Below are 288358 nucleotides of genomic sequence, written 5' to 3'. Positions count from 1 at the left end.
TGTTGTTTTTCAATTAAAATGTAAATCTCTATCAGGTCACAGACTCACCCCTCTACTTCACTGCTCCCCTCTGTTCCTCTTGTTTTATTTGTCCTTATTCAGCACACTATGACCCTTTCCCTTTTGAAGTCTTAGACCTTTGTGCTTCCTATAAAAACTAGCCGTCAGGACCCTTTGGGATTCCTTTCTTTAGGGTAAAAGGTCTAAGCCCAGTTCAAGGTTTGAAAACTTGTCAAAATCCACTGATCTCTGAGCTTAAAAACTCACCAGTCCCTGAGCCCCCAAGTCCCCAAGCCCACCAATCCTTGAATCCAAAAACCCATTAATCCTTGAGCCAGAATTCTCAACAACCCCTGGGATTGACTTGAAATCCTACCAATCCCCACCCTGGAAATTACCACCCAGAAAAACTTCTCCAAGAAATCCTGTATTCCAGCTTCTTGCTATAATAAATAGGGTTGTTATGAACATAGTGAAGCATGTATCCTTATTACATGCTGGGAAAAACTCTGGGTATATGCCCAGGGTCCTCCAGTAGTATCATGCCCAGTTTTTTGAGGAACCACCAGAATGATTTCCAGAGTGGTTTACCAGCTTGCAACCCCACCAGCAGTGGAGGAGTGTTCCTCTTTCTACACATCCTCACTAGCACCTGTTTCCTCCTGGGTTTTTGATCTTAGCCATTCTGACTGGTGTGAGGTGAAATCTCAGGGTTGTTTTGATATGCATTTCCCTGATGACTAAGGATGTTGAACATTTCTTTAGGTGCTTCTCAACCATTCAGTATTCCTCAGATGAAAATTTAAAAATGTGGTAAAGATACACAATGGAGTACTATTCAGCCATTAAAAATAACAAATTCATGATATTCTTAGACAAATGGATGTAACTGGAGAATATCATCCTAACTGAGGTAACCCAATCCCAAAAGAACACTCATGGTATGCACTCACTGATAAGAGGATATTAGTCTAGAAGCTTGGTATACCCAAGACACAATTCACATATCAAATGACGCCCAAGAAGGAAGGAAAGGCCCCTCGTCCTGGAAAGGCTCATGCATCAGTGTAGGGGAATACCAGGACAGGAAAGTGGGAAAGGGTGGATTGGGGAACAGGGGAAGGGAAGAGGGCTTATGGGACTTTTGGGGATGGGGGATCCAGGAAAGGGGAAATCCCTTGAAATGTAAATAAAAATATATCAAAAAAAAATCCTGTATGTCTCCTGCTCACCTTCTCAGTTCCCTGCTGCTTCTCTCCAGAGCAGAGACAGCCACCCTCATGTCTTTCCCAATAAATCTCTTGAATAATGTTTATTGCATAGTGTGACTTTGTAATATTCCTTTTATCCCAACACCCAGGACACCTTTCCCATCCGAGATATAGCACTTACATTTACATCATCTATACCCTAGACTCTGTGTTATTTCTAAATTGGATATCTTTGACACCTGAAGTAAATGAACTTCTCTTCTGACACTATAGCCTAGAACATTGTTCTTACTTTCATCCTGGTATCTCTGAGTCTCAGATTTCTTTTTGTTAACTCTGTAAATTTTTATCATTTTTTTCACATAACACATCAATTACACTGCATGTGGTTATTATTAGTTGTTTCAGTATTTGGGAAAGTATTCAACCCCTCTTGGAATTAGAGTACTCCCCCATGTGTAAACTAGATTAATGTATTGCCTTCACATCTTAAAAGCATGAAAGACAAAGTAGCTAATCCGTATTAAGGATCTATTTGTACCTGCCTGACAAAGAATCAAATTCATCACATATTAGGTTTTTCTTGAACAACAGAACAAATAAGCAAATAAACACTACTATAAAAGCCTGTCTAGACCTAAGGTGAGTGTGCATTAGAAATGGATACTGCTGTGACATTGTGTTGATACTCAGACATAAATGAGCTAAGATACATTCATGTGCTAAGAAAGGGATAGGAAAGGTCTAACTTCCAGAGATGGAGAAGTTCTGACTTGCCTTGTCGATTATGATCATTTGCTTGGGAACACAAACTGTGGTCTCAAACAAAACATGAGAGTGTGTCCTGCTTTCTTTCCTTGAAATTTAAAACTTTTAACCTAATATTTAATAAGCCTAAAATGATATCCCCGAAATTATTTTTATAGAGCAAAATTGTTTCAGCCAATACAAACTTGGTCTACTCCAAACATAAAAGTTGATGCAGGAACACAGTATCTGTCAGTGAGTCCTAGAAGACTAATCTTCTCTGGGCGATGCTCTAGACCAGAAGTCACAGTGTTGCCTGTCTTATTAGTAATGTGCACTCTGCTCCTGGGCTGTCAGCAATCAATCTCATTGTGACTCACACCGCCTGCCATCAGTAGTGTGGCAGCACTGTGAAACTTGCACAATGTCCAAAATAATTATTTTTTCTACATAGTGCTTTGGATTCAACTAGTAAAGCCATCCATCCATCTATTGCTGAGAAGTGGGCAACATTTCAGAAAACAAACTGCAGTGTGGAGGTGGTTTTTATCATAGTATAAGCCAGGGAATACATTTCTGATGTGTCATTTTAATTAGTGAAGACATGATTAATCAAATTACATGTTTGTTACTCTCAGTCTGTCCATGGTGCAATTTTACATTTTGAGCCTTGCGTCTAAATGACAGAGCAATCTGGGGGAAGGAACAGCACTGGCTTCAGAGGTAAACACATTCATCTTCCCATTAGTTCAGATGAAATCTATCCACAGGCAGGTTATGTGCCAGGACACTGATATATGCCATGAGGATGAACTGCTATGAACTCCGTCTCAGCAAAGTCTTCCAGATGGAAAGCAAATTTAAAAGCTTCATCTAGTGAAAAGTGCTAACAGGAAAATTTTTAGTCTCTTGGTAATACAGCTTTGCTTAAGCATAGTTCTTCCTGCACCTATCAGTAGCAATTCACGAAAGCCTGAGACCTAAGCAGACAAGCTTCATGATCTTAAATAAATTCAAGCAAGCATTCTTTAGGGATACAGCTCAAGAAAGTTAAGTTTGTAAATAAGTTATATGAGTTCACTGAAAAATCAATTCTTTAAGAGTAATATGCACATATAATTTTGTTTGCCTTCAGAAGAATCTGAGGAGGTGTGAGATATTTAGAATAAAGTGCATAGAACTAGGAATTATCTTTAACCTTCAGCAATATGCCAAAGAAGTACAGTGATCCCAGGAACATGGAAAACAATGAACTAAAAAACAAGACATACACTTGAAACAGATTCTAGGGACATGACCCAAAGCCATGGGCACAATGAACAAGGGAACTAGGATCATCATTCTAACAAGTTACAGTTAAATGACAATACTGATAACTGTCCAGTTCAAAAAAGACAGTCTTTTCTAAGTTATCAGGGACAGGCCCTTCTATGTTCTCTGTCTAATGCATATCTGTGCCAGGAGTCCATGAACAAGCTATCTACATTTTCATTTGGTAAGATGCTAAAATATATGTATAAGCAAAAGCAACTTATGAGTTGTGTTATGTGATGAAAGTTTTCATGAGAGATGCAATGCACATCTATCCATTCCAGATAGAGATCTAACAATAGAACAAAGAACAGATGCCACTGGTTCAACTTTATAAGCCGATGAGTTTTATTGGGATTACTTATACTATGAGTGAGGGGTTACTTACAGGACCATAAATGACTCAAAGACAGCTGCACCACCAAGACCCACCTGGACATGAATGACACTTGACAAAAGCTAGGAGACCTAGGGACCCTGCACAGTCTTCTGGTAGCACAACAGGATGAAGAATGAACTTTCCAAACGACTAAGTTTGTCTAAACCTCTTCCAGGCAGCTGATCTAATCTTAGAGTCATCTCTGCAGCTCAGCTTCCTTGTGTCTAAGAGAACTGTCAGTTTTTATTGTCTATTTTGGCAAGGAGGGGCCTAGTGAATCTGGTCAGTTTCAGAGACTTCCTGAAATGATTTTGAGTAATTTACCTTCCTACTTAAGGTACTTCCTACAGGATGGAATGCTGCAATCTTAGAGGAAACTAATAGATAACCTAGTGATATCCACATTAGTGACATTTTTCATATTGGCTGCATTCCAAGTTCAGCATATAATTTACCAGGTACAAATAAAAAGTTTATAAATTGTGATAAATTAATTAATTAATTAATTAATTTAACAAAACAATTGGATGAAAATGCATTAGACATATATTTACTTATTCCCATTGCTAAATGCAAATGTTAAACAAGGTCACTACATATAAGGCAAAGCTAGAGCTACCAAAATTGTTCACATACAAAGTTGGTCTTTAGACTGGCTAAAGAATCCAGGTCCAAGGAAGTCACTACTAAGGTAGCAGGGACATATAAGCAAAATCCTATCACTCTCTCTGGTCAAGTATATTTTTAAGGATAGCCTAACAAGATAAAACAACATGCTTTCTGCTAAAGTGCCCATGAGACAAAATCTGAAGTAAGGAGTAATGTCATATATATATGTATATATACTCCAAAAAATACCTCCACCAGATGAGATGCAATCAGAGAACACCAGGGAAGATTTTTGGAACCTTTATTCCCATTAGGAGTTACTAAATCCATTTACAGTAACCTAGTATACAATCTATTTCTGTTGAGTATTAATGGGGACTGGCTCAGTCTTTCCAACCAACCAGTTTCAGCAGTAGAAATACTGGAGTGTGTTCATATCACAGCATCAGACCCCTCCCCAGTCATAGTGATGTCACAATTAATGTTAGCCTAGTTAAAATTGAATGTTTAAAGAACTGGGGGTTGTAGCAATTACAAAAGATTCAACTTTTAAGCAAAAACAAAATTATCCATCAAGAGAAGGATAAGAAAACTCTCAACCACAAAAGACATTCAACAATTGCCAATACTAAGAGACAAGATATTAGAATTATCTAAAAGTAGTTGACAAAGGGCCATTATGAAAATTCTCCAATGCTTCAATAGACTTGAAACAAATGAACAGAAAGCCTTAGACCAGAAACAGAAAACTCCAGCAAAGAAAAACCAAATGGAGATTTTAGAATTGAAATATCTGAAACTTAAAAATAAAAATCCCACAGTTCAACACTAGAACATAAGAGCCAGCTGAATGAGCAAATAAAATAATACACAGTCTGAGTGAGCTACAAACAGAACACTGATAAGAAAAATGAGAATGTCAAGAGCTTTGTGGATTTATCCAAAGATATAATATTCATGTCAAGAAGAGAAGGGACTAAAATGTACCCAAAGGAAAAAATATCTGAAAACCTATCAAACTGAACAAGAAACATAACAGATTCTATAAGCTCTGGGAAATCTAAATAACATAATACAGAGAAGCCTATACCCAAACACACCATAATTTAACACTAGAAAAGCAGACAATGGAAAGAGACTTAAAAGCAGCCAAGGAAAATGAAGCTTCAATTTTAGGCAAAATGCATTTGAACAATAGCTTTCTCCTTAAAACCCAGAGTAGTCAAAGAAATGGCACAGTGTTTAAGGGATGAAGCAAAACTAATTGCCAGCCCAGATCTTTATCAGTGCAAATGTTATTCAGTAAAAACAGGGTAAATATTTCATAATTACAGGTAACTAAGTAAATTTTTGACAGGATACCTAGACTAAAATAATGGCTAAGGAAACTGCAAACAAAATGAAAGTGATAAAGGGAATTTTTAAAGGAAGACAAACACCAATAAGTTAAGACAGTATAGTCAAAATACATCTATAAATGTAATGTCTTTCTCTTTTTGAAATTTTCTTTAAGGTTACAATTTATATTAGTTTTAGTTAAGTAAAACATTCATTCATTAATAATGTTCATATAGATGAATAAAATAAATGTATAATTCTTTTATCTTATGTATTTACAATTTGTCATTAAAATGTATGGAGCATTTATTCCTTTTTGAGATGTTAACATTGTTTATCGAAGAAAAACATTATAGTACTGTCTAGTAACACTATAAATGCATAAATGAAATGCTTATGACATTTGGCATAAATGAGAAAGGAAAGAGACTGGAAAATGTAACATTTGTGTTGTACAGAAACAATTAAGATGACACCAGTAAGTTACATGTAGTTAATTTTTACCCTTACCAGAAAAATCCTAAAATAAGAAGTGAATTTCATGTTTGAAATTTATGTTTGAAATTTATTAAAATTAAGTTGAAAAAATTTAAAGAGTAACATCAAACAGTATTATAGATCAATAAAACAGGAGTCATAAAACAAATGTACACACAATCAACAGAAATATAGAAAAGAGAGAACAGAAACAAATACCAAAAAAAAATAGTAGTTAAACCCAAATTGGACCAACAGCTATTTTTAATCTAAATATTTTAAATGTGGAAATTAAAAGACCGATTAGAATAGATTATAAAGCATGATCCAAGTTTCTATGTTTATGAAACATTCACAACACTTGGATATAAACAGAGGAAAAGAAGGTACATTGTACAAACACTAATCGAAGATAAACAGCAGTAAACATCAATTAGATGATATGAATGACATCAGATGAGGTTGACCTGGAGCAAAAAATATTAGCAATGATAGAAAAGAACATTATAGATTGTTGAAAGAATCAGGGCACCAAAAAGTGTCATTCTGCTACGTATAAAGCAAATAGAGGCACAGTCTGCAAAAGCAAGAGTACGAGAAATGAGCAAATTCACAAGTGTATTTGAAGAAATTGACCCACTATTGTCAACAAAATGTAAAAGAAATAGACACAAAAACTCTAATAAATACAAAGAAGTTTAACAACCTAATTGCCGTTTGCACAGGGTACTATAGAGCAGCACAGCACACCTTCTGCTAGCGTGCCCATGAGGCAGAAACTGAAGTAAAGAGTGAGGGGGCATCATGGGAGTTGCCATCACAAACACACTGTAGTAGTGAACACAGCTTTACAAAGGACTTAAAAACAAACTATAACATAAGCGGCAACTAAATGGAAAGAAGAAATGCAGTCACCAGCAGGAAGAAGTAAGGGGGCTCAGAAGCAGTCAGCAATGGGAAGAGAACATGGCCACAACATATCGTGTACAGTAGTAAATGCTCAGAAAGGTAAAACCTAATAAAAACATGAATATCTTCTAAATTTTTCAACATTGCAGTGTTTTCTCTGACCACAAAAGTCAAACTATGAATAAACAATAAAAGCCAACAGGAAAATATATCCCAAATGAGGTAACTCAGATCCACCCAAAAAATACAATAATTATTTCTTTATATGTGGATATTAGCTAGTGGGAGTACAAATGTTTAACCATTATGGATACAGATAAAGCTGTGCTGAAAGCAAACTATAGGGCAATAAATGCATTCATTAAGAAGAAAGGAGTATTTAAAAAATAAAGTAAGTTTCACCTTCAGAACCTAGTAAAATGACAAAATAAATTCAAAACAAGCAAAAGAAAGTATATAATATATATTATATATTATATGGTATATGGATATCAGTGTGCAGTTCCTCCGAAAGATGGAAATCAATCTACCCAACATCCAGCTATCCATAATGGTTATAAAAGCTTGCACTCTGACCAGCAATAGATGAGTGTTTTTCTTATTCTAAGCACTAACTGGCATACTGTGACTTTTATTATTGACCTTAACCTTTCTGATGAGTGTAAATCTCAAAGTCATTTTAATTTCTATTTCTTTATGGCTAAAGATGTTGAACATTTCTTTAAGGATTTCTAGTCATTTGAACTTACTATATTAAAAATTTGTTTAGATCTATATGTCAATTTTAACTGGATTATTTGGTTTTCAGATATATAATTTCTTGGGTTCTTTATATATTAGTCCTTTATTGGATGTGGAGTTTAGAAAAGACTTTTGTCATTCTGTAGGCTGCCATTTTGTCTGAATGGTAGAGTCATTTCCTTTATGGAAGCTATTCAGTTTCATGAGGTAGAATTTATTTTAGTTGATATTAGTGCCTCTGCTAACAGTGATCTGTTCAGGAAGTCTTCTTTCATGCCAATTAGTACAAGGCTTTCTTTTCTATTATGCAAAGTGTACCTGGTTTCACGCTAAGGTCTTTGATCTATTTGAAGTTGAAGTTTGTGTAGGGTGGTAAATATAGATCTATTGGATTTTTATACATTCAACCATTAGTTGAAGATACAATCTCTTTTTTCCATGGTGTATTTCTGGCTTCTAGATTAAAAAATCAGAAGTCTATAGGGGGAAGGATTTATGTTGGGGTCTTTAATTTCATTCCATTAATCAACATGTCTGTTTTCATGCCAATACCAAGCTGTGTTTATTATTAAAACCTAATAGTAAAACTTGAAGTTGGGAGGGAAACCTCTAGCAGTTGTTTTATTGTTCAGGATTATTTTAGATATCCCTGATTTGTTTATTTCTATAAAAAGTGGATAATTGTCTTTTAAAGATCTGTGAAGAATTGTGTTGGAAGCTTGATGGGGATTATACTGAATCTATAGATTGCTTTTAATAGGATGACTATTTTTACTACTTTAATTCTATAGATCTAGGATTATGGGAGAGCGTTCCATCTTCTAATGTCTTCTATTTCTTTCTTCAAATAATTGAAGTTATTATCAGACAAGTCTTTCACTTGTTTGGTTAGAGTTACCGAAGATATTTCACATTATTAGAGACTATTTTGAAGGCCATTGTTGCCATGATTTCTTTCTCAGTCTGTATACAGAAAGATTACTGATATTTTAGGGTTGATTTCTACCCATCTACTATGCTTAAAGTATTTAACAACGATAGGAGTTCCCAGTGGAAATTTTAGAATCAGTTATGTATATGATCATATAATAAAGACACTTTGACTTCTTTCAGTGTTTTATCTACTTGATCTCCCCACTTGCCTTATTGCTCTGGCTAAGATGTGAGACCATTTTTAAAAGATACTAATGATCAATGATTGTTGATCCTGTTATTTTGTTGTTGCTGGTTGTGATGGTGGTAGTGGTGGTGATAATAGTGTATGTGGGGGTAGGGGTGGTGTTGTCTCCTATAGAACTGTGAATGAAACTGGAGAATTGGATGTGGATACACAGAAGGAGGTATGATGATCTGCTGTCAGCCTACCTGCTTCTTGGGCAGGAATGATCTTTGATTGAGCAGGAATACCTATTAGATTTGGGGGACTAGCAATTCAGTTTAGTTTTAAACTATGTGTGTGGGTAGTATATGTGAGTGCAGGCATCCTAAGGGGTCAGAGATGTCAATCTCCTAGAAATGGAGTTACTGGAGGTTATAACCTGATCAACATAAATGCTGGAATTCAAACTCTGGGCAATTGACAGAAGCATATGTTTATCACTAAACAATCTTTCTAGACTATACCTATAATTTTTAAGATTTTTCAAAAGTAAAAGTCCAAGCCTAATCATTTCATTGGAGTATTCCACCTATCACTTGAAGTGTTTCCATAGTCTCTTTCAAAGTTGAAAGAAGTATTTCTTATTTACTCAACTAATTTAATTTTATCATGATATGAAAACAAATAAAACTCCCCCAAAATAAAATATGCCCTATGAATATGGACAAAAATTATTTAAAAAAAATATTAGCACAGACAATTAAGTAGTACATATTTCAAATGAGACTTGAAAACTTAATTTTCCTGGAATAAAAGCCTGACTTAAAAATTTAAAGCAAACAAATGCAAGCCACTACAATAGGTTATAAAAATAAGTCACGTGGTCTCATTAATTGATGCTTAAGAAGTAGTTGATATGTAACTAAACCTGAAAACCACAGAGAAGAGTAATGTCATATTATTTCTCTTCATAACATTAAATCTTAGACATTGTGAAGTACTCTATAGATACCTAGTCTGTAAAAGAGACTCAAGTGCCTTCAGTGTGAGTGCAAGGAAGATTACATTGTATGACAGTGCCCATGGACTTCAAAGTGATCACACACAGCAGGCTTTGAACTGATTAGCTCCTGAAGAAGAAAGATTTGAAAAACCACAGTCAACTATTCTCTTTTTCTCAACGTCCCAAGGTCTCTCATCTTTCTCTGCCTTTTCTCTTTAAAGAAGAAATCCAGAGCGCCCAAGTTTGCACATTCTCTTTTCCTATCATGAAACACAAACCTTTCATTCTGACTTCAAGATCACATGAGAAAGAATCTCACTCAGTTTGGTTCAGATGCTAAACTTGATCAAATCAATTAAAGTCTGGCTATATGATTGGTAAAGAGCCCCTGGGATCCACAGAAACCCCAAAGAATCCACTTTGTTGAGAGATATGGAGTGTGCATTGGTAGACTGAACAAACATCTAAAATACACTTAGAAATTCAATGTATCTTTGCTGTCAAGGAAATTAGGCTGTGGTAAAATTAGACTTGTATTGTTCACCGCTCCTGTTTATCTTTGATTATATTTTCTGATTCTATCTATTCTTTAAATATCATTCAAATTCACCTTCGTCTTAAATATTACTGTCTTCATTAATATTACCTCCTTAAAATTCACACAGTAACAATGGGACCAGCCATATAAGATAAAATGATGCATTGCAAACTGTGGCTCATACTTCACTATTATTTTACATGAATTTGTGTTGACTCAAAAATCACAATTCACCTCTGTTTCTGTGTTCTGGGTTTGTGTGTTTGGAGGTGGGATGAGACAGGTTCCCACTTTGAATCTCTGGCTGGTCTCAAATTCAGGAAAACTTCCTGTCTTAGACTCCTAAGTTCTCAGATAACAAGACAGCCACCACACCCAACTGAGTACTTCTAAATTCCCCTGTTGTTGGTACTTCTTACATATATTATGGTATTATAGGTGGCCAATAAATTCTGTTTGTTGAATGATAATTAACACATTTTTACAATATTTTTTAAAAAACTTGTAACAGATGCATTTTAAAAGTGATATAAAAATATAGACTTATTAAATATAGCGGTCAAATTGAAGAATATTCAACAAGTTGAAGGAAGCTTTCATAGTAAAATATTTTTACAAAGGCAAGACACTAGGAGTTATTTGCTATGGTTATTGTATGATTCTTCATAGAATATAGATGATTTAAAAAAAAACTAACCTCATCTGCTTTATTGGCAATAAACTAGGGAGAGAAGTGCTGAGAGAATTATTTGGAGTTAAAACCAAAATCAGCCATGATGTTGAGGTTCAGTTTTATGTGTGCTTTATTTCTTTATTCATTCTTTATTGACTATATGCTATGAGCAGTACTAAGAAACAAAACATGTGGACTCCGCTTACAAAGAACTCATAATTTAGTAGAGGAGACGAAATATATTAAAATGTTAACGATAATGTTACCTCGAAATCTTCCTTCTACACAATCATAAATTCTCTCATTCTACCCTTAGACTTAGAACTCCTATCCTTATACTACAATCATTTTCTTATGTTGGTCAGTCCTCTATGTCACTTCCTTCCAACATATCATAATCTGTCTTTTTTTTTAATAAGTGGCACTGAGCAAATGGCTTCTTTTTTTTCTTATTAGATTCTTATTTACATTTCATATGTTGCCCCCTTTACCGGATCCTTCCCCCCCCCCCCGATATCCCCTAGCCTCCCCTCCCTTGCTCACTAATCCACACACACCCACTTCCCTGCCCTGGCATTCTCCTATACTGGGACATCTAGCCTTCTCAGGACCAAGGGTCTCTCCCCCCTTTGATGTCCAACAAGGCCATCCTCTGGACATAGGTCAGCCTATGTCCTTCCATATATACCCTTTGGCTGGTGGTTTAGTCCCTGGGAGCTCTGGGGGGTACTGGGTGGTTCAAATTGTTGTTCCTCCTATGGTGATGCAAACCTCTTCAGCTCCTTGAGTCCTTTCTCTAGCTCCTCCATTGGGGACCCTGTGCTCAGTTCAATGGTTGGCTGAGAGTGTTCCCCTCTGTATTTGTCATGCAATGGCAGACTCTCCCAGGTGATAGCTATATCAGGCTCCTGTCAGCAAGCACTTGTTGTCATCCACAATAGTGTCTGGGTTATGTGACTATATATGGGATGGATTCCTATGAGGGGCAGTCTCTGGATGCTCTTTCCCTCAGTCTCTGCTCCACATTGTGTCTCTGTAACTCCTCCTGTGCAGTGTATTTAGTTCTGCCTTCTAAGAAGGGCCACAGTATCCCTACTTTGTTCTTCCTTATTCTGGAGCCTCATGTGGTCTGTGAACCTTATCTTGGGTATTCCAGGCTTCTGGGCTAATATCCACTTATTAGAAAGTGCATATCATATGTGTTCTTTTGTGACTGGTTTACCTCACTCAGAATGATGTTTTCTAGTTCCATTCATTTGCCTAAGTATTTCATAAATGCATTGTTTTTAATAGCTCAGTAGTATTCCAATTGTGTAAATGTACTACATTTTCTGTATCCATTATTCTGTTGAGGGACATCTGGGTTCTTTCCACCTTCTGGATATTATAAATAGGGCTGCTATGAACACAATTGCATGCTGGAGAATCCTCTGGGAATATGCCCAGGAGTGGTATAACGGGGTCTTCCGGTAGTATTATGGCAAATTTTCTAGAGAACTGCAAACTGATTTCCAGAGTGGTTGTACCAGCTTGCGATCCCACCAGCACTGAAGGAGTGTTCTTTCTCACCATCCTCAACAGCACCTGCTGTCTCCTGAGTTTTTTTATCTTAAGCCATTCTGAATGGTGTGAGGTGAAACCTTAGGGTTGTTTTAATTTGCATTTCCCTGATGACTAAGGATGTTGAACATTTCTTTAGGTGCTTCTCAGCCATTCGATATTCTTCAGCTGAAATTTTTGTTTAGCTCTGTACCCCATTTTTTAATTGGGTTATTTGGTTCTCTGGAGTCTAATTTCTTGAGTTCTTTGTATATATTGGAAATTAGCCCTCTGTCGGATGTAGGGTTGGTGAAGATCTTTTCCCAATTTGTTGGTTGCCGTTTTGTCCTATTGACAGTGTCCTTTGCCTTACACAAACTTTGTAATTTTATGAGGTCCCATTTGTCAATTCTTGATCAAAGAGCATAAGCTATTCATGTTGTGTTTAGGAAATTTTTTCCTGTGCCCATGTGCTCAAAGGCCATTTCTTTTCTATTAGTTTCAATATATCTGGTTTTATGTGGAGGTCCTTGATCCACTTGGAACTGAGCTTTGTAAAGGGATATAAGAATGGATAGATTTGCATTGTTCTGCAAGTTAACTGTCAACTGAGCCAGCACTGTCTGTTGAAAAGGCTATCTGTTTTACACTGAATGGTTTTAGCTCCTTTGTCAAAGATCAAGTGACCATAGGTGTGTGGGTTCATTTCTGGGTTTTAATTCTATTCTACTGATCTACCTGCCTGTCACTATACCAATAACATGCAGTTTTTATCAGGATTTCTCTGTATTATAGTTTGAGGTGCAGGTTACTGATTCCCTCAGAAGTTCTTTTACTGTTGAGAATAGTTTTAGCTATCCTGGGTTTTTTGTTATTCCAGATGAATTTGAGAATTGCTCTTTCTAAAGAACTGAGTTAGGATATTGATAGGGGGTTTACAATGAATCTGTAGATTCCTTTTGGTAAGATGGGCATTTTTACTATATTAATCCTGCCAATCTACTAGCATGGAAGATCATTCCAACTTCTGAAGTCTTCAATTTCATTCTTCAGAGACTTGATGTTTTTGTTATAGAAATCTTTCATTTGTTTGGTTAGAGTTACTCCAGATACTTTTTATTGTTTGTGGCTATTATGAAGGGTATCATTTCCCTAATTTCTTTCTCAGCTTATTTATTCTTTGAGTATAGGAAGGTTACTGATTTGTTTGAGTTAATTTTATATTCAACTACTTTTCTAAAGTTGTTTATCAGCTGTAGGAGTTCTCTGGGGGAGTTTTGGGTCACTTAAGTACATGATCATATCATCTGCAAATAGTGATAGTTTGATTTCTTCCTTTCACATTTGTATCCCTTTGACCTTCTTTTTCTGTCTAATTGCTCTACCTAGAATTTTGAGAACTATATTGAATAGATATGGAGAGAGAGGGCAATCTTGTCTAGTCCCTAATTTTAGTGGAATTGCTTCAAGTCTCCATTTAGTTTGATGTAAGTTACTGGTTTGCTGTGTATTGCTTTTACTATGTTTAGGTATGGGCCTGAATTCCTGATCTTTCCAAGACTTTTAACATAAAAGAATGCTGCATTTTGTCAAATGCTTTTCAGCATCTAACTAAATGCCAGGTGGTTTTTTTTCTTTGACTTTATGTAGTGGATTACATTAATGGATTTCCCTGTATTGAACCATCCCACTTGATTATGGTGAGTGATCATATTGATGTGTTTTTAGATTCTGTTGGCACAAATTTTATTGAGTATTTTTGCATCAATATTTACAAGGAAAATTGGTTTGAAGTTCTCTTTCTTTGTTGAATCTTTGTGTGGTTCTGATATCAGCATACTTTTGGCTTGATAGAATGAATTGGGTAGTGTTACTTCTGTTTCTATTTTGTGTAATAGTTTGAAGAGTATTGATATTAAGTCTTCTTTGAAAGTCTGATAGAATTCTGCACTAAAACCATCTGGTCCTATGCTTTTTTTTTTTTTGGTTGTGAGACTTCCAATGACTGCTTCTATTTCTTTATGGCTTACGAGACTGTTTTGAAGGGTCTGTCTGCTCCTGATTTAACTTTGATATTTGGGATCTGTCTAGAAATTTGTCCATTTCATCCAGATTCTCCTGTTGTGTTGATTATAGCCTTTTGTAATAGGATATGATAATTTTTTGAATTTCCACAATTTCTGTTGTTATATCTCCCTTTTCATTTCTAATTTTGTTAACTTGGATACTATCTCCATGCCCTCTGGTTAGTCTGGCTAAGGGTTTATCTATCTCCGTTTTTTCCAAGAACCAATTCCTGGTATTGTTGATTCTTTGTATAGTTCTTTTTTTGTTTCTCCTTGGTTGATTTCAGCCCTAAGTTTGATCATTTCCTGCTGTCTGCTCCTCTTGGGAGTATTTGCTTCTTTTTGTTCTAGAGTTTTCAGATGTGCTGTTAAGCTCCTAGCATAAGCTCTCTCCAACTTCTTTGTGGAAGCACTCAGAACCATGATTTTCCTCTTAGCACTCTTTTCATTGTGTCCTATACATTTGGGTATGTTGTGCCTTCATTTTCATTAAATTCTAAAAAGGTTTTGATGTCTTTCCTTATTTCTTCTTTGACCAAGTTATCATTGAGTAGAGCATTGTTCAGTTTCCATGTGTATGCGGGCTTTCTGTTTTTTTTTTTTTTTTTTGCTATTGAAGACCACCCTTTCTCCACAGTGATCTGATAGGAGGCATGCGATTAGTTCGATCTTCTTATATATGTTGAAGTCTGTTTTGTGACCAATTATATGGTCAGTTTTGGAGAAGGTACCATGAGGTCCTGAGAAGGTATATTCATTTGATTTAGGATAAAATGTTCTATAGATATCTGTTAAATCCATTTGGTCCAAAACTTCTGTTAGTTTCACTGTGTCTCTATTTAGTTTGTTTCCCTGATCTATCTATTGAGGAGTTGGGTATTGAAGTTACCCACAATTATTGTGTGAAGTGTAATGTGTCCTTTTTAGTAAAGTTTCTTTTACAGATGAGGCTGTCTTTCTACTTGGAGCATAGATGTTCAGAATTGATAGTTCTCCTTGGTAGATTCTTCCTTTGATGAATATAAAGTGTCCTTCCATGTCTTTTTTGATGGCTTTTGGTTAAAAGTCTATTTTATTGAATATTAGAATAGCTTCTCCAGCTTGTTTCCTGGGATCATTTGCTTGGAAATTTGTTTTCCAGCCTTTTGTGTGTTTGACACTCATGTGTGTTTCCTGTATGCAGCAAAATGCTGGGTCCTGTTTATGTATCCAATCTGTTAGTCTATGTCTTTTTATTGGGGAATTTATTCCGTTGATGTTAAGAGATATTAAGAAAGGAGAATGGATGGAGAGAAGAGGACTTATGGGACATATGGGGAGGGGGGAACTGGGAAAGGGGAAAGCTTTTGGATTGTAAACAAAGAATATAGAATATATGAATATGTGTATATATTTCTTTATATATGTGTGTATATATATATATATATATATATATATATATATATATATATATATATATATATATATATATATATATATAAAGAAATAGTGATTGTTGCTTCCTGTTATTTTTGAAGCTATTTTTCTGTTTATGTGGTTATTTTCTTTTGGGTTTGTTGAAATGAGATTACTTTCTTGCCTTTTATAGGGTGTATTTTCCCTCCTTCTATTGGTATTTTCCTTCTATTATCCTTTGTAGGGCTGGATTTGTGGAAACATATTGTGTAAATTTGGTTTTATCATGGAATATCTTGGTTTCTCCATCTATGGTGATTGAGAGTTTTGCTGGGTATAGTATTCTGGCATGCCATTTGTGTTCTCCTACGGTCTATATGTGATCTGCCCAGGATCTTCTAGCTTTCATATTCTCTGGTGAGAAGTCTGTTGTAATTCTGATAGCTATGCTTTTATAAGTTACTTGGCCTTTTCTCTTACTATTTTAATATTCTTTCTTTTTTAGCACATTTGGACTTTTGATTATTATGTTCTGGGAGGAATTTCTGTTCTGGTCCAGTCTGTTTGGAGTTTTATAGGCTTCCTATATGTTCATGGTCATCACTTTCTTTAGGTTTGGGAAGTTTTCTTCTTTAATTTTGTTGAAGATATTTACTGACCCTTTACGTTGTAAATCTTCACTCTCTTCTATACCTATAATCCTTATGTTTGGTCTTCCCATTGTGTTCTGGATTTCTGAATGTTTTGGGTTACAAGGTTTTTGCATTTTTCATTTTCTTTGACTGTTGTGTCAATGATTTCTATGTTATCTTCAGCACCTGAGATTCTTTCTTCTATGTCTTGTATTCTGTTGTTGATGCCTTGCATCTATGACTCCTGATTTCTTTCCAAGGTTTTCTATCTCCAGAATTGTCTCCCTTTGTGATTTCTTTATTGTTTTTACTTCCATTTTTAGATCCTGGATGGTTTTGTTTAGTTCCTTCACTTGACTGTGTTTCCCTATAATTCTTTAAGAGATTTTTGTGTTTCCTCTTTTAGGGCTTCTACCTGTCGACTCGTGTTCTCCTGTATTTCTTTAAGAGAGTTATTTATGTCCTTCTTGAAGTCCTCTATCAACATTATGAGATGTGATTTTAAATCCAACTCTTGCTTTTTCTGGTGTGTTGTATCCAGGACTTGCTGTGGTGGGAAAACTGGATTCTGATGTTGTCAAGTAGCCTTGGTTTCTGTTGGTAAGGTTCTTGCACTTGCTTTCACCATCTGGTTATCTCTGGTGTTAGTTGGTCTTGGTGAGCCATACACAGAAGACTATGGAGCTGCCTGGCTCCCTGTTGCAAATGGCAATGGGAAGGTTCCTGTCCCAGCTGCTCTACTGATTGTATGCCCTGTGTGCTCCTAGCTGTTCCTCTCCAGAGAGATATTGGAGAGAAAGTTGTGATCTCAGAAGTTGAGGCACTGCTGGGAGATCACTCTCTCCTGGTGGGCTGTGCACAGAAGGCTGTGGAGCTGCCTGGCTCCCTGTTGCAAATGATGATTGGAAGGCTCCTGTCCCAGCTGCTCTACTGATTGGATGCCCTGTGTGCTCCTAGATGTTCCCCTCCAGAGAGATATCTATCGGAGAGAAAGTACAGCTCTCACCTCAACTCTCAGAAGTTCAGAAATAAAAGTGCTGCTGGGAGATTACTCTCTCCTAGTGGTCTGTGCACAGAAGGCTGTGGAGCCGCTAGGTTCCCTGGTGCAAATCTATCATAATCTTTCAATCCTGATCCCCACTGTACTCCATACTAAATCAACATTTCCCTTGATATTTATGTCTTTGGTTCTACATATTCACTCATTCATTCATTTACCAAATCACTTGAAGAATAAAACATTTACCAGATTTAGACACTGCCCTTGTCCTTCACACTAGGTGAAGAATAGCAAGTGAAGTCAAGCTGCTGTCCCTGTCACCTGAAAGCAGCTTTTTATAAATCAAGCTCTCCCCTCTGCTTACCTATATTGCAACTAAACCCTGACAAGGAAAAGCATATGACATAGTTAGATAGGTCTAATATCAATAGGAACAAATTCTTCCCTTCCTTGCACACTGAACTTAAATAATAATCATTCTGAAAGAACTTTCTGACCCACATCCCAACTCTTTCCTCTTACTTCAATTACCTACTTCCTTTCGCAAATGCTCTTCCCTATTTATACACCATGAACTGCGAGTCTGCCTCGTGAACACCTCCTGCCTACTTTGCCTTTCTTCTCATTTTCTTTCCTTGTCAATTCCTTTTCGAGGCTTTTAAACTTCAATTTTCTGATCTTATCCAGTCCAGCATCCCTAGAGATATACTATTCAACTAATCAATTACCAGATCCTCCTTGTTTGTTCAGCCCTATCATAATCTTTTGCCTTAATATAAAAATGACTTCCCTATGTGAAAAATATAAAATCCTATGCAGTTTCTTCCTCTATATATTGCCTTATCTTTTTCTTCCCCACTCCCCAAAAATGTGAAAAGAGTAAAGCCCAATGGAGCATCCAGATGTGTCATGCAGTATCATGAAGGTCAAAGAAACTGTTGATGAAAATACATTCTAGAAGAATTGATCCTTGTAGTTGCTGGCACAGCAGTCTCCGCTTCCTATTTGTAGTTTTCTTTAGTCCTATGACTTGAAATCCCACAGAGCTTTTCTTCTGTTAGTGTTAATCCACCCATGTTCAGTAAAAGCCAAGATAGCATTTCCTTACTACTTGTCAAAGCTAGGAAGCCCATCACCGACAAAAACAGGCAATCTATAAGAGCACTAATAAAAGCAAGGGAAGGATACAGTGGTTAGGAAAATGACCCATGGTTCCTCACACCAGGAGGGAACCTAACTGCCTTCCATAATAATGGGATCTATGTAGCCACTGAGTACATATGTCCCCTGTCCTGTTCCTTTTCCTTCCTTATCCTGCATCTCTTCTCCCCTATGGTCACCTTGCTGTGACTTTGCAACAAGTTCTTCTTCTACTCTGAATATCATAATTCTCTATCCTTCGATGTCAAGGTAACTTAAAGACAGAATTATCTGCTGGAGAATCAACTAAATCTACTTTTCTAATGAATAAGTAAATAATAAAGAAATAAATACACCAGTGTTTGATCCTGCCAGTACCTACAAGATCCAGAGAAGCAGTGGCTATAAAAAGTTCCTCCTGCCAACTGCAATATCATTTCCATTATTTCTCCAGGCTCCTATTCTGAATTCAAAGCAATTTATCTAGAGTTCAGACACTGCCACTGTGATTTAGTTTCAGTTTTATGGCAACGGCAGGTCTCTAATACATACGCTTCTATCATTGATTTTGTTCCCTTTCAGCTGCTGCTATAAATGTAATTGAAATTTTTTTGGTTTTTTCCCTCCTGATCTAATGTTAAAAAATAAAAAATAAAAAGAGTAGAGAGCCATCAGTTCAGTGTCCTGTGTGTTTTTTTGTACTATTTCCTATCATTTTCCTTTAACAAATTATGCAGTTTTAACCCATAAGTGTGGGGTAGGGTGCATATCAAGAAATACAAGCAGTAAAACCATCCTATAGGAAAATTGTATATATTTTAAGCTTCTCTTTAGTGTTAATATTTTTCATATGATGAATGGTTTCCTTTTCAGGAGTTAGAATCCTTTAGGTATTAGGAAGCAAACATGGCTCCCAGGTAAACACAGGCAGTCATCCTTGCACCAGGAGACCGACAGTCTTGTCTGTCACAAGCTGATTCTCAGATACATCCAGCTTGTCTTTCACATATAATCCTTACACACATATTGAAAGTGACAGCCTGAAGGGCTAACCATGTTCCATTCATTTCCTTTATTTCCACTGAACTCTCTGAACTGATATGAAGTGCATAGTTATAACCATACTCTCCTACATGTTTGGAATGTTTTGTACATACAGTATTGATTAATTGGGTGATAAGTATTTAGCTTATCAAGTCTATGTTTTAATAACATATTTTGGAATCCCAACAATTATAACTTTCTTCTTCTAGTCAAATATGTTAGGTCTGATAACAATATATTACCACAAATAAATTTTGTTTAAAAATCAAAATTTAAAATGTCCTAAATATTTTCAAAATTGAGATAATGAATTTATGTCTATCAATATTAATTCATCTATTTAAGATTTCTATCACATAATACAGACTTCAATACCATTATTTTCATCCAATTGAGGAAAATTTCCTGCTAATAATTAAATTCTTTAATTTATATATTTTAATTCCAAGTTTAATAACATATCAAATGAGAGTTTGGTGCTTGTAAAACAGAAAATTTTGCCTCCTTAGGGCCTAATCTTCCAATAAATTAAAGTCCTATACTTGTCTTTGCTGTTTTGTTTAGATTTGACTCAATTTTTACTAATAATCATATTTAGTAGCTTAATCATTAAACAAACTTAAATATAAATCAAAGAATTTGTTCTGTAAATGGAGTGAATGATTTTAACATCGTGCTTTCAAACGGTAACAATATAGAAACAGTACCGCTTATCTTCCAAGCTATGAATAGTCAGATTTGTGATGTAATTAAAATTTGCTCTCTTTGATAGTTGTGCGTCCTATTGATGGCTCCATACACTCAATTCCAGCCCAGCTCTCTCTTCACTTTACATCCTACTCACTGCCCTGCTCCTGGTCACACCCTCCCACAGTCTTTTCCCACTGCCCCTTCCCTTTCTCATCTAAGTGGGTGGGGCCCCCCTGGGTATCCTCCCACCCTGGCACATCAGGTCTCTGCAGGCTAGGTATATCATCTCCCACTAAGGCCAGACAAGGTAGCCCCGATAGAAGAACACATCACACATACATGCTCCGTTGGGTTCCTGACTTGCCACAGGAGGTGGCCTCTTCAGATCCCATATCCCCAATACTATGAGTCACAGCTAATGTCATCACCATTGACTCTTGAGCACCTCCCTTATCACATTTCTAGGTGCTATCCTGGAGAACCCTCCACCGCACCACCCTATCAGTTGCAGATTCCCATTCATTCTCAAAGCCTCCTAGCCATCTCCCTTGTCTCTCTCTATATTAGATCCTAAAACCTGCTCCATTCTTTCTCCATCCACTCTAATGTACGTATAACTAAAGGGCCATAGGTACAGAACACATGAAGATGCTACACACACAGCTCAGCACACCTACCTACACAGTCCCTAAACACTTACATACCACCCATTTAAAAGAGCCAACAGACTATTATCTCAACCTTCCTTGAGCTCCGATTCACATTTTTCTCTCCTAGGAAGTTTCTGTGCTGGCTTGCAATAACATGAGTTAGTTTTACCATTTTGATCCCTTGCATAACCAAAAGATTAAAGCACATATAATTGTATAGTACCCACCCTTTGTGATTGTAGGACTCATTGTTAAATGTGCATAGATTGCCGATCTAACTGCCAGATGGTATTCTATTATATAAACCTAATATATTTATCTATCCAACTATTAATGTATATTTGAATAATTACTGCTTGGACAGAGTTGATTTATATAGAAAATACTAGCTGTCCTTGAAAATTACCATTCTAGATTTTAAAATTGCCTCTAAAAGTGTTTAAGGAAGAAAAGATGTAAAACATTTTAAGGTCAGTTTTGATTAGGAAATAGCAGTGGCCATATGGTAACAGTGACAGTTGAATTTATTTCTCACTTCAGAAAGCATCTTAAAACTACTGTAAGAAATCAATACAAATGTTTCCTTGGTGGTATCTCCCATTATCAAAACATCTGGATGTCTACATTAATCCCTGAATGATCAGCTTTTCCTGACGGTAACACAAGACAGTGTTTCAAAATAAACCAGATACTAGAATATAAAGATTTTTCAACCATCTTGCAAACATGTTATCATTTCTAAATCCTCTGTGAGCTCATGGAAGATAGGGACAGTCCTTTTAACCAAGCTACACACCTTTGTGCCTCAAGTCTTCCAGATTAAGAAGAAACTGGAGATCATATGGAGCCATGTTAATAGCCATCACTTGGGCCAATTAGCATGGGTTGTCTCTTTCATGTGCCTCAAAGATCCAGTGTTAAAGGCTTGGTTACCAACATTGGGAGACAGTGAAACCTTTTCAAGGGAAATATCCATATATGATTTTGGGTCTGTCCAAGTAGACGATTGTGGGACTCCAGCCTCTTCCATTTTCTCTCTTATGCTTCACAGCAGTGAGATAAATAGTATTATTCTGAACATGTCAAGCCCTACTTCAGCCTCAGTAGAAAGCTGTACAATAGGCGTTTACTAGAACATCCAAAACTCTGAAACAGATGCACCTTTCTTCAATATACCTTGATTAGCTAGGGTGTTTCAGTAAAGTGTCAGAAAGCTAATACATGACTAAGCTAAGTTCAGTGGGTTTCAGTTTTCCCATTCAGAAGATGGAGATAAGAATGTTTACTTGAGAGTATGATATTGAGAATGAGCTGACTTGTAGGAAGATTCCAGAGCAAGTCAGTTTCTTTACATTCCTATAATAGTAGGCAAATCTTTTGCTCACTTAACAAATCAATAATATTACTTGAAAGTATGTTTGCAGGACTGACCACTTTGTATTGGTCCTCACTTTGTATTGGTACTCCTCACTGAAGAGGACTAATTTTCCTGAATGAAAATTAGGTCATGAAATTTAAAAGGAGCAATGGGAACTGAGAGGTTGAGAGGGATGAAAGACAAAGGGAAATGATGTAATTACTTTGTAATATCAAGAAAGGATTTTTAAATTGCAAAGCATTCTTTGAAGCAGTAACATAAATATTCCCCCCCCTTGCCTCATAAAAAAAGAAAGAAAAGGAAAAAAACACAAAGGAAGACCCTTTGCAACTAGGTAAAATTCTCTTCATTGATATCAGGGAGATTCATGTTCCTTTTATGACAAGTTCTCCTGAGAGAAAATGTCATGCAATCTTTCATTAACATGTAGAGTGATATGAAGAACAAACCTCCCCCTGGTGTGGTAGTGAATGCCTTTAATCCCAGCATTCAGGAAGCACAGGGAGACAGATTTCTGTGAGACTGAGGTTACTCTTTTTTTCCCTTGAAAACTTTTTTTAATTGATTAATTTATTTTTTCACTCCATATTTTATCTCCCTCCCTCTTCCCCCATCCAACCTCCGACTGTTCTAGATGCCATACCTCCTCTCCACCCCCTTGTCCCCACCTGACCTCTAAACTGCCTGGGGCATCCAGTACCTTAAGGGTTAGGTGCATCATCTCTGAATAAACACACACCCAGAAGTGTGTTGGGGGCTTCATGTCAGCTGGTGTATACTGCCTGGCTGGTGATCCAGTGTTGGAGGGATCTCATGAGTCCAGATTAGTTGAGACTGCTGGTCCTACTACAGGGTCGCCCTTCTCCTCAGCTTTTTTCAGGGTCAGTTGCTTCTGTCCATTTGTTGGGTGCAAGTATCTGCATCTGACTCTTTCATTTGCGTGTTGGGTCTTCCATAGTACAGTCATGCTAGGTCCCTTTCTGTGAGTGTTCCATAGTCTCAGTAATACTGTCAGGCCTTGGGACTTCCCCTTGAGATGGATCTCACTTTGAGCCTGTCACTGGACCTTCTTTTCCTCAGGCTTCTCTCCATTTCCATCCTTGAATTCTTTCAGACAGGAACAATTATGGGTCAGAGTTGTGACTGCAGAACGGTCCCCCTTTCCCTCATTTGATGCCCTTTCTTCCTGCTGGAGGTGGGCTCTATAAGTTCCCACTCCCTACTGTCAGACATTTCATCTAAGGTCCCTCCCTTTGAGTCCAGAGAGTCTTCTCACCTCTCAGGTGTCTGGTTCATTCTAGAGGGTCCCACAACCTCCTATCTCCTGAGGTTGCCTGTTTCCCTTCTTCCTGCTGGCCCTCAGGGTTTCAGTCCTTTTCCCTCACCCAATACCAGATCAGGTTCCCTACTCCCCCCCATTCCACTACTCCTTCCACTTTCCCTCCCAGATCCCTCCATCCCTCCCTACTTGTGATTGCTTTCTTCTCCCCCACCCAAGTGGGACTGAGGTATCCTCACTTGGGCACTTCAGTTTGTTGACCTTTTTGAATTCTGTGGCTAATATCCACTTATTAGTGAGTATATACCATGATTGTCTTTTGGGGTCTGAGTTATCTCACTCAGGATGATAACTTTCTAGTTTCATCCATATGCCTGCAAAACTCAGGATGTCCTTGTACTTAATAGCTGAATAGTATTCCACTGTGTAAATAAGCCACAATTTCTGTATCCATTCTTCTGTCCTGGGACATCTAGGTTGTTTCCAACATCTGGCTATGACATATAATGCCACTATGAACATAGTGGAATATGTGCCCCTGTATCATGGTGGGGCACTTTTTGGGTATATTCCCAAGAGAGGTTATTGCTGGGTCATCAGGTAGATCTATTTCCAATTTTCTGAAAAACCTCCAGATTGATTTGCAGAGTGATTATAACAGTTTGCAATTCCACCAGCAATGGAAGAGTGTTCATCTTTCTCCATATCCTCCCCAACTTGTGGTGTTACCTGAGGTTTTGATCTTAGCAATTCTGATTGGTATAAGGTAGAATCTCACAGTCATTTTGATTTGCATTTCTCTGATCACTAAGGACTTTGAGGATTTCTTTAGGTGCTTCTCAGTTATGATATCTCAGTTTAGTTCTATACCCCATTTTTGATTGGGTTGTTTGGTTTTTTGGTGATTAGCTTCTTGAGTTCTTTATAAATTTTGTATATTAGCTCTCTATCAGATGTAGAGTTAGTGAAGTTTTTTTTCCCAGTCTGTAGGTTGCCGATTTGTCCTATTGACTATGTCCTTGGTCTTATAGAAGAAGCTTTCCAGTTGCATGAGTTCCCACTTATCAATTCTTGATCTTAGAGCATGAGCCATTGGAGCTCTGTTTAGGAAATTTCCCCCTGTGCAAATGAGTTCAATACTCTTTCCCACTTGTTCTTCTATCCATTAATATAATCCTCTATATAAGAGAAGGATGCCCACTCTCCCCATATCTATTCAATATAGTACTCGAAGTGCTAGTTACAACAATAAGACAACAAAAGAGATCAAGGAGATACAAATTGACAAAAAAGAAAAAAAGGTATCACTATTTGCAGGTGATATCATAGTATATAGAAGTGACCCCAAACATTCTACCAGAGAACTTCTCTAGCTGATAAAAAAAACTTCAGCAAAGTAGTCACATATAAAATTACCTCAAATAAATCAGGAGCCTTCCTTTATACAAATAATAAACAGGCTAAGAAAAAAATTAGGGAAACAACTCCCTCCACAATAGCCACAAATGATATAAAACATCTTGAGATAACTCTAACCAAACAAGTGAAAGACCTGTATGACAATAACTTTAAGACTCTCAAGAAATAGAAGAAGATCTCAGAAAATGGAGAAATCTCCCATTCTCATGGATTGGCAGAATAAACATAGTAAAATATGGCCATTTTACCAAAAGGGAATCTATAGTTTCAGTGCAATCTCAACACAATTCTTCAAAGACCGGAAAAGAGAAATTCTCAAATTCATCTGGAAAGGCAAAAGACCCAAAATAGCAAGAAACAATTCTTTTTTTTAATTTCTTTTCTTTTTTTTATTTCTTTTTATTTACATTGCAAATGATTTCCCCTTTTCTGGGTCCCTACTCCCCGCAAGTCCCATAAGCCCTCTTCCATCCCCCTATTCTTCCATCTACCCCTTCCCACTTCCCTGTTCTGGAATTCCCCTATACTCTTGCACTGAGTCTTTCCAGAACCAGGGCCCACTCCTCCATTCTTTTTGGACATCATTTAATTTGTGGATTATGTCCTGGGTATTCAAAGTTTCTAGGCTAATATCCACTTATCAGTGAGTGCATACCATGATTGATCTTTTGAGACTGGGTTACCTCACTTAGTATGATGTTCTCCAGCTCCATTCATTTGTCTAAGAATTTCATGAATTCATTGTTTCTAATGGCTGAATAGTACTCCATTGTATAAATATACCACATTTTTTGTATCCATTCCTCTGTTGAAGGACATCTAGGTTCCTTCCAGCTTCTGGCTACTACAAATAAGGCTTCTATGAACATAGTGGAGCATGTATCCTTATTGCATGCTGAAGAATCCTCTGGACATATGCCCAGTAGTGGTATAACAGGGTCCTCAAGAAGTGACATGCCCAGTTTTCTGAGGAACCGCCAGACTGATTTCAAAAGTGGTTGCACCATCTTTCAATCCCACCAGCAGTGGAGGAGTGTTCCTCTTTCTCCACATCCTCGCCAACACCTGCTGTCTCCTGAGTTTTTGACCATAGCCATTCTGACTGGTGTGAGGTGAAATCTCAGGGTTGTTTTGATTTGCATTTCCCTAATGATTAATGATGTTGAACATTTCTTAAGGTGTTTCTCAGCTCTCCGAAGTTCTTCATATGAAAATTCTTTGTTTAGCTCCATACCCCACTTTTTAATGGGGTTATTTGGATCTCTGGGTTCTACTTTCTTGAGTTCTTTGTATATATTAGATATTAGCCCTCTGTCAGATTTAGGGTTGGTGAAGATTCTTTCCCAGTCTGTTGGTTGACGTTTTGTCCTTTTGACGGTGTCCTTTGCCTTACAGAAACTTTGTAGTTTTATGAGGTCCCATTTGTCAATTCTTGATCTTAGAGCATAAGCTATTGGTGTTCTATTCAGGAACTTTTCCCCTGTGCCCATGTCCTCCAGGGTCTTCCCCAGTTTTTTTTCAATTAGTTTCAGTGTGTCAGGTTTTATGTGGAGGTCCTTGATCCATTTGGAGTTGAGCTTGGGACAAGGAGATAAGAATGGATCGATGCGCATTCTTCTGCATGCTGACCTCCAATTGAACCAGCACCATTTGTTGAAAAGACTATCTTTTTTCCACTGGATGCTTTCAGCCCCTTTGTCGAAGACCAAGTGACCATAGGTGTGTTGGTTCGTTTCTGGGTCTTCAATCCTATTCCATTGATCCGCTTGCCTGATATTGTACCAATACCATAAAGTTTTTATCACTATTGCTCTGTAGTACAGTTTAAAGTCTGGGATATTGAATCCCCCTGAAGTTCTTTTACTGTTGAGAATAGTTTTAGCTATCCTGGGTTTTTTGTTATTCCAGATGAATTTGAGAATTGCTCTTTCTAGCTCTATGAAGAACTGGGTTGGGATTTTTATGGGAATAGCATTGAATCTGTAGATTGCCTTTGGCAAAATGGCCATTTTAACTATATTAATCCTGCCAATCCACGAGCATGAAAGTTTTTCCATTTTCTGAGATCTTCTTCGATTTCCGTCTTCAGAGATCTGAAGTTCTTGTCATATAGGTCTTTCACTTGTTTGGTTAGAGTCACCCCAAGATACTTTATGTTGTTTGTAGCTATTGTGAAGGGGGTCATTTCCCTAATTTCTTTCTCAGTCTGCTTATCCTTTGAATATATAAAGGCTACTGATTTGCTTGCGTTGATTTTGTAGCCAGCCACTTTGCTGAAGTTGTTTATCAGCTGTAGGAGTTCTCTAGTAGAGTTTTTAGGGTCACTTAAGTATTCGATCATATCATCTGCAAATAGTGATAATTTGACTTCTTCCTTTCCAATTTGTATCCCTTTGACTTCCTTCTGTTGTCTAATTGCTCTAGCTAGGACTTCAAGAACTATATTGAAAAGATATGGAGAGAGGGGGCAGCCTTGTCTAGTCCCTGATTTTAGTGGGATTGCTTCAAGTTTCTCTCCATTTAGTTTGATGTTAGCTACCGGTTTGCTGTATATTGCTTTTACTATGTTTAGATATGGGCCTTGAATTCCTGTCCTTTCTAAGACTTTTAGCATGAAAGGATGCTGAATTTTGTCAAATGCTTTTTAAGCATCTAATGAAATGATCATGTGGATTTTTTCTTTGAGTTTGTTTATGTAGTGGATAGCATTTATGAATTTCCATATATTGAACCATCCCTGCATCCCTGGGATGAAGCCTACTTGATCATGGTGGATGATCGTTTTGATGTGTTCTTGGATTCTGTGGGCAAGAATTTTATTTAGTATTTTTGCATCGATATTCATAAGGGAAATTGGCCTGAAATTCTCTTTCTTAGTTGGGTCTTTGTGTGGTTTTGGTATCAGCGTAATAGTGGCTTCGAAGAAGGAGTTGGGTAGTGTTCCTTCTGTTTCTATTTGGTGGAAGAGTTTGAAGAGTATTGGTGTTAAGTCTTCTTTGAAGGTCTGATAGAATTCTGCACTGAAACCATCCTGGTTTTGTTTTTTGTTTTTTGTTTTTTGTTTTTTGTTTTTTGTTTTTTTTTGGTTGGAAGCCTATCTATGACCCCTTCTATTTCTTTAGGGGTTATGGGTCTGTTTAGATGGTCTATTTGATCCTGGTTTAATTTTGGTAATTGGTATCTGTCTAAGAAAATGTCCATTTCCTCCAGATTCTCCAGTTGTGTTGAGTACAGGTTTTTGTAGTAGGATCTGATGATTTTTTGAATTTCCTCGGTTTCTGTTGTGATATCTCCGTTTTCATTCCTAATTTTGTTAATTTGGATACTTTCTCTGTGCCCTTTGGTTAGTCTGGCTAAGGGTTTATCTATCTTGTTGATTTTTTCAAAGAACCAGGTTTGGTCTTGTTGATTCTTTGTATGGTTCTCTTGGTTTCTACTTGATTGATTTCAGCCCTGAGTTTGATGATTTCCTGTCTTCTCCTCCTCCTGGGTGAATTAGCTTCTTCTTGTTCCAGGGTTTTCAGTTGTTCCTTTAATCTTCTAGTGTAAGCTCTCTCGAATTTCTTTTTGAAGGCACTTGAAGCACAATTCTTAACAATAAAAGAACAGCTGTGGAAATCATTATGCTTGATCTCAAGTTTTAATACAGAGCAATAGTTATAAAAATCTGCATAGTATTGGTACAGAAACAGACACGTTGATCAATGGAATAGAATTGAAGATCCACAAATAAAACCACACACTTATAGACACTTGATCTTTAACAAAGAACACAAAAATATACAATGGAAAAAAGAAAACATCTTCAATAAATGGTGCTGGTCTAACTGGCTCTCTGTATGTAGAAAAATGAAAATAGACTCATATTTGTCACCTTGAACAAAGTTCAATTCCAAATGGATCAAGGATCTCAACATAAAACTGGATACATTGAATCTAATAGAGGATACTCTTGCCTACAGAGAGAGTTCCGAGACAGCCAGTCCTCTAACACAGAGGAACCATGTCTCCAAATATAACAGAACAAAACAAAACAAAATAGAATAAGTCCCCTTACCTCATAAAATTACAAAGTTTCTGTAAAGCAAAGGACACCATCAAAAGGACAAATCGGCAATCAACAAATTGGGAAAAGATCTTCACCAACCCTACATCAGATAGAGGGCTAATATCCAATATATACAAAGAACTCAAGAAGTTAGACCCCAGAAAACCAAATAACCTTATTAAAAATTGGGGTACAGAGTTAAACAACGAATTCACACCTGAAGAACTTCGGGTGGCGGAGGAACATCTTAAAAAATGCTCAATTTCATTAGTCATCAGGGAAATGCAAATCAAAACAACCCTGAGATTTCACATTACACCAGTCACAATGGCTAAGATTAAAAACTCAGGAGACAGCAGGTGTTGGCAAGGATGTGGAGAAAGAGGAACACTCCTCCACTGCTGGTGGGGTTGCAAACTGGTACAACCACTCTGGAAATCAGTCTGGCGGTTCCTCCGAAAACTGGGCACCTCACTTCCAGAAGATCCTGCTATACCACTCCTGAGCATATACCCAGAGGATTCCCCACCATGTAATAAGGATACATGCTCTACTATGTTCATAGCAGCCCTATTTATAATTGCCAGATGCTGGAAAGAGCCCAGGTATCCCTCAAGAGAAGAATGGATGCAAAAAATGTGGTATATCTACACAATGGCGTACTATTCAGCCATTAGAAACAATGAATTCATGAAATTCTTAGGCAAATGGATGGAGCTGGAGAACATCATACTGAGTGAGGTAACCCAATCTCAAAAGATCAATCATGGTATGCACTCACTAAAAAGTGGATATTAGCCTGGAAAACTGGAATACCCAAAATAAAATCCACACATCAAATGAGGTACAAGAAGAACGGAGGAGTGGCCCCTGGTTCTGGAAAGACTCAGTGTAGCAGTATAAGACAGAATCAGAACAGGGAAGTGGTAAGGGGTGGGTGGGAGAACAGAGGGAGGGAGGGGGCTTATGTGACTTTCAGGGAGTGGGGGACCAGAAAAGGGGAAATCATTTGAAATGTAAATAAAAAAAATATATCGAATAAAATAAAAATACATCAAAAAAAAAAAAAAAAGAAAAGAATAAGTCCCCTTTTATTTCATTCAAAGGACAATCAGAATACTTACTGCTGTTGACCATGCATGTCATCTGCTGCAGACTTGACCTGTCCCTCTAGGATACCTCTAGGTGATAATGTCTGTTGCTCTTTCAGTTGATCTTCACATATGTATATTTGTATAGCCATTTATAATTTCCATGTATGTATACTTTTTGTAAGACCCTGAAATGCTTCTCATCTTACTTCAGAGTCTCTAAACTTGAAAGGAACATTCTGAAAGGTCTCTGAAGAGAAGACCATCCAGCTCAAGCATTTGAGTCTAAGTGAGCAGATCTGATTCTGGGGGTGATAAGAAGGAAGAGCCAATGCCTAACAAGGCAGAGAGAGCTGCTGCTGAGAAGCAACTTCTAGACCAGCACACTTCATTGACTGACCTTGATGGACCATTTATATGTCACTCTCATGGTATTATTAAACTGAAACTGAAATGAATCTATTGCCTCCCAGCTCAGTCTTGTATAGATAATAATTTGTTTAAGTTGGTGTTATTTACAGTGCCTGAATCAAAAAAAAAAACAAACAAAAAACAAAAACAAAAACAAAAAAAAAAAACCCACAACTCTTTACCAGACTCGTTGAAACTAATAGAAAAGAAACTGAGGAAGACCCTTGAGGACATGGGCACAGGGGAAAAGTTCCTGAACAGAACGCCAATAGCTTATGCTCTAAGATCAAGAATTGACAAATGGGACCTCATAAAATTACAAAGTTTCTATAAAGCAAAGAACATTGTTAATAGGAGAAAATGGCAACCAACAAAATGGGAAAAGATCTTCACCAATCCTACATCCAGAAGAGGGCTAATATCCAATATATACAAAGAACTCAAGAAGGTAGATTCCAGAGAGCCCAATAACCCTATTAAAAAATGGGGTACAGAACTAAATAAAGAATTTTCACCTGAAGAATTTTGAATGGCTGAGAAGCACCTTAAGAAATGTTCAACATCATTAATCATTAGGGAAATGCAAATCAAAACAACCCTGAGATTTCACCTCACACCAGTCAGAATGGCTAAGATTAAAACCTCAGGAGACAGCAGGTGTGGAGAAAGGAACATTCCTCCACTGCTGGTGGGATTGCAAGCTGGTACAACCACTCTAGAAATCAGTCTGGCAGTCCCTCAGAAAACTGGTCTCTCTAAAACTTCTGGATGACCCTGTTATACCACTCCTGGGCATATACCCAGAGGATTCCCCGGCATGCAATAAGGACACATGCTCCACTATGTTCATAGCAGCCTTATTCATAATAGCCATAAGCTGGAAAGAACCCTGATTTCCCTCAATGGAGGAATGGATACAAAAAAATGTGGTATATTTACACAATGCAATACTACTCAGCAATTAAAAACAATGAATTCATGAAATTCTTAGGCAAATGTTTGGAACTAGAAAATATCATCCTAAGTGACGTAACCCAATCACAAAAGAATACACATGGAATGCATTCACTGCTAAGTGGATATTAGCCCAGAAGCTCTGAATACTCAAGACACAACTAACATATGAAATGATTCCCAAGAAGAAGGAAGGAGGGAGTCCTTGTCCTGCAAAGGCTTGATGCAGCATTGTAGGGGAGTACCAGGACAGAGAAATGGGAGGGGTGATTATGTGTGGAGGGAAGAGGGCCTATAGGACTTATGGGGAGGCGGGAACCAGGATAGGGGAAATCATTTGGAATGTAAACAAAGAATATAGAAAATTTAAAAAAAAACAACTATTTGTTTATTACAAATGTTACATTTTTCAGGGCCAAATCCAGATACCTATTAAGATAAGACTACTTAGAAATAGAAAAGAATTGAATAAATTGAAATCTCCTGTGGGCCAGGTTCTTAGTTATGTTGTTTTAACACAGGCAAACACACACATATTCACATACACATGCACATACACATACACACACAAACAAGCACTCACACAATCAGTAAGACAATAATTATTAAAATCAAGAAATTGGAAACAAAGAATTCAAACACAATCCTTGGCAATTATGCAACTGTTACTAGATTAACCAGAAAACAAGCAAATGTCAGACAAACCCTAAAACAATGATTTGGTGGAAGGAATAAAATCTTTAGGATGTACAAAGAAATTTCTAAATACTTTTTCTCTAAGTACTTCCTAGGTTCCAGCCAACTAGACCAATTAAGCCAATGTGCCAACTGTGTTGCTCCCTCTTTGTGAACGTTTAGTAAAATGAAAAGTGCCAGGCATGTTCCACTGCTATTTGACATGCAGTACTGAAAGCCAGAGCTGAGAGAGAAGGAAGATACAATTAGGATAGGGATCCAAGCAGGCTAAAATTGCTTTCAGTAAACAAGCAAGAGTTTCAAGCAACCCGTTGTCTTTAAGTGCTGGCTATTCCACCACTCTGCAGGCAGCTTTAGAAAGCCCATTGCTCAATTTATTAGGGGAGATCAGGACTTGCTTTGCCCTCTCTGTGACCTAATGAATAGGTCTCCAAGATCTAGTAAGTAAGCACTGTTCACTTAATACTGCTTCTGTATTGGTAATGTCAAGTAATCAGCCTCTACATCTATTTTATTAATAAAATGTCATGTCTCAAAAAGAGATGAAGTAAAGTAATGTTCTTTTTAATTCAAAGGCCTTACTACACATCTGTGCTTAACAATTATTTGCCTAAAACAAATTGACTCATCAGCTAATTTCCTGAACTAAAGTAGTACATAAATTAAATTAAAATCTCCATCATTGGAGAATAATGACATCAGAGTTATGGATTTAGTAATTTTATTGACTTAAACCAGTTCTTTTCCTGAGGAAATATTAGTAGATAAAACTACTACTAAGGCAGTTAATAATAATTAATGCCTCAGATCAGAGAACAAATTACTTTTAGTCCCATAATGAGCATTTCCTGGTGACTACTTCGATTTTGACCTTGTGAGCACAGATGTCAGAGGGCACATACATCCCATGTAACATTAAAACCTAACTCATCAAACCTGAAGGGCCTCTCACATGCAGTAGTTGAATAGCCACACACTGTGCAATCTGACCAGTCTAGCCAGCACTTTCTTTAGGCAATGTTTATAGAGTTATTTTCTATTGGTTCTGTTTGGGTTGGTTAATTTAGGCAACATACAACGGAATTGAAAGATGCACGCCGATAAAATTTTGGAAAGAACAATAAAAAGAGAGAAACTTAAAAGCAAAATCTGAGTGGCGTCTCCGACTAGGAAAAGCATTTCAGCAGCCTAGCATCCTTCTGCGTGCCCTCAATAACACATTTGCTAGGAAAACATTAGAAATGGAAACACAGGAATTCACAAGAAAAAAAGAAGCATGAGAATTTGCAAACATAATTTTCTTCTTCATTGAACTTGATGAGCTGCCTTTAAAAGATCCCCCCCCAAAAAGAACTAATAACTATCGTTCATGAAGCTCCGTGCAATTAGATGCATACATATACATTCCTTGTTCTAAGGTCAGACTAATTATCAACCCCATTTAACAGATGAGGACCCCAATTATTAGTAGTTAATGTATTTTTACAAGAAAACCTCAGCTACTAAGAAGAGGAAAACTACTAATGGCATTCAGATGGTTCCTTGTAACTGAAAATAACACACACACACACACACACACACACACCACACTCGCTACTGGAAAGTGACTATAATGATCACCCCTTTTTAACTCACAAGAACCTCTATTATCAGTGATTAAATTTATTTTAGCAAGGTAACCTAACTGGTAAGAATTAAAAGTGGGACTTGAGCCTTAGTCTGCTGGTAAAACACAAACCATGTGATTTTCATTAACGTACATTATTCTTAATTAGCAATTGTTTATGTGACAAGAAAAGCAGTGTTTGCTGTCTGTGAGTTTGTTTTTTTTTTTTTTTTAACTAGGCAGAACTCGTTAAGTGCTTAAGATCTATGGTGTAACTTTTATAACCCCAGAAACGGAGGAGGAGGATCATTTTACTATTCCTAGAAGTTAAAATGACCCCTATAAGAACACATTAAGTTCAGACATACAGGGGATAGAAGGAGGGAAACTGAGGAGCTTTGGCTCAGTGCAAAAGGAACACAAAGACGAGAGAAAATTCTTTTAACCAGAATCAAATGAGGCCATGTGGATGTTTAGAATTCTGAGTTCAACAATTTTTTAAGAAGTTGAATTGAAAATTAATTTAAAAACCTGACTTTTTTATTGTTGATGCTATAGTATTTTACACACACATATATGGTATAGTACAGTTTAACCATAGTGCAGTATAGTATAGTGTAGTGCCTCATGAGTACACTTCGATGTATAGAAATTACACATCAACGGCCAGGGGAGCTGGCTCAGTAGGTAAAACACTTGCTGTAAGAGTGTCAGGACCTGAGTTTGGATCCCAATCATGTGTATAAAAGTCAGGTGTGATAGTCCATAGCTTTAATCCATCACTAGAATGACAGAGACATGAGGATCGTGGGAGCCCTTTTGACCAGACAGTTTTGCCAACTAATAATGTACGGTTTCAGTGGGAGACATGTTTTCCAAAAATAAGTGAAGATCACAATACTGACTGATGCACATGGTGATACAGCCTCCAAAGGTGTGAACACACACACACACACACAATGTCTTCTGTGGCTTTTTCTCTGTGTTTCAGTTTCCTTCCTAAATGTAACTGCCCATGCTTTCCAGGTAAGAAATTATTTTTTATTTTCCATAATAATATTTACCCTGAGATTAAAGAGTCAAGTGGAAAGAAAACAAATTCTAGTCAAAGAACATAAGATCCATGTGATTATCTAAGTAGAAGGATACAGAATTAACGTACAGAAATCAGCTTAAGTGAATCTTGAAAGGGTTTTTGTTGGTTTGGTTTGGTTTGGTTTGGTTTGGTTTGCTTTGCTTTGCTTTGCTTTGCTTTGCTTTGCTTTGCTTTGCTTTGCTTTGCTTTGCTTTGCTTTTGATTTTTCCAGATGGGGTTTCCCTGTGTAGCACTGGATATCCTGCACCGTGTTCTGTAGACCAAGCTAGTCACTTTTACCAAGCATAACACAACCAGAAAGATGAAGCAATGAGACAGGGACTCATTAGCTGATTGTGTAAGCAAAGTAATCCCTTCCTCCAGTCATTTAGAAATCAAAGGTGGGAGACTGGAAATGTTTCCCAGAAGGCTATAAGAAGATGTTTCTACTGAAAGATGACTAAATACATTTGAATACTACAAACCCAGTTTTGGTCTTTATTCCTTTTATCCACGGTAACTGAAAAATATGAATCTCCTTGTGACCCCAGTGAGGCAAGTCCTAATATTAGTAAAGCAATCAACAAATCTCCCACACTTACTGTAGAGCAGTGATTCTCTGGGTCATAACCACTTGAGGATCAAATGTCCTTTCATAGGGTAGGGTATCAGATATCCTGCATGCCAATTATTTACATTGTGATTCATAATAGTAGCAAGATTACATAGCAGCAAAAATAATGTTATGGTTGGGGTCACCACAACATGAGAAACTATATTAAAGGGTCACATCATTAGGAAGGTTGCAAATTACTGTTTTAGGGGTTAAAAAATTCAAAGCTGCAAGTTGGGAAGAGAGTGTGGTCGCCCCAACAGTCAAGAATATTTTCTTGTTCCCTAAACATGAGTTTAGTGATATCTTACCTAGTATCTTACATTCTCTCTGTTTCATTTTCCTTGTGTCTATTATTCTAGTTTTACAGACAAATACAAAAGCATCTTCTCTGGACGCTTTAAATTTGGAGCCAACAACTTGACTCCAGAAAGAGGTAAACTTCCTTTGAGATAATGGTTTTAATCCATGTAAGATAAATACACCACAACACACTTTTAAGTAGAATAGATGTGCAAAGGATCACATTTTGAACAAGTTTATATTCAAGCCTATACTTTTTTTTCCTTGTTGTTCAATGGGTTAACCATCTTCATCATATAAGATGACCATATTCTGGGAATATATGGTATAGCATTGCACCTATACCTGATCATGCAATAATGAAAGTTAAACAGTTAAAAAAAAAAAAGAACTATTAAGGAGGTGGAAAGTAGGCTAATTGTTCTTAGCACAATAAAATTTTATATAATTTATTTTTTATTTATTCACTTTACATTCATTCATTGCCCCTCCCTTATGGTCACCCCCTCCTATAATCATTATCCCCTCCCTATCCCCTTATCTTCTGAGAGAGGAGGCCCCTCTCTGTATCTCCTTGCCATGATACATCAAGTTTCTGTGGGACGAGGCTCATCCTCTCCCACTGAGGCCAGATAAAGCAGTCCAGCCAGAACATATCCCAAGGACAGACTCATAACATTAGAGATATGGAACCTGAAGAGGCCACCTCCTGTACCCAGGCAGAAACCCCAGTGAAGCAATAAGAACACCAATCACCAATCTACCCACAAAACTTTCAACATTAAATTTATCTTGTCAAAAAAAAAAAAAAGAAAAAAAAAAACCATGTAGAGACTTGGGTTGGAGCAGAGACTAAAGGAATGTCCAACCAACAACTGGCCCTACTTCAGCCCATCCCATTGACAAGTACTAGACCCTGACTCTATTCTATACTTTGTTATCCTTGCAGACAGGAGTCTTGGCTGTCTTCTGAGAAGCTCCACCCAGCTGTTGATGCAACCTGATGCCGACACCCAGAGCTAAACAATGGATGAAACTTGGGAACTTTTATGGAAGAGATAGGGAAGGATTGAGCACCGTGAAGGGGAATGGAACTCCACAGGAAAATCAACACAGTCAGCTAACCTGGCCCCTTGGTGTTCTCAGAGACTGAACTAACAACCAAAGAGCATACACAGGCTGGACCAAGGCCTCCCTACACATATGTGATGCATGTACAGCTTAATCTTCATGCAGGTCCCAAACAAGTGGAGCAGGGTCTATCTTAAGCCTACATTTTTAAAATGAAGTTAATTTCATTTGTTTCTATTAAAAATATAATAAATACTGTTAATTTCAGGATTTCAAAGTGATGATTCAACTTAGAAAATATATTACATATTTAATTTACTTAGTATCTTTACAGTTTAATTAACATTTTGTTGATCTGATAGTTTCTAATATCTGTTTAATGTTCCTAGCTTCTGGGCTCTTTACAAGAAACAAGCTAACTGTAAGCTTCAGATTCTTTTCTCTCTTTCTTTTCTTTCCTTCTTTCTTCCTTTCTTCCTTTCTTTCTTTTTCATTTTAACTACACATCCCCTAGGTCAGCTTAATCCAATCCACTTAAGAAAATGCAGAGATAAATAGCATTTATTGCTTTGCTTTGATCCTAGAACAATTATACAGAAATTAGTTTCTACCACAAAAATGTACCTTGTAACTGTCAATTTAAGGGTTAGAAAAAATGAAACAAAACTTGGCTACATGAAAAACACCCTAATGTAGATACTTCGGGATAATTTGAGGCTGCTGTATTTATGCAGCTAAGAGTCTGGAAAGAGACAAAATTGACAATAGCTTAAGGGAGTCACGGTGCTAGTTCTGCATACTAGGGTACTATAATATATTTACATATTTTCAGTGCTATTGTATGAATTTACAGCTGAGGATGGAGAAAAGCAGTGATATTGATTTCCTTAATAAAAAATGGGTTGTTTTCCCTGGAAGATATATGTGGATAAATTTTGTCTTTGAAGAAAGCTCTAACAATGGCATATGAATTCTCTTTGAATTTAAAGAGGTATGTTCCTTTTTAATTTGGTGGCTGGCATTTACGACAGGGTCTACTTGAAAGAAACAAAAAAGCTGTTCATTTTTGTCTTTTTTGAAAAGCTAAGTAAGTTTCTTCACTGACAAAATGAGTGTAATAAAAGGCACACAATTTAAATAGAAAAGTAGAACTTTCATTTTTTAAAAAAAGCACAAGAACCCAACACTATCTTTAAAGTAGGTAACTTCATGGTCTCTTTAGAATAACTAGTTGAAAAGGTTTTCTGAAGCCAGTCTACATGTACAATGAAGCTTTTCCAGTGAAAATATATTTTTTCCTGAGCATCACAGATGTAAAATCATTAATCATTTCCTGGGTACTTGATTATACAATGATCAACCCAGATCTCTACAGTGATAGCATAGATAAACACCCAATAAAATAATGCCACAATCGCTGGGATTTCAGAGTCTTTAAAACTTTAAATTAAAGCTAGTCCACTTTGAAGCTGAAATGAGTCCAATTAGCCTTGGTTGCCAGAGGCCTCTAAATTCTTCCCAAGGAAAATACAACCTCAATAAACTTCAAAAAATATTTACTTTGTTGATTTGCAAGATGTTTTCGATTTACTTACTGGGAGAAAGCGGGGCCTAGGAACAATTTTGTTGACCTTAGTTACTTATGCCACTTATGGACTGAAAGCTTTAAGCAGTTATTTCAGGTTGCTAGCAGACTTAATAATCTCTGAACCCCCCCCCCCCCCGGTTAACACACATGTGTTTCCTTTTTCACAATGTTCTTGCAAAGGAAGCCATCTTTCATTGAATTCCCAATTCTATAGGCACATTGCTTCATTTAGCTAAAATCAGATTAGAAAAACAAACAAAATAAACAATCAACAATAAAAAAACAAGATATGATTAAACTCAACATGTTTTATCTGTCATAAATTTAATAGAATTTTGGCTTCAGATAGGACATCTGTTTTTTAGAACAATCACATAGACAGGAAAGGTAAGAGAGGAAGTCAGGTAGACTAGTAACTTCTAGATTTCAACAGTCATTTTGTGTTATATTATTTGACTTTCTCAACAGCTTTATGGAATAAATACCATTATTTATCATTCCTACTTTATAGATGAAGATACTGAGTCCAGAAAACTGGAGGAATCAGTAAACTAAAATCATTAACTTTTGTCTCTGATGAAGACTGGATAAGGTACTGGTCTATGAATATAGCAGAATATCATTATTAGTAATTTTTCTGATACTCATTTTTTTAAAGAGTAGTAGTGTTTGTGGTTACCCTAGATCTCTATGCTATTTAGTCTCTGGTACTTGGTTATTCTGCTTGGTTACTCAAGCAGTACTGTGTAAGGCTAACTCCTGGTGTCCCACAAGTTCTGTGCCACCATTACCTTAGCATATTGTACAGACAGCAGAGATTGTAGGTCAGAGGTTTTGTGTCTGGATTAGTGTCTACATTTCTCTTTTGGTAACCTATAGAGTACTTTCTTGCAGCAAAGAGACTATAACTTAAAGGATTAAGTTTCCATGTAGGCATCAGCTGAACTTCTCCATGTTCAATAAGTTGTGTGGGTGTGTCTTCTGAAACGATGGCCCTGCTGTCAGTTTGATAAGTTAGGCTGATACTTTGTCTTCTTAGAATCCTGGATTGTTTGGAAATTTGGATGGAATTCCCTTGGAAAACAACTCACATAAACCCAACCCAGTCTCATCACTGAAAGCTTCACCTGGCAAAAAGATGGAAGTGTAAACTTGTACAGCCATTATGAGAAGCAATATGGCAGTTCCTCAGAAAGTTGGGAATCAAGCTATATCAAGATATGGTAATACCACTTTTGAACATATACCCAAAGTATTCTCCATCTAGTTACAAAGACACATGTTCAACCATCTTCACTGTGGCTGTATTCATAGTAGTGAGAAAATGGAAACAACCTAGATGTCCCTCAACAAAAGAATGAATAAAGAAAATGTGGCACATTTATACAATAGAATATTAATCAGCTGTTAAAAGAAATGGCATCATGAATTTTGTAGACAAATGGATGCAACTAGAAAAAAATAATCCTTAGGTATCCAGACCCAGAAAGATAAATATGTTGTGCATTCACTTATAAAAGGATGTTAGCCTAGTAAATGATGAACAAGCTACAATCTGTAGATCCAGAGAGTTTTGTATCCATAGATCTCCCTGGAAGTGGGAAATAGATTAGATTTTATGGATGGAGTGGGGGTAGGTTGGGATGGGATCCATGGAATGGATATCAGTGGAGATGGAGTAGAAAGAGAGAGTGTGGGGAGAGACAGCTGGAATTGGGGAGATGACAAATGGGAGTAGTTTCAAAACCTAGTGCTGTGGAAACTTCCTGGATTATATGAAGGGGATGCTGATAATGACTTCTTCCAATAATGGGGAATATGATCTCTGATTTTTTCATCTAAATAAATCTTATAAATAACAGAACTATTATAAAAACAGCGATACTTAATTTAGTAATACAAATGTGGAGTTACTCTTTTTTTCAAAAGGAAGCCATGGAGGGAGAACTCTGGCAGATATGATCAATCTTCTCTGTGCAGAACAATCTGGAAACAACATGTATGATGTCAGATTAGTAACACTCAGCTACAGCCCTGGCATTTGGCCTTCCCTAATTCTTAGTTATATGAATGTAATGTGAGCATTATAATGATAGTTCCTTCTGTTGATCAAGGGGTTCCATTTTGCTTCTCCAGGATGTTGTAGCTTTGTAGTCACCAACACTCCTGAGGTTGGATGTAGCCATGAATTCATTTTGGACAAAACATGAATGCATACATGACATTCAGTACTCTGGAAAAGGAGCACCACATGCCAGGCTGAGTCTCACACTTCCCTTTCTCCTTTGCTGCAATAAAGAGCTTCCCAATCAAGGATTGAGCTTAATGAAAAGCAGAGTCTGCGTTTAGCATGGATGTTTAAGCCAATTTAAAACATAACAACCTAAGCTTACCTATCCCAGTGTCAAGCTGGGATCCTCCAAGACTAAGGATGGGAGAGAAGTGTAGGAGCACTTTTATTTTACAAAGGTAGAAAGCAAAGCCCAGAGGGATTAACCAATATTTGTCAACTAGAACTTTTAGCAGTATTAAAAATCATCTTCTGTCCTGGTCAACAGCATGGGCTACATAGGACCAATCATCACATATGTGTTATGCTACTGAGAAACTGTATTTCATTGAACTTAATTTCATTTTAAGTGCCATATGTGACAAGCAGTTAGTGTATTAAACAACATGCTTTAAAACATGCATTTTTTCCAAGGCATAAAACTAGTTAGTATCAAATTCAGGAGTCAGAAGTAATTCACTTGAATCTAAGTTTAAGTTTATTTAAAACTGGCACTGGTCCTGATATTCATGGGGAGAGCAGCATCTGTTTTCCTCTGGTGGCATGGCTCTCTGTATGAACTCTCATAATACTTCCCTATCTTCCCCAGGTAACTTAATAATCGATCATCCTCTATGCCGTTAGTATAGCAAGTGGCAGAGATCCGTGGCCATATCCAGAAGTCATGACCTTTAAATAATGGCATTCTTTTAAACAATGACGTATTATTCTACTGTCAGCCTTACATTTGGTTTTGACCTAACAGGCAGTTTTATGTCAAGTAAGATCACTAAATTCCCTAAAATGCTTATCTATACACTCTCATATATTGTTTCCTTCTTATTACTTAGGCTTATAAATATCAACAAAACAATAAAATATAAAATATGAAAGTATTCTTTAAAGATGCTAATCATTAGAACTAAATTCACAGTGTTGTATAAAAGTGATGGCTGACTCCTTCTCATGGCAAGGCATTGACATGAGGAAGAGGAGGAGAGCCCTATACTGCCTTTGCTGAGAGAATTTATCCCATGGCTGACCATTTACTTTTATGTGAGTACTACATAGAAGTCACCCTTTTTACACCTCAAAAGTTATGCATCTAAAATTACAGAGTAGATCTATTCTGTAACTCCCTAGGCAAACTAGATAGTAGAATCTAAGAAGTAGAGTATGCTTTCCTGACCTCCATCTGTGATACACTGTCTGCCAAGTTGAAGGAGAAATCCAACTGCTTCTTACTTGCTCCCTTCCAATAATAAAAGTACTTAGATTCTCTATGGCAGCTGGAACACTAGGAACACATTGTACTCTAAAATAAGAAATTGTTTAGATCCCAGGCATGCTCCTTAAAGTGCATCTTTTATGTAGAATATCTATAAAATGGTGATAATATTGCTAATTTATAGATTTCTTGAAAGGATTAAATCAAACAAACCACCAAATAACCTGGCATGTTGCCTAACACTATAAAGGCTTACAAATTACAGTTTGCCTTTTTCCTTTCAGCATTAACATACCAGTGTCCTAAGCAAAACAGCCTACATAAAATATCCCATAGCTTTTCAGCAAACACTAATTAACTGGCAAATACTGCATGTGATTGTTTATAATTAGGCTGTGGTAAGATTAGGGTTAACTGTGGTTTTTGATGCGTAACAAAGGTTGTACTACATAAATGTATAAATCTTAAGCTGTATCTGGATCTAAACTATACAGAAAGCTGTTTGCTGGTCAGCAACAAAGTTCAAGCACTCAAACTATATATGCAACAAACAGAACAAAGCATCAAGGAGTCAAGAGTGCAACTAATCATGAGGACAACTGCATATCAAACCAAACACAATGCATTACATATAATTTTAAACACTAAAGCACTTTTGATCATCAGTTGACTAGAAAATAAACACATACTAAAACTCAGCTGACAGAGCATTTCAACTCTAAAGAAGTTAGGACTTTCCATAAATAATATTGAAACAAATAAGTAACCATTTCAAGTCATACACTTGTTGTTTTAATTTCTTTTCAAAATGTAGATTTCATAGATTTCAACCTGTAGCATATTAGGAAAGAGACAAATTGGACTACCTAAAAGTTTTCTTTATGTGATCAAGCTCATCAAATCCAAAATGGATTTTGCAGGAATTGATAAATTATTCTAAAATTTAGAATGGAATGCAAAATATTCTGAAACAATTGGAGGGCATTTTGAAGAAAGAAGACAAATGAGGGGAAGGAGAGAAAGAAAGAGAACAAAGAAATAGAGAAAGGAAAAGGAAGGAAGGAAAGAGAAGGAAGGAGAAGGAAGGGGAAGAAAGGGAGTGATGGAAGAAGGAAAAGAAATAGAGAGAAGGACTGAAAGAAGATAGATTAGCAGGACTTTTTTTCACCTGGTTTCAAGAAATCAACTACAACAAGCAAGGGAGCTGTGATCAGTATTTAAAAAAAAGAACAAATAGCAAAAAAAGAACTGATTATTTTTGGTTATTAAGTATGATAATTGGCTATTTATACCTTTTCATGTTATGTAAGAATGGAAAGAAGAAAGGAAGGAAGGAAGAAAGAAAAAAAGAGAAACACACAAACAAACAACAAGGTGGAAAAAAGCCCATATATAGGCCTATATATCTTTGGTCAATGGATTTTTAATAAGGTATATCAATAAGAAAAACAAAGATTACATAAATGGTGTTGATACTTGAAAGAAAAAAAATAAAAATCAATTATTGAACCAGATCATACACAAAAATGTAGAGAAGACAACCCAGCATTTAAAAATAGAATTCAATAAAAACATTGAAGAAGGCTCAACCTGAAATACAGATAGAATTGGAAAACCTAATAACTCAACTCAAAGGAAAGACTTACAAGTAGGAGAGTCAAAAAGAAGACTCAAATTAAAGGATATAGATGAAATGAAGGAAGAATGTAGAAAAAACACAGAAAAGGAATAAAGCTATATGGATATTGTGGGAGAGGGAAGAAACTTCAAATTATACAAATAAAAGAATCTTTAGTCAATGACATAGATGAGAGCTTCAATAAGATTACAGAGAAAAACTCCAAACTAAAGAAAAATACACCCATACGTATAAACAAATAACACAACACCAAATAGACAACATAAGGAAAGAAAACCACCATGGCTTATCATGGTTAAGCACTAAGTCTACAGAACAAAGAAAGTATATTGAAAGCTGCAAGAGTAAAAAACACAATATAAACAGATAGATAAATAGATAGATAGATAGATAGATAGATAGATAGATAGACAGACAGAAGAACAGCTGATTTCTAAATAGAAACTCTGAAAGCAGGAAGAATTAGGAAAAATGCATTAGAAGTCCTAAAAGGTCATGAGGGCCAGCATAGACTAAAACTATCCACCAGATTTGAAAGAGAAGAAAAACCATTATGATACAAAGAGCTCAAAAATGTATATCCAACAAGACAACTGTAAATAACCAATATTTCAGGCTGAAGACAGGAATGAACATGGCCAAGAGACTATGGAAATAAAAAATGGAGTTCTTATCACTAAAACACAAAGTATCACCAAGGACATAGCTACAGCACCAAAAATCAACAGCAAAATGATTGCAATTCATGCATACATTTCAATGTCTTTAAATATCTGTGGCCTTAATTTTCCCATCAAAATATACAGGCTATCTGAACTGATCAAGAAACGAAATACAATTTTGTCTATAAGAGTCATAAAATGAAGTTAAAGACAGGATGAACAAAAATACTCCAATCAAGTAAAGCCAGAATTAAGCAGGCACACTTATGCTAAAACCTGACAAAGCAGACTTCCAGCTAAAACTTATGTTCTCATCAAGGTAACAGTTAACCAAGAAGACAATACTATACTAAACATATATGCACAAAACTCTGGTGCACCTAATTAAAGAGGTCACTACTGCATTTAAAGTTGTAGATTAACATTCAAGCATTAACAGCAGGTGAGAATCTCTGTCTAAAAGGGAGGCTGCTTAAATCTTTGCAGTGATATACGTAAATCATCAATAAAGCTTTACTTGAGCATCTGATAACTGATTTATTATTTATGAGGAAGAATTACTAGCATTGCCCTGCTTCTGGATAATTATAGTAATAGTTAAAAAGAAAAAATAGAAAAATTGTAAGATATTTGTTATAGAACACTAAAATTTTATTTTTTTATCCTTTGAAAACTGACTTTAAAACCAATATCCATAGGCTTGGAGAAGGTATTTTGAACAAATACATAATACAAATTATGTGGATTCAGAATATGTAAAGTATGAATAAACTTATTCATAAGAAAAAAGACTTAATTTGAAAGATAAAAATTAAAAGAGGTACTTTACAGATATTATTGGTCAAGCAGTACTTGAAAAACTAGGTACTTACTCAATACCCACACAGATTTAAAGTGTAATCTTTGAGCCCTATTCATTGGCTCAAAAGTTGAAAATTAATATACTCATGGAAGGATATTTATTGTAGAGTTTGAAAGAAAAATGAGGAGTATCAAATGTCCTGAAAGTTCATCTGGAGACGAATTGTGAAAGTAGAGATGGTGTATAAAGAGGTTTTTGTGTGTTTGTACCGGCAAACTGAACCTAGTGCTTCAAGCAGTTTAGGCAATACTTTCCCTTCAAGTCTCTTTCTGTTTGTTTGTTTGTTTGTTTGTTTGTTTGTTTGTTTGAGACAGGGTTTCTCTGTGTAGCCTTGGCTGTCCTGGAACTCACTCTACAGGCCAGGCTGGTCTCAGAAATATGCCTGCCTCTGCCTCTCAAGTGCTGGGATTAAAGGCGTGCGCCACCACCGCCAGGTTAAAGTCTTTTTTTAATGATTAAAGTAGAAAAATAATATCTCCTATAATTCATCTCATGGAAAAAGGCAAAGTAGAGAACACTATGTGATACAGTTGGCTTCTTAGTAGATTTTCTCTTAAAAGACATACACATACTAGAGATATTACCATGCATATTTATTTCTGATCAAAAATGCATACACTGTTAGACATTATTAAAAGATTATCTTTAGGGAAATGGACTGGGTTAAAAAGGAAAAGGGTTTTATCATTTCATATCTTTCATTGTGATTTAAATTTTGCCATGAAATGTTTTACTCTCTTTTATATGTCAACAGGAATTATTTCATTAAAAAGACATTGACTTTATTCTCTCTCCAAGCTTCACATTTTACACAAAAAAAAATCACTGAATTTTTAAAGGCTCACTGAATTAATTAAATATTAATTTTTACAATGGAAAGTGAAGATAAGAAAGACGGAGCTACTTGACTTTCATCAATAATGTTGGTAAGACATACACAACTGTACTGTTCACCAGCTCCACTTTCAGTCTGATTTCCAAAACACCAGGAACTGTTCCCAGTGGACAGAGCTCTAGGCTCCTGAGAATGTGCCTAAGAAAACTACTTTTTTTTTTCCTTATAAGAACAACATTTAATTGGGGCTGGTTTACAGGTTGGTTGAGAAGTTCAGTCCATAATCATCAAGGTAGAAACATGGCAGCATCCAGGCAGGCATGGTGTGGGAGGAACTGAAAGTTCTACCTCTCTATCTGAAGACTGCTAGCAGAATACTGACTTCCAGGCAGCTAGCATGAGAGTCTTAAAGCCCACAACCATAGTAACACAGCTACCTACCAAAACCGGGCCACACCTGCTCCAACAGGGCCACACTTGCTAATAGTGCCATTCCCTGGGCCAAGCATAACACTCCTCTCCCTGACCCCCATGGGTTTATTCAAACAGTTTCTCTTCAGATCACATAAATCTTTCACCTCTTACTGAGAGAACTATTTAACAGATCTTCCAATGCCTGTTAAGCTAGGTACTTAAGGAAGTGGAGGTAAATGAAAAGCTAAAACACTCCATTGGGATGCCTCTTTCAAAGGTCACCACATAGAAAACAGAAAACAAACAAATCACCTACTTGGAAGAGGTGAGTAGCCTCCTAAAGAATAATAAAACTTTATGACTCAACTTGAGTCCCTGGTGTTAGATAGTAGAAGTAAGACTTCTAGATCAGTCTTACAGAGAAGTCCAATTGTGTCCAACAACCCATTCACTCCATTCCTGGACTGTGCTGCTGCTGGGTGCTGAAGTGGCCAAGACAGAAAATGTGTGATATTAACAGAATGAGTGGTAATATCAGTTAAGTTTTTAATTGTTCCTCCATGAGCAGTTCCTGAGACATAAAGTGATGCATCTTTTTGCCCAATTTTGTTCCCATTTATCTTTGCTCTTCTCCACAGAGCTCTTTTGTCAGATTAGCTAGGCATGTTCCCACCAGCCCTGGAACTAGCCACTTGAGCAATTCTCTATTTCCCATAAGGCTGTGCAACTCCTACTTTAGGAAGCTTCACCATACAAACTGCACGACCAAATGTCAACTTTTTCCATTTAGATACATTTTTTAATACCCTTAATATTACACCCAAGTAAAAATGAAGTGTGGTCACAATCCATTCTTAGAAGACACAAGCCAAGAAAAAAAATTCATCTGTAACTCAAGGTTAATATGCAGGTGATTCTGAGAAATTCCCTATGATAAGCTGTGAGCTGAAGAGGATATATACCCATGCTCATTTAAACCAGGGGTTCTCAACCTTCCTAATGCTGCAACCCTTTAATATTGTTCTTTATGTTGTATTATCCCCTAACCAGAAAAACATTCTATTGCTGCTTTATAACTGTAATGTTGCTACTGTTATGAATAGTAAATATCTGATATAGATGATATCTAAAATATTACGACCTAAAACAATCACAACTCACAGGTTGAGAATCATTGATTAAGACCAAAAATCCATGAAATCAACTCTACCTATTTTGCCTGCTTTTCCCTATCCCCCAAACATACGATTTCTCTTTCATGATTTCTGCTGCTGTGTCTGTCCGATCTTACATTTTCAAGTCATAAGTCATAAAACGAGCCATGACACACTTTAGTCACATAGTCAGGGACTCAGTTCAGGGTCTACCAGATCCTGGGTGTCTGTAGTAAATGCTGTCTGCTTTCAGAAGGTAAAGCCTTGCTCAAGAAGGCAGCTTGTCACTGCTAAGTTCTCTACTAATATTCACCAGTGACTTCTTCCCATATTATGTCTAAACTTCAAGAATCCATACAATCATTCATTTACCTTTACCAAAATACTGGATCCTAATGTATGGCCTTGGGTTCTTGTGTAAACTTTTGCTATAATTTAGCCTTTTGATTTGTAGCACATAAGCCCCTCAAGATCTATTTCCACAAGGCATTTCTACTTCTGAGTGTCACATATGAGCTAACCTTTAATTTCCTTCAGTGTTTAAGCAAATATTTTCCTAAGCAGGAATGTCATTTTTCTGCAGTGCTCTGCTGAGTCTCAATTGGCCTGAAGCCAAACAGAGTAGAGTGATAGCTATAGGTACGCAGGAAAATAAGTTATAAATGTCATGATTCTTACCATATAGGTGGTTTTTGCAGCCTCTAGGAAAGATGGAAAAGGATGTCCTTCTCTATCAAATAAGACTATATACATATTATACCAGAGGTATTCAGAGTTATTTCATTATATGAAACTTTCAGGTTCTATTTGCCCTGGAAAGACTTGGGAAAGGGGTAGAATAGTGTCAAAGTATATTTCAATTTTATAATTATTTTAAATAATATAACAAAAAACATTTGTTTTACAATTCTTAAGAAGACATGCAACACCCTACAGCATAAGCCACCAGAACCTCTTTAGTTTTGCCATGGAGGGACACTTCCACAAATGACCTTTGATAATTTATTTGATATGTCTGGTGTCTCAATTTTGATGACCAGCTTTGAAAAACCAATTGGTTGGTGTTACAATCAGTCACGGTTCAAGGATGTGGGTTATCCAGAGAGAATAGATCCAAGGCAGATGGGCATATTCAGGTAGTTCATATGTTCATTTTATCATAGGGATAAAGAGTGAATTTAGGGAAAGCAAAACAGGAAACAGGGAGGTCAAAATGATGCTGTGCTGTTAAGTTAGTCACCCTGCAGGACTCCCAAGTATAAAACGAAATGTGGCTCAGAGCTGTTTGCCCAAAAAGATAATGTGAAAGGCATTTATCTACGTCAGAGAAGCATATCAGCAAATAGTATTCTCACTGTTGTAATATGCACTTTAAGTGACTTTCACAGGTTCCTAACAGCATCAAATGAGACTTCAAGCAGGAAACAAAAGTTATCACGATTAAACCTTCCCAGAAGCAAGATGCAGACATGGTGCTGATAGAACTGCATGTGATTTTCACAGGAAGCTTACTACATCAGGATCTCCGGTTACTCATCTTACATTGAAGAAGCAAATTCCCAGAACTACATCAAGTCCAAGCATAGTATAACCAGCAAAGCCAAGAGCTAAAGGTGGGTCTGTTTGATGTGAGGCTCTTAACCATTACCCTAACAAGCTTTCCAGCGTAGCCATTTTCCAAAAAGATAAATACAAAAGGCCAAACATGCTGGTCATGAAAGAGCTTTCCACAACAGTCAAACATTTTTCTGGATGTTTATCCCAAACGAAAAGGGATAAAGTATGTTACCTTTCTCTTAGCAGGTTCTTAGGTAACAGGCAGAATAGCTATAAACTGCATCAATCCTCTTAACCCAAGCTACACTGGACATCACTAACCTGTTTTTAGATGCTGATGGTGTTCTAAGAAAATGCAAAGATCTCCTGTTAAGTTGCAGGGCATTGGGATTCTAGAGTTTTTAACACTAATTGCTAATAGTGAACCACCTAATAGATCAAATAGAACAGTGAAAACAAACAAGAAATGATTGTACTATAATGCTATTTTCCCAGATATGAGTACTTATTGGATACAAGTAACTTTGTTTCTTGAATAAGAGTCCTATATAATACCTGATTATAATTGCTGAAGAGCTTACAACCCAGTGGATGCTACTTCTTATTTCTTTTAGAGATTCAGCAAGAAACAAATACACTATCATTGTTTTCTCCTAATTAAATTATAAAGTAATATCAGAAGCTCTGGTATTGTGAGACAATCCTAATGGCTGGCTGAAATTTGCAATAAGCTGTTGATACTATAAAGAGTCCTCTCTTTTGAAGAGGTATTCTGTAAAATACCTACTGTCTCTGATTCATTTGCTCTGGGACACTTTCCCTCCTATTGGATTGTCTTGTCCAGCCTTGATGTGAGGGTTTGTGCTTATACGTATTACACCTTGCTATGTTAGGTTTGTTGATATCATTGGGAAGCCTGTTCTTTAATGAAGTGGAATTGGGATTAAATGGGTCTAGAGGGAGAGTGTAAATAGAGGACAGAAAGGGAGGAATATGGAGAGAGGAGGCTGTGGTCAGAATGTACCAGATGAGAGAAGAATAGATTTAAAAAAAAGGACTGAAGCACCCACATTTTGGTCTTCCTTTCAACTTCAGAAAGTTGAAAAAGAGAACAAAGGTGTGGGATGGCTCGCTTTTTGAGATCTCTTTTCAGAGATATAAAAAGCACATTTATCTGAACAGACAATAAAATAGAAATAACAGAGTGGCAATGTCACCTTGCGTATGTTAAGGTTTGCACTGTTTTGGCCTGTTACCATAGCTAGTTTGTGCTAGAGTTACAATTCCTTGGGAAACTGATGCCAATATGTAGGAACCTCTATGACATTCAGGGCCAAAGCCTGTTTTAAAAAAAAATGAACAGAGAGATGCCATTGTGAATCTTGGCAGTGAAGCTCTTTTCTCATTTCCATTTTTTTGATTGGATTTTTTTGTTTACATTTCAAATGTTAAAACCCTTTCCTGGTCCCCTATCCTGAAACCCCCTTTCCCATCTGCCCTCCCCCTGGTTCTGTGAGGATGTTCCTCCACCCACCCACCAACTCCCACCTCGCCGCCCTCACATGGGGCAGAGCCTTCACAGGACTAAGGGCCTCTTCTCCCATTGATGCCCAACAAGGCCATCCTCTGCTTCATATGCAGCTGAAGCCATGGATCCCTCCATGAGAACTTGATTGGTGGTTTAGGTCCTGGGAGCTCTGGGGGATCTGGTTGGTTGATATTGTTGTTCTTCCTATGAGTTTGCAAACTCCCTCAGCTCCTTCAGTCCTTTCTCTGACTCCTCCATTGAGGACCCCATGCTCAGTTCAATGGTTGGCTGTAAGCATCTGCCTCAGTATTTGTCAGGTTCTGGCACAGCCTCTCAGGAGAAAGCTATATCAGGCTCCTGTTAGCATGCACTTCTTGGCATCCATAATAGTGTCTGGGTTTGGTGACCATATATGGGATGAATCCCCAGGTGGGACAGTCTCTGGATAGCCTTTCCTTCAGTCTCTGGTCGACATTTTGTCTTCATATTTGCTCTAATGAGTATTTTGTTCCCTTTCTAAAAAGGACTGAAGCACCCACATTTTGGTCTTCCTTCTTCTTGAGCTTCATGTGGTCTGTGAATTGTATCTTGGGTACTCCTAGTTTTGGGGATAATATCCACTGATCAGCCACTGCATATGATTTTTGTTCTTGTGTGACTGGGTTACCTCACTCAGGATATTTTCTAGGTCCATCCATTTGCCTAAGAATTTCATGAATTCATTGTTTTTAATAGCTGAGTAGTGCTCCATTGTATAAATGTACCACATTTTCTGTATCCATTCCTCTGTTGAGGGACATCTGGGTTGTTTCCAGTTGCTGGCTATTATAAATAAGGCTGATATGAACATAGTGGAGCATGTGTCCTTGTTATGTGTTGGGGTGTCTTCTGGGTATATGCCCAGGAGTGGTATAGCTGAGTCCTCAGGTAATACTATGTCCAATTTTCTGAGGAACCAGCAGACTGATTTCCATAGTGGTTATACCAGCTTGTAATCCCACCAGCAATGGAGGAGTATTCCTCTTTTTCCACATCCTTGGCAGCATCTGTTGTCACCTGAGTTTTTGATCTTAGCCATTCTGACTGGTGTGAGGTGAAATCTCAGGGTTGTATTGATTTGTATTTACCTGATTACTAAGAATATTGAGCATTTCTTTAGGTGCATCCTGACCATTCAATATTCCTCAGTTGAAAATTCTTTGTTTAGCTCTGTACCCTATTTTAATAGGTTTATTTGATTCTCTGGAGTCAAGCTTTTGTGTTCTTTGTATATATTGGATATTAGTTCTCAATTAGATGTAGGATTGATAACAATTTTTGCCAATCTGTTAGTTGCCATTTTGTCCTATTGACAGTGTCCTTTGCCTTACAGAGTCTTTGCAGTTTTAAGAAGTTCCATTTGTTGATTCTTGATCTCAGAGCATAAGCCATTGGTGTTCTGTTCAAGAAATTTTCCCCTGTGCGTGTGTGTGCAAGGCTCTACCCTTTCTTTTCTACTAGTTTCAGTGTATCTGGTTTTATGAGAAGGTCATTGATCTACTTAGACTTGAGTTTTGTACAAGGAGATAAGAACAGATCAATTTGCATTCTTCTATATACTGACTGGCAGTTGAACCAGCACCATTTGTTGAAAATGCTATTATTTTTTTCACTGGATGGTTTTAGCTCTTTTCTCAAAGATCAAGTGACCATAGTTGTGTGGATTCGTTTCTGGGACTTCAGTTCTATCTTGCCTGTCATGTACCAATACCATATAGTTTTTATCACTATTACTTTGTAATACAGCTTGAGGTCAGGGATGATGATTCCCTCAGAAGTTCTTTTATTGTAGAAAATAGTTTTCGCTATCCTGGGTTTTTTGTTATGCAAAGTGAATTTGCAAATTTCTCTTTCTAACTCTATGAAGAATTGAGTAGGAATTTTGATGAGGATTGAATTAAAACTGTAGATTTCTTTTGGCAAGATGGCCATTTTCACTATATTAATCTTGCCAATCTAGGAGGATGGGGGATCTTTCCATCTTCTCAGATCTTCTTCATTTCTTTCTTTAGAGACTTGAAGTTCTTTTCATATACATCTTTCACTTGTGTGGTTAGAGTCACACCAAAGTATTTTATATTATTTGTGACACATTCTTTCTCAGCCTGTTTATTCTTTGAGTAGAGGAAGGCTACTAATTTGTTTGAGTTAATTTTATATCCAGCCACTTTGCAGAAGTTGTTTCTTGCTGTAGAAGTCCCCTGGTGGAGCTTTTGGGGTCACTTAAATATATTATCATATCATCTTGAAATAATGATACTTTGACTTCTTCCTTTTCAATTTGTATCCCTTTGACCTCCTTTGGCTGTCTAATTGCTCCGGCTTGGACAACAAGTATTATATTGAATAGGTAGGTAGAGAGTGAGCAGCTTTGTCTAGTCCCTTGTTTTAGAGAGATTGCCTCAAGTTTCTCTCCATTTAATATGATGTTGGCTACTGGTTTGCTGGATATCATTTTTACTATATTTAGGTATGGGCCTTGAATTCCTGATCTTTCCAAGACTTTTATAATGAAGGGGTGTTGAATATTGTCAAATGCTTTCTCAGCATCTAATGAGATGATCGTGTGGTTAGTTTCGTTGAGTTTGTTTTTATAGTGGATTACAATGATGGATTTCTGTATATTGAACCATCCCTGCATCTCTGGGATGAAGCCTACTTGATCATGATAGATGACTGTTTTGATGTGTTCTTAGATTCTGTTTGTGAGAATTTTATTGAGTATTTTTGTATCAATATTCATAAGGAAAATTGGTCTGAAGTTCTCGTTCTTTGTTGGGTCTTTGTGTGGTTTAGATGGAAGTGTAACTGTGGTTTCATAGAACAAATTGGGTAGTGTTCCTTCTGTTTCTATTTCAAGGAATAGTTTGAAGAGTCTTGGTATTAGGTAATCTTTTAAGGTCTGATAGAATTCTGTACAAAAAGCATCTGGCCCTGGGCCATTTTGGTTGAGAGACTTTTATTAAGTACTGCTATTTCTATAGGAGTCATGTGATTGTTTAGATGGTTTTTCTGATCCTGATATAACTTTAGTACCTGGTATCTATCTAGAAATTCATCAATTTCATCCAGGCTTTCTTGTGTTTTTGAATATAGACTTTTGTAGTAGGATCTGATGATTTTTTGAGTTTCCTTGCTTTCCGTTGTTATGTCTCCCTTTTCATTTCTGGTTTTATTAATTCGGACACTGTCTCTGTGCCTGCTGGTCAGTCTGGCTAAGGGTTTATCTATCATGTTGATTTTCACAAAGAACCTGATCCTGGTTTTGTTGATTCTTTGTATAGTTCTTTTTGTTTCTATTTCTTTGATTTCAGTCCAGAGTGTTATTTTTTTCCTGCCATCTACTTCTCTTGGGTGTATTTGCTTCTTTTTGTTCTAGACCTTTCAGATTTGCTGTCAAACTGCTAGTGTTTCTTTTTTGAGGCACTCAGAGCTATGAGCTTTCTTTTAAGCACTGCTTATATTGTGTCCCATAACTTTTGGTATGATGTGCCTTCATTTTCATTAAATTCTAAAAAGTCTTTAATATCTTTCTTAATTTCTTCCTTGACCTAGTTATCATTGAGTAGAGCATTGTTTAGTTTCTATGTGAATGTGGGCTGTCCATCGTTTTTGTTATTACTGAAGACTGGCCTTAGTCTGTAATGTTCTGATAAGAGGCATGATGTTATTTCACTCTTCCTATATCTGTCAAGGTCTGTTTTGTGACAAATTATATGGCTAATTTAGCAGAAGATAATATTAGGTAATGAGAAGAAGATATATTCTTTTGATTTGGGATGAAATGTCATATAGATATCTGTTAAATTCATTTGGTCCAAAGTTTCTGTTAGTTTCACTATGTCTCTCTTTAGTTTGTGTTTCCATGATCTGTCCATTGATGAGAGTGGACTGTTGAAGTCTCCCACTATTATTGTGTGTGGTGAAATGTGTACTTTGAGCATTAGTAAAGTTTCTTTTATGAATGATGGTACCCTTGCATTTGGAGCATAGGTGTTCAGAATTGAAAGCTTTTCTTGGTAGATTTTTTTTCCTTTGATGAATATAAAGTGTTATTCCTTACTCATTTTCATAACTTTTGGTTGAAAGTTGACTTTATTTGATATTACAATGGCCACTCCAGCTTGTTTCTTGGTGCCATTTGCTTGGAAAATTGTTCTCTAGTCCTTTACTCTGAGATAGTGTCTGTCTTTGTCACTGAGTTGCATTTTGTGTATTCTGTAAAATGCTGCGTCCTGTCTATGTATCCAATCTGTTAGTCTATATCTTTTCACAGGGCAATGAGTCCATTGATGTTTAGAAATATTATGGAAAACTGATTGCTTCTTCCTGTTATTTTTGTTGCTAAGGTGGAATTGTGTTTGTATGGCTATTTTCTTTTGGGTTTGTTGAAAGAAGATTACTTTATTGCTTTTTGAAGGCTGTAGTTTGCCTCCTTATATTGGTATTGCTTTCCATCTATTATCCTCTGTAAGGCTGGATTTGTGGAAAGATATTGTGTAAACTTTTTAGCGTCATGGAATATCTTGGTTTTTCCATCTATGGTAATTGAGTTTTGCTGGGTATAGCAGCCTGGGCTGGCATTTGAGTTCCTTTAGAATCTGTATAACATTTGCCCAGGGTCTCCTAGCTTTCTCTGTTGAGAGGTCTGGTGTAATTCCAATTGGGCTGGCCTTACATGTTACTTGACCGTTTTCCCTTACTGCTTTTAATATTCTTTCTTTGTTTTGTGTATTTGGTACTTTGACTATTACATGACAGGAGGAATTTCTTTTCTGGTCAAATCTGTTTGGAGTTCTGTAGGCTTCTTGTGTTCATGGGCATCTCTTTCTTTAGGTTAGGGAAGGTTTCTTCTATAATTTTGTTGATGATATTTACTAGATAAAGGGATTTTTGTGTTTCCTCTTTAAGGTCTTCTACCTGGAAATCTTCACTCTCTTCTACACCTGTTATCCTTAGGTTTGGTTTCTAATTGTGACCTGGATATCCTGGATAATTTGGTTTAGAAGCTTTTTGTCTTTTGCATTTTTGTTGACTGTTATGTCAATGTTTTCTATGGTATCTTCTGCACCTGAGATTCTTTCTTCTATCTCTTGTATTCTGTTGGAGATGCTTGTGTTTGTGACACCTGATCTCTTTCCTAGGTTTTCTATTTCCAAGATTGTCTACCTTTGTGATTTCTTTATTGTTTCTACTTCCGTTTTTAGATCTGGATGATTTTGTTCAATTCCTTCACCTTCTTGGATGTGTTTTCCTGTAATTCTTTAAGGGATTTTTGTGTTTCCTCTTTAAGGTCTTCTACCTGTTTACCTGTGTTCACCTGTATTTTTTAAGTGAGTTATTTATGTCCTTCTTAAAGTCCTGTATCATTATCATGAGAAGTGACCCTTTTTCCTAAGAAATTAAATATTTTAATCATTACAGTTCAAAGTAATAGTATAGAACAGAGCCAGCAGTTTCCTAAATACCCTTCTATCACTATTTTTGCCATATCCACAATACACAAACACTATTATGGTCAAAATGCTTTTTTTTTTTTTGATTTTTCCAGACAGGGTTCCCCTGTGTAGCCTTGGATGTTCTGGAACTCACTCTGTAGACCAGGCTGACCTTGAACTCAGAGATCCGCCTGCCCCCACCTCCCAAGTGCTGGAATTACAGGTGTGCGCCACCACAGCCCAGCGGTTCAAAATGCTTTTTTTATTCCTCACTATTCTTCACTTATGATTAACATCACTTACCTTATGTGCTTTATGTACTATCTTTATTTTAATAGTCATTGAAATATTCAACTAAATGTATTTTAAGTAGCATGCTACATAGTCCCCTAAAATCATCTCAACTTCCCTTACTGTATCCATATCTCAACTATGAAATTAATATTTAATCAACTTAGAGATTAGTATTTTTAAATACTGCCAGGTGAATGGAGCAACTAATGAAATTCATGGATTCCTCAGAGTCTTTAACCCAGACAGCTGTATGGCTGCAACTCACAGTTAATTTTGTAACCTTTAGGGCAGGCTGATATATTTGCATCCTGCTGCCTCAATGGCAGGAAGGAGGGGTGTGACAAATGTAGAGGTATTGCAGAGCACTGTTCTTGGCTCAAGAGTGTGTGATTAAGGGTCTACACAGATGTCTAAGAACAAACAAAGTAACTCCACTGCCCTCCTTCCAAAATAAACATGTCCTTCTCTGTACATAATGAGTTTAGCAGATATTCTCCTATCCCGTGGTCTCCATCCTTCATCATCCACCTAGCTGGTGCTATCATTCATTCTATCTGTCAGTGGAAGCGATTTCTGCCAAGGTTGGGGCAAAAGAGAAGCTATTACCCCTCTCTTGGAAATAATCATCTCTGTACACAGAATTTATTAAGGGCTTTATATTTTTTTCAAAGTCGTTCCCCAAGTTTCATTATGTTCAAGCGTCACGATACCTCTATCAACTCCACAGTTTAGGTATCAAAACTGTTTTTCAGGGTCAAATACTATGACCAAAAATAAAGAAGAAAAATAATAAAGGAAAAAAGAAGAAATTCAAATCTTATGAAAGATCTAATTGAAAAATTTCACAGTGCATCTTATTTTAACACCGCCCCCCCTCCTAACTAAACATGCAAGTTCTTAACATGAGAAATTCAAGGATACTCTAGATGTTATACAATGGTGAGAAAGGAATCCTACTTAATAAAAGGTTCCATTCTATTTATTCTGTTAAGTGACCAGAAACCCATCAGTAAAGTCAATTCAACAGTCAAACCTTTAAGATATGTAATAAAAGGTGGCACCCTCCTGGTAATAACTAATTTATTTGGTACATGGGGACATGCTGTCTCCCTCATGCTGCCAGCGTCCTTGGCATAACAGAGAATGTAATGTAAAGAAAAAAACAAGGCTCCTAAGCAGGGGGAAAGATTTGTTATGTAGAGTCATGAAAGCCCTGGAGAAATACAGATTCCAAATGCATACCAAACAATTGGTAGTAAAAGGCACTATTTTAATAATCTAAAGATAATTAATGGTGTTTACCAAGGATATGTGATCAAATATGTGTGGAAGGATGCCAGAACCCTTCAATCCCCACTAACTGAACTTCCTTGAATAAATCTCCCTGGGTGGGTGGGGGGGAATTATTTGAAAAGTTAACAACCCTTAAAGGTCACTAGTAAATTAAATTTGAACTGACCCACATGTGGCCTTAACGACCTTGACAGTTAATATGTGCCTCTAATCCTCATATAGAATACATATTTACCTTTACCAGAGCTATTGCTTTGTAGTTAAAAAGAACCCAGGTACCAGACAAGGCTGCCCCCTTTCTTCTTATCTTTTCAATATTGTACTTGAGGTACTAGCTCGGGCAATTCGACAACATAAGGAGGTCAAAGGGATACAAATTGGAAAGGAAGAAGTCAAACTATCATTATTTGCAGACGACATGATCGTCTACCTAAGTGACCCAAAAAACTCCACTAGAGAGCTCCTACAGCTGATAAACAACTTCAGCAAAGTGGCAGGTTATAAAATCAACTCAAGCAAATCAGTGGCCTTCCTATACTCAAAGGATAAGCAGGCTGAGAAAGAAATTAGGGAAATGACCCCCTTCACAATAGCCACAAACAGTATAAAGTATCTTGGGGTGACTCTTACCAAACATGTGAAAGATCTTTATGACAAGAACTTCAAGACTCTGAAGAAGGAAATGGAAGAAGACCTCAAAAAATGGGAAAACCTCCCATGCTCATGGATCGGTAGAATCAATATAGTTAAAATGGCCATTTTGCCAAAAGCAATATACAGATTCAATGCAATACCCATCAAAATCCCAACTCAATTCTTCACAGAGTTAGAAAGAGCAATTATCAAATTCATCTGGAACAACAAAAAACCCAGGATAGCTAAAACTATTCTCAGCAACAAAAGAAAATCTGGGGGAATCAGTATCCCTGACCTCAAGCAATACTACAGAGCAATAGTGTTAAAAACTGCATGGTATTGGTACAGTGACAGGCAGGAGGATCAATGGAACAGGATTGAAGATCCAGAAATGAACCCACACACCTATGGCCACTTGATCCTCGACAAAGAGGCTGAAAACATCCAATGGAAAAATGATAGCCTTTTCAACAAATGGTGCTGGTTCAACTGGAGGTCAGCATGCAGAAGAATGCGAATTGATCCATCCTTGTCTCCTTGTACTAAGCTCAAATGCAAATGGATCAAGGACCTCCACATAAAGCCAGACACTCTGAAGCTAATAGAAAAGAAACTGGGGAAGACCCTTGAGGACATCGGTACAGGGAGAAAGTTTCTGAACAGAACTCCAATAGCATATGCTCTAAGAGCAAGAATTGACAAATGGGACCTCATAAAATTACAAAGTTTCTGTAAGGCAAAGGACACCATCAAGAGGACAAATCGGCAACCAACAAATTGGGAAAAGATCTTCACCAATCCTACATCAGATAGAGGGCTAATATCCAATATATATAAAGAACTCAAGAAGTTAGACTCCAGAAAACCAAACAACCCTATTAAAAAATGGCGTACAGAGTTAAACAAGGAATTCTCACCTGAAGAAATTCGGATGGCAGAGAAGCATCTTAAAAAATGCTCAACTTCATTAATCATTAGGGAAATGCAAATCAAAACAACCCTAAGATTTCATCTTACACCAGTCAGAATGGCTAAGATTAAAAATTCAGGAGACAGCAGGTGTTGGAGAGGGTGTGGAGAAAGAGGAACACTCCTCCACTGCTGGTGGGGTTGCAAATTGGTACAACCACTCTGGAAAGCAGTCTGGCGGTTCCTCCGAAAACTGGGCACCTCACTTCCAGAAGATCCTGCTATACCACTCCTGGGCATATACCCAGAGGATTCCCCACCATGTAATAAGGATACATGCTCTACTATGTTCATAGCAGCCCTATTTATAATTGCCAGATGCTGGAAAGAACCCAGGTATCCCTCAACAGAAGAGTGGATGCAAAAACTGTGGTGTATCTACACAATGGAGTACTATTCAGCCATTAGAAACAATGAATTCATGAAATTCTTAGGCAAATGGATGGAGTTAGAGAACATCATACTAAGTGAGGTAACCCAGACTCAAAAGGTGAATCATGGTATGCACTCACTAATAAGTGGTTGTTAACCTAGAAAACTGGAATACCCAAAACATAATCCACACATCAAATGAGGTACAAGAAGAAAGGAGGAGTGGCCCCTGGTTCTGGAAAGACTCAGTGAAACAGTATTCGGCAAAACCAGAACGGGGAAGTGGGAAGGGGTGGGTGGGAGGACAGGTGAAGAGAAGGGGACTTACGGGACTTTCGGGGAGTGGGGGGCTCCACATCAAGTGGAGCAATGGGGTTGCCATCCCACAGTCAAAAACTCTGACTCAGAACTGTTCCTGTTTGAAAGAACTGTAGGGACAAAAATGGAGAAGAATCTGAGGAAAAGGAGATCTAGTGACGGGCCCAAATTGGGAACCAGCTCAGAGGTAGGGCCCAAGGCCTGACACTATTACTGATGCTATGTGCTTACAAACAGGGGCCTATCATGACTGCCCTCCTAAAGGTCCAATAAGTAGCTGAGTCAGATGAAGATATTTACACCCAATCAATGGACAGAAGTTGCTGACCCCTGTGGTTGAATTATGGAAAAGCTGGAAGAAGCTGAGGAGGAGGGTGATTCTATAGAAAGACCAGCAGTCTCAACTAACCTGTATCCCCCCACACACCCAATCACTCAGACACCAAGGCACCAACCAGGCACCATACACCAGCTGATATGAGGCCCCAAACACAGGGTCTAGACTCAGTCAAAGAAGATACACCTAACCCTGGAGAGACTTGGAGACCCAGGGAGTGGGGAGGTCTGGTGGGGTGGGGGTAGGGGTGGGGGTGGGGACATCTTTTTTGGAGAGTAGGAGAAGAGATGTGGGATGTGGAACAGTCAGAGGGTAGACCAGGAGGGGGTATAAAGTCTGGGCTGTAAAAATAAAATTTAAAGAATAACTTTTTTAAAAGGAAAAAGCAAAAAGAATCATTGTAATGTTGCAATGATCACCTCGGTTGTTCTACTATACCTACTATCAGAAGGTATCCCAAGGAGGTAGTGGAGTTTGCAGTTTCTAAAGTGCTATTCTTACCACAGCAATATTTGCTATGCTCTCTAAATACCCATAATGCTGATTAAATGAATCATGTTATATCAATATAAAATATTAAAGCAATTAAAATGATAGGGAGGTAAAAGTTGCAAAATTGAAAACTTGAAATTATTTATTTGCACATTATTTATAAATAGAGCATATATAATATAAGTAAGCTGTAAGATGAATTTTCATGTTTTTAGACAAAATCAGTCACATTCAGGGTAGTATGACTGTAATCTCATAATTGTAAATACAAATGTATACAAAATATAGTTTTCAAGACCTATATAGCATGTTATTGCCCTAAGAATGTTAATTTCCCAGATAAAAATGGGAGATACAGGCTCCTATATACTCTGTTCACAATTTTAAAATGATTTCAAGAATGGTAGATCAAATAAAAGCACTATCACAATGACGCCAATTTTCTTTGCCTGAAGCCAATGATGCACACTATGGAAATGATAAGAAGAGCTCTTAAAATTGGCTTCTTCACCCATGCTGTGTATGTTTTTTGGCATTGGCAAAACATTCAGTTCTTTTCTATAGAGGACTCCACCACTGACAGGATACTTTTTTCTTTATAAGCAAACAGCCAGGTCAGTAGATGCAGCTGCCCTAAAGATGAAGGGAATCACATGCTCTACAAATAATAGGTGGGAATGCTAGAGCATACTCAAACCTTAAATCTTTCTATTAGAGCTCTGAGCATTCTGGAGGCAGTAATATGGGAGCAATACCATGCCCTTGATGGATGAGTTCTAGGATCCCTGCACTTAATTTTCTTGTGCCATTTTCTCCATTAAAACCATGTCCTGGATAGTTTTCTAGGGCCCCAGAGAATAGTTCAATTTATTTAATTTGTTCTGCTTTATTATAATAGGCATTGGATACCACTTCTATTTTATTCCCGACATCAGCAGAATGTGCCCTTCAATCCCCAATAAATGGAAAGTTATCATTCCTTTCATGAGACTTTGAATCATAGTCAGTTCATCAGACCTGTATATAGGGCATCATCCCCTCAAACCATTTATTCTTTGGGAACTGATTGAAATTTTGCTTCTGACCAAAATGAAATAAATATAGAGCTGTGGGTACTGGTATCTCCTCTGTAAAGGTGAACATTTCAAACAACTGAAATATAGACAAACACTTAAATTCTATTCCTTCTGTTTAAAGTGATTAGACTAATAAATTTCTACAATCAAGAACTTGACAAAAAATGAGAAATTTAAAAATTTGACAAGCAGAAGTTAAGCAAGTTAATTTATTATTATGATTCCAAGATCACATTTTTTATATCTTATCTCAAAGCTGGTTAAATTTAGGGAATTTCAGATCAATTGCAGCATTGTCTTTGTCTAGAATAATGAAATATGGAAGACATTTCTCATGTCCAGAAGATAAGATGTTGCTTTCACACATGTGCATAGACTGGAAGCACAATGTGAATGATAAAATTACAGCATTTTAAAAATAGCATCCTTAATTGACTCCCCATCACCTCTCAGTATTAATGAGAAGCAAAATGTCTTTAGTAGCCAAGTGTCCATGTTGGCTGGTGGTACTTTGGGCTGTAACAAAAAGATAAGATGATGGTTTTCATAGTGGTGATTCAAGACATTTGTACTTGAGTAGTGCTAGAATCCTAAACACACATGCATTGTACAAGAACTTTATATTACTTTGCCTTCAGGCAAGAGAATCTCAACAGCCCATCTTTATTTCAGGGAAAAGGATCAAACTCAATTTTCCAAGTAAAACTAAGTCAGTTTTCACCACAACGCATTCATTTATAAACAGGATGTCTACCCTTGAACTATAAAGTGCTTCATTCTTACACAAAAGGTCAGAGACATCTGGCCTCAATATTTTTTCATGTTCAGTTGGCAATAAAACATTTTCTGTTTCAGAATTGAATGCTGAGCACGAGTTAGGAAAAATGCCAATCTTGTCGTAGTTAACTGAGTTGAAATTTATTTCTAATATTTGTTCTCTTATAATTTAATAGCAGTTCAAGAATATCCAACTTCCTTTTAGCGTTTTGCATCAAAGTATAATAAACATATATGGTAAAGGGGCTTTTAGCGGGGGATAAAAACTTTACGAGTATGAAATCTCTATTTAAATGCTTGTGGATGCTTATTTAGCTGTTTTTCTTCATTAAATATGAATTATAGCCCTTTAAATGCTGATTTAGAAATCAGGAAGGTTTAGTTTTACTCCACCACTTTGTATCCACAGGCAACATAAATCTATTGAAAAGTTGATTTAAGAAAGCAACTTGAGGAAACAAATTGCTGGTGATTTGATCCCTTGAATTTTGTATGCTGTATAATCAGAATCAGGTTGCAATGAATATAAAAAAAATGTTTATTTGAAAGTAGTTGAAAAGGACAATTATTTCTCTAAAAGCATAATCTGGGTAGTAATGGAGTTCAGGACCTACTTGCAAAACTAAACACATGTGAAGCATTTAGCACTTACACAGGGCTCTGCCAAAGAAAGAGAGCCAGTAGATTGGAGACGGTCCACCTGAAGGCAGTTTGGGCTTTTGTCTTTAAGGAATTCATATGTTGGCTTGTTTGTAGGAAAATATTGATAGCTAATAAAACTACATCCCGCGATTCAAAATGAATTTGAGTTATAAATTAAATTCAAATTCAAAAGCAAAACCACTTTTGTAAATATGGCTCTAACAAGAGGTGGTTTAGAACGAGATCCAATTTTATTTCCACATTTACCTCTGTGATATCAAGGTCAGTCTGACTGACCATGCCACCACTTTCCACAGGCAACACTTAAAACAAATAAGCATATATGTATCATTTTATTACTTTATTTTAGCAGTAGCATGTGATCCACAGTGTCAGCCATAGCCGACAGAGCTTAAGGATGCCAGTGACAGTGTTTTCCTAATATGTTTATCATTCCAAGTGAAGCAATGTGTAACAATTTACTCCCCCTTTTGCCTGAATAAGGAAAAGAGCTTCCCTCTGCATTATGTACTAGCAGCAGTAACTCTTGCTTCTACAAAACAAGTGAAAACCTGCCTGAGTCATAAAATTAAGAAGAATAAGGAGGAGGAGGAGGAGGAGGAGGAGGAGGGGGAGAAGGAGGAGGAGGACGGGGAGGGAGGAGGAGGGGAAGAAGAAGATGAAGAAGAAGAAGAAGAAGAAGAAGAAGAGGAGGAGGAGGAGGAGGAGGAGGAGGAGGAGGAGGAGGAGGAGGAGGAGGAAGCGGAAGAAGAAGAAGCAAATGCCAGAGGGAACAGAGGTTTCTTAATCTATTTTTTTCTCTATTTTAAGATGACCAGATGTAAAATGCAAATTCCTCCTTTTGAGCTAATGTAGTAGGTAATCTCAGATCCTGCCACTTTCATATAATAGAAAAAGAGAGAGAGAGAGAGAGAGAGAGAGAGAGAGAGAGAGAGAGAGAGACAACAAAGAAAGAAAGAAAGAAAGAAAGAAAGAAAGAAAGAAAGAAAGAAAGAAAGAAAGAAAGAAAGAAAGAAAGAAAGAAAGAAAGAGAGAGAGATAGAGAGAAATTCCATGACAGCAGTCTTGGAAGGCTGTTGTTGGCGTTGCACTGCACAAGCGCACCTGTGACAACTATCAGTGGCACATGGATAACAGGTATTTCTAAGTGAAAATAGATACATAGTAGTCAAATTTTCTGAGCCTCTACCATTAAGTGGTAAAGAAGGGTCAAGCAGTCACAGTTATTTAATTCAATTTTGCTTTAAGCTTTTTGTGTAAGTAATAAGGGGATATGTCAAAGAAGGCTGACTATTCAGAAGTCAAGGTGAAAACAACTATTTGTAAGAAAAGTGTGCAAAGGCTTGAACTTGGTTTTATAATTGAGAAGCATGGTAATCTTGCAGTAAAATTCATGTCTAATCTATAAAAAGGGTCTTCTGAGCAGGGAGCCATCCAATCAGTGACACATGATCCTTGCAGAAGTTACTTCAGGGAAAACATAATCAAAGTTCTCCTTTCTGCTCAATCTGAATCATTCTGTTCATATTTCAAAAGAAATTCAGCCTGATTTGCAAGTCAAAGCTAGAAGTGTTTAGACTTTAAGATAAGGAACAGGAAAATGTTCCTTATCTTAAACAGGAAAAAAAAAAAAAAGCCAAGACAGCATGCAACCCATCAAAGCAACTAGTCATATAGATGCATTCTGTAATGAGAAATTCTAGAAGAATCCAAGTAGACATAATTTAAAATAACAATCATAGACTTCATTGTAGAAGTCAAGGGATTTAAAGAAGATATAAACAAACACTTCATTGAACTCCAAAAGGATAACAATGAATGCTTGTGTAGATGTCCAAAAAATTACAAGTACAGATCTGAATGAGATGGCAAAAAGTAATTCAGGGATTGAAAACTGAAGTTAATACAAAGATGATAGCATTGAAAAAAAAACAGAATGAAGATGGAAATGAAAAACTCAAGATTTCAATTAGTAAGTTCAGGGGAAATGTTACAAGTAGAACTGATTAAGCAGAAGACAAAGTATCAGGCCTCAAAGATAAAATAGAAGGTCTAAATGAAATAAAGAAAGAATATGAAAACCTTTTTAAAGCATGAGAAAGGAAATGTGGAACACCTTTAAAAAGACTAAATCATTGAATTATAGTCATCGATGAGGGAGAAGTATCTCAGGTCAATGGAAAAGAACAGATATTTAATAATATCATAGAAAAAAATCAATAACTTCCACAAAGAAAGACAGATAGAAACAAACAAAACACCAACAAAAACCAGAAAAGAACAAAACCACATAGCATAACACAGTTAAAATGATAAATATACAGAACAAATGAATATTGAAATCTTCAAGAAGAAAAACACACATCACATATAGAGCAAAACCCAGCAGAATAACACCTGATTTCTCAATGGAATTCTGCAAGTCAGAAAAGCATAGAGCCATGCACTCCAGGGTTTCAGAAACCACAACTGTCAACCTAGAGTTCCAGAAAAATACCTGCTATATAGTTAAAGAAAAAAAGAAAACCTTGCACAACCCAAAGAGTCTAAAGATTTCATATCTTTAGCAACAGACTATACATAGTATTAAATACTTGAAGCATTCCTTCAAACTGAAGAGAGGAGGACAAGAGACTCTAGAAAGAAAACAAACAAAAAAGTTGTGATGTAGTGAAATACCAAGCACGACTAAGAACACATACCAGCAAACAACAAATTATTGCAATCTATGCAAATTGTCAATAATAACTTGAAGTATCAATTGCCTCAGCCTTTCAACCAAGAGACACAGGATAGCTGAATGACTAAGAAACAAAATTCATCTATTGTCTACAAGAGACTCAGCTTTAGAGACTGGTACCACCTTAAACTGAAAGAGTAGAGAAAAATGTCTCAAGCAAATGGGATGGAAAGTATATAGGTTTTGCTATCCTAATGTCTGACAAAATAGACTTTAATCTAAAACTAATCAAAAGAGATAAAGAAGGGAACTTTATCCTAATCACTGAATCAATTAACCTTAGCAGAATATCTAGTCACACTTCGAACCCGGAAATTGTGTTGTTTGCTGGAAAAAACTTTTTCAAATTGTGGTGTGGCTCAATTTTAACACACACTTTTAATCCTCTTGACTGGAATACAAACACACCCTTAGTCCACACCTTTAATCCCAAACAATGAAAAGAAAGTTAGGAGAAGGAAGAACTCATGTTTGAAAGTGATGTCCAATTGAGTGGCAGACAAAGTGACAAATCATCAGAGAAACATTTGACAGAATAGGATATACTCAACTCTCAAAAAAGAGATAGAAAAGAGAGGCTACTCAAGAAAGAGCAGGGCAGAGAAAGAAAGAGGAAGATCAAGGTAGTTTCACTGAGATGGTTGCAGAGACAGATTGCAGAAAGCGAACAGGTTAGAGACAGGTGAAGACAGAACATGCCAGAGAATGAGAAGCAACCAGAAGACTAGAGTATATTGCCAAAGTTAGTGTGAGGCCCAGCAGAGCAATTCAAGAGAGACAGAGAGAAGTCATGTTGAATCAGTTTTGAGTGGAGAGGAGTTTGAATCACAACAGCTGAATTGACCAACCAGCCAGAGTTTCTAGCCCTCAGAAAGAGCTAGAAAAGGTGAGTTTATTCAGCAATTAGAGGCTAAAAACATTCTAGGCCTAGATTAGATTGTGCAAAGGCTAGAAGCTTCCAGGAATAGGGCCAGGTTAGCAGACAGAAGCAGTAAGCCTATCAGGATGTAATAACAATTACATCAGGAGAATAAAAGTTTCTTTTACAATTAATGAAGAAAATATTACTCTGCTGTACCCTGTAGTGAGCGTTTGGTTTCGTTTAAAACCCAGTTATGTTATTTAAACAAGTTTGGTTTGTTTGTTGTGGGATATGCGGCTGCTTCAAATTATCTATAGCAGCAGACTGGGTACACTGGCAGGGGCGTGATTCTGCCAGCTGCAGATCTTTTAATTCTGGGGACTCAGGAGAAGGTAAATGTCAAAAGATAGGGGGAATCTGAAAAAGAAGGCGTGGCTCTTCCTTCTCCTGGTTCCTATCCCCACTATTACTGTTGTTGGTAGTCGAGATAAAGAAGACAAGATGTGCTGATGAGAGAAGATTGGACATGCCCACAAGGAACTCAACAGGAAGTAGTTTAAAGAGGCCCACACTTTCTTTCCCCTCTAAACTTCTTCCTCTCCTACCTAATGTTGGGAGGGTTGGAATGGATTAGGCTGAATAAGGGTTGGAAGGGAGGTAGAGATAAAAGAACCGAAATAAAATAGATAACAAATTACACCTTCAGTGCCCAATCACATAAAGCACAAACTAATGAATGAATGAGACAAATTTTAAAAAGCCCAATAATAGTATGTGATTTCAACAATCTACTTTCTCCAATAGATAAATAATCTGGATGAAAAATAGAGAAATCTAAGAATTAAATGACATCATATATCCAATAGATCAAACAGATGTCTACAGAATATTCCACACAGATGCCACAGAATATACAGTCTACCCAGGAGCGCATAGACTCTTCTCTACAATAGATCACATACTGGGACACAAAGAAAGCCTTAACAAATAGAGAAAAATTGACATTCTCTCATGTTTTCTATCTGAGAAATAACTCAAGACTCAAAAAATCTAGTTACACTGTGATGAGCTTAGAGATAAAAAACATAGAGACTCCAATTGTTATCATTTTAGTTTTCTTTCAATAACTATAATAAAATACTGGCAAAAAGCAAGCCAGGGGGAAGAAAGATGTTATTTTAACTAATGGGTTAGGTAATCATCATCAAAAAAAAGCTAAGGTAAAATACGGAGGCTGGAACTAAAGCAGAGATCACAGAGGAATGGTACCTACTGGTTGGCTTACACTGGGTGCTCAGTTACCTTTCTTATATAAACCATCCCACCTGGAGGGATATAATTGCCCACAGTGGGAAACCAAAATAATTCCCCACAAATATCCCACAGATCAGTCTGAGGGAGCCAGTTCCTCAATTGAATCTGGTCTGAGGTGACTCTAGATTGAGTTGAATTGACAAAAACTAACAAATACAATTTAAAATAACAACAAAAACATTCTATGGAAGATACATATTTCAAAAGAATATGAAGAAAAGAGGAGCTGGTCATAAGGAGCAAAATATTTATGAAGACACAGAAAAGCTAACAGGAAAAATATAGGGGAGTATTTCAAAAGAAAAAAAAGTTTCCAAGGAATATAAATTATAAAAGTTGAAGACTGACATAAACTAGAAAGTTCTGTCTTGGAGGACATCTATGATCCATGAGAGAACAAATTCTGTGGTGTAGAAGTCACCATGTCAGGTCATAGTATGTCAATAAAGGCGAGGAGGACTAGGATGACTAAAACATGAGCTCTGCTCTCTCAAGGAGTGTCTGACTTTTTTAAAGCAGCAAAAATAGTTGGAAGAAAAAGATAAGCATTTTTTATTTTTGTATTGGTTTGAAAAATGTTAAAAAAAAAATACCTTCCCAATAATCTTGGCGGGGAGAATATTTCCTGAAGGAGGAACATGAATATATAGACACAATATACATACATACATATATTGCAACCACTGGCATTTTTTTCTTTTTTCTTCTTTTATATATTTTATTGAATATTTTATTTTATTACTTACATTTCAAATGTTTTCATTTTATGGTTATAAATATTGATTTTATTTTATTTTTCCTTCATTGGATATTTTCTCCTTTTTTTTCCTTTTATTTGATATTTTCTTTATTTATATTTCAAATGTTATTCCCTTTTCAGGTCTCCTCTCTGGAACCTCCTATCCCATCCCCCCTCCCCTTGCCATTCCACCACCTACCCACTCCTGCCTTCTTGCCCTGGCATTCCTCTACACTGGGGCATTAAACCCCCCACAGGACCAAGGGCCGTTCCTCCCACTGATGTCCAACAAGGCCATCCTCTGTCACATATGTGACCAGAGCCATGTGTACTCTTTTGGTTGGTGGTCCAGTCCGTAGGAGCTCCCGGAGGTCTGGCCTGTTGACACTGTTACTCCCACCATGGGGCTGCAACCCCCTCAGCTCCTTCAGACCCTTCTCAGACTCCTTCATCCAGACCCTGTAGACAGTCCAATGGTTGGTTTCAAGCATCTGCCTCTGTATTTGTCAGGCTCTGGTGGAGCCTCTCAAAAGACAGCTAGATCAGGCTTCTGCTATTATGCACTTCCTGATACCACAATAGCATCAGGGTTTGGCAACTGTATATGGAATGGATCCCCAGATGGGGCAGTCTCTGGATGGCCTTTCCTTCTGCCTCTGCTCCACACTTTATTTCCATATTACCTCCTGTGAGTATTTTGTTCCCACTTCTAAGAAGCACTGAAGCATTCACATGTTGGTCTTCCCTCTTGAGCTTCATATGGTCTGTGAATTGTATCTTGGGTATTTCCAACTAAGGTCAACCTGTGACAGAGGGAGTTTAGGTCCTGTCCTAGGCAAGGTAGTAATGGTAATTTCAGGGCTAGGTTCCATCCAGCTAACATATTGTCTGTAGAGAGCAGGCAGCTCTCTACATTATTTTGCAATTAAAAAAAATGTATTTGCTGTCTCTTTCTAAGAATCAAGGTGCTGGTGTCATAAGATACTGATTCATAGGATAGTCAAAAGGAAACCTGGGTAATGACTGAATTGATAGAGAAATAAGAAACTGGGCTGTGGTTCTGCAAGGGATGAGCAGAACATAGGCTCTAACCTTATAATTCATGATGTGACTGTGAGTTGTGCTTTTGCCACTTGCAGACACCCGTTCCTCAGAACCTGTCTCAAGCTGAAGCTGGTCCTTGGAAGGAAGCTGTATATATGTTTCTTGGTTTTTCTGTTTGTTGTTGTTGTTGTTGTTGTTTTGAAAGAGAAAAAGAGCAAAAATAAAATTTGGTGAGTAACAGCTGGGGAGAATCTGGAGGTATTGGGGAGTTGAAAAATATGATCAAAATATAATTATATGATTTTTTCCTTTTTTTTTATTCGATATATTTTTTATTTACATTTCAAATGATTTCCCCTTTTCTAGCCCCCCACTACCCGAAAGTCCCATAAGCCCCCTTTCCTCCCCCTGTCCTCCCACCCACCCCTTCCCACTTCCCTGTTCTGGTTTTGCCCTATACTTCTTCACTGAGTCTTTCTAGAACAAGGGGCCACTCCTCCTTTCTTCTTGTACCTCATTTGATGTATGGATTATGTTTGGGGTATTCCAGTTTTCTAGGTTAATATCCACTTATTAGTGAATGCATACCATGAGTCACCTTTTGAGTCTGGGTTACCTCACTTAGTATGATGTTTTCTAGCTCCATCCATTTGCCTAAGAATTTCATGAATTCATTGTTTCTAATGGCTGAATAGTACTCCATTGTGTAGATATACCACATATTTTGGATCCACTCTTCTGTTGAGGGATACCTGGGTTCTTTCCAGCATCTGGCAATTATAAATAGGGCTGCTATGAACATAGTAGAGCATGTATCCTTATTACATGGTGGGGAATCTTCTGGGTATATGCCCAGGAGTGGTATAGCAGGATCTTCTGGAAGTGAGGTGCCCAGTTTTCGGAGGAACCGCCAGACTGCTTTCCAGAGTGGTTGTACCAATTTGCAACCCCACCAGCAGTGGAGGAGTGTTCCTCTTTCTCCACATCCTCTCCAACACCTGCTGTCTCCTGAATTTTTAATCTTAGCCATTCTGACTGGTGTAAGGTGAAATCTCAGGGTTGTTTTGATTTGCATTTCCCTAATGACTAATGAAGTTGAGCATTTTTTAAGATGCTTCTCCACCATCCGAAGTTCTTCAGGTGAGAATTCCCTGTTTAACTCTGTACCCCATTTTTTAATAGGATTGTTTGGTTTTCTGGAGTCTAACTTCTTAAGTTCTTTATATATATTGGATATTAGCCCTCTATCTGATGTAGGATTGGTGAAGATCTTTTCCCAATTTGTTGGTTGCCGATTTGTCCTTTTGATGGTTTCCTTTGCCGTACAGAAACTTTGTAATTTTATGAGGTCCCATTTGTCAATTCTTGATCTTAGAACATACGCTATTGGTATTCTGTTCAGAAATTTTCTCCCTGTACCAATGTCCTCAAGGGTCTTCCCCAGTTTCTTTTCTTTTTTTTTTTTTCTTTTTTTTATATTTATTTTTTTATTTTTATTATTCGATATAATTTATTTACATTTCAAATGATTTCCCCTTTTCTAGCCCCCCCCACTCCCCGAAAGTCCCGTAAGCCCCCTTCTCTTCCCCTGTCCTCCCACCCACCTTCCCACTTCCCCGTTCTGGTTTTGCTGAATACTGTTTCACTGAGTCTTTCCAGAACCAGGGGCCACTCCTCCTTTCTTCTTGTACCTCATTTGATGTGTGGATTATGTTTTGGGTATTCCAGTTTTCTAGGTTAATATCCACTTATTAGTGAGTGCATACCATGATTCACCTTTTGAGTCTGGGTTACCTCACTTAGTATGATACTCTCTAGCTCCATCCATTTGCCTAAGAATTTCATGAATTCATTGTTTCTAATGGCTGAATAGTACTCCATTGTGTAGATATACCACATTTTTTGCATCCACTCTTCTGTTGAGGGATACCTGGGTTCTTTCCAGCATCTGGCAATTACAAATAGGGCTGCTATGAACATAGTAGAACATGTATCCTTATTACATGGTGGGGAGTCTTCTGGGTATATGCCCAGGAGTGGTATAGCAGGATCTTCTGGGAGTAAGGTGCCCAGTTTTCGGAGGAACCGCCAGATTGATTTCCAGAGTGGTTGTACCAATTTGCAACCCCACCAGCAGTGGAGGAGTGTTCCTCTTTCTCCACACCCTCTCCGACACCTGCTGTCTCCTGAATTTTTAATCTTAGCCATTCTGACTGGTGTAAGATGAAATCTTAGGGTTGTTTTGATTTGCATTTCCCTAATGACTAATGAAGTTGAGCATTTTTTAAGATGCTTCTCCGCCATCCGAAGTTCTTCAGGTGAGAATTCTTTGTTTAACTCTGTACCCCATTTTTTAATAGGGTTGTTTGGTTTTCTGGAGTCTAACTTCTTGAGTTCTTTATATATATTGGATATTAGCCCTCTATCTGATGTAGGATTGGTGAAGATCTTTTCCCAATGTGTTGGTTGCCGATTTGTCCTCTTGATGGTGTCCTTTGCCTTACAGAAACTTTGTAATTTTATGAGGTCCCATTTGTCAATTCTTGCTCTTAGAGCATACGCTATTGGTGTTCTGTTCAGAAACTTTCTCCCTGTACCGATGTCCTCAAGGGTCTTCCCCAGTTTCTTTTCTATTAGCTTCAGAGTGTCTGGCTTTATGTGGAGGTCCTTGATCCATTTGCATTTGAGCTTAGTACAAGGAGACAAGGATGGATCAATTCGCATTCTTCTGCATGCTGCCCTCCAGTTGAACCAGCACCATTTGTTGAAAAGGCTATCTTTTTTCCATTGGATGTTTTCAGCCTCTTTGTCGAGGATCAAGTGGCCATAGGTGTGTGGGTTCATTTCTGGATCTTCAATCCTGTTCCATTGATCCTCCTGCCTGTCACTGTACCAATACCATGCAGTTTTTAACACTATTGCTCTGTAGTATTGCTTGAGGTCAGGGATACTGATTCCCCCAGATTTCCTTTTGTTGCTGAGAATAGTTTTAGCTATCCTGGGTTTTTTGTTGTTCCAGATGAATTTGATAATTGCTCTTTCTAACTCTGTGAAGAATTGAGTTGGGATTTTGATGGGTATTGCATTGAATCTGTATAGTGCTTTAGGCAAAATGGCCATTTTAACTATATTGATTCTACTGATCCATGAGCATGGGAGGTTTTCCCATTTTTTGAGGTCTTCTTCCATTTCCTTCTTCAGAGTCTTGAAGTTCTTGTCATACAGATCTTTCACATGTTTGGTAAGAGTCACCCCAAGATACTTTATACTGTTTGTTGCTATTGTGAAGGGGGTCATTTCCCTAATTTCTTTCTCAGCCTGCTTATCCTTTGAGTATAGGAAGGCCACTGATTTGCTTGAGTTGATTTTATAACCTGCCACTTTGCTGAAGTTGTTTATCAGCTGTAGGAGCTCTCTAGTGGAGTTCTTTGGGTCACTTAGGTAGACGATCATGTCGTCTGCAAATAATGATAGTTTGATTTCTTCCTTTCCAATTTGTATCCCTTTGACCTCCTTATGTTGTCGAATTGCCCGAGCTAGTACCTCAAGTACAATATTGAAAAGATAAGGAGAAAGGGGGCAGCCTTGTCTGGTCCCTGATTTCAGTGGGATTGCTCCCAGTTTCTTTTCTATTAGCTTCAGAGTGTCTGGCTTTATGTGGAGGTCCTTGATCCATTTGGATTTGAGCTTAGTACAAGGCAATAAAGATGGATCAATTCGCATTCTTCTGCATGCTGACCTCCAGTTGAACCAGCACCATTTGTTGAAAAGGCTATCTTTTTTCCATTGGATGTTTTCAGCCCCTTTGTCGAGGATCAAGTGGCCATAGGTGTGTGTGTTCATTTCTGGATCATTAATCCTGTTCCATTGATCTGCCTGCCAGTCCCTGTACCAATACCTTGCAGTTTTTAACACTATTGCTCTGTAGTATTGCTTGAGGTCAGGGATACTGATTCCCCCAGAATTTCTTTTGTTGCTGAGAATAGTTTTAGCTATCCTGGGTTTTTTGTTATTCCAGATGAATTTGTTAATTGCTTTTTCTATCTCTGTGAAGAATTGAGTTGGAATTTTGATGGGTATTGCATTGAATCTGTATATTGCTTTTGGCAAAATGGCCATTTTAACTATATTGATTCTGGCGATCCATGAGCATGGGAGGTTTTCCCATTTTTTGAGGTCTTCTTCCATTTCCTTCTTCAGAGTCTTGAAGTTCTTGTCATAAAGATCTTTCACATGTTTGGTAAGAGTCACCCCAAGAGACTTTATAGTGTTTCTGGCTATTGTGAAGGGGGTCATTTCCCTAATTTCTTTCTCACCCTGCTTATCCTTTGAGTATAGGAAGGCCACTGATTTGCTTGAGTTGATTTTATAACTTGCCACTTTGCTGAAGTTGTTTATCAGCTGTAGGAGTTCTCTAGTGGAGTTTTTTGGGTCACTTAGGTAGATGCAATTAATGACAGTTTGACTTCTTCCTTTCCACTTTGTATCCCTTTGACCTCCTTATGTTGTCTAATTGCCCGAGCTAGTACCTCAAGTACAATATTGAAAAGATAAGGAGAAAGGAGGCAGCCCTGTCTAGTCCCTGATTTTAGTGGGATTGCTTCATGTTTCTCTCCATTTATTTTGATGCTGGCTACCGGTTTGCTGTGTATTGTTTTACTATGTTTAGGTATGGGCCTTGAATTCCTGTTCTTTCCAAGACTTTAAGCATGAAAGGTTGCTGAATTTTGTCAAATGCTTTTTCAGCATCCAATGAAATGACCATGTAGTTTTTTTCTTTGAGTCTGTTTATGTAGTGGATTGCATCGATGGATTTCTGTATATTGAACCAACCCTGCATCCCTGGGATAAAGCCTACTTGATCATGGTGGATGATCATTTTTTATGTGTTCTTGGATTCGGTTGGCAAGAATTTTATTGAGTATTTTTGCATCAATGTTCATTAGGGAAATTGGTCTGAAGTTCTCTTTCTTTGTTGGATCCTAAAACAAAAGAATATACCTATTTTTCAGCACCTCATGGTACCTTCTCCAAAATCGACCATGTAATTGGTCACAAGACAGTCCTCAACAAATATAAAAAGATCGAAATAATCCCATGCCTCCTATCGGATCACTATGGAGTAAGAGTGGTCTTCAATGGCAACAAAAACGATAGAAGGCCCACATACACATGGAGGCTGAACAATAATCTACTCAATGACACCTTGGCCAAAGAAGAAATAAAGAAAGAAATCAGAGACTTTTTAGAATTTAATGAAAATGAAGGCACAACACACCCAAATCTTTGGGACACAATGAAAGCAGTGCTAAGAGGAAAACTCATAGCCCTGAGTGCCTCCAAAAAGAAAATGGAGAGTGCATACATTACCTGTTTAAGGACACACCTGAAAGCCCTGGAAAAAAAAGAAGCCAATTCACCCAGGAGGATTTGAAGACAGGAAATCATCAAACTCTGGGCTGAAATCAGTCAAGTGGAAACAAAGAGAACCATACAAAGAATCAATAAATCCAGAAGCTGGTTTTTTGAGAAAATCAACAAGATAGATAGACCCTTAGCCAGACTGACCAAAGGGCAGAGAGAAAGTATCCAAATTAACAAAATTAGAAATGAAAAGGGGGATATAACAACAGAAACTGAGAAAATTAAAAAAAATCATCAGATCTTTCTACAAAAGCCTATACTCAACACAACTGGAGAATCTGAAGGAAATGGACAATTTCCTAGACAGATACCAAATACCAAAATTAAATCAGGACCAAATATATCATCTAAACAGTCCCATAACCCCTAAAGAAATAGAAGGGGTCATAGAAAGCCTTCCAACCAAAAAAAGCACAAGACCAGATGGGTTCAGTGCAGAATTCTATCAGACCTTCAAAGAAGACCTAACACCAATACTCTTCAAACTATTCCACAAAATAGAAACAGAAGGAACACTACCCAATTCCTTCTATGAAGCCACAATTACGCTATTGAGCATATCTTAAGGTGCTTCTCAGCCATCCAATTTCTTCAGGTGAAAATTCGTTGTTTAGATCTGTACCCCATTTTTAATAGGGTTATTTGATTCCCTGGGGTCTAACTTCTTGAGTTCTTTGTATATATTGGATACTAGCCCTCTGTCTAATGTAGGGTTGATGAAGATCTTTTCCAAATTTGTTGGTTGCCTCTTTGTCCTTTTGATGGTGTCCTTTGCCTTACAGAAATATTGTAATTTTATGAGGTCCTGTTTGTCAATTCTTAGTCTTAGAGCATAAGCTATTATTGGTGTTCTGTTCAGGATGTCCTCAAGGGTTTTCCCCAGTTTCTTTTCTTTTTTTCTTTTTCTTTTGGTTTTTTGGATTTGGCTTCTTCGAGACAGGGTTTCTCTGTGTAGCCCTGGCTGTCCTGGAACTCACTCTGTAGACCAGGCTGGCCTCGGACTCAGAAATCCACCTGCCTCTGCCTCCCAGAGTGCTGGGATTACAGGCGTGTGCCACCACTGCCCGGCTCCCAGTTTCTTTTCTATTAGTTTTAGTGTGTCTGGTTTTACATGGAAGTCCTTGATCCACTTGGAGTTGAGCTTAGTAAAAGGAGATAAGAATGGATCAATTCACATTCTTCTACATGCTGATCTCCAGTTGAACCAGTACCATTTGTTGAAAAGGCTATCTTTTTTCCACTGGATGCTTTCTGCTCCTTTCTTGAAGATCAATTGACCATAGGTGTGTGGATTCATTTCTGGGTCTTCAATTCTATTCCATTGGTCTACTTGCCTGTCACTGTGCCAATACCATGCAGTTTTTAACACTATTGCTCTGTAGTATTGCTTGAGGTCTGGGATACTGATTCCCCCAGAAGTTCTTTTACTGTTGAGAACAGTTTTAGCTATACTGGGTTACTCTGTGAAGAACTGAGTTGGGATTTTGTTGGGTATTGCATTGAATCTGTATATTGCTTTTGGCAAGATGGCCATTTTAACTATATTAATCCTGCCAATCCACGAGCATGGAAGATTTTTCCATTTTCTGAGGTCTTCTTCGATTTCCTTCTTCAGGAACCTGAAGTTCTTGTAGAATAGAGCTTTCACTTGTTCGGTTAGAGTCACCCCAAGACACTTTGTGGCTATCGTGAAGGGTGTCATTTCCCTAACTTCTTTCTCAGCCTGCTTATCCTTTGAGTATAGGAAGGCAACTGATTTAGTTGAGTTGATTTTATAACTAGCCACTTTGCTGAAGTTGTTTATCAGCTGTAGTTCTCTGGTGGAGTTTTTTGGATCACTTAAGTATACTATCATATCATCTGCAAATAGTGATAATTTGACTTCTTCATTTCCGATTTATATTCCTTTGACCTCCTTATGTTGTCTAATTGCCATAACTAGAACTTCAAGTACTATATTAAACAGATATGGAGAGTGAGGGCAACCTTGTCTAGTCCCTGATATTAGTGGGTTTGCTTCAACTTTCTCTCCATTTAATTTGATGCTGGCTATATATTGGTTTAACTATGTTTGGGTATGGGCCTTGAATTCCTGTTCTTTCCAAGACTTTTAGCATGAAAGGATGCTGAATTTTGTCAAATGCTTTTTCAGCATCTAATGAAATGATCATATTGGTTTTTTTTCTTTGAGTTTGTTTATGTAGTGGATTACATCGATGGTTTTCCTTATATTGAACCATCCCTGCATCCCTGGGATGAAGCCTACTTGATCATGGTGGATGATCATTTTGATGTGTTTTTGGATTTGGTTGGCAAGAATTTTCTTTAGTATTTTTGCATCAATATTCATAATGTAAATTGGCCTGAAGTTCTCTTTCTTTGTTGGATTTTAGTGTGGTTTTGGTATCAGTGTAATTGTGGTTTCTATTTTGTGGAATAGTTTGAAGTGTATTGGTGTTAGGTCTTCTTTGAAGGTTGGGAGGGAGATTTTCTATGACCCCTTTTATTTCTTTAGGGGTTAGCAGACTGTTTAAATGATCTATTTGATCCTTATTTAATTTTGGTGTTTGATATCTGTCTAGGAAACTGTCCATTTCCTCCAGATTCTCCAGTTGTGATGAATATAGGCTTTTGTAGTAGGATCTGCTGATTTTTTGAATTTCTTCAGTTTCTGTTGTTATATATCCCCAATACAAGGAGGGAAACTTCACCCTGGAAAAAGCAAGATAGTTACCTTCTTTCATCAAACCCAAAAGAAGATAACCAATCAAACATAAAAAATAACATCAAAAATGACAGGAAGGCCAGGTGGTGGTGGCGCATGCCTGTAATCCCAGCACTTGGGAGGCAGAGGCAGGCAGATTTCTGAGTTCGAGGCCAGCCTGGTCTACAGAGTGAGTTCCAGGACAGCCAGGGCTATACAGAGAAACCCTGTCTCGGAAAAAAAAAAAAAAAAAAAAAAAAAACAAACAAAAACAAAACAAAAAAACCCAGAAATGACAGGAAGTAATAATCACTATTCCTTAATATCTTTTAGTACCAATGGACTCAATTCCCCAATAAAAAGGCATAGACTAAGAGACTGGATACGTAAACAGGACCCTACATTTTGCTGCATACAGGAAACATACCTCAGTGTCAAAGACAAATGCTACCTTAGAGTAAAAGGATGGAAGACAATTTTACAAGCAAATGGTCTCAGGAAACAGGCTGGAGTATCCATTCTAATATCTCAGATACACTTGACTTTCAACCATATAGTCATCAAAAGAGACACTGAGGGACCCTTCTTGTTGGTCAAAGGAAAAATCCACCAAGAAGAACTCTCAATCCTGAACATGTAATCTCTAAGTGCAAGGGCATCACACCCTCATTCATAAAAGAAACTTTACTAAAGCTCAAAGCTCACATTGCACCTAACACAATAATTGTGGGTGACTTCAACACTGCACTTTCCTCAATGGACTGATCAGGAAAACAGAAACTTAAGAAGGACACAGTAAAACTAATTGAAGCTTTGGACCAATTAGATTTAACAGATATATATAGAACATTTCATCCTAAAGCAAAAGAATATACCTTTTTTTCAGCACCTCATGGTACCTTCTCCAAAATCGACCATATAATTGGTCTCAAGACAGACCTCAACAAATATAAGTAGATTGAAATAATCCCATGCCTCCTATTAGATCACTATGGAGTAAAAGTGGTCTTCAATAGCAACAAAAGCAACAGAAAGCCCACATACACATGGAAACTGAACTACACTCTACTCAATGATACCTTGGTCAAGGAAGAAATAAAGAAAGAAATCAAAGACTTTTTAGAATTTAATGAAAATGAAGACACAACATACCCAAATCTATGGGACACAATGAAAGCAGCGCTAAAAGGAAAACTCATAGCCCTGAGTCTCTCCAAATAGAAAATGGAGAAAGCATACACTAGCAGCTTAAGGACCCACCTGAAAGCCCTGGAACAAAAAGAAGCTAATTCACCCAGGAGGAGTAGAAGTCAGGAAATCATCAAACTCAGGGCTGAAATCAATCAAGTAGAAACAAAGAGAACCATACAAAGAATCAACAAAACCAGGAGCTGGTTCTCTGAAAAAATCAATAAGATAGATAAACCCTTAGCCAGACTAACCAAAGGGCACAGAGACAGTATCCAAATTAACAAAATCAGGTATGCCTCTTAAATAAACTATTAAATTAAAAAATAATTACCATGGATAGGAAAGTTAGGATACCCCTAATAATTCTTCTTATAACCTATTGGTGCTATAAACAATTTAGACCACATATTAATTATCCCCATTTCACAGGTGAAACATTATTTATAAAAAGAATAAATTCTACAAATCAATAGTTCTGTTATTCTGTCAGGTCTTTCTAAATATGCTGGAGCAAAAATTTAATACTGGGCATTTTGGCCTAAGAAGACTGTGTAGAGCTCTATATTAAACACACTTCATGTTAGTAGATCTTAGATAGGAGGGAAAGAACTGGTAACTTTGTAACAATTCATGTCCACATTCACAGCTTCACCTCAAGCAGCTGGATCTTTGCATGTTTTGCCAGACAATTACATGTTTTGCATATGTGGTTTGTTTTCTTATTGTACCTCAGAGTGTTCAGGAATGCTTTATATAAAGAATATTGCCTTTGTCTGCAAATCAAATGACTTTGAAGTACAATACATTCTCTTATTCCTTAAAACAGTAATGATAATGAAGCGTAATCGGGATGTACTACACATTTAACAGAGGTGTTGTAAAAATACTTGGCAAATCACTAGCTCTCACTTGTCCAGAAACATCTGGGTGATTAATTGCAGTGATTCTCAGCCTACCTGCTAGTTAGTGCAGATGACTGTGGAAGGTCATGGTCTGTGTTGGTGTAGGGTGTTTGAATAAGAAACATCTGAGTTTAATTCTATGAATATGGCTTATACTTTGTAGTGTGCCTTACCTCACCTAGCTTCTCTGAGTGCTAACTTCCTCCCCGAGGAAATGCGACACTTTCTAGAAAGAAAATGAAGCTACATCCAGAGTCTCCTATACCCTTGCTTCACATAGGAGCTTGTTTGTTTGTTTGTTTGTTTGTTTTTGAAGTATAAATGCCACCTGACTTAAGGTCCAAGCATTTGCTTTCAATGATAAACTATGCAATAGTTTTTATTCCTCTGCTGCTATAATATTCAGTCATTATATTCTTGCAGGAACAAATTTTCTTGTTTAGACTTTAATGGTTATCTCTCAAACTGCCAGATGGTTCCATCAACCAACTCAAGAAATTTATGAAATTAATCCCTTCTAAACTTCACATGTAATTCTGCTTCAGTGGCTTCAAACCACAGCTTTCATTTGAATTCTGAACAAATTAAAGAATGATTTTCCTCATAAACTCTAAAATGCCGAGTTGCTTGCCTCCTTTGAGTTGAGCCTGATATTGCGGCAAAGGGATAAGCAAGCGTGTGTACACACAGTTTGCAATAGGCCCCAATGCTTTCATTTTTCTTCATAATCCTAATGGAACTGACATTCAAACCAGCAAGGAGCTGGATGGGAAGGGTGGGATATATTTTTCCCTGAAAGGTACACGTATTCTCTCTTTTCATCAATTCCTAGATTAATTTTCACTAGCATTCCTCAAGTAGAAACTTGGAAGAAATAGAAAGTTTTGATGTTCATTTCAGTATTAATTTAGGCTAATGAAACCTTTATAATATAAGGAGAAACAGATAGATCTGAGCAACTGGAGCCCACACTATTATACATCACACAGACACTCAGAGTGAAAGTATTTTGACCTGAATTGTTTATAGAAACCTGCTTAAAGGCGATGATGATTCCCCTCTTTGGTATTTTAAATAAATGGATCATAGTCACCATTAGTTCTTTTGCTTATGTTCAAGAAATGTTACAGACTTGGAAATAAAAAAGTTCTTTTTTTTTATTTATAAGAAAATAAGTTTATTTTTTTTAATTTTTTTTATTCAGTATATTTTTTATTTACATTTCAAATGATTTCCCCTTTCCTAGCCCCCCCACTCCCAAAAAGTCCTGTAAGCCCCCTTCTCTCCCCCTGTCCTCCCACCCACCCCTTCCCACTTCCCCGTTCTGGTTTTGCTGAATACTGCTTCATTGAGTCTTTCCAGAACAAGGGGTCACTCTTCCTTTATTCTTGTACCTCATTTGGTGTGTAGATTATGTTTTGGGTAATCCAGGTTTCTAGGTTAATATCCACTTATTAGTGAGTGCATACCATGATTCATCTTTTGAGTCTGGGTTACCTCACTTAGTATGATGTTCTCTAGGTCCATCCATTTGCCTAAGAATTTCATGAATTCATTGTTTCTAATGGCTGAATAGTACTCCATTGTGTAGATATACCACATTTTTTGCATCCACTCTTCTGTTGAGGGATACCTGGGTTCTTTCCAGCATCTGGCAATTATAAATAGGGCTGCTATGAACACAGTAGAGCATGTATCCTTATTACATGGCGGGGAATCCTCTGGGTATATGCCCAGGAGTGGTATAGCAGGATCTTCTGGAAGTGAGGTGCCCAGTTTTCAGAGGAACCGCCAAACTGATTTCCAGAGCGGTTGTACCAATTTGCAACCCCACCAGCAGTGGAGGAGTGTTCCTCTTTCTCCACACCCTCTCCAACACCTGCTATCTCCGGAAGAACACTCCTCCACTGCTGGTGGGGTTGCAAATTGGTACAACCACTCTGGAAATCAGTCTGGCGTTTCCTCCGAAAACTGGGCACCTCACTTCCAGAAGATCCTGCTATACCACTCCTGGGCATATACCCAGAGGATTCCCCACCATGTAATAAGGATACATGCTCTACTATGTTCATAGCAGCCCTATTTATAATTGCCAGATGCTGGAAAGAACCCAGGTATCCCTCAACAGAAGAGTGGATGCAAAAAATGTGGTATATCTACACAATGGAGTACTATTCAGCCATTAGAAACAATGAATTCATGAAATTCTTAGGCAAATGGATGGAGCTAGAGAACATCATACTAAGTGAGGTAACCCAGACTCAAAAGGTGAATCATGGTATGCACTCACTAATAAGTGGTTATTAACCTAGAAAACTGGAATACCCAAAACATAATCCACACATCAAATGAGATACAAGAAGAAACAGGAGTGGTCCCTGGTTCTGGAAAGACTCAGTGAAACAGTATTTGGCAAAACCAGAACGGGGAACTGGGAAGGGGTGGGAGGGAGGACAGGGGAAGAGAAGGGGGCTTACGGGACTTTCGGGGAGTGGGGGGGGGGCTAGAAAAGGGGAAATCATTTGAAATGTAAAAAATAAAAAAAAATGCTCAACTTCATTGGTCATTAGGGAAATGCAAGTCAAAACAACCCTGAGATTTCACCTTACACCAGTCAGAATAAGTTTATTTTTAACCTACGCAGAAATTTGAGACATGAATGAAATCGTAAGAGACCAAAGCAGAAGAATTATAATTTTAAGGTGAGTCAAGGCTGCAAAGAGGGACCCTGCAAAACCAAACCAAAACAAAACAACAACAATAACAAAGCAAAACAAAAAAAGAACAACAAAAAACAAACTAACAGACCAAGCCTACAAAGCTACACATGAAACAAATTTGCATTGGCCCAGGGTTCTGATGCCTGGAAAGTTCAGTGCTGGGAAGGTCTTACACTGCTTTGACCCTCAGAGGAAGCCTGCAGCAAATAATCCAGGCCTCCAAGTCTACACTCGAAGCTGCTTTGTAAGAGAGTTTAGAAATTTCTTTTATATGGGCATTAGTGTTGCCCTGACAAATGACCACAAATTCAAAGGCTAAACAACAGGAACTGATTATAGGATTCCTACATGGCTGTAACTGGGTTCAGCATAAGATGAAGCATGTTCAGTTCGGAAAATCGGGGGCAGATGTTTATCTTTTCCACTGTCTTCACCCATGGCTCTGTCCTCTCTCCTCAGTGCCTGTCTCTTCAGGAGTGCCTTCCTCCTGTTTCATTCTGTGAGCTTCAATAAAAGAGTTCTTATCTTTATTGATTTTATCTTTAAAAACTTGAGTCAGAGTCTTCCATCATCCCAGAAAGCAATTCTAAAGAATGGATCTGTTTCCCTGCTAATGAAATTTGTTCAGTGTGATAGCAATATCTTTTAATTAGATGTCTAATATTCCAGAATCCATACTAGTAAGTTGCAAGCTGGCTGGAAGTCACCTGGAGTTATGTCCAAATGCTAAGCAACACATCATATCATATTTAACAATCATTTACGGCGGGGAATGCAACTACAACATGAGACACAACTGCATAATCAGACTTGGTAGCTTATTCCCCTACTGAGGGCTGCCCACTGACCAGAATCCCTGAAATAGACCTTCAAATATTCTTATTGAAGCCTCTTCCCAAACCTTTCCCTGAGCAATATGACCTCCTACTTTAAAGGGAACTTAAGTTGATTTTCAACTGTTTTTCTGCCACATTTCTTTCTGATTTCTCACCCAGTCTTCAGGGATGAACCAATGATACTACTCTCTGTTATTTGAACTCATCCTCCTTCAGCTAAGGGACATGCTTTTCGAATCCATTAGCCTCTCCTTTTCTATTGGCAGCTTTAAAATGTGTTTGTTGTTTTTGACCTTTTCTTTTGAATTATGTTGTTAAAATGATTTATTGTGATTTTTATACTGATTATGGGTTGCTGGTATTTAGGATACATTGAGTTAAATAAAACAATTTTTTAAAAATTATTTTCCTTTTCTTATTGGACTCAACTGTCAAAGAAAATACAAAATGCAAAAAGCTTGTATCCCAGAACATCCAGGAAATCCAGGATACAATAAGAAGACCAAACCTAAGGATTATAGGTATAGATGAGAGTGAAGATTTACAACAGAAAGGGCCAGCAAATATATTCAACAAAATTATGGAAGAAAACTTTCCTAACTTAAAGAGAGAGATGCCTATGAATATACAAGAAGCCTACAGAACTCCAAACAGACTGGACCTGAGCAGAAATACCTCCCGTCACATAATAATCAAAACCCCAAATGCACTAAACAAAGAAAGAATATTAAAGGCAGTAAGAGAGAAAGGCCAAGTAACATATAAAGGAAGACCTATCAGAATCACACCATACTTCTCACCAGAGACCATGAAAGCTAGAAGATCCTGGGCAGATCTCATGCAGACTCTAAGAGAACACAAATGTCAGCCAAGACTACTATACCCAGCAAAACTCTCATTCACCATAGATGGAGAAACCAAGATATTCCATGACAAAACCAAATTTACACAATATCTTTCCACAAACCCAGCTCTACAAAGAATAATAGGAGGAAAACTCCAATACAAGGAGGGAAACTACACCCTGGAAAAAGCAAGATAGTTACCTTCCTTCATCAAACCCAAAAGAAGATAACCACTCAAATATAAAAAGAACATCAAAAATGACAGGAAGTAATAATCACTATTCCCTAATATCTCTTAACATCAATGGTCTCAATTCCCCAATAAAAAGACATAGACTAACAGACTGGATAAGGAAACAGGACCCTACAATTTGCTGTATACAGGAGACACACCTCAGTGTCAAAGATAAAAGCTACCTTAGAGTAAAAGGCTGGAAGACAATCTTACAAGCCAATGGTCACAGGAAACGAGCAGGAGTAGTCATTCTAATATCAGATAAAATTGACTTTCAACCTAAAGTCATCAAAAGAGACACAGAAGGACACTTCTTGCTGGTCAAAGGAAAAATCCACCAAGAAGAACTTTCAATTCTGAACATCTATACGCCAAATGCAAAGGCACCCTCATTCGTAAAAGAAACTTTACTAAAGCTCAAAGCACACATTGCACCTAACACAATAATTGTGGGGGACTTCAACACTCCACTTTCCTCAATGGACCGATCTGGAAAACAGAAACTAAACAGAGACACAGTAAAACTAATTGAAGCTTTGGACCAATTGGATTTGACTGATATTTATAGAACATTTCACCCTAAAGCAAAAGAATATACCTTTTTCTCAGCACCTCATGGTACCTTCTCCAAAATCGAACATATAATTGGACACAAGGCAGACCTCAAAAAATATAAGATGATCGAACTAATCCCATACCTCCTATCAGATCACTATGGTGTAAGAGTGATTTTCAATAGCAACAAAAACAACAGAAAGCCCATATACACATGGAGGCTGAATAATACTCTACTCAATGACACCTTGACCAAAGAAGAAATAAAGAAAGAAATCAGAGACTTTTTAGAATTTAATGAAAATCAAGGCACAACATACCCAAATCTTTGGGACACAATGAAAGCAGTGCTAAGAGGTAAACTCATAGCCCTGAGTGCCTCCAAAAAGAAAATGAAGAGAGCATACACTAGCAGCTTAATGATACACCTGAAAGTCCTGGAACAAAAAGAAGCCAATTCACCCAGGAGTAGTAGAAGGCAGGAAATCATCAAACTCAGGGCTGAAATCAATCAATTGGAAACAAAGCGAACCGTACAAAGAATTAACGAATCCAGGAGCTGGTTCTTTGAGAAAATCAACAAGATAGATAAACCCTTAGCCAGACTGACCAAAGGGCACAGAGAAAGTATCCAAATTAACAAACTTAGAAATGAAAAGGGAGATATAACAACGGAAACTGAGGAAATCCAAAAAATCATCAGATCCTACTACAAGAACCTGTATTCAACACAACTGGAGAATCTGGAGGAAATGGACAATTTCCTTGACAGATACCAAATTCCAAAATTAAATCAGGACCAAATAGATCATCTAAACAGTCCCATAACGCCTAAAGAAATAGAAGGAGTCATAGAAAGTCTTCCAACCAAAAAAAGCACAAGACCAGATGGTTTCAATGCAGAATTCTATCAGACCTTCAAAGAAGAGTTAACACCAATACTCTTCAAACTATTCCACAAAATAGAAACAGAAGGAACACTACCCAATTCCTTCTACGAAGCCACAATTACGCTGATACCAAAGCCACACAAAGATCCAACAAAGAAAGAGAACTCCAGACCAATTTCCCTTATGAACATCGATGCAAAAATACTCAATAAAATTCTTGCCAACCGAATCCAAGAACACATCAAAACGATCATCCATGATCAAGTAGGCTTTATCCCGGGAATGCAGGGTTGGTTTAATATACGGAAATCCATCAATGCAATCCACTACATAAACAAACTCAAAGAAAAAAACCACATGGTCATTTCATTGGATGCTGAAAAAGCATTTGACAAAATTCAGCATCCTTTCATGCTTAAAGTCTTGGAAAGAACGGGAATTCAAGGCCCATACCTAAACATAGTAAAAGCAATATACAGCAAACCGGTAGCTAGCATCAAACTAAATGGAGAGAAACTTGAAGCAATCCCACTAAAATCAGGGACTAGACAGGGCTGCCCCCTCTCTCCTTATCTTTTCAATATTGTACTTGAGGTACTAGCTCGGGCAATTCGACAACATAAGGAGGTCAAAGGGATACAAATTGGAAAAGAAGAAGTCAAACTATCATTATTTGCAGATGACATGATAGTCTACCTAAGTGACCCAATAAACTCCACTAGAGAACTCCTACAGCTGATAAACAACTTCAGCAAAGTGGCAGGTTACAAAATCAACTCAAGCAAATCAGTGGCCTTCCTATACTCAAAGGATAAGCAGGCTGAGAAAGAAATTAGGGAAATGACCCCCTTCACAATAGCCACAAACAGTATAAAGTATCTTGGGGTGACTCTTACCAAACATGTGAAAGATCTTTACGAAATTGAAGAAGACCTCAAAAAATGGGAAAACCTCCCATGCTCATGGATCGGTAGAATCAATATACTTAAAATGGCCATTTTGCCAAAAGCAATATACAGATTCAATGCAATACCCATCAAAATCCCAACTCAATTCTTCACAGAGTTAGAAAGAGCAATTATCAAATTCATCTGGAATAACAAAAAACCCAGGATAGCTAAAACTAAAAAGGGGAAATCATTTGAAATGTAAATAAATTATATCGAATAAAAAAATTAAAAAAAGAAAAGAAAAAAAAGAGGAAATCATTTTAAATATAAATAAAAAATATATCGAATAAAAAAAAAGAAATGCTCAACATCATTAGTCTTTAGGGAAATGCAAATCAAAACAACCCTGAGATTTCACCTCACACCAGCCAGAATGGCTAAGATTAAAAACTCAGGAGACAGCAGGTGTTGGCGAAGATGTGGAGAAAGGGGAACACTCCTCCACTGCTGGTAGGATTGTAAGATGGTACAACCACTATGGAAATCAGTCTGGCTATTCCTCAGAAAACTGGACATGGCACTTCTGGAGGACGCTGCTATACCTCTCCTGGGTATATACCCAGAGGATTCCCCAGCATACAATAAGGACACATGCTCCATTATGTTCATAGCAGCCTTATTTATAATAGCCAGAAGCTGGAAATGTCCCTCAATGGAGGAATGGATACAGAAAATGTGGTATATTTACACATTGGAATACTACTCAGCAATTAAAAACCATGAATTCATGAAGTTTTTAGGCAAATGGTTGGAACTGGAAAATATTATCCTAAGTGAGGTAACCAAATCACAAAAGAATACACATGGAATGCAATCTCTGATAAGTGGATATTAATCACCCCAGAAGCTCTGAATACCCAAGACACAATTAGCATAACAGATGACTCCCATGAAGAAGTAAAGAGTGGGCCCTGATCCTGGTAATGCTTGATCTAGCATTGTAGGGGCATACCAGGAAGGAGAAAAAGGAGTGAGGTGATTGGAGGACAGGTGGAAAGAATAAGGCTTATGGGACATATGGGGAGGGGGGGAACAGGGAAAGGGGAAATCATTTGGAATGTAAACAAAGAATATAGAAAGTAAAAAACAAAAAGAAAGAAAGAAAGAAAAAGCATACCTGAAAAGCTCTGTGATGGCTTTGGTGAGTTCAATAACCATAATGGGTTCTCTGTTGCTGTTTAAAATGTTACCTTCCCCCAAGATATCTACCATGTCCCAGCACATACATGAACTTGTAGGCAAAAATAGGGGGAATTGATTACTTTAGTGATACAGAATAGGACAAATCTCTACCTACCTATATAATCTTATATTTTTCAAGACCTACTTTAATAAAGTTTCTCAAATGCTTCAACCCCCTTTGTAGCCCTCCATCCAAAGTAGGAGAGGAAAGTTGGTAAATAGGACAAGGAATTGTGGATCTGTTTAGAAGTAGTTCTTTGAGGCGATTCCAATCTTTGTTGTCAGGATATCAGCTGTCCAGTTCAGTAGTGTTAGGATACCATGCAGTAGCATGATCCAGCATAAAACAGTCAATCCTCTGCCAAAGCAGCACGAGTCAACAGGAGTGAACAGAAACAGCTGAGACACCAACAAAACTTTGCCAGGCTAGTTTTGCAAGTCTCTTGCCTCAACAAAACACCATGTTTGTCTGTATCACATGACACAACCAAAAATGCCCACTTCTACTTTATACCTACATAACTCCAACTCTCTGTTCTCACATGCCCTTCTTTATGAACTTGTCTCTGCATCTTACCCTGCCTACTCTAACACTTTCTTCTATTGCTCACTTACAGAAATATCTGCTTTTCCTTCACATACACGTGTGAGTGACTCAAGTGACAATGCAGTATTCTGTATGATGTATAAGGAACTAAACTTAGGAAACTGTAATAGTTTCCTCTTCTATTACTTTGGTAAAACATTGAGCAAGAGCACCTTGAGGGAAGAAAGTGTTACTTGCCTTATAAATTATACTCCATCGCCATCACCGAGGGAAGCCAAAGCAAGAAGTCAAGACAGGAGCTTGAGGCAGAAACCAACGGGAGCCTACTTCTGGCTTCTTCAATCACATTATTTTTATTATTCATTCATTTATCACATATTTTTAATATAAAATAGAATTGTGTCACTTTCCTTCTTACCTTCCCACTCTCTAGCCTTGCATTTTTATATACAGCCCAGGCCTATCTGCCCAAGGATGACACCACCCACAATGGGCTGAACCCTCCCATGTCAATCAGCAATTAAGAAAGCACCCCCACTGCATTCCCCACAGGCCAGTCTGATAGACCCAATTCCTCAGTTAGTACTCTCTCTTCACACCTATAGACAAACTGACAAAACCTAAATATAACAGATATTGTACCCTACAAGCTAGGGTTGTACAGGCTTAGGGATTTCAGGGAGCAAACAGGCCACAGGGACTTCTGAACCACACACCATTCTTTCCCAATGCCCTTGAGCCATCCACTTCTCTCTAAGTCTACCAGGCTTTTTGCATGCTCAAAATCCATGCCACAATTCCCCACTTTCATCTCTACTCAACGTGGACAGACACAGGTCTGTCCAACTTCTCTCTAAGTCTACCAGGCTTTTCGCATGCTCAAAATCCATGCCACAATTCCCCACTTTCATCTCTACTCAACGTGGACAGACACAGGTCTGTCATGATTTGTGCTATGGAATTGAATGACCAGCTATTGAATGGTTTTAATAATCCCTCCAAATTATTTACATACTCTTTCCAAAACTGCCATCACTTCATAATCAATTCTTCTGTCACACTCGGATTTTTGAAAATTCCAAACTGCACTTTGAAATCCAAACACATATTCTCTCCCTGCGCTGTACTGACTATTGAGCTCTCTCAAACTACATGCAGTCCCAAAGAATAACAATAGCTGGGCTTTTCAGAGTATGTTTTTACCAAAGAATATGACTTAAAGAAAAGCAGAGAGCTAGAGATGGTCACAGACATACACAGAAATACACACAGATGGTCATATCATTTGATCCAAAAATATATGTGTAATTTACATGACAGGGCATTGAGTGGAGGCAAGAGAGTGGATACCTGGAGAAACACTTGACCTCTGCCCAGGAATGTGTTAAATGGAACTAGAAAGCAATTATTCACTCATTTTATTTTTAACAGAAATGTTAGATATCAAATATGACCTCTATAGAATCTATTTGAAAATGCTACCCTTGGTTTATGGTTTCACTTTTCCAATAAAAGTATATACAAAGAAATAAAATAAGTAGATATGACAATATTTAATGGAAAAATATCACTTATTTTAAGCATGTTCACCCAACTGCTGGAAGGCTTGCTGTTTGCCATTTCTTTATGCAGAATGAAGCAGTGTTATCAAGGTGTGTCTCTAAAGGTAACTCAAATTTTAATATATGTTTCTTTTACATGGTCCTCATTTTTGTTTTCAAAGTTACCTACATTCACTTTATAATTATCTTCATAAAACTGAAAAACATATTATTTCTGAACCTGTTATAGGAGAAAATTGAGGATTCTGGTTTGCTTGTTCCTTATGTATCCATAGATAGCATAAAGCTCTCACTTATCTATAACTCACTGCATCTAAAACAAGTGAAAACTAATATGTTATAAAACTAAGTAATGTTTAAACCCTAGGGCTGATATTTCTCTGCCTAGGAGAAGATGGGTTACACATTGGGAAAGTGCAAAACACCGCCGTGGTGGGCCTTCACAACTTCTGGTGTTATTCTGCTAAGCAAGGTGCAAACAAATTTCCAGTGTAAAATGTAGGCTTGTGATCTATGCTTTGTATGAAACATAATCAAGTTTCATTATTTCCGTGAGTCATAGCATTTTAATCTTTTCTAATTAGATGTAATTACTATTGATATTCACCACAGGATAGCAAAGAATCATTTAAAATTAAGGCCCCACATACATATAAGAAACCACCAGAAGAGAAAATGCATACATTAATAATAAATAATACAGGTTTTTCCCTTAAGGGGGCATTTAGCTATACTTGAGGGGGAGGGTTGTGACAAAATGTGATATGTGATTTTACAGTATGCCTTTACAATATCTAGAGCAAAGGCCAAGGTCAGAAATACATTCCATGTAGCAAGCAGGATTTTCATGTCAGAGTACATTGAACGTTTTAATGAAGGCAATTTAGCAGAAGAGAATGCATTGTTGTTGACTCTATCTTTATCTTGTGGCCAGCTGAAATCAGACCATCTAATAGGAAAATCTCAGGATCAAAAATGGTATTGTTTTGTTTGCAATTTGACAACGGATAAATTCAAGAGCCGTTATAGAAACAAAAGTGAGCACAAAATGTCCCAATTATTTATAGGTATGTTATAATGACAAATAGCATATTATGAAATCTTCAGTGAGCATTTTTCCTATGTAGTTTGGCAAAACCCATTATTACATAGAAAAAAATGCTAAAATTAAGTTCAAACCATATAATTGAATGAGTTATTTTAAGGTCATATAGTATATTTATCATCAAAATCATTTTGGAAGAAGCATCTGCTTTAGAAATGAATTACTTATTTAAGTTGTCCTTGTTGCGGAGTTCAAATGACTACGTGTTCCTTTTAATTCCTTATATCGTGCAACTAATAGCAACAACAAAAAGTCAGGAAAGCAAAATATAGCTTTACTACTAAAATTCTTAAGGTTGTCTTTTAATGCTAAATTATATGCTAGTTCAATCTATAAGAAGGGAAATTGGAATTTTTCAAATATACTTAAAAAATTCTAATTTATTACATAGCACAAGGGAATGCTCCAAATTTCCATATCCAAGTTATAGCTGCCAAACTCAGATAAACTCCGGACAGGCAACAGAGATGAGAGAGATTACCAGAGTTTTCCTAATTGGCAGTTCGTAACTTCCAGCTGCTCTCAGCAAAACCTAACACCCATTGAAATGTTGACATTTTTCTGCCTCATTAAAATCTTCTGCGATATTCTGTGTGAATATATTGTTCAATTAGCTATTATTTCTGAAGATATACTAGGAGGTGATAAATAATTAGAACATTGAATATAATTTCCCGTGTCAAAGCCAACAAATTGGCACGGTAGCCACCTGCACATGTAGAGTAACGGACTCGATTTCTTGGTAGGCAGGCACCCTTTACAGGACAATGTGCTTTATACCTTGACATGTAATTTTGTTGTTTTAAGTTTCCAGGAAACTCATTTTGAATATTTGAGTATATCCGCATAACTCCAAGTGCATTTTAAGAGTGTGCCATAATGAAACAGAAAAATCTTGAAATGTCCCTTGTTAAAATCTAGCCTGTTAGATTCAGTTTGCTGTAATTGGGCAAAAATTTTACAAAGAAAATATACAATTTGATAAGAAATAGTTCCCATCCATTCTGCATAGGATGAGTTCAGCCCTGTGGATTTCAGCTATATGAAGTCTCTGTACAGACTTTCACCAAAACTATGTTTCCCTATGAAGTTATTTCTATATTTGGAGGTTATGCCACTAATTTAAACTGAGAGTCTCCAAACAAGAAATGAGAATGCTATTCATATAACCACAACCTGCTTTTCTGCATTAAAAGCAAATATTTAATCATATGTCAAAATTAATAAAGTCAACATAAATTGAATTTTGCACAGAAGTGCCTGTTTTCAATTGCCATAAACCCATAGACCAACACATGGCACATACGATACAAAGGATACAAAGGAGAAATATATTCAAATGATTTGGGATTTGTATATGGTACTATTGTTGTGTTTTTACTGATGAGTAAAAACTTTCCATTCCTATAATGTAATAGAACAAGCTGCATCGTAATGAACTCCACATTTCCTAGTGTTTGAGGCCATTATAGATGTTCCCTACAGCCATAGGCATGCACACCACTCACTCCCATCTACATGCTTTCTTAATAACAATATCCAACGTAACTTTCAAACTCATACACAATTTGTTTCTTCTACAATTTTCACCTGGTTCTTGGGAGTTTATAATACAACCCTCCATGTGAGGATTTAATGTGGAACTCTGAAGGCTCTGCAAACATGGGCATAGTTAACAACACAGAAAAGACATTATCAAAAACCTTAATAGCTAAAAGTGTTCTTTCATAACCTCATTCAACTCAAATGTCAAATGATCTGTTCAGGGATGTCTAATCTTTTCTTTAGTAGCAATTTTAAATAAGGTGTAATTTTTTGTTTATTTTTGAGATTGGATTTTAGTTGCATTTGTCTCTTTTCCTCCCTCCAAACCCTCTCACATACATCTCTCTAACCTTTTGACATTGTGACTTGACATTTTGATTTACAAAGGTGTTAGGTAATTTTCTTAGCTATTCTGTAATACATGTAGCCTATGAGCTGCAGTTTGGACATGCATGCAGGTGAGTACCTGAGACATTATATTCCTTAGAATTGTACAAAAGAGTGTAATTGACATGCAAAATATGAATTTTGCTCAATTTTATATAAAATTAATCCTTTCCAAATTGAAAAATACTTATCGTTACTCTACCCTAAGGCCAATTAGTATATTTTAGTTTCCTATGCTCATATAATAGGCAGTATGTGCCTTTACCCACTAATCTACCTTGTGTGTCCTGAGATGTCTTCAAATAAGGTTAATTTTTATACCCCATCTTCATGATTTCTGGTCTCAAGGCGATTTGTGTGAGGGTTTTTGCATGCATATATATGTACAAATATATATACATAATTACATTTTAAGTAAAAATGTAAAATGAATCAGACAAATAAATAAAACATTGGATGAGGGACATTATTGAAAAAATGTCAAAATTTCCTAACAAGGCATTCCATGTGATTTATTTCTGCTATTACGCAATGCATGACAGTAGTACAAAACACTACTAAAAAAAAAGGTGTCAAGCTCTGGGGCTGGGACAGTGGCTCAGTAAGTAAGAGCCCATAATGAGCAGGTATGAGGACATGAATGCAAATCCATTGGCTACCAAGTTGGATGTGATTGTGTGTGCTTGTGTTGTGGGAGGAGAGACAGGAGAGTCGCTTAGTCACCAGTTTGCTTAAGCACTGTGTGTAGGAAATGAAGTAAAGGCTGAGAGATCAGCACACCCAAAGTTATGCACATGCTTCTGGACACACATGCCTGTGCACATGTGTACTGGGAATCCACAAAGCAGAAATTCCGAGCTATCCTTGTAAGAAAGCTCTCTCACCAGGCATCCTAAGCTACAAGCCCTGACACTACAAACCAACATGGGGGCCAATCTGCATTTGATGCTTTGGAATGAGGTGTGCATATCATGGGAGCTCTATACATTCTATAAATGTCTCATTTGGCACCATAAATATATATGTTATAGATTCGCTAGGGTATAATTGATACATATAAGCTTGTGCTTATTTAAATGGTACAAATTTGAGGAGCACTAGAGCACCTACCTAGGATGTTCAAAATCTGGATCTCCGTTCTTAGCACTGCCTAAGAGTTGGTGTGACTACAATTTGGTGAGCTCTGGCAAATGCATGTGCTTTGAAAGCATCATGTAATCACAATGGTAACTATGTCCATCACATTCAAGTCTCTCTGTTATTACCATGCATCTCTCCCACCTCTCCATGACCCCCTCTCCAGGCAGAATGATCTACTTTATGTTCTAGGAATTAGTTTATATAAAGTGTTATCAAAGTGGATTCACAGAGTCCACACTCTTTGTGAAAGGAACACACGACTCTTTGCACCCAACATAATTCTTCTTTAATTAGCATAGTGTGTTATACTTCTTCAAGTTTATTTTTATTGTTGCACTCACATTATGAAACACTTATTTATTCACTTTTGATGGGTACTTGGGATGTTTCTAGTTTTAACTCATACAAATAAAGCTGCTATGTATTTATGTAAGTACAACTTTGTGTACCAAACTTCCCTCCTAACTCTTAGATAAATGTTTAGGAACACAATGCTGAGGTCATTCTGTAAGTGTGTGTTTTGCTTTTGAAGACACAGCCAAACATTTCCAAAGTGCTTCAGCACTTTGCATTTTTCCACGATATGCTGATCATTTTTATTTTAACATGATATAAACTAGAGTCATTTGGGGAAAAAAAAAAGAACCTCAATTGAGAAAATCACTATGAGATTGGTCTGTGGTACATCTCCCATCATCATGGAGATTCCAGTAATAAAAGTCATATAATAGGCAGCATGTGCTTTACCCACTAACCCATCTTGTGTGCCCTGAGATGTCTTCAAATAAGGTTAATTTTTATACCCAATCTTCATGATTTCTGGTTTCCAGTCAATTTGTGTGAGGGTTTTTGCATACATATATATGTATATATGTATGGATGTGGGAGGACCCAGTCCTTTGTGTGCAGTGTCATCTCTGGCCTGGTGGTCCTGGGTTCTATAAGAAAGCAGTCTGAGCAAGCGCTGGGAAATAGGTAGTAAGCTGCGCTACTCAGTGGCCTCGGCTTCAGCTTCTGCCTCCAGGTTCCTGTTTTAAGTTTCTACCCTGACTTCCTTCTGTGATGGACTATAAAGTAGAACTCTAAGTTGAAAAAAACCATCTCCTCTCCCAGGTTGCTTTTGGTTTTGCTAGTTTACCACAGCAATAGAAACCCCAACTCAGATACAGAAACATACATAAGTATCACCTCCTCTGTGCTGCCCAGTATTTAAAATAGACGTTATTAATGACTTTAGAGGATACCTCTTTGTAGTTTTCAACCTGATTTCCAAACTCAAAAGAAAAAAAAATGATTACTATTGAATAGTTTCTAAAGTAGTAGTATGTTATCCATCTGTCTATCTTATTTGGTAAAAAATCTGTTCAAATCTTTTGATCATTGTTAAATTTTATTGATTGTCTTTCTGGGTCATAAGAGCTCTGCTTAAAGAAAAGATACAAATGTGTTTCTAAGATGTATTTTTCCCAGTATATATTCATATACAGTCTCCCTTCAGTTGAAACCCATGAGCTTCCCATGCTTAAGCCTTTGCTCTGACCTCGTCAACTGAAACATTTTCCCAGTGTGCCTCTTTTACTTCTGCCTGGCATATTACTGCACAATGCAGAGTAATTGGCTGTAAACAATTATATCCCAGAGTGAAAATTCTCAGGTAAAAAGAAAGATAAGACATTCCACCTTCATACATTTTATCATCTCCAGTGTGCCTCTGTCCTCTGTGTAGATCCAGATGAATATCTGGTGCCTCTTTCTCTTTGCCCTGAGCACCTCCATTATCATTTCTTGGAGAACAAGTCTGCTAGTGATAAATTCTTCCAGTACTCCTTATTTCTGAAGGTGGTTTTGTTTCATCAACTTTTGTTATTGTTGTTCCTGGATTTTCTTTTTATTTTTTCAAATATGTTTTCAGGGGATGTCAAACTCTCGATTGGACATGGTTTTGTTCTTTTTAGCAGTGTAGGGATGCTACACATTTTACAGTTGCCATTATTGATAAGAAAAGGTCTGATCTCTCTTATATGTTTTTCTCTGTGTTTTAAAGATATTTTCTCATTAGAAGCTATAAACAATTTCCCTGGGGTTTTCATTGTACTGTTTTGTTTGTGAGAAAGTGAACGTGGGTCATTTTCATTAAATCTGAAAAAAAATCTAGTCTCTTTTTTTTTTTTTGAAAAATCACATGTATATAAATAAAGCTTTGGTTTGGAGCAACTTTTGGTCCACAGAAGCTTGCCCCTGTTCCCATAGAGAAATCTGCCTGCTCTGCTGTTTGTAATACTTAAAACAACCCCATATTGGAACATTCACTGTACCAAGGACATAGCCTGTATGGAGCCTGGTCTGAGGAACCATTCAAAGCTATGCTTCCCTAAAGAAATTGAAGACCTTATTCACACCAGCCCCAGGCCCTCTAGGCCCACTGAGCAGGCACTTCTGTGAAACTCACGCTCAGGTGGCTACTTCAGGGAACCTCATTTATATCAAGCTTGTTGCAACTCTGCCCCCTGACGAGAGGCACCTGTCACACACTGTTTCTCCCCAGTTAGTGGACAAAAGCACTGGATATTGCCTTCCAGGACTTTATGCCTGCAGTGCCTCTCTCTACTACTCAGGACAAAAGAGCTATCTAACCCATTGTTAGGTCTGATATTGTTGCATCATACATGGACTTACAGGCTTACAGTCATAGTCACCTCTCCAAATAACACATGCTAATTGTCCAACATTCAAACATGTATGCATCTTCAGACTAATTAAGAGTTGTTCAAACATGTTAGAGACTTCTAGTCTTACACAGATCATACATGATTTCACAGTGTATCTGTGTATACACAGACTACTGTATCTTTTTTATCTTGTTCTGTATCCCTTAAAACAACTGTGTATTGGAACATTCATTGACCATTAAAGCATACTTAATGACGTCTCACTTAGTACCAGCTTTTTAAAAGTTTTGCGCCTCCTCAGATCCACAATCCCTGTACAAGACCTCTGTGTGGGCTTATTTACTGATATAATATATATTATTATTACTATTACTATATATAGAAGTGGGAGACTTCTTTAAAAGAAACAATTTGATCATGAGTTATGGGCTAGCTGAACCTACTAAATTGTCCATTAGTGTTTATACATAAATTATGACATTCTTTCTAGACTTCAATATTATATTATTTTTAGAGTAATTTTTATCACTCAGTATGGTTAAAATAGGATTAATTACTATGTGGATTTTTAACTATTAAATTAAAGCTATACCTTAAATACCAGTTACATAACATTGTGATTTATTAGTTTCCTGACTTTGCTTTCTTTGAATATTAATGTTTTATACATCTATAAGTCATTTATATTTTCAATATTGGGACAGGTGTCCATGTTTTAAATATACCTAAGTACCTTAACTACTAAAACTCTGATTCATTAATTTTGAAATACCATTGAATCTCCAGAAACTTGATTTTACTGGGAGAGCCACCCATGTCCTAATATTAAACACTTGCATTTTATATATCCTCATGTATGCTACTAGGCTTCTGTGAGTCTCAAACTCACCTGGAATTTGTAAAATAACACCTTACTACCTGAATTAATATGTAAAATTGAAAGCAATTTAATGACAGACCCTTTTCACAAAGTATTGCATACAGTAGGAGCAATACACACACACACACACACACACGCACACACACACACAGCATATATTGCATATATATTACTCCCCACAACGACCCACTCTGATGTTATGCATTTTTAATTCCATAAGTATTTCTGGTTAACATCTATGTGCTGACAATAGTAAGTTTTCAATGGAGATGTTTTTGACTGAGTGTAGCAGCTCATGGATGTGATGCCAATCATCTAAGAGACTGAACTGAGAGGGTTACAAGTTCAAAGCCAGCTGGAGCTACAAAGTAATTTTCAGAACAACCTGGCCTACAGAGAACTCAGTCCCACAACAGATGGGAAAATCAAACCAGAAGAAATTTTGTCTACTTTCTGTTCTACTATTGAATTCTCATCTTTATTGTTGATACATTACTGGCCAGTCAAGCTTCACAGAAATAATGTTTAGATGCTCTCAAATGGTTTTGCGTGAGCACATGTGATGAACAAAATACAATATACATCTAAGAGTTTGGGGGAGTCACTTTCTACCTTATAGTCTTGAGTTAGAGGGCTATAAAGGACTTACTAACCAAATGTTTCCTTCTTGGTTTGTCAGAAATGTCAAATTTTCCTCTTACTCTTTAAAGACCCCGTGAAGGTCCTGCCCATTCTAACTAGGCTGATACTGACTTTTGATCAGAAGAGTAACATTACCAGAGGTTGGTCTATCAATCATACCACTAGTTCAATTACCATTTAAAAGAATACACAGTCTGGAAGGAGTGTATCTTAAGACAGGCAAAGTTTGATTGCCAGCCAAGGGAATCAAATACATGGTGTGATATTAAAATATTGTGTAAAGATATGCAGTTGAGGACAGGTATACAATTTTTGCCTTAGCAACAATGGAAAACCTTGAAGACAAACATTAAAGAGCTATTTTGGTGTGTTCTTATCCATGACAATTGCCATGTCCAAGTCTATGTCTCAAGCATCTGCTGCTGTAAAGACACACGGAAGCTGCTTTGTCCAGGAAAGGCAGTGGGATAGACAGGATCTGGATTATCTCTGGGATGGACATGACCAGGAATTAGCCTTTCAATAAGTTTTTACTATGCTCATGTCTTCATATAAAAACAATCAAACAGTTAAGTCATTTCTCAAAAGTCATATAAGTAGCCAATTTAAATGATTTCTGAAGATATGAGCAGATTCCTAAGAAGAGCAGATTCTCATCAGAAGTACAGAAGGGAAAAGCATAGGTAATGTATAGTACAACACCAGATCTATTCCTGTGTACTGCATGCCCCAGTGTAGGGGAATTCGAGGGCAGGGAGGCAGTAGTGGGTGGGTGGGTGGGTGGGTGGAGGAACACCCTCAAAGAAGCAGGGATAGGGGAAATGGGATAGGGAATTTTGGGGAGGGGAGTGTGGGAACTGGTAAAGGGGATAACATTTGAATTGTAAGTAAAGAAAATATCCAAGAAAACAAGAAAAAAACTTATTTTATACTCAGCTCAAGCAACTCACTCCCATATGTGATTATCAAATATTTAGAGAACCCTGAATAAATATTCAGCAAAGGAGTAGTCTCTTTCACTGGAGAAAAGACAATGAAGAGAGATGGCATGGACTCACATTATACCCACAACCACAATACCCTGACATGGCTAATCTATTTCTCCTACCTGTACTTCTACACGACAGCCAGTTTTTCATCACCAAGGACTTTGAGCTTTTTCATAATCACCTTTTACCAACCTGTTCAACATATTCCAACTGCCAACTGTACATACAACAATTATCAATCTGATATATTTAACTATTACTGTATTTAATTTGGAAAAGAGTTTGCACAAATTAGAGGTTTTTTTTGTGTACATAAACCCTGATACTTCTCTTATTCTATATCTTATTATGATTCAAAGTAGTAAAACAGAAGTAGATTATGAGTCAAAGTAAAACAAAGATACTTCAGTAAGACATCTTAGAATTTGTTAATAAATAAATAATTATGGTGCATAATTTAACACTAAAAAATTTTGAAATTCTTGCTAGAATTAATATGTGGAATTAATGTTTGTAGTATATCTGGTAAGAAAGCAAAAGTAGAGAATTAGCCTAACCAGATCTACTGACTTCACCCCTTAGGAGCTGGGTCGTCCTCACTGCTTTTCTGTGCCTCCCTTTCTGGAGGGTAAACTACCAGTAGCTCTGCCCTCATGTGACCACTATGAGGTTTATGAATACATGTTAGGGATAATAGAAATGTGTTAGACATACCAAGAGATAAAGTTCAGCAGTGCAATACATCTCTGCCACGTACAAGGTCTTGAAAAAAAAAATGCCCAGTAACACAAAAGGCATAACCTAATGCACAGAAAATAAGTGTGTTTGACTTCTGCTAAGAGCTGTATTAACATCAGCAGTCATCATCAACAGCATCGATGCTTACTGAGTTCTCACAAAGCGTGTCTCACATAGATGGACAAAGGCCATGGTGTCCATCTCCAAGGACACTCAACCTCAAAGGAATAAAGACCCCTCTGGGGAAACAATGAGGGAATACAGGCGCTTTAGTTTGCAGTCTGATTGCCTTCTCTATGAAAACTTAGAACAGTCAGGAAATGCTAAAAACTGAGTTCACTGTAATAGAATTCTTGGAAAGGCAGGCATACAATACAAGCCTTGAGGAATAAGTAGGATTTCAGAAATTGCTGTAGGGTCACCCTGGACATGTGGTCCACAGATGTGTTTTGTTTGGCTTATATGTTATATTTTCAACATTTTAATTAGTTGTAACATTTAAAATTAAATCACCATCTGACCAGCTTTGGCCATTTAATTACCTGCCTGGTTCCTGTCAGGAGTTGAATTTGCAACCCCTAATGTACGGACTGATAGCCCATTCTCATTGTCTGGTAACTATGAGCTTTGGTAAATATATTAGAATGATTTATATTCTACTTTCAGTTTCCTCAAGTTCTGCCTTGCTGCATGCTAACAAGAGGTCATAAAAATATTTTCCACAGTAGTCCTTTGTAGAAACTGATGCCTAACCAACTCAATTTGGACTTGATTCAAGAAAAAGTTATTTTTAAAAAGTGTTATTTCTTCTATTGCTCTGTCTCTATTGTTACACGTTTATTGCACTGTTAGAATTTAATGAAGTATATTTTATAGGCAGAGAAAGAATACTATGGTGGAATGCTTTGGGGAAAGTTAGTGCAAATAATCACAAAACCTGGCAACAAAACAAACCTTTCCAAAGCGATTAACTCTGTATTTGGCCTCTGCTAAGGCTGAAAGTCCTACCAGTATGCATGTTGAAAATGATAAGACAAACACCAAAGCTTTTGTTGTCTACCAGCTATTGTGAGCATGTCCTGGTCATTCCTTCTTGACAGTGGGAATCCAAACCCTAAATACTTGAGGACCCCCAACATGCAACCCTGGTCAGAAGAGGTGATCAGTAATTACAAAGTCACATCCTTAGCCTGGAGGACACCTCATACCAACCTCAGCCACATAGTAGCTACACTGGGGAATAGATAGGGCACTGGGAAGCTGACTTTGCCTTGACAAAAGGTCAAGGCAACACCTGGTTCCATAGGAAGGCAAGATTGGCTTTTTTGAAACTTTTTAATATCTGACAAGGAAGGGACTACATTAGGTGAGGACCACCTGATCTAGCTAATAGTAACTAGCCAGGCAGGGGGTATTTCTAAGCAGGTGGGAGGAACACTGACCACAGCAGGGAAATCAGAGGTAGGCCCTGGGAGACTCCCTCAGCTTTGGCAGGGAATAAAACTTCCGGGCTTACAATCCAGAGATATGACAACCTACTTACCCTAATATTTAAAATAAGATGTGCAATGGAATAATTATATAATTGTTTTTATATCCTAAATATATTTCAATCAAGCAATGATCATTTCAAATACACATATCTTAGTTTCCAACATAAAATGTTGCACTGTGTCCTATCTACTATTTAGAATCCAGTCATCTCAGACCATTCTTTTCTATGCCACATTTAAAAAAGAAAAGAAAAGAAAAGAAAAGAAAGAACTCTCCAAAGACTCTGTTTGTTATATTCAGACATATAAGCGCTATAGCCGAAACATCTTTGATGTTTTCTCTGTTCATTATTTTATAATTCTTCATAGCATTTTTTCCAAGGGCACCTTGGATTCACTCCCTTAAATCGCCTTTTCACTATGTACAGATGTGAGCCCTTCATTGTGGCTATCTGGAGTTTGACACAGATAGCCCATGTCTATAAACCCTAAAAGAGGGGGCAGATGAAAAGGAATCCAGAGCCAGGAGAGATGCCAACTGCCAAGCCTGACAACCTGAGTCGATCTCCAGGACCCACATATCGGGAAGAGAAAACCAATTCCCTTAAGGTATCCTCTGACCTCCCGATGTGTGCCCCTTCCCCCACACAATAAATATATAGATTGTAGTAAACAGCAACAGATACAGAATAAAAGGAATACAGCATCAAATAAAGTAGATAATAATGCAATTTAAAAATTACGTCCCTGGAGTCAAGGTTTCATCCTGCATCAATTTGCAAACTGGTTCTTTCCCAGGTGGACCAGTTGCCCAAGAACTTTTAAACGTTTATTAAGAATGAGGAGTTTTCATGATAAAAGGACACCAAGAACACAAACATAATATTTTTGAAATGAAAGAAAAATGAGCTTAGGGAAATTTTTTTAAAAAATGTGCTGTGTACTTCCTGAATTTTTTACTTGATCTAGGAGAGATTTCTGTCCTGTTTCATGCCTTGGTTACTTCAAACATATACATTATAGCATAGTGTACATTTCTCAAAATGTATTATTCTCCTAGATACTGCCAGTAAGACACTGGCCTCTTTCACATCTTTCCCAGTTCCATAGCCTGTTTAAGTTTGTACTTTCATTTAAGAATATTACCAAATTTCCACACATTAAAAGACTATTTCTTGGAAGAAGAAACCGTATGAAACTTCACAATGGTAACAGGCAATAAGGATGCTCTCTATAACAGGTATTCTGGGTTCTGCATAACCATTGCCTGAGTATGTCTATTGGATGTCATTCTTTATACAGTTCTGATTCAGCAACACTAAATCTCCTGGTACTTAGAGGGAAATTCTTCAGAACACAATCTAATTTCTCCACAGAAGTCACACTGTGCTCAACCAAAATCAGGACAGCAAACTTTTCTTGAAATGACCCTCTTGCAAATTCAAAGTACTAATTTAACAATTAAAGAAATGGTTTTTGATTTTTCTAATAGAACTCTTAAATAAATTAAAAGGCAGACAAATGTCCTAAAGGAGGATATTTTAAATGATGATGTAAATTGACTACCCATCCACCATAAATTTTACTGGATTCTTTTTCAAATCAGAAAATATTTAAAGTCACCTAAAATACAGTCCTTTTGAATTAAAGATTATTGTCCAGAATGGGTTTTATGCTCTGTTTAATTGTATCTTTTCAAAGTTTATTATTATGTTAGCCTCGATAAAAATAACTTGTCTTTTTTTAATCACAGAAGTATTAATATCTCTTTTGTCACAAAAAGCAGGCAAGGGTATTTTATTAAAGATTGAGAAAGATTTCATACTTTACATATTCTCAATTTATTAACAATTTTTTTCCAAATTTGTCTTCATTTATATCAGTAGATTTTTTCATATATGTCCTCAATTTAATCGTATTTTTTGTATTTTTCATTTATATCAGCATTTTTTACCTACATATCTTCAAACTTATCACAATTATTTTCTATTTGTCTTCAATTTTTATTTATCACTATTTATTTATCATTATTTATTACTATTACAAAGCAAATAATTTAGAGTGACATATCCCATTTATTAACAATATTGAGGAACCCAGGAAATTCAGCCTTGTGCTGACCCTAAGACTAAATGGCAGAGGCACTGTTTTATCTTATCTTGTCCTGTCTTGTCTTGTCTTGCCTTGTCTTGTATTGAGACAGGGCCTCTCTGTATATCCCTGGCTGCCCTTGTACTCACCAAGCTAGCTTTGAACTCACATCTGCCTCTACATCCTGAGTACTGCGATTAAAGGTGTACACCAACATGCCAGGCAGCAGAATCATTCTTTATTCATAAAACAGCTAAAATAGTTTGTCTAAAACAAAGCTTGTAGGAATGGGCTTTTCCCTATTTTCGTGCATCCAAATGTTGTGAAAACCAGAAACCTTACTCTTCAAGCTTTTATTTAGAATTCTCAGTAGAAATTGGAGAAGTCAGTGCACTTCATAAACACGTGTGCTTCCATATATGTGCTTCTAGTTGGTTTATGCCAGTAATTAGAGCCATAACTTAGTAATATTATTGAACATTACTAAATACATTGAAATGTGCTATAGTTTTCACTTTTTTTTTAGACAGGGTTTCTCTGTGTAGCCTTGACAGTCCTGGAACTCACTCTATAGAGTAGGCTTGTCTCAAACTCAGAAATCTGCCTGCTTCTGCCTCCCGAGTGCTGGGATTAAAACTGTGTACCACCACCAGCAGGCACTGTTTTCACTTTGGATGAGTAGAAATGAGCAAAATATTTTTTTTAAAAAAATATCAATCACATTTTAATATTTCAAGATAGTATGCCAAAGGGCATTCTTTCAAAATTACAAATAAATGTGCTCTTATTAGATTAACATTTAAAAGTTATAGATTTAAATAACTTATATTAGCTTCTAGACTAAAAGAAACACATAGGTGCTTGTCTTAAAGAGACTCCTAGAGATCTGCTATTCCTCTAATACAGATAGCAAGAGAAAAAATTATGTAAAATTAAATTAGCTAATAAAACTTAAATGAGAATTGGAAAAAAATATTCAACCAACCATTTTGACAGCATTTTAGACTTCTTTAGGAGAAAGATCCATTTTATTCATGAGAATACACATTGCACAAAACACTCAAGACAAATTAAATTACTGTCCACCTAAAGCAATCTGCAGTTGTAGGTGCACCCAGGATTAGCCAGCCAGCCTGATTTCTCACCCTAAGTCTGCATTTGAGAGAGCAGCCCTGGTGGCTTCTTGTGATCCTTTTTATAGCAGAGATAAGGTGTTCTCTGCAGATAGAACTGGCTATTATACCTTGTTAGAAAGATACAATGAGAAGGAAGAAACAAGGTGAGGCTCTACATCATGCGAATGGGATTGCAAGGTTAGTGCAGAGTTAAAAACATGTTTTACAATTTACATTAGATCTAAGAAACAAGGACTTTTATTCTGAATTACAAATAAGAAATTTAACTTGCAAGGGCTTAACACAGGCCAAACAGGACTTATTCTTAAATAACTGCTCTTAACTGCAAATAGAAACCTTAACCTACAAAATAGAAATCTTAACCTACAAGGCATATTTTTCCTGTTTTGGTTTCAAATTAACTTGCAAGGTATATTGTTCCTGTTTTGAGTCTCACAGTAGCCCTCCTTGTTTATTTTGCAGCTTATATTCTTGCATGATTTTTTATTATATAGTCATTTGAAAATAATTAATAATGATTTAATGTGCCTCAAAAGCTTTGCAGCTCTCTAAATAGCAGGGAGTGTTCTCTGCCATCTCCCACTTCAAGGGAAGGTCTCATTCTCTGAGTATACCTGTTGCTTTACTCTGAAGGTAATTACATAAATTTGCAAACTGAGGCTAAAGCTAGGCAGCATCAAGTTATAGGATGGCCTTGACTCTACTTCAGAGGGTCTCAAAAGATAATGTACCTGAGATTAAGGTGGGACTCCTAAAGGCTGACCTACCTTCTAAAAGTAGTCATTACCATTGTTCTTTACCCCTGTCTCTGCATTTTGTGGTGTTGTCTGCATTCTATAGCATGTGAATCATAGAACTAAATTCTGACTGACCCAGGAATAATAATCCTTATAAGTATATGCAAGAAAATTTGAAAAATATATGAAAATGGTCAAAGACAATACTATAAAAGGAATAACAGCATATTACTCCTATGAAATTTTCTGTTTTAAATTTAAATATTCAACATATATATATATATATATATATATAAATGATGTTTTTATTTATTTTATGTACACTGTAGCTGTATTCAGACACACCAGAAGAAAGCATCAGATCCCATTACAAATGGTTGTGAGTCACCATGTAGTTGCTGGGAATTGAACTCAGGAGCTCTGCCATCTCTCCAGCCCTGTAACAGACTTTTTAACTGAATATTTTATACCAAGAGTCTTTATCCAAGAAAATTATTTCAATGTAACTCCTAATTAACCCTGATAAAGGTATTATCATGGCATTAATGATAACAGAATAAAATAAGGATAATATAAATATAAAGAAGAATAGCAGCTATATAAAGATTTCCACTGATGTCATATAATTCATCACCTAAGATAATAATATACAAACAATTGAAGTAATGTGAAAATTGAATGATGTATTATGGGTTACTAGAAGGTTGGGATACAACATTACTTGCATGATAGACTATCAAGGAAAGAACTTAAATATGCATTTTTAAAAAGAAGGAAATGGAGAGTTAATAGTATCTATACATGAATATGAATAATTTAAAATAATTTTCTAAAATTTCCTGGAAATTGTGGGAAAGGGCAGGCATATTACTTACTTTTCTGCTGCTGTGAGAAAATGCCATGACCAACTTACAAAAAGTAGGGCTTTGGGGGCTTAGAATTCTCCAGATATGAAGCCCACCATACCAGTAAAGCAGCAGGCATAAAAGTAGGAACAAATTGCTAAGCATTCACATCTTGACCCCGACACAGCGCAAAGCAGGCAGAGCAAACTGGAAATGCTCACAGTGTTTAAACTCTCACAGCCTCTACTGACATACTTCCTGCAGCAAGACTTTTTTCCTCCTAGACTTTTCCAAGCTGCCAACTAGGAATCAAGCCCTCAGCTGGCCAAGGCTATGGAGGAAATTTTTCATTCAATTTATCATAGGGAACTTAAACAATAAGATTCTCAAATCCTCTCAGAGATCTTTTGACCTGTTACAGAAGTTTTTCATAAATTGACCAAGCATATGTCAATAGTTTTATGAGCCTTAAATGTTCTCTCATAATGCTTTTATAGCCAGTGATAGCTCCCTGTCAGAATACTTGACACTCTTTAAGCCACTGACTATGTAAAATCTATCTCTTCTGCTTAATTACATCAATGTGCTTCAGCCTAGCTAGAATCCATTACTACCTTATAGCTGTTATATGCTGTCTTCTCTGGAGTATTCAAGGGCCCAAGATTATGTCCCTAGCACAGTCTTTCTTGGTCATATATGTACACGTTAATTCTCTCCTGTCTCCTGGTCCAATTGACCTTGACATCACCCTGTCCTTTGTTCCTGCTTTAGAATCCCCAGCAAAACTGTATGGCTTTCCTGGGAGCTGTCAACCTTTCTCTCACTGCCCTAGCAGGGGTGATCTTGGCCCATAGCACATATGGACAGTTCATGTTCCATGGAGCAGAAGACTGCAGGTTCTGGAAGAGAACTCATCCAGATAGGACTGCTTTACAGCCAGGTTTTCAATTAGCATAGGCTCATTTGCATAAACTCAGAAGAGCCTGTGTTGTCTAACAACTGCAGAACTATGTTTGTATCACCAGCAGATGTTTACCTTCTTTGCTTTAGAGAGGGTATGTCCACCCTCCATTCTGAACTTGATGAGTAAGATCTTACAGACTAGGATTTGCCAACAGAAGTCCAGCAAAATTTGACAAAGCACAGAATAAGCTATCTTCTTCCCACTGTTTAATAATTCACAGATTAAGGTCATATGCATTCTCCTTCTAGATGCTGATGTCTGATACAAACTCAGAATAGTAAATCTGGTGAGTCAGCATAGGCTTGCCACCATAGTTATCATTGATGCTAAGAACATTTTACATTCTGTCTCCTAGCATTTGACAAGTGACAACATCACATATTCTGTTTCATGACCTATGATGACCAGGCTCTCTTAAGATGTGACATATGCATTTGAAGAGCTTTTTTGCAGAAAACCATAGTGTCCTTCATTTATGCAACTGACACAAGGCACTCAGGGCTTGGCTAAACCAACCAACGGTATGTTTTACTCTATCTTTCATATATTTCTGTTTTTGCTGTACTAATTAGCTTCTTCCTCTTGAGTAGCTGAGAATATGGGGAACATTGACAAATTTTACTGAAATAATTCAGGTTTCATATTTTTTTCTAAGTTCTTGCTATGTCATGACCCCTCTGTGGTAAACCTTGTCTGCTATTCAGATCCACATTGTGCTCATACTCCAAGCAATGAGTGGATTTGATGATGTCTAGACAGTTATTCATGGATGTCTTTAAAGCACTTATCACTAATTATTATGGAATCTACTCTATTCACATATTTAACCTAACCTTCAATGATTTCTCCCATGCCACATTCTACTATCAAATACTTTTTCAAGGTCATCTACACATAGTAGAGATTAATAAGACATCAAACAAAAGCACCATACACCTAGAAGCAGGGAAGTTTGCCAATATGAATATAATACATATTTTAAGAGCTGAAAACTCATCATTACCTGTGGCTAAAACAGTGAACTAAAGTTAAATATGTCAAGCACAAACTATCCAAAAGCACCAGAGTTGGAACAGGACATACCAAGACCAAGTTCTCAGCACAAAGGAGATTTATTTGATCCAAAGGGTCAAAGAACAGGGAATGAATAAGAGATAATAGCAGGAAACAGGAAGAAGGAGAAGGGAATGGGAAGAAGGAAGGCTGGGGAGGGATAGTTGCCCTGGAGGGACAAAGGGCTGCCTCTGGATAGAGGTGAGACAGACCCATAGGCAAATGGCAGTTTATAAAGGGAAAGGGAGGACCCTGTTTTAGGATGAGTTGGTTTGATTGGATGTATTAATTTGCATAGCCAAGGAGGAGTTTTTTGACTCCTGGACTTCAATACTTTGATAGCTAGACTTTGGTAGTCAGCCTCAGGAGGCAGAAGTAGCCAAATAATAGCATAGACTTTTGGGAATGTAATATAATGGGTTCTAGCACAGGGGAGGAAACAGTAAAACTTGTGGAGGCCATGTTTGGCATAATAGGGCCTGCTAGAGCTCTTCACTATCAGTCACATTTTTAAATAGTATTCAAAACTATATTCATTGAAGCTTTATTTCTGCCTTTAATCAGGAAGCTTAGTTTGACTCTAGTAATACTTTTCAATGCACTGAGAATCTGGATTCAGAGAAAGAAATTGACAGTAAATTTCAGAGTGTTATCCACTCATCGTTTCATCGCACTCTTCCCGGGCCTTTCTCACAAGAATTCCCATGTCTATAAAATCAAGCATAATGATTAGAAATCTTAGTCACTTGTATCACACTTATATATTCATTGTCAAATAAATTTATTTTTAAACTAATTTCAACTGACTCGATTTATAGTCATCACTGCTTGTCAGTAAGTGATAACATTTGGCTTTCACGGGTTCATGAAAATTACAGTTGTTAAATTTCAGAGCAAGGGTTTAACACTGGAATAAAAAATTAGAATTAGAGAAGAGGATGAAAATGCTAAAGTGAACTTTTCCTGTCATCGTAGGACTATAAGTCCTTTTTGAGGGAGAATAGGTTAAAGAATTGAAGGTGAAGGCTTGCTTCTCAGATTTGAAAGACTTTAAGACCAGGACTAAGACCTAATTATGTTGGAGATAAGGGAGGAAGAGATCAGCCTCCAAGACCCACTGGCCCACGCTCAGCATCCTGCTCAGATATTGAAGTCTATCAAAGCATGACATCTTCCAGTCTTTGGATACTCCTTGTGAGTGCCACACTTTCTTTCGGAAAGATAAAAATCATTGTTTTGAACCCCTCCTCCAGAAACAAAACAAGGAATGTACACTTGACTCTTCCAAGGAATTGTATTATTTTCTTTTGAAGCCAAGTCCCTTCCAAAGCAATCTGGATAAACCATACTTCACATAAGCTATGATTTCCGAGCAGTTTTATTCCATTTATCTGAAAATTTAGTACCATTCTACACTCCAAAGTGGGATCAAAATACATTTTCACTATAGAACTGTCAAAATATAAAATAGCTTGTAGTAGATCCTACTGGGTAAATAAAATAACAAGACCAACTCTTTTTCAAAGGGGCAGTGCAATCATATTTTAACATGTACTTCTGACTCAAATACTAATACCTTACTAAGTACATTTACTTGCAGTCTGAATGCCTTATTTAGAGGCCAGCATATTACTTGGGTTTAGTTGAGGGTTGTTATTAAAATTTTAGTCAACCTCATGAATAAGAGGGAAAGAACTGACTAGCAGGGAAGGAACTATAGTGGCACTCCTTGCCTGGCAGAACTCAGTGGTGTTCTAAGGGTATGTCAGATGAAAGTATTGAAAACCACATCAAAGACTCCTCCATCAACTCCACTGGATTGTGGGAGTGATTTTGAAAGATTGGGGCAATTCTGATTATTTTGGATACTAAAGCACATATTTTTCTCTTCCACAATCCTTTCTGTTCAGCTTCTGAAATTGCATATTAAGCAATCCATCTTGCCTTAGGTGTGGAGAGCTTTTTAAGGTGGCTTGATTCTAGACACTTTGACATCAGGCCAGGACAAAAGAAGTAAGTTCAAGGCAGGAATCTGACTTTGGGCCAGGACTCAAGAAATAGGCCCAAATTAATAAATTTACATTTGAGTTAATGCAAAGTTGAGGCCTGTGTGGCATTCCTTTTGTCTTGATCATCCTGACTAGCCCCTAGATAGGTGTTTATGGGATTTTGTTTATTGTCTTGCTTGTTCCTTGGCCCAGAACTGATCTTATCATTTTGCATGTGCTTAAACTGGTATAAAAGCAGATTGGATAAAAGTAAACCTGGTTCAGCCTCAGAACTGGCTGGGGTCATGCTGCAATGTTGTCTAATTGTCTTTTTTCATTTTAATCATCACTCCTGCCCTGGAGAACCTGCTGATTGAGGTGACTTGGTCACTTAGGTTTTCCTTTTGATTCAATACAATGTGATTCTTGACATAACTACATACTCCTCTGGCTTTTTTTAAGGGTCCTTTCTAATTGATGTCTGAAAAGGCCATCCTCTGCTACATATGTAGCTAGAGCCATGGGTCCTCCATGTGTACTCTTTGGTTGGTGGTTAGTCCCTGAGAGGTCTGGGGGCACATATTATTGTTCCTCCTATGGGGCTGCAAACCTCTTCAGTAACTTGTGTCCTTTGTCTAGCTCCTCCATTGGGGATCCTATGCTCATTCCACTGGTTGGCTGTGAGCCATAAGTATTTTGATCCCCCTTTAAAGAAGGACCAAAGTTTGTTCTTCCTTCTTCTTGAGCTTCATGTGGTCTGTGAATTGTATGTTGGATACTCCAAGCTTTTGGGCTAATATCCACTTATTAGTTAGTGCATACCATGTGTGTTCTTTTGTGATTGGGTTACCTCACTCACCTTACGTTCTAAGATCCAAAATTGACAAATGAGACCTCATAAGATTGCAAAGATTCTTTAAGGCAAAGGACACTGTCAATAGGACAAAACAACAACCAACACATTGGAGAAAGATCTTTACCAATCCTACATCTGACAGAGGACTAATATCCTATATGTACAAAGAAGTTACATTCCAGAGAAACAAATAACACTATTAAAAAATGGGGCACAGAGCTAAACAAAGAATTCTCAATTGAAGAGTACTAGATGGCTGAGAAACAACTAAAGAAATGTTCAACATTCTTAATCATCAGGGAACTGCAAATCAAAACAACCCTGAGATTCCATCTCACATCAGTCAGAAAGGCTAAGATGAAAAACTCAGGGGGCAGCAGATGCTGGAGAGGATGTGCAAAGAGGAAGACTCCTCCATTGCTGGTGGAATTGCAAGCTGGAAAAACTACTCTGGAAATCAATTTGGTAGTTTCTCAGAAAATTGGACATAGTACTACCTGCGGACCCAGGTATACCACTCCTGGGCATATACCCAGAAGATATTCTAACATGTAATAAGGGCACATGCCCCACTATGTTTATAGCAGCTTTATTTAGAATAGTCAGAAGCTGGAAAAACCCCAGATGTCCCTCAACAGAGGAATGGATACAGAAAATGTGGTACATTTACCAATGGAGTACTACTCAGCTATCAAAAATAATGAAGTCATGAAATTCTTAGGCAAATGGATGGAGCTAGAAAATATCATCCTTGAGTGGGGTCATTTTCTTCTTTTTGTTATTTTTTCTACGTTTTCTTTTTCTTTAATTTATTTTCTGTATTCTTTGTTTACATTCCAATTGATTTTCCCTTTCCCAGTTCCCCCCTCCCCATAAGTCCCATAGGCCCTCTTCCCTCTGACAATTCTTCAAACAACCCCCTCCTACTCTGTCTTGGTAATCCCCTACAATGCTGCATCAAGCCTTTCCAGGACCAGAGCCCTCTCCTTCCCTCTTCTTGAGAATGATTTGGCAAAGGGCACTGTCAATCGGACAAAATGGCAACCAACAAATTGAGAAAAGATCTTCACCAACCCTACATCTGACAGAGGGCTAATATCCAATATATACAAAGAACTCAACAAAATAGACTCCAGGGAGCCAAATAACCCTATTTAAAATGGGGTACAGAGTTAAACAAAGAATTTTCACCTGAAGAACTTTGAATGGCTGAGAAGCACCTTAAGAAATGTTCATCATCATTAGTCATTAGGGAAATGCAAATCAAAACAACCCTGAGATTTCACCTCACACCAGTCAGAATGGCTAAGATTAAAAACTCAGGAGACAGCAGGTATAGGCGAGGATGAGGAGAAAGGGGAACACTCCTCCACTGCTGGTGGGAATGCAAGTTGGTACAACCACTCTGGAAATCAGTCTGAGGGTTCCTCAGAAGACTTGGCATGACATGTCGGAGGACACTTCTATACCACTCCTGGGCATATACCCAAAGGATTCCCTAGCATGCAATAAGGGCACATGTTCCACTATGTTCATAGCAGCCTTATTTATAATAGCCAGAAACTGGAAAGAACCCAGATGTCCCTCGATGGAGGAATGGATACAGAATATGTGATTATATTTACACAATGGAATACTACTCAGGAATTAATAACAATGAACTCATGAAATTCTTGGGCAAATGGTTGGATCTGGAAAATATCATCCTAAGTGAGGTAACCCAATCATAAAAGAACACACATGGAATGCAATCACTGATAAGTAGATATTAGCCCAGAAGCTCTGAATACCCAAGACATAATTCACATATCAGGGTCATTTTCTTCTAACAGGTCACAGTACATGAGTTCAATAAAATAAAATTTTTTATGACTTTAGATCATCACCCAATCAACTAACCTATACCCTTGGGGCTCCCAGAGATTGAACCACTAAACAAGAGCAAGCATGGACTGGTCCTATGCCTTCCACATATATGTAGCAGATAAGCAACTTGATCTTCATACAGGTTCCCCAACAACTGGAGCACGCATTTTCTATGACTCTGTCGACTGCCTATGGATTCTGTTCGCCTAACTGGGCCACCTTATCTGGCCTCAGTTGGAAAGGATGTGCCTAGTCTAGCACATGTGCCAGGGTGGAGTGATACCCAGGATGCGGAGCTCCTTCTCAGAATAGAAGGGGAGAGAGAATTGGAGAAGAAGCTGTATGAGAGGGAGACTAGGGCTGATATTAGGATGTAAAGTGAATAAATAAATAAATAAATAAATAAATCCGACTTTAAATTGATCCTGTATATTAGAAAAAAATATAGTGAGAATGTACTTTTAGAATAACATATACTCGTGTAAAAAAAGGGAAAAAAAAGAAGGGAGAGAGAGAAAGAAAGAGAAAAGAGGCATTGAATATATGATGGAGTTCCTTATAAGTCATGAATGGTCCTTCTCCAGCCTCCATGTAAATTAAGGACTAATATCTGCTAACCCTGGAATGGATCAGATCCCACTTACCATGTTAAAACCTCTCCTTTGCAAACACAGCACTCAAAATGCCTAGGTTGTCAGTGACTGCTTCAACAACTTTGAAGTCATTTTGATAACCACAGCTTCTGTCATTAGTGGGCCACACTGACAAATTATCAATGACATATTTATGCTAGCATTGGCATCCCCTGACAGCCAAGATGTTGGAAAACATTCTTGAGCAACAACTTGTATAGAAAGCAAAACTTTGCCATCTGGTTGTTTGAGATGAATGCTGGAGAGAGTGCTTTTGTTTGAACTAGGGAGGATTGGGATTTCTGCCTCATCCAGCAAAGCTCACAAAATTAAAATTTCCACTACATGTTACTCTAATACTACTGCCCCTGTGTTGGAAGCTATGTTGCTTCCTAAGAAGAAGCAAACAAGCCCTAGTCCCAGGCCATTATGAATCTACTTAGAGAACATTAAGCCCAAGTCTCCTGAGATGGTGTATATTATAACCAGTTTATTCCCTAAAGATTTCCTAATTTCAGACAGGCTATATAGGATATCTCAGGTTGCTATAACAAATACCAAATGCCAGTGTTTTAGCAACACAACATTTATTTCTTTAACAGATCAGAAGGATAGAATTCTGAGATCAAGAAACCAGTAGATTGCCTTGTAAAAGCTCCATCCCTTCCTGGTAAGGTGAGCATGATGATAGTGGTAGGTGTTCTCTCTTTAGTCTCATAATCCCATCAAGAGACTATACAATCATGACTTAAACTGCCTACTAAAGTCCTCTCTCTAAATATAATCTTATTTGAGATTTTAGTTTCAACAGTGAAATGTTAGGGAGATGCAAACATTCAATTGACAGAAACAAAGCCAATGGACTAATTATCATGTACTGCAGAAGTCCTTAATGCACTGCATTTTAGCTAATCATATTCAAAATATGTCACTGTGTCATAATAACATAAGTATTCAGTATAACATAAGTATGTCAGTAATAACATAAGAATGATTATGTTCTTAATGTTAATTTAAAAAATTTGGTTATCTAGTAATATAGAAATATATTAATTATTGGCATTTTAGAGTTCCATGGTTTTCATCCCAATTTTGTATGCTTTGGTAAGTTACTCGACTTCAAGTTCTGACTCAATGTTATCTTCTAAAAATGATTATAATAACAAAACCTATCCTTATAACATTAGGTAGTTAGAACAGGATTAGCAGGATTGGAAGATGGACACAACCTCATACTTTCCTGGAAAGGGCAGTATTACAATTGGCCTCTATAAGATTTGAAAGGTCTACTTTCGAATGTTTCTACTTAGGCATTTGGTAGAACTCCTATTCCTTTGTCAAGGAGAGGAAAAAAATCATTAACAGGCCTCATCAAGACCATGATACATCCACTTTTTTCCATATAGTATTGTTTTAGCTGAATTTTTTATTTTTGATAATTATATAAGTGACTATTGTATTTACATTATTTTTTACTGAAAATAGTACATACTTCATGTCTAGAAGTTGGAGGAAAGGCACTAGAACTTACTCAGAAAGCCTCCTTCACAGAAAACAGCACTCATAGCATTAGAAGGTGTTATGCAAGCTGCCAAGAACAGTCAGTAGTTCTACCCAGTTGAGAAGCTTGTGAAACACAGCAGGGATCAAGTCATAAACATTTCTTCAATGGCATAATAGTGGCACTTGTATCTTAATGTTACCAACAGTGGGAGGTCATAAATTGGAGAGAGAGAGAGGGAGGGAGAGGGAGAGGGAGAGGGAGAGAGGGAGGGGGAGGGAGACGGAAAGGGAGAGGGAGAGGGAGAGGGAGAGGGAGAGGGAGAGGGAGAGGGAGAGGGAGAGAGAGAGAGAGAGAGAGAGAGAGAGAGAGAGAGAGAATGGGAAGGATGTGGAGGAGTTCAGGGAAGAAGTAAAAATAATGTAAATAAAACAGTCATTTATATAATTATCAAAAATAAAAAATTCAGCTAAAACAATACTATATGGAAAAAAGTGGATGTATCAGGGTCTTGATGAGGCCTGTTAATGATTTTTTTCCTCACCTTGACAAAGGAATAGGAGTTCTACCAAATGCCTAAGTAGAAACAAGATTTTGTGATCTGCTCCCAGAAATTAGAACATCCCATACTATTTTTCCCTTTCTTAGTAGTTACTCCATCTAGGTCTGTCAATCACCTGATTAGGAGAACAGAACAACAATATCAACTAACCAAACCTCTCAGAGCTCTCAGGCACTAAAGCAAACTCCAGGTCTCAGAGAACACCAACAAAAGAGTATACATGGATGAGTCCATGTCTCCAGCTACATATGTAGCAGAGGATGGCCTTTTCTGTCATCAGTGGGAGGGTAAGCCCTTGGTCCTATGGAGGCTTGATGCCCCAGTATAGGAGGAAGCTAGAGTGTAGATGGGTGAAGGAGCACCATCTTAGAGGCAAAGAAGAGGGCCAATGGGATGAGGAGTTTGTGATGGGGAGACCAGGAAGGGGGGCAATATTTAAAACGTAAATTAAAAAATAACCAATAAAAAAGAAAAAAAAAGAAAATCTGATTCACCTGAAAACATGCTAAGACAATAAGGGGAATAACTATTTCCTTAATGGGGTTAATGCACTTCTCTAGACTAATTCTCTGATGCAATTTGTAGACCATTTCTTCAACCTGCCTGATTTTCTGAGTTCTAACTCAAAAAGCATAAATTTTCTTTTTCTTCTTTTTAATATTTTTCCTACTGCAGCCAAAATCCTAAGAAGCACCCTAGAAACCCTTGCTCCTTCTCTGAAGCCCACCCACTTGCCATGACCCAGCGGTTCACTGACCTCTGCTGCTGAGCCTGTCTAGCGTCTGTCATCTGTCTTGGTTTCTTTCTCAAATAGCATTGCTCAGGCTTCTTTAACTGTCATCTTCCTCCTGGCAGCTGCCAAGATTTACCGTTTCCCACCCTGTCACCCATCTCTCAAAAGTCTAATAAATTAGTCTCTAATCTTCTTACTGAGTGTGTTTGAAATTCTCCTATTAATGAGACAAAGAACTCACACAAACGGTAACTCCAGTCCCTTTGGGTGACAACAGAGTTGTTTTGAGAAGGAAAATAAATGTATAAAACACTTGGAACAATTTCCTGGCTTTTAATAACATGTTTTCGTTGGGTTTTATCCACATACCAACTTTCTATTTGCACAGAGACATTTTGCAGAAGCAGTGTTGTTCCTCTGACCCATTTGCTGTCTTCAAGTCTGTGAGCTCCAGGAGAGTTAAGACGTGTGCATTTTTGTTCTTATACTCCAGGCCAATCACCCATGGGACCCGAGACCTGCCACACCACAGATTCTGCTGAAGATGCTCCTCACCTGATACGGTCATACAGCCATGAACTAAGATGACCATGAAACTAAGCGTAGTTTCTCTTCTAAGAAAATTAAACTGTGTTTCATCATAAGAAGCAGAGCAGTAGCTGTCAGAGGGTAGTATCAGGACAGGACACAGAGAGATTTAGAGTATGCATATAAGAGTGGAGATACAAGGAAAGAATGAAGAGAGAAAAACAAGGACATTCTAGTGTAGAAAACAGAGCAGCCCATTAGAAGTGAGAGAGGAAGCACTGTAAGAAAGCAAACATGAGAGCCCAAGATTAGCTTTCCAATCCCACCTGCCAAGCCTTGACATTTTACTTTATTTAATATTTCATATGCCAAACATCCCCATCCATGATCTTCCCAGTAAACACTCTAATTACTGGGTTCATTATAAAGGATTTCTAACAAAATGTAGTAACTATGGTTTCTTATTTTCTATTTTTGATGCTCTGACTCCTGGGATCCTGCCAATCAGGAAAGATTGTGCATCCCTTAGCTGCCTCCAGGTAATAAATGACTTGCCTGGGGCATGCCTTTCATACACACACTAAGCAATCCAGTTCTAATAATGTGAACCACTTTTTATGTAACCCTTTCTCTAAACCACTATCCAGTGACCTAATCACCCCTGAGAAAAATAATTGCTCTGAGCATACTATGCCAAAAATAGGTGCACACATTTGTGTCTGTCCATAATGTATTAGATAACAATAGATTCACAAGCTTTAGCTCTTTCATTGAAAGCAGTTTGTCATATAATTCTGCCTACACTGGTACCTGGCCAAGGCAAATGCAGTCTCTTTTATCACAGTCTTAACCACTAACATTAACTTCTATAACACAGTACAAAGTGTAAGTGCATACATAGCTAAAAGGATGAATACATGTTAAAGAGGCTTCGATAGCATTCGATGTGTTTCATAGTAGACTGAGAAAGATAAAATAATGAACCAGACATGTGCTAGAAGGGAGTTGCTGCTGGAACTCTTAGAGTCAGGGTTTGATAGCAAAGCTATTGCAGTGCTCTATAAAAAGAAGAACCAGATAGAAAACAAGAAATAGCCAATTCCGATTCAGGCTCACATCTAGATAGGAGAAGAAGTGGACAGGAGGTCAGTTAAGTAGGCCGTGTAAAGAGTAGGAACTAAGCCATGGCAAAACATCAGGGAGTCCTCTGCTTATTGGTCCTTGATGCATACACCAGGTATCAGATGACAGGTTTGTAAAACCTGGCCATTTCAGTGCTAGGTTCCAACACACTGTAGGGGCCAGGTAAGGTACTTACTTCTTCCTAGCTCTAATGTGTCCAATAAGCCTGTTTTCTCTGGAATTGTTTTAATAGTCCTATGTGTTTCCCTCAAAGTAAAATCAAAAGTTGCTTGTAAAAATGGAGTATTCTGGTATAAGGCACAGCCTGGAAAACCACTGTTCTAAACAATATAGAATAATTTAAAAGAGGACATTGTCTAATATCATAAGTAATAGAACGAAGACAGGTCCTACAGCCAAAAACCTAGTGCATGTGTTTAAACTATCCAATTTTAAAGGTCTTTGCCTGGCTTTAGCTCTGCTTTCTGCAAGAACACTAAAGACTTCAGTTGGAATTGGAGAGAAGATTCAGTGGGAAAAATGATTGCAGTTCAAATCTAAAGTCCCAGATGTAGATGCCCAGCATCCATGTAAAAGGCTGTTTGCCTTTAATCCCAGTGTTGAGAAGCAGAAAAGAACATCTTGAAGCCTTGCTAGTTAGCTAGTCTAGACAATCAGTGAGCAACAGGCTCAATGAGAGAGCCTGAGTCAAAAGAAAAAAAGGTGGAGTTAGTTGAGGAAGACAGCCAGAGCCAACCTCTGACCTCCACACGTGCACACGGGTGGATACTCACCTGCACAAACACTTTTACATCACAAGTTGAGACTTTAGCTCATCTGTGTACCCATTCCTTCTCTCTGCCCATTTATCTTTCCTGCTTCCTCATGAGATCCCGCCTGGTAGAGATGTCTCCCCTTCTAGGGGGTTGTATATATAATAAAACTATCTTCATAATAACTTCTATGTCTGTGTGTATTATACACCTAACTGAAACAAATGCTGCATACCATGAGTCAGACATATGATGACATGATGCAGGTGAAAGTGGTGGGTGCTTTAGGTTCAGATTAAAGACACCAGAGTATAAATAAATTACTTCTGACTTTAAGAATCAGGAAATGCTTCCGGGGAGATGTGTCATCTCAAGTGTGTGTTGAATGGCATGAAGAAGGTGAACAAAAACCTCAAGGAGTGTGGGAAGAGAGTTAGTAAAGGGAACAGACCAAGTGTAGGTTGAGGCCAGTTGGATTACAGAAAGATGGAAGATAAAGACCTGGAGAGGCCCAGCCTAGAGGGAGTGTCAAAGCTGACTCCCTTGTTGGAGAAAGTTTATTGTAATCAATAAAAATGAAAAAGGAATTAGAGATCCTAAGACTGCTTTGACATCAGCCATGGAGATGCAGAGTTTGGAGTTTGCCCAGCTGGTTTCTTGTCTTGCTGTGGGGGTTACAGTTAATTGACTGGGTGAATCTCAGAAGAGACTTTGAACTTTGGACTTTTGACATTGTTGAGACTGCTATAGACTAGGGGGACTTTGGAAGTTGGACTAAATGTACTTTTTTTATTATTCTATGTGTAGGTATGCACCCCCCCAGACTCATCTGTTTGAACAAACCTATGGGGACCAGGGAATGGAATGTTATAGTTTATATATGCTTGGTCAAAGGAGTAGCACTCTTAGGAGGTGTGGTGTTGTTGGAGTAGGTGTGGAACTGGGGGTGTGGGCTTAAGACCTCATCCTAGCTGCCTGGAAGTCAGTAATCTGCAAGCAGCCTTCGGGTGAAGATGTAGTACTGTCAGCTCCTCCTGTACCATGCCTGCCTTGATGTTGCCATGCTTCTACTTTGATGATAATGGACTGAACCTCTAAGCCTGTAAGCCAACCCCAATTAAATGTCCTTTAGAAGACTTGCCTTGGTCAGGGTGGATATTTACAGTAGTAAAACCCTAACTAAGGCATATGTATTAGCTTCTTTTCTGTTCCTGTGATAAAAACACCTTGCCAAGGAAATTAATAGAATAAAGGGTTAGTCTGAGCTTACAGCTCCAGGGGGAAAAGAGTCCATCATGGCCAAGCAGAGACATGACAACAAGAACAACTGAGTGCTCACAACTCAATTAGTAAGAAGGAAACAGAGACCAAATGAGGAATGGCATGTTTTGAAACCTCAAAGCCTACCCCTAGTGACATACCTCTTCCAGTAAGGCCATATCTCCTAAGCCTCCTGTCTTAGTTAGGATTTTACTGTTGTGAACAGACATCATGACCAAGGCAACTCTTATAAGGATTTCATTGGAGCTGGCTTATAGATTCAGAGGTTCAGTCTATTATCATCAGAACAGGAACATGGCAACTTCCATGCAGACCTGGTACAGGAGAAACTGACAGTTCAAAATTTTTTATCTGAAGATCAATAGAAGACTGACTTCCAGGCAGCTAGGACAAGGGTCTCCTCCAACAAGGCCACACCTACTCCAACAAGGGTCTACCGATTCCTAATAGTGCCATTGCCTGAGCTAAGCATATTCAAACCACCTCATCTCCCCAAACAGCATGGCCAACTGGGGACCAAATAGTCAAATACTGGACTTATGGGATAGCTCGTTAAAACCACCATACCATGTGTCAATCCTGTGATGAAAGCTGGTGGCAGGCAGGAGAGGATATTAATACAGGTAAAGTAATGACAATGGCTCGGCTTCTGAAGGCACTCAATTTGACGTCCTTATCAACATTTCCTGGATAAACATTTTCATCACTGTGTGGCAAATGTAATAGACCTTAAGGTTGTATTTTCAAGAATTAATACTACACATGCTGTGTGAAAACATTATTCTCACAGGCATTTTTTCAGATGTTTTTAATACAACATCTTTAAAGAAATCATTCTAAGATGAAATCATAAAGTTTCACAATGTGTGATTCCAGAAATAATGCATAGGAAATGGATTTACAAGTGAAAAAGTAGGAGGAGGTAACAGAGACAGGGTATAGTCAGTGTTTCTATTCCATTAAATTTTAAATTACTTCAATTACATTCTTTCACCAGGGCATAATGGGGAATCTGTTAATAGATGTTTGTGAGACATTCTGAGAGAGAAAAAAAAATGCACACAGTCAACATAGTGATAAAGTAAAAGAGAAAGCCTAACTTCTAGCTCATGAGATTTCATTCGGAAAGCCTTATGATATTTTCATCTATTGTCATATGCCAAATCAAGGAGACAATTTAACAACAGAGTTAAGGCTTTCAAGACAGACTTTCCCCTGAATTCAAAGACCTAATAGAGAAATAGTAATTGTAATTTGGATATATTTTTAATTATAGTCACATGAGTTTGATTGGGTGTCTGGCATAATCTTTAAAAGGCCTGGTCTTTTCAGAATAGGAAGAAAGTGGGAAAGTCACATCATTTGCTCCTTGGATGCTCTTTGTATATATAAGCAATGTATTGTGAAGCACTCGCTGCACAATAAATATTGGTTTTCAGACTACTAAGCACCTAAGCACATGCAAACAAAGGTACTCTGCTTAATCCTCAGGAGATTTAACATGCTGGACACACAGAAGGATGTGCATATGGGGACACAATAGGCAGGGATCCTTCTGGTCATCAAACACAACTCTGTTTCATTCCTCTATTCAACTTTTATCAACCTCTATGACTTAAACACTAGTTTTCTTGTTTGAGCATTAATAGAAGCAGCTTCCTTCATTTCCATCATTCATGTACTGAGAATTGCAAACCGACCATAATGTAAAACTTGTTTCAATATCAAATCAGCAATTAATAGTTAGGTTTATACAAGCTGGTGAGCTTGCAGAATTCTTTAAATCTCCCCAGTGTTTTCAGATTACCCAGCAGTATCAATGCATACTGACCCCCTGTTAGTAAACTTTATGTAGTATGTTGGAGATACCAAAGTAACAGGAAGGATACATGAGCCAAGAGGGGACAATGATGGAAGGGATGAATAGAAGGAATGCGATAGAAAGGTACAGGAGGACATCCTGGAACTCAATGTGTTTAACTGGCGATTGGGGAAAGGAGTGAATGGAAAAGAGGTTAAGCAATTCCTCCCCCTTTACTGGCTTTCCAGAGTGTTAGAAGGTGAGATACAGCCTAAAGGGGGAGAAAATTCATCATGGTATTTGTCCAAGGATGGACCCTGGCATATAATACTGACAAATGTGCCTCCTGGTTCAATAGCACTATAAATTTTATAACGGTAATGAACCACTTCCTGATTGTATCCAAGGCCCCTCCACAGGCAAAATTCATAGTGAATACTGTAATCCTGGTTTAAAATAGATGGCAGAAGAAATCATGACCATAAAAGGAAACTTCCTGTCTGCTACAGTGTGCCCACACTGCTCTGGGGAGGCAAAATGGAGTCCATAATTGTACTTAGTTGTCACTGATATCCTTCACTGAACTAGGAGGAGAAACAGTGGGATCTGGGACAAATGCAGCAATTCCCAGACTCCTGTACCTGAGAGCTACCAGCTTACCTCTGGGAGTCTGAACAAGGGTCCATGGTCCCTGCTTCCCCTCATAGCATCCACCCCTGGACAGGAAGGGGAAAACACTGCACAGGATAGGGAGCAATGCAGTTTGATTTCCCAATGATTGTGGAGGAAATAGAGGAGAGGTCTTCTGCAGAATTTTAGGTCTAGTTGGTTAAGATGAAGACCTCCTACCTCTACTCCACCCTCCATTCCACCCCACCCCTGATCCTTAAGGAAGAGATGATCCTTGTTTGTTCATACTGCTTTATTCGATGGCAGATATGAAGGCACATACTTTACTCAGGGTGAACGAGAGATTAAATAGGTTTTGCAGAAAGGGATGCCCAGGAAGGGAAGCTCATTGGCTGAAAGCTGATGGGCTATGTAGGAACTGAAATAGCATGGAAAACTCTAGGTTTTCATGCTAAGTGATGGGCTGCCATGGACCTCAGTGGGGTGTCATGGCTATGTGTTTCAGAACTGTGCCCTTCTCCCCAGCCTTGAGCAGGATAACTGGATCTTAAGTGCTTGGAGCTTGACCATCCAGGTGGAGTCTTCCACTTTGTCATACCTGCATTTCTTACAGGAGTAGACTACCTACCGAACTTGCTTTACAACATAATCCAGCTGAAACAATGGTTGGTTCTGTGGGTTCTCCCTATATAAATGCAGTACTAAATGTTAAACTTGGAGCCTTGATCAGAAACTTTGTCTTGGTTTCATCCTTCTCTCCCACCCTGTCCTTTTCACTTCCAGCCCCTCCCCACTTTCAAGTACCCAATTCATCCATGGCTCCTGGACAGCTACACAGAACAGTTAGAGAAATGAGTATGTAGTGGCTCTAGATCATTCAACCTTACCAGTTCTTATGACCCTCTGCTAATAAGGTCCCATAGCCCTACAACTTTCTGTCATTGTTTTTAATGAATAGATATGTTTCCAAATTGCATTCAAAATATTTAGATTTAAACACATGGACTACAGTTGACTTTGTCCCAGATCAGGGAAGTTTTGCAGCAGTTAATGAGTATAGTGATTCACAATGGGTCACACTGCTGACAATAAGTGGCTATTGAGAGGTCTGTTCCAAACAGGACATTATACCACACCCCAGAGGTTCAGAGACAACACAGTAGAGGATATGAAAAGATATAACAACTAGACAATTGGAAGAAATGTTGTGAAACACTTGTCTTCTGGACACAATATAGCTGTTGCACACATGAACTAACGGCTGTGGTTGCCACACAAGGCTTGAACAAGTAAAGCCCTTCAGCATTCCAGCATGGGAGAACGTGGAACAGCATATCCCACCCCTAGCTTAAGAGCTTTTGACAGTTAATGGTTCCTATGAGAGAGAAATCAGTTTTCTTCAGTGATTTAGCCACTGAGAAGTTGCCCATGATTCATAACACACCATCATGCACATGCAATCAATCCAATTAAACTCAATGGGTTCAATAAATAAAATAAACACTGAAAGTCAAAGGAAAATATGTTGAGAAGTAGGATTCTGGGAGAAGTATTAGTGGGTTAAGAGAGGGGAATGGGATGGGGTAAATATTCTCAAAATTCATTTTATGCACATGTGGGAAATTAATAAAAGTTTATTGGTGTGTGTCCTCAGGGTGTTCATGGGACATAGTGAACAGAGAACAACAGTTAGCTAGCAATGCCCTTACCTAAATATTCATTGCCAAATATCTGCTACAGACAATTGGTGTCAAAATAATTCTACTTGCAGGCCACAACTTCAGTCAGGGAAATAGGTGAATAAAATTGACTTTCAACCTAAAATAATCAAAAAGATAAGGAAGGACACTGCATACACATTAAAGGAAAAATCTACCAAGATGAACTCTCAATTCTGAACATATATGCTCCAAATATAAGCCACCCATATTCATAAAAGAACATTTACTAAATAAAGCTCAAAGCACACAATAATAGTGGGAGGCTTCAATACCATACTTCATCAATGGACAGATCAGGGAAACACAAACTAAACAGAGACACAGTAAAACTAACAGAAGTTATGAACTGAATGCATTTAACAGATATTTATAGAACATTTTATCCTACACTTGATCTTAGCCAAAAGGCTGAGAAGCGATAGAACATTTTATCCTAGAGCATCCTAAAGCATCGTCTCAGCACCTCATAGTACCTTCTGCAAAATTAACCATATACTTGATCACAAAACAGAGTTCAGCAGATATAAGAAGGTTGAAATAATTCTATGAACCCTATCAGATCACCACAGACTAAGGCTGGTCTTCAATACCAACAAAAACAGCAGAAAACCCACATAGACATGTAAACTGAACAACATTCTACTCAAGTATAACTTGGTCAAGGAAGAAATAAAGAAATTAAAGACTTTTTAGAATTTAATGAAAACAAAAGCATAACATACCCCAAATTATGGGACACAATGAAAGCAGTGCTAAGAGGAAAACTCATATCTCTGAGTACCTCCCAAAAGAAACTGGAAAAAGCATACATTAACAGCTTGACAGCACAGCTGAAAGCTCTAGAACAAAAAGAAGCAAATACACCTAAGAGGAGTAGATGGCAGGAAATAATCAAACTCAGGGCTGAAATCAACCAAGTAGAAACAAAAGAACTGTACAAAGAATCAACCAAACCAGGAGCTGATTCTTTGAAAAAATGAACAAGATAGAGAAACCCTTAGACAAACTAACCAGAGGGTACAAACACAGTATGCAAATCAACAAAAGTCAGAAATGAAAAGGGAGACATAACAACAGATACTGAGGAAATGCAAAAAACCATCAGATCCAACTACAAAAGCCTATACACAACTAAAGTGGAAAATCTAGGTGAAATAGACAATTTTCTAGACAGATACCAGGAACCAAAGTTTAATCAGGATTAGATAAATGATCTAAACAATCCCATAACCCCTAAAGAAATAAAAGCAGTCATTAATACACTCCCAAATAAAATAGAAATTCTTTAAGTAGATCAGTTATTACTTTTCCTCCCAGTGCTAACAAGTGTTTCTTCTCAGGGTACTTTGCGTGACCAGGCAAACATCTGGAGAATGCTGCTGTTTAGTTGCACAAGTCTTTGAGTAACTCAGATTGTATCTCATAGTTTAGCTTGATCATTAGTAGTCATAAGAACTTCACCAAATCATTGTCCTCTGTGTGTCATCCTTATTAATAAAATCTGAAGGGTAAATACAACTCAAAGAACAACAATATTGTCTCTTCACAGCAACAAAACCCTAACTATGACAACTTTCAGCAGTAGTTGTCATAGTAGTTCAGTATCCAATGATTCAGAGACAATTATCCAAGTAAGTAATACACATGAAACAACTGATGTTTGGTAAATATATTTTAAATACCAGATGATTACTTTTTGGTCAGGCTTGAAGGCAGGATTTAGACACGAGAAATAAATAGACAAAGGGGAAAAGTGGGGTGGGGGAAAAAACAATGCCAAGCAACTCTTTTTAACACCTTTAGAACTGACAAAAACCATATTGCCACCAGCAGGTCTAAACAGCAATATATGGTGGAACATAGGAAACCATTAGGCCAAAATGTCAGATTCCTAAAGAAATGATGAAAAAGTAGAATAGACTTAGGTAGAAAGGGCTCATATCATCCAAAGAGAAAACAAAGTTCAGGCCATACATGGACTTGTGGATACTGAACTACTACTGAATGTTATTGTCTTAGTTAGGGTTTTACTGCTGTGAACAGACACCATGACCAAAGCAATTCTTTTTTTTTTTTTTTTTGATTTTTTTAATTTATTTTCTGTATTCTTTGTTTACATTCTAGAAGCCTTCCCCTTTCCCAGTCCTCCCCCCCCCCATATGTTCCATAAGTCCTCTTCTCTCCATCCATTCTCCTGTCTTTCCCCCCTCCCTTTTCTCTGTCCTGGTACTCCCCTACTATGCTGGATCAAGCCTTTCCAGGATTAGGGCCCTCCTCTTCCTTCTTCATGGGAATCATTTGATATGCTAATTGTATCTTCAGTATTCAGAGCTTCAGGGCTAATTAATATCCACTTATCAATGATTGCATTCCATGTGTATTCTTTTGTGATTGTGTTACCTTGCTTAGGATAATATTTTCCAGTTCTATCCATTTGCCTAAAAAATTCATGAATTCATTGTTTTTAATTGCTGAATCCATCGTGTATATATACCACATTTTCTGTATCCATTCCTTCATTGAGGGATATCTGGGTTCTTTCCAGCTTCTGGCTATTATAAATAAGGCTGCTACGAACATAGTGGAGCATGTGTCCTTATTGCATGCTGGGAAATCCTCTGGGTATATGCCCAGGAGAGGTATAGCAGGGTCCTCTGGAAGTGTCATGCCCAGTTTTCTTAGGAACCCCCAGACTGATTTCCAGAGTGGTTGTACCAGCTTGCAACCCTACCAGCAGTGGAGGAGTGTTCCTCTTTCTCCACATCCTCGCCAACACCTGCTGTCTCCTGAGTTTTTAACCTTAGCCATTCTGACTGGTGTGAGGTGAAATCTCAGGGTTGTTTTGATCTGCATTTCCCTAATTGCTAATGATGTTGAGCATTTCTTAAGGTGCTTCTCGGCCATCCGATTTCTTCAGGCGAAAATTCTGATAAGCACAACATTTAACTAGGGCTGGCTTACAGGTTCAAAGATTCAGTCTACCATCATCAAAAGGCAGGTGCATGGCAGTGTCCAGGCTGGCATGGTGCTGGAGGAACTGAGAGTTCTACACCTTCGTCTGAAGGTGACTAGAAGACTTGCTTCCAGGCAACAAGAATAAGGGTCGTAAACCCCATGCCACAGTGACATACCTACTCCAACAAACCCACACCTCTAAATAGTGCCACACCTTGGGCAAACATATACAAACCATCACAGTTGGCATTTGACATGATCGCTCTCCACCTAAAGCATACCTCTAAGTAACATGTTACAATACTGGCAAGAGTATCCTTCCTCCCTCCTCGTTAGGGAGGATGCATTGAATAAGACCCAGAAAGATTTACACTGCGGTTCTGTCTCTGGGAACTCTAGCTTGGTGATTTATATCATTATCAAATTCAAAACTAGGACCAGTCATCCTTCATTATCATCTAATATGAATCTATTTCATTAACTAATTTAAAATCATACATAATTCATTACATGCATTGTTCACTTGTGGTTCAGCATTTATTTCTCTACATGTGGTTCCTGTATTAGTTTTGCTTACTCTTTTTAATGCACTAAATGATGAAGATTTTATATATATATATATATATATATATATATATATATATATATACTATTGATAGATAAAGGAGGGTTCTTCTGTCTTTGACAAAATGGATCCCTAATTTCTCAGAGTTGCATAAAAACTTCCAAGCCTTTCATATGCATTGCCATTCTAACTTCTAATAATCATATTTTACTGACCTAACAACAAGGCTTAATTTATGTTAAATGCAGGGAATGAATAATATCAAAAAGCTGACTTGCTCATGTAAAATACAGTAATATATTTACATCTAGAATTTAAATCTGGCTTCTAATATCTGCATTTCTGATCAAGATGAAAATATTAGTGAATACACTTTAAGCTATAAAATTATTGAATCGGTTTTAAATTTTATTATTATTAATATGGAGAATAACAGCATCAATGATTACATTTTCAAATGTAGATCTTATTATTGTTGGGGTCTGATGAGACCAACAAAGCAGGAGCAGGAGACAAATGCCATTGAGAAGAGAGGTTTATTTGTTTTTTTGTTTGTTTGGTTGTATTACTTTGGTTTATAAAAGAGAGGTGTCACATTAGGCTTGGGTCCTTCAAGGAGGCAGAGGGAACATATAGAATATATGGAGAGTGAACTGAAATTCTCAGAAAAAGATGTTATACATATTCAAAGATTATTTGAGGATGATTGCCTAATGGATTGATTGATTGATTGATTGATTCGTGATTGTGGAATGGTAGAAAGTTGCAGATGTGAAACCAAATTCTTTTTGTTAACTCCTGTGTTTGACTGAAATCTACTAACAGAACGCTCCTCTTCCACCAACCCAAGTGCCAAGAATGTCATCAGCATCTAACTTTCACATAGACTTCCCTACTTTGTTGTAACCTGCCTTCTTCACATTTCTCCAATAGATTTGATGTATGAATTTTGTTGTTGTTCTGAACCTATGAGAATATTGTGGGATTATTACCACATTTGAAAGATGGCAGATGGAATGCTCTAAATCCATGCTCCCAAGCCATGGTCATTCATATTTCACTACAGAATAACTACTCTTATTCCTTTAGATGGTAGGGCTGTGCTTTTCCATTGATGGAACATAAGCCTTTATTATAGCATTCAGGGAAAGGAGGAGGAATGCTAAACAGACCTCATACTGGGTACTTAGAATAAATAGCTACAGGACCTGAAACATGATAGTCTTTAGCAGGGTATTTTTGTTTTGTTTTGTTGTTTTGTTTTTTGGGTTTTGTTTTGGTTTGGTTTTTGTATCAATTCCTAGGGTAGATGAACCAGGAAGAACATTGGAAAGATATTAAGTGATATTCTTGTCATGTGGTTCAGATAAAATACCCTAAATCTTGAATTCTCTTAGTAATTAATAAGGTGACATGAGCAAAGCCAATTATAGGGTTCACCTAAAATGGAATGCCTAGATATTTTACTTGAACTTGTGGGTTCAGAAAGCTTCTAAAAAGGTCCACTTATTAGACTGTTCTATTCATGAATTTCTCATCATTGGCTAAGTCATCCAAAGACTTTAAATTTCCAAAGTCCTAAGTTTTTGTTGTGCTGTTCCCATAATAACATCAATCTGTACACCTACCAATGATCTGACCATTTTACATACACTGTAATAACCTTTATAAAGTCATTAAGCATGCTTGACAAAGAAAATGACATACTCTGCTTGGAGGTTCATTTATTAAACACCACTAAATGCAACATCAAAGGAATTTTAGCTCTATGGAACAAGTTTGCTCTTCATTCCAATTTACTTACAAATTCCCAATTTACAGGTCTCCAGTAGCACACTAATATTCCACAATAATAGATAAAAGGACATCAAAAGCAGAGAGACAATTATTATTTAATATCTAAATTGACACATTGTTAAATGTTAAATGGATCACTGTTAATAATCACACAGGGACAACAAACATGGAGGAGTTCAACACCAGGTAAGTAGGAATGTCTGAGATCATGAGTGGTGAGACAGAGAACCACACATCAGTTCACCATGACATGAGCACTGGCTTTGGGGATGTTTGTCTCCACCTATGTCTTCAGAGGACAATAGCGATTGAAAGTCATTCTTCAATCCATTTACTCCAGAAGTGTCTTTCTAAATGTCCATATGGAAAGTGGATATCAAGATTCGAAGAGGCTGTGTGATCTGTGTGGTGGTGTGAAGAAGAATGGCTCCCTGCAGGCGCATATGCTCTAATGCTTGGTCCCCGATTGGTGCAACTATTTGTGGATTAGGAATGAGTGGACTTTGAGATTTCACAAGACTCTAGATATTCCCAATCTCTTCTCTCTTCTCTTTCATCCCCCTTCCTCCATTTCTTTCTCTCCTTCTCCCTCCCCTTCTCCCCTTTGGTCTCATGGTTGTGTCCAAAGATGTAAGTTCTCAGCTGCGGCTCCAGGACCATTCCTGCCTGTCTATTACTGTGGTCTCTGCTGTGATGGTCATGGACTATGAACTCTATCCCTCTGAAACTATAAGCCTCGAATGAACTCTTTTATACATTCCCTTACCTGCTCTGTGTGTGTATGTGTGTGTGTGTGTGTGTGTGTGTGTGTGTGTGTGCATATGCACATGCATGTGCGCATGTAGATATGTATGTATGTATGTATGTATGTATGTATGTATGTATGTATTTTTACAGCAATAGAAAAGAAACCTTGGCAAGCTTCTAATGAGAAACTATGGCAATGGTAAATTTCACAATCTGAATTTACTCTAATCCCCCAAACTATCTGGAAACATCATGAATTAACCAAGAACTCAAGATATGACTAAGAACATAACTAAATAGAGGAGAAATTTTATGAGATCAAAGGTATAAAATTTTCATGTTAAACTTATTATATAAGTTTTAATAGTTCATTCGATATTATTTTGTGTTCATCTCAGATGTTACAGAAGGAAAACCTGGGAGGTGACACTGCAACTGAAGGTTCTAGGAGGCTTTATGCCTAAAATAACCAGGTAGTTAGCATTATGCCAGTACTCAAATCCAAGACAGAGGGATGATTTCTTTACATGGGAATGAAGCTTCACAATATATGTGCTAAGTAAAGAGCTTCGTAAAGGCACAGTAGAGAGTTGTAAAAGTTATGTGCACAGTAAGGCCTTGGTGCATAGCTTCAAAAATACAAGAGAAAGAGGAGACAGTGGGGTGACGATGGTCAAAATATACTATGGAAATATATGAAAAATCTCACAATGAACTCCTTTAGCACGTATAGCTAATACATACTAATAAAGGCTGAAATAGACTTGAACGCTTAAAGGAGAAAACATTAAGACTAACGCAGGATGATTATAGCTTTGAAGGAGAGAAAACTTACCTGGGAGAAACAGGATCTGAAATTAGCACTGAATATGGGAAAAATTTTGACACACAAAGGAGAGAACAGGAGTCTTAAAGAAAAAATGAATACAAGAGAAGGAAGGAAGCAAAAACACTTAATTGCTGGTTCAAAGAAGAGAAGGTGAACCCTGGACAAGACTGTCACCATCAAGCTCTATACTATCCAATACAAACTTCTTTACAGCAGTTGTGGAGAAATGGTTCAGTTATAACCTCTAAACATTTCCATGATTGTTGTGATTATTCATGAGCATTACATGCCTTTGGGAAATAGAATATTGATGGATGCATTTGTATTCTCAGATGCAAAGGTAAAATCCTCCAAGCCTGCCCAGCTGTGAGCAACCTAGATAAGAAATGAAGCTGGGCAGGTATTTTAATATAAACGCGAAAAGTAGGAGAAAGAAGTTTGCAAACTAGCAAAGTTTTCTTTGGATTTTTGCACATTAAAGACTTACATAAAGTACAGCTATTTCTGGATATCATAAGAACTTTAAAGATATGTTCAAATACTTCTTGAATTTCTTGAAAATGAAAAAAAGGGTGGTTTTCTTTGGGATAACATGATAGAATAATTAGAACATTAATTTACAATTCCTACAAAAAATATCTTGTAGATCTTTTACTAATAATAGCTGACATTTAAATCTTGCTTACTATAAGCCAAATATGATTTTAAACAACTTAACATATATTTACCAAAAATAACTGTGTTTCAGATAAAATTTAGGCTCCTCAAACAAACAAATTCATAAGATTGCTTGCTAATATTTTTAAATGAAGAGATTCAGTATTAAACTTGGGATGTCTGTATGTATGTATGTATGTATATATGTCTTTGTATCAGTTTCTCTCTCTCCTTCATTCTTTTCTTTCTTTTGTGGGGTGGGCCATCAGAAGGTCTGGAAACTAGTTGTGATCATCTTAAAGAGCAGTCATATCTTACTGGGTGGATGGTGCGCCCTTCAGATGGTCTGTGTCTTCCACTCTTCAGTTCATGGTCATCCCCACCCATGTATTTTCCTGCCCAAGAGAATAAAAGTCTTTAAAGGTATGATATAGAAAGCATATTTTAAAAGCTACAAACAGATTACATGGAAGAATGGCTGGGACCATTGCTACATCAGAACAATTCCCTTGGAATTTCGACTTAGTTCTGAGAAAGCCAAGGTTCACACAATGTAGACAACCACCTAAGAGTTGAACATGTGGCTTTTAAATAAATTTTCTTTACCTTTGTAATGTTTTCATGAAAGGGAGATAAACTAGGTCAATCCCTCTGTTATAAATATAAGTTATTGAATTTGGTGGCACTACAGAAATCTTTAGAGCCTTCATCACTAAAGACTCTTGCTTTCTTCATACATCGCTGGCTCTCAACAATCAATAATATTCTGGATGAATATTGAGAACAGCTTTTGTCTTTAAAAAGTCTTTTTTCTATTCTATAAATATTTTGTTGTTATTGGAATTTATATAATACATATAGTTTATGTAATACATATACATGTATATATATATATATATATACACATACACACACAATATGTGTGTGTGCATTATGAAAATTAGAACCTTTGTTTAAAAATAAAGCACAGTCTATTCAAAAAAGATGTTCAGTCAATATTTTTACCATAGATAATAACAGGGTCCCTCTTCAAGGACCCCATGTTCACACTCTGAGGTATGAAGCATTATCATTTTAACATAGAAGTTTGGAGGAAATAAAACTGAGGTCATAATAGCAGCATAAGTTAAAAGAAGAGGAACAGAATAGAGCACTGAAAAACACAAAAATGAAGTTTCCTTAAATTTTGCACACTGATATTTTCCTTGACACACCCTAGTCTTGACCCTTAAGACATTGGATTGCTAGGACTCTAGCACCAGAAAGAGTTGAAATTGGGAGATCATCCACATTCCCTGTCCATTTCACCTTCCTGTCAGACATGAAGGAAGCTTGGGACCATTGAAGTGATCCATATCTTCCTATGTAAAGCTGTAGAGAGTACACAGAAGAAGACATTTAAAAGGTGGTTAGCAGGGCACTGGTGGGCACTGCGTTCCCGTGGATATGTATTTTTTTTATATCTAAGATATCAACTAAGTATGTTAAATTCAACCTGTTATTTTTAAAGTGAGAATTATGTAGATGAAAAAGGCTAAAGAGAGGCTGAGATCAAACACTTCCCCAGATCATGGCAAGGTGGTAATGTGATGCGGCAATTGGTAGTAACAGCAGGATCAGTTAAATGAAGAGAAATAAAATCAGAGAGATTAGAATAAAGCACTGAAGGGCACAAAGAGGGAAAGTTCTTTTTCCCACATTCCCGGCCAGAAAGTAGAGACTGGAAAAAGTGACCTGTAAGCACATAACAAACTAGGGGTTCCAATCCTGCACTGAATTTTCCTAGGGCCAGTGTCATTCAACCCTGTTGGATTTGAAGGCTGACTTTTCTCTCACATAATTCTAGAACACAGAGTGTTGAGTGCTCTGGAGTTGCTCACATCAGCAGAAGATGACTCATTCCTCTCTTGAGTCATCCACTCACATATCAAGATTTAATGAGCCGATCATTTGAATGGGCTGTTTTTGTTTGTTTCTTTCAAGCCATGGCCAGATGGAAATTTACAGCACAAAATTATATAAAATGTGAACACCTAGTTTTATCAAAGCCATAGTCATCTTTGCCAGGCACCTGACTTAATTGGAGACTATTTCAGTAATTGTGATGTAATTCTTCTAAAACCATCTATAGTTTAATTATGGTATAAAGTGAACATAATTGAATTTCTTAGCCTGTAAAAGATGGCTGAATAGTGACTCAGTAGCTGCATTGTCTTAATATGAAGGAATTTTCCACTAACATTCTCCACTACAAGAAGGTTTATTGTAACTAATCCACTGGTCTTTAGACACAACGATAGAAAGATGAATATATTTTATGCAAAGAATTAATGTTAGGAAGCAATCATTTTTAAGTTCTACATAGTGAAATAAAAGACTGCTGAGAAGCTCTAAAACATCTAAAAATCACCGAGAATCTCTAAAACTTCTAAAAATGGATGTCTGGAGTGTTTGGTATCTTGAGCAAAACAATCTGACATTCTAATTCTTTGAGACAACTGAGGACAACAGCTGTAGTCTACATGGTTTGGGAGTCTCTGCACTATCTTCAGCAACAACTTCTCAGGAAGTTGTTGCTCAACCAAGTCAGGAAGCAGTAGCTGATGCAGAGGCCATGGAGGAATGTTTCTTACTGGCTTGCTTGAGTTCCAGTCCTGACTTCCTTTAGTGATAAACTGCAATGTGGAAGTGTAAGCTCAATAAACCCTTTCCTCCCCAACTTGCTTCTTGGTCATGATGTTTGTGCAGGAATAGAAGCCCAGACTAAGACAAATTGGTATCAGCATAGTGGGGTATTCCTGTGACAACCTGACCATGTTTGGGGGAGGATTGTGGAAGCACTTTGGAACTTTGAGCTAGAAAAGCTGTGGAAAGTTCTATAGGAGCTTGGAAAACAATGTTACGAACAGTGCAGAAGATGGAGACCTGGATTGTGAAATTTCAAATGGAAGATTAAAGACTCTTACAGTGGCCATGTTTTGATTGTGAAGATTCTGTGGTTTTGGTTAGCTGGGGCTGAAGAATCAGCTGTAAGTAACAAGATACCAGAACCACTAAAGCAAACCTTTGTGTTACTGGGACTATTGATGCTGGTTAGCTGGAGCTAGGAAATTAGAGGTGATTAAGAAGAGACTAGCATCACTGTGGTGAAATCTTCTGGGAAGTGTTTTCTGAGAGCACAGAGAGTGTGTTCCAGAGATAGCCACAGTTGTATTTTGTGCTGTGGCTGGACTTGATACTGTGTAAGAGTCACCCAGATGGTACTGGTTTTGAAGGCATGAAGGGGTAATGAAGAGCAGCTGAGGCTCTTGGCACAGTGAGAGGCCACAGAAGACCACTGGTGAAGGTACAGCCTCAGTTGCAATTGATGGCCCAGGACTTGAATGGGTCATGCATAGGAGCAGAGGCTTGTCACCATGAAGAGAGCCTATGAGAGGCTATTGGTGAAGCCTAATTACAGTAGAAGTCAACAGTGTTTTGGAGATGCCAGTACCATACGATGACCACCAAGAACAGCAGCAGCAGTGGAGTACAGGCAGCTGGAGCCTAGAAGACAAGCTGTGTGCTACAAAGGGCAGGACTGAAGAAGTGACTCAAGCCCTTGGAGGAGCCCAGAAGATCATGTATTATATCCCAGACATTGGACATTTGGAGTTTGAGTTTTGCTTTTGGTTGTGACTGTGCCCTAATATGTTTCCCTCTTGAAGGAAGAAAGTATTTTAGTGGAGCCCACAGTTAAAAGACGGAATTTTTAAAAGATTTTGAATTTTAAAGATATTGGACATTTTAAGGTGATTGAACTTTTAATATGTAAAGACTGTGGACTTTTAAAGTAATTTAGATCTTGGGGATGAATAAGAAAGTAAGGGTTGAGGCTTAATAGTGATGTGTTTGTGTGTCAAGTTGACAAGGGGTCAATTGTACTGGCTAGTTTCCTGTGTCAACTTGACACAGGCTGGAGTTATCACAGAGAAAGGAGTTTCAGTTGGGGAAGTGCCTCCATGAGATCCAGTTGTGGGGCATTTTCTCAATTAGTGATCAAGTGGGGAGGGCCCCTTGTGAGTGGTACCACCTTTGGGCTGGTGCTCTTGGGTTCTATAAGAGATCAGGCTGAGCAAGCCAGGGGAAGCAAGCTAGTAAGAAACATCCCTCCGTGGCCTCTGCATCAGCTCCTGCTTCCTGACCTGCTTGAGTTCCAGTCCTGACTTCCTTTAGTGATGAACTGCAACATGGAAGTTGCCGGAAAGGAAGCTCCTTTCCTCCCCAACTTGCTTCTTGGTCATGATGTTTGTGCAGGAATAGAAACCCTGACTAAGACACATAGTACAGTATGATATATGTTCTATTTATTGAACAACAGTGAATGAGTATGAGAAAGAAGGCTATAGACAAAAATCCTCACACTTATTTCACTGTGTTCACTCTACCATCAACCCATAGTAATATGATTGATTTTCCATGAAGAGCTAATCACACCTGATTTTCTTCAGTGATAGATCATGTATTAGCTAAAGCAAAAGCATCATTCCCAGAAGAGGTACTACAAAGAGGTACCCTAAAACTATTTTTGATGAGAATTTTTCCCATCTGTTTGCCAATGTTATCATAAAGAGTCGTAGACTGTATCACAAAAACTCAACACCAGGCATGAGAAGCCCTCTTTTAATTGTTGGCCAGAGTTGTCAAAGAGATTTTCCAAACATTTTAAGTTATTGCCTTTTGTTGATCGCTAGACCTAAAATATAAGTTTTTAATCTTAAGACACTATAAACTTCAGACTCAGGACCCAGAGGTAGCAAGCTGAATCTTAATGGAAAGCTTCCTCCAAATGACTAGTTCTCATGATACTAGAAGACATCATACAACCTTTCAAATGAGAGAATACTTCTACCTACGTATGGCATGGATTAACCATGGCAGTGCATGGTAACATAACACTAAGTGTGCAGGAGTGTCACCAATACTTTAGTAGCGACCAATAACTCTCTAATTATACTATACTCTTAGCTACACATTCAATAAAATGGAAATTATTTGTGGTACTGCATATCTAGTCAACCAGTACTAACAAAGTCATGGATCTTAGAGAAGAAATTAACTGCCACTTCACAAAGCCTGTATAAACCATAAGTACATTCTGAATGTTTGTCCTTATACCTACAGGTAAGGGTTGTTATCATCCCTCATTGAGAAAACTTTTCTTTGCATCAGACAAATACCATGCCAGAAAGCTACAACCAATCAAAACACAGAGCTTAGTCCCAGTGGATACATCTAAAGCACAGTTCCTGCACTTAAGGCTAAGAGCTCATTGCAGAAGAGCATGTCAGAAAGACTGTAAGAGCCAAAGGAACCAGGAGTTGGTCATGATATTGTGTCCTATAGAAATGACAGAAACTACATCCATGGAGTTCACAGGACCTAAACATGGATAACCGCAAGTATATATGTAAACATGGAAGGGGGATTTCTAGAGACTCATCCCTATAGAAGCAAGTACTTATAACTAAGAAGTGCTACAATTAAGAAAGAGAGAGTTAAGATGAGGGTAACTGTAAAAGAGAGAAAGCAAGAGTGCAAGAGCAAGAGAGAAGTATCCCTCCCCACAAAGAACAAATCAAGTTGTTATCTGATACAAAATGGTCAGCCCTGAAAATGTGTACATATAAGCACTATTATGAGCACTGAGAAAGTTGTATTTATATATTTGGGAACACACACACACACATACACACACATACATATATATATACATATACCTATTCATATTCATAAACACATATAGAATATATGCTTATATAACAACTATTTTAAAATGAGGTGCATTGAAAGAGAGCAAAGGGGTATATGTGAGGGTTTAGATGGACAAAGGGAAGTGATGAATGATATATTATAATCTTAAAAAATAGAAAAATATTTTAATTTTTATTTATTTCATTTTTGTGGTTTTTCAAGACAGTGTTTCTCTGTGTAGCCCTAGCTGTCCTGGAACTCACTCTGTAGACCAGGCTGGCCTCGAACTCAACATCTGCCTGCCTCTGCCTCCCAAGTGCTGGGATTAAAGACATGTGCCACTACTGCCCAGCTAGAAAAATATTTTTAAAACAAAGAAATTTTCTTTTCAGTATGTGAAGGTTTTCCAACCTACATGTCGGGTTTCCCAAAAGTGAAAGGTCAACACTTCTTAACCTGCTCTGGGCTCTGTAGGTATTTGGTGTCTCTCATACTCAGAAGAATAATTTTTCCTCAAAAGAGACAGAGAATGGGGACATTCCTGTGAGCAGAGCCATGAGAACTTAGTCCTTGCTTGTTTGGGGCTTAGTATCTGCAATCACCAGTTCCAGGATGGTACCAAGTATTTGAATTTTCAGTACTAGTCTAGCTGTGGCCACAGGAGGATAGCACTTCAATGGGAAAACTTGATATTATTAAAAAGAATAGTGCCAAAAAACTCAAACCAAAAGGCAAACCATATGCATGACTTATTGACAGAAAATGAGTGCTTCTACTCGCTCAACAAATTAGAATTAGAAAGACAGGTGATTCTAACATCTTAGGGTATACCCTGAGATGTTAGGACTAAGGTGTTTGCAAAGAGTACTCTCTTCTCTATCACCAGTCTCATATTGCCACTGGTTTCTAGTTTCCCTTCACTGCTACAGTGGTCTCTAGTTCCACCTCCCCCCGGTCCCATTTAGTTTCCATTAACTAAAGACAGAACCAACAAATAAGGGACAATGACTTCAAGTTTCTGAGAATACATACGAACACAAAGGCATGCATATCATAGTCGGACTGCTTATCACTCACAGTGCAGATATTTTTGAAACTCCTAGATTAATTTTTCATTACTCCCATCCTTCCTATTTATAAATAAAGCTATTGTCTATTCCATTTTATGTCTTTGGGGAATTCCAGTCCTAGTTTACTCATGCTCTCTAATTCAAAATGTGGGTCAAGAGCACATTACAAAGCCTTTCAATGAATTATGTACTTTATGGCTAGAGACATTTCCCCCAGTGATGGCTTCACTTTACTTTCTTAGGCAAGCTTCTCTTGTTGGCTTCCCCCACTTACATCCTAGCAGTAATTACAAAACCCTCTATATCAAAATTAAAAAAAAAATCAAACCAAAATGACAAAAAATCATATAATTTCAGAGAGCTGAGATTAAAGCAGTGGTTATGATTTCTACAAATCTATTATATGAACAAACACATAAATTTGTGTCTGCAAAAATATACGCAATTTTGTGGATAAGGGAGTTAAACCATAAATTCTGAAGTCATATTAGAAAGCATTATCAAATATATAATATTTTCTACAAAAATGTTTATTTTCATAAAATTCTATACACCTAACTTTGTGTATAATTTGTGTTTTAGAAAAGCTTAGGTTCACAGAATAAAATGGAGCAGACTGTGGTTTCTCATATACCTTCTACTCCACAGCTGCATAGTCTTCCCATTATTTCCATGTCTCCATGAGAGTAATATATTTGTTACAAATGGAATATATTTACTCTCTATTGAGAAGTAATCACTCAATGTATTTACCTACATGTGATCTTCCTGCTATGCATTCTATGGACTTAGGCAAATATACAATGGTTCATATTGACAGTGACAGGATCATACAGAGTAATTGCACTGGTTAAAATAGTGTTAATAACTGTCTTCCAGCTATTCATCACTCCCATATTTCTAGTCCTTAGAAATTACTGATCCTTTTATTGTCTCCATAGTTTTGCCTTTTTCAAAGCATCATTTCTTTGGAATCATGCATTCTATGGAATTATTAAGACAGAGGTCTTTACTTGCTAATGGTCCTGTAAGCTTCTTCCATGAATTTTCATGGTATATTATTTAACTCTTCAAATACTTACTAAATACCTTCTTGCTATAGCACAGATCAGGTAAGCAGGGATGCTAAAGAATGTACTGTTTTCATGAGTTCATATGGGTGCCAGGCAAAATACACTTGAGTGAAAATAGATGAAGAAGAGAAATAATTAATTTTTAGGTAAAGAAAATACTATATGTGCTTTATAACTCTAAGATCACTTTTAGCCTCAAACATTAATAGATACCAAAAGCAGTTATCCAGCCAAGTATGGTTAATGGCAGAGGAGGGATGCAGTTGAAAATCAGCAAAAGGAAGATGTATGCATAAAGTCCTGGAGGAATGAGGCAGAGACTTCCACATGTCTATCCCAGTGGAGTTACATGGAGAAGAGACATATTTAGAGTTTACTGTGGAAGTTTTAATAATTACTGATGGCTGGGTACAAAGACGATCAGTTCCCAAGCATCTGTCCTTGACTTCTTATCATTAACATTCCTGACAAACACAGAGAAGAGAAAAGCTCCCATTAAACCAAATATTACAAAGGCTATCTTTAAGGACATAGTACAAATGCTTTCTGGACAATGTGCATATATGAGCAGCCCATACATATTAAATAAGTCCTATTGCATATGCCCCCATAAGACACTAACATGATACACACACACACACACACACACACACACACACACACACACACACCTTTCAGGGATACTATCAACAAATAAATAACATTAACTTGAGACTGAAAAGATAAGTATATAAAAGGTAGAAGAAAGAGTGTTGTGAGCAGAAGAACCAAGGGTGAAGATTCTCAGTCGGAAGAGATCAGGCTTCCTAGGAAAGTAAACTAAGATCAGAGTGATTAATCAAAGGGGTAAGTGACTCAAAGCATGCACAATGTGGGTAAGGACCAGGCTGTGCAAAGCAAACACAGATGTCTTAGATGTGATTGCTATATAAGACTATAAAGAGACAATGGCTACAACAGCACTGAAAAAAGTTGTACTGAAACCGTCTCTGGACTCTGGGATATGGCAAGAAAATGAGCCATAGATGAATAAAAGCACATTTGGGTACCTGGAACTTGAGGATGCTTCCTGTGCTTCAGGTCTGTGCATCTGGGTCAACAGAGGCTATGTGGACAAGGGAAGAAGCCTGGAAAAGCACCAAACTCATGGAGGAATGAACCGGGTTTGTTTAACACCCAAATAATACTTTTATGACATGCTCACAAATAATAGTATGACAATGAGAGACAATAACTTTATCCAAGATCTGCACTTATCCTAATCATATCATTTATTACCTGATTAAAGTCTAACCCTCACCAATCCTCATTGATGAGAATCACTGGGCTTCGATTTCAACCCTGTAATTGGGGGGATGGGGGTCGCAGACTTCCTGTGGGTGCTCTCTTCTTGCTCCATTAAGGAAACACATTTGTGCAAAGCACAAAACAAACCCATTTTGTGAATCTAAAATACACTCACCGTAAGTCTGAAATTCCTGATGTGAGGAAACTTGAGGGTTGCGGTCCATCACCTGCATAAATATACACTTCCAGCTCTGAGGATCAGGGGAATTCAGTACCTATTAAGCTGCTTACATGAAAGCAATAACAGACTTGCAAGCTTAAAGCCTGGCATTACAGAAATGGGCCATAAAAGGACAACAGGCAGACAGGTGAATGAAGGGGTCCGAAGCTTTTGGCCAAGTATCATTTATAGCATCCTTATTTTATCATTTTCTTGTCTAATATTTTGTAGCTAAAAATAGCAAAACATATTCTTAGAGTTTCAAACAAGACTGTGATAGCCCAGATAAAATTATCAAAGATAAGCATAACCTCCCCAGAGAGTGAGTGTCATATTCTCAGAATTCTCAATACATGGCCAAGACATAAGAAACATGCTTATTTCTTTGATTTATCTTGTCATTAAATACAATGGTAAGATAATTTGAGATAAAATAATAGACATAATACTGTAATTAGATGAGGTTTATACATACTATTCATGCCACCAGAATTATTATTCATTTAGGTAATCATACCTTATGGCCTAGAGCCCATGGAGATTATGCCTCGACATGCTATTATTTAAGACTACAACTTACAACATAATTTAGCATATTATCTCATCACTACAGATCTTTCAGTGATGTACAAAATCATATCTTGGACTATTTACTATATTTTCCAAAATAAAATCAATGTGCAAAATGCATAATTTTTAAAGCCATATAATCAACACAATATATTTTGAAGTCATACTAAAGGAAGTATCAGTAAATAATCTTAAGTGGGGAAATGAGGTTGAACACATCAACAAAGCACACCAGAGTGCTGAAGAGCAAATTTATTTTGCTATCAGAATTTGTTGCTCCATTTGTTTAGGTAGAAGATGCTTTAATGCCCTCTTCTAGCACAGCTGACAACACTTGAGTGCTTGTCTGCAGGCAAAGGAGACATTATTCCATTTCAGTGCATCTTTACCAAAGGGCAAGTCTGCTCTAATAACAGTTTGGATGGGATCTAGAGATTTTCCTTTCTAGCTCTGGTTCAGTGGTCCGATCTACACTGATTTGTGCCGACATGTAAATGGGTCCAGCCACTTAGAAAACGGAATGCCCTAAGCTTCCAGATCAATTGAAATGAACTGTGTTGTAGGAAGCTGTGGAACCACTTTGGCAGTTGCATATTTTGATTTTCAATAAGGAACATAAAAATGGACACGGGATGTAAGTCCTGATTCTGGATCCTAGGCTACACATCAATGACCCCAAATCACATTTGCTCATTTCGCATTACGGATGGCTTCACTCTCCGTCCCCAGCATGTGGGCTTATAAGGTTATGCTAGTAAGCAAAAATGATTCATAAAACAGGAGTGACTGGAGTTACTGATGAATACTCCTGATGGAGAAATTTGTAAGAGAAAACAAGCATTTAGTGATTAAAGTTTTAGTAATTAATTTTAATGCTACCAGATATCAAGGTGCCCAAATCTATTAAAGTAAATTCAGCTTAAAGCAAATAAAGATATTTAATATGTGTGTAGACCTTCAGAACTAAGTGCATATACTATATTGTGTGTAGGCACTTTAAAATTTTAACCTATTAAAACCTAAGTATAAGTAAATTTGCCTATAAGCCTGACTTTTCAATAAATAATTCACTAGACCAATTCAATTACTGTTTTAGTAAAAATGCCTAGCATTATATAGCCCAAATGTGCAAAGAAATCAGTATTAATTTGGTAAGTTGAATGTAAGAATCTTAGAATGTCAAATTGTTGCATTAAAACCTCCAAAGGGGACTGCATGAGTTGGTAGTTATGCCGATAACAGCAACAGTATATGGTAGCCAGTGGATTCTTAATCTCTTCCGTCGCGTTGTAGAGAGGGCACTAAAAGTGCTTACTCAAGTGGCTTGCTAAGTTATGAACTATCCAGAGCTGTTTGTTGTTAATGAGTTATTTGTTATTTGTCAATGTAGCATTTTAAAGCTTTTATCAAGTATTTGAATCAGTATGGTTTCATCACTGAAAATCTGTCAAACAACATGGAATCTAAAACAAGCACAGGAACATCTTAAACATCTAACAGCTGTCTCTCTCAGCTTCACCGGGTTCATTCTAGAACTCTAGAAAATCCTTCATGCTTTGACTTCCGATAAATATTGGTCAGGATTTCCCTTCCTAGGAATTATATTAAATTACTAATTAAATTTTATGCCTTTAGTTTATATACTGTGTATATAATCCCACAGATGGCACAAGGCTTCCTGGCCCTAGAGCAATATGTATGTCTTAAATAAGTTGGACGGATAGCTTCAAAGTAAAAGGTCAAAGGAGGTGCTATGACAGGAGTCAGCAAGAACATATGAGCAATTGTAGGCTGTAAGCGAAGTTAGTGAAAGGTCAGGTTCAAAGAGGAGTCCAGGGTCTGCCGGTCCCTCCCCACCCCCATCACATGCACTATCATCCCTATAAAGTAATTTTATTTGCTCAACCAGTGTGTTCCCATTGCTTAATCAGTGTGTTCCCATGATTTTATTGTGTGCGTGTGTATGTGTGTGTTTGTGTGTGTGTGTATTGTGTTTGCATAGCCAAAATTATACTTCTCCAGGGATGAATCTCATTAGGACAGAGATATCTCTTTTCTCTTCTCTAAAGCACTACCCAGAAATATCCAATGTCTCTTGTTGGTGACAACCTACCCTTTATAGGACTTACCGTCTGTTTTCAGAAAGTTTTTTTACTTCAAAAAAAAAAAATAGTTCTCCCATGCCTGGCAAAGGTCTTATCGATCCCAGAACAAGCTCACTGTGGTTCTTCTCTGATTATTTGTTTGTTTTGCCCCCTGGGTTTTGCTTTTCATTTTAAAAAATGATACTGCAGGACCAATGACAAAGGGTTTATTTAAATTGACTTAAAAGCAGCTTCTTGTTGTTCACATATGGTTCCTGATCAGGGAGAAGGGTGTATCCCGCTTGGTTTGAACTATTCGGGTAATTTGGCATCGGCTACCATATGGCACCACACACCCTCCTTCCTGTATTTAAAATCTTTTGGTTCTTTGTTATTTTTTCATTTATACTTGAGGCCAGGCATAGTTATAAAAAGAAGAGAAGAAATTAGTTTGGAAACTTAATTATCTTCATATGTTGAGGAGCCAAGGCATTCATACCCCCTTTTCTTTTGTTTTATCACATGGACTCAGTCGGGGTGCCTCTTTTTATTCCTGCACACAATCACTGCTGTTGGTGCTCATAATGAGAATGCTACCTCCTACAGACAGGAAGTGTGTAATCTTGGGACGATTCCCAGATGTGGGGATTCAAATTGGCAGCTAAAGTCGTGCTATGACTCATTTATAATGGCACTTTACATTTAAGAAGGAAGAGACCTGCGCAATTATTAGAGGTACAACTTTTAAGCCTTTAAGATATTCCCTGATAATTTTGATAATGGAACTTAATGGGGTAAAACAAACATCGTGAGAATTTAATGAAATGTATCTGTTTAGGACTCAAATTGATATCAAATATTTCAAGCTGCACATAAAAACATTATCTTCCAAACACTAGGACAGTCATAGCATTAAAAATAAATAAATACAACCTTCAAAATGTTGTTTTCCTCCTCATTAAATGTCAATTGCTTCTAGATGATAAAAGCAATGTACAGAGTTAAAAGACATCTCTTTCAATGATGGGATAGACTTTTAGACATAAAATGATTTCTCTCTACTTCCATCCATTTCTAAATAAACATGTTTAGTCTGTGAACTGGCTCTTAACCGAAGCAGGCTCTCTGTTCCAGCTAGTCCCAAACAACCTAGCGTTCCATCCGGCTCTCTGCTGGCCAGATGAGGTGTCTCCAGAGACTGAGAGAGCTCTCTCTTGCTTCCTCCTGACTTTCCCACGGGATGTATGCAGATGTGAAGACTAAATCAGAATGTGACACTAGGCAACATCAGCCCTTTAAATATTAACTGGAAGTCAGGAACAGGACATCAGTGGAGAGCAACATTCAAAAGTAAATTCTTTACTTCCAGAGCATCCTACCAACCTGAGATGGACAGAGAATACATACCCCATCTTCAAGAAGTTATGAAACTGTGAAAAGATAGGACTTATTAAAGAAACGTAGGTCACCGGGACATACTCATGAAGAGATATTGGGAGATAAATCCCTTCCTCTGCTTTTATGCGTCCCAACTTCCATGAAGTAAAGAGCTTTTGTCCAGCAGGAGCTGCTGCCAGGAGGAGGCCTTCTGCCTTATCATAGGTCAGTAGCAACAGAACCAAGCAAAACTCTGGAAACAATGAGCCTAGATAAAAGATTTCCCATTTGAAGTTGTTTATCCCAGTTATTTTGTCAGAGTGTCAGAAGACTAACCGATTAGACTCTTGGCAACAGTAATTTAAAATCAGGAGCTACAGACAACCTCGATGTGTAGAAGCCATGTTATTGACCTCTATTTACACTTCAGTGTGTCTGTCACTAAGACATAAGCTGGCAAATTTCCATTTGGAGAACAGTGAAGGATAATGGCATAATTAATATTAATAGAGCCATTACATCTCCACAAATCATTCACTTATTTAAATGAACTTTCCATTCTTCACCTCTCTGGGCTATTTTTTGCATTGATATTATTATAACCTTTAGATCTCTATTTTAACTTCTGAAAGCAATTTACCTCATCAGGTTAGTATCAAAGACAAAGCTGAAAAACTTATTTAAATATAATTTCCATTTATTTCTTTCAAGATATGAAACTTTTCCTTTGAGCAGGCACCCTCCTGCGGTATCACTTGGCTCTTGATCATTGCTTGCTTAATATCCCTTTCATAGATCCCTAATTGAGCAGGGCTTTCAGAAAACCAAACCTTTTTATTGAGAAGTAAATGAGTATAAGAAAATCAGATTGTAGATCAGATGGCAAGAAGGTATATATGAGCTCAAGAAAGAGTAATTTCACATGCCTTCCTCAGAATCTACTATCAAAAGGAAGTTGCAGATGCATGTGTTGGATGTAACACTGGCGCATTTCAGAGTAAAGGCCCAGGGAGGTGACAAGAAGAATGCCTATTGCTAAATCAAGACTCCCTCTCTGGATTGAGTCCCTCCTTTAGTCTATGTACTGATTCTCTAAGTGAAGTGAAAGCATTTCATAGAAGTATACGAATGGTTACATGAATGACAGGAGCAAAGAAAGTCCAAGGATAAAGGATGATTTGGTCTTCAAAAGTCAAGGGTTTAATCGATAAGCTTCATTGTGCTTCTAATGTATGTATGTATGTGTGTGCACATTTATAAGGGTAAATGCGCATATGTACATATGCTCTGTATGTATAGTAGGCAGAAAGAAAATCTTAGCTGCCTTTCCTCAGGTGCTGTCTGCACATGATTCTGTTTCAGTCAGTCACTGAGTAAACTCTTCCCAGCTTCCCAGCCCCACTTTACAATTCGGAAGTAAAGAGCACTTGTACAAGGAGATCTGTCTCATTGTGTGCGAAGTAAAATTTCTTTTAAAGCATGACTAATAATTTTCTAATTTAACGGGCTCCTTAAATGATTAAATTTAGAGTTGCTTTCTGGGACTTTAACACAGGGTATTACTAGCAACAACCATGAAGTCTCTGACAGAGAAGAGGAGAATTGAAAAACAAACTGGCATGCTGATGCATTTCTTCTAAGATTTAGGCTTGGCTCTATAAATCTGATCAGAATGTAATCATACCAGAGCCAGATCATTGCTCAGAGCCACACATAGACCAAACAACTTGTGTTTTCCGAACAGCATGGGAGGTATGTAATTTCAATTGTGAACAGAGTCTGGGGATTTTCCTTCAAAAATGGGTTTTGAATAGTCTGTAAGACCTAGGTTTGAGTTCAGACTACTTATTAGCATAATAGAAGTTATTTCGCCTTTCTGGGGCAAGTATTTGATCAATAAGTTTTGATTAAGTTATCATAATACCCACTCTGAAGATGTTAAATATGTAACCATTGTTTCTTTACTGCTTTATATCACATATATATATATATATATATATATATATATATATATATATATATATATATATATATATTCATGACCCAGTGTTATTATTTCCTGTAGCCTCAACTTCAGCATCTTGGCTAAGCAGGATAATATACCTAAAGAGCTCTGAAATATATTCTAATGTAACCTTCATTATAAGGTTAGTAAACACTGACGTAATGTCCAGTCAGTAACAGGGGGAAAAAAAAGAACCTCTAGATTAATGAATGAGTCTATAGACTGAAAAATGATATTTCTGCTGAGAAATTCCTTCGCTAAATTATCCCAATCCTTTCAACAACCTGATGATCCAAGCTCTGTTTTTATCCTCATTTTCCAGATAAGCAACTATAACTAAAAATTATTTAACTAGAAGCTAGAAAATTGGCTCAGCTATTAGTGCTGTTCTTATAGAGTTCTGGTGTTTATTGTCCAGCACACACATTGGTTCTCAGAAATACCTGTATCTCCAATTGCAGCAGATCTTATGCCAGCTTGTGACCTCCATGGGAACATGCAGGTACACATATAGACAAATAGATATATACATACAAATAAATATTTTTTGGCATTGTGATAATGTACAAGTTCTTAAAATATATTTGACTCTAGAAGTGTACAATTGAATGTGAAGCTTTGCAACTTTCATTTAAAATGTCATTTTAATAGTATATTAATTAATTAACTTATATAGATTCAAAGTCTATAATTTGGAAAATTTGGGGGTTGAAGATTGTTATTTATTGTCAATGTTTTTATAATAAAGTTTATAAAAATAAATAAAAATAGGAAGTGAATGATCTACTGTGTGTAGGATTTGTGCTAATAAAATATGACTATCATATATAATTGCAAACAATATTTGAATTATGGTATTTGTGGCTTCAAAGTGTATGTCTAGTTTGTAGACCATGAAAGCCTGTTAAAATTCATTTTTCTAAACATAAGGTAAATATACCTCATATTTTCCGGGAAAGAAACTTCAATAACACAAAATATATCAAAACAGAACCATCTCCATTCAAACAACTCTGTGACTGATGATGGGTGCAAAACAAGTGACTCTGAGTGTAGGTTTTCATGTTTTATTTCTGAGATAATGCTGAGCAAGCATTTATTCAGCTCAATCTGCATTGAAAATGAATTTACCAGCAATTCAGTCCTTCCATACTTTTGCAAATTTTCTTCCAAACATTCTTGGCCCCACCAAAAGTGCTTTTATAAGTCAACAACAAATTCATTAACTATTATGATGTCTGTTTGGAAAATTTTAGAAATTTTGCTTTTAGAAACAAGGCACATAAGAAAACTAACATCTAAATCTAGTCACTTGCCATTATCAATGCCATATTTACTGCTTTGATTTCAGAACGCGCTAGACTTGACAGAAAGTGACCTATTACTGGCCAGCCCTCCAGGAAAGAGCTCTGAAGTTCTCTAATGTATCTTGTCGTCTAATTATTTTCATACTTTTTTTTTACTATGAAAGCATTTTCATTCACTATACAAAATCACATTTCTTATGTGAGTTATTAAACTGAGATAGTATATTTTACTTCATTAACTAGAAATCAAATTATGCACCAGGTTGATCAGAAGGCAGGGGATGATTGCAGTTTCTTTAGAAAGATTGATTGCTCAGCAGGGAAATGACAATGATCACAGTTATGGCTGTGTAAATACCCTTCAGATGCTGTCTTCTGACTTTAGCAGTTTAAGATGAAGGGTAAAACATGGCCTGAAAGAAATGCTCTATTGTGATAACATTTAGTGAGGGTTCTATACTTGAAAGTACAGACAGATAGACAGACAGACAGACAGATAATATATTAATATATGATAATATATACGGATCATATATAACATATCCATTATAATAGGTATATATATATGCATGTATCCATTACCATTGCTATGTCTCTGAACATCTGAAGAGGATAAAACACGTGCATGATGAACACAATTTACTTTAGAAATACAGTGATTCTTTTTTGCAGTTTACAGTGTACAATAGATAAAGTATGTTAAAGGTTAATGAAAAGTCTGTGAGGATTATGAGAATGTACACTGAAAGTGGTAGAATGCTTATTATCAACTATGCCATCAGCTAGTCTAACTGTACTCATTGATTACCAATGAAAGACAAATGATTAACCAAACTGATGTGCTGAAATGTGAAGGAGATTGGTTAAGACGGGTCTATGCAATTATTAGTTAAGCGGCCACATCCCTTGAGATGAAGATTAGAGAAATTCAGATAAGTCGCAAACATGGATAGAGATCACTTTCAATCATTTTTCTGTAGCCCCAAGACCCTGGAACTACCTATCACCCAGCCCTATTTCCAATTTGATTTTCAAGGTCTGCTAAGGCAGGTCAGTAAGATTTATTAGATTTCTTCTGCTGAAATGAACACAGATGCCATCTTAAAAAAAAGAATGGAGATTATTTGAGATGTCTGTTGAACTTTGTAAGTTACCAGCAGGCTCACCTGTCCATCATCAAGTTGGTATTGAACAACTAGGTGTTATACAGCAATGCTTTGAACTGAAGGGTAATTGGCTTTAGCATTAACCTGATCTGTAACACTCTGGAGTCTGTAGAATGGCAATTTTTTTTTAGTGATCAAATTCCCAATTTCACCCACCTTTTCTCTCCATTCATGGACAAAATCTAAATTAAGTAAGCATAATTTGTAATCTTCTCTGTGGTTTGTGGCAAATGGCAGGCAAAAATTAGTTGTCATCCCTGCACAGAAAAGAGAATTTTGGAACAACAGAGGATCTAAAATCTTTGCTTTATGGCCTTTTTTTAAAAAATTTGATATATTCTTTATTTACATTTCAAATTATTTCCCCTATCCTGGATCCCCCCTCCCCGAAAGTCCCATAAGCCTGTATCCCCATCCACCCCTTCCCACTTCCTTGTTCGGGTATTCCCCTACACTGCTGCACTAAGCCTTTCCAGAATCAGAGGCCACTCCTTCCTTCTTCTTGAACATCATCTAATATGTGAATTTTGTCTTGGGCATTGCAAACTTCTAGGCTAATATCTGCTTATCAGTGAGTGCATACCATGAGTGTTCTTTTGAGACTGGGTTACCTCACTTAGGATGATGTTCTCCAGCTCCATCCATTTGTCTAAGAATTTCATGAATCCATAATTTCTAATGGCTGAATAGTACTCCATTGTGTAAATATATCACATTTCTTATCCATTCCTCTGTTGACGGACATCTGGGTTCTTTCCAGCTTCTGGATATTATAAATAGGGCTGCTATGAACATAGCGGAGCATGTATCCTTATTGCATGCTGGGGAATCCTCTGGGTATATGCCCAGGAGTGGTATGGCAGGGTACTCCAGAAGAAGACGGTTTCATGAGAAACCGTCAGACTGATTTCCAGAGTGGTTATACCAGCTTGAAATCCCACCAGCAGTGGAGGAGTGTTCCTCTTTCTCCACATCCTCGCCAACACCTGCTGTCTCCTGAGTTTTTCATCTTAGCAATTCTGACTGGTGTAAGGTGAAATCTCAGGGTTGTTTTGATTTGCATTTCCCTAATGACTAATGATGTTGTACATTTCTTAGGTGCTTCTCAGCCATCCAAAGTTCTTCAGGTGAAAATTCTTTCTATACCACTGTGCCCCATTTTTAATAGGGTTATTTGGTTTTCTGGGGTCTAACTTCTTGAGTTCTTTGTATATATTGCATATTAGCCCTCTGTCTGATGTAGGGTTGGTGAAGATATTTTCCCAATTTGTTGGTTGCCTTTTCATCCTTTTGACACTGTCCTTTGCCTTACAAAAACTTTGTAATTTTATGAGGTCCCATTTCTCAATTCTTGATCTTATAGCATAAACTATTGGTGTTCTTCTGTTCAGGAACTTTCCCCCTGTGTCCATGTCCTCAAGGGTCTTCCCCAGTTTCTTTCCTGTTAGTTTAAGTGTTTCTGTCTTTATGTAGAGGTCTTGATCCAAATGGAGTTGAGCTTAGTACAAAGAGATAAGAATGGATCAATTCACATTCTCCTGCATGCTGACCTCCAATTGAACCAGCACCATTTGTTGAAAAGGCTATCTTTTTTTCCACCGGATATTTTCAGCTCCTTTGTAGAAGATCAAGTAACCATAGGTGTATGGGTTCATTTCTAGGTCTTCAGTCCTATTGCACTGATTCACCTGCCTGTCACTATACAAATATCATGCAGTTTTTAGCACTATTTCTCTGTAGTATTGCTTGAGGTCCAGGATACTGATTTCCCCAGGAGTTCTTTTACTGTTGAGAATAGTATCAGCTATTCTGGGAATTTTGTTATTCCAGATGAATTTGAGAATTGCTCTTTCTAACTCTATGAAGAACTCAGTTGGGATTTTGATGGGGATTGCATTGAATCTGTAGATTGCTTTTGGCAAGATGGCCATTTTAACAATATTAATCCTGCCAATCCATGAGCATGGAAGATTTTTCGATTTTTCTGAGGTCTTCTTCAATTTCCTTCTGAAGGAAAGACCTGAAGTTCTTGTCATACAGATCTTTCACTTGTTTGGTCAGAGTCACACCAAGATAGTTTATATTGTTTGTGGCTATTGTGAAGGGTGTCATTTTGTTACTTTCTTTCTCAGCCTGCTTATCCTTTGAGTATAGGAATGCTACTGATTTGCTTGAGTTTATTTCATAACCAGCCACTTTGCTGAAGTTGTTTATCAGCTGTAGGAATTCTCTGGTGGAGTTTTTTGGGTCACTTGAGTAAACTATCATATCATCTGCAAATAGTGATAGTTTGATTTCTTCCTTTCCAATTTGTATCCCTTTGACCTCCTTATGTTGTCTAATTGCTCTAGCTAGTACCTCAAGTACTATATTGAAAAGATATGGTAAGAGGGGGCAGTCTTGTCTAGTCCCTGACTTGTGTGGGATTGCTTCAAGTTTTTCTCCATTTAGTTTGATGTTGGCTACCAGTTTACTGTATATTGCTTTTACTATGTTTAGGTATGGACCTTGAAATCCTATACTTTCCAATACTTTAAGCACAAAGGATGCTGAATTTTGTCAAATGCTTTGTCAGCATCTAATGAAATGACCCTGTGGTTTTTTTTCTTTGAGTTTGCTAATGTAGTGGATTGCATTGATGGATTTCCATATATTGAACCATCCCTGCATCCCTGGGATGAAGCCTACTTGATCATGGTGAATGATTGTTGTGATATGTTCTTGGATTCGGTTGGCAAGAATTTTATTGAGTATTTTTGCATTGATGTTCATAAGGGAAATTGTTATGAAGTTCTCTTTCATTGTTGGATCTTTGTGTGATTTTGGTATCAGCGTAATTGTGGCTTCATAGAATGAGTTGGGTAGTGTTCCTTCTGTTTCTATTTTGTGGAATAGTTTGAAAAGAGTTGGTGTTAGGTCTTCCTTGAAGGTCTGTTATAATTCTACACTAAAACCATCTGGTCCTATGCTTATTTTGGTTGGAAGACTTTCTATGACATCTTCTATTTCTTTAGGGGTTATGATCCTGATTTAATTTTGGTATTTGGTAGGTGTCTAGTAAACTGTCCATTTCCTCCAGATGCTCCAGTTGTGTTGAGTATAGTCTTTTGTAGTAGGATCTGATGATTTTTTTTAATTTCCTCAGTTTCTGTTGTTATATTTCCCTTTTAATTTCTAATTTTGTTAATTTGGATACTGTCTCTGTGCCCTTTGGTTAGTCTGGCTAAGAGTTTATCTATCTTGTTGATTTTCTCAAAGAACCAGTTCCTGGTTTTCTTGATTCTTTGTACAGTTCTCTTTGTTTCTGCTTGATTGATTTCAGCCCTGAGTTTGATGATTTCCTGTCTTCTACTCCTCCTGAGTGAATTGGCTTCTTTTTGTTCCAGAGCATTCAGGTGTGCCTTTAAGCTGCTAGAGTATACTCTCTCCATTTTCTTTTTGGAGGCACTCAGGGCTATGCTTTCATTGTGTCCCATAGATTTGGGTATGTTGTGCCTTCATTTTCATTAAATTCTAAAAAGTCTTTGATTTCTTTCTTTATTTTTTCTTTGGCCAAGATATCATTGAGTAGAGTATTGTTCAGTTTCCATGTGTATGTGGGCTTTCTGTTGTTTTTGTTACTATTGAAGACCACTCTTACTCCATAGTGATCTGATAGGAGGAATGGGATTAGTTCAATCTACTTATATTTATTGAGGTCTGTCTTGTGACCAATTATATGGTCGATTTTGGAGAAGGTACCATGAGGTGCTGAGAAAAAGGTATATTCTTTTGCTTTAGGATGAAATGTTCTATATATATATATGTTAAATCCAATTGGTCCAAAGCTTCAATTAGTTTTACTGTGTCACTGTTTAGTTTCTGTTTCCCTGATCGGTCCATTGAGGATAGTGAAGTGTTGAAGTCACCCACAATTATTGTGTTAGGAGCAATGTGTGCTGTGAGCTTCAGTAAAGTTTCTTTTGCAAATGAAGGTGCCTTGCATTTGGCGCATAGATGTTCAGAACTGAGAGTTCTTCTTGGTGGATTTTTCCTTTGACCAGCAAGAAGTACCCTTCTGTGTCTCTTTGATGACTTTAGGTTGAAAGTTAATTTTATCTGATATTAGAATGGCTACTCTGATTTGTTTTCTGAGACCATTTGCTTGTAAAATTGTCTTCCAGCCTTCTACTCTAAGGTAGTATTTGTCTTTGACACTGAGTTGTGTTTCCTGTATACTGCAAAATGTAGGGTCCTGTTTATGTATCCAGTTTGTTAGTCTATGTTTTTTTAATGGGGAATTGAGTCCATTGATGTTAAAAGATATTAAGGAATAGTGTTTATTACTTACTGTCATTTTTGATGTTATTTTTATATTTGATTGGTTATCTCCCATTGGGTTTGATGGAAGAAGGTTACTCTCTTGCTTTTTCCATGATGCAGTTTCCCTCCTTGTATTGGAGTTTTCCACCTATTATCCTTTGTAGAGCTGGGTTTTTGGAAAGATATTGTGTAAATTTGGTTTTGTCATGGAATATCTTGGTTTCTCCATCTATGGTGATTGAGAGTTTTTCTGGGTATAGTAGTCTTGGCTGACATTTTTGTTCTCTTAGAGTCAGCATGAGATCTGCCCAGGATCTAGCTTTCATGGTCTCTGATGAGAAGTCTGGTGTAATTCTGATAGGTCTTCCTTTATATGTTACTTGGCCTTTTTTCTCTTACTACCTTTAATATTCTTTCTTTGTTTAGTACATTTGGGGTTTTGATTATTATGAAACAGGAGTTATTTCTGTTCTGGTCCAGTCTGTTCAGAGTTCTGTAGGCTTCTTGTATATTCATGGGCATCTCTCTCTTTAGGTTCGGGAAGTTTTTTTCCATAATTTTGTTGAAGATATTTGCTGGCCCTTTAAGTTGTAAATCTTCACTCTCATCTATACCTATAATCCTTAGGGTTGGTCTTCTCATTGTGTCCTGGATTTCCTGGATGTTTTGGGTTACAAGCTTTTTTATTTTTGCATTTTCTTTGACTGTTGAGTCCATGGTTTCTATGGTATCTTAGGCATCTGAGATTCTTTCTTCTATCCCTAGTATTCTGTTGTTGATATTTGTATCTATGGCCCCTGATTTCTTCCCAAGGTTTTCTATCTCCAAAGTTGTCTTCCTTTGTGATTTCTTAGTTGTTTCTACTTTTGTTTTTAGATCCTGGATGGTTTTGCTCAGTTCCTTTACTAGTTTGTTTGTGTTTTCCTGTAATTCTTTAAGAGGTTTTTGTGTTTCTTCTTTCATGACTTCTGCCTGTTGACTCAATTTCTCATGCATTTCTTTAAGTGATTTTTGTGTTTCCATTGTAAGGGCTTCTAACTTATTCATGTTCCCCTGTATTTCTTTAAGAGATTCATTTATGCCCTTTCTGTGTTCCTCTAACAGCATCATGACCAGGGATTTTTAAATCCAAATCTTGTTTTTCTGGTGTGTTGGGGTATCCAGGACTTGATGTAGTTGGAGAATTGGGTTCAGATGCTGCCATATTGCCTTGATTTCTGTTAGTAATGTTCCTACGTTTGCCTTTTGCCATCTGGTTATCTCTGGTGTTAGTTGGTCTTGTTGTCACTGACTTGATGTGTTTGAACCTCCTGTGAGCCTATAAGGCTATTTCCGCACTGCTGGATAACTGGGTTTCCCCTGGCACAGATTGCTGATGTGCTACCCTTCTCTTGGGTGCCCTTGGAGTCATGGTGTGTCTTGCCCCAAGCAGTGCTATACTCAGATTGTCTCTGTTAACCTTGTGCTGCCCCTGTGATCCATCAGGGAGTGAAGAAGGTGGATGCTGTGGGAACCTTTTCCAAGTGCTGATCACTCTACAGGGCAAACAACCCCTGACAGGGTTGGGACGCAGAAGACCCACAGTGATGCCCAGGCCCTGGGTGCAGGCAAAAGCCAGACAGGCTGAGACCCAAGTGATGTTAGCCTTGGGCTATGTCTGAGTACCTGGCGCTGTCAGATCTCTCTGACTCCAGAAGCCAAGATGGTGGAACACACTGCTAAGTGCCGGTCAATCTGGCACTGTCTGCTAGATCTCTAGAAAGCTAATAAAAAAGAAGAAGAAGCTGAAGTCAGTTCTCAGCTTGCAGAACACCTCACAGGCTGCCTCCGGAGGCACAAGTCACTGGTGGGTACCCCTGCCCGCATCCTGAGCTGGGACAGCTGCCGTCAAGGCTGGGCTGCCACCACTGCCACTGTTGCTGCTACTGCTGTAGGATTTATAATCTTTAAAGGGCTAAAAATACAGCACAATGGCAAACTGCTTGCCTAGAATACATACATAATGACCTGGTCTCAGACCATCATTCCTCAGAAAAATAAAATTTTTTAAAAAGTATATAGTTGAGATATCAAAGAAAACAAATTTTTGAAGATCCTTAAAGAAAAGTATCAGTTCATTGCAATAGGCTGTTCTTAATGTTATCGAAAAATTATTATTGCAATTGCTAGAAATGACATCATAGGTATATAAATCCATTAGAAAATATTCAAATTCTGACACAGGGTAGTAGAATCTGTAGCATATTAACTGCCCTCAAATTGATGAAGCTGGAATATTTATTTTTTGATTAACTCATTTCTGTTCTTTACGAATCGGTAATATCAATTCTACGCCATTGTCTGTGCTTATCCTCATGTTGGTTGCTCACTAAGTATAGACACTGTAAGAGTTACCTTCTTTGTTGAGGAAACCAAACATTTGACAAGAAGCAACCTACCTGGGGGAGGGAGGAGGCAGGGAGAGGACTTATTTGGCTTATAGTTTGGGTGGATACAGTCCACTGTGGCAATGAAGGCATGGTGAAAGTTAACATCTGTGTCCCCAGTCAGGAAGCAGAGAACTCAAAGGAACTAGGACATTAACACATCAAGAGCTTCCCCCACTTCCCCTAAAGTTCCTCTAATAAAACTCCAACCACTCAAGAAGACCTTCTAAAACAATGCCCTCTTCTGAGGACCAAATACTCAAGTACATGAGCCTAAAAAGAACATTTCAAAGTCACTCCATAGCAATAACATTTTCTAACACTCCCATTCTTAATCTACAAGATTGTTCCAAAAGAACAGCCAATAAAAAACTATTTATGAATATTTAATTTTTATTTCTAATATTAAGATTTTTTTCTATAAATTTCACTGAAAATAAAAAATTTGGCCATGCTAATTATTTTCTATGAAAATTTTAAATATATAGCTAAGGATACTAATAAGAGAATATATAAGACATATATTTAAAATGCATCTCCTCACAATTTGTACATTATTTCTAACAGAGGCAAATAAAGAAAAATTAAAAATTAAAACATCCATGTGGAGACAGGGGTGGGGAGGAGGTAATGGATGTGGAACAGTCAGAGGGTGGGGGGTAGGGGAAATAACATAAAGTGTAAACAATTAATTAATTAATAAAACTTTTCAGATAACTAAAATCAACATAAAATTTAAATTAAATAGAATTTTTTTCTGCCAGTCTTACTGAATCTTTTGTCAAAAATGCAAGATTAAAAGTCTCTTTTCAGCTCCTATAATGTGATACTGGGCAAGACAGATGTTTCTAGCTTTGTATATCTATAGTGTTATTTCCCTATTGCTATCAGAAATCTATTAAGGAATTAGATTGCAGATAAAACATCTTTGTAGTGGTCTAGAGAAAGGCTAAAGATAGTGTCACTAAATACTAGATAAATCCAAACACAAATTTCCATGGGGTGGATTGAGGGGTTTCCCAGGACATAAAATAGCCAATTATGAACAAAAGTGATCTCTTGGTAAGGGCACATGTATGGATGTGTGCGTGCACACACACACACACACACACACACACACATGCTATAACTTCATACAATAGTCTAGGCTAAACATACAAATTTTTTGACTGGAAATCATGAAGTCAGTTCTAAGAGAGCACCATCTGATTCTAGCTAGCTAACTGATTCTAGTCACTAAACTGGAACATTTATGTCTATTGACCCAAAATGGAAATGGCATCTATATTCCTGTGGCTGTTTACTGATGACATGCCAATTCAGCTCACGTGTACTCAAAGAAATCCAGGAAATGGAGACATGAACAGAATGCAAGTGACTCACAAGACAAATGGCCATCTGGTCCTTCTAGCTCCCAGTTCTATTTCTTAACTGGACCTCCCCCTTCCTTGGAGAAGTGCAGCTAATATGGATAATGCTGCTAATCAGATTTAAGAAGAATGCCAAAACATAATAAAAATAAAACTGGGTAAGAGCAAATATGTATATGGAGCACTTAGACTTCGTTAGAAATCTAAGCTTATTTCATTAAAATTGACTTATTGAGAGAGACAAAATCCATGTTATTTGCAGGATTTAGATAAAACAAGGCTAAGTGAACTTATGTACCATAAAAGCTCTAATAAAGACAGTATCTATTACTTAAAGCCATGATAGCCCCCTTAAATCAAGACTTCTCAAAAGCTATCCAGAAATATCCAGCAATTCGTGAATACTAAACTACTCAGATAATAAGTAAATACTTAAAGGTAAAAGATACAATGAGAGATCCCAACTCAGAGGGCGCGTGGCCATTCTGCCAAAATAGTGGCTTATATCTGAGGGGCTGGGTGTTCTTCCACACTGCAGTGCACGTGGGGCAGGACAGAAAGACAAGGAAAATTAAGAGGAGATGTGAAGTGAAAGGAGCTCTCACTTCAATATCTCATAACTCTCTTACCAGATAGTTTCACATTTTTAGCACAACTAGAAAAGAATCACCATGAAATTTGCCTAAACAGACAAGACTAATTTTTCTTTTTCTGAGAAATATCTCAAATAACTAATGTGCCTGTGTCTCTTTTGTTTGGCGTTTTGAACATTCCTCTTCCACCTCTATAACGTATAATAATGTATACCCAAACCTTTTTTATATTTGTCCTCATAAAAGGAAACTCTAAGCATCAGTTATAAACCAGTTCATAGTTTTTAAATTAATTTTAAAACTTCACTCACTTGAACTTTGCTTAATTGTTGAATTATATCCTTACAATAATATAACTTGAAAGTCCACAAAATATCATATTTATCAATATTATTAAACCTTTTAGGATCTGGTTCTCTTTACATCTCCCTTCCCTTCCTCCTCTCCTCTCCTCTCCTCTCCTCTCCTGTCCTCTCCTCTTCTCTTCTCTCTCTCTCTCTCTCTCTCTCTCTCTCTCTCTCTCTCTCTCTCTCTCTCTCCTCTCCTCTCTCCCCCTCCCTCTCCCTCCTACCTTCCCTCCCTCCCTCCCAATGCTATTGTTTAAATGCAAGTATTCATTATGTCTTTGGCTTAGATTTTAAAAATAAATAAACTAAATTAAATTTGCAACCAACTCACCCTGAAATTCCTTCTCAAGCTTACCTCTAGATCTCAGCCACTGCTGGGCAGAGGGTAAGTAGGCAAAAAAAAAAAAAAAAAAAAAAATCAGGCTATAGCACTCAATGTCGGGCTGTCCTATGCTGCCACCAACAGATGAGGAGCAGGATGCTGCTGGCATCCAGGAAGCTGATCAAATTGCTGTATATGGCTTCCCAAATCTTCAACTTCCCCCAGTTTGTGACAACAACAGACACTAAGCTATGAAAATGATTAGATTTGGAAAACTAAATAGTACCCCAGGGAGTTAGTTATTGAACACTAAGCAGAGGTGACACCCTGGTCAAGAGATAAAAGCTGTTCCCTGTGACCCATGACATAAGCCTTCACGTCTTTATAGAAATATTAATTTCAAAAAACATTGCTTGTTTCCTGTCAGGAATTACAACTGATAATATGTTCTTTAAGGAGATCTACCATTTCAACTAGGTTTAACCTAGGTTTATTTAGTAACAAAAGAAAATGAAGACTTAGACAATCATAGGAATAATGTTATTAGAAAACATTCACTGAAATTTACCAATTTATCAATAAAAATAGACTCAAGTAAACCAGCCAGGTATTATGATTAAATTTACCTTTAGTTTAGAATGAACACCAGACAAATAGACTGAAAAATAAATGATAGTACCTGTGACCCAAGCTAAAATACTGTGTTTGAACAAACTCAGGCAATAGTTCTCAATAGATTTCAACATAGATACCCCTGACATACTAGAGATAAAGAAACCTAGTTGCTAGAGCCTCCTATCTGTTCTATATCTATAGTAGAAATCTGTGCTTTTCTAGTTTCTCACTAGTCCTTGCTTTAGAGTCCCAAGAGAGCAACTTCTCCACTCTCTTTGGGAAGCAGCAGGGGACTAGCAACCACAGCCTAGAGTAATCATAGGCCATTTTCATGACGCTATTACCTTTAGGGAGTTCTTGGATGCTTCAAAGTATCATAAATGACCTGCCTCCCTCTCTGTTTGCCAATGTTTCCCATGACTCAGGTTTTCCACTTAAGTGAGCCAAGTTTCTTTTTCCTTCTTCCACTGTTTGATACCATTCCTCGATGTCATTCTACTTCAGTGGCTCTGACATCTCATGCATCATCCTTCATTTGATACAGGACAGCCTTCTCCATCTTAAAAATCAGAATTATTGATCATGTCTCTTTCCTTTCAACATAGACACTAAATTTCTAGAGTTGTCTCATCTCTGTTTTTCCTGACACTGGAAGTATGGTGAACAGGTGGCATTCGTCTTTGGTTTCCAACATTTCTCATGCATCTTCTACCCTTGAATTCCCCACAGTAAATGGAGATTGGTTAAGCTAGCTTCTTCAAATAGCTATGGAGCTAGAGCTCTCTGAACCATAAGGCACAGAGAGAAATCAATGTGTGTGGCTGAACAGTGAGCTTTCACCCAGATTTACAGAAGACACATCTGACAAAAGATGGGCCTATAGACAGCAGCCATGAATTATAGAGTGCCAGTTCTCCCTGGAGACTTAATCTAGGATAGCAAATGACTGAATGTCAGATGGTTCAGGTTCAGAATGACTAGCGGACAATTTTGATTGAAGAATGGTATAGATTCCATTCACAGTACACAGCGTCCACACACACAAATCTCCTCCTGAGAACACAAATCACACAACCTCAATCTCTGTAGAATTTGAAATGAATGTGTACATATATCACCTTTATCCTGAAAATGAGCAGGGATTATTGTAAGACAATGTATAAATTCTGTTTCTCTTATTTTTATTTTTATTGATCTATAATTTTTGCAAACATGTTTCTCCATATAATTATTTTTGTGTTTGTATATATATAAATATATATATATATATGCATGCATGTAAAGAAAATGAAAGCAAGTAATAAAAAGTTCATTAGCACACACACACACACACCTTATCTTAAAGTGACAAGTTTAGAATTCATGCCTCTCCTAGTCTGCCTGGCTTGGGGAAAAGGTTGATAGTTTTCTACTAGTCAGTCCACCTCTGCATTTCATGATATCCACAGCTGTTCTCATTTTGACCAAGAAATTCCATTTATACTGAATTTTAGTTGCTTGACTTACCAATAAATCATCAGCACAGAGGTTAGAAAAGAGCGGAGGCTTCAAAGTCAACCACTGAGTGAACATCCAACAGAAGATGCTGATGTTCTAGCTTTGAGGTGCTATTCCCTCCATGGTCTCTCAGCAGTCCTTGGTTGAGGAGACCCTGCTCATTTGTTTTTATTTTGTGTCTTCCCTACAGCTTCTCTAGAAAGTACAAATGATGGACAGCAATATCAACTTCATACCTTTCAGAGAAATTCTCCATTATGTGAGATCTCATAACATATACACTCATGCGGAGAAAAGTCAATTTCTCTTCTGATCTACCACTAAAGTTGATGTGCACAGTGAGTCCACTTGGGAGGGAAAATGAGAGTTTTAGCCCAGCTGACTTTGGAGCCTCGAGAGTCTAGCTATTAAATTTTGACAATGCCAGCCTGGTCTACCGAGTGAGTTCCAGGACAGCCAGGGCTATACAGAGAAACCCTGTCTCGAAAGACCAAAAAAAATTTTTTTTGACAAGTTGGCCTCAGCTTTATCTGTTTTCATGTGTTCATTTAATGCATCAACTGTTACACTCAGTCAAGGACAACCTGGCAGTATAGCCAATGCTCGTAGCCTCTCAAACATTCTCCTAGTACTGTTCACTATGTGGTTTCAGTTGGCTGAAATAAAGCTGTGCTTGCTGTATGCCAAATGTGCCCATACTCTCAGCCTTTTAAAAACAGATATCATGACAGAAATGTTGTGGTACACTCACAACCACAGTGCCCTGGCCCCATCTGTGGCATGCCTTTTTCTTTAAATAATAAAACCTGTGAACACAGGCTTTGCCCTATTAAAAAAGATGCCAAAATAAAAATGGATACAGTAATTACTAAAGTAATTACTAAAAATTACATTATTCCTAAGATTTCCACTCCCAATGTCTTCATTGCAGTTTACTAAATTAGTATGTGTTTGTGTATATGAATTCTTATATCCATGTGCAAAACTGTCCTATCTGTAAATTTATTCTAGCTAAACTGCACACCAACAATTCACTACATTGAATACTTTAACAGCTTATTCAAAACTGACAGGCAAAAGTACATTATCAATACCAAAATAACACAAAACAAACTTTAAAAGCACTCTCTGAAAGAGATTTGCTGTAAGTTTGGTTGAAATTATGAGCACTTTTGACATGAAGAAGAAAGCAAAATTTATATTATGCACTTGTAAAGTCTCAGTCCCAGATCCTTGAACAGCTTAGATATTACCTATTTGAATACTTTATAGAACTGATCGTACTATTTAAAAGTATATTATAGGAAAAAAAAGATGTAATCAAACTAATTCGAAAAATCATTGAATAAAACAGAAAACTTCAAAGCCAACAAGACCAGGTGAGAACTTAATTGTATCTAAGGGGAAAAGATTCTCTTTGAGAAGGTTTCTTATACTATATGCCAACAGGAAGCAATCTTGTATCCTTGCTCAAGGAAAAAGAAATAGCAACTTAGACAACACTCTGCATACTGTACATATACATTAGTCTAAAGCTATTATATTGGCTAAGTCATCTTACTCTATGCACACTATCTAGCAGTTGATTATGATGATGTGCCCACAGGGAATGCAAACATGAGAATCTTACAAATTTCAAATTGTCATTGCTATGTAGTCAGTTTTCATAGGATATGGATATCATTCTCTAGTGTGTCATTTAAAAAAATAAGAGTAACCAAACTCATCTAACAATATACTCTATATTACTTGGAGAAAGTTTTACTCTTAATTAGTTTTTCAACTGAATGAATCTGAAGAAGAAAGTGCCACCCAAATATCTTCAGAGATGTTTCAAATACAAAAATCAGTAACTATATTTTTATAATTTACATTTATATGTATGTTTTGCTATATAAATAGACCAAAAGGAAAAATACATGATTATCTTTAAATGCTAAATTGGTCTTTGACAAAATTCAACACTCCTTTCTGATAGAAGTCATAGGGAGATTAAGGATACAAGAGACGTGGCTAAACATAATAAAGACAATTTACAACAAGCCTGTAACCAACATCAAAGTAAATGGAGAGAAATTCAAAGCAATTCCACTAAAAATAGGAAGAAGACAAAGATGCCCAATCTCTCCATATCTACTCAAAACAGTACTTGAAGTTGTAGCTAGAGCAGTAAGACAACTGAAAGAGATCTAGGACTCTTCATCTCTTTCAGTGAAGGAAAAATGGCTGAGAAAAGAAATGAGGGTGGTTTTGATTTGCATTTCCCTAGTGACTAACAATGTTGAACATTCCTTAAGGTGCTTCTCAGCCATCCGAAGTTCTTCAGGTGAAAATTTTTTGTTTAGCTCTGTACCCCAATTTTTAATAGGGTTATTTGGCTCTTGGGGTCTAACTTCTTGAGTTCTTTGTATATATTGGATATTAGCCCTCTGTCATATGTAGGGTTGGTGAAGATCTTTTCCCAATTTGTTGGTTGCCAGTTTGTCCTTGTGACTGTGTCCTTTTCCTTACAGAAACTTTGTAATTTAATAGCATAAGCTATTGGTGTTCTGTTCAGGAACTTTCCCCCTGTGCCCATGTCCTCAAGTGCCTTCCACAATTTCTTTCCTAATAGTTTCAGTGTGTCTAGCTTTATGTGGAAGTCCTTGATCTACTTGGAGTTGAGATTAGTACAAGGAGATAAGAATGGATCTATTCGAATTCTTCTGCATGCTGACCTTCAATTGAACCAGCACCATTTGTTGAAAAGGCTATCTTTTTTCCACTGGAAGTTTTCAGCTCCTTTGTCAAAGATCAAGTGACCATAGGTGCATGGGTTCATTTCTGGGTCTTCAGTCCTATTCCATTAATCTACCTGCCTGTCACTGTACGAATACCATGTAGTTTTTAGCACTATTGCTCTGTATTATTGCTTCAGGTCCAGGATACTGATTCCCCAAGAAATTCTTTTACTGATGAGAATAGTTTTAGCTATCCTGAGTTTCTTGTTATTCCAGATGAATTTGAGAATTGTTCTTTCTAACTCTATGAAAAACTGAGTTGGGATTTTGATGGGGATTGCATTGAATGCTTTTGGTAAGAAATGTTCAACATCATTAGTCATTAGGGAAATGCAAATTAAAACAACCCTGAGATTTTACCTCACACCAGTCAGAATGGCTAAGGTTAAAAACTCAAGAGACAGTAGGTGTTGGCGAGGATGTGGAAAAAGAGGAATACTCCTCCACTGCCGGTGTGATTACAAAACTGGAACAACTACTTTGGAAATCAGTCTGGAGGTTCCTCAGAAAACTGGGCACAACACTTCCAGAGGACCCTGCTATACCACTCCTGGGCATATACCCAGAGGATTCCCCAGCATGTAATAAGGATACATGCTCCACTATGTTCATAGCAGCCCTATTTATAATAGCCAGAAGCTGGAAAGAACCCAGATATCCCTCAAAGCAGGAATGGATGCAAAAATGTGGTATATATACACAATGGAGTACTATTCAGCCATTAGAAACTATAAATTCATAAAATTCTTAGACAAATGGATGGAGCTGGAGAACATCATCCTAAGTGAGGTAATCCAGTCTCAAAAGAACACTCATGATATGCACTCACTGATAAGCTGATATTAGCCTAGAAGCTTGTAATACCCAAGACACAATCCACATATCAAATGATGTCCAAGAAGAAGGAAGGAGTGGCCACTGGCACAGTGTAGCAGTGTAGGGGAATACCAGAAGTGAGAAGTGGGAAGGGGTGGATGGGGGAACAGGGGGAGGGAAGGGGGCTTATGGGACTTTCACAGAGCGGGGATCAAGGAAAGGAGAAATCATTTGAAATGCAAATAAAGAATATATCCAATAAAAAAAAGAAAAAAGAAAGAAATGAGGGAAACAACACTTGTCAAAAGTCACAAGTAATATAAACTATCTTGGTGTAATTTTATCCAAGCAAGTAAAAGACCTGTATGACAAGAACTTCAAGTCTAAAGAAAAAAATGGAAGCTATCAGAAGACAGACAGACCTCCCAGTCTCATGGATTGGTAGAATTAATATAATGGAAATGACCATCTTACCAAAAGCAATCTACATATTCAACCCAATCCTCAACAAAATTCTAGAACAATACTTCTTCTTTTAATTTCATATGAAAAAAGAAAATTTCCAGGATAAACAAAATGATCTTTTACAATCAAAGAAATTCTGAAGGTCTCACCATCTCTTATTTCAAGCTCTACTACAGAGTTCTAGTTATAAGAACCATATGGCACTGGCAATAAAAACAGATCGATCAGTGTAATAGAATCAAAGATCGAGAATGAAACCCACACACCTATGGACACCTGTTTTTTCTAAAAGCCAAAATTATATAGTGGGAAAAAAGAAAGCATCTTCAATAAATGATGCTGGTCAAACTGGTTATCTGAATGTAGAAGAATGCAAGTAGATTCATATTTATCACCTGCATAAAACTCAAGTCCATGTACATCAAAAACCTCACCATAAATCGGGATGCACTAAACCTGAAGAAAAGGTAGGAAATATCCTTGAATGCACTGGCAGAGGAGGTGATTTTGTGAACAGAACACTGATAGTGCAGGCACTAAGATTAACAATTAATAAGAGGGACCTCACAAAACTGAAAGGCTTCTGTAAGGTAAAAGACGGCATCAATAGAACAAAACAGCAGCCTACAGAATGAGAACAGAGATTCACCAACTCCTTATTCAATCCAGGACTGATACCCAAAATATTTAAGGTACTCAAGAAACTAGACATCAGCAAAACAGATAATCCAATTAAAAAATGGAGTATACATCTAAAAAGAGAATTCCTAATAGAGGAATCTCAAATGGCTGACAAATTCTTTATAAACAAAAAAGTTCAACATCCTTAGCTACCAGGGAAATGCAAATCAATACTATTCTGAGATTCCACCTTACAACAATCAGAATGGCTAAGATAAAAAAAAAAATCACAAGTGACAACTCATGGTGTTCTTGCTCCACAACCTAGTAGAAATAAAACTAGTACAACCACTATGAATTTCACTATGGCAGCTCCTCAGGGAATTGGGACTCAATCTAGCTGAAAACCCAGCTATACCACTCCTGGGCATATACCCAAAGAATGTTCCACACTACCACGGGGGCATATGCTCAACTATGTTTATTGCAACTGTATTCATAATAGCCAGAAATTGGAAACAACCTAGATATAACACAACCAAAAATGGATAAAGAATATTTGGTATATTTACACAATGGATATTACATAGCTGTTAAAAATGACATGAAATTTTAAGGTAAATGGATACAACTAGAAAAAAAAATTGTCCTGAATGAGGTTAACTCAGACCAAGAAAGACAAATATGATACATGTTCACCTAAAAATGGATATTAGCTGTTAAATAAATGATAATCAAGCTACAGTTCACAGACCAGAGAGATTAGGCAGGCTCCAGGGGAAGTGGGAAGGACACATGGATCTCCTTGGGAAAGGGAAGTAGAATAGATTTATTCATGAACTGGGAGTAGGTGAGGATGGAAGCAGGTTTGATCAGGCAGGTGTGGAATGGATGGAGAAAAAATGTGGGGAGAGACTATTGGAATTGGAGGGCACATGAGGGGGCTGTGTGGAAACCTCATGCAGTTCGAACTTTTGAAATCTATGGAGGTGACCCTAGTGAGCATGCCTAGAAACAGAGGATACAGAGTCTAAACTGGCCATTTTTTGTAGCCAGGTCATAAAGTGGTATAGCAATTGGTCAATTGGATTGTTAGCCGAAGGGATTTACATGGTGATTCCCAAACAATAATGCTAGGACAAAGGATAGCCAACTGAAAACTGACAGTGGGGCCCTATCGCTTAGGAAAACATCCATAGAACTCATTGAATGTAGAGAGCTAAAACTAGTGCCTACCTGGAGGCTGTATCCCTATGTTTTAGTCTTTTTTGGTACAGAAAAGTACTCAACAGGCTTTGACGCCAACCCAGATGCAAAGTCTTCAAGGTATAATCTGTCCTACTAGAAATATGTACTGGGGCAATGGTGGCACCAAATTTGAGGAAGTGGCCAATTAATGTCGTGTTTAACTTGAGGCTCACACCTAATAGGAAGCCCATGTCTGATAGTGCCTAGATAACCAGGACCTGGAGACTGTTTACCTCAGAGATGTAGAGTAGAACCAAACATGATTGGTAAAAATAAATAAATAAAAATAGATTTTTTAAAAAATCAGTAAAATTATTCCTAATGATACTGTACATATTCATAGATTGGTATCTTGTACAATCATAATCAGAGAGGTTTCCTCTGTCAGCAGATAGGTGTGGGCACAGAGACCCATATCTAGACATTAGGTAGAGAGACTGTGTAACCTGGAGGTCTCCATTGATGTCTTCCCCTTGAAGTTCAGGGACCATGGAAGAGGGTGCTAAAATACTGTAGAGTCAGGGAAAGGAGGACACTATGAGAACACGGCTCACTGAATGAAGGAAGCAGGGCTCACATGAGCTCACAGAGACTGCAACAGCAAGCGCAAGGCCTGCATGGGTCTGTACCAGGGACTTAGCCTATGTTATGGCTGTTAGCTTGTGGAGTTTTGTTTTTGTTCTTATGTGTGTGTGTGTGTGTGTGTGTGTAACACCTAACAGTGGGAACGGGTGTATCTCTGACTCTTTTGCATGTTCTTGGGGCTCTTCCTCCTATTGGGCTGCCTTGCTCAGCCTCAGTATGAAGGTCTTTTGTCTTGTCTATTGTAACATGTTCTGTTGTGTTTGGTTGATGTCTCTTGGAGGTCTGCTCTTTTCTCAAAAGATCAGGAGGAATGGATCAGGAGAGAGAAAAAGAGGGGGTCTGAGAGGAGTGAAGGGAGGGGAAACTTTGGTCAGAATGCACTGTATGAGAGAAGAATCTATTTTCAATAAATTCCCATATTTAGAGAAAAATTAACTTTACAAAAGAAATATGTTAAATCTTAACCAAAACATAAGTTTCTTTTTTTAGATTTATCAACTTTTGTTTCTACATTTAAACAATGTAATCAAACACAAATAGACACATACTCATTTTTAAAAGTATTACAAAATTCCAAGGTAGAGTAGTGAGAACGATAAATCATTCTAAAGTAAAACACATATAAGAACTGAAAGTCATCATACACAGTAGAAATTTAAGATAATGTTTTTACATTTATATTAAACTATTTTCCAGTGCTGGTCACTATAAAATAAAAATATATCAAAATCAAATTTTATAAGACTAAATTTCTAATTTCTTTAGAATGATAATTACCAACCATGCTCTATCATTTGCATCCAGAGCTAAAATAATTCAAGTTGACCTAGTCCTCCTTTACCAAATATAAACACAATTCAAGAAACAAAAATTTTGTAAATTTTGTAAATTTTGTTAACCTTGCGAGTTTTTTACCTTTTATTGTAAAAATGTTAATTTTTTCTATTATTAATATTCTCTCTATTATCATAGTCTTTATAGGCATACTTGCTAGAAGCATCTTTTTCTAATTTATGCCTAACATAAATATAACATTAATGGGCTCACTATGTTAAAGTTTCTAATTGTCCTTTATAATCAGTACATGATTATTTATTGTTTGCTTTCTTTTTAATACTTTGACCAGTTATAAGTAATCTTATTTAATCAAAACTACAGATATTGTAATTAGCAAATGATAAAAATTCAATATCAACTCTTAGAGTATGTCCTAGGTTCTGATAATAAGTCAAGCTGACTAACCATGAAGTAAAGTATTAGGGGAAGGTCTAGAAGAGCTGAAGGGGACAGTAACACCATAGGAAGAACAATAGTACCAAATAACTGGACCCCTCAGAGCTCCAGGAACTAAGCCACCAACTAAAGAGTACACATTTACTGGCCCATGGCTCCAGCTACATATGTAGCAGAGGACTGCCTCATCTGACATCAGTGGGAGGGGAGGTACTTGGTCTTGTGGAAGCTTGATGCCCTAGAAAAGGGGGATGCTAGAGGGGTGAGAAGGGTGTGTGGGTGATGGGTGGGGGAGCACCATCTTAGAGGCAAAGGGCAGAGGATTGGGGCAGGGAGTACGTGGAGGGGAGGGGATTGGAAAAAAATATATATATACATATATTTGTACATATACAAATTTGTATATTTTTGTTTATATGCATATATTTGTGTATGCATGTGTATGTGTGTATAGACTCTTTTTTTTTATTCGATATAATTTATTTACATTTCAAATGATTTCCCCTTTTCTAGCCCGCCCCGACTCCCCGAAAGTCCCGTAAGCCCCCTTCTCTTCCCCTGTCCTCCCTCCCACCCCTTCCCAGTTCCCCGTTCTGGTTTTGCCAAATACTGTTTCACTGAGTCTTTCCAGAACCAGGGACCACTCCTGCTTTCTTCTTGTATCTCATTTGATGTGTGGATTATGTTTTGGGTATTCCAGTTTTCTAGGTTAATAACCACTTATTAGTGAGTGCATACCATGATTCACCTTTTGAGTCTGGGTTACCTCACTTAGTATGATGTTCTCTAGCTCCATCCATTTGCCTAAGAATTTCATGAATTCATTGTTTCTAATGGCTGAATAGCACTCCATTGTGTAGATATACCACATTTTTTGTATCCACTCTTCTGTTGAGGGATACCTGGGTTCTTTCCAGCATCTGGCAATTATAAATAGGGCTGCTATGAACATAGTAGAGCATGTATCCTTATTACATGGTGGGGAATCCTCTGGGTATATGCCCAGGAGTGGTATAGCAGGATCTTCTGGAAGTGAGGTGCCCAGTTTTCGGAGGAACCGCCAGACTGCTTTCCAGAGTGGTTGTACCAATTTGCAACCCCACCAGCAGTGGAGGAGTGTTCCTCTTTCTCCGCACCCTCTCCAACACCTGCTGTCTCCTGAATTTTTAATCTTAGCCATTCTGACTGGTGTAAGATGAAATCTTAGGGCTGTTTTGATTTGCATTTCCCTAATGACTAATGAAGTTGAGCATTTTTTAAGATGCTTCTCCGCCATCCGAAGTTCTTCAGGTGAGAATTCTTTGTTTAACTCTGTACCCCATTTTTTAATAGGGTTGTTCGCTTTTCTGGAGTCTAACTTCTTGAGTTCTTTATATATATTGGATATTAGCCCTCTATCTGATGTAGGATTGGTGAAGATCTTTTCCCAATTTGTTGGTTGCCGATCTGTCCTCTTGATGGTGTCCTTTGCCTTACAGAAACTCTGTAACCTTATGAGGTCCCATTTGTCAATTCTTGCTCTTAGAGCATACGCTATTGGTGTTCTGTTCAGAAACTTTCTCCCTATAACGATGTCCTCAAGGGTCTTCCCCAGTTTCTTTTCTATTAGCTTCAGAGTGTCTGGTTTTATGTGGAGGTCCTTGATCCATTTGGATTTGAGCTTAGTACAAGGAGACAAGGATGGATCAATTCGCATTCTTCTGCATGCTGACCTCCAGTTGAACCAGCACCATTTGTTGAAAAGGCTATCTTTTTTCCATTGGATGTTTTCAGCCTCTTTGTCAAGGATCAAGTGGCCATAGGTGTGTGGGTTCATTTCTGGATCTTCAATCCTGTTCCATTGATCCTCCTGCCTGTCACTGTACCAATACCATGCAGTTTTTAACACTATTGCTCTGTAGTATTGCTTGAGGTCAGGGATACTGATTCCCCCAGATTTTCTTTTGTTGCTGAGAATAGTTTTAGCTATCCTGGGTTTTTTGTTGTTCCAGATGAATTTGATAATTGCTCTTTCTAACTCTGTGAAGAATTGAGTTGGGATTTTGATGGGTATTGCATTGAATCTGTATAGTGCTTTAGGCAAAATGGCCATTTTAACTATATTGATTCTACCGATCCATGAGCATGGGAGGTTTTCCCATTTTTTGAGGTCTTCTTCCATTTCCTTCTTCAGAGTCTTGAAGTTCTTGTCATACAGATCTTTCGCATGTTTGGTAAGAGTCACCCCAAGATACTTTATACTGTTTGTGGCTATTGTGAAGGGGGTCATTTCCCTAATTTCTTTCTCAGCCTGCTTATCCTTTGAGTATAGGAAGGCCAGTGATTTGCTTGAGTTGATTTTATAACCTGCCACTTTGCTGAAGTTGTTTATCAGCTGTAGGAGCTCTCTAGTGGAGTTCTTTGGGTCACTTAGGTAGACGATCATGTCGTCTGCAAATAATGATAGTTTGACTTCCTCCTTTCCAATTTGTATCCCTTTGACCTCCTTATGTTGTCGAATTGCCCGAGCTAGTACCTCAAGTACAATATTGAAAAGATAAGGAGAAAGGGGGCAGCCTTGTCTGGTCCCTGATTTCAGTGGGATTGCTTCAAGTTTCTCTCCGTTTAGTTTGATGCTGGCTACCGGTTTGCTGTATATTGCTTTTACTATGTTTAGGTATGGGCCTTGAATTCCTGTTCTCTCCAAGACTTTAAGCATGAAAGGATGCTGAATTTTGTCAAATGCTTTTTCAGCATCCAATGAAATGACCATGTGGTTTTGTTCTTTGAGTTTGTTTATGTAGTGGATTGTATTGATGGATTTCCGTATATTGAACCAACCCTGCATTCCCGGGATAAAGCCTACTTGATCATGGTGGATGATCGTTTTGATGTGTTCTTGGATTCGGTTGGCAAGAATTTTATTGAGTATTTTTGCATCGATGTTCATAAGGGAAATTGGTCTGAAGTTCTCTTTCTTTGTTGGATCTTTGTGTGGCTTTGGTATCAGCGTGATTGTGGCTTCGTAGAAGGAATTGGGTAGTGTTCCTTCTGTTTCTATTTTGTGGAATAGTTTGAAGAGTATTGGTGTTAACTCTTCTTTGAAGGTCTGGTAGAATTCTGCACTGAAACCATCTGGTCCTGTGCTTTTTTTGGTTGGAAGACTTTCTATGACTCCTTCTATTTCTTTAGGCTTTATGGGACTGTTCAGATGGTCGAGTTGGTCCTGATTTAATTTTGGTATTTGGTATCTGTCAAGGAAATTGTCCATTTCCTCCAGATTCTCCAGTTGTGTTGAGTACAGGCTCTTGTAGTAGGATCTGATGATTTTTTGGATTTCCTCAGTTTCCGTTGTTATGTCTCCCTTTTCATTTCTAAGTTTGTTAATTTGGATACTTTCTCTGTGCCCTTTGGTCAGTCTGGCTAAGGGTTTATCTATCTTGTTGATTTTCTCAAAGAACCAGCTCCTGGTTTTGTTGATTTTTTTGTATGGTTCTCTTTGTTTCTACTTGATTGATTTCGGCCCTGAGTTTGATGATTTCCTGCCTTCTACTCCTCCTGGGTGAAATAGCTTCTTTTTGTTCTAGGGCTTTCAGGTGTGTCATTAAGTTGGTAATGTATGCTCTCTCCATTTTCTTTTTGGAGGCACTCAGGGCTATGAGTTTTCCTCTTAGCACTGCTTTCATTGTGTCCCATAGATTTGGGTATGTTGTGTTTTCATTTTCATTGTGTTCTAAAAAGTCTTTAATTTCTTTCTTTATTTCTTCCTTGACCAAGGTATCATTGAGTAGAGTATTGTTCAATTTTCACGTGTATGTGGGTTTTCTGTTGTTTCTGTTGCTATTGAAGACCACTTTTATTCCATAGTGATCAGATAGGAGGCATGGGATTAGTTCTATCTTCTTATATTTGTTGAGGTCTGTCTTGTGACCAATTATATGGTCGATTTTGGAGAAGGTACCATGAGGTGCTGAAAAAAAGGTATATTCTTTTGTTTTAGGATAGAATGTTCTATATATATCAGTTAAATCTAATTGGTCCAAAGCTTCAATTAGTTTCATTGTGTCCTTGTTTAGTTTCTGTTTTCCTGATCGGTCCATTGAGGAAAGTGCCGTGTTGAAGTCACCCACAATTATTGTGTTAGGTGCAATGTGTGCTTTGAGTTTTAATAAAGTTTCTTTTATGAAAGAGGGTGCCCTTGCATTTGGAGCATAGATGTTCAGGATTGAGAGTTCTTCTTGTTGTATTTTTCCTTTGACCAGCAAGAAGTGTCCCTCAGAGTCTCTTTTGATGACTTTGGGTTGAAAGTCAATTTTATCTGATATTAAAATGGCTACTCCAGCTTGTTTCCTGAGACCATTTGCTTGTAAAATTGTCTTCCAGCCTTTTACTCTAAGGTAGTGTTTGTCTTTGACCCTGAGGTGTGTTTCCTGTAAGCAGCAAAATGTAGGGTCCTGTTTACGTATCCAGTCAGTTAGTCTGTGTCTTTTTATTGGGGCATTGAGTCCATTGATGTTAAGAGATATTAAGGAATAGTGATTGTTACTTCCTATCATTTTTGACGTTATTTTTTAAATTTGATTGCTTAACTTCTTTTGGGTTTGATGAAAGGTTACTATCTTGCTTTTTTCAGGGTGAAGTTTCCCTCCTTGTATTGGTGTTGTCCTCCTATTATCCTTTTTAGGGCTGGGTTTGTGGATAGATATTGGGTGAACTTGGTTTTGTCGTGAAATATCTTAGTTTCTCCATCTATGGTGATTGAGAGTTTTGCTGGATATAGTAGTTTTGGTTGGCATTTGTGTTCTCTTAGAGTCTGCATGAGATCTGCCCAGGACCTTCTAGCCTTCATAGTCTCAGGTGAAAAGTCTGCTGTGATTCTGATAGGTCTTCCTTTATATGTTACTTGGCCTTTTTCTCTTACTGCCTTTAATATTCTTTCTTTGTTTAGAACATTTGGTGTTTTGATTATTATGTGACGGGAAGTATTTCTGTTCTGGTCCAGTCTGTTTGGAGTTCTGTAGGCTTCTTGTATATTCATGGGCATCTCTCTCTTTAGGTTAGGGAAGTTTTCTTCCATAATTTTATTGAAGATATTTGCTGGCCCTTTAAGTTGTAAATCTTCACTCTCATCTATGCCTATAATCCTTAGGTTTGGTCTTCTCATTGTGTCCTGGATTTCCTGGATATTTTGGGTTACAAGCTTTTTGCATTTTGCATTTTCTTTAACTGTTGAGTCCATGGTTTCTATGGAATCTTCAGCATCTGAGATTCTTTCTTCTATTTCTTGTATTCTGTTGTTGATATTTGCATCTCTGTCCCCTGATTTCTTCCCAAGGCTTTCTATCTCCAAAGTTGTCTCCTTTTGAGTTTTCTTAGTTGTTTCTACTTCTGATTTTAGATCCTGGATGGTTTTGCTTAGCTCCTTCACTTGCTTGTTTGTGCTTTCCTGTAATTCTTTAAGAGATTTTTGTGTTTTTTCTTTCATGACCTCAGCCTGTTGACCAAAGTTCTCCTGTATTTCTTTAAGAGATTTTTGTGTTTCGTCTTTCATGACCTCAGCCTGTTGACCAAAGTTCTCCTGTAGTTCTTTAAGTGTTTTTTGCATTTCCTCCTTGTTGGCTTTTGTATTCTCCTGGATTTCTTTCAATGATTTTTGTGTTTCCCTTGCAAGGGCTTCTAACTTTTGATCCATTTTCTCCTGAATGTCCTTCATGTGTTCCTGTACCAGCATCATGACCAGTGATTTTAAATCCAAATCTTGTTTTACTGGTGTGATGGGGTATCCAGGACTTGCTGGTAGAGGAGAATTTGGTTCAGATGTTGCCATATTGCCTTGATTTCTGTTAGTGACGTTCCTGCGTTTGCCTTTTGCCATCTAGCTCTCACTGGTGTTACTTGGTCTTGTCAGTGCTGGACTCACCAGTGCAAGCTGCCCCTTCCCCGTTGGCCTCTGGTGCACAGCTTACACTCTGCACTGCCTGTAGACAGGGTGCTGTTGTCCAGGCTGTTCAGATCCCGAAGCAGGCACCTGAAGGCTCCCGCTGGGGCCCGCAGGATTTATTGGAGCACACCGACTTCTCCCAGGTGGCCGCCTGGAAGCCCCGACTAGCCTCTTGATGGACCTGGAGATGTGGCGGCCACCCAGGCTGATCTGAAGCGGAAAGAGTTGACCTGAGGGCTTCTGCCTGAGGCCTTGCCCCAGATTGTGTCTGTGGGCCAGATGGAACCCGTGTGCACCCCCAGGGAGCTCCGAAGGTGTATGTTGCTGTGACCTCCCCTGTGTTCCGCTCACTCGGCTGGGCAGCCGATTTCCCCAACCAGGCTGGCACACTAGGTTAGCCTTGTCGCCCGGGCCCTGAGTCCAGGCAAACGCCTGGGAGGCCAAGGTCCGAGCAAAGTTCCCCTAGGGCTATGTCTGTTATTTGGGCCCGCCAGGTGACCCGGATGGCGGGTGTGCGCGTCCGCGCTCCACGAAAGCACCGGGAGTCTGTTGTGCTAATAACCTCCTGGGCGGGTTGACACACAGATGGCCCACCAAACCGCCCAGTTCTTGGGGTCAGTCCTGTGCCTTTTGGAGCCTAGACCCCCGTTTTGTTAGCCTCAGGCTACGCTTGTTAGCAGTCTCTGCCCTCCCGAGCACTCTGGCTCCTGTAGGCAAAATGGCGGCGTGTGCACTGGCCGGGGCAAAAAAAAAAACAACTGGCTGGGTTGGCGCCCCGATGGCCACTCGAACAGCCCAGGGCCTGGGTGCAGGCCAACGCCCGTCTGGCTCAGACCCCTGCGGTGTTGGGCCTAGGATTATGTTTGTGTACCTCAGTCTGACCGATCTCTGGAGCCCAGGATCAAGATGGAGGTGAGTCTCTCCTGACTGGCGGGAAGCCGAGTTCTGAAGTGGCTTCCGTGCAGCGAAAGGCTCCGCAGAACCGCAGCTGCTTGCTGCCCGGCTGGTCAGCGAAGGTCAGTGGTCGTGGGCGCAGGGCCTAACTGGACCCTGTGTCGCCTTGGTTCCACCGCTGATGGCCCTTCAGCTGGAGCAGCCACTGTTACAGCCGCCGCCGTAGACTCTTTTTTTTTTAGGTTGAAATTTTCTTTTTTTTTTACTTTTTTTTTTATTCAATATAATTTATTTACATTTCAAATGATTTCCCCCTTTTCTAGCCCCCCCCCCACTCCCCAATAGTCCCTTCTCTTCCCCTGTCCTCCCTCCCACCCCTTCCCACTTCCCCGTTCTGGTTTTGCCAAATACTGTTTCACTGAGTCTTTCCAGAACCAGGGGCCACTCCTCCTTTCTTCTTGTATCTCATTTGATGTGTGGATTATGTTTTGGGTATTCCAGTTTTCTAGGTTAATAACCACTTATTAGTGAGTGCATACCATGATTCACCTTTTGAGTCTGGGTTACCTCACTTAGTATGATGTTCTCTAGCTCCATCCATTTGCCTAAGAATTTCATGAATTCATTGTTTCTAATGGCTGAATAGTACTCCATTGTGTAGATATACCACATTTTTTGCATCTACTCTTCTGTTGAGGGATACCTGGGTTCTTTCCAGCATCTGGCAATTATAAGTAGGGCTGCTATGAACATAGTAGAGCATGTATCCTTATTACATGGTGGGGAATCCTCTGGATATATGCCCAGGAGTGGTATAGCAGGATCTTCTGGAAGTGAGGTGCCCAGTTTTCGGAGGAACCGCCAGACTGATTTCCAGAGTGGTTGTACCAATTTGCAACCCCACCAGCAGTGGAGGAGTGTTCCTCTTTCTCCACACCCTCTCCAACACCTGCTGTCTCCTGAATTTTTAATCTTAGCCATTCTGACTGGTGTAAGATGAAATCTTAGGGTTGTTTTGATTTGCATTTCCCTAATGACTAATGAAGTTGAGCATTTTTTAAGATGCTTCTCTGCCATCCGAAGTTCTTCAGGAGAGAATTCTTTGTTTAACTCTGTACCCCATTTTTTAATAGGGTTGTTCGGTTTTCTGGAGTCTAACTTCTTGAGTTCTTTATATATATTGGATATTAGCCCTCTATCTGATGTAGGATTGGTGAAGACCTTTTCCCAATTTGTTGGTTGCCGATCTGTCCTCTTGATGGTGTCCTTTGCCTTACAGAAACTCTGTAACCTTATGAGGTCCCATTTGTCAATTCTTGCTCTTAGAGCATACGCTATTGGTGTTCTGTTCAGAAACTTTCTCCCTGTACCGATGTCCTCAAGGGTCTTCCCCAGTTTCTTTTCTATTAGCTTCAGAGTGTCTGGCTTTATGTGGAGGTCCTTGATCCATTTGGATTTGAGCTTAGTACAAGGAGACAAGGATGGATCAATTCGCATTCTTCTGCATGCTGACCTCCAGTTGAACCAGCACCATTTGTTGAAAAGGCTATCTTTTTTCCATTGGATGTTTTCAGCCTCTTTGTCAAGGATCAAGTGGCCATAGGTGTGTGGGTTCATTTCTGGATCTTCAATCCTGTTCCATTGATCCTCCTGCCTGTCACTGTACCAATACCATGCAGTTTTTAACACTATTGCTCTGTAGTATTGCTTGAGGTCAGGGATACTGATTCCCCCAGATTTTCTTTTGTTGCTGAGAATAGTTTTAGCTATCCTGGGTTTTTTGTTGTTCCAGATGAATTTGATAATTGCTCTTTCTAACTCTGTGAAGAATTGAGTTGGGATTTTGATGGGTATTGCATTGAATCTTTATAGTGCTTTAGGCAAAATGGCCATTTTAACTATATTGATTCTACCGATCCATGAGCATGGGAGGTTTTCCCATTTTTTGAGGTCTTCTTCCATTTCCTTCTTCAGAGTCTTGAAGTTCTTGTCATACAGATCTTTCACATGTTTGGTAAGAGTCACCCCAAGATACTTTATACTGTTTGTGGCTATTGTGAAGGGGGTCATTTCCCTAATTTCTTTCTCAGCCTGCTTATCCTTTGAGTATAGGAAGGGCACTGATTTGCTGGAGTTGATTTTATAACCTGCCACTTTGCTGAAGTTGTTTATCAGCTGTAGGAGCTCTCTAGTGGAGTTCTTTGGGTCACTTAGGTAGACGATCATGTCGTCTGCAAATAATGATAGTTTAACTTCTTTTTTTCCAATTTGTATCCCTTTGACCTCCTTATGTTGTCGAATTGCCCAAGCTAGTACCTCAAGTACAATATTGAAAAGGTAAGGAGAAAGGGGGCAGCCTTGTCTGGTCCCTGATTTCAGTGGGATTGCTTCAAGTTTCTCTCCGTTTAGTTTGATGCTGGCTACCGGTTTGCTGTATATTGCTTTTACTATGTTTAGGTATGGGCCTTGAATTCCTGTTCTCTCCAAGACTTTAAGCATGAAGGGATGCTGAATTTTGGTGTGTATAGACTCTTATAAGTACTTTTACTTGGGTTTAAGGTTGAAATGTTTCTGAGAGAGAACATGTAAAAGTCCAGTTTTCATTTTAGGACAGAGATATAATTATCAATTCAAATCATAAAATGTTTTTTTAAGATAAAAACTGTCAATTGGTTGAGTTAGTTTAAAATATACGCAAGCCTACCAAGAATTAAAATAAACATACTAAATTGGGAAAAAGCTAAAATTATAAAGTTTAGCAGGCAGAAGCTGCTTCTAACTGACATACCAAAGCCAGAATGGCACACAAATATTGAGAGAAAACAAAAGAATAAATTGCCTACCAGGAAAAGACCACCAGAACCTAAACTGATATGACACAGTAAGGTAAAATAGACACATCTTAGAACGAGGGGACTTATTAGTGCTTAAATAGTAAATAAAAAGCATAAAATGTCCAGTTCCACAGAAGAATAATCTTATAGCAATGTAAACATAATACATAGAAAATTTTATGAGAAATGCATATTAAATGTTCTAAAATCATAATTTTATTCAAAAGAAATAACACATGGAACTTCAAGCTGTCTATGGAGGCAGAAATACCATCATTATATAGCAAAACATAAATCTTACAAGAAAAATAATGTACTCATTTCACTGACAATAGATGTAAAAATCAAACTTTTGGCTCCAAATCAAACCCATTCTGTAGGTAAAGAATATAAGAATAATAATTCAGCAGGAAATACATAGATCTATTATTTCATATAATATGTTAAGAGTGAAACCTACATATTTATCTTAATAGAAGCATCCAAATCATTTAATAAACTTCAATTCTTACTCATGGTTTTGAGAAGTCTCTAAGGGGAACCTTATCCTCTACTAGAAACGTAGGTTAATTCACAATAGTTATCAAACATAAATGTAAGTCCTGAGATTGTGAAACTAAATGGAAGCAGGGGTAAAAAAATCCTCCCATCTTTGCCCCCACACACAGCAGAAGCAAAATTAAACAAACCAAAGTACATGCATTCAAATGGAAGTCAGCACGCACATTGAAAGGATATTCCTGTAATTCCTATGATGTATAACTAAAAACCACAAATACCCAGGGAACCGATAAATACACAAGAAAACAGAAAATCTACTTTGGAAATGGTCAACAAATGTCAATGGACATTTTTCTAAAGAAATCTTACAAATTGAAACAGCCTATGAAAAGGTTCTCAGCTCCTCTAAGCCATAGGAAAATTCATATTAAAACCTCAAAGAGGGGCTGGTCTAAGGGCTTCATTGGCAATTGTCTGCTACCAAGACTGATGATCTGAGTTCAAATCTCTCAGAATCATGTGGTTGAGGAAGAAAACAGGGTTCTGCAGCTTGTCTTCAGAACTCCATATGCACGTTAATCACTTAATTAATTATTAATATTTTAAAAATCTACTTGATACCTTTTATTACAAAAGTAAAGTAAAAACAGTTGAAGCAAAGGATAAAAGTTGGAAAGGATGTGGGGTAATGAGAATGCTTTCGGACATCTGTGAGAATGTAAATTAGAACAAACATTACAAAAATGGTTTGAAGGTTCCTCAAAAACTTAACAACCAAACTGCCAAACAAGGCAGGACTTTTCTTGTGAGTGTGTACCCAACACCATGACATGTTCATTTAACTTCTGGGCTTAAGGTGATTGTTTCTTCTCCAGGGGAATCAAAATGCCTTAACAACATCTGCAGCTAAGATTAAGTTCATCAATAGCAGCCTTGGAGCCAAACAATGCTTTCAAACTATCACTCTGATTAAAAAACATCCAGAAAATCCCTGTTTATCCTTCTACACGTACGTGTTCAGTCTCACTCAAGCTCCGCATTTCACACCCAAGTAACTGCTTTATGCAAACCAGACTGAATTCCTGTCAGTCACTTTATGACTCTGTGACTGGTATCACAGTGTTCTTTTTAATAAATTTCATTTTCTTATTTACCAACCACTACTCCATTTCAAAACTTAGCTCCAAACGACTAACACTGCAGCTTTGTAAATATATTTACCCCATGTCTAGTTAGAAAAGGAGTTGCAAGCACAGATGCTGTCTTCAATGGATCTGTCTACATACTCCATTACAATACTGATACAGAAGATCATGGTAAGGGCTTGTGCACTGCTCTTGCTTCAGTCTTCACTTTTAATTGGTTTAAATGAGGATATTTTATTTTGAGATGGCCAGGATCAAAATGACTTTCCTGTTTGGAGAAAATTGGCCAGATGTAGCAAAGATAAATACAGGAGACCAAATTAAATATAAGCATACTTACACAAAACATCTATTTCATTAATCCAAGATTCAAATATGATTGACTGCACTGTACTTTATCTGTCAACCCCAATTTTGAAGGGAAGAAAATATCAGTAGATATTAGGACCACACTTTCACAATTAGTAGCAAAGAACAGCAAGCTATCTTTCTACAAAGCCCAAGAATAGGCACAAGACTTTGCCCAAGCTGTGACGCTGGAGTAATTACACAAACAGGGACATGATAGGACAAGTCAATGAAAGAGTCCCCATGCTCAGTCCTAAGGTACAGTTGCAGACCCCTGCCCAGACCATTGGGCTCCAGCCGCAGTTGCTTTGTCTCTCATGAGTCCCTTTATATGACCCTAATTCAATGAACTTTTCATCAATTCTAACTTTCACTTTTCTTTCTTCCTTTATATCAACTTTCACCATTTAGAATATGACATAAATTTGTCTAATGTGTCTTCCTGGTAGAAATGTAAGTAACCTCATAGCAGACCTGAATGGTGTCCCTTATTCCTTCCCCAGGCCCATGATGAAAATTAGCACGCTAGATCTAAGAGCATTTAAGGGACAAAATGAATACATTATTCAAGAATAACTTTTCTATGCAAATGTAACAAATGTGATTTCTGTTTTGAAACAGAAAGACTTACTTGTGATACTCATTTTCTTAGAAAGTAGATCATATACTACAATTGTGGGAATACAGTATTATAAAAGTATATTTTACATTCTAAGAGACTAGAATTTTGCTGGCCGTCACAGGCAGAGTTGTTAATGTCCTTGAGATCACTTTGGCCTTCAGCATACTGTCTACTTAGCCCACCTTAAAGAGAATAATGTGGCAGTTAACCATTTCTTGCTTTGGATTTCACATGTAATCAGCTTTTAAAACCTAAGCTAATGCATAGCTACAGTCTTACATGCATACACTGCCCCGACCCAAATAATGCCTACAAATCATTTGCTGAAAGTAACAAACAGTAGTTGAAACCAAGATCCTGAAATCTACCATAAAATCAACCAGTTATGAATGTTGGCTGATAAACAATGGTGTTTCTTATTTAGGTGAGTTGAGATCAGTTGGAGCCAGTAACTTAATTCCTTGTTAAAAAAAAAAAAACTGTTAAATATTTCTATAAAGTATCCGATTTCTATCCCATGTGATGATTTCTATGTTCAGAGAAAACTCTTCATTAGGGAGAGACAAACACACATACATACATAGATACAACAGGAAGACACAGCATGCATACATTCATACATACACACACACACACAAAACTACTCACATACAGACCCACACGTGTCATACAAGAGAAAGACACAGGGACAAGACAGCCTTCAAACAGATACAATTTCAGACTAATGAACCAGACAGACAGAGGCCTGTGGAAGAAAAGGGAACAGGAACTAGGACACTCAAATCTGGACTCACTCTTGTTTAGATGTCTCCAAGATAAAGATATTTCTTCCCTTAATGTAACACTGATGAATTATTGGTGACTCAGATTTAATTATTAATGTATTAAAATGCATGTATCATATCTAACAAGTAAAAAGGAAAATTGTTGAAACCTTGGATAAAACAACATAATAAACTGTAAACCCCATACTTGAGGTTGTGTAGAGACCAGGACTGGTGACACAATAGTTTGAATGCACGTGGCCATCTGAACTTCACATTGATGTTTTTGACAGCTTCCTGCACATGTCCAGTGTATTGTAATTACACTCATCTGCATCCTATTACCTTCAATAACCCACTTACTTTCCACGTGGATTCCTCCTTCCTAGCTGCTCTCCCAGTGGCTAGATCATTAGAGAAAATGACACTCCCTCCTCCAGCAACCATTAGCAGTCACTACCTCCTCCAGGAGGGATGAGGCCTCATGGACACTTCCCCCAAGTCCTGACAGAAAATTGGAAAGCCCAAACTTGTGAAAGTATTAGTAATTGCCAAAATTCACACTGATCTTAATCCCTTAAAGGAAACCATCAAGGGTAATTGGGTCAAAATGATTCTGCCTTATGAAGGCAATGAGCATCCTATAAAGTGGACAGAAGAAACCCTTTCTTACCAAGGCAGAAAGAAAATGTCACCAGGCACGGACTCTGCAGTTACTTTGATACTGGAATTTCTAGTTTCCAAACCTATACAAAACAACTCCAGACAACCCTCACTTATCTACCTTTCCATACAGTTCTTCATGCTCCCTTGATCCATTTAGCCATACTGGGTTGGCTTCTCTGGAGAACACCCTTTGCTACTCCAATGTTAAGTAAACACTTGTTTGCAGATATAGGTAGGCAGTAAAAAAGAAGGTTTCTATTTGACAAAGATTTTTTTTCCCATATGAAATTTTGCAGAAATAGGCTTGTAAGAACTTTTTCTAAAATTGTTTCTTTATGAAACGAGCTTGGTATGGCAGTTTATAAGCTTAAAGAATTATGAAATGGAAGAGGGGTTAGATATGTGAAGGGCAGGGGGGAAGGAGAACTCTATAATTATATTTTAACTAAAACTCTAAAAGATATTTATTAAGTAACTATCTAACTACGACCCAGAAAAAAAAATCCTAGTTTCATAAAAAACCCAAATAATTAAATACCATGTGTGTCTGTGTGTGTGAGCACATGTGCATATTCCTAAATATATAAATACTGCTCAGTCTGAAATTTAAATTTTATTTTAAAAAAGAAAAAAATGCTATAATCATTTTCTTTTTTTTAATTTACATTGCAAATGATTTCCCCTTTTCTGGGTCCCCACTCCCCGCAAGTCCCATAAGCCCTCTTCCGTTCCCCTGTTCTTCCATCCACCCCTTCCCACTTCCCTGTTCTGGAATTCCCCTATACTCTTGCACTGAGTCTTTCCAGAACCAGGGGCCAATCCTCCATTCTTTTTGGACATCATTTAATTTGTGGATTATGTCCTGGGTATTCAAAGTCTCTAGGCTAATATCCACTTATCAGTGAGTACATACCATGATTGATCTTTTGAGACTGGGATACCTCACTTAGTATGATGTTCTCCAGCTCCATCCATTTGTCTAAGAATTTCATGAATTCATTGTTTCTAATGGCTGAATAGTACTACATTGTGTAAATATACCACATTTTTTGTATCCATTCCTCCATTGAAGGACATCTAGATTCTTTCCAGCTTCTGGCTACTACAAATAGGGCTGCTATGAACATAGTTGAGCATGTGTCCTTATTGCATGCTGAAGAATCCTCTGGATATATGCCCAGTAGTGATATAACAGGGTCTTCAGGAAGTGACATGACCAGTTTTCTGAGGAACCGCCCGACTGATTTCCAAAGTGGTTGCACCATCTTGCAATCCCACCAGCAGTGGAGGAGTGTTCCTCTTTCTCCACATCCTCGCCAACACCTGGTGTCTCCTGAATTTTTGACCTTAGCCATTCTGACTGGTGTGAGGTGAAATCTCAAGGTTGTTTTGATTTGCATTTTCCTAATGATTAATGATGTTGAACATTTCTTAAGGTGTTTCTCCGCTCTCCGAAGTTCTTCATATGAAAATTCTTTGTTTAGCTCCGTACCCCACTTTTTAATGGGGTTATTTGGTTCTCTGGGTTCTACCTTCTTGAGTTCTTTGTATATATTAGATATTAGCCCTCTGTTGGATTTAGGGTTGGTGAAGATCCTTTCCCAATATGTTGGTTGACGTTTTGTCCTTTTGACAGTGTCCTTTGCCTTACAGAAACTTTGTAGTTTTATGAGGTCCCATTTGTCAATTCTTGATCTTAGAGCATAAGCTATTGGTATTCTATTCAGGAACTTTTCCCCTGTGCCCATGTCCTCCAGGGTCTTCCCCAGTTTCTTTTCAATTAGTTTCAGTGTGTCAGGTTTTATGTGGAGGTCCTTGATCCATTTGGAGTTGAGCTTGGTACAAGGAGATAAGAATGGATCGATGCGCATTCTTCTGCATGCTGACCTCCAATTGAACCAGCACCATTTGTTGAAAAGACTATCTTTTTTCCACTGGATGCTTTCAGCCCCTTTGTCGAAGACCAAGTGACCATAGGTGTGTTGGTTCATTTCTGGGTCTTCAATCCTATTCCATTGATCCGCTTGCCTGATATTGTACCAATACTATGCAGTTTTTATCACTATTGCTCTGTAGTAGAGTTTAAAGTCTGGGATATTGAATCCCCCTGAAGTTCTTTTACTGTTGAGAATAGTTTTAGCTATCCTGGGTTTTTTGTTATTCCAGATGAATTTGAGAATTGCTCTTTCTAGCTCTATGAAGAACTGGGTTGGGGTTTTTATGGGAATAGCATTGAATCTGTAGATTGCCTTTGGCAAGATGGCCATTATAACTATATTAATCCTGCCAATCCACGAGCATGGAAGGTTTTTCCATTTTCTGAGATCTTCTTCGATTTCCTTCTTCAGAGATCTGAAGTTCTTGTCATATAGGTCTTTCACTTGTTTGGTTAGAGAAACCCCAAGATACGTTAAGCTGTTTGTAGATATTGTGAAGGGGTTCATTTCCCTAATTTCTTTCTCAGTCTGCTTATCCTTTGAATATATAAAGGCTACTAATTTGCTTGCGTTGATTTTGTAGCCAGCCACTTTGCTGAAGTTGTTTATCAGCTGTAGGAGTTCTCTAGTAGAGTTTTTAGGGTCACGTAAGTATACGATCATATCATCTGCAAATAGTGATAGTTTGATTTCTTCCTTTCCAATTTGTATCCCTTTAACTTCCTTCTGTTGTCTAATTGCTCTAGCTAGGACTTCAAGAACTATACTGAAAAGATATGGAGAGAGGGGGCAGCCTTGTCTAGTCCCTGATTTTAGTGGGATTGCTTCAAGTTTCTCTCCATTTAGTTTGATGTTGGCTACCGGTTTGCTGTATATTGCTTTTACTATGTTTAGATATGGGCCTTGAATTCCTGTCCTTTCCAAGACTTTTAGCATGAAAGGATGCTGAATTTTGTCAAATGCTTTTTCAGCATCTAATGAAATGATCATGTGTTTTTTTTCTTTGAGTTTGTTTATGTAGTGGATAGCATTGATGGATTTCCTTATATTGAACCATCCCTGCATCCCTGGGATGAAGCCTACTTGATCATGGTGGATGATCGTTTTGATGTGTTCTTGGATTCGGTGGGCAAGAACTTTATTTAGTATTTTTGCATCAATATTCATAAGGGAAATTGGCCTGAAATTCTCTTTCTTAGTTGGATCTTTGTGTGGTTTCGTTAGCAGCGAAATAGTGGCTTCGAAGAAGGAGTTGGGTAGTGTTCCTTCTGTTTCTATTTGGTGGAAAAGTTTGAAGAGTATTGGTGTTAAGTCTTCTTTGAAGTTCTGATAGAATTCTGGTCCTGTGCTGAAACCATCTGGTCCTGTGCTTTTTTTGGTTGGAAGCCTATCTATGACCCCTTCTATTTCTTTAGGGATTATGGGTCTGTTTACATGGTCTATTTGATCCTGGTTTAATTTTGGTAATTGGTATCTGTCTAAGAAAATGTCCATTTCCTCCAGATTCTCCAGTTGTGTTGAGTACAGGTTTTTGTAGTAGGATCTGATGATTTTTTGAATTTCCTCGGTTTCTGTTGTCATATCTCCGTTTTCATTTCTAATTTTGTTAATTTGGATACTTTCTCTGTGCCCTTTGGTTAGTCTGGCTAAGGGTTTATCTATCTTGCTGATTTTTTCAAAGAACCAACTTTTGGTCTTGTTGATTCTTTGTATGGTTCTCTTGGTTTCTACTTGATTGATTTCAGCCCTGAGTTTGATGATTTCCTGTCTTCTCCTCCTCCTGGGTGAATTAGCTTCTTCTTGTTCCAGGGTTTTCAGTTGTTCCGTTAATCTTCCAGTGTAAGCTCTCTTGAATTTCTTTTTGGAGGCACTCAAAGCTATGAGTTTTCCTCTTAGCACTGCTTTCATTGTGTCCCATAGATTTGTGTATGTTGTGCCTTCATTCTCATTAAATTCTAAGAAATCTTTGATTTCTTTCTTTATTTCTTCCTTGACCAAGGTATCATTGAGTAGAGTATTATTCAGTTTCCATGTGTATGTGGGCTTTCTGTTGTTTTTACTGTTACTAAAGACTACTTTTACTCCATAGTGATCTGATAGGAGGCATGGGATTATTTCAATCTTCTTATATTTGTTGAGGTCTGTCTTGTGACCAGCTATATGATCTATTTTGGAGAAGGTACCATGAGGTGCTGAGAAAAAGGTATATTCTTTTCCTTTGGGATAAAAAGTTCTATATATATCTATTAACTCCAATTGGTTCAAAGCTTCAATTAGTTTCATTGTCTCCCTGTTCAGTTTCTGTTTTCCTGATCGGTCCATTGGTGAAAGTGGAGTGTTGAAGTCACCCACAATTATTGTGTTAGGTGCAATGTGTACTTTGAGCTTTAGTAAAGTTTCTTTTATAAATGAGGGCGCCCTTGTATTTGGGGCATAGATGTTCAGGATTGAGAGTTCTTCTCATTGGATTTTTCCTTTGACTAGCAAGTAGTGACCTTCCATGTCTCTTTTGATGACATTAGGTTGAAAGTCAATTTTATCTGAAATTAGAATGGCAGCTCCGGCTTGTTTCCTGGGACCTTTTGCTTGTAGAATTGTCTTCCAGCCTTTTACTCTAAGGTAGTTTTTGTCTTTGACACTGAGGTGTGTTTCCTGTATGCAGCAAAATGTAGGGTCCTGTTTACGTAACCAGTCTGTTAGTCTATGTCTTTTTATTGGGGAATTGAGTCCATTGATGTTAAGAGATATCAAGGAGTAGTGGTTATTGCTTCCTAACATTTTTGATTTTAATTTTATATGTGTGTGGTTATCCTCTTTGGGTTTGATGAAAGAAGCTTAATATCCTGCTCTTTTCAAGGTATAGTTTCCCTCATTGTACTGGTGCTTTCCCCCTATTATCCTTTGTAGGGCTGGGTTTGTAGAAAGATATTGTGTAAATTTGGTTTTGTCATGGAATATCTTGGTTTCTCCATCTATAGTAATTGAGAGTTTCGCTGGGTATAGTAGTCTCGGCTGGCATTTGTGTTCTCTTAGAGTCTGCATGAGCTCTGCCCAGGATCTTCTAGCTTTCATGGTCTCTGGTGAGAAATCTGGTGTAATTCTGATAGGTCTTCCTTTATATGTTACTTGCCCTATTTCTCTTACTGCCCTAAGTATTCTTTCTTTGTTTAGTACATTTGGGGTTTTGATTATTATATGACGGGAGGTATTTCTGTTCTGGTACAGTCTGTTTGGAGTTCTGTAGGCTTCTTGTATATTCATGGGCATCTCTCTCTCTCTAGGTTAGGGAAGTTTTCTTCCATAATTTTGTTGAAGATATTTGCTGGCCCTTTAAGTTGTAAATCTTCACTCTCATCAATACCTATAATCCTTAGATTTGGCTTTCTCATTGTGTCCTGGATTTCCTGGATATTTTGGGTTACAAGCTTTTTGCATTTTGCATTTTCTTTAACTGTTGAGTCCATGGTTTCTATGGTATCTTCAGCATCTGAGATTCTTTCTTCTATCTCTTGTATTCTCTTGTTGATATTTGTGTCTATGGTCCCTGATTTTTTCCCAAGGTTTTCTATCTCCAAAGTTGTCTCCCTTAGTTGTTTCTACTTCTGTTTTGAGATCCTGGAAATTTTTGCTCAGTTCTGTCATTAGCTTGTTTGTGTTTTCCTCTAATTCTTTAAGTGATTTTTGTGTTTCCTCTTTCATGACTTCTGCCTGTTGATCAAGGTTCTCCTGTATTTCTTTAAGTGATTTTTGCGTTTCCTCCTTATTGGCTTTTGTATTCTCCTGAATTTCTTTCAATGATTTTTGTGTTTCCCTTGTAAGGGCTTCTAATTTTTGATCCATTTTCTCCTGAATTTCTTTAAGTATGTCCTTCATGTGTTCCTGTACTAGCATAATGACCAGTGATTTTAAATCCAAATCTTGTTTTTCTGGTGTGTTGGGGTATCCAGGACTTGCTAATGTTGGAGAATTGGGTTCAGTTGCTGCCATAATGCCTTGGTTTCTGTTAGTAATGTTCCTACGTTTGCCTTTAGCCATCTGGTTCTTCTAGGAGTTAGATGGTCTTAATGTCACTGGCTGGTGCTTCAACCTACTGTGGATCTTTAAGATTTTCTCTTCACCACTGGATGACTGGGTTTCTTCTGGCACAGATTACTGATATGCTGGCTTCCTCTTTTGTGCTTTTGGAGCCCTTCTCAATCTTGCCTCAAGCAATGCTATACTTAGGTTGTCAAGGTCAACCAGGTTTTCTCTGTCTGCTCTATTATGGAGGGAAGAAGTTGTGGTGGGGGTCACTCCCTCTGTTAATTCACACACAGGACACAGGTCCCGAGATGGACTGGCTTGCAGATGAACCGCCTATGTGCTCAGTTCCTGAGTGCAGGCAGACCCCTGGCGGTTTGCACCACCAGAAATCTAAAGTTCAGGGTGTTATAGTACCTAGTGATCCTTTTGTGTCCCTGCAGACAGCAAATATGGCTGCGGGGCTTCTCTCCTTCCACAGCTTCCTGGGCAGGACATGGGCCCAAGCCCCACAGGCTGGCAGACAAAAGCCACCTAGGTGCTCAGTTCCTGAGTGCAGGCAGAACCCTGGCGGTTTGCACCACCATAAATCTAAGGCTCGGGGTGTTACAGTACCTAGTGATCCTTTTGTGTCCCTGCAGGCAGCGAGTTTGGCCGTGGGTCTTCTCTCCTTCCACAGCTCCCTGGGCAGGACACGAGCCCTGAGCCCGGCGGGCTGGCAGACAAAAGCCGCCTACGTGCTCAGTTGCTATAATCATTTTCATCAGAAAAAATTAAATACTTTATTGATGAACTCATAAAGTATGAAGCAGCAATATTTGCTTTTAAGTTACACATCATTCTACTTTCTTACAAAATAAAGCAGCTACTTTCCTCTTACTTCTATATTCCAACATTAATACTCTGCAGAGCATACTGAAATCTACCCTACATAACTCTACACATGTGCTCCTCTGTCTTAGTCAGAGTTTCTATTCCCATACAAACATCATGACCAAGAAGCAAGTTGGGGAGGAAAGGGTTTATTCAGCTTACACTTTCACACTGCTGTCCATCACCAAAGGAAGTCAGGACTGGAACTCAAGCAGGTCAGGGAGCAGGAAATGATGCAGAGGCCATGTAGGGGTGTTACTTACACCCCTTACATCCCGGGAGTTGCTTGCTTCCCCTGGCATGCTCAGCTTGCATTCTGGTAGAACCCAAGACTACCATCCAAGAGATGGCACCACCCACAAGGGGGCCTCCCACCTTGATCACTAGTTGAGAAAATGCCTTACAGCTGGATCTCATGGAGGCATTTTCTCACCTGAAGCTCCTTTCTCTGTGATAACTCCAGCTTGTGTCAAGTTGGCACACAAAACCAGCCAGTACAGCCTCTAGGACAGAACCAGCTTCTAAGACTAGAGCACATGGTACACGAAATGATACAGAGAGAAGAAAACAAAGGTTAAGGATACTTTATCTGGACTTTAGATGTTTCCACCCATAATAAAAATAGTGGGTACTGTACAAAGAAAGATGGTGCCTTGGCCGGTCAGTACTCCTCCTACCACTCTACTGAGATCCCAGAGGGTCTAGGGGCCAGTACAATTCACTTTGGCCTAACTATATTGAGACTCTGGGACTTCTTGTAGAATCTAGTCTAAATTTGCATTTATCCTAATGACCCATATTCACTGCTTTGGAACACTGTGGAGTCCACTGACCCAAGAATGTGAAGAACACCCTTGTGCATGGAAACCCATGTGGAGTTGGCCATTTTTGTTTTTCTTGACTTCTCAGCAGAGTTGAATCACTTTCTGCATTCCTCTTTTTTTTTTGTTTTAACTTCTATTGCATTCTTATCTTACAAAATGTTTTCTTTAGTTTATCTGACATTCATATATAAATTCTTAAGCATTTTTTGAAGGCTTTTTCTTCTTGTCATCTTGAAGTTTTTCCTAAGGAAACCCATTGATTACAGGATCTGTATATCTACAGGGACAAATTACTTGGTTTATCAAGCCAAGAATGTTCCTTCAGGTTAAACTGCAGAACTGACACCCTAAAGAGATATTTCACCACTGTTTATTTTAACACAGGATCTAAAGATAACACTTCCTTATGAAATGTGTCAATATTACAGTCATCAGTCAGAAGCCATCAGTGAGGACCATGATTTGTTATGACTGAGATAACTCTGGATTCTAGGCTTAGCTTGCAGCCATATCAACTATTCCCTTAGCCTTTGAAACTCCCAAACAATAGGAGTTAATTGAGTCAATGAGTCAAACATTCAAAGGTGGGGAATACTGCAGTGTGGTAGAGTATTTGCTTACCAAGCACAAGAGTCCTCAGCATCAGAAAAAAACAAGCAAGCAAACAAACAAACAAACAAAAAACCCACTGAATTATGCTATTCAGCCTCTTTCTCAGTCTTTATTTCTCACCTATGTGTTTTCTGCAGGATGCCTTTCTGTCACATATTTTATAGTAAGCAGAACTCTGTTTATAAGGTTTTCTGAGCACCCTGATTTCTTTCTTTTTTCACTTTTGTTATTTGATAAAATCCACAATTCCACTTGCAAAGGATCTTTCATTCAAGTATTTTAGTTAGCATTTTTTCATCCTATTCATCAAATGTGGATTTTTTCAAACATTTTACTTGTAAAATATTTATTAATCACTCCACATTAATATATTTTCTCCAATTTGGGGTATGAAACATGATTTAAAGTTACAAAGTTGAAATACACATGTTCTTTTGTGGTCCATTTAGTAAAACATTATCAATTTGTTATATGTGCTTTTATTATTTCTAGTTTCTTCTGGATTCTTTATCATGGAGGTATATTGAACTTCATCAACTGGTTCCTCTGCATCTATCAAAATAACTGTAAACATTCTATTTTTAACCTTATTTCTGTGGTGCACTCCAATTACTGCTTGATATCTATCAAACCAACCTTGCATCCCTGAGATGTCACTAACTTGGATGTGGAATGTGATCTTCTAAACATGATCTTCAATTTGTTTGGCAGCTTTTTTATTGAGGCCTTTTGCATCTTTGCTCACTGTGGAAATTAATGTAAGTGTACAAGGCAGAGAACAGGAGGGTGGGGATAAAGAAAAAGAATCCACAGCAGAGAACTGTGTTTGAAAACTACATAAGAAAACCTAGTGCTTTGTATGCCAATCTAAAAACTAACAGGCACTATTTTCATTAATCTTCTGTCAGTGGTAGGAAGAATACTATTTCTATTTTATCAAGCTTTCTACATAATTTCAGTGGTAAATAGTTATCTATAGGTTAAGTGTCCATCAGTGTTGATATATGATTTATGTTTTTCAAGCTAAAGGTTAACAAATACGGCATAAAACTCAGATAGTTCTGGATCAAAGGTTAAACAGTGATACAAAAACTGTTAGAACACTCATATCAAACACGGTTTCCCATGATCCAAGAGACAATATAGTCTTTAGTGTGCATCCCTTAAAAATATTTTAATTTGGAAAAATATGAAATAATTTTATTTTCTCATTGCATTTGGGCCTAGAAAGTATCTAGTATTTATCATCATGGCAATACCACTTAAATACAGGTGTATAAATCTAACCGTGGTGATCAATGACTTATTGGAATCAGCTTTTGAGTAGTAAACTAACTCATAGTTTGAGCCATTTTCTCCACAGTTCTTCATGCAAATCCTAGTATACAATATCATGAAAGCAAAGTACTGATTATTTCAGTTTTAAACAATGAGTGTCACAAAGACTCATCATTTGAATTGTGGATATAATAATTTATACAATACAAAATATTTTGTATCATCTTCATCTCAAAAATACCAGAGAATATCTGTTTCCTGAAGACAGCCAGTGCATCTTGGAGCAAAGCTAGTCTTATAAGTTGTCTTTCCTTTTTTTTCAATGCACACTGAACATAGGGTAAACTTTGACAGTAATTTTGTTCCATTTGATAATTTCCAGTGCTTTATTAACTGAATGAAGAAAAACTGTATCCAGTCAAGTATATATTGTGAACAAAACAGTCTGCTCCTGGCATTGAATATCTCTTTGATCTAGCTAGTAACATTATTACCTCAACATACTAATCCTGAACATCTTTTGTGCAGTAGCACCCCAGATATTAATCATTAGAACTATTCTGTCAAAACTATCTCCTGCAATATCAGTATTGACCAAAACATAGTCTCTGAACACTTTTCTCTCAGATATTCCACATGTTCTCCATAAAGGCATTCAGTCAGTAGTACGTCAGACTTGTCTTAGAGAAGCTGCTGAATATCTAGTAAGCACATGGGGATAGCTACTTCCTAAGGCATAAGCCTTGATGATAGATGGTGTTATTTGATTTTAAAACCATGGTTTACCAGTAAACTTTCCTTTACCTTCGGTATTAGTGATACTATAAAATGATTTTGAGAATGCAATATCAAACATCACACAGTTATTTATGTATTATTTAAAGGTAAGATTCATTTGTAGCAGGACATGGAGGTACATGCTTTTGATCCTGGCACTCAAAAGGCACAAACGGACAAATCTCTGTGAGTTTGAGATAAGCCTGGTCCACGTTAGGAAGTTCCCGGACAACCAAAATCCAAAGAGAGACCTTGTTTCAAATATTTTTAAGGCCATTTGTACATTCATCCAAATATCCTAGTTTTTGTTTGTTTGCAGTTAAGTATTTTCTGAGACTATACATATTTATGTTCTATATTAACATTACTTTAGGAGATCCATTTACCCTGCACTTATTATCACTGCTTTTATCAAACATTTTAATGCATTAACATATTTTTAAAGAAGTAGGCTAAAATTTGTAACAACTGTGAAAGCTGGTGTGAACGAGAACAGTTAATCAATAAAAAATGATGTATAAATACTTCATTCAAACACACTGAGTGTGGGCTAGTACAATCACTTTCGTACTTACAGCACATTTGAAACTGTAAGAGTACAAGACCAGGCCAGAGTATTGAACAACTAATCTTCTACCTTAACATTGTGAAATGCATACAAACAAAAATACTTCCTTCTTTCATTATTTAAATAAATGTCAAATCACATGATAGGTCACTTCATATCCACAGGTATTCCAGTGCTGAGGTTGGATGAACTCTGTGTCACACATTAACACACATGGTACTAGAAAGGTCTCCTCCAGACAAATCTCTCAAGCCTTGAGGTTTACAAAGAAGCTACTGCCACTTCCCATGAGCAAAACCTAGCATGACAATGGCTGGGATTAGTTCCACGGGGAGTGTTTTTACCTTCTTTTGGACATCTCCTTGCAACATTGTTGGAAATAGTTTGTTGACATCGTACCTTGAGTCCCAGCTGGAATTGATTACTAGGGTTTAATGAAGCTATGCAGGCCTCATTTATGGCTTAGATTTGTAGCCCTACAAAACCAGCTTACTCTCTGAATAGGTGCTTCAATGTGGTTCTGGTGTTAGGTGTTTTCTTTGCAACTGGACTCTCCTGTCCTAAGGTGCTAGCCATTGTTAACTCTTAATAGTCATTTTCATATTTAACCCATTCCTTCTCACATCATTAGGATTTTTCTTCTCACCTATGAAGTATTTTGGAACTTCCAGTAAAGGTCCAGTTTCATTTTCTAGACTCTTGGACATTTACTGTGCCCTGGAGGAAATTCACAGTGTCCCAACCCCCACACTCTCTTTACCAGATTTCTCTACTCATTCATTTTCCTAACTTGGCATGAATTCTCCTTTACTTATATTTGAATCTTCCTCCTGTTTCTCTTCTTAATTTTTCTTCTTATCTGGCCATATTCAGCACTTCAAAAAGTAGAAAGATTTTAATGCAAAAGAAAAAGAAATTGGTGCCCTAAAGGTGAATTTACCATAATCATTATAGTTCCAAAGTGTATTGAATACCAGAAATGTAAAATCATTCTAAGCTGAAAAAGCACAAATATTTAGCATGAGGTTTGGGTTTTTTTTTTTTTTTTTTTTTTTTTTTTGCTTTGTTTTTGAATGTGTCTTTCTCTCACATGTGCAGTGGATGTAATAATAACCAAATGAGCCCTATAAGCTAGGAAGCATAATCTCCTGTTTAAAAAAAACAAAAACAAAAACAAAACAAAACATTCAGTATATGCTCATTATGCCGACCCTGTTTCTCTGGGACAGTAAATATTTGTAGAACTCTGACAAACAACTTTAGTCTATTTATTTCACTGACCAAAGGCAAGGAGGTTAAACCAGATGCTGTGAAAGGCCTCTGGGTTGCCAGCTCTCAGTGGACATCAGGAATGTAGCTTCTCCAAAGCCGGAGAGATGCTGTTTCTCCTCTTTCTGTTGGAGCCTAGGTGACTGGAATTTTTCTCTGTAGAAAGTAAACAAGTCTGCATTTTGGGGTTCAGCAAAGACAGCCTCTAGGGCCCTCTCTCTTGGTTTTCATAAAGCACTGCTGCCTTTCATGGACCTCCCTAAAATCCCTCTTATAAACGTCCAAAGAAACAGCTTCCTTGTGTCCCTTATTTCTTAAGCCACTTGTGTTCTCTGTCAGCAGAGGGTTTTCTAAAAGTTTTATTAAAAATTTTTCTGCCCCACTGTCCGTGACTATTATTAGACAATGATATTCTGATTGCCAGCCTTATGTACAGAATGATTCTTCTGTTCCCAACTAGCAGCATTATATACTTTAATACCCTCCCTCAGCCAACTGTGGAGCCACTGAACTCTCGAGGCGTGAAGAGGGAAAGTTACATACAGCAAGTCACAGACACAATCCTCACATCATTAAGGCTGTCTGTGCCACTGCTACTTTCCTCTGCATCTTTTCCTAATGGGATGGAACAATATAAATCTAAGAATTATTTTATTGCTGCACATCTCTTTAAAACCATTGCCCCAAATGATAACTCCTTAGTGTAAAATAACTGATTCTATCCCATATCAGAGCTATTGGCTGTTTAATACTGCCTTGAAAATTACACGGAAAATTAAAGCAATCTAACCAGTTAAGATATAATGTGACATTAAATGTCTAACAAACTCACTGAAGCTAAAAATAAGTAGCATTAAATCAATATATTCAAGCTATTTACATAATTGTCCCCATCTTTCAGAAGTCTGTTTGCTACTTCCTGCCCACTTTGTTTTCCACTATACATATCATGGTTAATAGATTTTTAATTAATCTACAAGCAATGCTTCCTTAGAACCTGCTGGAAACTACTTATTAATAATATCTAACATCCAGACACTGCCTTCTTACTCATATGACTTGCAAACAAACAATCTCATAAGGATTCTTTGACAAGGTTTCCATTTCAAAAAGGGAAAGATCAGAGAGGCTGAATGAATTTGAAACTAAGAGTCCAAGTTATCTGTTTCCAGTATTCCTATTCTTATGAAATTTCACTACCACTTCATTAATTATATCATAGCATAAAAAAAGAACACAACACCTTTTTAATTTAGTTATAGTCATCTAATTGTTCAAATGGTCTTTTAAAGCTTTGAAAAAATAACCAAAAAATATACTTTAGGAATCATAATTCATGTGCTATTTCTTTGAGAGAGTAATTCTGAAACAGGCTCTCTTTTAATACCACCCACCATTATTAGTATAGTGGGGATTTTATTTGACTAGTCAGTGAGAATATTTGTTGCATTAGAAAAGTTGATTTTAGGGGTAATGAGGAAAGGGCATAATGTTTGAAATGTAAATAAAGCAAATATCAAATAAAAAAAGAAAAAAGTTGATTTTAAAAAATAATAATAATAGTAATGATAATAATTTGTTCAGGGGAAATACTTTTTGTCATCTTATTTTTTTCTTCCTAAAATGACATCAAATCATTATATTAGAGTATCATTTACTATGTAAACTCTAATGTTATACATAGGATAAATTATGGCTTTCTGAAAAGAAAGAATTAAAAATAAAGACAAAAGGAACAATCCTGCTTTATAATATACTGATTATATTTTGCTAAATCCATGAAGAAGTGAAAAGCTATGATGTTTTTATCTTCTCTCTACCATGTTTCATTTGTAGCAATACTGTCATTGATCCAGACATGTCGACTGTGTGTGATCACATTTTAAAAGTCACACCCACCCCAACTCCCAACACCCACCCCACTCCCATCCCTTCCGCACATTCTTGCATAATCCCGCCATCATGAGAAATGGTTTCCATATCTGACTTATTCCAAGTAGCATAAAAGGGAAGGAGAACCATAGTGACCCAGCAAACCTGAGAGATCGCAAGTTCGAACACAAACAGGGGCAGGGGTCTGTCTCATTTTGTCATTGCGTTTTTGTGGATGGGGTTAAACTTGCAGACACTTTCTGAGATGGGAAGAAAGACTCAAGAGAGCCATGCGGTGTTGAACAGGTCTCTACCTAATTCTCTTCCTGAAGTGTGCCTGTTTCAAATTGAGGTCTTGCCACGGAGCACTAATGCTATTAGAGAAGCTTGAGGCCCTGGCCCTCTAACCTGGATGCCGGCAACTACAGTGACTCCATTCCCTTAGCCCTATTCTTGATCCCCATCTTTCTGTGAAAAGCTTGAGTTCTCATGTGGTCCAAATGCACGTTTAGTTTTAGAGGAAAAGTTCTGTAATGTCAATATATTTGATATTTTTTAAAAAGTATCCCCAACACTCAACTTCTCTGCAATGCCCTTTAATCCACAAGAGTCCAAGGCTTTGCAATATATTCTTCCAGTAGTCAGATAACACATTTTTTAAATAAATAAGTATTGCATAGAATCCAAGGGTTGTACCTGTTTAAGGTTTTTCTCTCTTTTATGTACCTGATATATGACAAATGATCAATTTTGCCATTGGGGGTTCCCATATTTCCTTATGATATGTCATCAAGTCCTGGCAGCCTTCAAGCTGTAAATAAAATTTCAGCTTCCATCTGCATTTCAACCTGAGGTGAAAGTTTAAAAATTAAATGTTTTCATTTTCTTGTGGTTACCAGTGATGTTCTGTGGGCTCTAAAGCAGCAAGATCTGGTCCATACCACTTCTTCTGAATGAGTTCTGGGAAAGCATGTAAAAAAAAAAAAAAAGAAAGAAAGAAAGAAAGAAAAGAAAAGGAAAAAAAGTAAAAATGAGCATATCATTGTTAGCATATCTACAACACATTTGAATTCCAGCTCTCCCTGCCTTTGCAAAATTGAAATGGGGGTCTCAGGCACCTTGGACAAATAGAACAAACCTCATACTGCAGAGATTGTGACCAAACAGAATAAATAAAAAATAAATAAATAACAAGCAGCCAGGCCAGGCATAGACGGAAACAGGTTCCTAACTAACTCCCATGAACCTAGAAGGTTTAACAATGGAAGCATTACAGCTCTGGAAGAATGCTGCAATCTAGATGTCTATTTCATATGTCCCATCCAGGGGACAGCTAAACAAAGCAAAGTACTTTCAGATATTTTGGTAAAACTCCATCTCTTTACACATAGGAAAGTACCTGTTGTCTGGTCTGCAAATTGTTCCCATAATGATTTTATGTATTTGTGTATTGCATGATAGTGGTAGCTGTAAATAGGGATAGAAGTGTGTGTTTTGATTTTCTTTAAAATTTAAATTTAGAAGGGTATAATGTGATCAGTTTCTGCTGGGCAGCTAAATGAATCAACCTGTCTAATCTGGGGTTTTTTCCCCTCTTTTCTCTTCTTTTTTTTTTTTTCCATAAGAACTAAATCTACATTCCACCATCTTGAAACTATCGTAAAAACACAAGCGAGGAAAATGAAATTAATCCCCAGTGGACTGTAAAGGTTGCCGTTAATAATGTTCACCTGAACTTAAGGCTTCAAGCATTGCACGTTTGTCAAATAAAAGAGACAGACTGTGTAGAGGGGAAGCAAGGACAGGCTCAAACAAGGCATGCACTTTCAGCTTCAACAGGTACAAATTGCACATGGGAAAAAGAGGGTTAGCAAAATAAATTATTTCCTGCCTCCTGTAATGTCTCACAATCCGGGTGGCAATGGTTTCACTGCTGACACCGTCACCTAAGCTCAGCATCTGCAGTCATTCACTGTAACCCAGTAAGGACAGCAGCCCTCTTTTCCAAATAACCAAACACCAGATTCTGCAAAACGCAAAACACCTTCTGCTTTCCCAAGTGTACAACGAAATTAGAAAAAACAGAATCAGTCCACATGCTGCATTTATTTAACAAGGTGGTTATACAGAGAGCAAGTGTTTATGAAGTCTCTTCTTATTTTCAAACTTCTGGCTCAATTTACACCAAAACAAATTCTAAACTGCTCCTGAAGGAAAACATTTCACAAATGATACCTGCTCCCTGAACCTCCCCGAGCAGACGCAAACACATATACCAGCTCACCCTTCTCTCTGTACACATTTCCCTCAAAAACGGAAAAAAAAAAGGGGGGGGGGTTCTGCTGTTTTTATCTCAAACAGCAACACTTTCTAGAAGAACCATTCAGTATATAAACACTTAAGAACATCTTAACCGGAAAAGGGGAAATCATTTGAAATGTAAATAAATTATATCGAATAAAAAAAAAAAAAGAACATCTTAACCACAGAGAATAACTTTTAATCCAGTTATGAATGGACCATTTTAAATAATGTTAGCCTTTGGTGCTTGAGAATGTAACACAGATATCTGGCTTGGATTACAGTGTCTCTACAAGGAAGCTTAAACAAGTCCCAAAATATCATGGCAAGGGGAAAAAGTAGGCCTAGCACAAGGGCCCAGAGTGAAGGTCAATTGAGTCTCCTGAACAAGAAAGGTCAAAGGTCAGCTGACAGCATTAAAATTACCCCACTAGAAGGTCTCTACCTCTACTTAGTAGCATTAGTTGCTCAGGAATGAGGAAATCCCTAGCTTGTATTAAATAATTTCTTTGGGCTTTAAAACAACTGTGTAACAAAAGGGAAGCAAGAACCTCAGTGATCTGCTGTGAGTTAAGAATCCAGGGGTGACTAGATCTATCCCTCAGCGATCTGTTGAGGTGAGGATCCAGGGATGACTTAGATCCATCTCTAATTAAGACCCATAAGTCTGCTCAGCCATTCAGCTAGGACCCTGGCTTCTTGAGGATGGTGCAAATAGAAGTAGGGAGAATGTTGTCTCTACAAACAATGCTTTTATGTTTTGTTATCACTCAAATGCACATGTGTGGATAAGGGCGAGGTTACCTGGTGATAATGCTGTCAGTGGGGGAGATGGCTCAGCAGATAAGAGCACTTGCTGCTCTAGCAGAGGAGCCAAATTTGATTGCCAGCACCAAATTCAGGGGCTCACAACCCACCTGTAACTAACTCCAAGGCAGCAGCATCTGACCTCCATAGATGCCAGCACACTTCTGACATAGACACAGACAGATCTACACACAGCCATACCCTAAACATAAACAGACAAATGAAAGTAAATTGAAAAGAAGAAAAAGTTGTAAAACCTTGTAAATGCTGCTGCCTCCAAAAAACGCTGCTGAGAACAGTGACCATGGTAACGGGCTGTTCTCTGAGCTTCCCCTGCTTCCTAGAGCCTCTGGAGGGAAACGCTACTCACTGGGCTGCCCAGCACCAGATAAACCTGTGTGGAGGAATTTAAGTCTAACCATAGTAATAACAGTAATTAAAAACGCCATGCTTGCCTCTGCCTCAGAATTGTTGAGCAAAAGTTTCTCATCTTGAACCATCGGAGCTCTCCAGGGAGTGATAGGATATACATGGCTTTCAATATTAATTTAACCAATCACACAGGACCGCCATAGGAAAACAGAGACTCCCTCCTGCTAGAGCACATCAAGTAGCCACATGTTGTCCCTCTGCAGACAGCCTGTCATTTCCACTGCAGAAGCTGTCACAGGATAGAGAAAGTCTTCAGAGTGGCTGACAGCCCAAAAGCCTGTTTGAGGCAGAAGGGCACAGAGGTCAAAGCCCTAGCCTAGAGTTCAAATATTTTTCTGTTACAATAACAATTTTGACTGAAATGTCAGTGTTCTGAATATATTTCCCTTAGTTCAAGTGTTGCCATTAAGTGGATAGTCGTTTCTGGAGCTAAAAGAGATCAAGTTTCCTAAGAAGTTTCTTCTATCAAAAACCTGTTTGTATTCATCGAAAGGTTATCAGGGTTTCAAGGAGCTGCATCCATGATATTCCTGATGATGATTAAGTGTGTGAGACTGGCAATCATCTGCTTAGACAGTTTAAGGATACTAGTGTATAAATGAAGAGTTGGTACCCAGGTGTATAAACTGAGGCATGACAGCAAGGTAAGGTTAAAGGGAGGGAGAATAGAATCAGAGGCATCTGAAAAGGGCGAGAGCAGGGGGAGAAAATAATAGAGTGAATATGGCCAGCAGGCTGGGTCAAGAGAGGAGAGAAAGGGGAGAGAGAGGAAGACGAAGGAGTGCTGGCAAAGGAGACTGAGAGAGAGATAGGTCAAGAGAGGAAGGCAAAACCGCTAGACAAAAAAGAGCACATAGCCAAAATGGCAGGGTATGGGATGCCCAGGGAAGCAAAATCCATGGTCTGCAGAATTCAGGGTAGGGGACAAATAAGTAGAGCTACAAGTGCTGAGTGAGCCAGCCTGGATGCCAGCACGTGCTTGGCTATGTTAATAGGCACTACAGATACTCATCTGTCCCTGAGAAATGGAGAATTACAAGGAGTTTAGTCTCCTTTGAGCCTGACAAGTTGAACTTAGGATTTTGTACTTAAGAAATCTACTAGGATTTAGCCCAAGTAGAACATATGGGCTGAGGCTGTGGCTCAGCGGTCCAGTGCTTGCCTGAAATTTACGACATCTGCATTTGATCTCTAGCACTGAAACAAAATCCTAGGGTGTGACTGAGCATGTCTCTGAATCAAAACTCAGATCACTGACATTTTCTTGCAGCCTCAAGAAGATACATACTTCATGGAACACAAAAGCTCATGGCCAGGGGCTCAAGGGGTAGAGAGATTGAAATAAAGATAAGGGCCAGAGGTTGAATCACCAATTCTCCTCATAAAAATCTGAGAACAGTAATGGACATGTGTAAACATGTGTGCCGACACTGGGGACGCACAGATAGGAAGGTCCCTGGGTCTCAACAGAGACTCATTCTAGCCAATCCCTGAGCTCTAGCTTCTGCGAGAAACCCTATCTCAACCCAAAAGGCGAAAAGCAACTGAAAAAGGCATTGACTTCTTTCTGGCCCACACAGGCTTGTGTGCACACCTGAGTGCATGTGGATTGACCTGCAGGCATCCACATGAAGTTACAGGTCATTTTTATCACAACTAATTTCAGAATGATCTTTTCCCAATTTGTTGCTTGCTATTTTGTCCTTTTGCCAGTGTCCTGTGCCTTACAGAAACTTTGTAATTTTATGAGGTCCCATTTGTCAATTCTTGACACCAATAAGCTCACCAATAAGCTATTGGTGTTCTATTCAGGAAAATTTCCCCTATGCCCATGTGCTCAAGGCTCTTCCCCAGTTTCTTTTCTATTTGTTTCAGTGTGTCTGGTAAGGCAAAGGACACTGTCAAAAGGACAAAACAGCAGCCAACAAATTGGGAAAAGAGCTTTACCAACCCTCTATCTGACAGAGGGCTAATATCCAAGATATACAAAGAACTCAAGAAGGTAGACTCCAGAGAGTCAAATAACCCTATTTAAAAATAGGGTACAGACCTAAACAAAAATTTTCACCTTAGGAATATTGAATGGCTGAGAAGCACCTAAAGAAATGTTCAACATCCTTAGTCATCAGGGAAATGCAAATCCAAACAACCCTGAGATTTCACTTCATACCAGTCAGAATGACTAAAATCAAAAACTCTGGAGACAGCAGGTACTGGCAAGGATGTGGAAAAAGAGAACTCCTCCACTGCTGGTGGGTTTGCAAGCTGGTACAACCACTCTGGATATCAGTCTGGTAGTTCCTCAGAAAGCTGGGCATACTACTATCAGAGGACCCCGTTATCCCCAACATGTAATAAGGATAAATGCTCTAATATGTTCATAGCAACCCTATTTATAATAGCCAGAACTGGAATGAACCTAGATGTCCCTCAACGGAGGAATGGTTACAGAAAATGTGATATATTTACACCATGGAATACTACTTAACTATTAAAAACAATGGATTCATGAAATTCTTAGGCAAGTGGGTAGAACTGGAGAACGTCATCCTGAGTGAGGTGATCTAATCACAAAAGAACACACATGGTGTGTACTGAGAACCTGGTATTATCCCAGAAGCTTGGAATACCCAAGAAACAATTCACATATCAAACGATGCCCAAGAAGGAAGGAAGGAGAGGCCCCTGGTCCTGGAAAGGCTCAGTGCAGCAGTGTAGGGGAATACCAGGACAGGGAAGCAGGAAGGGGTTGATTGGGGAACAGGGGGAAGGAAGAGGGCTTCTGGGACTTTAGGGGAGGGGGAGTCCATGAAAGGAGAAGTCATTTGAAATGTAAATAAAGAATATATCTAATAAAAAATAAAATAAAAAATAGTAAAATTTAAAAAGCTATTATTTAAAATAATTTTTTTTTCAGAATAGTTTGGTGTGCAACAGTAAGATATTATGGGAACAAGTAGAGAAGTTGACAGAAAAAGCCTGAAGGTGGGGAAATAAGAAAACTACTATGGAAATAAAGGAAATGGGGGCAGTAAATAAAGGAAGATTTTACATCCTATAGCCTCCTGATGGAGACACATTCACTTGCATCAATTTGCACTTAAGAGGGAAAATGGGTGTTTATCAAGATTTTTAATAATGCCACTGCTTACATAAATTAGAACAGGGCTGGCTCAGTCGATTTCAGCATCAGTATAAAGAGCCATTCCCATAGTAGAATTCAATCTCCTCTCTGAAAAGACGACTACAAGCCCAATGTACAGGCCTTTCCAACTCCTGTTTTCTCAAATAAGTCTTTTTACAATGATTTTTATTGTTTGAGGATTTCATAGATGTGCATAATGTGTTTTGATCAGATCCACCATCCGTGCCCTTTCTTTCTTTTTTGTTTTTTAATTATAATTTTTTATTTTCTATATTCTTTGTTACATTCCAAATGATTTTCCGTTTCCCGATTCCCCCCTCCCCATAAGTTCCCAAAGCCCTCTTCCCTCCGCCCATTCTATTAACCCCCTCCTACTTCTCTGTCCTGGTACTCCCCTACAACTCTGAAACAAACCTTTTCAGGATCAGGGACCTCTTCTTCCTTCTTCTTGAGAATCATTTGAGATGTGAATTGTGTCTTGAGTGTTCACAGTTTCTGAGCTAATATCTACTTATCAGTGACTGTATTCCATGTGTGTTCTTTTGTGACTGGGTTACCTCAGTTAGGATGATATTTTCCAGATCCAACCATTTCCCTAAGAATTTCATGAATTCATTGTTTTTAATTGTTGAGTAGTATTCCATTGTGTAAATATATCACATTTTCTGTATCCATTCCTCCATTAAGGGACATCTGGGTTCTTTCCAGCTTCTGGCTATTATAAATAAGGCTGTTATGAACATAGTGGAGCATGTGTCTTTATTGCATGCCAGGGAATCCTCTGGGTATATGCCCAGGAGTGGTACTGCAGGGTCCTCCAGAAGTGTTATGCCCAGTTTTCTGAGGAACAGCCAGACTGATTTCCAGAGTGATTGTACCAACCTGCATTCCCACCAGCAGTGAAAGAGTGTTCCTCTTTCTCCACATCCTTGCCAACTGAGTCTCCTGAGTTTTTAATCTTAGCCATTCTAACTGGTGTTAGGTGAAATCTCAGGGTTGTTTTGATTTGCTTTCCCTAAGTACTAATGATGTTGAACATTTTTAAAGGTGCTTCTCAGCTATTCGAAGTTCTTCATGTGAAAATTCTTTTAGCTCTGTACCCCATTTTTAATAGGGTTATTTGGCTCTCTGGGGTCTAACTTCTTGAGTTCTTTGTATATATTGGATATTAGACCTCTGTCAGATGTAGGGTTGGTGAAGATCCTTTTCTAAATTGTTGGTTGCCATTTTGTCCACTTGACAGTCTGCTTTGCCTTACAGAAGCTTTGTAATTTTACGAGGTCCCATTTGTCAATTCTTGATCTTAGAGCATAAGCTATTGGTGTTCTATTCAGGAACATTTCCCCTGTGCCCATGTCCTCAAGTACCTTCCCCAGTTTCTTTTCTATTAGTTTCAGTGTGTCTGGTTTTATGTGGAGGTCCTTGATACACTTGGAGTTGAGCTTAGTACAAGGAGATATTGGATCAATTCGCATTCTTCTGCAAGCTAACCTCCAGTTGAGCCAGCACCATTTGTTGAAAAGGCTATCTTTTTTCCACTGGATGTTTTCAGCTCCTTTGTCAAAGATCAAGTGACCATAAGTGTGTGGGTTCATTTCTGGATCTTCAATCCTATTCCATTGATCCACTTACCTGTCATTGTACCAATACCATGCAGTTTTTATCACTATTGCTCTGTAGTACTGCTTGAGGTCTGGGATACTGATTCCCCCAGAAGTTCTTTTACTGTTGAGCATAGTTTTAGCTATCCTGGGTTTTTTGCTATTCCAGATGAATTTGAGAATTGATATTTCTAACTCTATGAAGAACTGAGTTGGGATTTTGATGGGGATTGCATTGAATGTGTAGATTGCTTTTGGCAAGATGGCCATTTTTACTATATTAATCCTGCCAACCCACGAGCATGGAAGATTTTTCCATTTTCTGAGGTCTTCTTCAATTTCCTTCTTCAGAGACCTGAAGTTCTTCTCATACAGATCTTTCACTTGTTTGGTTAGAGTCACCCCAAGATACTTTATATTGTTTGTGGCTATTGTGAAGGGCGTCGTTTCTGTAATATCTTTCTCAGCCTTTGATTTGCTTGAGTTGATTTTATAACCAGCCACTTTGCTGAAGTTGTTTATCAGCTGTAGGAGTTCTCTGGTCTTCAATCCTTTTCCATTTATCTACCTGCCTGTCACTGTACCAATACCATGCAGTTTTTAACACTATCGCTCTGTAGTACTGCTTGAGGTCCGGGATACTGATTCCCCTGAAAGTTCTTTTACTGTTAAGAAGAGTTGTAGCTGTCCTGGGTCTTTTGTTATTCCAGATGAATTTGAGAATTTCTCTAACTCTATGAAGAACTGAGATGGGATTTTAATGGGGATTGCATTGAATGTGTAGATTGCTTTTGGTAAGATGGTCATTTTTACTATATTAATCCTGCCAATCCATAAGCATGGAAGATTTTTTCCATTTTCTGAGGTCTTCTTCTATTTCCTTCTTCAGAGACCTGAAGTTCTTGTCATACAGATCTTTCACTTGTTTGGTTAGAGTCACCCCAAAATACTTTATATTGTTTGTGGCTATTGTGAAGGGTGTCACAATCCCTACCCTTCCCACACTTGCCCTCCCAACTCCATGGGACCGATCCTTTAACTCATGGGGTCCTCTGAATGTTCCTGATTGTGCATGGGAATGGGGCCATCCACTGGAGCATGGCAGCTTCTCAGAGAGCACATTCCTGAAGAAACCGACTTTCCCTTCATTGACAGCCATCAATTGTCAATAGCTCCTCATATAGGGGTGGGGCTTCATAGCCCCTCACTATCTGTCCTGAGACACATGCAGTTACAGCTGCTGTGAGACCATGTGTGCAGCTACTCTATCCCATGCCCAGAAAGCACTGTTTTGCTGCAGAAGTCTGTTCCCTCTACCTCTTTGATAATTTTTCTATCCCTTCTTAGGTGATGATCCCCAAGACTTAGGATGGGGATATGATAAATGTATAATTTTAAGGTTGGCCAGTTATAGATCTCTGTGTTAATTGTCATCTACTGCAAAAAGAAGCCTCTATAATGAGAGATGAAAGATGTTCTAATCTGTGGGTCTAAAGATCTCCTTGAGTTATCAGTAGAAGCTTTGGACCTAGGATAGCTACTATTTTTAAACCTGGTAAGAGTTATTGTTGAGGCTAAAGACCCAGGGTAGAAATTGGATTTACACTGGGTTAGGTTGAAGGACCCATAGAAGTTCCAAGTAATGATTTTAAAATCTTATTTGATAAATAGAATCTAAATACCTTGCTGTGATGTTTGGTTTTCTTTCTTTGAGTATTTGGGGGAATATTTTTTGCTTTTATTGTGCTTGGTTTATGTTTTTTTATTTATATAATATCTTAATATCTATGTCTAAAATCCTGTGCTGAACATTGAGGTTGAGTTGGAATGCATCTCCTCATAGTGTTTGTGACTGGTTCAGAAGTTTGGATCACAAAAAAAGAGGCAGGGGTACCAGGTAGAGAAAGGACAGAGACTGTATTGCTACAGAGTTTACAAGAAGCAATATGGCATCTCTAAGTTTCTCTTAATTATGTGTTGTATTACTATCAACTTTTATAGATTTAACTCAGTCTAAAACACACAGGATGGAGTGAAGCTTGTAACATACTTCTTGCTGCTGGGATAAGAGTTGAGGCTCCCTGCCAGGCTATGAGCCTGTCTCCAGGGAAAATTGGCACAGGTTGATTACATTGATTTTCATTTATGGGCCTTAACTTGGCATAAATGGCTTCATCTGGGCACTCACATGGTCTCTTTCAAGTATTTACCTATCTGATCATTTTCATGGGAACATTAAATCCCATTTCTAAACTCACTTGACTCGTAGCAATGCTAGACTTCTTGGCTACAATAAAGATGTCTGATTGCACAACTAGTGCACCAAAAGGAAATCTACAAATTAGGGCTAAGATAGAGTTGACAAATTTAGCAAATAAAAATGTAAGGTGCCCTTGCATGGCAAACAAGACTGTCAGAATAAATTTACTCCATGTAGCATCTGGCACATACTCCAGTTTTTAAAATTATTCACTTGTTAGCTAAGATTCTGGTTTGACTAGGTACCTTAGCCTACAAGGCAAGCCTAGCCTATGCATTCAGAAAGTTTAAAACATCAACATATTGTTTACCCTTCATTGTTTCCATTCAATTTTATATATAACTTGAAAACACTGCTTCCTGTTATGTTCACTATCCTAATTATGTCAAAAATAACACAATCTACAAGTATTCAAAGCACAGAAGAGCTAGAAAATCAAACTTTTCACATTCCAAAGCATGTTTTTTCCCTATATAATTGAAAATACAACTCTTATAGCAATTCAAAATTAACATTAAAAACAGATTACTATTTTTTTATTCACACCTCTAGGATTCTGCTTTGAGATCTGGGATCTCTAAGGTGAAAAAATTTTAAATGGTTTACTAAATTTTGTAGCCGCCCGTGGCCACATGTGAACTGGATACCTGGAAGAGAATTCTGGGGATAAATGGGAAAGGGACGAAAGAGAAATGAGTCAAGACGACAGTTGCCGATAGAGACTGACTTTACTATTATTTAGCCAATACATATAGTCTTTAGAAAACCACCCTGCCCCCCCCCCCCAATGGCCGTGAATTCCTTGGATCTTCTTCTCAGAGGGTTGCCTGCTTCCAGTCACGCAGGTTTTCTGCTGGTCTCAGGTGAGACTGCCCTGAGGCAGCCTTGGTTGTTTAGGTGAAAGCGGCTGTATTGTTCCCAATGGAACAAGGGCCGGGAGCTAACACCAGGGGAAGGGTGGAGGCTGCTGGCCAGGAATGTCGCAGCTTCAATAGGCTGGGTAACACCAGCGGAAGGGTGGGCTCTGCCAGCCAGGAATGTTGGGCTCTGCCAGCCAGGAATGTCACAGCTTGAATAGGATGGGCTGAGAAGTCCAGCTAAATGCTGTGGGGGAAGGGACAAAATTTAGGCAATCCATACACATATACATACAACAAATAACTGTGTGGTCCATATAGCAAAGTTTAACCACAAAGTATATTAATCTATCACCTAAATATCAGATCAAATCCTTTGGGCTTGACTTTTACCCATAACATCACCTTGGGGATATAATACAGATTAGTCAGGTGGACACTACTTGTATTGCTTGAGAAGAAGTAATGACACAGCTAAATATTAAATTTGGAGAATGCCAAGCTGAACCTCTTACTGTTTGGAAGTAAGAAAGACTGCTAAAAAAAATAATAAATACATTCTAAAAATCTAGAAATGCAAAGGAACATTTCTACATGAGATAACATACTTTCAGAATCAGGAAACAATGATGGGGGCATCCATCGAACTATCTTGGACCTCTGAGGACACCTAGGCTCCAAAAGGAGTCTGCAGAGCCACCAATAGCTCCAGAACAACTATGAAAAAAAAAAAGGCAAGTCTTATGGGAAGATACTTTTTAAAAGTGGACTCATGAAATTAGAAACAAAAGATAGTGGGGTAGAGCTGGGTGCTGTGGAGAATGACTAACCCTTTCCCCTTCTATCCCCCTAACCATCAGGTATCAACCAGCCGGCTGCAAGCAGAAAAAGGTGTGCCTGGATGAACTGTGGTGTGACCAGCGCTGAAAAACAGGGAGACATGTGGTGGCCTGGAGCTTCTGTAGAAATAGGTCAATACTGAATAGGGCCAGCCCTAAGCCCCCTGGCACCTGGCCCCAACATGCAGCTACCATGGCTGTAGCCCATGCTATGTGCCCTGCTGAGAGACAGATAATATGATGTAACATTACTGCCCACAGGCTACAAGCACAGAGGTTGAGCCCAGTGAGCCTTCGAGTGGTAGACATCAAGATTGGGGAGTTGTGCAGCAGGTAGGAGCTCAAATAGAACTTGTCCTTTTGCCCTGCCTAACTCCAACATCGCCTGCCCCTGGGCATCAGTGGGCTATCAGAGACAAGTCTCAGTGATGGTCCAGTAATTACAGTGTGTCAGACACCAGAAACCTTGTACCATACCAGTAATTTATTGCAATGAATATTTGCATGGTGTACTGGCTGGTTTTGTGTGTCAACTTGACACAAGCTGGAGTTATCACAGAGAAAGGAGCTTCAGTTGGGAAAATGCCTCCATGAGATCCAACTGTGGGGCATTTTCAATTAGTGATCAAGGGGGGGGAGGGCCCCTTGTGGGTGGGGCCATCCCTGGGCTGGTATTCTTGGGATCTATAAGAGAGCAGGCTGTGCAATTCAAAGGAAGCAAGCCAGTAAGGAACATCTCTCCATGGCCTCTGCATTAGCTCCTTCTTGAGTTCCATTCCTGACTTCCTTTAGTGATAAATGCAATGTGGAAGTGTAAGCTGAATAAACCCTTTCCTCCCCAACTTGCTTCATGGTCATGATGTTTGTGCAGGAATAGAAACCCTGACTAAGACACATGGGGGAATTTGGGGGGGGGGGGGAAACAAACAAAAGAACAGAATAAAATACTATGTGGCACACTGCAGTCTTCAAGGCCTCTAGGACAAATGAATGTATGACGGGGAGGTGGGAAAGATGGAGGAACGGAGCAGTGAGGGGCAGACTTAGAGACATGGTGATAGATGTGAGGAAGCTGCTGTGGACAGGGGAATAGATCCTAGCTGAGAATGACCAACAGGGTGTGAGCAGTTGCTGAGAACTTCTGAACACTCAGCCCCACACACAAAGCCCAGCCACATGACCATTTTGGTTCTAAACAATGATAAGATGCCCAAGATAAAAAAAAAATGATAATTTCTGGGTTGGACCTCCTTAAAAGACCTCCAGCGTCCATGGTACCCCTGGAGGCCATGTTGATGTCTATGGTCTACTGCCCCAGACCATGTTGAAGCCTAAATTCATGTAGATATCTATGGTCCTATAGGAGCCAGAGGTCATATAGATGCCTGTGGTTTATCCTACCACCAAAGGCCATGCATAGGTCTGTGGTCTGTGCCACCACCTGATGTCTTGTTGATGTCTATGGCCATGCTGCCACAGGAGACCATGTTGACATGAGTGGATGCAATGTCATCTGACCATTTTGATGTCTCTGGTCTGTGCTGCCACTGAGGGCCATGTCTATGTCAGTGGTTCTACTACAGCTGGGGGTTATTTTGAGAACTGTGACCTACATTACCTCCTGCGACCATGTGAACAACCATGGTCTGTGGTACCACAGATGACAATGCTGAGGTTTGTGGCATATGCTGTCAACAGAGACCATATGGAAGCCATCTATGCTCACTGACTATAAAGAACAATGAAGCTATGTCTGCAGCAGTATCATATCTGCAGACTCACAGTTGGGAAAGGGGGAACATAGAAAGCTTCCATCAATACCCCCATTCCACCCCATGCTTCTCCCTAACACAGCCTTGACAGAAAATCATTAAAAAAAAAAAAAAAAAACTCTTAAAAACCATGTTGAGGATGCTGATGGCTTCTGTCCAGGCATGTAACTGGGGATGTCTTCAGTTTTCTTTAAGGGCTAGCTAGGAGTTTGAGCAAATGCCAGGGAATGTATGGGCACCACAAATTGGACTTTGTTCTTTTGGTTTTGGGTCTTTTTCTTTCTATCTTATTTTTTGTTCCTTCTTCTTACATTTTTTAGGGGAAGATCAGAAGGTTGGAGCCAGTAGACCTGAGAGGACTGAGAAATGAGTATGATCAATTGGGGTTCATAGTGTGAAATTCCCAAATAATCAATAAAAATATTATGTAAAAATAATATTTTTTCCAGGAAAGAAAAATCTTGGTCTTACAACCAGTTAACACTGAAAGACACCTATCATGAAATCACTTCTCTGAGCAAGGCAAACCAATATTTTGCTTGATTTTTTACCTAAAATGAAGCTAAGAAAGGACACATGGCTCAGTGAGAACTCCAAATGCCAGGGTGACAAATGCTATTTCTCTGTTTCAAAGGACAAATCATTGATGCAGAAAAAAAGCAAAATTTCAAAAGCATTCTGTCAAGGTACCATGAAAGGTATTAAAGTAACTCAGTAAATCCCACCTTGACGGAAGAGCCTGTATCATAACACTGACAGGAGATGCACAGTGGGACACTCCAGAGGTACAGAAAAGCATCTTGTCCCTTAGATGCTATGATTTAGATGAGAGGGCACACTCCACTTGTGAAAGGTAAATTAATGTGCAGTTCAAGCTAAGAGCCAGAACTTTCTAGAATGAGGTGATTATTATCCAACTATAAGGTTTTGCTTGCTAATCATGTAACTTTCATCTCACAAACACCATTTGACCTTCCCCTGCCTGAGGGTAGTCATCATATCTAGTAGCTCACAACTGACTGTAACTCTAGCTGCTGTGGATCTGATATCCATGGTATACTCATAGGGACACGCTCATAGGCACACATGCATACAAATAATTAAAAATAATAATTTTCTTAAATCACATAGATTAATAGTAGTATACCATTTTCTTTTTTTTTTAATTTTTTTTATTCGATATAATTTATTTACATTTCAAGTGATTTCCCCTTTTCTAGCCTCCCCCCCACTCTCCGAAAGACCCGTAAGCCCCCTTCTCTTCCCCTGTCCTCCCACCCACCCCTTCCCAGTTCCCCGTTCTGGTTTTGCCGAATACTGTTTCACTGAGTCTTTCCAGAACCAGGGAACACTCCTCCTTTCTTCTTGTATCTCATTTGATGTGTGGATTATGTTTTGGGTATTCCAGTTTTCTAGGTTAATAACCACTTATTAGTGAGTGCATACCATGATTCACCTTTTGAGTCTGGGTTACCTCACTTAGTATGATGTTCTCTAGCTCCATCCATTTGCTTAAGAATTTCATGAATTCATTGTTTCTAATGGCTGAATAGTACTCCATTGTATAGATATACCACATTTTTTGCATCCACTCTTCTGTTGAGGGATACCTGGGTTCTTTCCAGCATCTGGCAATTATAAATAGGGCTGCTATGAACATAGTAGAGCATGTATCCTTATTACATGGTGGGGAATCCTCTGGGTATATGCCCAGGAGTGGTATAGCAGGATCTTCTGGAAGTGAGGTGCCCAGTTTTCGGAGGAACCGCCAGACTGATTTCCAGAGTGGTTGTACCAATTTGCAACCCCACCAGCAGTGGAGGAGTGTTCCTCTTTCTCCACACCCTCTCCAACACCTGCTGTCTCCTGAATTTTTAATCTTAGCCATTCTGACTGGTGTAAGATGAAATCTTAGGGTTGTTTTGATTTGCATTTCCCTAATGACTAATGAAGTTGAGCATTTTTTAAGATGCTTCTCCACCATCCGAAGTTCTTCAGGTGAGAATTCTTTGTTTAACTCTGTACCCCATTTTTAATAGGGTTGTTCGGTTTTCTGGAGTCTAACTTCTTGAGTTCTTTATATATATTGGATATTAGCCCTCTATCTGATGTAGGATTGGTGAAGATCTTTTCCCAATTTGTTGGTTGCCGATCTGTCCTCTTGATGGTGTCCTTTGCCTTACAGAAACTCTGTAACCTTATGAGGTCCCAATTGTCAATTCTTGCTCTTAGAGCATACGCTATTGGTGTTCTGTTCAGAAACTTTCTCCCTGTACCGATGTCCTCAAGGGTCTTCCCCAGTTTCTTTTCTATTAGCTTCAGAGTGTCTGGCTTTATGTGGAGGTCCTTGATCCATTTGGATTTGAGCTTAGTACAAGGAGACAAGGATGGATCAATTCGCATTCTTCTGCATGCTGACCTCCAGTTGAACCAGCACCATTTGTTGAAAAGGCTATCTTTTTTCCATTGGATGTTTTCAGCCTCTTTGTCGAGGATCAAGTGGCCATAGGTGTGTGGGTTCATTTCTGGATCTTCAGTCCTGTTCCATTGATCCTCCTGCCTGTCACTGTACCAATACCATGCAGTTTTTAACACTATTGCTCTGTAGTATTGCTTGAGGTCAGGGATACTGATTCCCCCAGATTTTCTTTTGTTGCTGAGAATAGTTTTAGCTATCCTGGGTTTTTTTGTTGTTCCAGATGAATTTGATAATTGCTCTTTCTAACTCTGTGAAGAATTGAGTTGGGATTTTGATGGGTATTGCATTGAATCTGTATATTGCTTTTGGCAAAATGGCCATTTTAACTATATTGATTCTACCGATCCATGAGCATGGGAGGTTTTCCCATTTTTTGAGGTCTTCTTCCATTTCCTTCTTCAGAGTCTTGAAGTTCCTGTCATACAGATCTTTCACATGTTTGGTAAGAGTCACCCCAAGATACTTTATACTGTTTGTGGCTATTGTGAAGGGGGTCATTTCCCTAATTTCTTTCTCAGCCTGCTTATCCTTTGAGTATAGGAAGGCCACTGATTTGCTTGAGTTGATTTTATAACCTGCCACTTTGCTGAAGTTGTTTATCAGCTGTAGGAGCTCTCTAGTGGAGTTTTTTGGGTCACTTAGGTAGACTATCATGTCGTCTGCAAATAATGATAGTTTGACTTCCTCCTTTCCAATTTGTATCCCTTTGACCTCCTTATGTTGTCGAATTGCCCGAGCTAGTACCTCAAGTACAATATTGAAAAGATAAGGAGAAAGGGGGCAGCCTTGTCTGGTCCCTGATTTCAGTGGGATTGCTTCAAGTTTCTCTCCATTTAGTTTGATGCTGGCTACCGGTTTGCTGTATATTGCTTTTACTATGTTTAGGTATGGGCCTTGAATTCCTGTTCTCTCCAAGACTTTAAGCATGAAAGGATGCTGAATTTTGTCAAATGCTTTTTCAGCATCCAATGAAATGACCATGTGGTTTTTTTCTTCGAGTTTGTTTATGTAGTGGATTTTATTGATGGATTTCCGTATATTGAACCGACCCTGCATTCCGGGGATAAAGCCTACTTGATCATGGTGGATGATCATTTTGATGTGTTCTTGGATTCGGTTGGCAAGAATTTTATTGAGTATATTTGCATCGATGTTCATAAGGGAAATTGGTCTAAAGTTCTCTTTTTTTTTTTTTTTTAGGTTTTTTTTTTTGTTTGTTTTTGTTTTTGTTTTGTTTTTTTGTTTTTTTGTTTTTTTTTAATTTTTTTTTATTCGATATAATTTATTTACATTTCAAATGATTTCCCCTTTTCTAGCCCCCCCACTCCCCGAAAGTCCCGTAAGCCCCCTTCTCTTCCCCTGTCCTCCCACCCACCCCTTCCCACTTCCCCGTTCTGGTTTTGCTGAATACTGTTTCACTGAGTCTTTCCAGAACCAGGGGCCACTCCTCCTTTCTTCTTGTACCTCATTTGATGTGTGGATTATGTTTTGGGTATTCTAGTTTTCTAGGTTAATATCCACTTATTAGTGAGTGCATACCATGATTCACCTTTTGAGTCTGGGTTACCTCACTGAGTATGATATTCTCTAGCTCCATCCATTTGCCTAAGAATTTCAAGAATTCGTTGTTTCTAATGGCTGAATAGTACTCCATTGTGTAGATATACCACATTTTTTGCATCCACTCTTCTGTTGAGGGATACCTGGGTTCTTTCCAGCATCTGGCAATTATAAATAGGGCTGCTATGAACATAGTAGAACATGTATCCTTATTACATGGTGGGGAGTCTTCTGGGTATATGCCCAGGAGTGGTATAGCAGGATCTTCTGGAAGTGAGGTGCCCAGTTTTCGGAGGAACCGCCAGACTGATTTCCAGAGTGGTTGTACCAATTTGCAACCCCACCAGCAGTGGAGGAGTGTTCCTCTTTCTCCACACCCTCTCCAACACCTGCTGTCTCCTGAATTTTTAATCTTAGCCATTCTGACTGGTGTAAGATGAAATCTTAGGGTTGTTTTGATTTGCATTTCCCTAATGACTAATGAAGTTGAGCATTTTTTAAGATGCTTCTCCGCCATCCGAAGTTCTTCAGGTAAGAATTCTTTGTTTAACTCTGTACCCCATTTTTTAATAGGGTTGTTTGGTTTTCTGGAGTCTAACTTCTACAGATTCAATGCAATACCCATCAAAATCCCAACTCAATTCTTCACAGAGTTAGAAAGAGCAATTATCAAATTCATCTGGAACAACAAAAAACCCAGGATAGCTAAAACTATTCTCAGCAACAAAAGAAAATCTGGGGGAATCAGTATCCCTGACCTCAAGCAATATTACAGAGCAATAGTGTTAAAAACTGCATGGTATTGGTACAGTGACAGACAGGAGGATCAATGGAACAGGATTGAAGATCCAGAAATGAACCCACACACCTATGGCCACTTGATCCTCGACAAAGAGGCTGAAAACATCCAATGGAAAAAAGATAGCCTTTTCAACAAATGGTGCTGGTTCAACTGGAGGTCAGCTTGCAGAAGAATGCGAATTGATCCATCCTTGTCTCCTTGTACTAAGCTCAAATCCAAATGGATCAAGGACCTCCACATAAAGCCAGACACTCTGAAGCTAATAGAAAAGAAACTGGGGAAGACCCTTGAGGACATCGGTACAGGGAGAAAGTTTCTGAACAGAACACCAATAGCGTATGCTCTAAGAGCAAGAATTGACAAATGGGACCTCATAAAATTACAAAGTTTCTGTAAGGCAAAGGACACCATCAAGAGGACAAATCGGCAACCAACAAATTGGGAAAAGATCTTCACCAATCCTACATCAGATAGAGGGCTAATATCCAATATATATAAAGAACTCAAGAAGTTCTCTTTCTTTGTTGGATCTTTGTGTGGCTTTGGTATCAGCGTAATTGTGGCTTCGTAGAAGGAATTGGGTAGTGTTCCTTCTGTTTCTATTTTGTGGAATAGTTTGAAGAGTATTGGTGTTAACTCTTCTTTGAAGGTCTGGTAGAATTCTGCACTGAAACCATCTGGTCCTGTGCTTTTTTTGGTTGGAAGACTTTCTATGACTCCTTCTATTTCTTTAGGCATTATGGGACTGTTTACATGGTCTAGTTGGTCCTGATTTAATTTTGGTATTTGGTATCTGTCAAGGAAATTGTCCATTTCCTCCAGATTCTCCAGTTGTGTTGAGTACAGGCTCTTGTAGTAGGATCTGATGATTTTTTGGATTTCCTCAGTTTCCGTTGTTATATCTCCCTTTTCATTTCTAAGTTTGTTAATTTGGATACTTTCTCTGTGCCCTTTGGTCAGTCTGGCTAAGGGTTTATCTATCTTGTTGATTTTCTCAAAGAACCAGCTCCTGGTTTTGTTGATTCTTTGTATGGTTCTCTTTGTTTCTACTTGATTGATTTCGGCCCTGAGTTTGATGATTTCCTGCCTTCTCCTCCTCCTCCTGGGTGAAATAGCTTCTTTTAGTTCTAGGGCTTTCAGGTGTGTCATTAAGCTGGTAATGTATGCTCTCTCCATTTTCTTTTTGGAGGCACTCAGGGCTATGAGTTTTCCTCTTAGCACTGCTTTCATTGTGTCCCATAGATTTGGGTATGTTGTGTTTTCATTTTCATTGTGTTCTAAAAAGTCTTTAATTTCTTTATTTCTTCCTTGACCAAGGTATCATTGAGTAGAGTATTGTTCAATTTCCACGTGTATGTGGGTTTTCTATTGTTTCTGTTGCTATTGAAGACCACTTTTACTCCATAGTGATCAGATAGGAGGCATGGGATTAGTTCGATCTTCTTATATTTGTTGAGGTCTGTCTTGTGACCAATTATATGGTCGATTTTGGAGAAGGTACCATGGGGTGCTGAAAAAAAGGTATATTCTTTTGTTTTAGGATAGAATGTTCTATATATATCAGTTAAATCTAATTGGTCCAAAGCTTCAATTAGTTTCATTGTGTCCTTGTTTAGTTTCTGTTTTCCTGATCGGTCCATTGAGGAAAGTGCAGTGTTGAAGTCACCCACAATTATTGTGTTAGGTACAATGTGTGCTTTGAGTTTTAATAAAGATTCTTTTATGAAAGAGGGTGCCCTTGCATTTGGAGCATAGATGTTCAGGATTGAGAGTTCTTCTTGTTGTATTTGTCCTTTGACCAGCAAGAAGTGTCCCTCAGAGGCTCTTTTGATGACTTTGGGTTGAAAGTCAATTTTATCTGATATTAAAATGGCTACTCCAGCTTGTTTCCTGAGACCATTTGCTTGTAAAATTGTCTTCCAGCCTTTTACTCTAAGGTAGTGTTTGTCTTTGACCCTGAGGTGTGTTTCCTGTAAGCAGCAAAATGTAGGGTCCTGTTTACGTATCCAGTCAGTTAGTCTGTGTCTTTTTATTGGGGCATTAAGTCCATTGATGTTAAGAGATATTAAGGAATAGTGATTGTTACTTCCTATCATTTTTGACGTTATTTTTTAAATTTGATTGCATAACTTCTTTTGGGTTTGATGAAAGGTTACTATCTTGCTTTTTCCAGGGTGAAGTTTCCCTCCTTGTATTGGTGTTGTCCTCCTATTATCCTTTTTAGGACTGGGTTTGTGGATAGATATTGGGTAAACTTGGTTTTGTCGTGAAATATCTTAGTTTCTCCATCTATGGTGATTGAGAGTTTTGCTGGATATAGTAGTTTTGGTTGGCATTTGTGTTCTCTTAGAGTCTGCATGAGATCTGCCCAGGACCTTCTAGCCTTCATAGTCTCAGGTGAAAAGTCTGCTGTGATTCTGATAGGTCTTCCTTTATATGTTACTTGGCCTTTTTCTCTTACTGCCTTTAATATTCTTTCTTTGTTTAGAACATTTGGTGTTTTGATTATTATGTGACGGGAAGTATTTCTGTTCTGGTCCAGTCTGTTTGGAGTTCTGTAGGCTTCTTGTATATTCATGGGCATCTCTCTCTTTAGGTTAGGGAAGTTTTCTTCCATAATTTTATTGAAGATATTTGCTGGCCCTTTAAGTTGTAAATCTTCACTCTCATCTATGCCTATAATCCTTAGGTTTGGTCTTCTCATTGTGTCCTGGATTTCCTGGATATTTTGGGTTACAAGCTTTTTGCATTTTGCATTTTCTTTAACTGTTGAGTCCATGGTTTCTATGGAATCTTCAGCATCTGAGATTCTTTCTTCTATTTCTTGTATTCTGTTGTTGATATTTGCATCTCTGTCCCCTGATTTCTTCCCAAGGCTTTCTATCTCCAAAGTTGTCTCCTTTTGAGTTTTCTTAGTTGTTTCTACTTCTGATTTTAGATCCTGGATGGTTTTGCTTAGCTCCTTCACTTGCTTGTCTGTGCTTTCCTGTAATTCTTTAAGAGATTTTTGTGTTTTCTCTTTCATGACCTCAGCCTGTTGACCAAAGTTCTCCTGTATTTCTTTAAGAGATTTTTGTGTTTCCTCTTTCATGACCTCAGCCTGTTGACCAAAGTTCTCCTGTATTTCTTTAAGTGTTTTTTGCATTTCTTCCTTGTTGGCTTTTGTATTCTCCTGGATTTCTTTCAATGATTTTTGTGTTTCCCTTGCAAGGGCTTCTAACTTTTGATCCATTTTCTCCTGAATTTCTTTAAGTATGTCCTTCATATGTTCCTGTACCAGCATCATGACCAGTGATTTTAAATCCAAATCTTGTTTTACTGGTGTGATGGGGTATCCAGGACATGCTGGTAGAGGAGAATTGGGTTCAGATGTTGCCATATTGCCTTGATTTCTGTTAGTGACGTTCCTGCGTTTGCCTTTTGCCATCTAGCTCTCACTGGTGTTACTTGGTCTTGTCAGTGCTGGACTCACCAGTGCAAGCTGCCCCCTCCCCGTCAGCCTCTGGTGCACAGCTTACACCCTGCACTGCCTGTAGACAGGGTGCTGCTGTCCAGGCTGTTCAGATCCCGAAGCAGGCACCCGAAGGCTCCCGCTGGGGCCCACAGGATCCACCAGAGCACACCGACTTCTCCCAGCTGGCCGCCTGGAAGCCCCCGCTAGCCTCTTGAGGGACCTGGAGATGTGGTGCGGCCGCCCAGGCTGATCTGAAGCGGAGAGAGTTTAGCTGAGGGCTTCTGCCTGAGGCCTTGCCCCAGATTGTGTCTGTGGACCAGATGGAGCCCATGTGCACCCCCAGGGAGCGCTGAAGGTGTATGCTGCTGTGACCTCCCCTGTGTTCTGCTCACTCCGCTGGGCAGCCGATTCCTCAACCGGGCTGGCGCACACAAGGTTAGCCTGGTTGCCCAGGCCGAGTCCAGGCAAAAGCCTGGGAGGCCAAGGTCAGAGCAAAGTTCCCCTAGGGCTATGACTGTTAATTGGGTCCGCCAGGTGACCCGGATGGCCGGCGTGCGCTTCCGCGCTCCCCGAAAGCACCGGGAGAGTCTGTTGTGCTAACAATCTCCTGGGCGGGTTGACACACAGATGGCCCACCAAGCCACCCAGTTCTTGGGGTCAGTCCTGTGCCTTTTGGGGCCTAGACCCCCGTTTTGTTAGCCTCAGGCTACGCTTGTTAGCCGTCTCTGCCCTCCCGAGCACTCTGGGTCCTGTAGGCAAAATGGCGGCGCGTGCGCCGGCCAGGGCAAAAAGACATCCTGGCTGGGTTGGCACCCCGATGGCCACCCGAACAGCCCAGGGCCTGGGTGCAGGCCAACGCCCGTCGGGCTCAGACCCCTGCGGTGTTGGGCCTCGGATTATGTTTGTGTACCTCAGTCTGTCCGATCTCAGGAGTCCGAAATCAAGATGGAGGTGAGCCTCTCCTGACTGGCGGGAAGCCAAGTTCTGAAATGGCTTCCATGCAGCGAAAGGCTCCGCAGAACCGCAGCTGCTTGCCGCCCGGCTGGTCAGCGAAGGTCAGTGGTCGTGGGCGCAGGGCCCAACTGGACCCTGTGTCGCCTTGGTTCCACCGCTGATGGCCCTTCAGCTGGACGAGCCACTGCTGCCGCCGCCGCCGCCGATACCAGTATACCATTTTCAAAGTATAGGAATTGTCTTATTTGATTCTTTCAATTCTCCATATGATCTAATTTAATCAGGAAGAGAATTCCAGTATCATGTGTCCAACTATGTCATCTATGAATAAAACAACTGGGAAATTTTTAGTTTTAATAATATTTAGATAATTCTTATTTTTATCGATTACCCAGGTTCCAAGGTCTTACATGACCCCATTTGTGTGTGTGTGTGTGTGTGTGTGTGTGTGTGCAAGCCTGTCAAATTTTAGCATCTGATTTTGGCAAACTCACAAGACCATAACCAAAGTGTTTGGGCTCTTTTCTAAATCAAGTAACAGAAATAGTTTCACCTTCCTCTCTGTCAATCATCTTTCACCCCAGTCTAATTACAAGGTTTTCTACTGTGAAAATCAGTTTTAAAAATAATTTATGCATCCGTGTGCAACTCAAGTATGAGTTTAAATGAAAATCTTGATAAATGCAAGTAATTGATGTTAATTTACATGTTCCTCAATGATTATCACTGGTTTCAGGTAAATAGTCTGAGGCTCCGGGCTGCATCTCAAATACTAGAAACGGCCGTGCCTACATGGAACTAGATGCAAGGTCACATTGGAACAAAGACAATCATCTAGGGAACTGTCTGTGAAACTCCAGAAAACCCAGAGTATGCTCACAACAAGCAAATAATCAAAGTCCTGTGCAATTCATTTTCACAAAAATGAGATTAAAACTATTTGTTCATTTATAAATATGAATTAACTTCCAATGTGTAGCAGGCTCTGCTTGCAGCATTGCAAATTCTGTGGAGAGAAATTAAAGGCCTGGCCCTGCTCCATGAGTCTGTATAGAAATAGAATTAGATCCAGTCTGCAAATATGAGGAAAAACTTTCCAATGGAGCTATAAAGTAGTAAAAAGGAACACTGTCCAAAGTACTTGTATAAATGGGATGGGGTAGGAGGAGCTGAAGAAGCACACAGATGCATGATTGACATGATGCAGCTAGGGAGAAGGCCAAGGTAAGAGCATCTGTAGCACAGGATGGTCCTAAAGATAAACAGAGGGCCTCAGAGAGGCAGTGTAGAGGCCTTAAGGAAGGGAAGACAGAACACTTTTGAATGCATCAGTGTAGGGAGTAATACCAGGAATTCAAAGACCAAATAATAAAAATGTTCATGTAAAAATAAAAGAATACCAAGGGAGCTGAAGCTAGAGAGCTCTGGTAGGTAGAGCAGACTATAATGCTCAGCTCTTGGGAAGATTGCTCCAGTAATAGCCTGGCAGATCACTGATAGTGAGAGGGGATGAGCACTTGGCCTGAATGGATGGCATTAAAGCAGCAGGTTGCATAACGAAACAACAAATGTACCAGATGATGGATCCAACTGGAACTTCTCTTACCAATATTTGGAATTGGTTAAAAACAAGGATGAGAGGGCTGGTGGACCAAGGGTTCCCAAGATTCTAAATGTCATGTCTTGGATGGATGGATGATGTCACAAAGGTACTGAGAGCCTATGAAGAATGACAGGTTTGAAGTAAGAGCCTGCATGTTAATTTTACCTTTTTGGTCTTGAAGTCAACCAATAACAGTTAAGAAAAAAGAGAAGGAAGGCACTGTAGAGCCACTGAAGGATCTTATCAGTAGATAAACATTTCCAAATCACTCATTTATGAGAAGTAATTAATGTCTTAGGATAAATGCTATTCCCTAAGCAGAGAGTGTAGAGTAAGAAGAGGAGCAGATGTGAACCAAGCTCAGAAAAGCTTTCCAACCCAAGGAAAAGGAGTTGCCAAGGCTACATAGAAGCAGCAGCACACGGAGAGAACTGTAGGTACACACAGGAAAGGGAACAGGGTCAGATCTGATTCAAGGCAGTGACCATATTAAATGCAAGTTGAAAGTCACATAAGATGAGAATAGAAATCGTCCTTCAGTTTTTATCAATATAGTGGACATGTGGCATACAGTGGAAGTGTCGTAGAGTAGCAGACTCATGGGATAGTGGACACATGGTACACAGTTGGCAGATGATGAGCAGTTGGGGTTGTCCAAATAAAAATGGCCTCCAAAGATTCATAGAGTGGCATTGTTGGAGTGGGTGTGGCTTTGTTGGATGGAGTGTGGCACAAGGGGTGAGCTTTGAGGTTTAAGAAGCTCAAGCCAAACCTCGTGGCTCACTATCTCTTCTGTCTGCCTGTGGATTCAGGTGTAGAACTTACAGCCACCTTCCAGCCCCATGTCTGCCTGCATGCTACCATGCTTCCCACCATGCTGAAAATGGTCTAAATCTCTGAACTTCAATTCAGCCCAACTGAATGTTTTCCTTTTTAAGAGTTGTGGTGATCATGATGCTTCTTCACAGCAATAAAACCCTACGTAAGATGACAGTGGGCATGACAGACAATAGTGGACTCGCAGCATATAGTAGTCATTTAGTATAGCAGGGGCGTGTGGCATACAGGCAGGTAGAAAAGGAAAAAGGTCGGTGGCTAGACAAGGGGTGGTAAGAGCACATGTGAACAGCAAAGGCCAATGAGAAGCATTCTTCAGTTAAGAAAAAGTTGCCTGAATAACTCAGAGAAGGGCTACTCTAGTTGAAAGCCTCTTAAAAAGTTCAGTTCTACCTGAGTACCATCAGTACAAGAAATGCTGTCCTCAGAAGTGTGTGGCAGATTCAGAATATCAAACTATGTGATAGGCAGAATGATCAAGAAGCATCTAGAAAAAAATGAAGAAAAGTGACAAAAACTGAACAAACAATAATAACAAAAATAAGCAGTAACAACAAAAATACTATGTTGTTTATGGAAAAGCATGAAAGAAATTGGGTGTTTCTGTAAGGCAAAAGGACACTGTTAAAAGGACAAAACGGCAACCATCAAATTGGGAAAGGATATTTACCAACCCTACATCTGATAGAGGGCTAATATCCAATATATACAAAGAACTCAAGAAGTTAGACCCCAGGGAACCAAATAACCCTCTTAAAAAATGGGGTACAGATCTAAACAAAGAATTTTCACCTGAAGAAATTCGGATGGCCGAGAGGCACCTTAAGAAGTGCTCAACATCATTAGTCATTAGGGAAATGCAAATCAAAACAACCCTGAGATTTCACCTTACACCAGTCAGAATGGCTAAGGTCAAAAACTCAGGAGACAGCAGGTGTTGGCGAGGATGTGGAGAAAGAGGAACACTCCTCCACTGCTGGTGGGGCTGTAAGATGGTACAACCACTGTGGAAATCAGTCTGGAGGTTCCTCAGAAAACTGGACATGAGACTTCCAGAGGACCCTGCTATACCACTCCTGGGCATATACCCAAAGGATTCCCTGGCATGCAATAAAGACACATGCTCCATTATGTTCATAGCAGCCTTATTTATAATAGCCAGAAGCTGGAAAGAACCCAGATGCCCCTCAAAGGAGGAATGGATACAGAAAATGTGGTATATTTACACAATGGAATACTACTCAGCAATTAGAAACAATGAATTCACAAAATTTTTAGGCAAATGATTTGATCTGGAAAATATCATCCTAAGTGAGGTAACCCAATCACAAAAGAATACACATGGAATGCAATCTCTGATAAGTGGATATTAATTAGCCCAGAAGCCCTGAATACCCAAGGCACAAATCGTATAACAAATGACTCCCATGAAGAAGTATGGAGAAGGTCCTGATCCTGGAAAGGATTGATCTAGCATTGGAGGGTAATATAAGGACAGAGGAAAAAAAGGAGGGAGGTGATTGGAGAATGGATGGAGAGAAGAAGGTTTATGGGACATATGGGGAGGGGGGATCCAGGAAAGGGGAAATCATTTGGAATACAAACAAAAACTATAGAAAATAAAAATATTAAAAAAAAAGAAATTGGGTGTTTATAGTATTGAGGAAGGAAACACCTTTCTCTGAAGCTCTCTGATAATATTCTATTAAAGAAAATGAAAGCCCACTCCTGAATATTGGCCATTTCTCTACGTAATCCATGCCTTGAGAGTTAAGAGTGATACATTAATCAGTACGATTCCCATAGCAAAATAAAAAGAAGAAAAATAAAATAAAGCTGGGTGACTTAAGCAACAGGAATTTGTTTCTTACAGGTCTAGAGGATGGGAGTCTAGGATGCTGGGTCTCCAAGCACAGACTCTACTTAAGTGATTTGGTAAAGCTAGTTTCAAGGTAAGGCATTCTCTGTGACCCCATCTCTCTGTGTGCTAAGATAGCCATCTCCTGGAGCATTTTGAGGGAATAGTGCTCCCTGATGCAGACACAAAGAGATCTCTGATGTGACTACCTGTGAGTAAACTACTCTTGTAAGACAAGGATCCCATGCTTACAATCCCAATGTTACTTATTTCTGAAATGGCCAAATTCTTTTATATTGGGTGTTAGGAATTTACACAGGGATTTTAGGGGATTTTAGAGGATTCAGACTTTCATCCATTACAAATGAGAATGAATCTTAAAAACTGCATTGATGTTTAATGCAGTCTTTACTCAATGTCTATAATAGATTGGTTCCAGACTCCCCTTTGGTTAAGTCTTTTGTATGAGTGCCCCAGTAGTCATAAATAATGTCACATCCTCTTGTGTGGTTTTAAAATTATCTCTGGAGTCAGAGAATTAGTTTATACTAGAGCACTTTTATAGCATATGAAAGATTTGTTACTCAGTAATATGGGGCTAAAATTCATCTCTGGCCATAGTACATGCCTATAATACTAATACTCAGGAGCAGAAACAGGAGTATCATGAATTCAGAGCCATATTGATATACAAATAATTAATTAATTAATTAATTAACTATGCATTAATGCAAAAATAAATTAACCATCTCTGCATTACTTTTAACACCTAACATATATAACTGGAATATAAATGGCTGACACCCTGTATTATTTGTGGAATAATGACACAGGGAAATATGTGCACATTGAATACATATGTAACCATTTTTTTCACATTTCAGCCTGAACATGGCTGAATTCACAAATACAGAGTTGAGTACTGAAAGGGCTGACTGTACTCCAAATGTGGAGGAAAACAAAGCAATTTAGAGTTCTGGAATACAAGGCCTTGAGAAGTTAATTTGATCCAAAGTTTTGTGTGAACCATACTATTCATCTATCCTCACAAAATGCATATGTACAAATGCATATCTTGGCCAACAGTACATGAAAAACTGTTCAGTCCCACCAAGTATCAGGAAAACACCACTCAGAATAGTAAGGTATGGTCACACCCCTGGAAGAATCTTATCAGAAAGAGTAAAGATAGCATGTATTGGTGAGGAAGGGAAGGAAAGAAACTCTTAAATCCATGCTATGGACACAATATAGACAAGTATCAAAACAGTCTGGGTGTGCCTCACAAAATGTAAAAGTAGAATTATTACATGATCTATATACCCAAAGACAATATAGTCCTTATGTTGAAGAAACGTTTGTCACCCCATGCTCACTGCAGTGCTATTCATGGTAACCAAGAAATGGGAAGAGCCTCAGCATCTATCATCTGATGGATGATAAATAAAGAAAATATGGATTATATCCCCCAATGGACTACTATTTAGTCATGAAAACAAACAAAAATTTCTACTATACTGATAAATTGGGATAATATATTAAATAAAACACCCCAGAAATATAACTATCACATAATCTCACTCATAAATAGTATCTAAAATGTTGGTCTTACATAAATTAAGATTAGAATGGTGGTTTTTAGAGAGATCAAAGAAGATGGGAAATGGAAAAAGACTGCTCAGTGGGTACAAAGTTAGCCGGATGCAAGTCCTGGTATGCTATTTTGCACAGTAGAGTGACTATAGAGAACAATGGAATGTGAATTTCAAATGTCAGAAATGATGGGTTAAATAACTTTATACCCATGTAGAAAAGATTAATATCCATGGGTATAAATATGCTTAATCTGATTTAAACATCATTTATTGCATACATTTAATGATATTGCCTGGAACCCATTAGCATGCCAAACTATATTTTATGGATCAACTAAAATATATTTTATAGTTAGTGAGCAGGGGGAGGATGGGATAGGGGATTTCAGAGGGGAAACAAGGGAAGGGAATAACATTTGAAATGTAAATAAAGAAAATATCTAATAAAGTTAAAAAAGAAATATATTTTATAAATAAAATATATTTGTAGCCGGGTGGTGGTGGCGCACGCCTGTAATCCCAGCACTCTGGGAGGCAGAGGCAGGCGGATTTCTGAGTTCGAGGCCATCCTGATCTACACAGTGAGTTGCAGGACAGCCAGGGCTATACAGAGAAACTCTGTCTCAAAAAAACCAAATCCAAAAAACTAATTATATATATAATTTACAAATTATGAAAAATTTGTAAAAAAAAAAAATCAAAAATCAATTGTTATACATGTAACTGTGCCTTGGAAGAATGAAATATTCCTAGAACAGAGAATGAAAAAAACATAATCCATACATGTCTACACTTTTTCTCTTAATCGGTGAGATGGATGGAGACAAGGATAGGTCAATACAGTACGGAAGTATGGATGGAATTTCTGTCTTCGTATTGACTTACTGCATCTTTACCCACAATCACCAAGTGACAAAGAGAACTTCCTCACTAAGCATGGGATTTCACCTACACAGCTTGCAGTGTTCTTGGCTCCATCCGTCTCACAGTTCCACAGGTTACTACAGCAGCTTCAGCTTTATTTTTGCCTTTCAGGGTTCCTACCAAACCTTCTTAAGCCCCTGCTAAATGCACAGGATTTACCTACTGGTTCAGCGGTCAGACCACAAACCTCCAAAGGCAGGCTAGACTCACAACTGCTCCTGGATCTATGGCTAAGCCTGAAATCTAAAATTCCCCCAAGTACTTAAATTGCTTTCTCTACCTCTTAGATTATTGTTCCTTTAAGAATTCTAGGATTTAAGGTCATTCTTTCTAGGGTCTGTGAATGATTTTCTAGTAGAACAAAGAGATCCTGAGCCCATTTTGCTCTAAGTTGCTTATTCATGGTGGGATACTCTGAGTTCTTGGGTTCTACTTCCCCTGCCAATCTGCTGATGGGGAGATAGGGTTTAATCTTCATAGGCTAAGAGTAATATCTTTAAGTCTCTAGACGATCCCTTCTAGTGCAGTCTGGTATGAAAAGGAGTCTTGCCTTGTCTAGGTGAGCATAAGAACTCAAGTGTGTTAATTTGCCTTCCTCATAGAAATTCCTATCTCTCACATGAGAAGCTTCTCCAAGTGAGAAGCTTCTCCAAGTGCTTACCTCTAAGCACTGTGGGTTTCTTCAGGCTCACACCCATGAGTTTCAATTTGCATAAAATCATGCCTCTCCTAAGATTTAAAGTTTTAAATATTTTAGTGATGGAAAAGAAGTGAAATATGCCCAAGTTCTAGAAATTGAGTGTCAGCCTAATAAGGCAAGGACCTAAAATTATTGTCTCCTTCAGCGAATTAGTTCAAAGGCAGAAAGCTGTAAACTAAAGCTTCTTTGATCATGAAAAATGTAACTGCTATATAATATACCCTGAAACTTACTGCTCTGTCTCCTGCCCTTAGAACTAATTGCAAGAAAATCAAGGGCAACAGGTCCAGGGTTGATTCTGAAGCAATTTTGTGGTAATTTAGAGTAATTGGGATTTTTTTTATGACAGTTGCTATAAAGAATATATAGCTTTGGTATTCCTTGTAATGGTTCTTTGAATTATACCTACAGAATAAGAAGTGTGAGGCGGGGCTTTTAATTTATGATGATCCACCCATTCTGTCACCCATGGGCTAGCATTTCAAATGAGGAAGAAAAAAATTGCCTCTGGGTATAATGCGAAGTGCCTTCGAGGGCTCTTGTGGTGTCCAGATTCATTTCTGCCCACACGCACATCCACACAGCCCGGATGCAGCCCTCTGAAGGCAATCTTCAGCTTGTAGCCAAATGGCAACTCCTCTGAAATCCTAAGTGCTAAGTGAAATGCTGAAAACATGCAAAAATCTTAATTAGTAAAGGATCAGGGAAAAAAAGTAAGTGTTCTATTAATAATTAGGCAAAACTGAAGCATGGTAACAAGTGCTCAGACTGAGACAGCCGCTGCCTCCTCAGCACAAATTACATTTGATCCGAGGAAGGGCTCTTAAGAGCTGAGAGTATAAAGATGTTTTCAGTATCTTCTCTCCTGTTCAGTGTCCCTGCTGTGTGGGCCCCACTATAATGAGATGCTGGCATTTAGTGGAACACTTGGACTGTTCAATTAGATTTCCTTTATTCCTAACTGTTCTCCTTTAAACTGAGTGAATACAAAGCCAATTATCTGCTTTGAGTTGCATCGACAGACTTCCCACATGTTTGACAACTTATCACTCTGAGAAACGATCCTTAATTCAGATGTAAGAAAGAAGAAAATGGAATGACCTCAATGTCTGTGTGAATCCAATTGAAATCATGATGCTTCATTTGCCAAAGGGAATTGTAGACCAAAGTCTGGCTCTTTTGAAGTGTACAATCCATGTTAGCAGTATCCTCATTGCCTAGGCCTTCTTACCATAGAACCCCTGACCCAGAACCATGTACTTTAATGAGATCTTGGGTGGTTTGTATCACCATGAATGCTTGGGAAACATAAGATATGAAACCATCAAAACTCATAGAGAAAAATATAACCCTTGGGAAATGCATCTGCTTCTGTATAGAACTACAGCAACAACAACAAAAAGATAAACAACAGAAACCAAAAAGAGTGTTCATTTTCAGTCTCATCGAAAATGGTGATTACAAAACACAGTTTCAGCAATGCTCAAAGATACAAGTTAGACCCAACTACGGCATCAGCCATCAGCAAGATCAACTAAGACTTTCAGACCTGCTCACACTGTTCTGTTTCCCAATCTCCTTCACTTACCTGCGACTAGGAAGGAGTGACTGTGACTGATGAGAGTGAAAATGACTTCTCCCCTGTAGATGTAGTGGGCAACTAGTACCCTTTCTCTGTGCTTTCTCCTTAGAAGTCTTCATGGAAGGTCCTGTGGATGTGCAGAGGAAATGGGGTAGGGACAGAAGCAGAAGGGAACAAATGATTCCATTTTTTATCTCTACACCAAAATAGTGAATATGGAGTATGAAGTTTTAGCAATATTGATGCCATTTTTCTCTATATACCAAAATAGTGACTACTGAGTATAGAATTTTAGAAATAGTTATAGAAATCTGAAGCAAACCAGAATATCTCTCCTAACACATGGAGGACAGCTGTCCTCATAGAGAATTCTTGGCTCTCGGCATGCTTTATCTGAGTGAGATATAAGCTCCTATGACAGGGGGTTGCATTATATCAGTATAGCCTTACCTCTGCTGACAGATACAATTGACTGTCTGCATATGAAATGCATAAAGAAAAGCAAGATTTACCCATTGCTTGGGCAAGAACTAAGGCACGTATGTCTTTGGCAGAGCTTGCTGTCAGAGGTACCAGTGTCACAATAAAACATCTAGTGTAGCTTGAAAATACCCAATGGCATTCAACTCTGGGTGGCACAGAGCTATAATACAATACCATACCTTGACTTAAAGCCTGCTAAATAGGACAATAAACCTTTTTGGGTTTAGGAGGGAGGGGAAAGGTTCTCATAAAGCTGTAATAAAAAATCCCTTTTCCCTTGAAATGTCCTGTTATGTATTCATCCGAGGGTTTATCTATGTGTTTCTAAGATATCCAATAGTTTCTACAGGCTTTCTATAAAGCAAACATAAAATTATAGAACATGAATGCACCTTCTTAGCAAGAATACCATCATCTGATTTTCATTGCATATGAATGTATACCACACGCATGCAGATGCCTGCAAAGGCCAGAAGAGGGTATTGAATTCCTTAGATCTGGAGTTGTAGGAGGTTGTGAACCACCAAATATGGAGGCTGGGAACCACACCCTGATCCTGTGGAAGAGCAGAAAATGATATCACTGAGTCATCTCCAGCCTTCACTGGTTACTCATAACCATCATTCACTGACTGCAGAAAAAGAGGACGCAGGCTACCCTCAGTTTTCAAAGCTCTACCTGGCACTAATGATTTTTTTAATGACTTTGACTATGTCACTTCTTAGAAAATATGATATAGGTTTCCAAGTATTTCTTTCAAGCATAGAAACGCCACTCCGAGGTCACAACCATGCTAGTCTGCATTTGCCTGCCTTCCTGAGGTTAAGCACCAAGAAAGACACAGCAGCAGGAAAGGATGCACCTTAAACTATTCTTCTTCAGAAATGCCTCCCCTTCCCTTTTCCTCTTCTCGCCCCCCTCCTTTCCCCTCTCCTCCCCCCCCTCTTCTCCCTTCTCCTCTTTTTCCCCATGCTTAACTTTATTTTAATTTTTCTTAATAAACTTAAAACTCACTCCATGAAAAAAAGAATAAAAAGACTCAACCAGACAGCTACTTCATCATTCAAAAAACTGCTTAGAGAAATGTTGACATAAGAGAACTATCGATACAATATTAAAGAAGTCATTATTAAACACAAATCAGTCATAAATTCGTATAAGTTTAAACATAGTGCATAATATTTATCTATAGTGAAATATAATATGAGCTTTAAGTCAAAAGACATAATTATTGGATGTATGACTTGTGTTCAAATTTTCCCTGCTTAATGCAAGATAAACTATTAAACACAAATAAAGAAAATTTGTTCTAGATGTAATAATGAAGTCGTGAGTGGCTTTGAAAGAAAAGTCCTTTTCTTTTTTTTCCTGTCTCCCCCACCACTGCCCAGTACCTGATCCAGTTCCCTTCCCCTCCTTCTTCTCTCTCCTGCCCAGGTAATCCTCTGCCTCCTGTGATTATCTTGTTTCCCCTTCTTTTTCTTTTCTTTTTTATTGAATATTTTCTTTATTTACATTTCAAATGTTTTCCCCTTTCCAGGTCTCCCCTTTGGAAAACCCCTATGTCATCCCCCTCCCCCTGCCTCTATAAGGGTGCTACCCCACCCACCCACTCACTCCTGTCTTTCTGCCTTGGCATTCCCCTACACTGGGGTATCAAACACCCTGGGATCCAAGAGCCTCTCCTCCCACTGATGTCCATAAGGCCACCCTCTGCCACACAAGATCCAAGAGCCATGGATCTTTATCTTATGGAGATATGAAAAACACATGGAGTCTGGGCTTTGGTTTTTCATAGCTGGGGTAGGGGAAGGATCTAATGTCTGAAATGACCCTTCATGAAGCAATCACAAAGCAAGGCTGCTTAATGGTTACATTAGAATCCTTATGTCATTCTCTTTAATTCTGTGAATATTTAAATTCTTATAATTAGTTAAGACATAAAATAAGCAAATCAAGGCCTCTGGATTAATATGTTGTCACTTGAAACTCATGACTTGCAGATCACGCTAGGTCAGAAGAGGTAAAAGTTCACAAAAGTTTCCTCAGTCCTTTAATGTCTACTCTGCACACAAGACTATCATGATTAAATTTAATCAACTATACTAATTTGCATTAATAGCTGGGCACTGCTGGATATTTCAAAGAAAAATCCATTTCTAGAAAAAAAAAGTTTAACTAATGAGCATTTTGAGATTGTTAGCATTAAATTACCTTACCCTGTCTGCCCTTCCCATACATGCTGATGGTGAAACAGTCTCTTAATATGGGTAATCCTTTAATTTATTTATCTTAATTCCAATGAGTCATCTTCCTCTTTAAATTTAATTGGCATGTATTAAAGGCTGAATTTTTCTAAAGTCTCTCATAGCTTTCCAAATTTCTTTAGGCATCCAAGTGAATTAGACATATTTCACATTTTGGCTTAATCATGCTTCTCTCTCTCTCAAAAAAAAAAAAATTAAGAATCCATGTCTCTGCAGAAGTTTTTTTATGCTCTGTCCCAAGGAAATTTTCAGAATTGCAAATGGAAGTTAGACTTTAAAATTGCAGAATCATAGTTTATAGATTAGGATATGACTAATTTTTCAATCCAAGCAAAAGGCACTTGCAGTCCTAGTATGGATGTGTGACGGTGAATCTTGATTATCTACCTAATCAGATTATGAAGCACCAGGAGATTAATATTTCACACTTCTAGATATGTCTGTGTCTACGGAGGCTTACTAAGGAGGTGAGGAACAGTCCTGAATGTGGCAACACTATCTACTAGTCTAGGAGCCCAAATGACACAAATGGGGAAAAGGAGAAGCTTTATTCGTGTTCTCTCTCTCTCTCTCTCTCTCTCTCTCTCTCTCTCTGTTGGTCTCTCTCTCTCTGTTGGCCTCTCTCTGCCTCTCTCTCTCTCTCTGCCTCTCTCTCTCTCTGCCTCTCTCTCTCTCTGCCTCTCTCTCTCTCTGCCTCTCTCTCTCTGCCTCTCTCTGCCTCTCTCTCTCTCTGCCTCTCTCTCTCTGCCCCCCTCTCTCTCTCTCTCTCTCTCTCTCTCTCTCTCTCTCTCTCTCTCTATCAATCTCTCTCTCGCTTACCACATACAGGCTAGCTTATCCTATCACACACTCACACGCTGTCATGATGGGCCAGTATTCCTCAACCTTCCTGATGCTGTGACCCTATAATACAGTGCCTCATGGATGGTGAGCCCACCCATAAAATTACTTTCATTGCTAGTTCTGAACTGTAATTTTGCTTCTGTTATGGACCATAATATAAATATCTGATACATAGTATATCCAATATGTGACCTCCATGAAAGGGTTGTTTGATTCCCAAAGGGGTTGCATCCCACAGGTTGAGAACCACTGTGGTGAATTATATATCCTTGAGTCCACATAATTTTTTTACTTGTATTTGCTACTTTTTTTTTTTATCACTGTGACCAAATATCTAACAAACCCCAACCTAATGGAAGGAGGATTTATCCTGGCTTGTAGTTGAAGAAAGTGCTATCCCTCATGGCAGGGAATACATGATACCTGGAGGGACAGAGACTGTGACTGCAGGGCCATGGGGCTGCTTATATACACTTTGGCAGATTAGGAAGCACAGACCTAAGCTTGGAACGGAGCCAGATGATAGTATATAAAGCCTACCACAACCTCAGTGAGCCATCTACTTTCACCAGCTAAACTCTACCTCCTACAGATTGCACTGTCTCCCTAAACATACCACCAACATGCAAACACATGAGTTTATGAGTGAAATAATGTGGACATAGATATCACTAATTATAAAGACTAAGACTGATTAGACTAAGAAACGTAAATACTGGGAGGAATTGTTTAGCTATAGAAAGCCAAGACCATGCTTTCCATCAGGGAAATGTCATGGTGAAATTCTGTTTAAATTAATTAATTTGCTTCTATGTAGGGACAGAATCATCAAAACAGGAATTCCTCATTTCTGCAACTATTTCAGTCATCAAAGACCATCTAGGAAAGGAATAAATGTTACAACTTCAAACTACAAGAACTGCCCCAAGCCCCATTGTCTTTCCTTATATGAAGGACTGCTGGGTCCCAAAACACCCCCAGGGTAGAGACCCCATGCCTATCCTCTGTTTACCTAGTACATCTGGGAACAGTCAGCATAAGTAAGCTGCATGTTGTTGTGCCTGCCCCCCAACCACCTTCTCACCCCCACCGAAGCTCCATTGCCTTCTTTCCCAAGGAGGCCTGCCAGGCCCCAGGAACACCCAGGATAGACCCTGCTCCACCTATCTTCTACCTGACGGCTCTACCTGGGGCACAGCCAGCTGAGTTGAGCAATATTCTGTTCCCTGAGCTCCAGTGTTAGGCCAAAGGATCTACCTGCCTCCCTGAAGAGTCCTGTCAGCATCACAAATATCTGTGAACACCAGAAATAGCCAGATCATTACAGACCAACATAAGAATACAACCAACAAAAACCAAGACAATATAGACTACTAGAGCCTAGTTAATGTAACACAGTAAGCCCTAGATATCCTAACATAGCCTAAGCACAAGAAGATGACCTTAAATGCAATTTCATAATGATGCTAGAGGCCTTAATAGAGGACATGAATAAATCCCTTCAAGAAATACAAGAAATCAATCAGACAGGTGAAGGGAATGAATAAAACTGTTCAATACATGAAAATGGAAATTGAAGCAATAAAGAAAACACAAACTGAGGGAATCCTAGAGATGGAAAACTAGAAAGAGAATAGTAATTACAGACATAGCATCACTGTCAAAATACAAGAGATGAAAGAGAGAATCTCAGGCATATATGGTACAATTGAGGAAATCAGTCAAAGAAAATGTAAATCTAAATATTTTCTGGCATAAAAAATCCAAGAAATCTGGGACACTACAAAAAGACCATACCTAAGAATAATAAGAATAGAAGAAGAAGACTCCCAGCTAAATGGCCCAGAAAAATATTTTCAACAAAATCATTGAAAACTTCACCAACCTAAAGAAAGAGATTCCTATAATCACATAAGAAGCTTACAAAATACCAAATAGAATGGACCAGAAAATTCCCACCATATAATAATCAAAACACTAAATGTACAGAAGAAAGAATGTTAAAAGCTTCAAGGGAAAGGGGTCAAGAAACATATAAGGACAGACCTATCAGAATTAAACCCAGCCTTTCAACAGAAACTTTCAAAGACAGAAGGGCCTGGGTAGGTATCTTGCAGACCCTAAAAAGCCACAGATGTCAACCCAGACTCCTATACCCACCAAACCTTTCAATCATTATAGATGGAGAAAACAAGATCTTCTACAAAAAATATTTGTAAACAATATCTATCCACAAATTCAACTGTAGAGAAAATACTAAAAGGAAAACTCCAACTCAAGGAGGATAACTATACCCCCTCCAAAAAAACAGGAGATAAATTACCCCACACCAGCAAAGGAAAAGAAAGGAAGTGAGCCCCCTCCTCCCAACCAACAACATTAAAATAACAGTGTCATGGTCATCAATATCTCACTGCATAAATGGATTCAATAAGTGGATTCCCCAATAAAAAGACATAGGCTAACATAATGGATGTGAAAACAGGATCATCATTTTATATATATATATATATCATTCTGCTGAAACACACCTCAACAATAATGATAGACAATACCTAAGAGTAAAGGGCTTGAAAATGGTTTTCCAAGCAACCAGACAAGAAGCAACTTGGAGTAGACATTCTACTATCTAACAAAATAGACTATCAACCAAAATTAATTGAAGAGATGGGAAAAGACACCATTCTCAACTCAACAAAGGAAAAGTCCACCAGGATAATCATTTATCTCAATTCTGAACAATTATGCCCCAAGTATAATGGCACCAAAACTCATAAAATAAACATAACTAAAGCTTAAATCACACATCAAACCCAACACGTTGATAGTGGAAGACTTCAACACACCACTCCCACTAATGGACAGATCATTGAGATGGAAACTAAACAGAGAAATAATAAAACTAACAGATGTTATGGATCAAATTGTCTTAGTCAGGGTTTCTATTCCTGCCCAAACATCATGACCAAGAAGCAAGTTGTGGAGGAAAGGGTTTATTCAGCTTACAGTTCTACATTGCTGTTCATCACAAAAGGAAGTCAGGACTGGAACTCAAGCAGGTCAGGAAGCAGGAGCTGATGCAGAAGCCATGGAGGGATGTTCCTTACTGGCTTGCCTCTCCTGGCTTGCTCAGCCTGCTCTCTTATAGAATCCAAGAATACCAGTCCAGGGATGGCCCTCCCCCTTGATCACTAATTAAGAAAATGCCTCACAGTTGGATCTCATGGGGGCACTTCCCTAACTGAAACTCTTTTCTCTGTGATAACTCCAGCCTGTGTCAAGTTGACACACAAAACCAGCCAGTACACAAATAGACCTAACATATCTACAGAGCATTTTACCCAAACAGAAAAGAATAGACCACCTTCTCAGCACTTCACTGTACCATCTCCAAATTTGACTAGTTAGTCACAAAGCAAGCCACAATCACACCACCATGGATTAAAAGCTGGACATCATTAACAGAAACAACAGAAAACCTACAAACTCATGGAAACTGAGTAACTCTCTACTCAATGGTGACTAGGTCAGAGAAGAAATGAAGAAAGAAATTACTTTCTATAATTCAATCAAAATGAGAGAACATACTCAAACTTATGGGATATAAATGAAAGCAGTGCTAAGAAGAAATTTGATAACACTAAGTTCCTTCATTAAATAGTTGGAGAAATCTCATAATTCCAACTTAACAGCACATTAAAATGTTCTAGAACAAAAAGAAGCAAACACTCACAAGAGGAGTAGACAGTAGCAAATAATCAAATTGGGGGCTGAAATCAATGAATTAGAAACAAAGGGAATAATTAGAAGACTATAAAACCAAGAGCTGGTTCTTTGAGAAAATCAACAGCCCAGACAAACCCTTAGTCAAACTGATGAAAAGACAAAGAGACAGTACCCAAATTAACAAAATCAGAAGTGAAAAGAATATAAGACACTTAGGAAATCCAAAGAATCATTAGGTCTTCAAAAGCCTGTATTTCACAAAATTGGAAAATCTAAACAAAATGGATGATTTTCCAGCTAGATACCACTTACCAAAGTTAAGTCAAAATCAAGCAAACTTTTTGAATAGTCCTATAAACACTCAAAAAATAGAATCTGGTGTTCTTTGTCTGGGCTCAGTGAGAGAGGATGCATACAGTCCTGATGAGACTTGATTGCCAGGGTGAGTTGACACTGGGGATGGGGTAATTTCCATCTGAGTAGATTGGAAAGGGGAAATAGGAGAAGGGGATGGTAGGGTGGGACTGGGAAGAAAGGGCAGAGTGGGGCCGGCAATTAGCATGCAAAGCGAAGAAATAAGTAACTTAATGAAAAAATACGAGAAAAATATCACCTAGGTGGACAGAAAAATTGATTCAGGCACCTATGAAAACTATGTGTCAATATCCAATAAAGGTAAAAATGTGACAATTTTTCACCACGCTTATCTATTCTTAAGTATATAATGACCACATTAAATACAATGACTCACCAAAATGCATACACTATAGTGTTGAGAGTAAGACTTTCATAATTGGTCCAAGATGAGAAATAACTACATGCCCACAGCCAGTAGAGTACATAAATAAACCATGGAACATTCATAAGGGCTCCAAATTAGAGCCTCTCAGCTATAAATCATACATTTCACTGTTATTAACATTTTGCTATGCCTAAAAATGCTCATAAACTGGTACTGGCCCTCCTGAAATCTTGTCCTTACTTATAGAACAATATACTGAATTATTTTCCTGCTTTGAGTTGGGATTAGCATTGCTGAGATCCTTTTCTTAAAAGAGTGGGACATAAGTATAATGCTATTGGAATGAACCTTTTAGTGTATCAAGTTAGCCCATTCTAGCTTGTCTCATATTACCTCCCGATGCAAATACACTTGAGATACTATTAATGTTAAAACATCATTTCCTGAAAATCCATAGTAACTTAAAAATGTATGAAACATAGTAATACCTTAAATATATGCCAATACTGAAGATCTTAGCATGTTTCTGTCCAAATGATCAACCAGCAAAAATATTCTGACACAATGGGATATAGGGTTTATGAGGAAGTATGGAAAGATATCTATATGTACAGTAGGCTATCCATTGTATGTGCTAAAATGAATAACCCTAACTCTCAGTCATAAAAACAGAAATAGACCCCTAAGTTTGCAGGAGGCTACAAGAGAAATCTGTTGCTACATTTGGCTCAGAGACTCAATTGGGGTTAATACTACTGTGATCAAACAGCATGACTAAAAGCAATTTGTGGAAGAAAGGGTTTATTTAGCTTACACTTCCAGATTGGAGTTCATTACTGGTGGGGGTCAGGAAAGCAACTCAAACAGGGCAGGAACCTAGGGGAAGAAATGGATGCAGAAGCCATGTAAGATTGCCTTCTGGCTTGGTCCTCATGGCTTGCTCAGCCTGCGTTCTTATAAAACTCAAGACCAACAGCCCAGGAATGGTGCCGCATACACTGGTCTGGATCCACCATCAATCACTAATTAAGAAAATTCCCTAAAGGCTTGCCTACAGTTGAATCTTATAGAGGCAATTTCTCAATTGAGGCTCCCTGCTCACAGATGACTCTAACCTGTCAAGCTGATACAAAACTAGCCAATACAATTGAACCTTTGTCAACTTGACACACAAACACATCACTTTTCAATTATTATCTTCCCTTTCTTATTTATCCCCAAGATGACCTGTTAGTATTGATATGACAACATAAAACAGATAACTTTTTAAAGTCCCACAGTCTTTACAAATTCAAACACATTAGACGTTGTCTCTTTAAAAGACCCAGTCCCTCTAAAAACTGAGTATCTCTTTTAGAGTTTAAAGTCTCAACTGTGGGCTTTTATAAACTCAAAACTATGTTAAATACTTTACTCCAAGAGGGAAAAGCAAGGGCCGGGTCACAACTTGAACAAAGTAAAACTAAGCTCTCAGTCTGTAAATAGCTCAGTGTCCAGGTCTGGGAGATCCACTCAGTCTTTTGGGTGGAGTTACTTCTCTGGCTCTACCCTCTGCAGCACACAGCTTGTCTTCTAGGCTCTGCCTGGTTTCACTCCACCCACTGTTGTTCTTGGTGATCATCCCATGGTATGATTACTCACCAAAATTACTCTCCGTGCTGCAACTGGGCTGCACTTTCACCAGTGGCCTTTCCTGGGCTCTCTTCAGGGACTCCAGCAAGGGCCAAATCTCAGTTGCTTTCCCTGTTCCTTTTATAGTTTTCAAAAGCAGTACCACCTGGGGTACTCTTGCACTAACAAGTTCAGCTGCTTTCAGAAGGTACAGCTCGGCCACCTCTGAAGCAGTTTCTTGTGTTCTGACCCTGAGAAAGCACTTCCCAGAAGACTTCACCTCAATGATGCTGGCCTTGTCTTAGTCACAGCTGATTCTTCATTCCCATCTGACCAGCAGTCACTGTCTCAACAAAGCAAAGGTTTCATTTTAGTAGTTCTCATTTCTTGTTAATCATAGCTGAGTCTTCAACTCCAGCTGACCAGAAACCAGAATTCTTCACACAAATATCCTTGTGAAGTCATTGCTTGCCTGTGAAACTTCACAAGCCAGACCTCTATCATCTGCTCCTCTATGCCTTATTGTCTAGTCTTCCAAGTCCTCACAACAGGTCACCAAACTTTGAACACTCAATGGCTTCTCTGGCCCTAACCTTGAAAGCCTTTCCAGAATCATCCCAAAAACACATGGTCATGTTGGTTACAGTAATACCTCATGATCCCAGTACCAATCTCTCTCAGTTAGGGTTAATACTGCTATGATAAGACACGAGTACCAAAAACCAGTTGGAAAGGAAAGAGTTTATTTGGCTTTCACTTCCATGTTGATGTCCATCATTTTAAAAAGTCATAGCAGGAACTCAATCAGGGCAGGAATGTAAGATTCTGGAGCTCATTCAGAGGCCATGGAGGAGGGGATACTTTCAACAGGGCTTGCTCAGCCTGCTTCCTTAAAGGCTTCATTCAGAACTACCAGTTCAGGTGATGATACCACGTGCAAAGGGCTAGGCTCTCCCCCATCAATCACCAATTAAGAAAATGCCCTACAGGCTTACCCATAGCTCAGTTTTATGGAGACATTTTCTCTACTGAGGTTCTCTTCTCTCAAATGACTCTAACTTGTGTCAAGTTGACATAAAAATAGCAAGCATACTTAGTGTCTTATAAGATGGTTTCCATGACTATGTCTTATGCAAAATAAGCTTTCATTATATCCTCTGTTTTCGTAAATAAAGTCATGTATCACTTAATCACAAAGGTATTTTCTGAAAAATATAAACAATTTCGTCATTATGTGAGCATCATGGAGTCAACTTAAATGTATTGCTCTGATGACAGTAGAGAATATAGTCTTATAGGTTATGTTTGTGTCTGTTACATCAGTGATTAAAGCATCATTCTGTGGCATTAGCTGCAAATAGTCATTATATGTAAATATATGTTACTTATATGTATACTATACATATGTGTGTTGAATGTCAGTCAATAACATTCACTTCCAGGACAGTTACGCCTATCTAGTTTTCTAATAAGAAAGCCTAACCAAAAATTTGGAAAACCTTCTACTTTATTTAACCAATTTTAGTGTCACTGAGAGAACACATGAACATAATTTATTTCTCTTTGCTCATTATCATAAGTCGTTTGATGTTCATCATCAAAATAATCAGGACATTAAATCCTTTTAGACTGCTAAAATAATGTAAGTTAACTTAAGTACCTGAGTCATCCTGCTTTAAAAAAATAACTTAATTCACTTCTATTTTCTTCCAAAACCTAACTAAAAACAGAGTAAAAAAATATATATATGGACATGCAAAGAAGAGAGAACAGTATTACAACACCGAGTGCCATGCAGGCAACGAATGACACCAACTTGACTCCATAGATAGAAAAAAGCTGACCCCCAAGTTTATACAAGATAAAACACTGAGGAATATTATTTACCCCACAGAATACTGCAAGTATGGGAGTTCTATGATTGAATAATTCAGGAAACGAAGAAAAATTGGCCAAGGGTGGCTACAATCAAAAAGGACCTCAAGAAAGCTGAAAAAGCAGATTGCTAACCATGTGGCTGAGCAAGTTCCCGCCTCTCTTGGCAGAAGTTATTTGTGGATTTTATCTCTGGCGCTTTCTGACTACAGGTGTACTGTGCAGAGTTGAATGTGTATGTATCTATCTATAGTCTATCTACTTATCAAATGGCACATCTGTGTTCATTCGTGATTCTGAACGCACAAGTATAGCACTGCCAGAATCTCAGAAACCGGACGGTGAGGCTGCCTTGTATGATCTGACCAGCTCAAGAAAGAAACCCACAGACACGTCATTAGAGATGACCTCCACTTAATCTCCGCCAAGGTCACCCTGAAATAAAGCATGATGACATGCAGAAGAATGATGCAGAAGAGATGAACAGTTAATCAGCAGCAGCAGATAGTCAAGGCTGGCCCAAATCTTCTCAGGCAAAGCTCTATCCCAGAAGACAAAAACCAAACAGATGTACTAAAGAATCCCAGGGCATAAAATATTAATAAGAGGAAAAGTTTTAAAGGTAATTCCTTTAAATACCATTCTAAAAGAAATTAAACAAGACACAGCAAGATAAATTAGACCCTATAGAAAAGATCATTTAGAGCTTTGATAGGGGTATGGTGAATAAAGGAACTTCTAAAACAATTGTGTTTAAAAAAAAAAAAAGGTATTTCCAGAAACTGAACAGCAGAAAGGAAGACACCAGCCTGCTAGTTCAGTCCAGCTATCCAGGAGGATGAGGCAGGAAGACTTCAAGTTCATGTAGCAGCATTCCATCAAAACTAAAGATGAAAGTGGGACTAGGGATGACTCGACCTAAACTTCTGCTCAGTTCTCAGCAGACACAGGGACGCTCACAGTCATCTGTCATGCCTTCTCCTGGCCTCTATGAGCATGAGGCACACTTGTAATGTGTGTACATCCATGCAGGCAAGCAGTCACAAAATAAAAATAAAAAAGTCATTTTAGAAAATAGGGTTGGGAGTACAATGGTCGTAGGAGCTATTGCTTGGTCTGTGTGAAGCCCTGAGTTCTATCTCCAGCATTATAAGAAAAGGAAGAAAAAGAGAAGGGGGTGAGCTATAACAGCTTTTTAGCACATTGGTGGAGAAAAAAATCTGCATGTAAAGAATGTATCACATGGGAAGTATGAGAACTTAAAATGGTCTTAGATTTCCCAATAACCCTGAAATCAAGACTACAGTGAAGAAAGAAATTAACTCAGAATTCTAAAAGATGATGGCTTCTGTAAAGGAACTTTCACCCAATCAAATTATAGGTCATTTGGGACTTTTGGCTTTACATGGATCTATATTCTTCCCATCTTCTCTCAAAAGGCCACTACAGGAAAGACATGGAATGCCTGAGCAATTAAGAATGCTTGCTGCACTCACTAATAAGTGGATATTAACCTAGAAAACTGGAATACCCAAAACATAATCCACACATCAAATGAGGTACAAGAAGAAAGGAGGAGTGGCCCCTGGTTCTGGAAGGACTCAGTGAAGCAGTATTCGGCAAAACCAAAACGGGGAAGTGGGAAGGGGTGGGTGGGAGGACAGGGGAAGAGAAGGGGGCTTATGGGACTTTCGGGGAGTGGGGGGCTAGAAAAGGGGAAATCATTTGAAATGTAAATAAATTATATCGAATAAAAAAATTAAAAAAAAAAAAGAATGCTTGCTGCTCTTGCAGAGGATCTCAGTTCAGCTCCCAGTTTTTGTAAATTGGATCAAAACTGTCTGTGACTCTAGTTCCAGGGGCTTTGACACCATATTCTGGCATCTGAGGGCACTAGTTTTTCACATGGTACACAGACACACAAGAAGGCAAAACATCCAAATATGTAAAATAAAAGTATAGAAACATTTAAATATAAAGCTACTAGAGAATAATAGGTAATAACACATAGAACAGAAAGCAAGTAGACAAAAATACTAAATATGCAACATTTATAATATATAAATGTATAAGAACTAAGTATATACTATATATGTCTTAGTCAGGGTTTCTATTCCTGCACAAAACATAATGACCAAGAAGCAAGTTGGGGAGGAAAGGGTTTATTCATCTTGCACTTCCACATTGCTGTTCATCACCAAAGGCAGTCAGGACTGGAACTCAAGCAGGTCAGGAAGCAGGAGCTGATGCAGAGGCCATGGAGGGATGTTACTTACTGACTTGCTTCCCCTGGCTTATTCAGCCTGATCTCTTATAGAACCCAAGACTAACAGCCCAGAATGACACCACCCACAAGGAGCCCTCCCACCTTGATTACTAATTGAGAAAATGCCTCACAGTTGGATCTCATGGAGGCACTTCCTCAACTAAAGCTCCTTTCTCTGTGTCAAGTTGACACATAAAACCAGCCAGTAGAGTATAATAAAAAGAAGAAAGAGAGCCCTTAGACAGGACAGAAAACAAAAGGAATCTCTAGAAGAGAGATGAAGGATCCCAGGCTGTTGCCCATGGTAACCATCAAATAGAGTAATGTCCTTTAAGGGGCAGTCATTCAACAATGCTAAGGGCCCAGGTCTATGTACCAGAGGACGTATTCCTAGGTAAAGCTGACCATGACTCATGCTTCTTTGATGACCTTTGTTATATGTTGACAAAGTTCCTGCTTCCAATAGATTCTATGAATCCTGAAGCAAACCACAAATTTCTCTCAAAACTGCTCTCTGTGTTTGCTAAATCTGAGACCTACAGAGCCAGCCATAGCAATCTTGGCAAAAACATAAAGTAGTTCACTTCCTCTGGCTGCATTTCTGTAGAGTAGTCAATACCACTTTTGCTAGATGCTCTGTTATGTGAGTCCACTTTCCCAGGACTCTATCAGACCAGAAGGGTTATGGAAATGATAAAGACTAAATCCAATGAAGTTTTGGATTCAGATATGTAGTTTCCCAGACCAACAAATAAATATATTATTTAGAAAGAATATACAGATAGTAAAACATTTTAAAAAGCAAAGGAATAAGATAGGCAAAAGACAGATCTTGGTTACCTGAAAGTTGGAACAGGAAAAGAGCAAAAAAACAGAAGGTTCTAGAGAGCTGGGTGAGCACACATACTTTTGCAATTTAAGCATGTGTGGTATGTGTGTAGGCATGTGTATGTGTGTTTGCATATATATGCATGTATATGTATTATCCTTTTCTCTGTGTTAAACTTCACAGTACAATTAAAACAAGTGAAATTACTTGTATCCCCATTGCACAGACAAATCCTTGATGCCAGAATTGATATTCTATCACTATTGGTAGAAGTTAATAACATCTTCAACCTGTTCGTTTTTCTTTTGTTCTTTTATCATTACACAATGCCTTGAGAAATTTTTCTAGAATTAATCCATCTCTTTCAGAGTATCATATGACCGTTGCAAAATTTAACCAACTGTTCTCTGTAGGCAATTTCCCATCTGCAGATTTCCTTCTTCCAGAAATGGAAACAGGCATTATTACTTCCTGCTCCTTTCGCTGTGCTCAGAGATGCCATAACAGCAAGAGAGAAAATTAAAAAGCACCGTGACTCACAGGAAGGCAAACATTTGGAGACCACTCTGTTCTTTTACAGGGAGGATGACTATTGTATCCACTTGGAGAGAGCTCTGTCTTCTTACAGAGAAGATAACAGTTGTGTGCACTCAGAGACTGCTCTGTTCCTCTTACAGCAAGGATGAGTGTTGCATGCTCTTGGAGATGACCTTGTCTTGCAGAGAGAATGATGGTTGTATGTAATTAGAGGCCACTCTTACCCTCTTACAGAGAGGACAACTGTTGACAGAAGATTTTACATTGTGATCTTGTGTCTCCACACTTCAGTATTCCACTGAACAGGTACTGAGGCTGCATATTATAATAATAAACTTAATAAACTAAATGTCTTGGAAAAATAAAACCCTCCTGTTCTATTTTCTTAATATTTAGTTAATGTTTTGATACATAAATAATAAGAAATGCATAAATTTTAAAAAGCTTAAGATGACCCTGTCACAGTCACCATCATTGCTCTATGTTCCTATCACCACTGTTGGCAAGATAATTAGTGATAATAATTTGGTGTGTGCCCTTCTACACATCTCTGTGAAATCTCTCCTTTTAATGAGCTACTCCTTGAGGTTCAGCTTCTTCCCCAGGGCTTCTCTGCAGGCTTCTTTGCATCTGAGGCAATACAAAGCCATCAGCTGACACCCCAGCACAAACAAAAGCGCTGTGTAACACTCTTGTTCTCAGACATGCACATGATCCTTTTCACCGTCTTTTATACATCAATCTACCCAAGTCACTGTGCAACTGTGCAGTTTTCTGCTAACAGATCTGCGGTGCCCAGTTCCTTTGACAGGGCCATTTGAATTTATTCAGGAAATCTTTTGCAGGCAACCCCCTTGAACCGCCTCACACTTGAAAATCCTGGGAACCAATTTTTTTTCAAGCCCTTAAAGAAGAAGTGGCAAGTCCCTCTGCCTCCCATGCCTCCTCTGGCTTGAAATCAAACACTCTCTTAAGAAACCCAGATACCTTTAACTGACCATCAGGGCTTCTTACAAAGCAAAGCATTCACTTGGAGACATCAGTCTGCACTTTTTGCCAAAGTAGCACAATATCCTTCTTGAGTGCTTGTTGAAGAGTGACTAAGGAAACACTTGGAGCACAGAATCATGTCCATAACCTCTATTCAGAACTCTTCCACCCTATGCCCTCCCCCGTTCCCAGTGCCCTCTCTCATTCCCATTGCCCTCTCTTGTTCCAATTGCCCTCCCTTGCTCCATCCTTCCTGTAGTTTAATAAAAAGTGGTTAATGGTTTACAAGAAGTGGAGAATTAAAACCAGAGAGACCTATAAATCTTGTCCCAACACAAAAGAATTAAGCCAGGTTCAAGGTTTCCAAACACCAGCCAGGATTACATGCACACTAATCAGAATGCACTTATGCACCCTACTCTTTTCAGCTGAAATGGGAAGAAAGTGCTATGGATGTAAGGGTGTCCTCTAAATTACTTCCTAAACTCAAGTTCATCAGATATTGAGAAACTTACAAATAGGAGGTATTATAAAACTTCCTTCATCTAAGTTTTGATGAATGAAGCCTTAACGTTCTAGCTAAGTGTGTGTGTGTGTGTGTCTGGGTGTGTCTGTGTGACCCTAAAACTGCATTCAATCAAGCATCCCATGCACATTAAAACGTCCCAAAATAAAAATAAGAAATATACTTGCCAATGATTTTTGCCTGCATCTGTCACTGTTTACACGCCATGTCATTTTAATTTTTGTTACTACCATAATCAGATTATATTTTCCTAGTGTTTTATCATGATTTCCATGAACAAATTATTAATTATTTCTATTGCTTTCTCAAATTCATTGAATGTCACCACTGTAATATCCTCTGGTGAAGCTATTAACAAACTACCAAGTAAGAAAGGAATTTAAATGTCCCTTTGTGGAGCAGTTCCTCTGTTTTAGAACAAAGCATTTCTGTACTGATCAGTAGAAGCCAGCATTTACCCTTACACTAAGAAACTGAATACATTATATTGGGTATTTGATTATTAGTTGACCCTATTTTTTATTTTTTTATTTTATTTTTTTAATATTTTTATTTTCTATATTCTTTGTTTACATTCCAAATGATTTCCCCTTTCCCGGATCCCCCCTCCCCATATGTCCCATAAACCTTCTTCTCTCCATCCCTTCTCCAATCACCTCCCTCCTTTTTCTCTGTCCTTATATTCCCTTCCAATGCTAGATCAATCCTTTCCAGGATCAGGACCCTCTCCATACTTCTTCATGGGAGTCATTTGTTATGCAATTTGTGCCTTGGGTATTCAGGGCTTCTGGGCTAATTAATATCCACTTATCAGAGATTGCATTCCATGTGCATTCTTTTGTGATTGGGTTACCTCACTTAGGATGATATTTTTCAGATCAAACCATTTGCCTAAAAATTTTTCATTGAATTCATTGTTTCTAATTGCTGAGTAGTATTCCATTGTGTAAATATACCACATTTTCTGTATCCATTCCTCCTTTGAGGGGCATCTGGGTTCTTTCCAGCTTCTGACTATTATAAATAAGGCTGCTATGAACATAATGGAGCATGTGTCTTTATTGCATGCCGGACCCTAATTTTTTAATTAAAAAAATTAGCTTTTCATTTCATTCATTTAAAATACTTACAAAATAACCATTCTGTGGGGAAAACAAATAGAAAACACCTCTCCAATATGGTGAAAAGTGTTTTAAACAGATTCCAGTCATCCTAAGGGAAAGAAACTTCCTTCTCTATTTATAGCTCTGAGCTCTTTGGAAGCAGGGAACGTGATGCAGCAGTACTGCTGGTGCCTAGTAGTGTCCTGTCTCATGGTAATGAGCTCATGGTTATGTAGTAAATTAGTGAAACTAAATGACTGAGCAGACATTAAAAATGGGAGGAGCAATGCAACCATGAGATTAGTCAAATCAAAAATGTTTCTGCTTGGATAGGGAATGTTTTCTTCCAGTGGTTCTCAGCCTGTGAGCAGCATCCCCCTTAGGGGGATATCCTGCATATCAAATATTTACACTACAATTCCTAACAGTAGCAAAATTATAGTTAAGAAATAGCAACAATATAATTTTTTCGTTAGGGGTCACCTCAGCATGAGAAACTGTATTAAATGGTTGTAGCATGAGGAAGATTGAGAACCACTGTAATATAGTCAATATAACATTTCACAGGCCTTTAACACATAATTAATATGCATGCATTCATTATATAGACAATAAATAGTTTCTCTGATCTTAGTTTTCTTTGTCATCTGTGTATTTTATCATGACAGTCAATCCATCAGAAAATAGTCTATTGTGATGCCTAAGTGAATCTAGGAAGACTGATATTTCCACCATGGCAGCACAGGGCAAACAGGTAGAATGACATAAAAGATGGCCTCTCTGACCAGAGAGCCTCAAGATCAGGATAAAAGAGAAAATCCAGTGATCTTCTGGAAGAAGCCAATGTTCATGGATTCACTCAGACTCTTTGGGTCTCTAACTAATATATTCACTTAGCTTCTGGCCAGTAAGGTAGTGAAATAGCTGTGGGGGCCATAGTGACATCAGCACAGAGGATTTGGAAGGGTACAGAAGCTCCTGGGATTAAAGACATATTTCAGGAAGTGTTGATACTCAGAGCTTGAGCCAATAAGCACAAAAGCAACTTTGATGGGTGTCAGAGTTCAAGAAGGAAGAGGGAATGCAGGAAAGAGCTAGACATCATAGAGAACATAGGTATTCAGTAGAGAGGGGGCAGAGAGAGCAAGCCAGTCATGTCAAAGCAATGATGCCATTGACCAGAAATGGATTGCATTGACCATCATACCTAGGTGCACAGATTTTGTATGTGAAAATATATCTATCAAGGACTCTAAATATGGGCAAATTGCTTTTGAAGACAAAATATATATGAGAATTTCTCTTCACTATGGGAACATAAAAAATCAACATAAAAAATATCAACATAAAAAATTTTATGTTCCAGGATATTTGATCTTGATCACGTTGTGAACTCTGAAATTGTGTTGTCTACTGAAAAAAAAAAAAACTGTTTCTAGTTGTGGTGAGGTTCAGCATTAGCATAGACCTTTAATCCGTCTGACCCCTCTGACCTGAATATATACATGCCCTTAGCACACACATTTAATCCCAAACAATGAAGTTAGTGTGTAGAAGGAAGCAACCATGTTTAAAAGTGATATCTAATTGGCTAGCACACAATGTAACAAATCAGAGCAGGATTTTACAGAATAGGATATGCCCAACTCCCACAAAAGAGAGGAAAAAGAGGCTACTTAAGAGAGATTATCGCAGAGAAAAGAGAGAAGGAGGCAGTTCTCCAGGATGGTTGTACAGATTGCAGTAAGAGAACAAGCTAGACACCAGTGAAGACAGAATGAGCCAGAAAATGAGGTGCCATAAGTTTAGGACAGATTGCCAAAGTTAGAGTAAGCCAAGAGAAGCAATTCAGTCAGAAGCCAAGAGGGAAGCCAGAATGAATCAGTAAGCTTGGAAAGGGGTTTTAAGCCAGAAAAGTTTGGTTGAACCAGTCAGAGACCAAACAAAGCTAAGGGGGGATGAGCTTATTCAACAGCAAGTCTCAGAGGCTGAAAACATTCTAAGCCTAAATTAGATTGTATGGAGGCTAGAAGCTTCCAGGACTAGGCCTAACTTAGCAGAAAGAGCTCTAAGCCTCTGAGACAGTAATTACAAATGGAAAATAAAAGTTATGTTTACACTTTTATTTGTAGCATTCTTTTTTTATTATTTCTCCCTTGCTTAGGGGAACTTATTCAAATGCATTTCCAAGACACATATTGTACCCATTAGATTCTTTCTGGGTTATACACAAACCTACATTACTAGCTAGCAAGTAAGTAGGGTAGGAACACACATACACACTCATTTTCAAGTGTGACTAAATAATGGACAACAACTAATGAAAGCAATGACAAAAAATGGTATGGTCATCATGCTCATGTTCACTATTTCCAATAGAGTAATTGCTGTCCATCCCAGAGTTCTTTTCATAGTAGACACTGCATTATGAAAAGGTATATGCATTACTTAAAGTAAAAATATGAAATGGTAATTCTGTTTACCTCTTTCTTGCATTAGTAGATATTACTGGATGTATAAACTTATGAATAGATAAAACAACTCAATTAACACATGATTGGAACATAAAAATAGATTTACTTTATGCAGTAACTAGTCATTTGATTCTTAAGACAATCTATATACCATTAATTTACATCACAGGCTATATAATAAAAAGGTATTCTCATATTACTGAAGCTGTGACAGCAGATGCCATGCATGTTAAATTAAACAACTAATAAAAATACAAATAGTGAATACTGCAAGACATTTATTTTATTCATTAAGTAATTTGGGCATACATAACACAAAACACTGTAATTACATTGAACACAAATAAGAACATTATACACAGAACCAACAATGTCCTGGTTCTTCATAACCACTGTAATGATTGCTTTATAGCCCTAAGAGAAACTGGCAAACCTAAGATTGAGAACATCTGTGTGAGACACTTCAGCTGTGTCTTTAATTTTGGCAGCTGGTTCTTTTTAAACCATTTTACTCTTAAAAAAAAAAAAAGCACTTGTTTCTCATTCTGTTGGTGGGACAAGTGGACAGTGCCACCAGACAGAAGAACTAGTAAGGTTGAGTGAGCTCAGACCCCAAGGATCTCAGAATTGAGAACAAGGCAGGAGTAGAGCTAATCCCTGCCTGCCTCTTCCTACTCTGTAACATGACCATGGCATCCTACTGAAAGGACCATGATAATCAGCCAACTAGAGGAAGAACCTGGAGTCCTTCTCCACACAAATAGAGCATCACTACCATCTCAAGCACAGCCAATAGGAAACAAGTAACCCTAAATCCCAGCCTACTCCTTAATGTTTATATAGTCCACATGGAATAAAGTGCACAAGTAATTTCACCGAGGTCCATCTGAGAGTGGCTGTTTTATTGAGCTGTAACACTTGGGGAAGAGTTCTCTCTCCCAAAGCGTTCGTCACTGGACCTTGGATCCACCTGGCAGGCCAGACTCCACCACTGCCTTAGTAGGAACGTCAGCTCCCTGTCTTAAAGCTATAACACTTCCAGCTTTACCAGCCAGAAATAGATCCATGAAACCTAATCATTCCAGTTTCACCTTGACCTTTGCATAGATAGAAGAGCACACTGCCCTCTCAGAAATCCTACTATTTTTATATCCAATATCATCTTGTTAGAAAAAAAGAAGAAGAAGCCTACTATCAAATAGCATGCAAATCAATTGCCTTTTGAGTCCAGAAATAAAAAGACAACTTTTCAATGGATGTCTTCTCTAAGGTAACAGGTCAGGTGCAACAATGCCCACCATCCCGGAAGTAGGAATGGCAGCCATTGTTCTGGACTACAAGGCCCTGGCTGTCATTTGCCTTGTCTCTCAGGAAGTTGATAGTGATGTGTGATATTAGCCTAGTTATAAGATATGTAGTACATAGAGAACGAGAGAGAAAGAATTTGAAAGTCACCTACTTTCCAGTCAGAGACCCAGGGATTGAAACTGAGGCACTAACTTGCCTAGCCTGGGGTCCCCAAAGTAGAGTAAAACAAGTTCAGATTGCCAGTGATGGAAGTGGGAAGCAGTCTGGGAAGTTCTCAGACTTCTACTTGACATTTGAAATGTGAGAGGCCAGAGGAGGAGGCTTACGAATCAGAAAATCCATTTACAAATTGAGTAGATAACAAGGAGTCTGAAGAAAATCTTGTGTTACAAAACAAAACAAAAATCAAAAATCCTGTATTAAAAGCAGAAAATAGGGCAGTGGTGGCGCACGCCTTTAATCCCCTGTCCTTGGGAGACAGAGGCAGGCGGATTTCTGAGTTCGAGGCCAGCCTGGTCTACAGAGTAAATTCCAGGACAGCCAGGGCTACACAGAGAAACCCTGTCTCAAACAAAACAAAACAAAACAAAACAAAACAAAACAAAACAAACAAACAAACAAAAAAGCAAAAAGAAAACCTAGACAAAGTGAAGCAAAGTTCCATCCTCAAATAACGGTTTCTTCCCTCTGCAGCTGAGCACACAAACTGGAGGTGTGCATCCCTGCCTGTCGTACTTAAGAAACAGACCACCGAGTCAAGCAAGAGCCCTGACACCTTGCCTGCACCCTCAAGTGTGTTGGTATTGTTGATGCTGTTGTTGTCGTTGTCATGTTAATAGGTAATAAAGAAAAATTAGATTAGAAACAAAATATAAATCATTTCAAAATGAGATGACAAACCTCAATAAGAGGCTTCTACAGAAAAATTACACAGCACGAGTGTTAATGGTGAGAGAGGCCTATTGAAGCATCGCTTCTACTCAAGCTTTGTGTGTGTATAACTACACCCAAATGAAGAAATTGACAATTATTTCAAGCAAAGAATGATTTTCGCAGAATCAATTACTTGAGAAGCACTTTACCAGTCAACGTAACATAATGAATAATAATTCAAAAGCTAAGCTGAAGTGTTCCGAACTGCAGAGCATTCCGACAAGTCTCCAGTAGTCTGCCTCTGCAATCTATTCTTATTGCTCAAAAAAGAAAAAAGAAAAGAAAAGAAGAACTGCTCCTGCTCCTTCATTCCTTCATGACAGCGTTTCCATAACTGACAGAGCTGGCAGCGTGGCTGGAGATAGCGGGGATATTAGCAACCATGACTGATAGGAAAATTGGGGGCTGCAGAAAAGGAAAATGTGCAAATTCAAATTTAAGGAAGAGCTGTTGTACTTCGGAATCCTTTCAAAAATATGGGATGACATATTGAGGTCACCACTGATTAAAAAGATGTATCTGCCAAAGGAGTCACATATCTCTTCTGCAATCTGCACAGGACTCTCAGAGAGGCTCTGCCTACCCATTCTGGCTGCAGGCACATCATAGGTGTGTATGGCTCACTCCTTCCAGACTGGATGACCCACTGAATGGCACGGTTAATTAGAGGGGGAAAAGCTAAAGACTTGGTTTGGTTTGATGTACAAGCCAGTACAAAAAGCAAAGACACAGGCTCTCTGACCTTGAATCTATCGGAGCAGAACTCAAGGAGCAAGCTGGTAGCACTGTGATGTGGAATATTTAATTGACAGACTGGAATGGGTTGCCGGAAAATGGCCCCTGTAGGCTCTTAAATTTGAATACTTGGTCCCCAGTGGTTGAAACTATTTGAATTAGCAAGGAAGGCCTTGTTGGAGGAGGTGTGTCATGGTAGGTAGGCTTTGCGGTATCAAAACCCCATGCTATTTCCAACTAGTTCTCTCTGCCTCTCCTCCAGCCTCACAGTTGTTTGTCTCAAGATGTGAATGCTTAGCTACTGCTCCCGCACCATTCCTGCCTGCCTGTCTGCCTGCTTGCCTGCTGCCATGATGGTGGTGGATTCCAAACATCTGAAATTGTAAGCAAGCCCCAGTAGGGTGGCCTTTGATAGATTGCTAAAACAGTAGAGGATACAAGCACAGAAAATTAAGAATATAGCTTAAATTTCAGAATAAATGCCTCCAAGGCAGAATACATCTATTATTATGTTGAACATTTGAATAAATATTTAGCATCAAATAAGATACCCCTCCTATACACACACACACACACACACACATGCACAAAAGTCAAGACTTTCAGCTGACTTAACTTATACCAGCAACCAAAGACCAGGACCAGGCAGGTCCAGTGGGCATGCCTATAGATGTCAGTACTACTGCTGTACAGCCTAGCCCATCACTGCCCACCCCACTACTGTAGCATTTAGAATAGATTTCTAATATTTATATTCAACCACAGGAAAGGCTGAAGGAAATCATAAACTTAGAATAGCAACTGAGCTGAGTTGTAGAGAGAAATAAGGAGTTTTGGCCCCTGAATCTTGAGAAAGATGGGGGAGATGAAATGGACACATGATGCTTCTGAAGTCTGTGCTCCCAAAGACCTGAATACATGCTGGTGCCACACAGGTAATGTATGTCAAGTAGGAAAAGGGAACTGGCATAACACAACTTTAAACCTTTTATCTTATTTAATAATGATGTGAATAATTTACTTAAGAATTTTCTCCACCTCAGTCTCCAAGTGCTGAGACTACAGGTAGAGGCCAACATGCTCTGCTTGGAATTACCTATCTAGTCTCAGGCAGGCCATGGTCCTCCCTGATCACCTAGTCCAGGTTTCTTTAGCTAGCCCTCTTCCTCAACACCAGGGACAAGGTTGTACCTTCAGAGTTTCATTGCTCCTGTTACTAAGATGTTTGAGGTTACATTATTTGCCCCTGTTACCGAGTTGGTGTGTAGTTTGCACAGATTTGACCAGAGACATGTATGTACTGTGTACAAGGGATGCTCAATCTGAAAGAAGCATGTGGTCGTGTATAAAGTGCTGCCCAAGAGCAATGGGAATAATGGAGAGATGTATAGAAATGACAAACACACCTTGAAGATGAAAGAAATTTCTCTTAATCTCTTTCAGTATTTTTTTGGTGATGCTACTGATTATTCTTTCCTTGAGGATATTTTCTCTAAATCGTTACATGGGAAGGGGCAAGTTAAATTAATAATTAAATTAAAATCTTGAAATTGAAAAAAATAAAGTTATAGCAAACCCTAAAATTAACCTAAAGTGAGAACAAATATGAGATTCTGAAACCTCTTTTTAATTACTTTCTGTTTAATTACTAGCATTTCAGTAATATTGCTTTATACTCAACACTCAATAGCAGCTATGATAATTAAAACCAATGATGTAGTATAGAATTACATAAGTTTATTATAAATATATTATATATGCTAAACTAGCTTACAAAGTAATGTTGAGGAAACTGGAGAGGAAAAACAATAGAGTCGCAATTCTTTCTGTCTCTACCCTGCCTTTAGGAGAAGAGCAGCTGTACCATGTCTGTTCATCCACAATGGATGATCCTTCAGAACTGCTCCAGTTATTCAAAGAGAAATAAGCAGATGTATAGCTCCAGACCCAATAATTTGAAGGCCCATAATTCCTTGCAGCTGATTTACCTCAAGACTCTGGGGCCTGTGGCTCATGGCGAAAGGATCATCATGATCATGAAACAAAGATTCAGTACTCAAAACCCAGCCAGTTCTTACATGAGGACCACCATTAACAAGAATATACTGACCACCCTCTGCAGCATCAGGCACATGATCTGCAAAAGCAAGTCCCATCCTGATATGAGCACGGCAGCAATCTGAAGAGCCAGTGTCACCCTGTGAAGCCAGAGCCTGAAAGAGATCCAACTCACCTCCTGAGCCCCACACTCCAGAAGCAATGAAGAGCCCATTGATCTTTTCAACCACAAAAAGGGGTGGAAATTAGGCAGAGAAAGAAGAGAAATAATAGAGGAAGAATTATCAGAGGACAATAACAATGCCATCTGAATGTGATTTTAAAGCAAAAGAAAAAGAGGACTTTAGAATGAGGAAAATGAATCCCTAATTGTGTCTACATTTAAAAAAAAATACAGACAGGCTGAAGAGATGGCTCACTCGATAAGAACGGCACCCGCCCTGCAAGCATGAGGACTAAAGACCTGAATTCAAATCTTGAGTGTGTGTGTGTGTGTGTGTGTGTGTGTGTGTGTATATATATATATATATATATATATATATATATATATATATATGCATAGCTATATGTGAATGTAACCCCAGAATTACATGCCAGAGACAGGCAGATCTCAGAAAGCTTACTGGCCAGCCAGCCCAGCCAAACTGCTATATGTCAGGCAAACTGAGACCCTGAATCAAAGGAATAAAAGGCAGAGGGAGACATTGAATCTCCTCCTTGGGCCTCTTCACATACATACGTGACCATACACATGTACCAATGCACCATACACATATTCAACACACACACACATATATACCACCACCACCCACACACACACACACACACACACACACACACACACACACGACATCCAAGTACCTCTTAGGCTTCTGCGTGAAGTGGTTAAAGATGAGACAGAGCATAGTTATCCTGATACTAAGCATGGCCACTGCTGAGCCCTTAGGGAGCCAAACTGCGGTCGAGGCAAAAGCACTACTGGGCTGATCAATAAGATGCCAGTGAGCCCCAGGCTGTGTCCAAGGGTCTGTGACCTTTGAGGGCAGGTGTTCTTGTTATCACCTCGTTTTCAGTAACCTAGGAAACGCTTTTCCTTTTTCTACAGAAGCAATCAATATCCAGATGATTGTAAGGCTTGCTTTTATCACTGAAGATAGTAATATTTTAAGCCCTGGGCACTTGAAAAGGCAGAAGAAATGAAGTGAAATTCATTGATTTCAAGTAGTTTACATTTGATGGCTCTTAATAAAAACTAGTCTACAATTAAATGATTTTATACGCACCCCCTTCAGAAGGGTACAAGTTTTAAAAATTACAGGCTCATACAATAAAGGAAGGATGTTAACGCCAGGACAGATGTCTGGTTTGAAGTTATTTTTATTTTAAAATCGTATTAAATTTTCCAATAGATCATATAATCTACTTATAGAGAACTTATGAATATAGTTCAAATAAAATAAGAGATGTGACACAAATCAGATGTCTACTCTATTTGAGGCTATGGACACACCTCCGCAGTAAGAGTCTTTTCCTAGCCTACAGAAAAACCTAGCTTTGATCCCTACCACCACCAAATGGAGGAGGAAGAGGAGAAAGAAGAGAGGAAGAAAATGAGACATAGTTACTCTAGATAAGCTAAGCCTATTTTTTGATTCAAAGCTTGATTATACTGATCCATGCCACTGAAAAGGATTTTCTTTTCATCTTTCTTCATTGAGTTCCACAAAGTCATATAAACCACACTCAAAGAAGATATGCTATAAAACAGAATCAAGACTGGAAACACAGCATAATTCATTTGCAAAGGAACACTGGATGTCAGCAACTAAGTCTCCAGAAACTTTAAAGATAAAATTTATATTCAGATTACTCTCTGTCAGACAGCTTATAGAAAAATAAAAAAAAAATGAAATTGCCATGAAACCACACCTACATTTCCATTTGCTTATGGCTTCTCAGGCTGAGCTAAGAAGAAAGAAGGAAATTCATGGGACATGAATTTGAAAGAGAGAGCACTAGTGAGGAGGGGAACCTATAATGCTGAACCAAAGGAAATTCAACCCTATATTCTTTTTATCATCTAGTGAAACTGCGAAGCATGAAGTTGCAGAACCTGCAGCCCTCTGCTTCCTGCCCTGATGTGGGATGGAAGTAAAGACTGAGTATTGGGCTGAAGCTCTTCGGAACTGGTCAGTTTGCCTCTGCACTGGGAGGTTCCAGTACTGCTCTTCATGGTAGCACTTCATGCAGACCCTCTTCTGAAAATGTGCTTTATGCTGTTCCCTGGCTGTCTTAAATTATTAGTCTATGCTGTGTGTGGGTAGGGACTTAGAAGGCATAGCTCATGCCATAGTCAGATCGTATTAGATTTGTAATCATGGGACATTACTTAACATTCCATCTTGGGTTTCTATCTCTTAAACATCTACTCTGTAATGTTACTGAGAGGGGGGAAATGCTAACAAAGCTGAACTGGAAGCCAGACCCCCGAATCAAAGTTCTTGATTTTATTCCTTCTTAGCCCCACACGTGAACATTGCTTATCCCTATTTCCCACTCCCAATACAATTATTAAACTATAAAGTCCAATTACTGCCAAAGAACCTAAGAAAAAAAGGATTTTTTTTGCATCTACTTTCTATTTAACGTTCTCCTATACTACACTGTCCCATGGTTGGCCTCCTAATTCATTTTTAAGATCTCTGGAACATTGGGGATATCAGATATATAGCCCCTATTTATTGCCCAATCCAACCCACTTACAACTAACAAAGTATTTGAATATTAATACAAAAATCCTGCCTCAAATCTGCTTATGAAATGAAAATAAATATTATCTCACCTAAGTTCAAAGGTAGGCAAGATTTCAGAGGGATTTGCTTTACTTTGGCCATTCTTTTTCCCTTTTAAGTTATACACAGTGTCTCATCTGAGTGCAATTAGATGTCGAGAAGGAAGAGCATCCGGAGGGTTGTATTATTCCTTGTCAGATTGGAAAGGAGGGGGGATTCCCCCCAGACAAGAAATAGAATAGCATTCCATGAGAGGGGCTGAGTTGAGTCAGCTCACACGGTTCTCTAATGGAAGCCACATGGGGAAGTGCAGGGACTACCTTAAATTACAATTTTTGAAAAGATATGGCAATTGAAATGTAATTGTTGTGATTGGATTAAAACAATTACTATCTACTCCTGGAAAGAGAGGGCCTGAATTTCCTCTAGAATCACAAGACCTAAGGGGCAGACTGCTGAACACAGAAAAAGCCTATGACACGTTTTCTGTGCTAATGTCTTATACTGGTAAGGCTCAGCATTCTGTCAGCCTGGCTCTGCCTCGGAACCCTCTTCTCATGGTAAAGTAGAAATGATGTTTTAAGACATTAATTTATAAAGGCTGCATCCCATGGAAAGCCTTTTGCCTTTCTCTCTCTAACTGCCTATCATTGAATCAAAGGTGTGAATATTCTCTAGGCTGAGCCCAGCTTAGAACATAGAGACCGTCAGAGTTTTCTTTCCATATATGTTGATATAGCTAGAGCCACCAGCTCCTGTTGAGAAAAGAAAAAGGGTTCTCTGGGTCTGCCATTTCTCACCTCATGATTCAAAATCAAAATGGACCTAGAAGTATAGCTCAAAGGACAGTAAATGCTTAGACTGCTTGAATGAAAATGACCCCACAGGCGCACTAGGGAGTGGCACTATTAGGAGGTGTGACCTTGTTGGAGGAAGTGTGTCACTGGGAGTGGGCTTTGAGTTTTCAAATGCTCAAACCAGGACCTCTCTTCCTTCTGTCTGCCAATTCAGATGCAGAACTCTCAGCTCCTTCTCCAGCACCATGTCTACCTGTGTGCAGTCCATGCTCACCACCATGATGATGATGAATTAAACCTCTGAAATGTAAGCCAAACCCCATTTAAAAGCTTTCCTTTATAAAAATTGCTGTGGCCATGGCTTCTCTTCACAGCAATAGGACTAAGGCAGTCTGTGTCTGTGTCGTAGGAACCTAGGCTCAACCTTCAGCTCACACACAAAAAGAGGTGGGGGAGGGGTCAAAATGATGTAGGAACACAAGAACAAAGAAAAGAGCAAAAAATGATGTCAGCTGCTAAACATGATTTAGAAGAAAAAGAAAAGCCAGAAGAGGGAAAATAGGAAACACTTTAAATGTTTTGTGAAGAACATCCTTGTGGAACATGCAGGAAAAGACAGAGAGAAAATAAAGTTCTTCACTTACATCCAGACCCTACATCCAAAGGTGAAATACTAATGTCAGAAATAATCGGATAATTCTGGGAGAAAATACTATAAGCAGAGGCTTTATAGCTTTATTTTTTTTCAATGATTCAGGAAAAGCTGACAGCAAGAGAAGGAGACATTGTGCTATGGAAGAGCTAAGCAGAGAGGACCTGGGAAAGAATGCTTGACATTGAACATGAGACCCAGATATCCCTGCACTCCAGAAATGCAGAAGGTGGGTGAATGCACTGACTGAATGTTCCCTGGAAGATAGACAGTGGTGACCAGATGAAGGGAATAGCTGTTCAGAAGAGGACAAAGTGACCCTACAAATAAAAGCAAGGGAAAGTTTGTCCAAACCAGTAAGAAAATGAGAGTTGAAGCCAGACACCAGAAAAGTAGCAACACTCCCCTTCTCTGTCCTCTATCACTGTCCTACAGAGTGACAGCTAATTAGCTTATCAGAGAGCATAAGCCAACCTTGGAGGTGGTAACAGGAAGAGTCACATGTGGAATGACTGAGCTCACAGGTTCAAATACAAACTGTTAGCCAGAAATGGTAAGTGGATGTGGCCTGCATTTTCCTCACATAAACATCATAAAAGTTACTAGATTCACTTGATGGTTGAGCTAAGCTTACTTCTGCAGCCTTGCCCTCCATTTTCCCCATAGGCACTCATGTTTTTCTGGGTCTCCATCTTACACTGGGCAAACTGCTCTTTCTTTGGCTTTGTGTAGCTGGCTCATCTAATATCGCTCAGGATTCAATTTGTCCTTTTAGGTTTGATTGCTAATTTTGTTAAAGATGCAGTTCAGATCAAATCCCCAGGCTTGATGATGCACATTTGAAGCATTATCATCAATGTTCTGGAAGAAGAAGTCAAACTGCCCAGAGCACAACACATGATATCTATTTTACCTTTTACAAAAGTACTATCCAGTACAGTTGCCAGTATAAACAATTTTAAATACTAATAAGATACAAGAATGACTATAATAGGCATAGTAAGAAAATGAACTGATGTGATGGAAGCTGCTATATACATTACATATGTGGTCACTATGTACGTAACATACATATATATCAATAGTCTTCATGGCATAAAATATGTAGAAAATACAGCTAGAGTTACTTATCAACCTGCAGGTTGAATAAATAAAATAAAATAAAATGAATATAATCTAATTTTGCTCTTTCTTGAACTCCATTAAAATTATGGTAAAGATCAGCTGGGCAAGATGTGGCAAAGGCCTTCAATCCCAGCACTCAAGGCAAAGGTAATTAGATTTCTGTGAGTTCAATGCCAAGCTGTCCTACATGCAAGTTCCATGTTTTCTCCAAAAGGAAAAAAAAATAGTTTGTGGGGGCTTAAGTCCAACTTCAGGAAAACTGAGACCCTGATGCCATCTTCTGGCCTATGTGAACCCTATACTCACATGCCACACACACTCACATACACACACATACTTGAATTAACACAAACATACATCCATGGACATGTTCATACATGCACACACTGGTATAAAATAAATATTTTAAAAAACTAAATGAAGAAAGGAATCAAAGAAGACATCAGAAGATGGACAGATCTCCCATGCTCATGGATTGATAGGATTAAGATAGTAAAAATGGCCATCCCACCAAAAGCAATCTACAGATTCAATACAATCCCCATCAAAATTCCAACTCAATTATTCACAGACATGGAAAGTGCAATTCTAAAGTTCATATGGAATAACAAAAAAGCAAAAACCCAGTATACCAAAAACAATTCTCAACAATAAAAGGACTTCTGGGGGAATCACCATCCCTGACCTCAAGCTGTACTACAGAGCAATAGTGATTAAAAAAAACCCTCATGGTACTGTTATAGAGACAGTTGATCAATGGAATAGAACTGAAGACCCAGAAATAAACCCACATACTTATGAACACTTGATATTTGATAAAGAAGCCAAAATCATACAGCACAAAAAAATTAAAAAAGAAAGAAGACAAAAGAAAAAGAAAAAAGAAAAAAAAGAAAGCATCTTCAAAAATGGGCTGGTCCCACTGGCAGTCTGCATGTAGAAGAATGCAAATAGATGTATTCTTTTTTTTAATTTATTGATATATTTATTTACATTTCAAATGATTTCCCCTTTTCTGGACCCCCACTCCCTGAAAGTCCCATCAGTCCCCTTCCCTCCCCCTGTTTTCCCACCCAACCCTTCCCACTTCCCTGTTCTGATTTTGTTCAATACTGCTTCACTGAGTCTTTCCAGAACAAGGGGCCACTCCTCCGTTCTTCTTGTACCTCATTTGATGTGTTGATTATGTTTTGGGTATTCCAGTTTTCTAGGTTAATATCCACTTATTAGTGAGTGCATACCATGATTCATCTTTTGAGTCTGGGTTACCTCACTTAGTATGATGTTCTCCAGCTCCATCCATTTGCCTACTAATTTCATGAATTCATTGTTTCTAATGGCTGTGTAGATATACCACATTTTGTGCATCCACTCTTCTGTTGAGGGATATCTGGGTTCTTTCCAACTTCTAACAATTATACATAGGGCTACAATAAACATAGTAGAACATGTATCCTTATTACATGCTGGGGAATCTTTTGGGTATATGCCCAGGAGTGGTATAGCAGGATCTTCTGGAAGTGAGGTGCCCAGTTTTCAGAGGAACCGCCAGACTGATTTCCAGAGTGGTTGTACCAATTTGCAACCCCACCAGCAGTGGAGGAGTGTTCCTCTTTCTCCACATCCACCCCAACACCTGCTGTCTCCTGAATTTTTAATCTTAGCCATTCTGACTGGTATAAGGTGAAATCTTAGGGTTGTTTTGATTTGCATTTCCCTAATGACTAATGAAGTTGAGCATTTTTTAAGATGCTTCTCCACCTTCCGAAGTTCTTCAGGTGAGAATTCTTTGTTTAACTCTGTACCCCATTTATTAATAGGGTTGTTTGGTTTTCTGGAGTCTAACTTCTTGAGTTCTTTATATATATTGGATATTAGCCCTCTATCTGATGTAGGATTGGTGAAGATCTTTTCCCAATTTGTTGGTTGCCGATCTGTCCTTTTGATGGTGTCCTTTGCCTTACAGAAACTTTGTAATTTTATGAGGTCCCATTTGTCAATTCTTGATCTTAGAGCATATGCTATTAGTGTTCTGTTCAGAAACTTTCTCCCTGTACCGATGTCCTCAAGGGTCTTCCCCAGTTTCTTTTCTATTAGCTTCAGAGTATCTGACTTTATGTGGAGGTCCTTGATCCATTTGGATTTGAGCTTAGTACAAGGAGACAAGGATGGATCAATTTGCATTCTTCTGCATGCTGACCTCCAGTTGAACCAGCACCATTTGTTGAAAAGGCTATCTTTTTTCCATTGGATGTTTTCAGCCCCTTTGTCAAGGATCAAGTGGCCATAGATGTGTGGGTTCATTTCTGGATCTTCAATCCTGTTCCATTGATCTGCCTGCCTGTCACTGTACCAATACCTTGCAGTTTTTAACACTATTGCTCTGTAGTATTGCTTGAGGTCAGGGATACTGATTCCCCCAGAATTTCTTTTGTTGTTGAGAATAGTTTTAGCTATCCTGGGTTTTTTGTTATTCCAGATGAATTTGAGAATTGCTCTTTCTAACTCTGTGAAGAATTGAGTTGGGATTTTGATGGGTATTGCATTGAATCTGTATATTGCTTTTGGCAAAATGGCCATTTTAACTATATTGATCCTGCCGATCCATGAGCATGGGAGGTTTTCCCATTTTTTGAGGTCTTCTTCCATTTCCTTCTTCAGAGTCTTGAAGTTCTTGTCATACAGATCTTTCACATGTTGGGTAAGAGTCACCCCAAGATACTTTATACTGTTTGTGGCTATTGTGAAGGGGGTCATTTCCCTAATTTCTTTTTCAGACTGCTTATCCTTTGAGTATAGGAAGGCCACTGATTTGCTTGAGTTGATTTTGTAACCTGCCACTTTGCTGAAGTTGTTTATCAGCTGTAGGAGTTCTCTAGTAGAGTTTTTTGGGTCACTTAGGTAGACTATCATGTCAGAATAGATGTATTCTTATTTCCTTGTACAAAGCTCAAGTTCAAGTGAATCAAGGACCTCCCCATAAAACCAGACACACTAAATCTAATGGAAGAGAGAGTGAGAAATAGCCTCAAACACATTGGCACAGGGCATATTTTCCTGAACAGATCACCAATGGCTCAAGCTCTAAGATCAACAATTTGCAAATGGGACCTCCTGAAACTGAAAAGCTTATGTAAGGCAAAGGACACTGTCAATAAGACAAAACAGCAGCCTACAGATTGTGAAAAGATCTTCACTAACCCTACATCTGATAAAGGGCTAATATCCTAAATATACAAAAATATGTATATATATATATATATATATATATATATATATATATATAACCTCAAGAGGTTAGACTCCAGAAAACCAAACAGCCCAATTTAAAAAAAGAGGTACAGATCTAAACAGAGAATTCTTTTTTATATATTTTTTTTATTTTCTATATTCTTTGTTTACATTCCAAATGATTTCCCCTTTCCCGGATCCCCCCTCCCCATATGTCCCATAAACCTTCTTCTCTCCATCCATTCTCCAGTCACCTCTCTCCTTTTTTTCTCTGTCCTTATATTCCCCTCCAATGCTAGATCAATCCTTTCCAGGATCAGGACCCTCTCCATACTTCTTCATGGGAGTCATTTGTTATGTGATTTGTGCCTTGGGTATTCAGGGCTTCTGGGCTAATTAATATCTACTTATCAGAGATTGCATTCCATGTGTATTCTTTTGTGACTGGGTTACCTCACTTAGGATGATATTTTCTAGATCAAACCATTTGCCTAAAAATTTTGTGAATTCATTGTTTCTAATTGCTGAGTAGTATTCCATTGTGCAAATATACCACATTTTCTGTATCCATTCCTCCTTTGAGGGGCAGCTGGGTTCTTTCCAGCTTCTGGCTATTATAAATAAGGCTGCTATGAATATAATGGAGCATGTGTCTTTATTGCATGCTGGGGAATCTTTTGGATATATGCCCAGGAGAGGTATAGCGGGGTCCTCCGGAAGTGTCATGTCCAGTTTTCTGAGGAACCGCCAGACTGATTTCCACAGTGGTTGTACCATCTTACAGCCCCACCAGCAGTGGAGGAGTGTTCCTCTTTCTCCACATCCTCGCTAACACCTGCTGTCTCCTGAGTTTTTGACCTTAGCCATTCTGACTGGTGTAAGGTGAAATCTCAGGGTTGTTTTGATTTGCATTTCCCTAATGACTAATGATGTTGAGCACTTCTTAAGGTGCCTCTCGGCCATCCGAATTTCTTCAGGTGAAAAGTCTTTGTTTAGATCTGTGCCCCATTTTTAATAGGGTTATTTGGTTCCCTGGGGTCTAACTTCTTGAGTTCCTTGTATATATTGGATATTAGCCCTCTATCAGATGTAGGGTTGGTGAATATCCTTTCCCAATTTGATGGTTGCTGTTTTGTCCTTTTAACAGTGTCCTTTGCCTTACAGAAACTTTGTAATTTTATGAGGTCCCATTTGTCAAATTTTGATCTTAGAGCATAAGCTATTGGTGATCTGTTCAGGAACTTTTCCCCCATGCCCATGTCCTCTAGGGTCTTCCCCAGTTTCTTTTCTATTAGTTTCAGTGTGTCTAAATAGAGAATTCTAAACTGAGGAATCTTGAATGTCAGAGCTCAGAAGGCCAAGAGAATGAACAGAAATATGCAGCAGTGGGGGACTGGAGAAATCTCTAGAAAGTCCCGGATACCAGGAATGTGAGAGACTCCCATTATTCAGTGGGTATGACCTTAGCGTAAATGCCCAGCAGTGGGGAGATGGAACCTGAAGAGTCCATCTCCAGTAGATAGACATGACCCCAATTTGAAGCATGGAGCCATGCACCCATCTTCAAAATTCTTGACCCAGGATTATTCCTGTCTGAAGGAAATACAGAAACAAAAATGGAGCAATGACTGAAGAAAAGGCATTCCAGAGACGGGTCAAACTTAGGATTCATCCCATGTGTAGGCACCAAACCTTGACATTATTACTGATGCCATATTGCACTTGAAGACAGGAGCCTAGCATGGCTGTCCTCTGAGATTCTGTACCAGCAGCTGACTAAAACAGATACAGATACTTATCGCCAATCATTGGCCTGAGGTTGGGGACCCCTATGGAAGGGTTAAGGAAAGGGCTGAAGGAGCCGAAGAGGATGGCAACCCCATAGGAAAAACAATATCAACTAACCTAGACCTCTCAGAGCTATTAATCCTGTAGAAACTCGATGCCCAGGGAAGGGTGATACTAACAGGGTGAGGTAGTAGTGGGTGGGTAGATGGGGGAGCACCCTCTTAGAAGCAAAGGGGATGGGTGATAAACTTGGGGGGGGCAGGAAGGGAGGCAACATTTGGAATGTAAATAAATAAAATAATTAATAAAGAAAAAGACTACCAAAAAGAAGCTGTTGAAAGGCACAAATTCACAAAGATAGGGAATAAAGGGGGAAAAATAATAGAACTATGAAAGTTGTTATAGAGATGGATAAATGATTACTCATCTATAAAAGCAAATTCAATGGCCAAAGCTAAGGACATGTCCAATTTATATAATAGAACCCTCAACAAGCAATCACAAGAAATATAGTAATCTCCTCCTTGACTTTATTTTTCATTGTTCTAGCAACTTTGTTGAAATGTAACTTACATACCATGATACTCTCATATGACTAAAGTTTATGACTCACTGGTATTTTAGTATATTCGGAATTGTGCAACCATCCACAGAATGTAATTTTAGAACACTTTCATAACTGCGGGTCTGTTTAAAGGACACCTCCTTACAGATGTTCCTATGACTACCCTCAATAGATCCAGGCTGCTTATTTCCTGCCTCTTGCCTTTCCTCCTTTCCCTCATTTCCTGCTTCAAACACTGAGAACCAATAGTTATTTCTCTTTGGCTTCCTTGTTAGCTGGCTGCCTCTCCCATTAGAATGTGAGCTGCACAAAGCACCGTTCACGTCTTCCTTTGCAGTCCAATGGAATCATGACACAGGGCTTTGAACATGTTATGTTATTTATACATACATATGCTGAATTGGTGAATGGATTTTCTAGGAATAACTGCCCCAGGAGATGAGTTGTGACAGTAAAGGAACCATCATCAAGAGTAAAACCATGGAAGATAAACAGCAGATAGTAGAACAAGAACAGAAAACCCTGCTCTACTCCTGGTGCTTGAAACAAGAACACAGCCATTTGGACTGAGCAGATCCAGTAGGTTTTTTAGGTAAATAGGAAGAGTTGGGTGTGGGCATTAAGAAACTAACACTGCTAACAAAAGAAATTAATTATAAGAAGCAATAAAAGATATGATCATAAAGCCAGATATGGTCATACATGCCTGAAGTCCAAGCTTTGGGAAGGTAGAGGAAGAATGATCAAGATTTTAAGGCCAGCCTCAGGTCTGTTATGAGTTTGCAGCAAGCCTGGGATATGTGAGATATTATAGAGATAGACTGAAAGACAGAGTTTATGTATGTATTTCATGCTGCTGACAATGATACACATATTGTTTATACTCAGATATTTAGACATAAGAAGTACGTGTTGTTTCAAAGCACCAACCCCATATCTGGAAGTGTTTAGATGAACACTGATTATACAGGGTGACCCATAATTCTAAAGCCTTCCTACATTGCTAAATTCCTGCTTGGATGTGTTTTTGCTATGTGACTTGAGGCATGTTACTTACCTGCAGTGTACTGTGACCCACTGAATGTAAAAGAAGCCGTTTTTAATAATTCCTATATCATAAAGGCCATTGAGATTGTCAAGTGGAATTAATCACAGCAGCACCTACCCAGTTCTGGAAGCCTTTGTTAGCTAGAAGTTGTAGAAGAAGCAGTACTGGTCGCTATGGTTGTGTTGACAGAGGTGGTGTTAGTAAGAGCAGTAGTAAATGATGGAAACACAGTTCATCATGGTTGCTTCATGGGGCCAGAAAGTAAAATTTAGATCCGTGTCAAGCAGTGTCAAATACAAGGCACTGAATTAACATTGAATTGACTTGTTCCCACAGTGCTTCCTATCATACAGCCAGATGATCTGACACAATTGATTTTTTTTTCTGTCTAGAACTGAGTGAATCAGCAGATTTGTAGATCTTGTCAGTGACAATCCGATTTCAAGTAATTCATCCTCAGCTTCAGCACACAGACGGTGTCAAGACTGCCATACACGCTGTGAGTAGTTGGGATGCAGGGCAGGGTATATGTGAAACTTGGATTCTGTCATAAGTCTATAAGAATTTATTCTTCTGAGAAACCAAGCAGGATAATCATAGGAAGTCCTGAAAAATAAGACATGACATTTACAAATCAATAGTCATTTATTTAAAGGAGTGACTGCTTTACATTTATCAGAAACATTGTCAATGCATCTTCCTTGAAAATGAACAAGACAGAAGCATTTAGAATATTAGCTGAATTCACAATTGTTCATTCCATAGTTCTCCAAGTACATTATACAAGGAACCTGGACAGATATATCTCAGGATCTGGTGAGAATCAGGGCTAGCCTCCAAGTACAGGAGCCAGAAGTAAGACCAATACTTGATAATCTGGAGAATCAGAGGAAAGTACTGTAAAAGAAATATTCACCATAAATAAGAGTGAATGAGCTGTCTTCCACAAAAAAAGCACAAGCGCGCGCGCACACACACACACACACACACACAAAATCAAAACAGGAACATTGTATTCAAAATATCCTAAAGGATTATTTTCCATCTCAGAAGAAAAACACTCACTTAGGGAACATTCCAGTCAAGTGAAATATGATTCAGGGTTGAACACCAGGGAGACTATATGAATGGTTACACTGATGCTGGCTTGCTCTGAAAATAAGCCGATTCTGACCCTTCTAGCTCTTCCAAAACTATATTGTAGCAATGCATCTTTATGAAAATATTCACTCTAAAAGACTAGAGCATTTGCTGGACTTCATAGAAGAGCTAATAATATAGCTTGAGGTCACTTAGGACTGCTATTTACCATGAGCTCAGCCTTTTTGTTTAATCTGCCTTCAAGATTACAATGAAACAACCAATCTTGCTTGCCTTGAGTTTCCCATGTAATCAACATTTACAGCCTAAGCTAATGCACAGATATAATCTTAAATTATATGTTCTCCCATGTCCCTGATCCACAAGTAATGCATATACATTGAGGTAATAAATGGTGGAAACAGCAAATAGGTTGAAAACAACCTAATAAATGTTGAAAGCAGCATATGGATATTGCTTGACAATGCATGATTGTTTGTTATCTGGGTCAGTTTCATTCCTTATAAAACTCTATTACAATTTTTTTATAAACTAGCCCTCATTCTTTTCTTAACAGCTTCCTGTATTAGTCAATAAAAGCCAGAGATACATACACAGGCAAAGACACAGGAACAGACAAATTCACATGATAGCATTCAGGCATGCATTGATTCAGATTCATGCAACCAACACGTACAGACAGAGAAGCTCAGAAGACGCAGGAAGGGAGAAGCAGAGAATTCAAACCTTGGCTTGCTTTTAGCTCACTTTTTCTAAGGGAAAAAGCTTTTTGTTTCTTTTCCTTAATGCAACACTGATATATTACTTGTGACTGAATTTTTTATTAATTATGAATGTGTTCAAGAAACATGATATAGATCAGACATGCAAAGGGAAGGAAGCGGTAGTCTGCTGCTCCTGCATCTGTGTCTGGGTGAGAATTACAGATAAGGAATAGTTCTCTAACTCAAAGACATAGGTTACATTCCATAAATCATGTTACTTTTAAGAAATAATTATAATAAATTCATTAAAAATGAATATAGGGTTACAGGCAGTATTGTGGTCCTTTTGTAATTAGCCAAATGCTAGCTGACTTTCCAATTGCATTGCACTTAGATCTAACTTACAAAGGAGTGATTGCATAGAGAGGCTAATATCACTGGAATGTTTTAATAGAGTTCCTACATAAATAATATGCACAGTACACCACACAAGGCCTCATGGGAAAGACACCAATGCAGTCCGGAGGCAGAAGACAAAAACAAGGGAAAATTAAAGCCAATTCCTTTGAGGGAGACTCCATGAGAAAGGCAAAGATGGGAAGAGTAACATGTTAAGAATGGCTAGTTTAATATCAGAGGACTTTGAACTATAGTGGTGGCTGTGAGGTACCTGGCACATGGTCCTAAGATGATTGAAGCACAGGATCATTGCATCCTTAGGTATTTACACCACACTGAAGAAGGATGGCTCTGTTCATGTGTCAAAAAAAAATGTCCTTTCTTTTATCTTTAAGAATTAGCTAGCCCCAAGAGATGTACTGTTTCCTGAACCAGACAGATGCAGGTCTGGTAAATTATTGGCTGCTTATAGTTTCTAATTATCTATGGCAATTATTTCTTTCACCTAATTCCATTCATATACACATAATGTACCATGCATTTATGTTTTTGAAGCAATGAAAATATTTTAAGAAAAGGAACCACTATAGTTCAAAGCCCTCTGATATTCCCATGAGGCCTTGTATGGTCAATAGCATTGGGTGACTTCTAAAGTCATGATCTGAAAGACATCACCTGAGAAGCTGTGTAGACCTGGATAGAAAGGAGGACTGAGGATAGGTCTCAGGGACTCTTCAATACTTAGCCGATGAGAGATCAAAAGCAGAGGGAGAAGTGGTCCATGAGATGCTATGCTTCCCAGATATGTAATTCAACCGCAAACCCCTGGTAAGCGACAAGCAAAGAAGAGAAAGCCTTTCCAAATGAAAAACATACACAAATATCCAAAGGTGTGGAATACTGCCAAGAAGTCCAAGAAGCATAAGGACTGAGCGGACAGTAAACTCGGCAATAAAGAGGTGGTTGGGACCATACAAGAGCTGTGTGACTGGAGGCTCAGAGATGAAAATATAAGCAGAGTAATCAGTGAATGTCAGTGGATAAAGACAATACATTGGGGACTGGAGAGAACTAGGTAGTTAAATGCTTTCTATGCAGGCTTGAGGAGTGGAGTTCAGATCCCCAGAGACCCACTTAAATGTCAGGTGGGCTTAAATGTCGGCCTGCATGGAATTCCAGCTTCAGAAGGTAAAACCGGGAGCTCCCCAACAGCAAGCTGGCTAGCAACACCAGCCATACCAGTGAGCTCTGGGTTTGATAGAGAGGCCCTGCCTTAAACCCAGACGCGCAATCAAGAATGATTCCTGACATCAACCTTGGGTCTCCACGCGCACATGTACACATGTGCACTACTTATACTGACACACATTTCCTTCATAAATCTAAACATACACATACATGTATAATCCACAGACAAAAAGAAAGAAAATAAGAGATGAGGAAAAAGGAAAGGAAAGGAAAGGAAAGGAAAGGAAAGGAAAGGAAAGGAAAGAAAGGAAGGAAAAAGAGAAATGCAATCCTTTGGAAGAAAGTAGCTATAAATGGAAGCATATAATGAACAGAAAGATTTCAGGGTTGTTTATATATATATATATATATATATATATATATATATATATATATATATATATATATATACTGGCTGGTTTTGTGTGTCCACTTGACACAGGCTGTAGTTATCACAGAGAAAGGAGCTTCAGTTGGGGAAGTGCCTCCATGAGATCCAGCTGTGGGGCATTTTCTCATTTAGTGATCAAGGGAGGAGGGCCCCTTGTTGGTGGTACCATCTCTGGCTGGTATTCTTGGGTTCTATAAGAGAGCAGGCTGAGCAAGCCAGGGAAAGCAAGCCAATAAGGAACATGCCTCCATGGGCTCTGCATCAGCTCCTGCTTCCTGATCTGCTTGAGTTCCAGTCCTGACTTCCTTTTGTGATGAACAGCAATGCAGAACTGTAAGCTGAATAAACCCTTAGCTCCCCACCTTGCTTCATTTTTTTTAAAGATTTATTTATTATTATATGTAAGTACACTGTAGCTCTCTTCAGACACACCAGAAGGGGGTGTCAGCTCTTACTATGGATGGTTGTGAACCACCATATGATTGCTGGGATTTGAACTCAGGACCTTTGGGAGAGTAGTCAGTGCTCTTAAACACTGAGCCATCTCTCCAGCCCCCCACCCCCACCTTGCTTCTTGGTCATGATGTTTGTGCAGGAAAAGAAACCCTGACTAAGTCAACATAGTCAACATATATATATATATATATATATATATATATATATATATATATATATATATATATATATGTATGTATATATATATATCACCTCATACAACATACATCACACATACATAATAAATAAGAAGAAACATTACATACAACTACACATGTATGAAAAGATCATGTGGAAATTCATTTATTTGAACAATTTGTTCAATTTTTTAAAACAATAAAGTCATTTTTCTTTATGGAAGAGTAATAGGTATTTACTTTTTAAAAAAATTAAAAGTAGGTTGTCTAATCAGTGGCTTAAGGCCATTAGGGCTATGGTCACAAGTTTCAAGTGAGACTCCTTCATATTTAAGTGTGCATTCTACAGCCGTGTTCAGGGACTCAGGCCAAGCTGCACAGCCAAGTGTGAGATTTAGGCAAAGTCCTGGTTTGCACAATGGATTTCAATGATGAAAGGAGAAAGAATATGTTTAGGGTATGTACAAGAGAGTGATTATAATGATCCAAACAAAACAGGGAGGAAAGGGAGGTATTGGGGCCAGTAGGTTAAAAACAGGGCATCTCCTACAAGCATATTAAATTATTAAAGTACAAGTTTGACCAAAAAAGGACTCTTGGAGGTAATAAATGGGAATTTCAGAGAGTAAGATGACAAAAATTACTGTTCCTAACAACATGATTGTTCCTGGTCACCTCTACAGCATATACCTCCAAACCTTTTGATAGCATAAGAAATCTGATTTTGTATGCACTGGATTGGATCCACAAAAGGATATGCTGATGTCTTACCCCTTGATATGTATAAAAATTACCCCTGAAGTGGGATTTTGTAGATTTAAATATGCAGGATAAGAGAGGGTCTAATCCAACATGATTTGAAACATTATAAGAGGAAAATCTGTGCCAAGAAACCTCAGGGAAAAGGCTATATTATCAGATGATGGAGGCAGAATTTCAAATTGTGCAGCTGTAATGCACAGAATTACTGGAAGCACCAGGGGTACTGAGAAGCTACCAGAAGGCTCTTGCCTAAGAGTCTCAAGGGAACCTGCATATACTTTCATTTTGAGCTTCTAACCACTCCAACTAGAATGCTGTTGTTGTTTTAAGACACCTAGTTTGTGGTCCTTTGTTACAACATCATAGCAGATTAATCAATGTCCTTTTATTTTCAGCCAAATGTGTAAGGAGTTTGTCACCTAGTCATCTCTGTGGTCATGCAATTGCTTAGGGGAGAACATGTGATTCAACAAAGCCAATAAATTCCAGGAAATATTTCACCTTCTATGAAAGGAAATCCTTTCTTTCCCTGTGTAACTTTCTAAACTCTCTTATAGGATGTGAAGTTTAGTCCTCAAAACTGCTGGCAGGCACCTGGTAGCTCTCTGGAGAGTTAGTGTAGTATCAGGATCCAAGAAACAAAGTGAAGACTGAGGAAAATGAAGAAATACATTTTTCTGTCCTGAAACAATATTCCTGAAGCTTTATCTGAAAACCCATGTGATGAGTAGCAAAACATACTCTTTATTCCTTTTTTAGTGTTTTATTTATTCTTTGAAATTTTAATACATTTAGACAAGGTATTTTGAATATATATATATATATACATATACATATATATATATACATTATTCTAGTATTTATTCCTTAAGTCAGTTATTTCTTAATCTTTTATCACTAACATATGTTGTGATTGTTGTTGTTGTTGTTGAAACAAGACCTCAAACCCCTAGTCCTCCTACCTCTGTCTCCAGAGTGCTGAGATTATAGGTATCTACCACCACATCAGGACCATTCAGATTTGTATCTAGCTTCTCTATCGTCTTAAACATAAGAGCCCAGACATAACCAAGATTGTCCAAGACAGCCTTAACCTTTCACTCAGTCTGACTGAAATTTAGACCTGCTTCTTTCTAAGTATAAGGCAAGTGTTCTTCTCTTCCTAAGGTAGGCACTTACTTTAAGAACTTCACAGTTACAAATACTTCTCTGGCCCTTTGAGATGTAAATCATTTTGATACTGGAGGACTCATGGTGTTCTTAGTCTCAATTAATAATAAAAAAAATTGAAGAATGAACAACAAAAAAGACAAACAAAAACAAAAAAAGCAGAGGACAATTTTATTAGGGTTTACAACAAAAATACCCCAGAGCAGGCATGCTGTAAATCTCAGCGACTAAAGAGTATAAGGAAAAAGTAGCCATACTGTTTAAGCCAGCACAGAGATCAGCCACATGGGAGAGAGGGGGAAGGAGGGGGAAGGAGGAAGGCAGGAAAAGGCTTTTTTTCTTTATTTTAGTTTTTCAAGGCAGAATCTCTCTGTGTAGGCCTGGCTGTTCTGAAACTCTCTGTAGACCAGACTGGCCTCGAACTCACAAAGATCCATCTCACTGCCAAGCATGGTGGAAGAAACTTTAACTAAAGAATAAGGACACCCAACGTATCAGAAAAAAAGTATACTTTGGTTCAAGTCAGCATCATAAAGAGATAGAACATAAGAAACCTGATATATGCCTCAGAAAGGTGGACAGACCAAAAGACCCTTGTGGCAGCTTGGCAGGACTGCAATAGCAAGCAGAAATTCTGAGAAGGAAAAGTATACTTGACCTGGATCAGCAAGCCATTCCTCAGTGACAGGGTCTGGAGAGAAAGGACAAGGAGATAGACAGATAAAAGGAATAGGGTATAGAAAAGATTTTTTACAAGATGTTTGGGATCAGGAGGTCTTGCATAAGCTATGTCTTATATCAAGACAGCTTATTTGGAAGTACAGCATCTTATATGTTATTTACTGGGGGGAAATGGGACAGTCATCAAACTATCAAACAGTGGGACTAAGTCAGCAAGAAGCTAATCAGACAATGTTGCACTGGGGGAACATAGGGTATCTCAAGAGCAAAACAGACTGAGCACACAGCAGCCTTGGGACTGATAACCAGCCACAGCCATCACGGTGCCAAGCATAGTGTTTGTTGTCAGGATCTGAAGCCACAGCTACCCAAGGCCTTGGCCCCAGGCCATTAGTGACTCTACCCAGAAAATTCATAGCCTTCTCCATACATCAGGTCCTCTGGGAAAGCCTTGGTTGATCAGGTCAACTCTCAACAAACAGGATCTCATTAAAGGACTCACTATCCCTCCCACCTCTTTAGTATAACTTAAGGTAAAACCTGTCTTCCTAGGGATAGTCCCTGACCCTGGCCATTGACCCTACCAGACTAGAATGTTAGGTCTCCACTAGAAGTTTCACCCTTTTGAACAGAGGAATAGTTTTTTTCTTAATGGGCCATTACCTATGATCTGTCAACTTTAACAGGAAGCTTTGCAACTCAAGATTATCTTTTACAAGGACCTGGAAACTATCTCTTTGAAATGCCAATACCCATTTCCTAGCTTCTGCAGAACTATAGAAGCCCATTTACACTTTGAATTCGAAATGTCTCTCATGGGCTCATCTGTTTGGACATTTGGTCTCCAGCTGAAGGTATCATTTGGAAAGGTTAAAGAATGTTTAGCAGGCGGAGCTACATTGCAGGAAAGGAGTCACTGAGGGTGTGCCTTATAGGTTTATAGCTTAGCCCTACTTCAGATCTTTGCTCTGCTTGCCAAGTTCAGATACAGATGACCACTCAGCCCCATGCTTCTGCTACCATGCCTTCCTAGCCTACTGCCATGTCTTCCCTGATATAAGGGACAAATGTCAAATCCTTTTTGGCAAATCCTTGCCTATACTTGCTTTTGTCAGGGTACTTTATCCCAGCAATGATAAAGTCATTAAGACTAAGCCTAAAAAAAAATAAAAGTAAAAACAAAACAAAACAAAACAACAACACCAAAAAAAAAAGACTAGGCCTGACTTCAATAATGGTTGACTAGCAAACACAGGTGATCTAATCACACCAACAAATTCCTGCCTAATACCCTCCAAGACTTTTCCCACAAGCTCACCCCCATGGCTTTAAACTTTTCTCCCTTTTGTGGCTGTAAAGTTGAACTTCACCCTTTCACCCCATTGCAACAGTCATGAATAGCCTGCCCATTCTGTTCAGTTTATCCAGCAGCACAATTTCTCTTTGATAATGGTTGAGCATCTCCTCTAAACTAAGTGTGGTGGTTTGAATAAGAATGACCCCCATGGGCTCAAGTATCTGAATGCTTACTCATTGGAGAGTAGCACTATTTGAGAAGAATTAGGAGGTATAACCTTAATGGTGGGAGTGTTTCACTGGGAGTGGGGTTTGAGTTTTACAAAAACAGTCCAACTCCCTGCCATCTACTACCTGCAGATCTGAACATAAATCTCTCAGCCTCATCTCCAGCACTCTGTCTGCGCACATGCCACCACGCTCCCCACCATGAGAATAAGGGGCTAAACCTCTGAAATATAAGACTGGCACCAATTAAATGCTTTCTGTTATAAGAGTTGCCATGGTCATGATGACTCTTCACAGCTACGGAATAGAAACTAAGACACTATGCCTAGAAAACTTAGCACTACACAAAATATTCAAAACCTAAAAGACGTTAAACAAGTAAAATAAGTAGAGTTTGTTAATAGATCATTGGCCTGACATTTCTCTGGAGAAAACACAGTGCCAGTTGATTTCCATACTATGGGTAGATTTTGTCCTTGACTAGGAAAAGGAGCAATCATTCCCAGAATGTTTGATGCCAGCAGATTTTCCCAGTGTATGTAACCTAGATTTTTTTCCACATCTCACTGTATTCTCTACATTTCCTTCCTTTGCCTTTACTATATGCCTTTTCCCAAAGCCCTAAAGCTTTCTTTCTCTCTCCCAGTCATGCTTTCCTTCCAAGTTAAACCACCTGAAGGTTTTTTTTCTTTGTTTATAGGAAGATAATCAACTACATCTTTTCACATTGCGTGGACTGACTGCTTCAAACAGAAAATGGCTTTGAAATAGCTTTCTAAGGCAGCCCAATTTAATTGTTAGGAAAGTATGCCCAGAGGCCACTCTGTTGTATTCTATTCTGGAGTTTCTCTTGAGTAGGTGTAAGACTTAGGTGAAAATCATTTTGGGAAAAGAGGGCATTTTTGATTTCTTCTGTATTTCTTGTTGTTGTTGTTCTTATAATACTAACATATAACCAAATAAACATGAGGAACAAGACTTTCCATTTAGCTTTTGCTAATGTGACACTGGCACGTCCTACCAATACTGGGCACCTGGGCCTATAAACTCCTAATATAGCTACCTAGAAATAGCATTTGCTAAGTAGCAGTGACTCCACACTTGTGATCTTCACTTTTGCTAAACAAGAATTATGAAACCAGATAATAAAATTAACATCTAAAATTAGCCTGTTTAGCAGGAATGGAAAAATATAGATCTTGAAGATATACTCTAGTGGTTTGTATAAGAATAGCCCCCATAGGATCATATATTTGAATGTTTAGTCATCAGTGGATGGCGCTGCTTGAGAGGGATTGGGGATGTGGCCTTGTGGGAGTAGGGTGGCCTCGCTGGAGTTTGTGTCACTGAGGGTAGGTTTTAGAGTTTCAAAAGCCCAAGCCAATCCCAATCTCTCTCTCCCTCTCCCTCTCTCTCTCTCTCTCTCTCTCTTCCTGCTGCCTACCATGAAGATAATGAACTAAACCTCTGAAACTGTAAGCCAGGCCCCTGTTAAGTGTTTTCTTTATAAGAGTTGTCATGTAGTCTCTTCATAGCAAGATAACACTGACCAAGACATACTCCAAAGAAAAAGTTTAAAAGCCTAGACTCTCCACCTACCAAAGGATTAAAGTCCTGGATAAAGAATTTAAAGGTATCAACTGAAGATGGGGTCCAAAGGGTTGCAGAGATGAATTAGTGAAAAGAAAGTAGTTTATTGGGAAAGTTTATTAACACCATGGATAGGAAGACAGAATAATAAAAGCATAGTGGGCGATCTGAGGAGCATTCCGGTCCCAGCACCTGAGACAATATGTCTATGTCTCTGAAGAGAGAAATCTGAGACCCTATGTTAGAGCTGGGGTCTCTTCTTATACTGTTCTGAGGGTGGAGAAGGTTTCAGAGCACTAGCCTGCAGGCAGACTGATTTCCAGGCAGAAGGCAGGATGGGAAGCAGCATGTATGGCCGTTGATGTAAACTCACTTTGCAGGTTTGAGAGCTTGGTCTTGGTACGTCTGATATCTAGAGACTCGGAGTCTGAACAGGACGCTTAATGCACATCTGTGAAAGGCAGAGACAACTTCACAGTATCATGGTCTGAGTAGCAGCTAGAGTCTAACTCTACACATTTTACGAGAATGAGCAGGAATCTTTCATCCCATTTCAGTCTGGCAGAATTCTTCCCTAATGCCATTTTTGGGGGTGAAGTGTAAAATCTTTTCCATGTTTTCAGGGCTTGCCTTCTGATTTCAAACTCTTGAGTTGCTTTTAAATACACTAATTTTGCAAGTAGGAAAATGTTACTTCCTGATATCTGAAGGTAGGGCCACATAAGGCTCTTTCTAGAGTGTCTTCCTTCCAGCCAGAGCTTCATGTTAGGATTACCGACAACATAGGATATCCCCTCTCCCGCCTTCTCTTCAGCAAAGGTCCAAAGTTACACTAAACAGGAATCGTGAAACCAGATAATAAAATTAACATCTAAGTTTCTTGTTTTCCCCCAAGCCACATTTACCCATTGTGTTATCTGAATGTTCTGTTTCTGTTTAGTTGACTCCATGAAATGACTACAAACTCCCATCTAGACTTCTGAACTTAAGGAATCATCAGGAAAAATAACGCAAAACAGATCCTCATCCACTGGTCTAATGGCTCCACGCTAGGCCTAAGGATGAGCTCAGGAGCTTTCTCTCTCTCCCTCTCCCTCCCCCCCCCCTCTCTCTCTCTCTCTCTCACTACTCATGGGGAATAGCTCCTTAGATCAGTCTCAGCACTAGTAGCAACTATTATCTCATTGGGAGACATAACCACTCTACTACCTCTAATTGGGAATAAATAATGGGCTTTGAACATGATGCCATGTGATCAGATGCTGGTGTTGGAGGTGAGCTATATGGGGACGAAAATAAACGAAGAAAATGGGCTTCTAAGTGCTGTTTCAGACCTGAGACGAAGATTAAAATAATAACCAAGGTGGCACACAAGCAACTTTTAGCGATCCTTAGTGAGAAAAAGAAGAAAAATGACTACAGCTGTGCTATCAGTCTCTCCCTGGGGTGCCTCAGTTCCTATCAACTTCTATGTGTAGCTCACACCTACCTCTAGCTCCAGTTCTGGGAGACCCAAGCCCCTGTCCTGTCCAGACTTAGTAGACACCTTCTCCCACACCTGCACACAGACACACATAGTAATAAATAATTATTTAAAAGAAGAAATTCAGAGAAAACACAAACTCAGAGAAAGCAAACATAGAGTTTAAGCTGAGTTTATTACACAGTGAAGTAAGAGTTCTCAAAGGGTGAGAGAAGATATGGCCAAAGTCCATGTGCCCATACAGTCCATATTTAATGTATTCTCTATATTATTTCTAAAATCCATATGACATGTAGCTTTCCCCAGGGAGTATCTCCCTGTTCAGACACTTGGCAGACCCATTTGGCTTGAGGTTTATAGGAAGGACAAGGAATGTCCTACTCAACAGAAAGCATCTGGCTCAGATAGTGATCTTATAAGGTTTAGATAGTTACTTATTGATGGCCTTTCTATACAGTTCAGAATGTCATGTATCATCCAAGGCCATAAATATGGCTCGAATCCCATTCTTGTAGACAGTAATCAGTCCTATAGCTTCATTTTCTGTTTTTGCAAGCTATTGATTGTAAGGGAAGGGCTTACATCAATGGCTTCAACACTACTAATATATAACTAGCTACCTAACAATTTGATGTGTCGTTGGATATAAATGGAAAATTATTGGGAAGTGGGAGATTTTTAAAATGATACCCATGGGGTTTGGAAGGGGGGATGTTTGTTTGTTTTAGAGTATCTGGGTAGGAAATGATAGTGGAAGTGTTGATCCATATTTTTTATCTGTCCATTGTTGCTCTCTGCTTTACATATATAGTGTAAATAAAACAATTTTGACTTAAGTAGGAGTGCTTTTATTTACATTTTTCAAATTATGAAATGAGAAATAACTTGTTCCAAATTGCACTCTTGAAGATTCAAACCTTGGAGGTGGAATTCAGCCCAGCCATGATGCCTTAGTGATGTCCATTGAGAAGAAGGTTTCAAGAATAGGTAGGATGTTTAACTGAGTCCTGAGCAAGCTGCAAGTTTGCAGTACTCTGGAAACATCTCCAGGAAGATGACGCTAAGCTAATGATGTACAATGGACTAGACAAACACAAGTGCAAAGTACCAGATTTCAGTTATCTGCACATATGAAGTAATTGAAGCCAAGAGGTAGAACGAGAATGATTGCTAAAAGAATGGGGGGGGGGGTGGAGGGGGCGGCCAAGAAGCTGTGGTAAAAACCTCAGTCTTGAAGAGCAGCATATATAAAGAGAAATGTATAGATGCAGCCTGCTAGAAGTAGAACAAGAGAAGGAAGTCAGAGAGAAATACAGGAAAAAAGATGACTCAGACTGACAAGCACTAACTGGGAGAAAGGCATGATCCAAAATATCTATATTCAACGTGATAAGGATCAATCTCTATGAAAGCTGGCATGAGTCCAACCAATAGCCCGGTTTTGTTAAACTTACCTCTCACCCAAATACTAGTGTAACACTCCAATTATATTTCTTACTCAAATAAAGATAGTGTTACACAAATTTTTAAGTGCAATGTTAGCTGCCTTCGCTGAGCAGGAAGGACACTGTGCTTAGGAGAGAACCACAAGACAGCTACTGTTCTTCACAGTGGTATTACTCATAGCAATTTCCTGCCTTCTTAAAACCTAACTCTCAAATTTTTAACTAGAAATTAATATCTGAAAGGAGGCATTCATACAAATGAATGAAGGCATTTTAATTTTTTGAATCTAGGACTTCATACATGCTAGGTAAGTGCTCTACCAATATGCCACATTTCTAGATCTAGTTGTATAGCTTCAATACTGTAGTATAAGTCCAGTCCTAATAAACTAATAAATTGTCTTTACATAAACTGTTAAGTACCGTGGAGAATATGGAACAAAGGCTACTTTATGTAACTTTTTTTCACTTATCAAGCATTTAAGAACTTATGAGACAGGTATTTTTCTGGGTACTGGAATATAACTAGGAACATAGAAAATATGACCTTGTGCTTGCAAGGACATTCCTGGATGACATGCCTGCATTTCTATGTCTAATTTATCACAAGTTCTTCAGCACAAGCTATAACTGTTGGTTCTGCTGGTTTTCAAAAGTGATTATATGCCATATTCCTAATGTATCTTTCTTAAGGCTCCTACTCAGCCTCATTTTTCAACAGCATGATAACAACAGTTAGTATCAATACCAATTTAGAATCCCATTAGAAGCAGCAATTTTGCAGCCCCTAAATAGATATAATCAATGAAAGAAAAAAGTTTACTGAACATTAGTTAGTCTGGAGACCTAAGACGATGCTTCTCAACTCCTACAACCACAGACTTTACTTACAAATTGAAAGAAGAGTCATTCTGCCTTGACAGCTACAACAGAGTAATTAAAACAAGGCATCTGTCTTCAGCTGTATCTTTGCTGTCCCAATGAGTGCATGCAGCCATTAGCTCCACCAATGTGACTAGGTTCTCAGTACCTCACTCAATTTATTTAATTAGTGTACCAGACAATACATGAGAACCAACTTTGTACTGCAACTAATAGTAGATAATGGCTCTTCAAGAGAGACTTCCTTGCTGTGCAGTGATGATGGGGGGGGGGGAATTTATATGATACATATACATGTATATGTATACACACACACACACACACACACAAACCAGAAAAGATAGCAAGAAACAGCTTCCTTATGAAGGGAAAAAAACTAACTTCATTTCTCTAAGAATTAAGGACTTTTTTTTTTGACTCATATCTAGTAAGGGGACATTCAGTATGGTGAATGTCTCAAGGTTTTCAATGGATCATTCAAAATCAAACACTAAGTAATAGGCTGGAACATGTTCTTAAAATGCATGCTGTCAGTTTGCTCTCAAATATAAAACTGAATCAATATTGATGTCGTGTGCTTAGAAGAGGAATGTTTCTGACCCTGGTGGTGTTATATCAAGGCATTAAGGATCTAAGCTGACTCTTCAGGAAAGCCTTCAATTCTGTGCTCAGACTTTATCACAGACATTTGTAGGAAAAAATCCAAGTCAAATAAATTTAGGCAAATCAATTTCAACCATCCATGAATCAGATGCCATGCTATTTCCTAGCACTTAGACTTTACCTAGGCCACATACCACTAAAGATTTAGTAAGAGAAACAGATAGAGAGAAAGGGATGAAGAACACTTGCTCCCCAATTGGTGGCACAGTTTGGGTGTGTTAAACATGTGTAGCCTAGCTGGCGGAAGTGCGTCACCGTGTCTGCCCACTTCCAGTTCTCTCTGCTTGTGCTGCCAACTCAGCCTCTTCTCCAGCCACCTGCCGCCTCTTCTGTGATCACAGACTCTAATCTTCAGACACTGTAAACCTTGATATCTGCTTTCTTCTGTAAGTTACCTTCATGGTGTTTTATCACATCAATATAAACACAACTAATACAGAAGAAGGGCTTCTTGATCAGAAATGCACAAATTATTTTGGGTGAGATCCAAAATCTTGATGCCTAAACATAGATTCATATTAACTTTATGTCCCTATTAAATTAATGTCTCAATTATTTCATGGATAGATTGGCCCACCAACTTAATTTGGATGAAGCTGGTTTGAAAAAAGGTATTAAGTATGAAAATCCATGTGTCTAGAACAGAAGGTGACAGCTGTGCCACCTGTGTATACTGTAAGATACAGGACAAGGTCAGAAGCCAATAGTCACTTCTGCACACTTTCAGAAGCTGGGGCTCTGAGTCCAAGTCAAATCTAATGCAAAGAAGATGTTTATTTTGTAACAAAGGAAAACTCAAGAGAGATAGATTGGTGCTGGCAAGAATTGATTTTTATTTCCACCAAAAATTTCAGTATAGGAGAACTTTCACATTCAATAAATCTGTACCAAGTACCAGTCTATTGAATCAGAAGTAGAGCCAATTTCCACTCAGCGAGTTGTGCAAGGAGTCATGTGCAGGAATCAGAATTAGCTGGGATATACTAACACTTCATTCCAACGCTGCTAAGAACCTCAGAGTATGTTTCCCCAGCCAATTGTCTGACTAATCAGCACACAACCATTTATTATTGGGAAAAAACAAAAGTGGTTAGGCAGACACAAATATCTGATTTGAATGCTAGCTAAATGACTGCCTCTAAATTAGTAATGATATTCTGGATTTAAATTGGACTTAAAAGTTTTTCAGCACGAAGTTACAATATCCTCACATCTTCTCACTTAGGTATCTAATTAAACAGTCATATTAAGCCAATGGGGCAAAATCCAGCCTGGGATAAATGTAACTATAAAATATAACCTAATGAGGACCTGCTCCAAGCATCATGTCACCTACCATTCTTGCCATAGCTAATTAAACCAAAGATTAATTCTCAAATCATAGTCAACTAGCAAGGACTTAAGAACAAGTCAGAGATTAAAATATGGAGTCAGATGTCTTACAAGAAAATTCAGCATAACAATTTCAAAAAAAATTTAACAGACAACAGCAGATAAAAGGCAGGAGGCAATAGAGGAAAAAGCAGAAGCAGAAGTCATCAATATATAGAAACCACCAAATAGAGAAGAAGTATTATGAATGGAAGCGAGAAAGCACCTGAGGCGCTATAGCATTAGAAGCTGTGGCTATGGGAACTTATCTGCAACTGGGAAATCAATTCCTTACCTCCATTTTCCTTCCCAGAAAGCCTCACTAAGTGAGATAACTGAATATGTTTTGCTGCTTGGAACACAGAGAGCCTAACACATCTTTAAGGACATTAAAATGTAGACTTCCCCATGTGCTCAAGGCTCTTCCCCAGTTTCTTTTTTATTAGTTTCAGTGTGTCTCATTTTATGTGGAGGTCCTTGATCCACTTGGACTTGAGTTTAGTACAAGGAGATAAGAATAGATCAATTTGCATTCTTCTGTATGCTGACCTCCAGTTGAACCAGCACCATTTGTTGATAAGGCTATCTTTTTTCCACTGGATGGTTGTAGCTCCTTTGTCAAAGATCAAGTGACCATAATTGTGTGGGTTCATTTCTCAGTCTTATGCTTTAAGATCAAGAATTAGAAAATGGGACCACACAAAATTACAAAGTTTCTATAAGGCAAAGGACACTGTCAAAAGGACAAAACAGCAACCAACAAATTGGGAAGAAATCTTTACCAACCCTACATCTGAAAGGGGGCTAATATTGAAGATATACAAAGAACTCAAGAAGGTAGACTCCAGAGAGCCAAATAACCCTATTTAAAAAGTGGAGTACAGAGCTAAAGAATTTTCACCTAAGGAATATCAAACAGCTGAGAAGCACCTAAGGAAATGTTCAACATCCTTATTCATTAAGGAAATGCACATCAAAACAACCCTGAGATTTCACCTCACACCAGCCAGAATGGCTAAGATCAAAAACTCAGGAGACAACAGGTGCTGGTGAGGATGTGGAGAAAGAGGAACACTCCTCCACTGTTGGTGGGGTTGCAAGCTGGTACAACCACTCTAGAAATCAGTTTGGATGTTCCTCAGAGAACTGGGCATACTACCAGAGGACCCTGCTATACCACTCTTGGGCATATACCCAGAGGATTTCCCAGCATATAATAAGGACACATGTTCCACTATGTTCATAGCAGCCCTATTTATAATAGCCAGAAGCTGGAAAGAACCCAGATGTCCCTCAATGGAGGAATGGATACAGAAAATGTGGTATATTTACACAATGGAATACTACTCAGCTGTTAAAAACAATGAATTCATGAAATTCTTAGGCAAGTGGGTGGAACTAGAGAATGTCATCCTGAGTGAGGCAACCCAATCACAAAAGTACACACATGGTATGCACTCACTGATAAGCAGATATTAGCCCAGAAGCTCGGAATACCCAAGAAACAATTCACATAACAAATGATGCCCAGGAAGAAGGAAGGAGAGGCCCCTGGTCCTGGAAAGGCTCAGTGCAACAATGTAGGGGAATACCAGGACAGGGAAACAGGAAGGGGGTGACTAAGGAACAGGGGGAGGGAAGAGGGCTTATGGGATTTTCAGGGAGGGGGGATCCAGGAAAGGGGCTATCATTTGAAATGTAAATAAAGTAAGCATATATCGAATGAAAAAAAAGAAAAATAATGTAGACTTCCTCTTTTGAAGTTGTTGAGTTGTTTTTTTTTTAATTATATGACAAATTAATAAAGATTGATGAAATGGGGCTGTGGAGTCTATAAAGTGCTTGCTGAACAACCATAAAGACCCAGTCCAGTCTCCGACATCTACATAAAAAACAAACTAACGGGGCTGGAGATATGGCTCAGCAGTTAAGAGCACTGACTGCTCTTCCGAAGGCTCTGAGTTCAAATACCAACAACCACATGGTGGCTCACAGTAATACATAATGAGATCTAATGCCCTCTTCTAGTGTGTCTGAAGACAACTACAGTGCACTTACATATAATAAATAAATAAATCGTTGGGCCAGAAAGAGCAAGGCCAAAGAGAGCAGGCCCAGAGCTAGAAGGAAAAAAAAAAACAGTAACAAAAACCAAACAAACAAAACCAGCAGAACGGCGGGATGCTCTTAAAACAAAGTTTTATTTTGAGCAGAAATGTCTTTAATAGCTATTGAACTACTACACATAATTTTACAAATATATAAGGAAATAAAGCTAAAGTTCAGAAGTAAATATCTCTTGTAAAAAGAAAATTATTGTTTGTCATGTATTCTGAAAAAAAAGCAAACTATTCCCATTGTTTCATTCTCTAATCCTTGAGACAGATGACAGATGATGGGTTTGTTGCTGTTGATTTAATGTGGCTTATATTTCTCCCCAAGGTTCAGTAATTTGATCCATGTATAATCATTCAGCTCAATTTAAACCTGTCCTTACATAAAACTCTTCTGTTCTTATTTTGTCACCAAGTGAAGCACTTATCACCAGATGAAGAGTTCATTTTTACTGAAATATTCAATAAAAACCTAATCTGTGCGAAGTGCTATGGTAACTCAATTCAAAAGCATAAAAAGAGATGTTTCTGCAATCCAAATAGTATTTGAAAAATGAGAAGAGAATTGCTTAGCACTGACTGGCTAAGGGGACAGGCTAAACATATGCTAGTTTAAGAGATTGGAGATATACACTGAACCATGGAATACGGTGTGTGAAGATGCTTTCCAAACCAAAGCATGCCATGACATTGCTAGTCTTATGGTGAAGTAGAAAATTAGTGTAGAACTGTAATCCCAGTGGATTATTTAACTGGAGAAACTTCCAGGTAAATCTGAGTGTTGGGCAGGGTTATACTTGACATGGGATTAGGATAGAAGAAAAGATGAAGACTATCAGATGATTGTGCACAAAGCAAGACAAAGCATTCCCATGGGTACAGAGGTCAGGATGGAAAGAACAAAGACTCAAATAAGCCTGGCAGTTTGGCTCCTAGGGCTTGAGCCCATGGGCACTGAGGATCAAGAAGTTGTACTTAACCATTCCAAACTAGGAGGGAAAACCCACAAGGGCTCAGTCCTACACAAAGACTATAAACAACTGATTAACACTGGGAGTAAAGGAGGTGGGTCTTTCCAAGGAAGAGCACACCAATTGGTTATCCAGGACTCAACAGTCAGCCCTGAGAACAAGTAATGTCACATAGACTCACAGGCTACATTTAGGAATATACATGTATATACAAATACATATACACATAAAATAACAATAGTTGGATGGAAACGAGGCCATAATTTTGAAGGAGACCAGGGAGGCATATACAGGAGGGTTTAAAGGAGAAAAGAAAAATGGAAAAATGTTCTAATTAAAATAAAATCTCAAAATTTTAGAATAAATAAAAGAAAAAGACATTGTCATTATAAAGCATATACATACAAATAATAGTGAGCTATAAAACAGCATAATTTTGTATAAAAGCTATAGTTATGTTACAAAGGACTATATAAGTCAAGAAATAAAACATAAACATGAGCTCACAACTATCAAAGACCTACCTGGTCTTTTTTCATAATGCACAGTATTATAACCTAAAAGGCTCAAGCTAAGGGCTCAGTATGTTGCTTCCTGGCAGATTACTTGCCTACTCTGATCAGGACCTGGCACTGAAAGCAAGAGCATGAATCAGAAATCTTCATTTGATTAGCAGTATCAGATGAATTCTTTTAGCATGAAAGGGACCATCTCATAAACCAATTTATAGGAAGTTTGGGTTTTTAATATTATGACCTGTAGATGAATATAATATTTGGCAAAGGAAACCTACTCATTAGAGGTTAATAAATATATTTAAACATCTTATTTCAATGTCTATATCAAAGTCACAGTGTGGAAAACATTATTTATGAATGAGTAACCTTCACACACGTAAGTAAAAACACATTCCAAAGGAGTTTGGTTATTAGATAACTTAGTGTTATCTAATATGTTAATTTGTCTGCCCATTGGTCGATTTTTGCTTGGAAATATTTTTAATGGTGCCTAGGTAGTACACACTCCCTTAATTTGTCAAAGAACTCCAGAACAATAGCCAAGATAGCAGCCTAACCTGCTCAGGGAACATGCCTACCTAGCTTCAGATCTTTTCATTAAATAGTATTCATGTATGGAAAAGATGAAGGCCAGGTCCTCACCCTTTCTCATCCAGGGCCCAAGCAGCTAATCAGATTGTTTTCCTTCTTGGTGTCACCTTACTGATCTCTTACATAACCTTTGTCTAGTACAAAGATGATCAGTGTTTTCAGTGCAGACCAGACAAGCATCACAAAACAACAAAGACTAGGAAATGAGTTCTTTTTTTATATATACAGTTTTTATTTGATTTTTTATTTACATTTCAAATTATTTCCCCTTTCCTGGCTCCCTACTCCCTGAAAGCCACATAAGCCCTCTTCCTTCCCTCCCCCTGTTCTCCCACCCACTCCTTCCCACTTTCCTGTGCTGGTATTGCCCTATAGTGCTACACTGAGTCTTTCCATAACCAGGGGCTACTCCTCCATTCTTCTTGGACATCATCTGATGTGTGGATTATGTTTTGGGTATTCCAATTTTCTAGGCTAATATCCACTTATTAGTGAGTGCATACCATGATTGATCTTTTGAGACTGGGTTACCTCACTTAGTATGATGTTCTCCAGCTCATCCATTTGTCCAAGAATTTCATGAATTCATTGTTTCTAACGGCTGAATAGTATTCCATTGTGTATATATACCACATTTTTTGTATCCTTTCCTACATTGAGGGATACCTGGGTTCTTTCCAGCTTCTGGCTAAAATAGGGCTGCTACGAATATAGTGGAACAGGTATCCTTATTACATGCTGGGGAATCCTCTGGGTATGTGCCCAGGAGTGGTATAGCAGGATCCTCCGGAAGTGATGTGCCCAGGTTTCTGATGAACAACCAGACTCATTTCCATAGTGGTTGTACCAACTTGCAACCCCA

At 38.3% G+C, this 288358-nt stretch overlaps 1 protein-coding gene and 1 pseudogene across 1 annotated transcript; one reads left to right on the top strand and one right to left on the bottom strand.

The window, feature by feature from the left end:
• Positions 1-125559: 125559 nt before the first annotated feature.
• On the bottom strand, positions 125560-125645 carry LOC127664289 (uncharacterized; annotated as a pseudogene).
• Positions 125646-255086: 129441 nt separating this feature from the next.
• On the top strand, positions 255087-255404 carry LOC127663644 (60S ribosomal protein L28-like). Its single transcript, XM_052155297.1, has one exon. The coding sequence runs from the start codon at positions 255087-255089 to the stop codon at positions 255402-255404; it is 318 nt and encodes a 105-aa protein (XP_052011257.1).
• Positions 255405-288358: the final 32954 nt, after the last annotated feature.

Source organism: Apodemus sylvaticus, chromosome 13, assembly GCF_947179515.1.
Source record: "Apodemus sylvaticus chromosome 13, mApoSyl1.1, whole genome shotgun sequence".
Lineage (NCBI taxonomy): Eukaryota > Metazoa > Chordata > Mammalia > Rodentia > Muridae > Apodemus > Apodemus sylvaticus.
This window is presented reverse-complemented; position numbering and strand designations above follow the sequence as displayed.

Coding starts and splice junctions, on each gene's coding strand:
- LOC127663644 (XM_052155297.1), top strand. CDS start 255,087: ATGTCTGTTCATCCACAATGGATGATCCTTCAGAACTGCTCCAGTTAT.